This window comes from Lacerta agilis, chromosome 4 (genome assembly GCF_009819535.1).
Source record: "Lacerta agilis isolate rLacAgi1 chromosome 4, rLacAgi1.pri, whole genome shotgun sequence".
Lineage (NCBI taxonomy): Eukaryota > Metazoa > Chordata > Lepidosauria > Squamata > Lacertidae > Lacerta > Lacerta agilis.
The window spans coordinates 20,412,884-20,700,181 of NC_046315.1; the positions used below are offsets into that span (position 1 = coordinate 20,412,884).

Below are 287,298 nucleotides of genomic sequence, written 5' to 3' on the forward strand. Positions count from 1 at the left end.
GACTGCCAAGTCTGGTTAATTTAAGAACCTTAGTGAACTCCATTATTACAGTGGATTTTTAAATACTAGGCAGCGCAGTCCTGTGCACATTTACTTAGAAACAAGTCCCACTTGGTCCGATGGTGGTTACTCCCAGGTAAGTATGCTTTAATGTGTTGGTGCCATGTGGAGAGTGTAACAAAAAAAAATGGGTGAAAGTTAAACAAAAACATTTGTGGTATCCAGTGTGGCAGGATTTCACCAGGAGGCTTATGGGACAAGCACCAATTGGATATGAACCAGGATGTGAATTGGATGTGAAGCAGGATGGTAGTGATAGAAATCTGTTTGGGAACAATCCTAACCTCTGATGTATCTGCTGAAGGTTAGGGTTTGGCAGAAATGGCCCTCTACTCTAAGGAGGTTTCCACAGCCATGGAAAAGTCCCTGCTTTAGACTCATGGAATTGTAGAGCTGGAAGGGACCACGAGGGTCATCTAGTCCTGTCTGCCAAAGTTATGTGCTGTTGTGAAGCTATTGCCAACAGTTTGTAAATGGGGGTGGACAATAACAAAATATTCAGAAATAATGATCCTTCTGGATTGTGTCAAAGCTCAAGTGAGAAAAGTACATATAGTGATGGTTATTTATTTTGTTAGCTACTGCACAGTCTTCCTCATGAAAGCTTGGGCTACATATATAGATGGAATGTGAGCACAATCCAATGTATATAAATATATACAGATCTATTTTATTTTTTAAAGGCTGTGAAGAACAGGTCAATTTACATTTATGAAAATTTGAAAAATGTGGAGCTTTATGCTTCTAAACATTTATGAGAAGGAAAAACAGTTTAAAAACTAAATAAAAAATAAAAAATTCCTTCCAGTAGCACCTTAGAGACCAACTACCGGTAAGTTTGTTCTTGGTATGAGCTTTCATGTGCATGCACACTTCTTCAGATACACTGAAACACTCTCTCACTACTTGAGCTCTTGGTACACCAAACTAAATATGACATAATTGGCATCACTGAAACCTGGTGGGATGAGTCTCATGATTGGAATGTAGTAATAGAGGGATACAATCTATTTCAGAGAAATAGACCAAACAGGAAAGGAGGAGGGGTGGCATTATATGTCAGGGATGTGTATACCTGTGAAGAGATCCAGGATTTAAAACTTCAAAGCCAAACTGAGAGTATCTGGGTCAAAATTAAGGGAGAGAAAAATAACAGTGATCTCATTGTGGGAGTTTACTACAGATCGCCAAGCCAAACTGAGGACACAGATGATGCTTTCCTGGAACAGATGACCAAGTATTCAAAAGGAAGTGAGATAGTAGTAATGGGGGATTTCAACTATCCTGATATTTGTTGGATGTCAAACTCAGCCAAGAGCACAAGGTCGAACAGATTCCTCACTGGCCTCGCAGACAATTTCATTGTCCAGAAAGTGGGAGAAGCAACAAGAGGATCAGCCATTTTAGATCTGGTCTTAACCAATAGTGATGACTTGGTAAGTGGGGTAGAAGTGGCAGGATCATTAGGTGGGAGTGATCATGCTCTTCTGGAGTTTATTATACAGCGGAAAGGAGCAACCAAGCATACTAAGACTCAAATTCTAGACTTTAAGAAAGCTGACTTCAGAAAATTTAGGGAAATGCTGGGAGTGATCCCATGGTCAGTAATACTAAAAGGGAAGGGAGTTCATGATGGATGGGAGTTTGTTAAAAGGGAGATATTAAAAGCACAACTTCAAGCAGTACCAATGAGACGAAAACATGGAAGGTGCCTAAAGAAGCCAGGGTGGCTATCTAAAGAACTTTTAACTGATTTAAGATTTAAAAGGGATATGTACAAAAAATGGAAAAAGGGGGAAGTCACCAGAGAGGAATTCAAACAAATAGCCAGCCAGTGTAGAGACAAAGTCAGAAAAGCTAAAGCACAGAATGAACTCAGACTTGCTAGAGAGGTTAAAAGCAATAAAAAGGGCTTTTATGGGTATGTCCGTAGCAAAAGGAAGAACAATGAAACAGTGGGGTCACTTAGAGGAGAAGATGGTGAAATGCGAACAGGAGACAGAGAAAGGGCAGAACTCCTCAATGCCTTCTTTGCCTCAGTCTTCTCAAAAAAAGAAAACAATGCCCAACCTGAAGAATATGGGGCAGATGATTCAGCAGGGGAAACACAGCCCAGAATAAGTAAGGAGGTAATACAAGAATACTTGGCTAGTTTAGATGTATTCAAGTCTCCAGGGCCAGATGAACTACATCCAAGAGTATTAAAAGAACTGGCAGAGGTGATTTCAGAACCACTGGCAGTAATCTTTGAGAATTCCTGGAGAACTGGCGAAGTACCGGCAGACTGGAGGAGGGCAAATGTTGTCCCTATTTTCAAAAAGGGGGAAAGAGAAGACCCAAACAATTACCGCCCAGTCAGCTTGACATCAATACCAGGAAAGATTCTAGAGCAGATCATTAAGCAAACGGTCTGTGAGCACCTAGAAAGGAACTCTGTGATCACTAAAAGTCAGCATGGGTTTCTGAAAAATAAGTCATGTCAGACCAATCTGATCTCATTTTTTGACAGAATTACAAGCCTGGTAGATGAAGGGAATGCTGTGGATGTAGCCTATCTTGATTTCAGCAAGGCCTTTGACAAGGTGCCCCATGATATTCTCGTAAAGAAGCTGGTAAAATGCGGACTAGACAATGCTACCATTCAGTGGATTTGTAACTGGCTGACTGACCGAACCCAAAGGGTACTCATTAATGGCTCCTCTTCATCCTGGAGAGAAGTGACTAGTGGGGTGCCACAGGGTTCTGTCTTGGGCCCAGTCTTATTCAACATCTTCATCAATGACTTGGATGATGGGCTTGAGGGTATCCTGATCAAGTTTGCAGATGACACCAAATTAGGAGGGGTGGCTAATACCCCAGAGGACAGGATCACACTTCAAAATGACCTTAACAGACTAGAGAACTGGGCCAAAGCAAACAAGATGAATTTTAACAGGGAGAAATGTAAAGTACTACACTTGGGCAAAAAAAATGAAAGACACAAATACAGGATGGGTGACACCTGGCTTGAGAGCAGTACATGTGAAAAGGATCTAGGAGTCTTGGTAGACCATAAACTTGACATGAGTCAACAGTGTGATGCAGCAGCTAAAAAAGCCAATGCAATTCTGGGCTGCATCAATAGGAGTATAGCATCTAGATCAAGGGAAGTAATAGTACCACTATATTCTGCTCTGGTCAGGCCTCACCTGGAATACTGTGTACAGTTCTGGGCACCACAGTTCAAGAAGGATACTGACAAGCTAGAACGTGTCCAGAGGAGGGCAACCAAAATGGTCAAAGGCCTGGAAACGATGCCTTATGAGGAACGGCTTAGGGAGCTGGGTATGTTTAGCCTGGAGAAGAGAAGGTTAAGGGGTGATCTGATAGCCATGTTCAAATATATAAAAGGATGTCATATAGAGGAGGGCGAAAGGTTGTTTTCTGCTGCTCCAGAGAAGCGGACACGGGGCAATGGATTCAAACTACAAGAAAGAAGATTCCACCTAAACATTAGGAAGAACTTCCTGACAGTAAGAGCTGTTCGACAGTGGAATTTGCTGCCAAGGAGTGTGGTGGAGTCTCCTTCTTTGGAGGTCTTTAAGCAGAGGCTTGACAGCCATCTGTCAGGCATGCTTTGATGGTGTTTCCTGCTTGGCAGGGGGTTGGACTGGATGGCCCTTGTGGTCTCTTCCAACTCTATGATTCTATGATTCTATGATTCTATATATAAGGGTCTGGTGACTTTTGTTTCAGTGTATCTGAAGAAGTGTGCATGCACACGAAAGCTCATACCAAGAACAAACTTAGTTGGTCTATAAGGTGCTAGTTTAAAAACTAGACTGCATTCATACAATACTGGAATCAATTCAGATCTGGATCATTTGTTGCATTAGAAGTGATGTAATAATCGAGTTGACCGGCCCATTCTGGGATTTATCATTTCCATTTTTAATATTTGAAATCTGCAATAAAATATTTTGAAATGGTGAGCAACCAACACTTTGACACTGCCGCTGCAGCTTTTAGCTTTATTGTTATTTTATACCCAGGACTTTTAACAAAGCTCCTAACTCAGAGTCCAATCCACTGGAATGTGCCCAACATCAATTAAACCCATTGCTGCTGTATTTCATGCACTAGCAATAAAAGTTCTATTGGCTTCAGAAGTGAATGCTTCTGTGTTGATGGAAATGTACATTGCATGGTAAAGATAAAGTTCCTTTTATAAACTGATTCATAAACTGCCGGGATAGCTTTAAAATACATAATTATGTTTATTACAGAATCCCATCAATAAGATTGCATGTTTTGAGAATCAGGGAAGGTGCAGAGATCATGGAGCTGTGTGTAGTAGCAGTTGGGAACTGACAAGGCCCTTATTCTTGCAGCATTCTGCGGGAATCCAAGCTTCCACAAAATTCATGCGTATTCAGGTTTCTCCAGCTAGACACACTAGTCCAGCGTCCTGTTCTCACAGTAGCCAGCTGAATGCCTTTGAGATGCAGTTTCCAGCAACTGGTATTCAGAAGCATACTGCCTCCAACAGAGGAGGTACAACACAGCCAGAATGGCTGCTAGCTATTCTTTCTCCATGAATAGGTCTATTCCCCCTTCTAAAGCCTTCCAAGGTGGTGACCATCACTATCTCTGCGAAAGTACAGTGTGGGGCTGTTTAAAAGCCTTTTTGCAAATAGCCCACCCTAGCTTGCAAACTGCCTCTGCTGCCCGCCCACATAGGCTTCTGGCAGCCGTGAGCAGGAGCAATCTGAGGCTGTCTCAGCCCAACTTGATTAAACCCTGGTTCCACCGAAATTGGCCCAATTCGGGCCAGATGTTAAAGAAATCCAGTACTTAATGACTGTAATTGACTCATACATCATCGTGGTTTTGCTCCAAAACGATCCAGAGCAAGTCACAACAAAGAGTTAGCAAAGTGAAAACAATGCCAGGTCCCCCAAAATAACTCAGGATGCAATCAGATTCATCCAGTATTTTTTATTGAAAGCAAATTAGCATAACAGTCATAAATCCAACTCCTCCAGATTGGCATCTCCTTAAGAATCCAGTTGCAGCAAAACCTTAACTTATTAAGACTAAAACTTAGCACCTACCGTATTTTTCGGTCCATAAGGCGCTCCGGACCACAAGACGCACTTGTTTTCTAAAGGGGAAAAACCAGGAAAAAATGTTTTCCTGGTTTTCCTCCTCTAAAAAACAGGGAGGGGGGCGCTGGAGGGGAAGCCCCTTCTCCCTTCACAGCGGCTCATCCCCGCTTCCTTAAAGGGACATGGGGACGAGGGGAGAAGGTTTCTCCCCTCCTCCCCATGTCCCTTTAAAGCAACAGGGGATAAGCCTGCTTTGGCATCGGGGCGCAGGGTGGTGGAGAAAGCAGCAGCATCCCCGCTGTTTCCTCCACCACCCTGTGCCTTGCACCGATCTTTTTGGGATCGGCGGGCAGCGCGTGGGGTGGTGGAGGAAATCCTCTACCAACCTCCCTGCCGCCCACAGATCCCAAAAGCAGGCTTCCCGCTGCCTCCTCCCATCCCCCGCCACGTTCGGCGGGAGGTGGGGGGAGGCAGTGGAGGTGTTGGTGGATCGTGCTAGCAGCTCCGTGAACGGAGCTGCAGGCACGATCCACCAACATCCCCTTCGCTTCCCACTGCCTCCTCCCATCCCCCGCCGCGTTCGGCGGGAGGAGGCTGCAGAGATGTTGGTGGATCGCGCTAGCAGCTCCGTGAACGGAGCTTCTGGCACGATCCACCAACATCCCCATCGCTTCCCGCCGCCTCCTCCCATCCCCCGCCGCGTTCGGCGGGAGGTGGGGGGAGGCTGCAGAGATGTTGGTGGATCACGCTAGCAGCTCCGTGAACGGAGCTGCAGGCACGATCCACCAACATCCCCTTCGCTTCCCACTGCCTCCTCCCATCCCCCGCCGCGTTCGGCGGGAGGAGGCTGCAGAGATGTTGGTGGATCGCGCTAGCAGCTCCGTGAACGGAGCTTCTGGCACGATCCACCAACATCCCCATCGCTTCCCGCCGCCTCCTCCCATCCCCCGCCGCGTTCGGCGGGAGGTGGGGGGAGGCTGCAGAGATGTTGGTGGATCACGCTAGCAGCTCCGTGAACGGAGCTGCTGGCACGATCCACCAACATCCCCTTCGCTTCCCGCCGCCTCCCCCCATCCCCCGTCGCGTTCGGCGGGAGGTCGGGGGAGGCAGCGGAGATGTTGCTGGATCGTGCTAGCAGCTCCGCTCGCCGAAAGAAGCTTCTTTCGGTGAACGGAGGTGCTGGCATGATCCAGCAACATCGCCGCTGCCTCCCCCCACCTCCCGCCGAACACGGCAGGGGATGGGGGGAGGCAGTGGGAGCGAAGCCTTCGCTCCATAAGGCGCACAGGGATTTTCCCTTCCTTTTTAGGAGGAAAAAAGTGTGTCTTATGGAGCGTAAAATACGGTAAGTATACTATGTGCAGGTCACCAGACAGGAACAAAGTAGAGAGAACCAAGAAAGAAAGCGAGAGAGTGAGACCAGGCTCCTTCTGGCCTGTCATTATAGGCAGCAGCATGACCTTGAGAGAGATAAATGGAAACTTACTTGTCAGTTAGAAACTTGCAGCTTGTATCACAAAGAGAAAGTTCCAGAATCTTCTTGAATCGATAGATTTCTACAATTTAAACTAATACTTTCTGTACTTCACAAATGCAAGCCATGACAGTTTTGCTGTTTTGTTTCACTTATTTACTTGTTTTTATCCTGTATTTTATTCTGTGAACAGCCCTGAGATCATATGATGAAGGGTGGTATACAAATCACATACATACCTTTTGTGGGAGTGTATTCCATCTGGGAAGCCCAGCCAGATGGGTGGGGTATAAATAATAAAATTATTATAACTATTTGCTGTGCGAAAAGTACCTCCTTCTGTCTGTCCGCAAATTTCCAACATTCAGCTTCCTTGGAAGTAATATTTCCAATCACCATCATCATATGTGTATCTTGTACTGTGCTCTTCTCTGCACTTTTTGAGTTCTACTGCTTATGAGAGTGGAAGAAACACTTTTCTCTATCTGCTTTCTCCACAGCGTAATTTTATAGAGCTCCGCCACGTCTCCTCTTACTCACATTTTCTCTAAAACACCCAAAATGTTGCAACCTTTCCTCATAGGGAAGCTGCCTAATTGATTGATGGGAATTTGCAGCCGCAAGTGTGTTAATGGGCACTAGGTCAGGTGACTTGATCTTCCCTGCACATACTCCCTGCCCTACTGCTTCAGCTAATGAACTGAAGTGAGATTTTTACCAACTTGATTATTACCAAACAAACAATGGTGACGACCCGGAGTGGCTGTAAAACTTCAGGCTTTCTTCGGAGTAACCCAAGACCTCTCTCCAAAAGAGTTACTCTAAAGGAGGTACAAACAAAAAATCACTCACTCGGTCAGGTGACTTTAAGAGAGGGTTGAACAAATCCAGGGACAATTGCCAGTTATGTCTAAATGGAACCTCTAGTTCCAACACAGCCGATACAACTTCGGGTACCAACTGCTACAGAGCAAATTTTCTGCTTGAAGGCTTCCCAGAGGCATCTGTTTGGTGGCTACAGGAAACAGGATGCTACCTTTGGTCTGATCCAGCAGGGCTCTCCTTATGCTATTTTCTTAAAGGCAGAAACACACAATCAATATAATTGCACGAAAAAGCTCTTCCTGGAAGATACCACTTCAGATTGCAGGAGAGATATGCATGTCATACTTTTTTTGTAAGCCTATATATATATCCATATGGCAATTAAATTGCCATCTATGGTCTTCTTCACTGATAAATAATAATGAAAATAATATGCTTTTACACATGCAAGGCGTTCCTTTTGTAAAAAAAAAAAAATCCTGCGGGAAGTCAAAGATGCAATTTTACCTCCCTGCAGTTTCAAGTGGAAGAGTCCAGCAAGAAAGAGAGGCACCACATGATCCTGCTGTTCTTATAGCTCAATTGAGAGGCTGTGGCATGTGAGAAATTGGGCAGGTTTCCCATGAAAAGTCTTTCCCTGGAATCTACCCAGCACAGTTCCCCATTCCAGTTGTTAAGCGTTGCATCCAGAATGTACAGAAGTGACAATTGCACCTGAACCCAGCCTAATTATCTCAGGAAATGTCTCTACAACAAAGCTGGACCTGCCTTGCTTTGCTATAGCTCATGTTTACCTTCCCAGCTGAGCAAACACACACCCTCTCCTGACAACCAGGCACTTTGCTAAGAGAAAATGGTTCTCTGGGTGCCATCTTGTGGCCAGAAGATACTCTCACAAAATACTGAGCACCCATCTAACATGTAATTTTTGGCTCTGCTCCACATTAAGGCGCGCTTTTTAGTTTCGACAACTTTTGCAGAGCATGTTTCTGGAGGGGCAAAGGAAAGTATTCACTAGTGACACACATACAACAGGGATGGGGCAACTCAGCCAGATGGGCGGGGTATAAATATAAATAAAAATATGACAATTTTTATCATGAGGAACCTACGGCCCTCCAGATATTGTTAGATTCCAACTCCCCTCAGAACCAGCCAGCATGGCAAATGATAAGGGATGATGAGAGCTGTAGGCCAAAATTTGGAGGGCTAGAGTTTCCCCACGCATGACAGGCAAGCACAAATTCTGAATTACAAGCTCACTTAAGAGGGGAGCAACCATAATTGATTGTTTTGTGTACTTCTGATGCACTGGTGGAGTGTATTCTTGTGAATTTGCTTGGATAACTTTTGATATATTGTAAGGCAAAGAGAGGGGCAGGAAGCTCAAAATCGTTCTCTCTGAGCTTAATCTACCTCACAAGGTTGTTGTGACTTATAAAGGGGGGGGACACCATTAAGCCAGTAAGTGCTCTTTTGAGGAAGGGTGGAATAGGAACGTAATAAAAAGGCCAGCCAGAGATATACTGAACGTCTATTTATTTTCCATCCTTTAAACAAAACTATAATATGAATTCCATTCCCATTTTAAACATGCTGCCATGGAACTGTACAAAAAAAGGATCCAAAATAATCTCACTGTTTATTAAACAACATAAATCTTTATATAATATATTGATACTTTGGGGGGGGAGAACACCCATGTACAATGGTACCTCAGGTTAAGAACTTAATTCGTTCTGGAGGTCCGTTCTTAACCTGAAACGGTTCTTAACCTGAGGTACCACTTTAGCTAATGGGGCCTCCCGCTGCCGCCACGCAATTTCTGTTCTCATTCTGAAGCAAAGTTCTTAACCCAAGGTACTATTTCTGGGTTAGCGGAGTCTGTAACCTGAAGCGTCTGTAACCCGAGGTACCACTGTATATCAAAAGAGCAGGGTTACACTGTGGTCCTAAACAAGTTGAACCGAGAGTCTAACTGAGTTCAAGTGGCACTTAATACTTAATAATGGCTAGGAGTGCAGCTTAAAAAAGGAGAATAGCGGCCCTGACACAAACTCCTCTGAATTAATAGTTTCAATGCAGCAGATTGCAGCCCTAAATATTTAGCTGACAAAATGAGCAACTCTCCTCAGATTCTAGTCAAACTGGGATAATAACCATCTCGATATGGACCCAGCCTAAAAAGCAACTTTATCACAGCGTTGTAGGATCAGCTTCCAGTATTATTATTCAACGGCGTTGGGCTTGAACTATTGTTCAAAAGCTATTTGTAACAATTAATAATATTATGGCACAGCTGGAGAAACGTTAGCACAGAAAACTTTCAAGGAACTGCTGCAACTGATGAGTTAAAAGAGCAACAAGGCTCATAAGCAATGAGGTAACTAGAACCGCTCCGATCCAGAAAAAGCAAGGTAACACCCACAAACGGAAGAGAGTGCTGTTGCAGAGAAGTTAAGTGGGGGGTGAGCATGAACACCATACCCAGGAACTGGGAGTATCTCATGTCACCAAACACCTGCTGTCAGCTCCATTAAAGCCAATCATTGGTGGTGATGGGGAACATGGGTCCGAGAACTCTTCCCTCAGTCTTGGTACCCCCTTCCTCTTAACAACTGGTGTCAGAGATGATGATCTGATGCAGGCATGTGGCTTTCTGTTGAACAGCACTGGAGTGTGTGAAAAAGCTGCCAATGCTACAGTGCTGATCCAAACCTTTAGGGACAACACGTAGACCAACTGAATACTTTAAACAGGACCAGTAAGTTGTTCAACTGCGAAGGGAAAGCAAGAAGTATTCAACCTGTTTTTCCTAGAGCTGGCAGCTGGATTGGATTTGGAAACGATGGACACAGTTTTGGGCCTGTAACTCATCCAAGTAGGGATACAAGCATATAGATCTGTGCATCCTAATCTCTCGCTGGATAGGGGCCCCAATATTGATTATGCTTCAACAATATAAAAGGTAAAGGTACCCCTGACCGTTAGGTCCAGTCACGGATGACTCTGGGGTTGCGGTGCTCATCTCGCTCTATAGGCCAAGGGAGCCGGCGTTTGTCCACAGACAGCTTCTGGGCATGACTAAGCCGCTTATGGAAAACCAGAGCAGCGCACAGAAATGCCGTTTACGTTCCCGCTGGCACCAGCAGGTCGGCGGTTTGAATCCCCACAACGGGGACCGAACAACAGGAGCTCACCCCGTTGTGGGGATTCAAACCGCCGACCTGCTGATCGGCAAGCCCTAAGCTCAGTGGTTTAGACCACAGCGCCACCCACGTCCCTTCAACAATATACACCAGTGGTGGCGAACCTTTTAGAGACCGAGTGCCCAAACTGTAAACCAAAAACCACTTATTTATCACAAAGTGCCCAAACATTTGTGAGCTTTTTTTGGGGAGCTGCTGACCAAAGTTTTGGAGCTTTTTTGGGGGGGGTCGCACAAAAGTTGCTTTGCATTTTGGGGGGCGCCCCAAAGCTGCTGAGCTTTTTTGGGGGGTAAGGGAGTCGATGTTGCAGGGTGCAACGTTACCGTGAGCTGCATCGAGCGGATTGGAAAGATCTGTGGGGGTTGGGGGGGGAGGAAGATTGCCACCGATTGTGCTTTGTGTGTGTTTGTGTTTTCTGACCAAGGGGTGGAGGAGAGCCCGTCTTGCTGAATCAGACAGAGGAAAAAGTGTGAGCTTTGTGGCGGGCAAGGAGAAAGCAGGAGTGATGAGAGAGCAAAGGCGAAAACTAGAGGAAGGCGCTGTTGCTGCGGGGCTCTGCCGGGAGGACCGTCGCCTTCGCCACTCACACTCCTGCGCTCGGGAAGGGCTCGAGGAGCCTCAAGTGTCCGCCCCTCCCCGGCGTTAGGCAGCCGGGACTATGGAGACTTTGAACGGCACCAGCCTCGGCGAGCCTCTGAAGCCGCTGCCGTCGTCGCAGAGCCCGCACCACTCCTTCGCCGAGAAGAAGAGGCTCCACCGAGCTCCTTCCCCAGCCAGACCTTTCCTCAAGGACCTCCACGCCCGGGCAGCTTCCGCCAAGCCCCCGCCGGTGCCCCCCAAATCCCCCAGCCTCTCCGGCAAACCGCAGTCCCCGCAGGCGGGAGCCCGCCCGCAGGGGCGTCGCTATGGGGGGGCGGCACTTCTTGCTCGAGAGGGCGGATTTGGCACTGCTCGCCTTGCCAGGCGCGCCGGCAGCGAGGCAAGCCGCCGCCGCCTTCGCGCCCTGGGCGCAGCTCCGCCGGGAGAGGCGGCTCTGCATGGCCAGCAGCCCCGGCGAGTGCGGTCGGGCAACAGCAGACGCAAGCCTGGGGAAAAAACAACAACAACAGCACGGATGGGCCGATGGTGCGCGTGCCAGCAGTGAGGGCTCTGCGTGCCAAATCTGGCACGCGTGCCATAGGTTCGCCACCACTGATATACACGGTTACAAAATGTGCACAGGTCATCAATTGGTCAATTGGTCCTGAAAGCATATCTTATAGCTGCAGAGGTGTACACCATTACTCGGTACATTATTTATTGTGGCGAAAAAGACCACATTCACATTTCCAAAAAGCTGATTTACATACAGGGGATTTTGCATCCCTCAAACTTAAAACACACCGAGTGTTTACCTGCTGGGCTCTCTGCCACCAGAAGGGGGGTGGTCTACTCTAAAGTATATCCGAGATACAAAAGGACGAGACAATTTAATGAAGACAGAAATAGTGCCAATAGGGAGGCAGGCTCAGTGCATCCTTTAATCCAGATGGGTTCATCCCACATTGCTTCAATCAGCATCAGTTGCCAGTGCAACCAAGTGTAATTTCCCAGTCTCCAAGTGTTAAGGATCAATTAAATTATTGCAAAGATGATGAACAAACTCTGAATTTTATCTGTGTAGGAGTAGGAAATGGTTAACCAATTCAGTTTTATATATATATATTTAAAAAATGTTTCTAGTCCTCATCACTTAATATTTAAAGATGGTTTCTGGCCCTCATGGTCTAGTGGTGTAAAGAGAGGGATTCACAGCTCTTCACAGATGCCTTTCTCTCTCTCTCCCTTTACAGTTTCCAGCTTCTCTTTCAGTACTGGCCACCTAACCTGTTTCGAGTCTCTCTTCCCTCTCTTTTTCCTTTTGCCAATCTTGTTCTTGTCAAAAATATTCCACAGTCCTTCAAAGTGCAAACCTTGGACATTAGATAAATTACTCAAAATGAGCCATGAGTGCAATTTGGTTTCTTCAGTGTTGATTTCTCTCTCTCTCTCTCTCTCTCTCTCTCTCTCTCTCTCTCTCTCTCCCCAGAGAGCAATGTTAGTCATTCCCTTAGTTGTCCCTACCTTTTTATTTCCCTGTCAGCTCCAAGGACAGATCTTCAGTGAACATGACTTGGTACAGGTGGTTCGACTAAGGATCCGGCCCTTGTTATCTCGTGGTGAAATTCTAAACTTTGGCATGACCACAAACTCCACCGTAGGCATCTCTCCAGTTTAATCCAACCTAGCGCAGCATAACATTCATTATCTCTTGTTTACTGACATTTCCAAGGTAATTCCGGCAGCTGAGAGGCTGTGCGCTTCACAAGACGGTTAGTTTTGTGTCTAGCGCTTCCTCTGTCTGACTTCCTTCCTTGCTGTGTTGTGAAGGTGAGACGATGGACACATTCAGGTGGTTCTCTTCAATTTTTAAGGCAAGATTGTCAAACCCAGTACTGGATCCCAGAGGCAAGCTGGTCAAGGCGGCCTCTGCACTTCGGGTCGGCGTTGAGCAATACATGATGAATCCCACCATTATCACAGCAAAGGACACGATATACAGTGCTGAAAACTGATAAGATAGAAAAGAGAGGAAGAATCAGGGCGCCTGCATAGACAAATGCCTTGCGGCCACAAAAGTCACCTTAGAACTCATTTGCCGTGGCTTTGAACTGAGCAGTAATACAGGACTTTTATCTGCTTGGCATTGTTTTCTGCTGCTTTCTACCGTGTTGCCAATTATCCTGATTTTTCAAGTATTTTTATTGTACGTTCGTATTTCAGAACTGTTTCAGTGGTGCCTGTTTATATACTTTTTAAAAATTGCCTTTAGCCTGGACACCTCTTTAAATTGCCCGAGGGTGGCGGGAGGCAGAGGTGTAATAATAATCCTAGTATTAATAATGATTTCATTATTTATATAGCACCCATCTGACTGGGCTGCCCCAGCCACTCTGGGAGGCTTCCCCCCCCCCCAAAAAAAAACAGTAAAACACAACCACGCCACAACATCGCAACACCTTTTCACTTGCACCTTTTCCACTTAACCCAAAAGGCCTGTGAGATTTGATGGACAGGGAGAGACGCAAAATTCTTATCTCTTTACCCACAGCTACATTTACCCCCTTTGCTCCCCTGCTCAAACTTACTGCCCACCTGACTGTTCATCGCTGATGCAATGACCAGTGTCTAAGCAAGGGGAAGGGAGGGCAGGGAGGGAGATGGGAAGAGGAAAACAGGGCCTCTATTTCAACACTTGGCCCAACCCACGGCTCCTTCTAAACAGGGCAAAGCCTCCAGGAGATGAAGAGCACATCTCCCTTCCCAGGAGGCCATGTATTCTGTCGATTTGCAAAAGACCCTCTTGTTTGTCCAGGTCTTTGGAGAAGGCTGAATGTGGCTGATGACCTTGTATGTTGTGCCATGAATTCTGTGTTTTAAATTATTCTGTTGATATTATGTTGCCTATTTTCAAAGCTATAATTTGGCTCTTTTCTCTGTATGCTGCATCATAGCTCCTGGGCATTATTTTTAAACTAGGGGATACCCCACTGTCAATCTGCTGGTGCCAGCCTTTAGCCTTTACAGAGCAAAGGAGCCGTCCTTTGAAGCAAAACTCCACCTGACCTCCTTCTCTCTCTCTCTCTCTCTCTGACTGTAGGAACAAGCACAGCAGAAGCAGCACCCAGTTATCTGGGACTTCTGAGATAATGGGCAAGGTCTCCATGGCATATCTGATGTTTCATTGTGCTCTTTTATATTGTGCTGGAAGCTGCCCAGAGTGCCTGGGGCAACCCAGTCAGATGTGAGGAGTGCAAGTAATAAATGATGATGATGATGATGATGATGATGATGATGATGAAATGGCTGTAGTAACACCACTGCACCAAACCCAGAAGATGTGGAGGTAGCACTGTATCATCATCCCACCATGTTGTGTAGCATCCAGCTGGAACCCACCCAAATTAGGGGAGAAGCTAAGGTATCCCTTGCCAAAGTCATTGGCTAATGGATGCTGCTGGGAGTCCTGGTCTGGGGCCATAACAACTATTCCTCTTTAGAATCCCAGCCATCTATTTACACAGGAGAATGCAATGCGGGGATTGGGAGGGTAGGGCCCTCCTGCGATTTTGGAGTACAGCTCACATCACGGGGGCCACAATTTCTCCTGCTAAAAGTAAAAAGATGCACTTTAGGAAACCTACACAAATTTATTCCGTGCTTCTGATGAACGCAGCCGTTTAGAATCAAGCCTGTCTCCCTGTCTCCTTAGGCCTGGCTTCTGTCTCTTGGTCATGTTAGAGAGTGACAGAGTGCTGGGAAAGTGCTGAGGACTGGCTCTTGTAGATTTAGATCCCCATCACCGCTACCAGAGGTCACAATTGCCATTTGTGCAGAAGGGAACAATGTGCAAAAACAAAATCCTTTTCCTTTTATTATGTACTTTGACTTTGTTTCCTTACGTATTTTCATTTTGCATTTTTATGCTGTGAACTGCCCTGAGATCTTGGGGGGGGGATGGTATTCAAATTTAATAAACAAATGAATAAAATAATCCTGTGTGCAGCAGGGTTGCTAAAGAGCTATAAGGGACACCTAATGTATATTAGTCACACATGTGGGTTCACTGCTCACTGAGGACTTGCCTGCTAGAATGAACCCATCATTCAATAAACAGAAACACTGGAAGCTGCCCTTATACTACTGGTCCATCTAGCTCAGTATTGTTGACAGTGGCCTCCCGGATGTTTCAGACTACAGTTTGTATCTGCTCCAGCCACCATGGCCAATGATTAGGAAAGATGGGAGTTGTAGCCCAAAATATCTGGGGGCACCAGCTGGGAAAGGCTGGTCTGTGCTACTGGGCAGCCTGTTCTCCAAGGTTTGTGGCACGAGCCTTCCCAGCCCTCCCTGAAAATGTTGGGGGCTGAACCTGGGACCTTATGCATACAAAGCGTGCACCTGACAGGCAGAGGCATGAAAATTCATCAGCATCATAGAATCACAGAGTTGGAAGGGACCAATAAGGTCATTTGCTCCAACCCCCTGAAATGCAGGAAATCTTTTTGCCCAGCATGGGGCTCAAACCAACAGCCCTGAGATTAAGAGTCTCATGCTCGACTGACTGAGCTATCCTGCAGGCTGATGGGCAGGTGACTGAATAAAGCTTTAGAAGTGTGGAAAGTATGCCCTAATCCTCACAGAAACTTATTGGTCTTAGAAGCAAAGGCTGCTACTGGCTGACCTGGCAGGTCTGAATGTTCCAGACACTAATTAACTTAATGCGTTTCCCATGGATTCGCTTGTTTCAGAATGGTTTGCCTTTGCAATTCCATCAAGCAGCTCAGTCCGTGAAGTCAGGGAGGAAAGAGCATGTTAACCATATTGCATGCAATTATTAACCTACATACGCAGCAGACCCAAGTATAATTAACTTTCATCCTGTCACAGATAATTGCATGATGCACTTTGTCCCTAAATTCACATCTATAGCAAGACTATTAGGGCCGATTAAAGTCATGCCTGCATGTGCGTGCCACAATTCTGTAAGAGTGCTGAAAGAAAATGTCATTGTGATATTGAGCACAAAATTCTGCCCCCAAAGTACAGCTTGTTCTAAAACAAGTTATAAAACAACACACACACACACACACACACACACACACACGCCAATTTATACCTGTGACAGAATTTTGCTGGGGTGGGTCCAGAATGTTAATTGTTTTTAGCACAGAGCGTGGACAGCCCTAGTTTAGATGCTAAGCCACAGCAATAATTCTCGAGCATAGCTTAGCCCCAAATGTCATTGATCTGAAAAACTTGCTCACCTTGTAGTCGAAGAGAAAGAGCCCAAAGAAGAGGCTGTAGAGGTCAGCAGTCAGAATGCCCAAGTTGACCGATGTAGCGCTGGTTACTTTGATCACAACTGGCATGAAGCTGTACAGTCCGAACATGCACAGTGCAAAGGCCAGGAAGAGCAGCACTGCAAGGCAAGGCAAGGGCTTAACATTTAAGGCACGAAATGCTGCTAATAGCATAAAAGTAGGAAAGAGGAGGACAGTGTATTCTCAGGAGCATTAAACCCGTGCAGCTACAGTGAGACAAGAAGATAAGAGAGGAGCCCTCCATGGTTGGACCAAAGGCCGAACTATGCCAGCATCCCATGCATGGCCAACTAGATGCCTGCTATGGGAAGCCCCAACACAGAAATTAAGTCTTGGTGCTGACCTTTAAATCCCTAAACAGCCTCAGCCCAGTATACCTGAAGGAGTGCCTCCACCCCCATCATTCAGCCCGGACACTGAGGTCCAGCTCCGAGGGCCTTCTGGCGATTCCCTCACTGCGAGAAGTGAGGTTACAGGGAACCAGGCAGAGGGCCTTCTTGGTAGTGGCGTTTGCCCTGTGGAACGCCCTCCCATCAGATGTCAAGGAAATGAACAACTGTCTTGACTTTTAGAAGACATCTGAAGGCAGCTCTGTTTAGGGAAGTTTTTAACATTTGTTAAATGTTGTATTATTGTATTTTTAATATTTTGTTGGAAGTCGCCCAGAGTGGCTGGGGAAACCCAACCAGATGGGCGGGGTATGTATGTATGTATGTATGTATAAATAAATAAATTAATAAATGTGTTGTTGTTGTTGTTATCAATAGTTCCCTCCCATTCATATTATTCGGCAACTACTATTCAGAGAGGTACATTGGCTCTGAATCTCCCAAGTTCCAGGCAGGCCATTGTGACAAATGGTCACTGATACACTTATCCTCTTTGAACCGTGCTCTCTTTATGTCTGTTGTTTTCAATCAAACTGGCAAGGTGACTCCAAGTTCTAGGATTATGGGAAAAGGAATGGGGAGGAAGGAAAGTTATCTCTATCCAGTTGCTCCAAACATGATTTTATACGTACATCATGATTCCTTACCCCACACCCCAAGTTGCCAATTTCCTTAACCAAAAAAGCTCTTTACAAGACACCCACACTACTTTTGGAAGTGAATAGGAGAACCTGGGGCCTCTTTTACTAATTACAAGTATCGCCCTATTAGGGATTGACCACGGTCTGAGCAGCTTTCCAGGAACAGCATGGAGTACCACCCCCACAGCTACATGCAAAGCAATTCCAATGTTATTTGCTTCAGGTTTTCAGAGCACACATACCGACTTTCCAGTTCCACTGAATAGAAGCAATGTCTTTATGTTCCACAATGGCTCTACAGGGAAGGTGGGGGAAGGTGGGAGGAAATAAAAGGGAAACACCGGCATTAAAATATGGGGGTGTGGTTTTCATAATGATCAACAGTTAATTATAAACAGGCATTTAGGTTATGGATCAATCCTATGAAGGCTTTCTCTGAAGCAAGCCCCCTCTGAATTAGGAAGACTTACTCCTAAGGCAGTGGGCATTGGATTACAGCCTCTGTGGACAACACACACAAGAGTAAACTTCTGGCACCTTAAATGATGAAGAGATTTATTATGGTGCAGGTTAGCTGCAACACAATGTTGCTCCTTGTTCATTATTTCAGCAACTCTATTCCATTCCCCTGGGCCAAGCGTCAGAATTTCATGGCTACTGACCACACTGGACTGACTTGGGGCTTCTTCCCACTTTGGGTTTCCCCCCTAATGGTTTTTGGTACTTCTGCAAATCTCTGGGTTGCCCCAAGCCCACTAATATCTCCCTCTTATGTATGGTTGACACCATTTGGGCTACGCAAGTAGTGACTGGAACGAGGCGAAATGTGCCACCTGAAACTGTGTTGACTGAAGCCCACTTTATTGGATATTTATTTTATTAAAGTTATTATATTCCACCTTTCGTCTGCTTGATGGAGCCGCAGAAGCAGCTAATAAACTTCAGTAAAACAATCAAAAGACAGCATAATAATCCAAAAAAAACCAACATTAGCAATCTAAGAAAAGCTGAAGCAGGCTATCTCCTTGCTGAATCTTAAGGACCAGTGCTGATCTCCAGCTAGTGACCAGCAGTATTAGGACCCTGCTAAGAATATCTTCAGGATTTTAATATAAACCCGTAAAATAGCCCCAAGGCTGCAATCAGCGCACATCTAGCGACTGCAGTGTTTGGCTGATCAAGAAACAAGAGTTTAATAATTGAAACATGTTTTTTCTTGTTGATCCATTAACAACAACCTGGTCATATTTGGCCTTAGTTAACTCTGTGGGATTAAAATGGTAATTGAATCACTCCCTTGAGAGAATCAATACTGCCTCATTCAAAGGCATGTTTGCATAATATTCTTCTTGGCTGGAACTAATTCATCATCTGCTGTAGATAAACACTTTTTTTAAAAAAAGGTGCATTTAATGCCTAGATGGTTATACAAAATGGGACCTGCAGCAAAATGTTGCAGTGTCATAGAATGGCAGAGTTGGCAGGGGTCACCCGGGTCATCTAGTCCAACTGCCCTTGCAATGAAGAAATATTTAGCCCAACATGGGGCTCAAACCCATGATCCTGAGATCAAGAGTCTCATGCCCTACCAACTGAGCTATCTTATCTCAGTGTGTGGACTTCTCCTGTTCAGTGTTCCAGTTAAAACAGTGACGCTTTCTTCCAGTCAAAACAAAATAAAAAATAAAAAAATTCCTTCCAGTAGCAATTCCTTCCTTCTTCCAGGAAACTCAATTTCATTCCACTCAAATTTTCCACCCAGTTTCCATCCCCACCACTGTCAGTTAAGCAAACTGTGCCCACTGAGTGTGCTTGGTATTCACTGGATATTTTGGGGGAGGGGGGAGGGTTTCCACTCCTATGTACTTATGCAAGGATTGGTCCTTCCTAGAGCCTATAATACCGCTCTATCGCACATGGATTGTGAATTTTCAGCTACATAAGGATCCATACTTGTAGAATGAGTTCACCATCAGCATATAGGATTACTTTAAGAAACACAACTAAGGGCCTTTTGCCAGCTATCAACACCGTAGCTTCAAGTTTCATTGGAAAGATGCATTTCCAAAATAGGGTGGTCATTTTTTCTATGGACTATGGTGCCTTTCAACACTACGGTACTATAATGGGCAGAAGTCAGTAGGGTGAACCGATCTCAGCATGGAGAGATGAAGCAATGGGAAGAAGTGTTGGGTTTGTGCTTACCACTCAACTGTAAAAGATGCAAAAACTCTTGTCTCTAAAAAGATGGCAACGTGACCCAGAAAAACAAGATCCCGACCCAGAAATTATTAATCCCAAGATTTTCTTTAATCCTACATCTTTAATCCTACATCCTACATCTTTCCACTGAAAGTCAAGGAGATAATTTGCATGAATAATCATTTACAGGATTTGGCATCTCAAGGGACAGCATGGACAGCACGTAAATCACAAAAAGAAAGTTAAAGACACACCAGGTATGAGAAGAACAAATCAGGTAAATACTTTGATGCCTAAGGTTGCAGGTCACAACCCAGAGATCCCACCCTATAACTTTATGTTATTTTTGATACAGAAGATAGAAGAGGTAAGCAAATGAAAGAGATGGTGGAGCGAGGTGGGGAGATGAGTAAGAGAAGCGATGTCTGCCTAGTCTCCCAATTTGGGAGAAAATTTAAATGCAAAGGACTTCTCCAAGGTTGCATCCTGGCAACCCCGCAAGACACCTTTACTCTTGAACAGGTTAATGGAAATGCTAGCAATGGATTAATAATAACACACCCACCAATTCATGGAAAGGAAGAAATCATTCTGTGATGCAGATGGTTTTTTGTTTTCTTAATTAGAATTAAAGTACGTATAATAGATCCTTACAGCTGCAGACCGCTGATAATAGTCCCAAACAAGCCCACCATTCCTAGAAACTCCACTCTGCTCAGATTTTTCACAATGTATTCCTCACTCACATTCGAAATGGCATATAAGGAAGCACCAAGGAGGACTAAGACATCGCCAATCACCACGTCAGTACCTGCACAGAAAATATAAATTGACATGCACAAAAAGAGGGAGGCTGCTGTAAAATCCAACTTGCAAGCATTTTTAATGGCAAAATCAGGTATAAGCACACAGGTCATTTTTCCAACTATTTATTCTTTCCTCCAAGGAGCTCAAGTTCTCCTCCTCCATTTTCTATATTCACAGCAATGCCGTGAGGTAGCTTAGGCTGAGAGTGAGCGATTGTGACCACCCTGTGAGCGTCATGGCTAAATGGGGATTTGAACCCTGGTCTCCCAGGTCTTAGTCAATGGTCTAACTACTACACCACATTGGCAACTATTGGAATATTTAAAAAAGTGTGTTGGGCACTTGCCACAAAATCTATTTTCTCTTTTCAGCTCAGAAGACATGACTGTGTTTGGCATCATGATAAACCATAGTTCATAAACCATAGTTTATCATGGTAAAAAAAAAAACCTGCCACAAGTAGATCAGAAGTTTCTTTGTTTTATCCAATGCTGTCGTTCTGCTTGAGCAACAGCAGACTTCTGCTTGTGCAATGGAACATCCTCCTCCTTTCTGCAGCCTCCACACACCATCAAAATCTGCTCCAAAGGGTGGGAGGGCTGGAGCAGATTTGGGGTGGGGAGAAGAAGTCCCACTGCTCTGGTGGAACTCTATGCACATAGCACTGAATGCAACTCTCTACTTACAATTAACGTCCACATTTGTGTCCAAAATTTATTATTAATTATTATTATTATTATTATTATTATTATTATTATTATTATTATTATTATTTTCTATACTGCCCTATACCAGAAGGTCTCACTGTGAAGAACTGTACACTGCAGTTAATTATACATCATGGTTTGAAGTTGGCCTGCTTCAAACAGCCTTTATCCACTGCTGACCATCAGATCTTTGGGAAAATCTGAATTCTAAACAAAACTTTCTTTTCTGAAACATGGTTTTGTGGAATGTTTAATTACTGTATTGGTCTGGATATAGACTGGACTCCGCCCACCCCACCCCAAACCTGACTTGTATAAAATCTAAGTTTTGCTGCCTTTGAAAAAGATCTCTGTTTCGCGGTGCGGCCTACATTTGGGGGCAACTTATATTCAGACCGATATGTACTACCTGTTGGTTAGGCACTTTGGGAAACCAAGCAAAATGTAGTTAAGGGAAGAACAAGACCTTAAGTTCCCCCCTCTCACATTAACAGCCTAATTTAGCCATTTTGTAAAAAAAAATCAATACATCGATCTCCGTAAGTTCTCAGTAAATTCCTAAATGGATGCTAAGAGTATGACAGACCCTTTTTCGGTTTGCTTTTGGAGGCCCCAGGATTTAGAACTGTTTCACTAGCTGTAACATGATCCAGTTGTGGGATCTTGCTCAATATCGAATCAATGCTTTAAAAAATGCTGCTCTTATTAGAGCCGCAAGCTTTTTCACCCTGGCAGGGCTCCTGTTGCTTTAGCCAGCAGAATTTGATGCTTTTCCTATTGGCATGGCTGGATTGTGGATTTCTGCCTCTCACATGGCTGTTGCGAGGCTCTGGAGATTTGCCAGGAAACTCTGGGCCTTTCTGAGCAGAATGGCTTCAAATCCAGGATTGACTCACCAACTGGAGCAAACCTGTGGAGCCTGAATGGCAGGTGAGAAAGATCTGACATGAGATCATAGCTAGGTTGCAGGTACTGTGGTGGAAAGGAAGCCTTTGCCCAAATCCAAAAAAGGAGATGCCATCATTATGAAAGCATGCTCAGTACATTTCCATTCAATAAGGAAATACTTCTTTGAGGTACTGTCAGCACTGCATTGAATGCTCACCAGGCCAATCCCGACTCTGCATAAGGTAGCTTCTGACATTCGTTTATTGAAGTATTTTATTTATAATACCTGCCTGTCTTACCACAAGGTAGGAGACAGGAAGTTCTCCCTCAGAACAGGCTTTGTTTGAAGACCCAAGATAATGGAAATGACTCTGGGAGACTGGACACCCAATAGATGCCCTGAAATGTTGAGCTAAATTTCCTACCCTGTAAAATAAGAAAAAAGCTAGCAATGCCCCACCTATGGCCATACAGCAGGGGCGGGCGGTGATATATCCTGCTAAATAACTGTTTTTAGGAAAGCTTGTCTTTAACATCTGATCTTACTGGGGATTTAAAAGTGTATTTTATGTAAACTGCCTAGAGGTTTTGTTGATTAAGGTTGTGTGTGTTTGTGTATTAATTTAATTTCAGAGTCTTGGATTTTAAGATTATTACTTTCTTTAGAGATTTCTGTCCTTTGCCAAAAATACTCACAGTGCAGTTAACAAAAACAAGGTAACATGAAAACCTAACAAAACAGAAAGATTATACCAGTTCTCATGAACTGCATAATTAGTAATAATAATAAAAATTAATTATCCTATCAAACTCTGAAAGCCCAACAAAAAAGGTGGTGTTTTACCTGGAATCTAAAAGAATATAAAGATGTGCATAAGTTAACTCAAGAAAGTTTGTGGAAGGTTTCCTGCCAGAATATGTCAAGTATTTCTGCTTTGAGGAAATAATAACCATGTTCTTGTTTCAATGGGGAAATATACTGGCGGGATTCAACTAAGCATGCACAGAATGAGGCCCTCTTATGCAATGACACTCCTCCTTCCCCCTCTTCATCGCCTCACACCCCCTTCTGGAAGGCTCCCATAAGAGGGCCTCATTCTGTGCATGCTTGGTTGAATCAAAGCAGAAATACTTGACATATTCTGGAATTACTGAAAATCTGATTCAGAGGAAGGATTTGAGGACTCTCCCATGGACACAATGTTTTTCACATTTCACCATGACATTTTCTCCAGCCCTTACCTTCCCCATTGTGCCTCTCAGCTAACACGTCCGCACCGACCATGGTGCCTACTCCCAACAGGCAGACAGCAACCGCAATGAAATGGATCAGTTTGTATCTTGCGCGGAGAATGAACCACGATAAAGCCATCAGCACAGGAATCCCAAAGCAGTCTAGGAGCTGCCGTGTACAGAAAGGCATACAGTCCGGTCATAAAAAGAAGGGCACATGAGGACTAATAACTCCTCCAGGTGGCAAATATTCAATTCAATTTTTTTTTACTGAAATTTGGAAAGAAATACAAAAGATTCCTATGGGATATCTTTGTATCAAGACTAAAAAGCTAGTCTAAATAATCTTTAAAAAAAACCAGAGCAGTAAGAGCAGGCATAGGCAAACTCGGCCCTCCAGATGTTTTGGGACTACAATTCCCATCATCCCTGACCACTGGTCCTGTTAGCTAGGCATGATGGGAGTTGTAGTCCCAAAAGATCTGGAGGGCCGAGTTTGCCTATGCCTGAGTAAGTGGGAGAAGGGAAAAAAAGAAAAAGAAAGGAAAGATGGAGGAAGAGGGAAAGAAAAAGAAAGAGGAAACTTCCAATTCTTCATCTGTTAGCTGTAATAATACAGAATTATTCAACGCATGCACTCCAAGATAACACCCAACAATCCACCTTCTGTAAACCAACATCATCTTCAATCTCCAAGCCCAGATATCATAACTTCATTTCCTTTTTCCATGCAAAAAGTCTCTAAGAAGTTTCCAATCCATGGGAAGACATCAGCAAATTATACAAGGTCAAAACTAGCCAAGTGGTTTTAGTGTCTTTTGATGATGGAGCAGCAACACTTATTCCTGGTGCATAAGGTACCTCTCATGCTTAGCATATATTGAGAAGAACAGTATTGTCTGGGGTTTTGATGGTTAAACCAGCCCTGCTCTACTTCCACCCCCCTCCCTCCACACACACACATACACTGAAAAATGTCTCCTTCCTGTAGCATCACTGACCCACAGAATTATATCTGGCATTCGGTGCTTGATCCATTCACCCTGTTCAAGGAGAGACAGCAATAGGGGTGGCATTGTAGCTATTTTTAGCAGAGACAGCCAGGTTGGTGGCATACAACATTGCCTTTAAACAATCTGCTGGCGTCATCTTGTTTCGCAGGGGCCAACCCCTCGTGGAACTCTACCTAAGGCGGACAGAAGTTGCAATGTTTGCATTATGTTTCTTCTACAGCCTGGCCCTACACATGTTTACTCAGAAGTAAGTCCCACCGAGTTCAATGGTGCTCACTCCCAGTGGGGCATACCAAGAATTGCTGTGGCCTTAATTACCAGGAAACAGCAGCGAGCATCTCACCATTATCAAGCCTCAAAATCTACAAAAATACTTCCTCAAATTGAAAACAACCAGAAGAAGCAAAAAGGTGTCTTTTATCCAGAGAAAGCAGCTGGAAGACTCCCATGGAGAGGATGTTTTGAGCTGGAGAGGATGTTTTCTAAGTATTTGTATTAAAAGTCATTAGCCAGTTTTCAGAAAATGCATCTGCTGCCCGGTTAACTAGGGGACACCTTTAGAATCTACCAAAAGGTTTCTAACAGATGAATTGGGTAAACACTGCTGTCCTAATTTTAGACAGGATTCTGCTGGATGTTTACCCTCAAACACTGAAACAGTGCTGGAGTAGGATCTTGGGAGGCCACAGTTCAAATCCCCACTTATGCTCATTCGTATGTGTTTTTACATCTCTCCTGTGTAAAACAGTCCTACACAGTCTCAAGATTATGTGATGGCACTGAGCCTCTTCACTGTCCACTCGTTCTATTTACACCCCTATCTTTCCTTGAAGGAGCTTCTCCCCACCTCCATTTTATCCTCACCACAACCCCATGAGGTGGGTTAGGCTGAAAGAGAACTTGACTGGCCCAAGGTCACCCAGTCAACTTCTAGAGGCTGGGTGGTGATTTAAAACATTGAGTCTCCCTAGGCCTAGCCCATCACTCTGACCAATACATCACACTTGTTTAATGGTGGCTCTTCACACACACACACACACGTTTTTAAAGTGTCACAAGACTCTTGGCTCTCTATTCTACCTGGACACTTGTTAGGGTGGTATACTGGTAGGCTTTGACGATGGAGTAATTGGCTTCAACGTCAACTAATCCAAGCAAAATGTACTTCCACCATTTCCTTCGCAGGATCTGCCAGAGGTTGTCGTCATCTGGAGAGAAAGCAAAACACGCATGTCAACATTTAGGCATGGGTCTGCTCTCTGGGTCCATCTCTTCTGCAGAAGCTCCCCCTGTGTCCCATCCCCCCCAAAAAAAATCCGAGTTACGTTTGATAGTTTTATTATTATTTCCTCCAAGGAACCCACAGTGCATATGCACTTCGCTCCCTCTCCATCTTTGGGCCTGTGAGGTAAGTTTGGCAGAGAGCTGGCGGCAGATCCAAGGTCACCGAGCGAGCTTTGTGGCCAAATGGGGATTTGAACCCTGGTCTGACACTCTAAATGCTACATCACACATGTCTCTTTTTGACCAAGGAGGCATAGAGAGGCCTGCCTCACCCATTCTCCGATAGCCTTGCATCATCATGTGAAAACTTTTATTTTCGACAAGCGTTTGACCAGACAAGTTTTGATATTTTCCCCACCTAGAGAGGCTGGGGAAACCAAGCCAGACGGGTGGGGTATAAAATATTATTATTATTATTATTATTATTATTATTATTATTATTATTATTATTATTATGTTTATGTTTATGTTTATGTTTATTTTTTTATTAGCTGCCACTCATTTCTATTTGTCGTTCATTTTTATTTTACAATACAGTGCTTTTATTGCCTAGTTTTACTAAGGGAAAAGTGGAGTACCAATATTTTCTACTGATATAAAACGATAAAAGTTTATTTAGCTGTTACGTTTACAGTTCACCTTTCCACTGGGGGGAAAAAACAAACACCACCCAATCTGACTAACAGTAAAAATCGTAATAAAAAATAACCAATCCACAAATGATGTTTTGAAACATTACTTCTAAAATTTATTTTATACATATTGTGATAACATATATTATGTATACTTATTTTTAAAGCCTCCTCATTTTATTGCTTTTTTTTCTTGTGAGTATTTCTCTTACACTAACACTATTTTATGTAAACTTATTACGAGAATTTTGAAAAATTGATGCGGTGTATAAATCTTGCTATATAAATAAATAAAATCTAAACATCAGGTTTTTTGTTGTTTTTTAAAAAAATGGCACCTTTAGGGAAATACCATATGGAAGGGAACTCTCCATAAAACATCCCCGTGAGGACAGAGTATGAACAATGGGCATGGAATTCTGAGAGCAGAGGTCGGGTGAAATGGAATGGAGTATCCTGGACATGGGCTGACTGACTGGAACAAGAACACAGTGGTACCTTGGTTCTCAAACACCTTGGGTAGGTACTCAAACAACTTGGAACCCAAACACTGCAAACCCTGAAGTAAGTGTTCCGGTTTGCAAACATTTTTCGGAAGCCAAACACGCTCCGTTTTGAGTGCCACACTTCTGTTTTGAGTGTTACGCTGAGGTCTGTCTGTTTCTGCTATTTATTTTGTGTTTTTGTGGCTCTTTTTGTTTTGTTTTTGTGACTGTGTGGAACCCAGTTCAGCTACTGATCGATTGTGTGACTGCAGTACATTGTTTAATGCTATCTTGTTAGATAGTAAAATTCATGTTAAACTGCTGTTTTAGGGGTTGTTTTTAAAAGTCTGGAACGGATTAATCAATTTTGCATTGCTTTCTATGGGAAAGTGCGCCTTGGTTTTGGAACGCTTTGGTTTTGGAACGGACTTCCGGAACGGATTAAGTTTGAGAACCAAGGTCCCACTGTACAGTACTCCACAATTTTATGGCAGGTCCCACTTGTACCTTTTCTGAAGGCCAGAATCATTGTGTACACGAGGAATAGCAGGCAATAGTTGATAAAACTCTGCAGCATTGGAGTGTTGACCTGGTACTTGTCAGCCAAGTACTGGCTTGTAACCGCAGTCCCACATATGAACAGCGAAAGTATCTGACCCAGGAATAGCGTTTTCACAATATGCCTGCGAATGAGAAAAGTTTAGAGGAGCATTGTTATTCTTCATGCATTTTTATTATTATTAACCACATGCCAGTAATTAGGAACTGCTTCTGTTACCTCACTTCAGCAAGTGAGGCGAAACTGTACCAAGAAAAATCATGCCTGTGACCCTCTCAATTTTGTTAGACGTTAGCGCCGCCATCGCTGACCATTGACTAAGCTGGCCATGTCTGAAGGCCCATGGGTTCCCCACCCCTGCGCAACAGAATGATCTGGTTTAGCATTTTTTATTATTTTTTATTTTTTTACTGCAAATGTATTAAAGGGGGGAGACACATAAAGAAAACCACCACAGAACTTAAACAAACCCATCGGCTCACAGTCACAATTTATTTTATTCACATAGCGTCAAGCAAAGCTAAAAACTTGGAATCCGCCAAGCTTGCCTAACACTGTATTTGCAGTTGGCATCCATCCACTGTTACTTTAGAAACCAAAAATTTCCTCACAGAAATTTTTTCCACATGGCATTGCTCATCACCTCACAGGTTCTAGAGCTGCTCCAGCAGATTCCTTATGCTTTTTATCGTGTATAGCGAACTATGGCGTCACTGCAAACCAACCTGCGAATTCATTACTTTAAACTCAAGAGCTGCCATTTAAACTTATTTATGTAGCATACATATTTCTAATTCATTCCTAGGAAGCTGCCAGAGAAGTTAATACAGTAATTGAAATGACAGGGGTTATTTCAGTCGAAAGTTCAAAAGGCGGACCGTGGCACTATAATTATGACACGTCAAAGCTTCAAAAGGTATAAAGAAACCGATAAAGAGGTAAACAAACACACAAACTGCAAGCCTGTGCAGTATGTCCTATCAAAATGTTCTCAGCCTACCAACCATGTATGGTAGCACAGCCATCTCCTTTTGCAAAAGAGACCGTGTGTTCAGCATTCAAAATTCGCCAGGCGCATTTTGCACCCGGCTATTGACCAAGTGAAGATGCCCGGGCGGCCAGGATTGCTCCTGACATCTCCACCATCTGGAGGTGCATACCTGGGGATCCTTGGATCTTGACTGTTTTCACACACCATCAACATATCCTCTGGAATTCTATGTGTTATATTTTATCTGCACAATCAGAATGAATTTCAGGAACCAAAAAGTCGTGTTGCAAAAATACAATTTTCGAGCCAGCTGGCCCCCAAATGGAAACTAGGCATTCTGTTTTGGCGATTGTAACCATGGTTTAAGGAGCCATTTGGCACGTAGCCTATATATCTGAGTTTCTAACACTGTGTATGTCTGCTGAAGCACTTTAACAGGCCCACAATTCATCCAACAATGTGCTGCTTTTTATTTGGTAGGTTGTAGGCCAGGGAATTCAGCAGTGAAATGAAAGTCACAGGGCCAAATACATTTTATTTAGCACCAGATAAGCATCATCACCACATCTCTATTCCACCTTTCCTCCAAGGAAAGTGGTTCTCTCCCTCTCAATGCTATCCTTCCAACAACCCTGTGAGGTAGGTTAGTTGGGTTAGTTTAGAGAACATAAACTTTATGGCTGAGTGGGGATCTCAACCCTGGCTTCCCAAGGTCCTAGTAAAATCATGATTTAATGTTAACCATAGTAAAACCTCAGGTGCCTGGTTCACAATCGCTTAAGCCTTTGTTTACTGCATCACAGTACAGTTAAAACCACCAGAGAGAGCAGCCGAGTGTTAATCGGCTTGGGGCAGCGATGGTTTCTTAACCATAATTAAGGAGGGAGTTCAGGTTTTGCACATATTGCTAGGCCGTGTAAAAGACATTTCGCAGCACAAACTTGTCATCGCCTGCAGAAAACAATCAATAGCGAGATTAATAGATTATAAAATGGTGCGACTATCTGAAGTGCTGGATAAATGATTAATAATGAGAACGCATGTTATTAAAGGCAAATGTGTGGAATTAAATAACCTTTTATAGGGTTTTAGAAGCACGTGCAGAATGCCGGTGGCAAAAACTTTAGTTTTCCACATGGAAGGAACAGAAAACATACATGCGTAACCAGCATCTCCCTCTCCACTAATTCCCCTAATTGTGCTACTGGGATGCCTATTGATTACCACTGTTCTTATCTATTATTTATCAGCCTATAAATAAAAGAAAAATAACCTTCCCCTCCCAAGCACTTGGATGCATCTCTCTGGCCCGCTTTGCAAAGACAGTAAAGATTAATTGCTTTGGCTCCCTTTCTGGGATGAGGTAATGGCAGTGATCTCAGGCAGACATTTAGTTCTACAATGCATGGCTTTGATTTATTCCGCCGGCCATAGACCACAAAAGCTTGTCCCACTCATTAGTTGTCTTATGTATAGTATACTCCTGCCCAGTCATTTCATTCCTCGGGAGAGACACTCTTAGTAGTGGCTTGTGATCCAATGGTTCGATTTATGTCTTTTTAGTGTGGCAAAACCTGCCCCTTGGAATGCGCTCCCAATGAATGCCAGGCAGGCTCCTGCAGATTTGGCACTTGGGCGCCTGCTTAAAACTCATCCAGGCTTTCCCTGAGGGGTAATACATGTTGATGTATTAATCCGATCTACTGATTTGTGAGGCATTTTGTACTTGTGTTATGAATGCAATTTTATTGACAAATTTATGCTTTGTTCACTCACTGCCATGGTATTCCTCTACCCTCCTTAATGGTGGTATATAAATCTTTGCAAATAATTGCTAAATAAATAAATAAATAAATATGGGTTGCACCTCCTTGGCTCTGCCCCAGTGTCTGAATGCCCTCCTGAACAATAACACCATAGTCCATTCTGAAAATTCACACTCCAGTGGCACAGGCCTCACATCAGCAGTTTTATTTCACACTGTTGCAATGTGTATGAAAATCAGGCATGCTAATCAGGTGGGTCCTCCATTTCTCTCCCTTCCAACTGCTGGCTAGATGGTGAACAGGTGGGGAAGTCCAATGAAGCCTGACGTACCTGCATTTTTCAGATATTCACTCATATACTGCAGCAGCCTTGGATCACGCCAAGTAAAACATCTCCTGCAGTTTAGAGGCATCATCCACTTTCCAATGAATTGCCTGTTTATCACTCTGCTGTCACTTTGGGAAGCAATCCCAATCCGGCCCAAACTCTACGAAATTCAAGTTTTCAAGCTGCTCTTCTGTTTAAGAGAGCTTCAGTCTGCTCGATTTTAAAGAAAATTAAGAAGTAATAAGTAAGCCACAACGACGTTTCAGAAACATCGCCAAAAAGGCAGTCCGTTCACTCTTCTAGCTCACAAAGCAGCTAAGCGAGTTTATTAACTCACACCGCGAGGCATGAAAGTGTGACTGCAGGTAAATGTTTTAACCGTTAACGTTAATGGCAATCCAGGCCGGCGTTTATAAACTAAGAGGGCACTCAACTGTTGCGTCTGAAGCCTAAATTAACTTAAGAGTTGCTTTTACTCCAGAAGTGCCGCATGAACAAATGGCAAGAGAACTTGTGGAGTCGCAATAAGTTCAATATATTTTGGATGGAAGCTGATGACAGGTGATTTTCCCATGCACCTGCTAATATTTGCACTGGATTCTGTTAAAGAACTCCTCCTACCTGATCAAAGTGAGATAAGATATAATTAAGCTGTTTATTACAATCAGGACTGCAATAAGTGCTAAATGGAAGTTCAACAGTCTAACGTATCCACAGTTCAAGAAGGATACTGACAAGCTGGAACGTGTCCAGAGGAGGGCAACCAAAATGGTCAAAGGCCTGGAAACAATGCCTTATGAGGAACGGCTTAGGGAGCTGGGTATGTTTAGCCTGGAGAAGAGAAGGTTAAGGGGTGATATGATAGCCATGTTCAAATATATAAAAGGATGTCATATAGAGGAGGGTGAAAGGTTGTTTTCTGCTGCTCCAGAGAAGCGGACACGGGGCAATGGATTCAAACTACAAGAAAGAAGATTCCACCTAAACATTAGGAAGAACTTCCTGGCAGTAAGAGCTGTTCGACAGTGGAATTTGCTGCCAAGGAGTGTGGTGGAGTCTCCTTCTTTGGAGGTCTTTAAGCGGAGGCTTGACAGCCATCTGTCAGGAATGCTTTGATGGTGTTTCCTGCTTGGCAGGGGGTTGGACTGGATGGCCCTTGTGGTCTCTTCCAACTCTTATGATTCTATTATGATTCTACGATGACGTTGTTGTACCCACCCTTCACCATCCAATCCCAAGGTGTGGCACGATAATTTAAAATTCAATATTAAAAACCGTTCGACACAAATTACTAATAGCAACGCCTTGAACGTGGTCTGGGAGCGCTGACAGGCTCTCACTCCTGTTTGCAACCATGCCGCAGCATTCTGTGTGAACTGCAAGGCAAGCCCCACATAGGGTGCATTGCAGTAGCCCAATCTTGAAGAAACCACTGCATGAACCAGTGTGGCCCAATCCATGAACTGTTGTAGCTGCTGTACTAGTGGCACTTCTAGCCACTGAGACTACTTGGGCCTCCAGTGACAAAGTCGGATCCAGAAGAATCTCTGGACTGCAAACCTGCTCCTCCAAAAAAGGAGAATGCAACCCTTTCTAGGGGAGGCAATTGACCAGTTTCTCAGGCACTTGACCACAGTGCCCCTGACTTGCTAGGATTCAAGCTCAGCTTGTTTTCCTCTCCTTCATCTCACCACTGGCACCATTCCAGGGACTGCATGGCCTCTCCCGATTCAGATGCTATGAAGAAATAGAGCTGAGTGTCATCAACATACTGATGGCACCTTTCCCTAAAACTCCTAATGACCACTCTCAGCAGTTTCGTATTGACATTAAATAGCATTGAATATAAGATAGTGCCCTGCAGTACCCCATTATGTAACCTCCAGGGCATTGTAAAGCACTCTCCCAATGTTATTCTCTGGTCCAAGATTGGATCATGGTCAATGGGATAAAAAGGTGATGAGAGATCAAGAACAGGAACAGTGTTAGAAACTCAGATACATTAAATAGGCGCCAAATGGCTCCTTAAACCAATGTTACAGTGGTCAAACTGGAACATCTAGTTGCCATTTTGGGGTAAGACAAGATCTATACTCTTGTTTTTTTCAATAACAGACTGACTTTGATGGATTCTCTGTTCAACACCTGGTTACTTCAGATGACTACTTTGAGCTAGGTTAAGAACTTTTGAGAAATTAAATAAGAAAAGTCACTTGATCCAGGGACTGTCCACATATCTACCCGCCTATTCAGACCTTCTTTTTCTTAAACGTGACCACTCATTCCACAATTAACTATGATGTTGTTCACTGCCCCTCCTCAGGCTGCACAGAAAAAGCATTTTGGTTCCTGAAATTCATTCCAATTGTGAGGATAAAATATAACCGATAGAATTCTACAGAATGTGATTATTAGTGTGTGAAAACAGTCCAAGACCCAATGATCCCCAGGCAGACACCTCCAGAGATGGTGGAAATGCTCAGGGCAAGATAAAGCAATGAACAAATTCAATTAATAATAATAATAGTAACCGCCACGGACAGGAAAAGCTGCAGGGGTATTGGGGGGGGGGTGTTGTTATTCAGAGTTACAAAATGGTGGGAAGCCCTCCTGCCATTTCTCTACTTTGAATTCCCTTTTCCCAAAGAGACTTCTTTTCACTTTAGAAAGCTGCTGGGGCCCTAAGTTTTCGTGTAGGCCTTAAACTGGCCTCTGTCTTGTTCTGGTAAGGCAATGCTTATGTTGTCATAAGACAGTAGTAAGCAATCTTTCCTCTCTTTTCCTCTCCACAACAACAGGAGAGAGTCAGATCACTCTTGCCTGAGAAGTGAGATGATCACTTGCAGAATGCCTTTAAAATTAGGCCAAAATTAGGTCCTAGTTACCTCCACTGTCCTAAAAGAGTGGTGCAAGAAAATTCCCTGTCTTTCACCATGCTCTTAGTCACTGTAAGGCCTAAATTTAAAAAAAAAAAAAATATTTTTTGTCACGGGGGCTGTAAGAACAATGGGGGACAATCCAGCATAATTTAAGTACTTTAAAGAACCACTACAGTGGTACCTCTGGTTACAAACAGGATCCGTTCCGGAGCCCCATTCGTAACCCGTGACGTGCGTAACCTGAAGTGCCGCGTCTGCGCACATGCGCGTGACGTCATTTGACGCGTCTGCGCATGCGCGAACTGACGAACCCGGAAGTAACGCATTCCGTTATTTCCGGGTTCGGCGCATTCGCAACCCGTGTTGTATGCATCCTGAAGCATTCGTAACAAGAGGTACGACTGTAATTAAAGCGAGAAGGGGTTTAAATTTCCAAGCAACATTAGCTAGGATTAAAAGTGCTTCCACTTTAGCCAAGGCGTTTCAGAACCTCAGTAATTTGGAATCTTCAGATTGAAGAACAGAATCTAAGCAACAACTACTCAGTTGTGGTTAATTGTTCTTCAACCCTGTAGCCACTTCTTCAGCTATATTCACAGGCCTCGGCCTTCAACACCAGTTGAAACAGTTATTTAATGTCCTCCCTCCCCTTACAGCAACGACATGTTGCCGTCTGAAGGCCTTTTGACGCAAGGGCCTGCCATTCTGCAAAAATATATCACTCGACCTTTCTTCCAAGAGGTAATGCAATACTAGAAAAAAAAACTTGGCTGCCAGTTTAAGAAGCAGAAATTCCTCTGCAATCTGTTCTGTAACCTGGACCTTAAACCTTACAAAGCAATAATTTCCATCAAAAGATCTCAAGCAAGCTGTTTTATCAATCTCCTATATCGCTTGGCTCTGAAAGAGAGGAGAGCATTGCCTGAGACAAACCCCCTCCCCGTAAGATTCATTTCTTTAATAGTTTGGAAGTCTACAGGGGAGAGAATGACCTTTAGGGTGAGCCAAATATTGGAGGAGGCAGAAGTGGGAGACAGGTCTGATGTCCAATCTGGTCAAGTCCCAGTATAGGGATAAGAGCTTAACCCTTCTTCACTTCACAGAAGGACTGCAACAACAAATCATTAGCATGGAACAAAGCACAGCAATATCTAGCTTTGACATTGTCTGTTTATAATGAGAGGGACGATAACAGTTCAGGTAGGCACATTAGGCCAACTTCCATTGCCATACAAGCATACAACCTTCTAGAAAAAGGTGCCAGACCTCATCGTGAACACCTCCCTTGTTCTCTTATAAAGGCAATGGCACCCACCTGAGAGGTGCCGGAACTGAGTTCCAGGTGGAAAAAAAAGCACTCCGTACACCCTTAACAACAAAGCAATTCCCAGTCCTAAAAGTATATTCACCAAGCTGATCCAATAAAACACATTACCGGTATACCTTTTAAGACCATCATGCTTCAACCTTCCCAGACACATTTGGCCAGCTGCTGTTGACAACAGAATATTGGACAAGATAGAGCAACTCAGTTGCTCAAGACCATGATCTCAGAGTACCAGGCAGAGAGAGGTGTGGATTGAACCTATGTTTGCTGCACCTACACCCATTTCAACAACGACAAACAAGTAAGATGGAAAAGACTTGACCATAACCACAAATTGAGCACAAGGCAAGGTGGGTGGGCAAACCTAATCCACTAATCATTTCTCCTTCAATTAATTCCCTACCCAGATGCCCCAAATCAATCCCTCAGTTTTGGGGGGTGTTTTTTTTTTTTTTTACAAAGTTCACACAGTTTTGCTGTTGTTGTTGTTGTTGTTTAGTCGTTTAGTTATGTCCGACTCTTTGTGACTCCGTGGACCAGAGCACGCCAGGCACTCCTGTCTTCTCACACAGTTTACCATCCAATTAATTAATGCCTTCAAATACTCATTCCAGCCAAGATTAATTTTCCCCAGATCCTCCAATCAATTTCACAACACCTGGTTTCTCCCCCACCACAAAAATTTACGGTAATTTCCTACTCAGATACCCTCCCCCCTCCCCCCCACACTACCAAATCAATTCCCATGGAAAAACATTAAGTTTCTCCATTTCTTGCAAAAGCAAATAGATGCCAACTTTTCTGCTGGGTTCTTTTACAGTACTCTTTTACAGTAACAACCAATATTCCATTACTGTATTATGTCTGCAACTTAAAGGAGCAAGGCTTACGGGGCAAAGAAAACCTGGAATTCAAAACAGCCATCCGATTTTGGTACACCACCTCTCTGGCTACTCTACCCAACAGCCACTCAGGTGTTGGGGCATGCAAGTACAGAGATGCAAGCATTTTGTTCTTGTTCACTGGCACCAACATCTCAGCCCACACCCAGAGGCGACGTACCTATGCTCCCTTGCACCCTTGGCAAGGAGATGTATTTTGTGGTGATTTTTGTGCCCTTGGGCTGAGGGCCAACCTAACCAATCCCTAGGTTTGCCCCTCCCTACACCCTAAAGAAACTGATCTGCCATCATATGGGCCTCTGGAAGTCTACAGGCTGATCCTAGGTCCCTTCAGATACTTGTAGGGTGTAGAAAGCTGACTTATACCAGGTCAGGCTATCATCTACTGTTAGTAACATAAACTGACTTAGACCGAGTCAGATGATTGACCCACTTAGCTTAGTACTGTCCACACTGACTGGCAGCAGCTCTCGACGGTTTCAAGCAGGCATGCGGAATAGATGCTCCTCAAGTCAGCCAAGGCCCTTCCCCACTGTCTACTTTCCAGAGCCTCTGCCAGCAGCATACACAAAATAATAATAATCAGCCGAGAACATTCTGCCTACATAGGATGTGCTTCACCGCTCCCCAAATAAATTTCTTTACTCTGTATCATTCAGCCATAAACCACTAAGATTTTAGCGGATGCACGACAGCTCTTGTCCAAATACCCCGTGGCGCTCACGAACTAACCACAAAAAGTACGACTTGAGCATGTGCAGAGGGCACAGCCTCAGCCAGCCAACCCCAACCCTACTCAAGAGGAAGGCTTCCTCCGCCAGAAAGTGAACGTGAAGAAACTTGCTTCCCACGTGAACTTTTCCTTATCCCCCCCACACACACAAAAGCAAAAAGCGCTCGGACCGCGTGCCGCTTCAGAAAAGCACGTGCGCCACGGAAGGCGCAGCCCGGAAGCGTAAAGATAACAAAAGTCTGCTCAAAATCGGCTTGTGAACCCTCGACGGGTATTGATCGGGTGCCAGCGCCTCGCTCGCCCTTTTGTGCTCACCAAGAGCAGAGCTTGTCCCGGACACGTGTCAGAAAGCTGCTGCGGGGGGATCGTGGGGAAACGGTTGCTGCTGGTGGTGGTGGTGCCGCCGCCGCCGCTGCTGCAACTGCCGGCGCGGCGGGGTTTCCATTCTTCAGCTCCAAGGAGGTCGAAGGCAAGCCTTCCATTGCAAGCGGCAGCCTGAGCGCAGATCCGCTCTGGAGAGGAGGCGCTGGCGGCAGAAAGCGGCGCGCAGGAGGAAAGGGAGGGGAAAGGAGGCGGGGCCGCCGCTACCGCTGCTCCGCCGACCTCCTCGGATTTGCTCTGCCGCTGCTGGGTGATGCTGCTGCCGTCGCCGCCGCTGCTGCTCCTCGCTGGTCTCCTGCAGCAAACGATTAGCAGTCAGCAGATCGCTCAAGCCCGGCTCAAGGATGCACAGCGCCCGCTGCCTGGTTGCTTGGGCACCTGCGCCAAAAGGTGCCAGCCATGGGGAGCCTACAACCTCCCAGGTCCTCACCCTTTTAGTTGCTCGAAGCTACGTAGCACCTGCTGTTAAGAAGACGCTGTCTTACAACAACGCCTGTGTGGCCTCGATGAGAGCTTCCTGTTATTTATGTGTTTGTACCCTTTTTGCTGATAGGGACTCCAGGCGGCTTTCAGATAAAATCAGAGCCGCCGAATTAATTTTTTTTAAAGCATTAATAGAATTCAACTCTGTCGGTCTCTAAGAGCTATTAAAAACATTGGGGAAACTGACTGCTTTTAATGCTATCCGTAAGCCTGTTGAAAAAAGGACTTCACCTGCCAAGGGAGCCAGTCTAGCTTCTATAGGGAGGGAGCAGTGGCATAGTGGGGATTGGGCACAGAGACAGTAGTCCTGGGCGCAAAATTGTTAGGAGGTGCAAAATTTCAACCCCTGGTGCTGCCTCAGTACAGCAGCACACTCCTGATGCTAAGCTCTGTTGAAAATGGCCTCTCCATGCAAGTCAGGAAGTGACTTCTCCAGACAACAGAATGACTCTTCTTATCTCTGCAGCTGAGATTTCCTGGGTGACATAAATGCCCTTAGGCAGTTGAATGCGCATGCGTTCTCCCTACCCCCCCCTCCCCATCCGCGGAGCCCCAGGTGTTAGCAACTCACTAGAAGGGAGTTCTAGAGTCTGGGAGCAGCCACTTAGAAGGCTCTGTCCTATGTCTCTTCCAAGCAAGGGCACCGGTTCATGGGAGCTGAGACACTGTGGGGGGGCAGTCTCTTTTTTTAGGGGGGCTGGGCCCCTTCAATGTTCAGGACATTGCACCGGGGGCCCTCAATCCTCTGGTAGCAGCTCTGCTATCAGGTGTGTTTGTGAGGGTGGAGAGGTCGAGAGAAGACAAAATTGCCTTGTATACACATGGGATGGCAAAGCATAAGACCCTGTCCCGTAGGATTCTGAATGGCAGTGGGTGATGAAAACAGCCATTATTCCTTGCCCAAAGCTATGCTTTGTGTTTCCTTGAGATTCGTCCTTCTCACATGTAGCAAAGTCCAGATTGCCATCTTGATTCTCACATCTGCATATTAAAGTAGCAAAGCCCAGAGTGGGCAATCTTCTTCGCACCTCGCATCCAAAGCGGAAAGAACAAATCACAAACAAACACTGCTCAAATGTAACTACTCTGTTCTGGCTTGACTCTGAGGTTACTGATAGTGAAACTGCAAGGCTTTATTATACAAACTTTTAAAAGAAACTTGGTAAAGGAAAGGAAATAATGAAGAGGTGTGAGACGTGTTTTTAAAAGAATTATAGGTAAAGAATGAATATGACACAAGCATAAATGTAAGGCTGTCATACGTCTGGATTTTCCTGGACATTACCAGGATTTCAAAGGTAGGGGGAATTTCCAAAAGGCAGTGCTTTGTCTAACTTTGGGGTTTGTCTGAAAAAAGCTCAACAACTTTCGGGGGGTCCTGGTTTTTACTTTTTGAAATAAATGTCTCTAACAAATATTAGCTTCCTAGGTTGCCAAATACAAAAATTAGCCCTAGTGCTTCTGCTTTATTCGGGTTGCCAAATTACTAAAGCCAAAATGCAATCTAATCGTGACAAGAGTCCCTCTTTTTTTTGTTCCTGTTAATTATTAAAAACATTTGCACCCCACCTGTCCAAAAGAGTCAGGGAGGCTGACAATCCCATTAAAAAAAACCTATAGAGAGAGGTTAAGAATACAACAAAGAGACAGTCAAAACACAACAAAACACTTGCTCAGCATTCATGCAGAGAAGACGCAGCCTCAGCAACCCCCCCCCCAAAAGAGAGCATAAACCAAAGTTCACTAAAATCACTAACAAACAAAGGCCTCTAGAAAATGCCTGATTAAAATGTTGTTCTGAATTGTTTTAAGATTGCTTGAAAGAGTTGGGCAAGTTGTTTAGTCTGGAGAAAAGAAGATTAAAGGGGGATGTGAGATCCCTCTTCAAACATCTGAAGGTCTGTTTGGCAGAAGCTGGAACAGACTTTTCCTGTGTTGTTCCTTGGGGCAGTACTGGGATCAATGGTCAGAATGAGCAGCCAGGAAGCAGAATTTGGCTCAACAGGAGCAGCAACACTCTAATTGTAAGAGGAGCTCAACAATGGGACAAACTGCTTCTGGGAGGCGATGAGTGCTCCTTCACTGAAGGTGCCTAAGTAGAGGCCGGGCAAGAATGCTGTAGTTGTGTCCTGTGTTGCACCCTTCACCAACCTGGCTGTGGACTACAACTCCCTGGCTGAGGCTGATGGCAGTTGTAGTCCAAAAGGTCTGGAGGGCACCAGGTTCACAAAGGCTGAACAGGGGGTTGGACTGGATGACCTCAGAGTGTCATTCAAACTCTAATTCTAGCCAGTTGATGAGAATCACAAGTGGGGGACAGTGCTGGTATGTTCAGGTCTCGCTTTAGTGCTTCCCATAGGGTACCTGGTTGGCCGCAGTGAGAACAAGATGCTGGACTAGATGGACCATCGGCCTGACCCAGCACTCTCCTCATGTTCTTAGAGCTCCAGCTTGAAGGAAGGCAGAGAATATTTCCTTTTTTATATATATAAAAAGTAATTATTACAATCTCAGGGAGGCTGTACCTTGGCAGTAGCACAAATGCAAACCCATGTAGTCTGTGCACAGCTTTTGAATGTTTAACTTCTGATATCCTATCGTAGACAATTATGTGGGTTTTTTTTTCCTAGTCTAAGTTTAACCCAAGAGCAAATACCTTCTTGGCTCTTAAATCCGCAGAAGAGAGGCTGTTGCTGTGTAAAGAAATGATGCGTAGAGAGTTACAGTGTGTTGATTGATTGATTGATTGATTAAAACCAGCTAATTAAAAGGGGAAATTTGGGCTCTGGTCCTTAGTCACTAGTCACACTAAGGCCTTAGTGTGAGAACAGGGAAGTTATGCAAGCGTGTTCTTGTTGGCATCTGCTGAATGTTGGACCAGCATCCTTGGTAAGATCCTGGGCTGCATTTTCCTGTAATTTTCTTTACTCCAAAAAGTTTTATTTCAGGAGGCAAGCAGGTTTACTTGTTTTTATTACAGTATTATATTTATATCCCAACTTTCCTTCAAGGAACTCAAGGTAGCATATATATTTCTCTCCCCCCCCCCAGCTCCATTTTATCCTCACAACCCTGTAAGGTAAGTTAGGTAGGTTAGGCTGGCAGACTGTGGCTGCCCAGTGAGCTTTGTGGTCAAGTGTGGACTAGAAACCTGGGCTCCCAGGTCCTGCTCTGACACTTTAGCCACTATCCAAGCCTGCATTGGCTCTTCTTGTTTGTTACACAAGAGCACCAAATCATTTGCACAACCAAAATTTGACAGAATGTAAGTGAATCTTGGGACGCACGTGGCGCTGTGGGTTAAACCACAGAGCCTAGGGCTTGCCGATCAGAAGGTCGGTGGTTCGAATCCCCGCAACGGGGTGAGCTCCTGTTGCTTGGTCCCTGCTCCTGCCCACCTAGCAGTTCGAAAGCACATCAATGTGCAAGTAGATAAATAGGTACCACTCTGGCAGGAAGGTAAATGGCGTTTCATACCTGCTCTGGTTCACCAGAAGCGGCTTAGTCATGCTGGCCACATAACCCGGAAGCTGTACGCCGGCTCCCTCTGCCAGTAACGCGAGATGAGCGTCCGCGACTGGACCTAATGGTCACGGGTCCCTTTACCTTTAAGTGAATCCTACCCCAACAAAGCAACAGTCTGGAAGTGCCCTGTGTCAGGGATTATCAAGGAACACACTCAATCATCCTGAACCCATTAACCCCCATTCTTACATTATTATGATTCTTGTGACACGAAAAGGGAAAGTAGTTTTTTGCCTATAAGAAAAAATTCATCATTCATATGACAAAGCCAATGCCTTTACTAGGCCAAACAAAATCCCACAAAATAGTGTTCAAGATGGTAAATCAGAACAAGTGGATGAAAACACACAAAAACATAAGATCCTAAAAATAAAAAGGATAAAACATTTTAAAATCCACATTGCATCCCATTGAGAAGAGGCAGAACACAAAGTCCTTTTGAACAAATCACATTCATTTACCAGATGGAGCCTCAGTACGAACTCGAGAGCGTTCAGGGAACCAAACCTTACTTTTCATTTTGATGCATGTCAGCTCAGCCATATGGCTTTTTTTCTTATTATTGAAGATAAGGGTGCACAGTGGGTAAAGATGGGGGGGGGGAAACTGAGACGGATGGGGTTCCATTAAGCATCTCTACGTTTTGGAAACATACGGTAAATTCCAGTCTCTGCAATGGCTGGATAATCAGTTCTCATTTGCATTATTTAAAGCTTGGATTAAGTGGCTACTAGGGCTGTCCCCACTTATTCTGCTACAACAACACCCACTTTTTATGAATAAAAGCAGGATGTACTCTAAAAATTCATGCAAACCCTACAACTTGTATCACCTACTTATTTTTATGTAAATAGTATCCCATTGATTATAACAGAATTTGGGAGACAAACCTCTCCCATGGCTTTTAAGTTGCCAACTACATTCATTTCTTCTTTGCCCAGCTATTTAAAAAGAAGCTACGAGACAATTAACCTCATTTGAATGAATTGCTATGGGTTCCTTGGGCCCACAAAAGGGTTGGTTTCATTGTTGCGTAAAATTTTGCTAAATGCTACTTCTGCTTCAGACCCAAACTGTATGTCCCAGCTGGGAAGTTCAGGTAGAAGAAGACAGGTAGAAGGTGATGGGAAGACCTCTGTCCCAAACCCTGGAATAGGATTGTCATTTTCCTGCTTACAGAATACAGTGTCTATTTCAGATGTCCTGTGTTTGAAGGGCTGGTCAGCCCAAATTCCATTTAAAGGCAAAGAACTGCTGGAAGGGAGAGCAGGAGATTTGCAATTGCTCATCAGTGGCTGACACCTGGACAGGTAATCTGGCCACAGTCTTCCACACCATAGTAAGATCTATTTTATTTCTATTTAAATTATAATAATTATTTCTAGATTTGCAGCTATACGTGTACATGGGCATAAGCAAATGTTATGTAAATCAGTGTCCTCGCTCGTCCTCTTTATTTGTTGACGCATTTTCTCTTTCATTCCTTTTTTGGCAATGCACAAGGGTCCACCCAACCCTGGAGAGCTTCTGCTGGAGAGAGCAGCTTATATTGAGCTAAGCAAAGCTATTGACAGCAACTCGTGCTGCAGGTATGAGGCTCTAAAAGCAAGCCATTTCATGTGCAAGACTTGTGCCTCTAGTTTTAATTCAGAGGTTTGGGAAACTGCTCCAAGGAGAAGGCTCAGGGCCACTGTTGTTCCCCTTACAAAAGACCATGCAGCCTTCTTGTTTTTCTGCGAAGAAATACCACTACGTGGAATGAATATATGAAGGTTTTCCCCCCCCAACCGCCCCCCCCATTCCCTGAGCATTAAAATGCAACACACAACATGTACTTTCTAACTTTGTTCTGTCTGATTCCAGGAAATGTGGTCCTGAATTTATATTTAAGATGCTTGATTGGTATAGAAATATATTGCAATTTCTTTTCATTAACATTTGTCACTTTGCCTTAAATATCACTGGTAGGAAAAGCAGCTTGGAAGAGGCTGCATTTAGTCTGGGCACCAAGCCAAAATGCACTTCCAATCCCCCACACCCTGCCAGCCATTACTGGAATTAGCAATAACCCTGAAATCTTTGACGTGTGCAGTGGGTTTTCAGCAAAATCTCACTAAATTTGACTGGGCGGTTTCCCCCATCGTTTCTACTGCATGTTCTTCTTGCAGGCACTTACAGGTACTTATACCTGTTTCCAGGTCTCTTAGCTGAACAAATACAAGCATCATTATTTATTTTGTCTGCTTAAAGCACTTCTAGGCTGCATTTAATGATAATAATTGTATAATTATAAATGCTCAAAGATTTGTTGTAGCTTATACTGAGAAACAATTATGGGTTCCATCTTTTGTAAGTTGCTATGGTTGTAACTGACTATAGAAATGCAACAAACCAGTAAACAATAAAGCAATAAAACAATGATTAAATGCCACATGCTTTGGAGAGATAAAAAGGCTGGATAATGAAAGGATGAAAGAGCTGGTGCTTCTTTCACTTATCACAATCCGTAAGCAGGGTGCCATCACTGAAAAGGCCCTCTCTCCAGTTGCTACCCATCTCATCTCAACTTGGATTTGGGATAAGTGCATACGGGAGAAGACAGTTCCCTGTTTCCCAAGCTGTTTAGGGTTTTAAAAATTTAGGTCACATTGATATGAGCCCAGAAACACACAGGACACCAATGCAGATCTTTTTAAAACAGGACTTAGAAAGGACCTATATGTTTAGAAATGGCAAGCTCTGGATAACCACCAATCAAAGTGTCCGGACTGTCTTCAACAGCTGCTCCATGTACAACTCATTGCAGTAATCTAACTTGGGTTTTTAAAAAGCATTGATAATAGTGGCAAGTTTGTAGCAGTTATCCAGGAGGGCATTCTGGCAATTTGTACATTAAGAGCATAGGAGACTGTTTATAAAATTTATAAACTCCATCTATCTCTCTCTTTCTCCATATACCTGTATATATATATATATATGTACTCACTCCACAAACAAGTTTCTGAAAATGAAATACAAAGCAAGCTAAATGATTATAACCATTTAAAAACACAAATATATAAATTCGAAACAGCAGCAAAAAGAAAGAGAAAAACCCCGGAAGTGCAGCACTAGCGATACATTAAGCAGCAACAGAATCAAAAGCTTGTTTCAAAAGGAAAATGTTTCAATTGCTATGCTAGCAGAAGACATAAAAAGTGGAAGATAAACCTAAATGTGGAATGCCTCGCACCGCCCTAGAAAAAGCTGTTTTGCAGGTTACCACCAGCTTTGCCTCGGAAGAGAATGTCTGATTTCATATCTGTAATAAACTATAATAGATAACTATGATAGGTAATCAGTTCAAATAAAGGTGCTACCATAAAAAATAATATTTGAACATTAAGGCAAGGAGCAGAGAGGAAGATTTAAGGTATGATATCACCATCAGCACAAAAACCCCTGGTAATTAGTTATACCTTGCAAATATTCATTGCTACCGCTAGAGGCCACTTGTTCACAGCAACCAGTTCAAGCACAGCTCTGTTTTTTTTTTTTCCCTCAGTCTCATTTCAATGTTTGGCCTATCTTTGATAAACCAAGTAAGGGCTCATCCATACTTTCGCTTGACCTGTATTTTAATCACATTGTGTGCAGATTAATTCCCCCGGGTACAAGAGCTTTTCTCATTGTTCTGTGGATGTGCCTTGCAAAAGTCTGATCTCAACCCGCTGAATCAGAACTGATTGGATGCATGGGAAATCTAAATAGAGGTTTTGCTTAACTGAGCATCATTTCAGCGGGTGAGATTAGATTTTCACACAGCTGTGGAACTTAGAAATGTGCTCAAGGTATCAGGTGGTTCTATGAGCTCCTGCTATCAATACTGCTTGAGCCTGAAAAAAGTTTCAACCTGGACTTAGGGGCCCTCCATTCATGATCATTTGTGCTCATTGTGATATCAGCACAATTATACACAGTCCCACTTTCAATACTTTTTGTGCCTGCAAATGTTTTCAGCTGGACATGCTGCTTCATTTTCAGTTGATACATGTCTTGTAGCTTCCTGCTGAAATCCTGTAACTTCTCATACAGCAAATGTTCCATGAGGTTTTTTTTTTTGTGGGTTCCACCACAACCAACCTGCCATGTTTGCTGCACCATAGCACAAAAGTGTCCCTCCAGATGACAATAACACACTAACACTGGGGAAGCATCACAGAAACAACCAATAAAGCAGAACAATGTGTAGATGGTCCAGTATCAACCTGCAACTAAGGCATTATAATTGCATCAAAGATGTATTGCAGAATATGCCTGTGCAGAATATTTTGAAAGCAGAAGGGAATTTGGCTTTGAAAATACAGCTCTGTATTTAAGGAAAAGAGAGAGAAATCTACCACGCTGAAGAATAAATATTGTAGGGAAGCCAAGGAATTCTAACACCCCAACATGCTGCAGAGTCTGTTCATTTAGCTTACTCGAATTTCTGGAGTTCACCAGCATCTGTGCAAGATTTGGAGCACTGTGGTTCTCAGTGGATGGGTGGAGGGCAATCCTAGGGAGGCACAAACAGATGCCAGCAAAGGAACATGCTCCCCACCAACCCCACTCCCAAGGGTATCTGTGCAGAGATTTGTAGCATGAACTTATGAATGCCTACTCAAAGAGATACCAATAGGATTCGTATGGCCAAAGCTCAGTGATACAGGATGTGCTTTGCTGGAAGGAGGCTCCAGATTCAGGCACCAGCATCTCCTGGTAAGATTCCTCCTGTCTGAAGCCCTGGAACACACTGACACTGAGAGTAGACACTACTGAGATAGGTAGCCCATTGGTCTAAGGCAGTTCTATGTACTCAGAAGTAAGTCACGTTATCTCAGAAATTGGGAAGGACCAAAGCTCAGTAGCAAAGCATCTGCCTTGCACGCAGAAGGTCCACATTTTTATTCCTGGCATTGCCAGGTGGGGCTAGAAATGTACACTGTTTGAAACCCTGGAGAGCCACTGCCAGACAGAGTAGGCAATGCTGAAATAGATGGACCAGCTGTGTGCCTTTTTTTCCTGACTTCAGTGGGACTCATTTATAAGCGAGTGCATATATCACAGATCAGCAACCAACTTCATGCAGCCTCAGCCTCATGTTTTGAAACTTTCTGCACCTCTTGAAGCTGCCCTTGTCTTCCATTCTATCAGAATTCCTTCCTTCATGTTCATTTCTTCTTTATTTTCCCCAGCTTTTAAATGCAGCCTGTTCCTCTTTTGTTGTAGCTTCCAAGCTGAAATGAGCAGCATTTTATTTGTTGGAAACAATTTTTTTTGTTTTTTAAAAATCTTTTCCAGGTCGCATGGCTTAGAGTAAATGAGTCCCACCCACCTCCCAGCTGTCGAAGAACAAATTGGTAGGCTTCTGCTGTGTGTGTAGCAAACTAAAGCCATAAATTACTTTGTTTTCCAGAACAGTAGCTGTATTGAACTGTTGTACTTGTTGTTGTTGTTTAAAAAATCCTCTGTACAGTTAAGATCGCAGCAAACACAGTGGGACTCACTTCTGAGGTTGGGAATTCTCATCTGAGATAGCTTTGGTGAAAACTGGAGCAAGCTGGTCTTCATTCTGGATTCATTAATACAGAACACTTTTTCTCTCAGACTTTGTCCACTGTTGGAATGCAACTCATGACAGATTTTCTGGAGAGCATGCAGCCCTCAGAAACATTGCCCACCCCAATGTATAGCACTGAACTGCATCCTGTTGAGATGGCGACCTAAGGCATTAGTTGATTAATCTGTTTTAAGTTATTTATTAATTAACTTCACATCCTGCCTTTCCTGCTCCAAAGGAGCTCAGGGCAGCATCCCAGGGCCATTGAGGGGGGTGGCCTGGAGAGAGGAAGCTTGGCTGAGGAGAGTCCTGAAGGCCAAAGAAAGGGGTTCTAGGAGCCAGATTTTATTATTGAGTTCAATGTCACTCCTTGACAGCACATCTTTTGTTCCTAAAGCTACTTTGATTCTGATTCATTCCTGTAACAGGAAATGAAGACAATATCGGGAGCAAAAATGAAATATGAAAAACGGTGCGTCCATCTAAGAACCAGCGGTAATTTCGTTAATGAAATTGTAAATAATTTAACACTTTCTTTGATGTCTTGAAAATCCCCCTCTACCGAGATACATTCATGTGCAAATGTGAGACTAATTGATCAATCAGTTGAAAGGTGGATGATGACCAATCAATTAAAAATGCACAGTCTTCTCCAGATACATTCATTCATTCAGCTTGAATGTTCCCTACCAGTCACACATGTGTCATCAGCTGGGTTTGTGTTGGTCTCTCACATTTCTTACAGAGCAGACAACAACAGAACTCTTCTGGGGCATAGCCACTCAAAGTGTGGTGCTGGCACTGGATTTCCCCTGTGCCCCATTTTGCCTGCAAGTGATTTCTCCCAAGTGCATTGATTTCCCCCATACTCTCAATTTGGCACACACGTTGCACTGCAGTTCCACACTGACGTCTGCCTTCCCTTTCCATCTGCACAAGCCAAAAAGTTATGTGCCCTATCCAGGTCCTAAGCTGTGTCTGGGATCACCACAGGCTATGTTCTCAAGTAACCTGATCCTGAGCTGCATAGGGGGCTTATATGTTAGCACCAACACTTTGAACTTTTCCCAGTAGCAGATTGGCAGCCTGTGGAAATACAGCAAGCAGGATGTTTTATGCCGGCAGTAGCTTGCTCCCACAAGCAACCAAGCCACTGTGTTCTGCACCTGCAGACCAACCCAAAGGGTAGCTCCACATAGAGCACATTTGCAGGAATCCAGCAGTGAGGAGCACGGGGACTGTGGTCAAGCTATCCTGATCTAGGGACAGCAGTGGCTGCCTTACTAACCAAGTTGGGAAAAGGCACTCCCATTCATCAAAGACACCTGTGTCTCCAGTGACAGAGCTGGATCCAGGATCACCCCCAAACTATGCCCATGATCCTTCAGGGAAAGTGTGACCCCATTCAGGGCAGGTAACTTACTGACGTCCCAGATACAGGAACTACTATCACACACAAGCTTCCATCTTGCCAGGATTCAGCCTTGGTTTTCTAGCCTTCATCCAGCCCACAACTGCACCAGCCGTTCCCAATTCATATGCTACAGAAAAATACGAGTTAGGTATCATTGGTGTACAGATGACAACACCTTGCTCCCAAACCATTAAGGTTCACTCCCAATGGGTTCATGTAGATGTTAAATAGCATTGGAAACAATACAGTGAATAATAGAATCATGGAGTTAGAAGGGCCTTCAGGATCATCTAGTCCAAGCTATGCAGCTGTCCCATATGGGGATCCAATCTGCAACCTTGGCATTATCAGCACCGTGCCCTAACCAACTTTGCTCTCCAGTGCCCTGAGATCCAATGGGACTTGTTTTCCAAGAGCATCTGGAGGGCACTAGGTTAAACATTTGCTTTCACTTCAGTTTTCCATTAGTTTTATTTAAAGAGGGGTGTTTTGATAAGCTGGTTCCAGTTTTTAAACTATGTGTTTTGTTGCTTCTGGTGGTAATATATAGCAGTGTTTTTCAACCACTGTTCCGCGGCACACTAGTGTGCCGCGAGATGTTGCCTGGTGTGCCGTGGGAAAAATTGAAAAATTCAAGAGAATTACTTTATATATAGTCAATATAGGCACAGAGTTAAATTTTTTAACATTTTCTAATGGTGGTGTGCCTCGTGATTTTTTTCATGAAACAAGTGTGCCTTTGCCCAAAAAAGGTTGAAAAACACTGATATATAGCACTCGGGTCTGTTTCGAAAAGGTGCTGAACGGACAGCTCCCTTATTCTAAACCTCTGTTTGCCACAGGAGATCCTCAGTCTACTGTATTTAACAAGGAAGAAGAGCCACTTTCAGGGTCGGGCCTTTCACGCAGAGGCCCAGGGCTCCTCAGCAAGGGGGTCCCCCACACGCAGCAGCTCATCTCACATTTTGCATTCAGTGGAGTAATGCATTTTTCCATCTAAAGTCCAACCCACCCACATGATCATTATTTCAAGAGTCTGCTGCCTTATACTGCACCACTGAGAGATCTATTCCATTTCCAACCCTCTGTGGGTGGTGGCACCCACAGAGTGCCACCCATTAGCCAGCGCCAAGCCAAACATTATTCCACTTAGCAAAGCCCAAGAGAAATAGAAGCTGTCCTTGCTAATGGCCGGCTGACCAGCCCGATTGCCAATGAGTTCAAAAATCCCATTCCGCAGCAACCCATCTTAAAAAGATCCATAGCAATGTTTTTGTAGTGTGCATACACCTGTGTCAAAATGCTACCTAACTCCAAAGACAGCAAGAGGGACCAGGCAACCATCTGTTTGATTGCCGTTGGTGTGGTGGAGGTGCATTTTAGCTTGAGAAATTTGCCTTCTCTGTAGCCGGCAGTGTGTGGTTTTGTTCACATGCTTAAGTCGCACAGAGCTATTTGCATTGTTAGCATCTGCCCACGATGCATTTAGGCAACCTCTGATCCTGGAGGTAATATACAGTCACTATAACAACTTGTAGCCATCAATAGTCTTATTCTTCCAAACTTTCTTTAACCCCCCTTTTAAAGCCATATAAGGTGGTCCCCTTCACCAAATTTGGTGGGGGGAAAGTTCCACAGTTTAATAAAGTGATGGGTAAATACTTCCTTGGAGTGGGAGGTGCTGGCAGTCAGGATAGAAAGTCGTGGGTTTGATGGACCACTGTTTACTTCTTCATACATATTTTCCAGGTAATGTATTTTAAACATACCCACAGTGGTATCTTCACATTCAGTTTGGTTTTTTGCCACCATGCGGTGATGTGAAACCGCCCTGAGCTGCTAAGCCTGTTTCCTGCCTCCTTCTAAAGTAGGAGTCTTGCCTAGTCGCTCCGACCTAACCAGAAGCATTGTCCTGACTTAAACCCTCCCTAAAGAGACCAAGAACCCGTTTCCAGTGCCAAGCCTGGGAATATCAACGCGCCTCTCTGGGCACGTGCAGAGTGCTTTTCTCCCGCCGCAGCAGCGACGGACCAGCGACACGAGGAGAAAGGGGCTTGCCGGGCCCTCCATTTCAGAAAGGGAGCCTCGGAGCAAAAAGGGGAAACTGACGCCGAGTCCCGGGAGCCCCTCGCGCAGAAGCAGAGCCAAGCTGCCAATCCACGCCCACCCGAAGGTTTAAAAGCCGCCTTCTTTTCCCATCCCAGTGGCAACAAAGCAGTGGGCAGTCCCCGCCCTCCTCCTCCTCCAGCACCGCCACCACTGGGGGAAAACTGGAAAAATAAGCCCACCCACCGCCGAATCGAAGGGAACAAAGACGCGCCATCCGCTCGCTTGGAATCCCTTCCCTGCTCCGTCGCCCCCCGCCTGGTCTCCTCCGCTTTCCCTCTGCCCCTCTCCGTTAGCAGGGCAGGAGGTAAGCAAACGCAGCTCCATACTTCCCCCCAGACCCGACCCCCATCCCTTTCCCTACCCAGATCAGCCTTGCAGACGGGGAGAGCCTCGGCCCGTGGCTGGCGCCCCTCTCCTTCCCGCGCTGCTCGTCGAGTCCCCGCGCTCGGACCACAGGCGCCTCCGTCCCGCCCTCCGTGCTTTCCTTCCTCCGCGCGTCCCTCCCTTCCTGCTGCGCCAATGCCTGGGATAGGGGCCGTGGGAGCTCGGTGCAGGCACCGCCCGAGGAGGCGCCCCAACAAGGCCGAGGACGGCGGCGGCGGCGGCGGAGCCCATCCCGCCGCCTGCTCCTCCTCCGGGGAGAGCACCATGGACGCAGCCATCTGGATCTACCAGTTCCGCCTGATCGTGCTGGGCGACTCGACGGTGGGCAAGTCGTGCCTCTTGCACCGCTTCACCGAGGGCCGCTTCCCGGGGCCCATGCACTCGGATCCCACCGTCGGGGTGGATTTCTTCTCCCGCCTGGTGGAGATCGAGCCGGGCAAGAGGATCAAGCTGCAGCTTTGGGACACGGCGGGCCAGGAGAGATTCAGGTATAGCAGGCGCCCCTTCCCGCCCTCTTCCCTCCTCCCGAGTAATATGCATGCTGTTTAACCAAGGGGCGTCTCCGGAATCTCCCCCCCCCCTACGCTGACAAGAGGCTTCTGAGTATATGCAGAGTGCCTCCCCTTCGCCGCAGATCAGCCGCTCCGTGGATCAACCCCACCCGCCTTTCCCGCTCAGGGCGTGTTCGTGCTTGTTAACCCCTTGAAGGTAGTTAACTTCTTGCAGGCATCCTTTGCCAACCTGCTGTCTTCCCAGTTTTTGGACTATGACTTCCATCAGCCCCGACCGGTGTGGTCAATGGTCAGGGATGGTGGGAGTTGTAGTGAGGAAAAATCTGGAGGGCATCATGTTGACAAAGACTGCTTTGAATGTGCTGATTCAGATCTCTAGCAACGCCAGTGTAATTATGTTTGCAGAAGAGCAGAGCCCCCAAGGCCGGCCCTAACATTAGGCACAGTGAGACCTCAGGCCTCACCTCAGGCGGCAGATTTGGAGGATCATTTGAAGGCAGCAATTTGTTCAGTATTTAACTCACAATGGCTGTGTTTCTACCCCTAGGGAAAGAGGCTTGTGGGGTTTTCTGCCTCAGGTGCTTAAATAACTTGGTCATCTACAGGCAGTATGCAGTTTGTCTGGGAAGTGGACACCACTTGATGTTCTGCCTCAGGCAGCAAAATACTTGTGCTTTGTGGCAACTAAACAAGTTGGCTGTGGCATCAGCTTTGGTGGACCAGTGTTGACTTCATCATCAGGTGCATGAAATGTGGTTCTCAGTGGGAATGTATATATAAGACACACATGGACATATGCACTAGAGAGGAAGAAATCTCAACAATGGGGCCTCTCACATTTCAGGGCATTTGGGCCTCATCTCTTTTCCGCATCCCATGAAGCAGGTTCTAAACCACAAAAGCTTTTGCCACCACCCCAAAATCTGCTTGTTTCCTATGAAGTCTTCTATGTTTGTTCCAACAAGCTAATGGGGCAGCCCCCTATGAAATTAGTCACTGCTGTATTCCGACAACCATTCCTGGGTCCACAACCACCCAGCGCCTCCAAGGCTTATTTTCAGGGAGGCTTTGTTTGTTTGTTTCATTCTCTTTCTCACAATAAGAAGTATCAAATTTGACTTCAGTGTGGCCCAAATAAAGTGCATAGTTAACTTGGGGAACTCAGTGCCACTGGACACCTTTAAAGGGAGAACAGACAAATTCATAGTGGATAAGGGCTATTACGGTAGTCATAATGGCTGTTTACTAACTCCAGGATCAGAGTCAGAAAGCCTCTGGGGAACAACAGGAGGAAAGGAATATTGTCCTCATTAAGAACGTAAGAAGAGCCTACTGGCAGTAACAACAACAACTACTACTACTACTACTACTACATTATTGCAGGACAATAATGCAAGCATAAAAACTCAGCAGCAGAATAATATTCAGACTGAAGCCAAGTTTGAAAAAGGCCTAGGTTTTGTTTGTTTTTTTAAGGCCTCATGAGACTCGTGCGTATAAACAACCATCCCCTTGACTGGTGAATGGGTAAGAATGTCGTAGGATGTGCCCAGTCGTAGGATGTGCCTTTGCTTTGCTTCCCAAACTCTTGTTAAAATGAACAGCTGATTCCAGCTCCTAAATTTCCGTGTGCTTCTTTTTCATAATTGCTTCCACAGGGCCAGTTTGATTCCACTTTTCCCCATCTTCTGTGTGAATAATTGGGCACTTTGATTCTGTTTGCCATGGCAAACCTTGGTTTTGTGTTCCACTAGGTGTGTTAGTTAACATAGAAAAATTTGGGATGGTTGTGTTATCAACAACCATTACTGATCTTAAACTTTACATTCAATGGCACAGACAGTACTTTTTGTACTTCATTGCCATTTGGCTTCATTTCTCCTCTGCCAATTGCCAACAACACTTCATGCATCTGATGAAGTGGATTCTAGACTGTGAAGGCTCATGTCACAATAAATCTGTTGGCCTACAAGCCCCCGCCAGCATATTGGTAAGTGTGGTTAGGACTGCAGCCTATGTCTGTATCCAAGTCAAAGAAAATAAAATGAGAGATCAGTATAGACTTCATATATGATTGTAAGCTAGTAATTTAACATAACAATGCTCAAGGTCGATCTATATTGAAATGAGCCATATAGATGTGTTGTTTGCTTTCTAACTTACCAATCAGAGAGACATGTTGGAAGAATCATAGAATCATAGAGTTGGAAGAGACCACAAGGGCCATCCAGTCCAACCCCCTGCCAAGCAGGAAACACCATCAAAGCATTCTTGACAGATGGCTGTCAAGCCTCTGCTTAAAGACCTCCAAAGAAGGAGACTCCACCACACTCCTTGGTAGCAAATTCCACTGCCGAACAGCTCTCACTGTCAGGAAGTTCTTCCTAATGTTTAGGTGGAATCTTCTTTCTTGTAGTTTGAATCCATTGCCCCGTGTCTGCTTCTCTGGAGCAGCAGAAAACAACCTTTCACCCTCCTCTATATGTGGCTCCAAACTGTTTTTGCTTCATTACGGTAACTAGCAGTTGGCAGTTGGTTTATGACACATTTAGTCTTATTGAAATTATCACATAGACCATTATTATAATTATTGTTTATAACATTCAACATCTGAGAAAGAAAATTATATGCATACTTGATCAGTCAAACAGTACATTGGAAGTTTGCACATTCAAATACTCTCAGCTTCTTGCAGCTGATCTACATGTGAAAATTAAGTCAAACAGGACAATTCCTAGGATTATACCAATTGAGACTGCAGATAGCGGGTTGTTTTTCAGTGTTTCCTCCAGATAAAAACAAACCATTATTCACTCTTGTTTGCTTGTTTACCCATTTGATAGTTTGTGCTGCAATGAACTTTGGGTTAAACAGTAAGTGAGACTTGACTTGACTCCTCTCATGCAGAAAGCTAGCAGCTCAGGCAGAACATTAGACTAGAACCTTCTACCCAATGTTAGTTTTCTATGTCAAGGACGTTACATTCAGACATGCAGTTCCCCATCTGAACTATAAAATGGTACAGTCCCAGGCAGCGGTTTGGTGGTAAATTTAGAAGTTCAGGAGCTCCTCATCACAGCCACTATGGCCAGATTTTAAAGGAAAGTCAAAAAATATTCAGGCACCCATATTGAGACATCATTTTATATGCACACACTGAAGAGCAGCAGTACATAGCATAATACCCACTTTATTAGAATCTACATAACTGCTGCAATCCTACACATAGTTTCTAATCAAAACAAAATCGAAAATTCTTTCTAGTAGCACCTTAGAGACCAACTGAGTTTGTTCCTGGTATGAGCTTTCGTGTGCATGCACACTTCTTCAGATACACTGAAACAGAAGTCACCAGATCCTTTTCGATTTTGTTTTGACTATGGCAGACCAACACGGCTACCCACCTGTAACTGTACATAGTTTCTAGGGTGTAAAGTCTATTGAAATCAGTGGTGCTTAACTTCTGACTGCATAGGTTCAATATGTAAAACTCACTGAACATTAACGAAATACCTTCAGTTGGCTGAACTGCAACCTTTGCTTTATAATTACAAAAGCAAGCAGTCTTTCAATGAAGAATTTACCATTTAAATTGCTATCTTAACATGGGAATCCCATCAAAGAGGCCCCCACCCTCTGTTTGATTACCATCATCCTCTGACTTCTATGCTAAACTGTTGCAAAGAAACTTGAAAGCCTCGTTATCACCTCATTCACTTGCCACAGCAAGGCGATTTGTTAGTTACCATGATGCTCCTCCAGATAACACCATCCCTCTTGCTCTGAGCTGCAGTCTGCTGCATTTGCTCTCCACTATACCATAGGTCCTGGGAACTCTGTAACATCTGCCTGCTTGAGCATGCAAACACAGAAGTTCATTTCAGCATCCTAAAAACCCTCACAATCCCTTTAAAAAACAAGAAGATAATTCCTAGTTCTTACAGTTCTGCAAGTAGGTCATGGTCAAGCTATGCCAAACTATGCCAAAGAATGCTCTTGGCACCCCCAGAGTGACTTTGGATACTTGCTTTTCTCAAACATCAGCACCTCAGTCCTGCACGGGAAACACTTGGGAACCTTGGAGGAAATTCAGAAATGGTATGTGATACAGCACAGGAAATCTTCTGCTCTGGGGTTGTGGGGGTGAGATAAGAATGCTGCTGGGTGCCTAAAGTGGTCTTCTGGATTTCATCCAAAAGCTTGAAAATCTATGTCAGTACCTGAGGAATCCTCAGCACAGCAGAGGTTATTCAATTAGGGCAAATGAGGCACAGCTTATGTTTCAAGCATATTCTTAGCCACATCTCACACACCATAAAGAAACATTGCAGGAAACATCAGCAGAGTCTTGTGGCACCTTAAAGGCTAACAAGTTTATTATAGCAGAAGCTTTTGTGGACTGTAGCCCCCTTTATCGGGTGTTTTCCAGCATCTGTCAGCTAAGAAGTGCCAAATTGCTTGAAACAAAACGCAGTGTAATCCTAGGCACAGCTGCTCAGAAACACATCCTATCGCGGGGTTAGATAGCGCTTACTACCAAGTAAGAGTACATGGGATTGCAATTCTGATCAATGATTCTCACTGGCAGGGTGCCCTACTTAGAATGTACTCAAAAAAACCATCTGATATAAATGCACTCTTAGGACCTGATCGTACAGCTCAATTCTTCTGCATGATCATGTATGAGGGTACATTATACTGGACACCTGCAGGTTCTGATATGAATACAGTCATACCTTAGTTCTCGAACGGCTTAGTTGCTGCAAACTCGGAAGTAAGTGTTCTGGTTTGTGAACGTTTTTTGGAAGCCGAACGTTCGACGCGGCTTCTGCTTGTGTGCAGGAAGCTCCTGCAGCCAATCTAAGCCGTGCCTTGGTTTCCGAACAGTTTTGGAAGTCGAACTGACTCCCGGAACGTATTCAGTTCAAGAACCAAGGTACCACTGTAATAAAGTGTTTTTTTTTAATAGATAGCTAATTATATTCTTTCCACTTTCTCAGCAGTGTGCAGTATTTTAACAGGACATAGCAATTTACAATCAAAGTTCATATTAAGCAAGAAAATACTGGACAGGCACATTTGTTTCAGTGAATAGTTCCCAAGCCAGGGACCAAGCTTCCCTGGGAGGTTGCGCTTTCTGCCTTCCAGGAAGAGCATCGTGGTAAAAGAGAGACCAGCTTGGCCCCATCCATTGGCCAGAGGAGCAGCAGATGCAGGGGGGGGGCTTGCTCCCCACCTCCCTGCCAGAAACAACACTTGGTTTCACCTGCAGGTTGTTATGGGACTTCAGAGGTTCAGGGGAATCGACTTACTTTGGTCCCTTCCATCAGCCAGGTGACTAAGACTGATGGATTATATGGATTTGGGGTTTGTGTGTGGATGTGTGTGTGATCACAGTCTCCTAACAAGCGATCTTGAGAACCGTTCAGATGCAGTAGTAGCCAGTGTGGTGGGTAGACCTGTGGAGCCAACCTCCCTATGCTGGTGACTTTGATGGGACCAGGGGCAGGGAAACTACAAGGTCATACAATGGTGGGAGTCCCAGAGTGGCTCGCTCTACCAGTGCACCTACCCAGCCCTGGTCAAACCACTGTTCAGCCCCAACCAAGTGCTGGTGGGAAGGGGGACAGCTCCACAACTTTATCCCATGACACTGTCTACTGGCGTCCCGTTGAAAGGTAGAAAAGAAACCTTATCTAAATACATAAAGGTAAAGGACCCCTGGATGGTTAAGTCCAGTCAAAGGCGACTATGGGGTTGCGGTGCTCATCTCACTTTCAGGCCGAGGGAGCCAGCGTTTGTCCACAGGCTGCTTTCACGGTCATGTGGCCAGCACTAAACCACGGAACACCGTGACAAAATCCGGAGCGCGCGGAAATGCCGCTTACCTTCCCGCCACAGTGGTACCTATTTATCTACTTGCACTGGGGTGCTTTTGGACTGCTAGGCTGGCAGGAGCTGGGACAGAGCAATGGGAACTCACTCCGTCGTGGGGATTTGAACTGCCAACCTTCTGATCGGCAAGCCCAAGAGGCTCAGTGGTTTAGACCACAGCGCCACCCGCATCCCATACAATGATGGCCATAGCAGAGAATTAGGCTTGCAATCCTGCTTCTGTTGCAATCTTTGGTCACATCCACAGCATACATTTAAAGCACATGCTGCTGCCCCCCAATAGTCCTGGGAACCATAGTTTGTTCAGGGTGTTGGGAATTGTAGGGTGTGGGTGTTCTAGCTTAGAAACTATTGGTGATGGTTGGGGACGAGGGTAAGGGAAAGTTAGATATGCACCGTAGCTCACATCAGGTGACTCTCTATTTTCTCTTCACATAAAGACTGACCACTACTACCGAATTAGAGCAATTCTTCTAATTTGTCCTTTTTTTAAAATGCCAGGATTTCATTTTGTTCTAAGATCTTCTCCAGATCACAAGGATACTCCTGTCTTTAAAGAAGCAAACGCAGACAAGTCTGGAACGTTCTTTCCTGTTGAGCATGTTTCTCCCCTTTTATTTTGCAGGTCAATCACGCGTTCTTATTACCGAAATTCAGTAGGAGGCTTGCTGGTGTTTGACATCACTAACCGGTCTTCTTTTGAGCATATGTACGATTGGCTTCAGGAAGCTAAGATGCATGTGCACCCTTTCCAGATTGTGTTTATCCTGGTGGGACACAAATGCGACTTGGAGACGCAACGCCAGGTTACGCGAGAGGAAGCTGAGGAACTGGCATCCGCCTGCGGCATGAAATACATAGAAACATCAGCCAAAGACGCCACAAATGTTGAAGAATCCTTCACTGTTCTCACTAAAGACATATACGAACTTGTGAAAAAAGGAGACATTTCGATGCAAGAGGGGTGGGAAGGGGTGAAAAGTGGGTTTGTTCCAAATGTTGTACATTCCTCAGAGGAGGCTACCTCACTCGGAGAGCAGTGCCCTTGCTAAGTCGCTTGCATGCCAAAGAAGCGTAGTATATCAGGTGTCTGGAGAATAAGGCCCGGCTATACAAAATATTATATATGAAGATGCATTAGATCAGGGTGTTAAGCAATATCCACTGAGTTGCTTGCAGCTCCTACAATACTTATGTGTGGCCTGCACGCTCCTATAAAGATCTGAGACTCACAGCTTTTGATTAAAAAGCAAAGTACATTTCTGGTAATTAAACATGGGATGGCAAAGACCATGAAAACAAAGAGGCAAGTTTAAAAAAAAAATCTGGATGATTTGTTTTCCACTTGTGATTTTTTGAAGTATATCTCGAAAAAAATTTTTTTAAAGCAGTCTCAGGTTTCTTCAGCCTTTGTTGCTAGTTGTTTTTCAGAATGGGTTTTTGTCACGAGAAGTGCGGCATATCCGCCACCCTGTAGTTTGGCGACCACTCTGTGCATGAAAATGCTATGGAAAATTACACGAATTATCTGCAGCAAAAGCCGTGCAGTTCTGCAACAATCCTCTGGTTCCTCGCGTATTTTTTCGACGAGGTCCTTGATGCTTTGATCACGTTGCATAAGCCAGCATGGGATCATCAACTCTGTTTGAGATCGTAGTGGCCTATCCAAATCACAGAACGGAAGTTAAATGTTTTGCTTATTTGTACCTTCATATAATAGGGAGCTTTATGTTCCACAGTGAATCAATTTGCCTGGCCTGGATGTGATATGATTTCCAAAAAATGGTGCAGTGTATTCTCACCCCCCAAGAGCTTTGTATTCCTGTCCAACCCTCAAGGTGGAGGCAGGGAATTGCAAAACTGAGGGAGGAATACAGGGCAACCCCCATACATATCCACAAGATTCTTCCCCTGCTGTAATATTTGCAACAATGCTGCCAGCAACAAAGCTGAGTATTTCATAACTATAAAGCAGAGGCAGCGAGAGTCCAGGAGGTGGGAGAGGCATCCCTCCTAATTTTCTTCCTCCAGGAGACATTTATATATTATATTTATTTGGCACTTTTCTCACTTTTAAGTTGCCATTTATTCTGCATCCAGTGTGCTCTCACCGCTGGCTTTCGAAACCTCAGCCACAATGCCTATCTACCCTGCCGTTTCTTGAGCAATACTGCTGTTTGGTGTGTTTTCCCTCAAACTGGATTTTATCCAAATGGAAAACTTAAACCACATTCACTTTGCTGTTAAGCTGACACGTGTACATTTGAGTCTGCCATCACACACACAGAGATGACGGATGATATGGGAGTTTGTAATTGGTGGGGAAGCCAAACATTTAACGTGCATCAGATAAAGACACCCCTGCCTCCTTTCTGATGTGGATGATGGTGTGCAAATGTACCGGTAAATAAAATACAGTGGGGAAAGCAAGCTCTCTTGTGTTTTCAGCCACTAATGTGTGCATAGGCTTAAATAAGTCTATTCCCTATCTTCCTTTGCCCTCTTTCCCCCCTTGTATTTTCTTTTCAGCTGAGCCATGACTGTCTCAAACTGCTCTCAGCCACAGATTTGACTGATCAACTCCTGGTTTCTTTAGACTCTTCCCCACTGCCAGCTGATGTCAACATCTTGTAACATCATGGATACCTGCCAGGTATCATTTCTGCGTACTTAGGGAATCCCCTGACTACACAGAAGCCATTTGCTTATTTTTGAGTGGCCTCCTCTTTCACTTGAAAACCACTGCTTTCATTATGACTTGAGGGAACAATATATATAGATATTTCTCTATCACAGAAAAAAAATGCTTAGCAGCAAGGTTTTTTCTACAATGCTCTTATTACTGTTTTTATTACTTACAAGCTTTTAAGACATCACATTTTGAAAAGGGGTTAAAATAAAACTATGGACTGTACTGTATGCCTGATGAATCCCAGATTTGATTCACTTGGCGTTATTTCTGGGAAACAGCCTGTTGAAGAGTGTTGCCTTGTTCTGTCATCTCCTTGTGCGACTTCGCTGCAAACATCGAGTTTTCCTTCCCACCAGGGCCTCTCCATAGACTGAAATGGTGGGGAAGCTCCATGCATGTATGGGAAAGCTTATAACACACAGGTGAGCCCTGTGCAAATCGTAGCACATATGGGCTCTGCATCAGTGCCATGTACTCTTCTATTGCATTCCTTTGCTCATGTAATAAATGTATAGGAAGTAAACAGAATACAGTTGCGCCATCACTTTTGATATTCCTGTAGCAATGAAAAAAATGTTATAAGCATCAATATATTTCTGAATCTTTGAAAGTGCATGGAAGAAACACTGTTTACAACAACATATTTTCTCTCAATGATCTATGTAACTACTGGTGGCTTAGATACAAAATAGTTTTCTCTGTTGCCAACTGTGTAAATAAACCACTTAATTTGCCTAATGGGTAAATACATAATTCCAAGTATAAGAAGTTCCTTTCAGCCGGCCTTGCAAATAAGTCCATAAAAGGATGAGGACCAACAAACTAATTAGACATACATTCCTCTTGCGTGAACCGGTGGTATCCAAAGTACGAGGAAGTCATCCAGCCATGATGGAAATCGTGACCAATCCCTTCACTAATTAAATACAGAGGATCAACTCCTAAAACAAAACTGGATACTTTTGATTTAAATTTGTATTCACGTTGCTGTGTTTTCATTGTATAATTTCACCTTTGATCAACCTTATGTGGCCAGCCTGTCATCTTGGCATGCAAGTATATCCCAGAGATTTGATTTCTAGTGCAATACACAACTGACGTGTGCATTATGGAAAAGTCTGCAGGCACAGACAATAAAGCATGGTCACTGCAACCATTGCCATAGGAGCAGTAAAGAGTTGCCACAGGAAGTATAAGGAGTTAGGAAACTTCTATCTTCCTCCTGCTCTGTCTCAACCACATGTGGAAAATGCACAAAGCACAGCAGGATAAACTGGTCAAGCTAGAGGGACCAGAAGCCAGTCTACAGGACAACTCTGACCATCTGTCTACTGGCAGAAAAAGTGTTGTAGTTATACCTTGATAGTTTCTAAGAGCATGCCTTGTGAATCACAGTTGGATCAGAGGAACTCAGCAGTCGGTAGTGCCATATTTAGGGGAAAGAGTACAAGTTTTGCATTAGGCCTGCCCTAAGTTCAGTCTTTAGTTACATGTTCTTTTGGAGCTAGCTTGGAAAATATTTCCACACATACCCCTGAGATGCTGCACTGCAGTCAAAAGTAACTGGCACTGGACTAAATGGACCAATGATCTTGCATGGGCAGTCCCCGAAAAGCTTAGAAGAGATGTCTCGTTTTGCCCTGTGTGCTTCCTGTCACCTACTTCATCCAGCTTTCCCAGGAATACTCATGCACACACAGAGAGCCAGTGTGGTGTAGTGGTTAAGAGCGGTAGACTCGTTATCTGGGGAACCGGGTTCGCGTCTCCGCTCCTCCACATGCAGCTGCTGGGTGACCTTGGGCTAGTCACACTTCTCTGAAGTCTCTCAGCCCCACTCACCTCACAGAGTGTTTATTGTGGGGGAGGAAGGGAAAGGAGAATGTTAGTCGCTTTGAGACTCCTTCGGGTAGTGAAAAGCGGGATATCAAATCCAAACTCTTCTTCTTCTTCTATATCCATGTGCAGGAGTATTGATTTATTTCCATATAGAAGCTTTTGGTGTAAGTTGCCTTGTGTGGCATTCTTTGCTTGGCATCTCCTGTCAATTGTATGTGAGTGGAATTAGGTACTGTAAATATATTCAAGAGATACTTTTGTGTTTCAGGTTGAAACACCAGAAGAACTCACACACCATCACCAAAACAAAATCGAAAATTCTTTCTAGTAGCACCTTAGAGACCAACTGAGTTTGTTCCTGGTATGAGCTTTCGTGTGCATGCACACTTCTTCAGATACACTGAAACAGAAGTCACCAGATCCTTAAATATAGTGGGGGAGTGGGGAGGGGTATTACTCAGAAGGGTGGTGGGAATGGGTGATAGGCTGATAAGTGTGGAAAACCTGTTGACGACTCTAAACGGCTGCAATTAGTCTTGCAGGGAAAGGCAAGGGGTGAGATGGCTAAAGATGGCTTTGTTATGTATAATGAGATAAGAATCCAATGTCTTTGTTCAAACCAGGTTTCTCCATGGTTTTAAGTTTGGTGATTAGTTGCAATTCAGCCACTTCAATTCACCAATCATTTTCAAGGGGGTGGGGAAGAAAGATTAAATTTGCATTGTTACAGAATGCTATGGCTTAAAAGACTGGGATGCATTTACAACTCTCAATACGAAGTTCAAAAACTGCACAGGTTGTAGGTGATGGGGATGTAAAACATTGCAGAGCAGTTTATGCAGCATGGTCTCTCAAACATAATTTACTAGTTTTTATTTCTGAAGTTGCCCTGAAACATTCAGCTGGGAATCATAAGACAGTGCTCACACTTATTTATCCAGCATAATTTCTGGCGGTGAAGTGCTATGCAAGTCTACTCTGTCAATCCTGCTGTGTTTGTTAATTTATTTCATTTATAATTCACCTTTTCCCCAAGCAGCTCAAGGTGTCATATATAATTCCCTTCTCATTTAATCCCCACAACAACTGTTTGAAGTAGATTAGGCTGAGAGTAAGTGACTGGCCCCCAGGGTCACCCAGTGAGCTTCCAGGCTAAGTGGGGATTCGAACTCTGGTTTCCCAGGTCCTTGACCAACACTCTAACCACTACTCCACACTGGCTCTCTGTCTAACTGGTGTTCACTGGGGCTTACTCCTAGGAAAGTATGCTTGGGCTATTATCCTAAAAGTACTGACTGCAGTGGCATAGGCTGCCATCCTATACCCGCTTGCCTGGGAGTAAGACCAACTGAATGGAGTGGAATTTACTCCTGAGTAGACATGTATACAATTGCCACTGTTAGCTGCAACTTCTGTTCAAAATTAGAGAGTCCACATCAGCAGTCTGATGCCCTACTGAGTGCCAAGAAGTCTATTCATATATTGATCCAGAGCAGATTCCAACATACAGTTAACAGAGTAAAATATATTAGCACGTTGCAAGGATTCCCCCCAAAATAGACCAGAGGCAAATGAGCATAATGGCCACAAATCCATACATTTTCAGTATTGGCGTTGTCCATAAGAAATTCAGTTGCAGCAGACTTAACTTTAACTTACAATAACTTACAATAACTTTAACCTTAACACTATACAGAACACCACACCAGAAGGAAAGAGAAAGTGAAATCCGGGCTCCTTCTGACATTATTATTATTATTATTATTATTATTATTATTATTATTATTAGCATTAGCATTAACACTGACAGAAAAAGATAAGAGAATCAATTTAAACTAGCTGTACTCAACTTCTCTTAAATAATCCAAACATCAGGAACCTTCAGCTTGTTTTTAGGCAGAATAGAAACTTCCTTGTCAGCTAGGAAACCTCCAGCTTGCACCAGCTTGTACCACACAGAGAAGCTTCCAGAACCCTCTTGAATCAATTAGAATAAGAAAGATCTCTGCACTTTAAACCAGTACTTTCTGTACCAAGAAATGCAAACTGACAATGAGTTCCAGAGCATGGTCTAAGAAGGACATGTGATTTGGCCACCTTGCTAAAGCTAAGCCAGCCTGCATCTGGCTATGGTCTGGATGGCAGACCCATGTAGACAGTGTTGATTTCCATGACGAGATATGCAATATAAATACAAAATAGTAACACAACGGCTTATTATATATGCCATGTGCCCATTATGAGAACAGGGTGCTGGACTAGGTGGGACACTGGCCAGATCCAGAGAGTCTCTCCTTTTCCTCTTATGGCGCTTCTGAACCAGGCCCAAGAGCAGCCCCACACAGAGCTCATTGCAGCAATCCAGCCTCAAAGGCTCCAACACATGGACTACAATGGTCAGGCTACCCCTGTCCAGGAATGGCCATAGCTGGAGAACCAGATGATGCTTCGTAAAAGGCACTTCTAGCCAGAGGGCACTTGGGCCACTAGTGGCAATTACCCAAGCTCAAGTTGGTGATGTAGGTACCACCATACATTATTTTGCTTAATGTCAAAATAGGTTTCTATCCAGTTCCCAGCATATAAAGACCAGTTACACCCAGTTACACAATGTTGTTGTTGTTGTTGTTGTTGTTGTTGTTGTTGGCATCTGTCTGTCTCGGGACACAACAGAGGAGTGTGCCTTTGGAGGTGAAGCCAAAATGTTGGGAGGTTGCGGTGCCCGCCGTAGAGACCAATACTGGAGAGGCATGTTTTGATGCAGCTGGGGTAGAGGAAGGCACATCTACCTGTCATTAAAATACACAACAAAACCATCAGATTAAAGTACCGGGCAGTGAATCCTGGAAGACCGGCTCGCTGCCTTGCTGGCCTTTTCCTATCTGGCCTGGGACTGACTCCAGCTACAAAAGCTGAGGCTGCGGAACAGTATTGCTTAGGGGTTTTATTGTTGCTGCTACAAAAAAATAAATAAAAAAATCCTTCCACTAGCACCTTAGAGACCAAGTTTGCTATTGGTATGAGCTTTCGTGTGCATGCACACTTCTTCAGATACCATTGTTGCTGCTGTTATGGACATTAACCTTTCATATTTTTATTTTCTAGTCCTGATGATGATATAGGTGAAAATTGTTCTGATTTGGCCATGTGCTTTTCGAGGCGTTATATTTATTGCTTATAACTGAGTATACCCTTGGGGTCGCTTCCGACTCTAAGATTCTATGGTTTTATTTAGCTGAGATTCCTGCATTGCAAGGGGTTGGACTAGATGACGCTTGGGGTCCCTTCCAACTCAATGACTACCCTTTTTTTTTTGCTACATTCACAGTTGTGGGCAAATCTTATTATTATTATTATTATTATTATTATTATTATTATTATTATTATATGGGCAGGGGTTCATATAAATAAGATTACTGCAGTGGTACCTTGGTTCTCAAACACCTTGGTACTCAAACTGCAAACCTGGAAGTAAGTGTTCCAGCTTGCTAACTTTTTTTGGAAGCCAAACGTGCTCTGTTTTGAGTTACAGGTGGGTAGCCGTGTTGGTCTGCCATAGTCGAAACAAAATAGGAAATTCTTTCCAGTAGCACCTTAAGAGACCAAGCTCATACCAAGAACAAACTCAGTTGGTCTCTTAAGGTGCTACTGGAAAGAATTTCCTATTTTGTTTCCTATTTTGTTCTGTTTTGAGTGTTATGCTTCCGATTTGAGCGCCACACTTCCGTTTTGAGTGTTTTGCTATTTATTTTGCGTTTTTCTTTTTGCAGCTCTTTTTGTTTTGTTTTTGTGACTGTGTGGAATCCAGTTCAGCTACTGATTGATTGATTGTGTGTGTGACTGCACTACATTGTTTGTTGCTTTCATTTTATGGATCAATGGTCTCGTTAGATAGCAAAAATTAAATTGCTGTTTTAGGGGTTCTTTTTAAAAGTCTGGAACGGATTAATCCATTTTACATTACTTCCTATGGGAAAGCGTGTCTTGGTTTTGGAACGTACTTCCGGAACGGATTAAGTTTGAGAACCAAAGTACAACTGTGTTATGACGATGTTGGTAAATCGCCTCGGAGCATGGTAATGCGGTGTGCGAATAAAAACGATGCTGCCATAGCAACACACACAAACCGGCAGGTTGGCAGCCTTCGCCACACCATGAGGGAACACCGCCGAGGCCTGCGCTCCGTCCGAAAGCGGAAGGCGAGGCAGGCGCGGCCTCCGCCCTGCAGGGGTCGCTGTGGGCCGGAGCCGGTCTCCGCTCTGGGCGGCGGGTCATCCGGCTCCTCGGCGCCGCATCATGTGGGCTCGCCCAGCCCCTCGCGAGGAGCCGGGCCGCTGCCGCTGCTACCACCACCGCCTCCTCCTGCTCCTCCAGTGCCCGGAGTCTCCCGCTGTCTGGGCTGGTTCCGCCATGAGGCGCTGAGAGCCGAGGCAGGGAAGGGAGGCAGGGGAGCCGCGAGGAGCCCGTCGCCCAGCGGCTGAGGGGGCCGAGCGGCCGGGTGGACGCCGAGCCGAGGCTCCCCACACGGTTCCGTCCCGCTCGGGGCGGCCGAGATCATGTAAAGCGGCCCCAGCCCGAAGAACCAGCCCCGGACGACGGGGGAGCAACTGCCGCCGGCTTGTGAAGGCCCCGCAAGAGCGCCTGTTTCTCTCTCTGTGTTGTGTGTTTTGTGGGGAACATGGCGACGTCTAATCTGTTAAAGGTGAGAGAGAGAGAGCGAGGCAACCCCCGGCCTGGTTGGGCGGCTTGCCTGCCTGAGGGAACCTCCGGCCTTTGGGGGTTGGGTGATATGTGGGGAGGAGCTGCCTGGCTGATAAGGAGGGGGAGGGATATATATGTGTGTGTGCGGTGTCGGTTTTTTTTTTTTTTTTAAAGCACCGAGGAGCACTTCCGACAAGTTTGCTCTGGATCTCGGGAGGATGCAGTTAAACACCCCCGTTGGCTTATTGCAGCGCCGCCGTAACAAAGCAGAGATATCATAGGCAAAACATATCTGCTTCTGGGTGCCTGCCTAAAGAGACCCGACTGCCAGGGTTAGGGTTACATGGTAGGAAGGCGGAGAGCTGCGAGCCTAAAGGTTGGAAGCCTGCACTGAAAGGTTGAAAGTGAACGAAAATGCAACGGACTCGTGTTTCGGGCTAGGTCTCATTTTTCTAAACTAGGGTGGAGCACATCCGACTTAACCTGTGTTGCATCACTGTGTGTGTGCATCTTATAAGGCGAAGGGAGCTTTGCATTCCCTTCACAAAGTTTTTCTCGATTTCAGCCCCTGTGTCTTGCAGGGCGAAGGCAGGGGAAGAAAATGACAAGTGCTCTAAGATATGGTGGTCCTAAATGTATTCTCCACCCCCTCAGCCTCCACCCCCCTCCTCCAACCATCAAGGGTTTTCAGTGGGGCTTATGCAGGACAGCTTCCCACTGGATTTTGCCCCCCTCCCATCAGATTTGTTGTCAGCCACTTTGTTCCCCTTAATCATATCCAAAATTTTCTGCTGGAGGTGCCTACCTGCCTTTGCACATTTATTATGATTATTTATTTGATTTGATTTATACACTGCCCTTCATCAAAAGATCTCAGGGCAGTTCACACCTGCTTTCCAGTTGCTATCTTTTGCCCTTTCCCTTTGAACTCCATGTATCCTACAAGAAGTGCCAGCCTTTTGCTTCTGAACACTAGTTCGTTCTGATGTAAATGAAACCCATTTTCAACTGGAAGCATGCACTGAGAAGGGTGATGAAATACTACAAACCTTAATGCGCTCTTACACTCCACGTTTGGGATCCTTTCATACCTTTCATTAATTAAACTGGAAGCAGAGGATGGGGAAGCTGTAAAAGGCAGGTATAACTCAGGCTAGGAACAGAAGGGCTGGAGCTAGGAAACAGATTAGATAACAAATCAGGAGCATAGGCAGTGAGTGGGTGAGTGTGTTTGGGGACATAAAAGAAAAACAAGTGCTCAGTATTGTAATTAAGTTAAGGATTTGAGAGGCTGAAAAAAAGAAAATCTCAAAAGGAGTAAAGCTGTCAAAGGAAAATAGTGCAGGAAGGGTGGTGGTGGGAGTGAGTATGTGGGAGGAGAGTATGTGCTTAAAACACACAGATGTAGCAGCTTGTGTGAATGCAAGATTGTGTGTGTTTGTGAATAGCAGAGGGTAGCCAATGTGGGACCCTCTGGAAATTGTGAACTCTCGGCAGCCACAGCAACCATAGTCAGTGGCCTGGTGTGATGGGAGTTCTAGTCCAACAACATCTGGAGGATACAACCTTAGCCCTTCCTGGTATATAGCAAAGTGGCAATAATTGAGGGTAGGGCTGGAGAAATCTCCAATACAGATTTTTCCCTCCCCCAATCTTATGTGTGGCTGACCCATTAAATTTGATTTTTCTCCCCAAAGTCTGAGTGAAATAAAGAATTGTAGAATGTTTTCCATTCCTGATAGGTATTGTAACAAATTGTCATTTAATCACTAGGCTTGGGTGTTATGCATTAAGCAGGTTGGCACTAGCTTTTTTGAAAATTGATGTCTGGTGAACTTGTTTTAAGCCAAATACTGCTGTAAGAGATTGTAGAACAAATAGGTATATTTTATTATTTGCTTATTAAATGTTTATGCTGCTAAATATAACTAAAATCTCTAGTTTAAAACAAAAATACAGCAAAAAATTCCTAAATATGAGATAAAAACATGTAAGAACGTTATAAGCTATTTTGCTATAGCAAAATAAAAACACAATAGCCAAAACTTCTTTGCTTTATGCAAAATGTACAAGTCCAAGCCACTGAAAAAATTGTTACTGTATTAAGTGACTTATTTGATAACACTTGTCCCCTGATCGTGTTGCTGTCATTTGATAGGTTGAGAGAGGACAACAGACTTACTTTTCTACCTCTTGTTGATAAATAGATTTTTTAAATTATTGTAATAACTTTCAGGATAAAGTATACTCTTGTGAAAGTTAACCTATGCCTTTTTCCTGTACACATCAAGATATTCATAACTGGAGAAATGAATGCCATTTATCCAGTAGATAATTCAGATACTTCGAAGTTAAAATATAATCAGAATAAGTTGTTTCGTGAAGGTGAAATTTCAGTTTTCACTGTTTTCTGCATTAATCAAAATTATGAAAGAGGTTTAAGTTTTGCCCTTGTCTGAGTTCGTAGATATGTATAACCAAGAGAAGGGATGTAAAATGTGCCCATGTAGAAGTACAGTGCTTTCTTCTTGAAACAATGCTCTAAAAACATCTCCAACATTAAAATTAAGTACATGCAAACCTAAGATCAAGCAGGTTGAAATATTTATGCTTTTGATCTTACTTTTGATAGGACTGGGATTATGAAGTGAAATATGAGGCTGCTTTTAGAAAGAGGCACTTACCTCAGAAGTCTTCCAAGAAATATATAGTGATGCCAAATTAAAATGTCGAGGCCTTGATGGCTGTAATCCATCTGTCAAACTCCCTTTTCTAGAGTGTGTTGCAAACCAGTGGCCTATGGGCCTCATCTTCCCCTGAAGGGCCACCTGATGATTTTCTCTAACCCCATGAGGGGATATTTCAGGAAACAAACATTAGTTTATCTGTACTACCAGTGATGGTGAAGACACCCCATCTGAGTGTATGTGCTGGGGGATGTCAACTTAGTAATAGAGCCAGACCATGTATGGTAGGCTTTAATGGCACTGGCTTTATAAAGTCTGAAGAACAAAATTTCCCCATTGAGTACAGAAGTTTGCCATCCGTGCACAATGGCATTCTTGGCAAATAAAGCCCAACCTCTGAACAGCTTCCCAGTTACCTGTAAATGTTAGCACATGGCTTTGGAATAGGCTGAGCTATTAAACTAGGTAAATGCAGTTTCTCCCTACGCGTCACCATCCAGTTGCAGTTCTCTTGTTCTTTCTACTAGCAGACGGGCACTTCTCACTCTCTTTCTATAGCCATTTTTTTCTTCCTGTCTTACTGTTGAACGCAGGTAGGTTCTTGGCTTAGTCTGTAGGAGCCAGGTCAGATCAGTTCATTCTTTTGCTCTGACCAGGGCAAGAGAAAGGAGAAGTTAAATAAATAACCACTGGCTGTTTTTCTAATTTAGTCCCCTTTTCTTCACCTTATTACGGAGAACATGTAGCCAGCCTCACAAGTGCAGATCAGCCCTTCCTTCCTACTCAGAAGCTATAAGTATACAAAAGGGACAAATATGCCCAGTCATGGACTTCCCTTTTGGCTTTCTGTCCTTTTACCTCCCTCATTCCCTGCCTTACCACTGGTCTTTGCTTCCCTCTCCATCTGGTGGTGAAATCCATTTCCTTTCCTTGTTTAGGCCTGAGGCAGGTATTTGAAATTGGCTACCATGTGTTGGATCTGTGGGGTTTGTTAAGATGCCCAGGCCTAAGTGAATGCATTATGGACAGTGTTCATATGGCTAACAGCTATAGGCTGAATTGGTATTCATTTACATAGCAGTATGTCTCATAGGGATGCGGGTGGCACTGTGGGTTAAACCACAGAGCCTAGGGCTTGCTGATCAGAAGGTCGGCGGTTCGAATCCCCGCGACAGGGTGAGCTCCCATTGCTCGGTCCCAGCTTCTGCCCACCTAGCAGTTCGAAAGCACGTCAAAGTGCAAGTAGATAAATAGGTACTGCTCTAGCGGGAAGGTAAACAGCATTTCCGTGCGCTGCTCTGGTTCGCCAGAAGCGGCTTTGTCATGCTGGCCACATGACCCGGAAGCTGTACGCCGGCTCCCTCGGCCAGTAACGCGAGATGAGCGCCGCAACCCCAGAGTCGGACACGACTGGACCTAATGGTCAGGGGTCCCTTTACCTTTTATGTCTCGTTGACAACAGTGCAGTGGCATCTGAATAAGCCACAATTCAAATATATTGTGGCTTCTTTCTCTCTCCTAGGGTCCTCACTCTGGTGCAGTCTGTAGCAGCCATCATCACTTGTCCCAGCCTCTCTAAAACCCCTGATTTCCTATGTCGTCCAGTTATTGCTTCTTGACTCCATCTCCCAACCCAAGTTGGTCTTGCAAATTACCAGTAGGCAGTTGTCACTTTCCTACCTACCGCCACCACCTGCTAAACTCCCTAAGTTTTTACTTCGGCAATAAAATGCAGCAATAAAACAGATGCTAATGTGTTATAACAGTAGGACCAGAATTCCATTGATTTGCAATGAAGCCATATTAAAGCAGTCTTTGGACTTATTTTTCATGTTTCAGGCATCTATATTGTTGGCTCCTAGAACAAATACAGTGATAAAAACGCCATGTGAACCCTAGTAGTCAATGGAGCATATATGATTCCAATAACATCAGTAAATTCTTAATATTTAGTATACAAGGCTCCTATGAATAACCACAGCATATGATGCTGTCATGGGTATATAAAATGGGTAGATAAAATGTTTTCTTAGTATAAGAGTAGCTTCTGGCATCTGACTAACAGTTCCTCTTAATTTCTCTGCCAATATACATAGTGAATTCGTTCATCACAGCAATATGTATGTGTATGAAAATGTGAACTACTAGCTGATAGTACCCAGTGTTGCTCAGGAATTCTATGAAACCAAGAATTACTGAGTTTTATAAATGGAAAATGTGTTTTTTGGTGAGTGCACACAACCTCATTGGCCTGATCTGAGAGTCCAGATCAGCCCCAACCTGAGCGACACCCAAACTGGACCTGAGCCCCAATCATTTTGGCCGCAGGACTAATGCTTATTTAGGGTTTTAAAAATTCCTATACAGTCAGGAGCAGGGCAGGGCAAGGAGACATTGTACCTCCTCCCACCCCACAGACACTGCAGAGAGCAAGAGAATTAAAGCCTAGTGGGTGGGTGCTGCTTCACCAGTGTGTTCCTTGCAGGGAACCTACTGGTGAAGCAAACCTATGCAGCCAGCAGACTTGTACCCTTGATGGGTGGCTCCTGAACTGCTGCTGTATGTACTTGACTGCTGTGCCAGGCATGCTTGCCCACTCCTCACCAACATCATTCCCCCCCAAGGTGTCCCAGTTCATTGCGTTGCAGGGTCCAGGCATCCCCACTTCCACTGACAACAGCACCTCCTCCCACTCCCACTATCTTCAAATGTCTCCAAACTGGTGCAGGTTGGAATGGTTCATCTTGATTCAAAATGGCCTGCAGCCATTTCCAAACATAAACGAAAACTATCTCCTCCATCTTGGGATCCATCAAATTTGGTTATGATATCTCAAGCAGCGTTTGAATGCATTGAGACAAACCATGTTCTAAAATTAGTAATAGTAGTAGTAGTAGTAATGTAGAATAATATATATATATAGAGAGAGAGTGTGTGTAGATGTGCCTTATGTGCTAGTGTCTCTCTTCCTAGAAAAGGCTGCAAATTAACTTGCCTGGGGTGGGGTGGAGGGCTGCTGTTCTCAGCTACCTATGAGGAAGACTAGAGTGGATGGGGACAATTGATGTTTGCAGAAGGTATTCAGAGTCTGAGGTTCTGCAGCATGTTACAATAGGCTACCTGCAGTTGCTTAAGGTAAAAAGCTAAAATTTTGCCTGCCGCGCTGTGCTAGAAGACTGGCTAGAATTCTTCCCTGTTGTCCCTTTGTGTGGAATGTGGAATGAGGCTGTGTGGAATGAGGCCATGGCAACTTGTTATATAGACATAATTGTACCAGTACAGTTAAGGTGGATAGGTAATGAAACTTTATACCATTGTAAATGCAGAACATTCTCTGTGTTATTAAAATCCAGGCAATTTGTTCAAATTGTCTGAAATTTAGCATGGGCTTTCTCCATGTTGATACATTAAATGCAACAATCTAGCTTGCTCCATAAACTAGCTATATTTGAAGAAAACTGTTGAGGAACAGCCAAGTTGTAGCAGTCCCATTTCCCTTCATTTGTGGCCATTTTTTGCTCTCCCATAAGATGCCATAAAGGTAAAGGTAAAGGGACCCCTGACAGTTAAGTCCAGTCTCAGATAACTCTGGAGTTGCAGCGCTCACCTCGCTTTACAGGCCAAGGGAGCTGGCGTTTGTCCGCAAACAGTTTTTCCGGGTCATGTGGCCAGCATAACTAAGCCGCTTCTGGCGAAACAGAGCAGCGCACAGAAAATATGCCATAGAATCATATAATAGTTGAGTTGGAAGGGACCATGTGGATGATCTAGCCCAACCCCTTGCAATGCTGGAATCTTTTACCCAACATGGGCTCGAACTCATGACCCTGAGATGAAGCTTCTGCTTTTTCTCACTCATTTAAATGCACCTAGAATAGTAAAGGAAGTTATATTACAAGTGTCTGGCATTTCAGTTTTGTGAAAATTCATTATTCTCATAAAGATAACTATCTTTTAAAGTCTCTGTGTAAGTAACCAGTTAAAAGCAAGTCATGAAGCACATGCTTAGTAAAAAGATCAAAGGAAACTTTGGGCAAATAGAGTCTAAGTTGTAAGTGAGCACAATATGTTTGAATGCAGAATGTGTTTGCTTCTTGCATGGTGCAGAAATTGGATGAATGCCATACAATTTCTTGTTCCTCTCCTGTCTAAATATGGAAAATTTGTGAATGTCTTAACCCTTCTCTTAAACTGGAAGCCAGTAGAGAACAACAGCAGGAGAGAGCAATTGCCCTTGTGGGCTTCTCATGAGCGTCTGGTGATGGCCACTGTGGGAAACAAGCCTTCACTCTGATCCAGCAGAGATCTTTGAATTTCTGAGGCTCATGATATTTCGTTGCATTTAATTTTTCACTGAAAAATCCAAACTCCTAGTATGGCAACATATCACAACAATCATTATTAGTCAACTTGAATACCCAGTCCTTTCGCTTTGATTGAATGAATGTCTGGGTTAGTGCAGTGTGTCATTTGGATCTGCATACAGTGTTTTCTCACATGGATTTCTGTCCCTCTCAGTTTGCATGCACTGTCTCCACTGCAATAGGCTCTGCCTGATCACAGGGTAGATGTGGTCTTTCCACTGTACAGTAGCTCTATCACTCTGGCTTGAAGGAGAATAATTTTTGTGTGTGTTTCCTTATCAGCTTTGATGTTGATTTATGAAGCAAGAACATGAGAAATTGTGAAAAGGGTTCAGTGCAGGCACATTTTAAGTGTCAAGTACCGGTATATTTGCATGTATTTTTCCTCCTACCGTACCTTTTTGCAACAAAACAGCAATATCGACACACTGAATATGCTAGACTGAGAGCAATAGAGCATTGTGTTCAGTTGTGTTTAAATAGACCCAAACCTTCTTTTGTTGGCTATCACTTGGATTACAGAATGAACATACCTCACCTGGATGTATCTGAAGAATTTTGTACTTCAGAATCTGCTTCCGAGTTTAAAATGTGCTGCATTAGGTAGTCCATATCCCTAGTGCTATAAGGTTACAGTGGTGTTTGAAAAACTCCAGCACGATGCAGATAAATAAAACAATGAAAATGCATTTTGTCAGTTTTTCATTGTCTCCCCTTTTTGTGGCTAATAACTTTAAAAGTTTCTTTTTTGTCTAAGTTCTGGACTATTACTTAAATGTACCTGCTGGAGTATCATAGACAACTTAGGGGGATAGTCAAAACAAAATAAAATAAAAAAATCCTTCCAGTAGCACCTTAGAGACCAACTAAGTTTGTTCTTGGTATGAGCTTTCGTGTGCATGCACACCATGAATCTCTCATTGGGAGATTTTAAAAAGGTGGCTAGTTCAATTTGTTCGAAGTCTGAACCTGGGAAAAGCAATGTGTGCTGTGATTTCTACTAAGTTTATTCCCCTGAGGATTGCAGATAACACAGTGTGATCATGAAACTTCACAGGGTAAGATGCAATGAGTTATTTAAAGAAGTAGTTGTCCAGTTGATCTATTTGACTACAGGTGGACTCAAGTGTACATGTAATTGGAGGCCCCATTGAGCAAAATGAACTGGATTCAGAATAAACATACATAGGATTGGGCTGCAAGATTAATGCTTATTTGACATGTATTTAAAGTATGCTGTCTTCTTTTCTTGAAGAATAAAGGTTCACTTCAATTTGAAGACAAATGGGATTTCATGCGCCCCATTGTTCTGAAGCTTTTGCGCCAGGAATCTGTCACGAAACAGCAGTGGTTTGATCTATTTTCGTAAGTAGTGTGTATCATTTGTAATTCTTGGGTAATAGAACAATGGTAATGGTTTGTAATATCTTGTTGAAACAGTTGTTTAAGGAAAGACCCTGTAATAGACTTCTTACTTAGGATAATCATTTGTTTTCAAGATAGCTAGCAATTGACTTTGAAAATTAGAATGGTAATGAAGTGATTTATTTGGGATTATCGTTTACTTAAACTGTTATGTATTGATGTACTGTGCTCATAGGTTCCACATTCAAGTAATTTTTCTCTGATAAAATGGTTGGACAGTTATTTTTATATAGCACAATCTTCTGTCAACAGAAGTCTAAATTCTAATCAATGGTTTACTCAGAGCTGAAAATATGCTGAAAAGAGCAATTGCCGAAGCTAATAGCAGCTTTTAGCAGTGCTGCATTTACAAAATATGCACACACACAAATGGATTTCAGGAGGTATTTGTGGAACACACATACCCTTTTGTTAGGAACATTTGTTCCATTTTTTGTTGACAGGGTTTTTCCTGCTAAAGACTAGCAGTAGAAGGGGCTTGCTTCCTGGCCTGTAATGGTCACTTGAACTAGCGAGCCCCTGGCTATCAGGGCTCACTCCAGTAACCTGTGAATTCCTCCTCAAGTTGCTCTTGCCAAAAAAGGGAGCTGCTGTTAAGCCTTTTCCTGACATTCTCCCCTCCCCCCCTTTCCGGCCGATGTTCCTTGAGCTGAGAGATGAAGATTGGGAGGTTGGAGGATGGAGATATATGCATGGGCAATCATATGTTCATAGGAGAGATGGTACCCATGCCTTGTATGCAAGTGAGCTTACTTGAGTGTGTAACACACCATACTTGCTGACCAGAGGGCCTTGCTGCTCTTAGGTAAGCTTGTGGGCTTGCCCTAATATGATTTCTCTCTAATGATGTGTGCTTAGAATGAGCAGATGAAGGTGACCCTTTCCTAAGTGGAATTAAAATAGTGTGGCAAACTTGAGAGGGAAGGGGCAAGCAATCAGGGCTAAGAAGTCTTGAGAATTTCATCACCAGCTCTTGCAAAGGTGAAACACATCATATGAGACATCTTTGCAGTACAGATTGCCATAAAGTGACTCCGTAGAGGATTTGGCAGTCACATGGGTGGCAGATTAAGTTGAAGTAGATGTAGTCCTACTCTGGGTACACACATTGAAATTAATGGATATGACTTACTTATGTTCATTAATTTCAGTAGGTCTACTCTGAGTAAACCTTAGTTGGATACAACTCATAGGTTTGCTAAGCTCCAGATCTGATAGTTTCAAATAAGGACATAAAGCACTTCTATATATATGGAGTCATACTAATGATTTATATAGCATCTATATAAATGGGTGTCAGCTGCTTTTATCAGTGGGCTTTGTCATGCTGGCCACATGACCCAGAAGCTGTACGCCGGCTCCCTCGGCCAGTAAAGCAAGATGAGCGCTGCAACCCCAGAGTCGTCTGTGACTGGACCTAATGGTCGGGTCCCTTTACCTTTAATCTTAAAGGCAGGTGAGTGGCCAAACCCTCTCCCTCTCCCCAAAGGGACATGTTAGCAAATCCAGTTTCTTTCTGATACTTGAAGTCAAGGAAGAGACACACTGGAGTGCCTAAGCAAGAGCAGAGGCAAATATTGTCCATTTTTTAGCCATTTTGCAGGGAAACCAGATTGATATCTGGCTCTGCGAGTGAGAGGAGGGCTTTTCCTCTTTATTTGCTTGCCTGTGCCTTCATCTCACTGCCTCATATTGCTGGAATTCCAGAAGGAAGAAGGCGATTGCTTTAATTTTGCCCTTAGTTCATTCGTTTTCACACCAGTAACAGTACAGGAGGTCGCAAGTAACTTCAAGTTAGTTCGAGGCATCCATTTATTTTCGAGGCATTCATTCATTTCCGAGGCATCCATTCATTTCCGAGGCATCATCATTTCCGACTTACTCACGCAACTTCAGGTTATGAGGCTTGGCCGGCGCCCGTGCCAATACGCACGTGGAACGCTGGCCGCATTTCCCCAGCAACTGGTATCCCGTGTGTGGGTGGCCTAGACTCACACACGGGAAGCTCCAGCACCGAATCCCCGCAGGTGATGAGCACCTGGGGTATGTGACATTGTCAGAATCTCAGGAGAGCAGCTTTTTCTAACAAACTGCTGGTTGCTAACCTAATTCTGACCGGTAGCAGCTCTTCAGAGTCTCAGTCAGGACTGTCTTAGACTTATTACCAAAATACCTTCAACTGGGGAAGCCAGGCACTGAACTTGGGACATTTACAAATGTATGTGATCTAGCACTAAGCTGCAGCCCTTTCTTTATGTGTGCCTCATTAAAACTGTTTCATTTTTTCTCCGGGGAGATGGTGTTTCTCCACCTGAAAATAGTTCTGTTTCCCAGGACGGCAACTTTGGTTAGGCATACTCTGTAACAGTGGACTTTGTAAATGAATGATAAAGTGCCAGATTCTTTTTTCTCCTGTGAATTATTTGACTTTGGACATTAATATTGCATGTACAGATTTGTATATGTTGATATGTCTATTTAAAACGGCCTAATGGACAAAGTAATGCGTGGTCCCACTTTTCCCAGCCGTGGGTAGGCACTATATTGTTGACATTTAACGGGGGTTGCTTGAGGACTGTATATAGGTTTTCTGGGCACATTATTATTAAGTGGCCACTTAAACTGAAATTTCAGCTATACAAAACAAAATAAAATAAAAATTCCTTCCAGTAGCACCTTAGAAACCAACTAAGTTTGTTCTTGGTATAAGCTTTTGTGTGCATGCACACTTCTTCAGATACACAGAAACAGAAGTCACCAGACCCTTAAATATAGTGAGGGAGTGGGGAGGGGTATTACTCAGAAGGGTGGTGGGAATGGGTGAAGTGTGCATGCACACAAAAGCTCATACCAAGCACAAACTTAGTTGGTCTCTAAGGTGCTACCGGAAGGAATTCTTATTTTATTTTGTTTTGACTATGGCAGACCAACACGGCTACCTACCTGTAACTTTCAGCTTAGTATTATCTTGACCTGACTGAATGTATATATTTTCTAGGGATGTGCACGGCGTTTGCTTGTGGGATGATAAAGGCCCAGCAAAAATACACCAGGCTTTGAAAGAAGATATCCTTGATTTTATTAAACAAGCGCAAGCAGTAAGTTTTCAACTTGTCAACAAGTAGATCCTTTTCTCCTGATATCTCAAAAGTGTGTTTTCTCAAAGGCAGCTCAACTTTGCATACAGAACTGAGAATAACCACAAAAATGATGGGTCACCTAATCCAAATCTCCCTGGATAGGGTGGTGTGTACTGTGCAAATGTTGGGCGATTGTCATCCTGTAGCTTTTTTACAAGTTTGCGTTCTCTGTGTTATGTATGGCATACTTTTTTTTTTTTTAAAGAATCAATAGCTACTTTGGTGGTAGGCATTAGAAATACTTGTGTGTGTTTTATACCCTGTGATCTTCGGATGAAGGGTGGTATAGAAACTTAATAAATAAAGATGATAATATTTTGAGCCATCTCTTCTTTCAGAGAGTGCTGAGCCACCAAGATGATACTGCATTACTGAAAGCCTATATCGTAGAGTGGCGTAAATTCTTCACGCAGTGTGATATCTTACCCAAGCCATTTTGTCAGTTAGAGATTACTCTCATGGGCAAACAAGGCAGCAATAAGAAGTCCAATGTAGAAGACAGTATTGTACGAAAGGTAAGTGCTTTGCTGTAAATATACACCATCACAAAGAGAGTTTGTTGTAGAATGAATACACGGGATAGCATAGTGAAATCTTGCATTGTCCATAGTTATACTGAAGCATCACTTTAAAGTGGGGGTTAGAACTGATGGGTTACTGAACTGCTTCTTTTTCCACTGCCAGACATAATTCCATAATGCAGTGCTAGTCATCCAATGTAGTGGTAGCTTTGCATATTCCTGCTGCTTTTTTTCTTAAACAAATTCATAGGTTGAAGTAGGTAGGTGATGAATATGTCCTTCCTTTGAAAGTGTGAAAAGGAGTGTGGCCAAAAAAAGCAGTTGGTTTATGCTTTCCTGAGTTTTAAAGATAAGACGGAGCAAGTGCATAATTAGCTGGAGTTATTTAAAACACACTTTCTATTCAATTAACAATGCTCACTATAAAGTGACCATATACCTCATTGGAGACCTTTTTTGTTTTGTTAGTCCTTGGTAAAGAGAGTGACAATTGTAACAGAACATTTGTTTTTTTGAATAGCTGTCATGTGGACATGCTGTACTATTTGAGAAATAAGTTTAAATCTGAAACTGAACTTTTGCCAGGCCCTTCAAAGGCCAGTTTTTAATGGGTTGCCTTTTGAGAATTTGTACATACCTTTTAATATTATTTCTTCTTCTTTCTGTCTTTGCAGCTCATGTTAGATACTTGGAACGAGTCCATATTTTCAAATATAAAGACTCGCCTTCAAGACAGTGCAATGAAGCTGGTCCATGCTGAAAGGCTAGGGGAAGCATTTGACTCTCAACTTGTCATTGGTGTTAGAGAATCGTATGGTATGTGTTGTTTTATGGGACATGTCTTCAGAACCCCTTTAATATACAAACCATCATTGCTTTCCTCCAGCTACAATTTGCATTGACAAAAGGATTGATGACAAGTGTACAGAAAAGACCGGTAATCTCTGTAACCCAGCAGCAGGAGCAGTTTCTAAAGGTGTTTGAACTATAAGGTTTTTTTTTCCTTGATGCTTGAAACTTATCCCTTGTCTTAATTAGTAAATAAGGAATTTCTTCAGACATTTCAATCAGTGATGATCTTAAGATTCATGTTACTGCTGCTTTTGCACAGGCAAATGCTCTGGGAATTTTTTTTGGGGGGAGGGAGGGGGAGGAATCTGAAATCCCATGGGTTGGTGGAAGGCAAATTTGATATTTTTTAAACACTACCCTTTTTGGTGCTGTAAGTTCCAGAGTTAGCCCTCCCTCCCTGCCTGGCCCAGCCCTCGCCACTCTCCTAGAATGCCAATTTTTCAGGTCTTATGCTGGAAAGATCTTTCAGTAATGACTCAGGTGACTGAGCCGACAGGTTGAGGGAGTTAAGACTGCCATATCTTTGCCTAAATTGGAACATGGGGCTTATGCCAGCATAGTCCAGCAGCACCAGGAATCGGCTGACTGAGCTAGAGATCCTCTGGGTCCTTATTCTCTCATCCTGAGACAAGTCTTGGGTTTGCTCCCTTGCCTGCTAAATTACCCCCAAAAGCACACTTTTATTCCTCTTATTAGACTTCTAAGTTATAGTAATTGTATGTCCAGATGATTGGTAATGTTTTAAAAAATGGAAAGCTAGACTTAAGTTTTTCTGCCTGTTGTTACATTCATTGTCATTAATGGGAGAAGTAAGTGTGTTTCATCATATAGAAGCCCAGGAAGAATGCTTTAACTTTATATTCCTCATTTCAGTTAATCTGTGTTCTAATCCTGAAGACAAACTCCAGATTTATCGGGATAATTTTGAAAAAGCATACCTTGATTCAACAGAGAGATTTTATAGAACTCAAGCCCCTTCGTATTTGCAACAAAATGGTGTTCAGAATTACATGAAATATGTAAGTTCAAATGTGTTTATATGAAATCATTGGTCCTGTTAATGTTAATATTCTAAGTAATTGTTGTTCTGCTTCTGTACAGGCAGATGCTAAATTAAAGGAAGAAGAAAAAAGAGCACTACGGTATTTAGAAACCAGGCGGGAATGTAACTCTGTAGAAGCGGTACGTGTTAGTTTTAGCTATATATAGCAGATATAATTATATACCATTGTATATCCATTTACGTGGGTGCAAACATCACTGAGCTCTGTGGGACTTGTGTATGGGATTGCCCTGTAGAATGTGTACATGCTTCTGCTTTTTTCTCCCTATGTTTTAGGACCCACTCTGTTCCCTTGATTGTAATCTTTATTAACTGTTGTTAATATTGTAATTCAAAATTGTTGTAATCCTGGAACTTCATGGTGAAGAGTGGATGATGATGATGATGAATAAATAATACTCACATTAGTCAAAATGTGTATAAATGTAATTTTATCTACTATAGGGGGTGTCCTAAATTTGTTTCCTACTGGGGAGGTCTGTATTTTGCAAAATTAGAGACTATAGCTCAGTGGTGGCCAAACTTGGCCCTCCAGCTGTTTTTGGACTACAACTCCCATCAACCCTAGCTAACAGGACCATTGGTCAGGGATGATGGGAACTGTAGTCCCAAAGGAGCTGGAGGGCCAAGTTTGGCCACCACTGTGTATAGCTGATTTCAGATGATCCTCTAAACCAGAGCTTTCCAAACTGTGTGTCGTGACATGTTAGTGTGTGGGCAGCAGTTTGTAGGTGTGTCACATGAATACTCCCCTGCTCCTCCTGGGGCTGGAAAGGGGTTAGTTTAACCTCCGGTTTGCTAATAAAACTGAATTACTGTGTCGCAAAATGATGCATGTCTAAAAAGTGTGTCACCAACATGAAAAGTTTGGAAAGCTCTCCTCCAAACCATAGTTTGAGCAAGCCCTCCAAACCAGAATTGCAAAGCAGAAAATGATCCTGGTGTGCTGTCCTAGTTTGAAGGGTTCATTTATTGAAAAGAATCTCCCCCAAACACTTAACCCAAAATGTCTTCCATATCACTAAAAAAAAAAAAGACAACCCCCTCCCATTCTTCAGTCTCACAATCAGAGAGGTCTCCAGACCAAATGGATTGGGAGGGAGGAATAAATAAGCAAACTCAGGTGTAAGTTCTTAGTTACCAGTTCTTTGAATGATAAACTGGATTGGAAAGAGTTCAAGGAGTTAATAAGTTGTTGGTGTCTCAGCTGCACAGATGAAGTGGCACCACATCTGTTCTGTCTTCTGCTATGTAGCCTAATGTAATGGCTGCTATCAGGTGACAGTTCATGGAGGGAGGAGCTTGACTGTATTCCTTCTGTTTCCTCCACTATTATTGCCTAATGTAATGGCTGCTGCAAATTGTGGCTTGATTAAAAGAGGAAGTGATTGATTGAGGCATGAGGGAAGGAAGGAAGGAAGGAAAGAAAGAGAGGGGGGGGAGAGGGAGAGGGAGGGGCGGAATGTTCCTCATCATCCAAAACATGATTGCAAGATCATCTCAATTCAGCTGATGCGTTTCTACATCCTAAGTACACTAATGGTTGCATTGCTACCTTTCAGCTTATGGAGTGCTGTGTGAATGCTCTGGTGACATCTTTTAAGGAGACAATTTTAGCTGAATGCCAAGGCATGATCAAACGAAATGAAACAGAAAGTAAGTGAAGTGTAGCATAAATCTGTGTCATTAGATTGGTATGGACAGAGTAAAATATATATCTGATTTATATTACTGCTTTTGTAAAGAGTAGCACACAAGAAGGCTATGCTTTTTATATACTTTGTAAATATATTTTATCACATGTTTCTTTGTTGCACTTTTATCCTACCCTTTCTGAGGGGAGCTCAGGGTCTGTTTACAAAGTTATTCTCCCCATCTTAATCCCCAAAACAACCCTGTTAAGTACGTGAGTCTGAGGAATGTGGCTGGTCTAAGGTTAACTTCACGGCTGAGTGGGAGCTGAAATCTCTTCTACCTGCATAGTCTAATAGTTGAACCACGACACCACACATCGGGATGTTTATATTCATTCATTGCAGTTTCAGTGCATTTCATGTAACTGAATGAGGGTTAATCCAGTGGTAGCTGAAAGCATACTTGGCCCCACCATATTGCATTACGACTGCTGCTGCATGCTTTTAGCTGTATTTCAACAGCCTTGTCTGTCTTTTGGGTCTACTTAGTTTTTATCATTTAGGTGAACAGGCATACCTTTAAGCCCTAGGAATGCTATTAGTTTATGCGCCTTTTTGGCAAAGGTTTATGTTGATGACAAGCCATGGGTGAAAATCAGAAGAAAAAGACTGCATAAACAAACAACTGTACACACTATAACCTTTTGTTTAATTTACTCTACTACATGGTATATGTTATTTGTTGTGTGTGTTGTTTTTTTAAATTGCAATTAGTTCAAAATGGAGGATTCCACCTTTCATGGTATAAACATCTGCAGTTAGGCCTGGGAATTCAAAAGGCATCTGACCTTTAAAAAATATGCTTGGCTTCTCATCCTGACAGCACTTCTTTGGCACTAGTCCAGAGCTGAATATAGCAAGGTAGCAAACGTCGTACAAGTATAAGTTTCATTTCTCAAGGGGAATGAGACTTTATGGGAACTTGCAACTATTGAGAAATTGATTAGTGAACTTGGGCTATTGCAGTGAATTTCGCTGCATAGTCCTGGAGAAGACTGGTCCATAAGGCCACTTCTTCCCTCACAGTTTTGCTTTCTGCTGCATCCTTCCCTGAATGATTCAGTGATTTATTTGTTTTACATTCCCTGCCTTTCCCCCTGATGGCACTCAAGGTAGTTTCTCTTCTCTCCCCTTCCAAGGGTTAACCATAGTTCTCTTTCATGGTCCCAGTGCAGTCCCATTTATAGGTACTGTGCCTGTGCAGAGCCTTATTTTGGAGCCTTCTAGAGCTAGGCTAATGTTTTCTTCAGGCAGCTCACCACCATCTTGGCACACATGCTCAAAAGGGCCATGACTACTACTGTTCTGTGTTGCTTTCATCCACGTCAGTGGCAGCATAATGAGAGACTTCCTACTTGCTTGTTCTGTCAGAGGTTGAGCTTGGCTATTTAAAATCAGCACTATATTCCTTTTTATTCCTTCTTTACTATAGTGTACTTTATTAATACAGTACATACAGATTTTTTTAAAAAATATTTCACATCTGTTTTGATTGCTGTGAGCCTCAGGGTGCTTCTGTCTTCTCCCAGCAAGCCTATTTTACTTTATTTTCACAACATTTATATACTGCTTATATACACATATACCATAGTTCAAAGCCTAGATTACAAGGATCCTGGTATTGATTAACCATGGTGTGTATGTGATGGAAGACTATGGTTAATGCTGGAAAGGAAAGGGGGAAATTAGTTCATGGAGGAGAAAGTGTGGGTTCTCAAGGCTGCCTTCCAGTTTGCACATCGTGGTTTGCACAGAGCCCAGGTTAAGCCTGAACAGACCCATTGGATAATCTCATGTCATTATTCATAGAATTTTCACCAATAGTTTGTGAAGTGGAGGGGCATTTTGCAATTAAGAGAGCATGAATTGAACATCTTGCAATTTGTAGAAATTATTATTATTTGAATTTATATACTGCCCTATACCTGGAGGTCTCAGGGTGGTTCACAGAAGAAAGCTTCTCTGGAATAAAGCTTCTAGATGCATTGCTACAGATGAATTGACTTGTGGCTTCTTCAACTTCTTTTGTCTTCAGAGTTGCATCTAATGTTTTCATTGATGGATAAAGTTCCTAATGGAATAGAGCCTATGTTGAAAGATTTGGAAGAGCATATTGTTAGTGCTGGATTAGCAGATATGGTAGCAGCCGCTGAGACTATTACTACTGTAAGTAGGTGTTTCTTGACTTTATCCCTTACCCTTAGAAAGATTTCCCTATATATCAAATATTGGAAGTTTTATTGGAAGCACCTGGTGTACTTTTCCAGTCTATAAAAAGGGATGCATCAAAAAGCTGACAGTAACCAGATATCTGTCAAATTGTCCACTAACACTTAACAATTTCCATTTTTAATATATTTTGAATAGTTCTTGTTCCTTTGTTCTAACAACTTGTACTTAGCAGAAATTTCTGTAGAATATAGGTACTTCCAAGAAATGCATTTTAGGAATATAATTCAGAAAACTTTTTATAAATTGTTTGAACTTAAAATTGTTAATGTGCTTCATAAAATTTTGCTTAAGTAATTACTTTTGAACTCAATACCCTCCATGAAAATAAGTAATTCACAGAAAATTGGTTTAGTTTACCAGTGCCACTGATTAATAATAATGTGCTATTTTTTCTCACAGATTTGGCTTTTTATTTTTTGTTGCTTTGCTTCTTCAATTTTTAGGATTCTGAAAAGTATGTAGAACAATTGCTCACATTATTTAATCGATTTAGCAAGCTGGTTAAAGAAGCTTTTCAAGATGATCCAAGATTTCTTACTGCCAGAGATAAGGTATGATGGCTATTAATTCAGTTGGCCATTTGTTTCAGTTTTTAATACTGTGTGTTTTAAAGCACAATGGCATACTTCATGTTTCAAGTCTACAATTTGTTATTGATGCTTATGGGACTTGCATGATGTAAATGAAAAATATAATAACTAGGCATCTGACTGTCATCTTAAGAATTCTCTATATAGAAGTAATTGCAAGATTTCAATCATATGCTTATACAATTACATTAGATACTGTCACAGCTATACATGCCTATTTAATCATGATATGTCAATATTGCCCAAGCATCTAAGTCGGGGATTTCTTAAGATGATTATAGAAATAGTAATGAATTGAAAGTCCTAATACTATAAACCCTATATAAAATGTTGGAGAATACCATCACAAGGTATGATGATATACTAATACTAGGTATACTACTGATATAATGATAGGTTTTAAGATTGCAGGCAACAAAACTGTTACATTTCTATGAATAGTTTAGCTAGTTCAGACATCATATTCAGCTGAATTAATAATTGGGATTACCCTGCATGTGTCAGGAGTGAGGCAGAAGTAAGTCACCCGGAGTAAGTGAACTCTCTATTAGAAAAAAGCAGGATCTGCACAGGGTTGCCAGGCCTAAATGAGCACATCAACATTTCTTCAGTAGGTCTTGCCCCTAGGAGACAGTTGCAGAGACTGAAGGTCCACAGCTGGCTATGTCACTTCTCCAGGGTTTTCCTCAAGCAATCTGAGACTGTGCCTGTGCTTTTGCTCCTCCCGCTAATGCCTCTCCTAGTCCTTGGGAGACCAGCAGGAAGGGGAGCTAGTTGCAGCAGGAGAGGGAGACACCTGTGATTTTTCACCAGGCTGACTCACCTCTGCCTCTTGGCCCCTCTCACCCACCCCCCTCCTGCTGCAGCTTCTGGCTCTGATTCTGGACTTCTCTCTTCCACAGATTTCCCCCACTCACTAAGCCCTATTATCTCTTCAGCTTCTGACACCTACTCCTTCCAGTCTTCTCTCTGACCACCCATCAGCAACCTCCAGCTGGGGGTCCTCCAGCTGGTTCCTCATACCATTCTTCTGTGTCCAACCTTTCCATGACAGCATGTTTGCACACACCTAACCTCCACTGACCTATGTGCATTTCTCCTTCTCTTTCCCGGTTAGCGAAGCATAGGTGCCAGCTCCCACTAATTCTCTTTAGCTTTCAAACTTAATACTGCAATGAAAGTGGGGAGACCATGAACCTTCAGGGAGCTCTTACTGGCCAAACCATAGCTTTGCAATCAGCCCTGTGTGATGTCTGAAATGAAAGATGAAGATTTTGAATGGTCAGTTTTGGAATCTGTTCCCGTGTTCAGAATTGAATGGATGTTTTCATTTTATTTTAGGCATATAAAGCTGTTGTTAATGATGCCACAATATTTAAACTTGAATTACCATTGAAACAGAAGGGGTAAGTTGTTCAAATATTGGCTTGAATTTAGTTGCATTCTGTTTGATGTTAATTTGGCAAGTTTATTATATAAACTTGGTTTTCCAGGCCACCTTGGGCTTACATTCATCTTTCCCATCCTCGACATTGTATATTCCGTCCTTTACCACAAACAGATACCGGTAATTGTAAGCACCAAATTACTGGAAGTTGCAATGCCACATTATGTTTAAATACTTGAAACACTTGAAATTTCTGAATCCTTCCACCATAATTGACACTGTTCTAATCTAGAAGCTGAAAGAAACCACCTTCAGAGGAGTCCCATGAAAGTGCCTGCCTTGTGGTGCTTTTGTACTGTATATTCTCCGTATTGTAACTTCTGATTGTTCATTTAATAGTAGGCCCAGAGTTTAAGTCACACACAGCTTGTGGTGATGTTAGGAGGAGCTGTTTGTTTTAATAATTCTTTCAAACTTGGAATCTTCTCTCATACATGCTGTGCTGCACTGGCTTTCTGAGTACAGTACCTTCTGCTAACTCATTTACAGAAATTACTATTTTCCGTTTTAATTACATTTGTGAAATAACATATGGACCCTGGGAAGGAAAAGAAGCAAATGGAATTTAAGGAAAGTGTGTAAATGTTTGTCCTTTATATTGAAGTGTGCCCCCCCCTTTTAATTATTAGCAAAAGCCTGACTTGGTATAATGGTGTGCAACTTCACATTGAGGGCTGCTCAGTATAATTTTTTGATAACTACTTCTCATGTTTGTTTAGTGTTGGACTGAAAACACAGCCAGAGTCCAAGTGCCCAGAGCTGCTTGCGAATTATTGTGATATGTTGTTGAGGAAAACACCGCTTAGCAAAAAACTAACCTCTGAAGAAATTGAAGCAAAGCTTAAAGAAGTGGTATGTGCAGATTCTAGTTTTTATCTGAGAAAAAAAATACAATTGTGATCCCCTGCAAAATTTATTTTGATCACCCTGCCTCCAAAAAACAGCAGGATTAACAGGGAGGGAGACAGTCATTGAAGTTCAATGCCACAATAGTTCAGTTCTTAATCTAGTTGCTGTCTGGGTGCAGAGTAGCAGCTTAATTTTATGCACAATTAAGTATTATTCCTTAATCTGTCTGACAGTTGCATGCAATTTAAGTTGTCTGATGTGGGGTTCAGACCTTTCACAAAATCCTCTTTTCATGCATTACTTGTGTGAAGATGCAAAATGTACTGAAAACATGTGGGGTTGTGCCTTTAGGTCTGCCCCAATGGCTAGCAGCTTCTCCCACTTGGCCATCCTCTCATTAGCAGAGACATCTGGTTCAAAGAAGCATTTGCACACAAAATCTCTACATATGGAGGCTTCCCTGGAACTCTGATTGCACTGAGTTTGAGGGCTCAGGGTAGCCTCTTGTGGAGGTTACTGCAGAAAATTTTTTCTGCCCCTAGTGTCAATGCTAATATGTGAATTGTGAGGCCAGGAGCAGCTGTGCATTTTGTTCTAAAAGTGTGGCATCCTCCAACCCACGACCCCTTTCAACACACTTCGCCTTTTTATTGCTTTGTGGGGGTGGGGAGTTATTAGTTTGTTTTTGTTTTATTGTGTATTTTTTGTTCTCAATTTGTATTTTTATATTGTGAACTACCCTGTGATCTTTGAGTTAAGGGTGGTATACAAAATTAATAAAATAATAATAATTAATAAATGTGAGTAGTGTGAGAAGGAGGCTAAATAGTCCCCATGTACTGTTGTGTTTGAGTCCTGGCACCTTTTGTTTTAGAAAAAATTAAGCACACTGTATTGCACACTAACTGCTCAATGCTACTGTGTAGGTTTTTTTTTTGCAGAATCAGATACGGCTGTGATCAAAAGGGAGAAATGCAGAACATTTCAATTAAAAGTGAAACTATGTGTTGTTAAACCACATTTGTTCCTCAGTGATAGCTTGAGAAGGAATATAATTATATCTGTAGTCGTTTCATGGAGCATGACTGCCGAAAGTTCAATATGGGAGTATGAGCTTGCCACCTCCTGGCTCGGCTATGCAGTAACAATAGATGTTAGTAGCAACCACTGAAACTAGTTTAATGCTTTTTTTAAACAGCTATTGGTGCTCAAGTATGTGCAGAACAAAGATGTTTTCATGAGATACCACAAAGCTCATTTAACAAGACGTCTTATATTGGATATATCAGCAGATAGTGAAATAGAAGAGAATATGGTAGAATGGCTGAGAGTAAGTATCTCAAAACCTAATGTTTTTATTATTCATCAAAGTTTGTTTAAATAGTGCAAATATTAATGTTTTAAATATAAATTATTGAGGGTCTACGTATTAGTATCTTTTTAGCACTGCAAATTGGATGTGTGCTATTAAATTCCCTTCTTAGAATAGGCCTTTATGTTTAAAATTAAGTATTTTTTAAAATTAAAATATTGAAAATTAGTAGTAGCGTTGTTTCATAAGACTTAAAGGTAAAGGGACCCCTGACCGTTAGATCCAGTTGCGGACGACTCTGGGGTTGTGGCGCTCATCTCACTTTACTGGCCGAGGGAGCCGGTGTACAGCTTCCGGGTCATGTGGCCAGCATGACAAAGCCGCTTCTGGCAAACCAGAGCAGTTCACCTTTTACCTTCCTGCCAGAGTGGTACCTATTTATCTACTTGCACTTTGACATGCTTTCGAACTGCTAGGTTGGCAGGAGCAGGGACGGAGCAACAGGAGCTCACCCTGTCGCGGGGATTCGAACCGCTGACCTGATCAGCAAGCCCTAGGCTCTGTGGTTTAACCAACAGCGCCACCCACGTCCCTTCATAAGACTTAGGCTTACAGTATTTTCTATAAAACACAATCTCTCAGAATAAGCTACAGAACACATAATTTAATTAGATTAAGTTCCTTATGATGATATAACTTCAGTCCTCTCAAGAGTCCTCTCTGTGAGCATTGCACGGCTCTCTTTTCTAGGCAGGTGCATCTCATGAGAGTTTGTTTCCCCCTCCCTCAAGAGGTTAGTAGGCACCCATTCCTTCAGTAAATGAGTTAACACCTTGGAAGACTTTTGACTGATGCAGGAACTTTGGGAGCAATCTCCCTGGAGGCTTGCAGAATTACTCCTTTCCTGAAAGAAAAAATGTCTGCATATATAATGGGACTGGAGGCCAAACTCTATTTCTGGCCAAGTCATTTGTAGGTAAACAAATTGCATCATGATGGTATCCAACCCCAAGAAACTTGGTGGAGGGGAAATAGAGCCCTAACTGTTTTTCATATAGTTATGCAACTCACATAACAAACATTTTCAGACTTGCTGTGTTAGGTGTGCAGAGCTGATCATTGGACATTGCCAAGTGTAGTAGTTACTAAGGCCATACTAGCTGGTGTTTTCCAGATTTACATTTATCAACATGCTGCTTCATCCCACTTGAGACCATCTGGTTTTCCATTATCTGATAGGCCCATGTAGCTGTCAAGCACGTGTGTGTGTGTGTGTGTGTGTGTGTGTGTTGTCTACGCGGGTTATACCTTTTGAATTAACTGCATTTGAAAAATAGAATGCTACTGTGTAGTACAGCCCCTTCCTTTTAAAGATCCTATTGTGCCTACATTTAATTTGCCATCTCTTTATGCAGGAAGTAGGTATGCCAGCAGATTATGTAAATAAGCTGGCGAGAATGTTCCAGGATATCAAAGTATCTGAAGATTTGAACCAGGCTTTCAAGGAAATGCACAAAAATAATAAACTTGCCCTACCAGGTACTCTTGTTTTCCTATGTTACATAGAATCATGCTGCTTAACTCCAGCATGAAAAGAGTCAGTTTCTTTATTGTGCTAACCTGTCAGAGATGTTTTGCTGTTAGCTATGTGTGACTTACATTCTGATTTGGAATTCTTCTGGGTGTTTGTTCTTACAGCGGATTCTGTGAATATCAAAATTTTGAATGCTGGGGCCTGGTCCAGAAGTTCTGAAAAGGTTTTTGTTTCGCTGCCCACGGAATTAGAAGATCTCATCCCTGAGGTGGAAGAGTTCTACAAAAAGAACCACAGCGGCAGGAAACTTCATTGGCATCACCTTATGTCCAATGGAATTGTATGTATGCATGTGCCAGTCACTTCTGTTCTGTATTTATGTAAATATTTACTTGGTCTTGGTGAGCTGGAGACAAGTCTGTACTTAAGTACAGTTCATGGATAATTTTTGGTCCCTTTAACAGATAACTTTTAAGAATGAAGTTGGCCAGTATGACTTGGAGGTAACAACGTTTCAGCTGGCTGTGCTTTTTGCCTGGAACCAAAGACCCCGAGAGAAGATCAGCTTTGAAAACCTTAAACTGGCAACAGAACTCCCTGATGCTGAGCTCAGGAGAACTTTGTGGGTATGTGCCCAGATTTTTAAACTTAATTTTATTTATAGGAACAAGGGTGTGAGTGTTGGGTGGATAATTTTGAAACTAAGCTCAATCTGCTATGCTTTTTAAGTAAAATTAAGTCACGTAAAACTAAACAATAATAATATTGAGAGGGTGATAATTGCACAGAATTCCTGAATGATCTTTTCTTGGAAATTGGTTTGGTAGTCTTAATGTTAAGTCAAGTCCTATTTGTTATTTACGTACCACTGTTAAGGATACACACCCTTCCAAGGTGACTGAGGTGTAAAAACAAAATACGTTAATAAAATCGCAATAAAACAAATATCAGAACAGTGCAGTTGGTGTCAGTAGGCAGGACAGAACACAGAGCAGCAGAGGTCTGTGATTCCCTCCCCTCCCTCCCTCCCTCTTCTTTTTCCAGGACTGTTTGTTTATGTCATAAAATTTATCACTAAAATATTTACACCCATCACTTAAAACACCCAGAAAGTTAAAACCACAATAGAATAGACAAAAACAAATAAAGACTCCTATGAACTTTGTAACAGTTGGGCAACAGTTAATGAAGAGGCGGGAGATAATACTGTAGCTATGAAAGTTGTTGAACTTTAAGAGTTGTCATACTTCCCATCTTATTTTTATACTGCCTTTTTATGGTTAGAATTACTGATGATGATTCATATGTTTTTGATCAAAACAGCCTGTTCTCAGTGTAAGGGGGAAGGGAAGCTATATCTTACAGTTCCAAAATAGTGATGAAAAAGTGGTCAGGTGTGTATTTCATTTGCTGGTAGTTAAACATGATTACAACTTGCCAAGTAATATTGGCTCTGTGCAGCAGTTCGAGATGAACTTTTCTTCAGGACTTTTTTGTATGGTTGGGGGTGGGCAATTTATTATGGATGCTTATGCAATCACTGCTCCAGAAAAAGTTGTCCAGATATACAGACATCACTTACTTTTTACATTCACTCTGACTCTAATTCTCTTTTCTGTGAATTAATTTATTCCCTGTATGTTTCAGTGACAGAAGCAAGCCTTAACCAAAGTCTTGCCACCAGCTAAATAACAAAGCTGGATACAACCCATAAGTTTTTAATAACTCAGTTTGGTGCAAGAGCAACTTTTATAATTTCCTTTTGCTAAGGGTGTTGTCAAAGAATTAGGGACAGCTTTATTCAAAGTATTTGTATGTTTTTTAGCTTTCATTGTTCCATTGTTAACAGTTGCTTAGCTTGCTACAAGAATGTGTATAAGAATTGTTCCGTTTTAGCAGCTAGTTAAAATAAAGCAGGATTTCTCTGGTGTTTGTATCTAGCAAACAGATAGCATGACAAAACACAGTGGAACCTCGAGTTGCGGACGTAATCCGTCCCGGAGGCACGTCTGCAACTCGAAGCATTCGCATCCAGAAGTGCCGCGTGTATGCATGCACGGGGTGCAATTTAGTGCTTCTGTGCATGCACGAGTGGCAAAACCCGGAAGTAACCATTCTGGTACTTCTGGGTTGCTGTGGGACGTAACTTGAAAAGACATAACCTGAAGCGGACGCAACATGAGGTATGACTGTACTGCTGATTTGCCAAAATTTCACCTGAAAGCATATTTTTATGGTCTCTCTCTCTCTCACTCTCACCTTTCTTCTCAACAGTCACTTGTAGCATTTCCAAAGTTGAAACGTCAGGTTTTGTCATATGAACCTCAAGTCAACTCACCCAAAGACTTTACTGAAGGAACCCTCTTCTCAGTGAACCAGGAGTTCAGCTTAATGTAAGATGTAGAATTGATTTATTCCTTAAGTGCTTTGTAGAAGATGAAGGACAATTTTTGGTCCAACAATACTTAGATTTCATTTTGGAGATGGATCATATCAGAGCAAAACATAAAATGGTTGACATTTGTGCTGTTGGTATCAACTATAATTGAGACTGAATGTTTTGGCATTGGCCTATCAGGTTTGAAATGTTCTTAAATCTTATATCCTACCTATAGGCAGCAATTCAAATGTTTTCATTCTTGATGTTTTTCATGATGTACTTGGCAAACATGTTTAACCAAGTCCTTTTCCTAGAGGTCAGAATTTTGTAATAAATACTCTTCATTTTTGCAACTTACAACTAATCTTGCTGATGTGTATATGCATGGGTTGAACGCCTACAAGTGGAGAGATACCTGTATTTATAGCGGTAGAACACAACACTTTGGTTGAGTCCCCAGTGTCCCCAATTAAACACACCTTTTCACCCTTGTTTTTGACACTTGAGATGCACCTTTTTAGGATCCACCATATTTTTGTAAGTTTTAAATTCGTTTTGAATTGTTCTTAACATTGTGTAATGATTGTGTTTTAATATTTGTGTTGTGGTTTAATTGTTGTCACCTGCCCTGGAACCTTAGGGTGAAGGGCAGGTAATTGTAATGATGATAATCCTAATCATAATAAAGGTTGTTGAGCATTAGCACTCAGAAATAGTGTTGCCTGAAATCTTGGAGAGTCTCTTTGGGTTAGGACTAAGCAGTGAAAGCATCTTGCATATCCTATATATTTTGCTTCATCTCATTCTTAATTATTTCAGAAAAAATGCAAAAGTTCAAAAGAGAGGTAAGATAAACCTAATTGGCAGACTTCAATTAACTACAGAGAGAATGCGAGAAGAGGAAAATGAAGGGATAGTCCAGTTAAGAATATTACGGACGCAGGTACGTTAATCCTATATAACCTTCTGGCTTTGATTCAGTTTTCTAACTGTTCAACTGTGATTTATTTATTTTTACACCACTACAGTGATACCTTGGGTTACATACACTTCAGGTTACAGACTCCGCTAACCCAGAAATAACGCTTCAGGTTAAGAACTTTGCTTCAGGATAAGAACAGAAATCGTGCTCTGGCAGTGCAGCGGCAGTGGGAGGTTACATTAGCTAAAGTGGTGCTTCAGGTTAAGAACAGTTTCAGGTTAAGAACGGACCTCTGGAACGAATTAAGTACTTAACCAGAGGTACCACTGTACAAGTATGATATCTGTGTATGCTGTTGAAGTCTGAAGTGCTTCAGTACCCGACAGCTTGTTTTTGCCTTCCTTTACAGTGTATCTAATTAAATGAAGAGTAGATCTGTCACTGTAGGAGGTGGAAATTAATGTTTAACTATCTGACTTTGTGATCAAAAGGGCCCCCCACAATGCAGGCAGGTGGAAATCTGCTTTGCACCAAGCTACACAGGTGCAAAGCATGAATGAGGGGCAACATGAACAGAAGCAAATTTTCTTATTCACAACATAGGAGCAGGGACTGAGTTGCAAAATTGCTGTGGATCTATCATGACTAGGGCTGTGTGTTTTATGTGTTTCCATTGGCACACAAATGGTGATATGGGATGCGGAATTCAGCTACTTTGGTTTTAATAGCAATAAAAAGCAAACGGTATTGTCATTATGCTTGGAAGAGTGTCATCCATGCTTTCTGAAATTTCAAAGTCAGCATTCATACATAAATGTGTCATCAAAACCATGTAACTCTGGTAGTGCCACACGGACACAAAAGGTTGATTTGTAGTGCCACCCTAGCAGAAATCTACGTGTGGTGTGTTCCAGGGCCATGGGAATGTTCACCCACTGCTGCCCAGTGGCAATGTGTGTGCTTTGTTTAATTGATTTCTGTATTCCTTCTGTCCTGTTTGACCATACGTTGGTAGTTTCAAACCCCTGGCTCACATGCAGTAGCATTCATGAGATGTTGATCCCAATGCCCTACAACGTCTAAGAACTTAGCTTTCAGGCTGAATGTCTGAGCCTGCTTAATAATGACAATCTTAGTCCCAAACCTTCTAGCTGAAAATTCATAACTTACATAATCCTCTCCAGTATACATTTACGTAATATGTTAGCTTAGAGAGGCTAAATGTTATTCTCACAAACTGCCCTCTGCCATTACTCATACCCCTGCAGTTTTCAAAAGCAATAGGCTTTTATGATATTAAAATAAAATGGTAGAACCCTGTTTGACTTTCAATTTTACCAGCATAGTTGCAACTTTGTCTTGTGTTAGTACAAAATGTTTTCTTCTCTTGGATGCTGTGACTATGTGTCTAGCAACTCTGAAGGCAATATCTGAAGATCTCTGTTACATTGTTTTGTTGTTTTTATCATTTATGTATATTTGTATACTGCTTAAGAGATTTTTTAAATATTTGCTTAACATTAGGAATGCTTTTAAATATAAACAGATAAAGGTAAACAAATAAATAATTGCTAACTACCTGTATGTTGCTGAAGCAGTCCATGTGAATGCAACTAAGCTGGTAAGTACAGATCTAAAATGAGGGGTGTGTCTTAAGCTAAGTTGGCTGTTGTTGGGAGATATTTCTTTTTCAGTTAGTATAATAGGTAGCTAGCCCTAGTCTTCAAAATTCTGTGATTTACAAAGTGATGCTTGTGAAATTGACTGTCTTCTCTGCCAACCAGTTAAATACATTTGGTTTGTTAGCCTTGTACAATACACACCCAAAGTGCTTTTTCTTACTGTTTTTTCTTGCTTAGGAGGCTATCATCCAAATAATGAAAATGAGGAAGAAAATTACTAATGCTCAGCTTCAGACTGAACTAGTAGAAATATTAAAGAACATGTTCTTGCCACAGAAGAAAATGATAAAAGAGCAGATTGAATGGCTTATAGAACACAAATATATCAGAAGAGATGAATCAGATATCAACACTTTTATATACATGGCATAGCTTGAAGACTCTCTTACTGGAAGATGCCAAGGAAATGTGCATTGGAGGTGGCTTGAGCAGACAACTACAAGAAAATGAACTGTGCTGAGAAAGGACTTGTTTGACTTGCATTACATATTCAAATCCCTGCCTTACCTTACCAGAGGACTTTGTTTTGCCAACCTTTTTTTCAGCTAGCATGATGGCGTTCCCTTCATGTTGCACAGGTTTTTAACAGCATGCTGTTTTTGTGGGGAAACTTTGCATTCATTGAGAGCCCGTTGTGATATTTTTTTAGATTTCAATTGTACCCACCTGGAAGAGAACAGATTTGGGGTTTCTAGATGAACAGTACCTTGCACAAGGAAAATATCTTCAAAACCCATGCACTGAGGGTTGACACATTTTTTTAAAAGCAGCGAGTGGGACTAGATGTAGCACCTCACACTTTGTGTTTTGGATCAACAGCCTCCTTTTGATCCATTTTTATGTACAATATTTGAGCAAGACACAAATAACATCACAGCTGAAGATACATATTTATCTTTGGGCTCAAGCAAAATGCTTCAGTATAACTGAATTTGGATACTGAGACACAAGTGATGTTAAGCAGGATATATCCTGTTTGTCACTTTTCTTTACAAAACTTGGGTAAACATTTGTTTCTTGGACAGATGACTTCATTCCCCTCCTTTTTTAAAATAAGAGGTGTTGCTTTCTCTTGATTATGGCTTCACCCTTAAGAACTGTGTTTCATGGATGGATCTGTTTATGGTGAAACGAAATGAAATATTAAGTGTATCTCTTTGTACATTTAATATAGTATGCTTGCATAAATCTGAATGCATTAAAAATAGCCAGTGCACAACTTATCCAAAATAGGAATTAACATTTTGACAATCCCTATATATTTCTTCCTTGATTATTTATTTGAAAATCTCTAAATGTTACATTTTTTTAACACAATTCTACTCGGGGTGGGGGGTCAACTGTGTGGAATAAGATAATTATTTGACCTCCTAGACCAGCTCCACATATATACCGTATATGCTGACAGATTGTCATAAATCTGACTGTTATACCAAAAAAAAAAAAAAAAAATGCTGCCACCTAGCCTCCATTTGTTTCAGTGATTAGGAGCCCCCACTGATGGAATGTGCTCATTCCTCCTCCCCACCCCTTCCCCTTGATAAAAATCTTCCAGAGACTTAAAGCAATGCACATTAAGGCTAAAGAGTGCTTTACTGAGGGCAAAGGAACTGCCACACCACAGCAGATGCTAGTCATTTTCAGAGTTAACTGCCAAGTCTCCAGCTGCTTTAAAATGTCCATGAAGAGTCGAGCTCCTGCCTCAGCATTAATAGTGTGGGGAAAAAATTACCAACGCCAGTTCAGCTTTTACCATACCCTATTCCTAAATGTTATGCCTGGGGAAAGCAATGTTACAAAGCGGCCTTTAAACTTTTAGCAGTATAGAGCATTTGTCTTTCCTTCTTAAAGTTAGTGATTATGCTTACAGGTTGGAAAGTGAAATAGTAACAGATAGCTGTGTGGGCAGAGTGAAATTGGAAATGGTTGCTGTATTTTACCTATAATGGGGCTCCAAAGTTAGTCTGCCCGAGCACCGACAGAGGTTGGTACTGGCGCCCTTAAGTGAACATAAATAACATACCAGTGTGGGTGGGGAAATGTATGTGCTTTGGGATGGCAGAGACCAACAAACTTGCATGGAAATGCAAAAGTGGCAGATGAAAACAGGCAATGATTTAAAACCTCACTTTCTGCACTTAATGTGTGCATTTTTATTGTGGATCAGAGGATAATATTTTTAAAAAATTAACAGAGTTAACATAAAGTTAACTTCCAACTTAACATAGAATTGTTGAATTTCAGCATCAAAATTTTATGGGCAAGAATTTTTAAAAAAGTTTTACATACTTGACAAGCACTCATGGTTGAAGGCAAAGACAACTAAAATTGATCCCCCAGAAGTCTACATGCTACAGGGTTTCTAAAATTGTATTTGGTTTGGAAGTTGGTTTGGAAATGGGTAGAAAAGGGCAAGTAATTTTTTAAAATATTTGTACATATTTCTTGAATACTTTGATGAGAGTGCTTTTGAATTGTATGCTTCCCATTAATTTGTATTGGAGGCAGTAGGCATGACACATTAACTATAAAACCAGCTTTAAACTTCATATTTAATTTCTTGGTATCATTCAGACACTAGCAGCCCGATTGTCAAAAAATACTCCTTTCACTATTTTTATTCCTAGCAGTGCAAATACTTTAGAACGTTGGAATTAGTGGCTAGGATGTAAATGACCACCATGGACTTCATTTGTGGCTATTCATAAACCCCTCCCACCAGCCCCTTGTTCTCCCTGAAGAGAGTGCAGTACAGTGGCCTGTACTTCAAAAGGAAAATTGCCAAAAAGAGAAAAAGAAACCCTCAGAAAACCCATCCACACGCAGAAGCACTTTAAGGATCACATGAGGCTGTTTGGATCTTGCCAGTGAGAGTCTGTCTTGCTCATTTACATAGCAGCAAAATTCAGAGTGCTCCCTGCATCTCCATCTCTTATGGTTATTTCTTACACAAGGTACCTAAATGTTTCTAGGACCAGGGGAATTACAACGGTCAATGTGCCTATAACTTTGTTCAGTTTTTTTCTTTTTGTGTACATTGGATCAGGATGTCATGCAAAACACTGAATCTGAAAAATCACACCAGCAATTTCCTTACAGCTGCAGAATCACATTTAGCGTTCTCTTGTCAGGACACTTTTCACCAAGATGCCCTTAAGGCTAAAGGTTATCAGGAAGAGAAACAAACTGGTTTAAAAATGTATGCAGAAATAGGAAAACATCCAAATCTAAGAATGAATTGAATCATCAGTCATTGCAATATGGCAACATGGCACTTTTAAAGCTTGATTTTTAGCTTTGGATATTTTTCTCCAAAGACCTAGCATAAAGAGGTGCTGCTTCTGAAAAATGTATGTTGCCACAAGCACTGCCATTGTGGTTTGTATTGAGTAATACTCTAGATGTGAAAAATAATGTAGGTTGCATTGATTTTAAACATAGTTGTTAAAAAAAAAACTTTTGTCACAACATATGAGGTTCATACTTAATTTTGAAGTCTTCCATTTTCCCCCTTTATCCTACTGGTGTCCCTTGTTTTCTACCTATTCATTTGTTTAAACCTATTGTTGGAGCATAGTGTAGTTTAACTTAAGTTTGAGTGGTGGCTTCCCCCTTTTTTGGGGGGGGAAAAGTAACATGGCCCAGGTAGTTGAATACTTTGGATTTATTTGCATTACAGTATCCGTTGTAAAAGGTACAAATTTTAAAAATGCAGCTGAGAGAAATATTTGATAGCTTCATGGAAAGATTTGGTATCTTAAGCGCAAAACTATTTTCTATTTTCATGGAACTGGCTGGGATCCTATCTTTGTAAATTCAAGGTCATATTTGTGAAATAAAACAATACATGAGAGCTTTCCTGTTTTAATAGACTATATGTAGCCTGGAGTGCAGCGCAAACATGAGTTTCCTAGGTTGTAATATCCATCTACATACGGTTATTTACAGTTTTGAATGTGTGCCACTACATACTGAAATAATGCTGTACAATTTTGACTGGTAGCAGTTTCTTCTTGTATGGCAGTCCAGCTGAACTATTTTGATGTACTGCTTAATTTTTGGATTTTATTTTTTAAGTTGTATAATTTATTTTCTTGCAAAATAAAAATGTAATATAAAATATAAAAAACCACAAAATATTTTTGGTGTTATTTTAAGAATATTTTGAAAGTGGGAATTCAGCACAGTCCATTAGGGTTCCTAGACTACATCAGTTGTTTTGAAATCCAAGACCCAAGCTAGTCCTAGGTATGAATAAGTGTTTTCATCAGCATTTAACACCACATAGGTTCCAAGGGACCTGTCTGAGCATTGTTACAGGGATATGCATTTGTATTGGCTATATGCATGGCATGTACAACTGCCTTGCCCAGACAGCAGTCCAGCAATATAATCTGATCCAAATCCACAGCACCTAATTATCAGTTCTTTCTATGTAACAGAAGTTTACTATCTTTTTAGTACAAGCTCTCTATGTAAACCTTATAGTAGTGCAAAGTAATTGAAATTTTAAACTAGAAGATTTGGATTGCAAGTTGCTTTTAAAAAGGTAGGCTAGAAATAAATAATTTCCCGCCGCTATTTAGTGCTGCTTACTCAATTTATGTCGCTTTGGTACTTGGTTATATTGCCATCAGTCAGTCCCATGGACAGTTTGGATTTGTAATTGCTGATCTGGTGACACTCAGTGACATTTTATTATTTTTTCAGAAATTTGAGCAGTACAGCACTTGTAGACTGAACACTTAACATGAAAGTTCTCAACTTTAAGAGATGAAAGAGATGAAAGAAATTCCAGCTGTAGTTGAGGCACTTGGAGGCAGTAGTCTACCAAGACATGGAAGACTGATGTATGGCTTATCCTTTAAGCAATTTATTTTAACAAGTAGCTTTTTGGATCACAGCCATTTTTTACATGATGATGCATATACGACACACAAGTGCTTTTATAAAGGGATTTACTATGCATGAAGTGTCCGTTAGCTGTTTTTCATCCTGTTCCATTATGAAATTCTTGGAAGTTTGCTAAAATAACATTTACATAGCTCCACACCTGTCATATAAAAAGAGTTTACAAAAACTTCGGTTTTATTGCCTAATCTTCTTTTACAACCTGTACTACTACTCATTGGAGTCCACAGTGTAATCTTCTAAATTACTGTTATCAGTCGATAACATTTGATCATTTCAGTGTTTTTTAAAACAAAGCTGGTTCTGACACTCCTGAAAAACTTTTTTCAAAACAAAACAAAAGAGGAATTCGATGGTATCCAAGGCAGTGTGAGATATGTGCGTTTGACTTAATGAGATTTAACTCCCAAATAAGTATGCCTAAAACTCCACGAGGCATCAGAGTATGCTTGTATACTGATAAGGCTGAAAGTCACTTTACTGTCCAGATTAGACCTTTCTTAGGCCAAAAAAAGGTCACAAAATACTGTGCAAGCTTGCATGTTCCCCAGAACTCTTCACCAAACTAAGCAATAAAAGGAACTTTATTGCCAGTTCATGTTTGGTTTGTGCACTTTTGTGTAAATTGTTTTTCTTGTTTGGTGCCTCTTGTGTGTGTGTTTAGTGCGTGTTGTGCTGAGAACTGAGAACTTGTTTTGCCATTGCACATTTGTGGTAGTTGGGAGCAATAGTGAATGTTCCCTCTTCAAACGAGGTAGCTCAGTCGGTGGGGCACAAGACTCCTAATTTCAGGGTTGTGAGTTTGAGCCCCACGTTGGCCAAAAGATTCCTGTGTTGCAGGGAGTTGGACTAGATGACCCTTGTGGTCCCTTCCAATTCTACTACAGTATTGCACAATTCCATCCCAACCTAAACTGTCTACATCCCTGCCTACTGTGTGCACACTATACTGTTCAAAGCACATTCAAAGCACATTCGTTCCCTCAAAGAATTCTGGGCACTGCAGTTTACTCTTCCCAGAGCTACACTGCCCAGCGCCCTTAAGAAACTACAGTGCCCAGAATTCTCTGAGGGAAGGGAATGTCCTTCAAGCGGTTCACTTTGATGTTGGGAATTGCGAAGCCCCTCCCTCTCAACCAAGGATAGAGCGTCTCTTCCTTGCCCTTTCCCCAACCTCTACTCCTGTCCAATGAGCGCCGCTTATTAATGCCCACGCCCCCTCCCTCTCCAATAGCATTGCTCTTTAATAGCCACGCCCTCTCCTCTTCAGGCGCCAATAGGATTTCTCCCAACTTGATGCGCCCTCCCCTCCTCAGACCGGAGGCACAGACTCGAGCACAGGGGTTAGGGTGAGGATTAAAAGGCGGGTCCGACCTTGGGCTCCTATTGGCTAGATCAAGGGGTGGGTGGGCCAGACTGGGCGTGCTCTTCTGAAGGTGACGGCGGTGGCTCTCGCGCTGTCTTAGAGTTCCGTTGCTGAGGCAGCTGAAGGGGTTCTGAGGGCCGCTGCTGGTGCTGCGGAGGCCGGCGAGAGTGCGAAAATGTTGGTCGGGAGGCAGGTGCCGAAGACCCTTCGGGTGAGGAGGGGAAAAAAGAGGCCAGTCCGGGAGCGGGCGGGTTTGGTTATGGAGGTCCCGTTTTCCCCTGACGGACGACCCGGCCGCCTTCCTTTGTCCTCCGCGCTTCCCCTCAGGGATGGCTGAGCCCACCTGAGGCGCAGCGGGCTAAGCGGCGAGCCCCGCCCCCCTCCGCCCTTCCCTGCGTCAGCGCCGCGCGCCTTTTAGGCCGGGCCTGCGCGCATGCGCCTGGACGAGCCCACTTGAGGTGCCTGAGTCTTGCTTGGCTGGACCAAGCCGAGGAGACCCGTGTTCGTGCGCTCTCCTGTATTTTTTTTCTTTCTTAATAAATCCTTCCTGAGAATGCGAAACACTAATCTTCTTGTTGTTTTGGCCTCGCCCGAGTTTTGCTGCCCTTGGTTTTTTTAAATGTTTTCTAAGGATGTCTCTCTTTGCATAATATTCCAAAGGTGATGTCTTCCCCCATACTGAAGTAGTGTAGTCCCAAACTCTTGCTACCTTTGAATTCTGACATACAGAGAGAGTTTAGTGGGGATCAAGTTGCTGCAAGGTCACATCACTTCCTGTCCCCCACTTCCCCCATGACTGCCTGCTTTAAACTTTTAATGTTGTTAACTGTTGCATTTTAAAAAAAAGAAATAAAAAATTGGGTTTTTTCTGTGATGGCATTGGCACTTAGGGTAATAGACATTTGCCAGGGCCCACTCCAGTCCTTGCACAAGCAGACTCTGCAAGTTCCCTTGTGGGAGGTGGAAGCTAATGACTGCAGCAGCATCATTGTCCGGGGGCTCAAGTGACTACAGGTGCAGGAGATGGGGGGGCCCACAGAAGACAGCCTGCCCAACGCCCCCAATAATTTGAAGCTAGACCTGCAGCTTGCATGCTACTGTATCTGTATCTTGCTCTGTGGTTCCCCTCTTAAAGGTAAAGGAGCTTTCTGCAGCAGAGACAGCCCAATATACTTTGTTGCTTGAGGCAGAAAAGCCAGTCAGCAGATCTGCTTTCCTCTTTCTGCAAATGAACATGAGGAGGTATGGTCCATCAGAAGCTCTCCTGTGTAAGGGGTCATCCTGGTGGAGTTTGCCTTTTTTGGATAAAATCTGCCCTCCGTTCTGCTGTCCTCAATGATGCTCAAAATCTGCTGCTATGGTGGTTGTCTCATGGTGTTTATGCATCTATTATCATTCATAAGATATGTTTGTATCAAGGAGCAATTGCCCCTTTTAAAACAGCACTCCTCTGGAGTGCTGCTAAAAAGAATAAACCTGGATCCTCATCTTTATATACCGGTACTACTGCTTACTGTGGCAAAAGTTATCTAAATAGAGAGGCTAAAATAGAGATTAAAAACTGCTCAGTGTGTCTGTCAGAGTTTGTTAACCTTAATGGGCTAAAGGTTACAGGATCAAAAGGGTAAATTACCAAATAACATAGCTCAGCAGCACTGACTTATTTTGCAATAGGATTGTACAATATTGCAATATTGTTTAACTGACTGTTATTTTAAGCATCAGGATTTTTGTAAAGGTATATTGCCTGAAAATTCTTTGCAAAGTTATGACAGTTGTTACCCTTTTCTGCCTATTCACTTCTGGAAGTATTTCAAAGAGTAGCAAATGATGATGATGATGATGATGATAAGAAGAATTCTAAAGCTTCAAAGTATTAAGAAAAACAATCAAGTGTATTTAAGTAGCTTGTTTAAAATATGTTAAATGGAAAAACACAATATTTTTGACTCAGTAAACCAGATGTTTTTGTACTTACTTAAAAATAAATTCTTTTTTCAGATGTTAACTTATGCAAGCAGAGGCTACTCATCACAACGTGGCTTAAATGTAAGTATCAATTATAACAGGACTTCAGGTATTTGCTATGGCAATACCATACTTTGGCCAGCTGTACAAGACTATGTTTTTTCAAAAAGCAAGTTGAGATATATTAAGTGGATTAAGGGCTAGACTAGGTGTGATGCCAAACATATCACTTCCTGATGTACCTTTGGTTTTAAATTGCAAATGAAACATATTAGGGGTGGGGGGATTTTTGCCAGGACTATGGTGTGCAGGGTTTTCTAACTCGTCCCTCATCTGCTGTGGTCCTGACAAAAGATGCCTTGCCCACACAGATGCATTTTCATTTTAGGAGGAACTATTGGTACCAATGTAAGCTTTCCTGATGGGGCTGATAGTGGCCAAGGGAGGGGAATTTTCACTCGGACCACAGCCTAGGGCAGAGTTTTCCAAACTTCATATTGGTGACACACTTTTGGACATGCATCATTTCACAACACAATAATTCAGTTTTACTAGCAAACCAGAGGTTAAACTAACCCCTTTCCAGCATTTGCGCAACACACCTACATACTGCAGCTGACACACAAACGTGTCTCTGGCCTAGGGGCTAAGGGTTAAATCTGATTTGCTGCACACCATAGCCTGTCAAAACACTCTACCATTCTTCACTTCTATTAGCAATTAAAAAGTAGTACATTCAGCATCCTATCTAGTCTGGCCCTAAGAATGATACATGTCTATCTAAGTGCATACTTGAAAAGGTTACCTTGCTGCATGCATCTGATAAAATGGGTTCCTATCCAAAAAGTTGTTGTCAGTGTGTGCCATAATAAATAGACTCTAGGATGCCATAGAATTTTGTTGTCTCACTGCTGCAAATAACTTGTGTTCTCTTTTGAAATAGTCTAAGTAGAATGCCTATAATTTGGCCTACATGGGTTGTTACAAAACCTTCAATGTAGTTGCCCCCTCTCTCAATGTTTTCCAGTCACTAGATAATATTTAGGGAAGCTTTTAATGTTTGATGGATTATTGTATTTTAATATTTTGTTGGAAGCCGCCCAGAGTGGCTGGGGAAACCCAGCCAGATGGGCGGGGTATAAATAATAAATTATTATTATTATTACTATTATTAATATTATCATGCTGTCTAATCCACACTCACTCCCTGGCAAAAAAGAATAAGTAGGAAGTTAGACCATCTGTGTTTTGTTTCCTTTAATTATCAGCAGTTGTACAGCCATCTTGCTAAGATATAACAGCATATTATCTTTGAATAAACCAATTAACTTATTTATTTATTTATTATTACATTTATATCCTAGCTTTCCTCCAAGGAGTTCAAGGTGTTTCCTCTGTCAATTTCATCCTTGCAATAACCCTGTGGAGTAGGTTAGGCTGAGAGACTGTGACTGGCCCAAGTTCACCCATCAAGTTTCATGGTTAAGGGGACTAGAACCCTGGTCTCCCAGGTCCTAGTCTGATACTGTAACCACTACACAACCCATCATACAGGAATAACCAGATGTTTCTGGAGCATACACTTACTTTGATAACCGCTAAGTCTCATCTTACTAATTAAAACAGAACTTAAGACTTGAGAATATACCTTTCTGTGGCTGTCATAATCGTTGCAATGGTTTTGTTTGTTAGGAAGTAGTAATTGTAAGTGCTGTCCGGACACCCATTGGCTCTTTCCAAGGATCCCTTTCATCACAGCCAGCCACTAAACTTGGTTCCATTGCAATTAAAGGCGCAATTGAAAGAGCAGGTAAGTCCGGACTCTGTTCAGAAGGCTGTGTGGAACAGAGTGGGATGGGGATGGATTGTTTGGAAAATATTTGATCCAGGTTAAATAGCAGCCAATGTTTGTTGTAATCATCCCTTGTCACTTTGCTATTATGCTGGGACAAGTTAGCCAGTGAGTATTCATGCTGTTTTTAAAGAAATCAATTATGCATGTGGCCAAGGTGTGTCTGTAAAGTATGTTATCTTTTTAAAGCATGTCACACTCAGTCTGCTTTTGAGCAATTATTAGTCCTCCATTGTCATTACTCTGCTATCCTCTCCCCTGGTTGATTCTCAGTTCTGACATACTTCAAGGATGATTTATTGCAGACCTGTCCCATCAGTTTTGGCCATTTGCATTCAAGTGAGTAACCCAGGGACTAAAGCAATGATGACCAAATTTGTACAGCAAACATTGTGCTAAACTTGCAAAAAAGTACCTATGCTGTGCCACTTCACAAGTGGTTTTACGTAGAGGTTCTGAGCTAAAAGCAGGGAGAGATGCAATCTAGATGAGCTATTTAAGGACTTAACTTTGCTACTCAGTTTTTTTCCATAAACAAAAGCTAAGTGGCAGCTTCAGCATCTATTTCATTCTTCTTACCCAGATGTGGTTTCTTTTCTCTCTCATTCTATGAGCATATTATCGCTTTCTGCTTGGAAAATGGCTTCTCTGATTTTTGCCATTAGGTATCCCTGCACAAGAAGTGAAAGAAGTCTACATGGGCAATGTTATTCAGGCTGGACAAGGACAAGCTCCTGCAAGACAAGCAACCCTTGGTGCAGGTACTAAAACTGTTTTATGGCTCATGACTTCTTAGGGCACAAGTCGTAAATCCAACAATGCATGGGTAGATTTCCTTTCATGCAGTGGGACTTCTTCTCCCCACACCCGCGGCTCCCTCGGAGCCCCCTGAATCAGCTCCAGTGGGTCTCCCAAACCTATAGAGTAAATTCTGAGGGTGTGCAGGGAGCTACAGTGGGGGAGAAGGTGAAGCCTTTTTCACTAGCACAGAGATGACATTGGATATAACCCTCAATGAGTAAGATTCACCGCTAAATTTTAAAACACAGGTAAATAACTGAGCAGTATGGTTCACATAATACTCAACAAATTAATCTGAGCTTGAATTTTAATCTGAATTGGCCTTCTGTTTTCTTCAAACTGCCATAATTAGAACTGGAACATTTTTTAAATTACCCTTTCCTCTTTTTCTCCTTCTGTACTTTCACTTCAGCCTAGTGGGGTTTCCTTAGCATATATGGTGGTGGGGAGGTAATATGTTGCCTAATAACATGTTGCTAGTTTTCTGATGTGGTGAAGTCAAAGGGTTGAATCCCAAAGATAAAATGTTATCAATGGAAGGGCCTACCGGAGATGTCAGGAATGGTATTTCATCTTTATAGAAATAAGACTAGTATGAGAGGACACTACTGGTCTGAAAAACACATGGTATCAGGAAAGTCAGTGGGATTCTTTGGCATGAGTTCCTTTTTAATTGATTAAAGCAACTTGATATATTCCATATATGCATTTGGCTGACAATTCTTAGAAGTTTATTTTTATCTTAATTTGGCTCAGGTTTACCAGTTTCTACTCCTTGCACGACTGTCAACAAAGTTTGTGCCTCTGGAATGAAATCTATTATGATGGCAGCGCAGAGTCTGGCATGTGGGAGCCAGGTAGGAGAGTCAGTATATTCAGAAGACTTGTAAATACGTGGAAATGTATACAGTGGTACCTCGGGTTAAGTACGCTTCAGGTTAAGAACTCCGCTTAAGAGCAGAAATTGTGCTCTGGCGGCGCAGCGGCAGCAGGAGGTCTCATTAGCTAAAGTGGTGCTTCAGGTTAAGTACGCTTCAGGTTAAGAACGTACCTCTGGAACGAATTAAGTACTTAACCTGAGGTACCACTGTAATCTCTTAAATAGGCCAGTAGCAACTGTTTATAAGAGCAAATTTGCTGGAATCCTTCTGTGTGCCTCTGAGAGCTTCTGCTCTTGCAAGATCTTCTTCCTTTAAAAAGGAGGTGTGCCAGAGAGATTTCTTGCCAACTGTACCAACCCACACTGCTTTGATTATTGTGCTGGTACGGTTTCAGTATCTGACTTGTCTATGTTATTTCCTGTAACTTTCCAACAGTTTGACTTCACCCCCGAAGGCACACTCTTCCATTCTCTCCCAATACAGATGGGGGCCAACCAAACTATCAACATTTTATATTGAATCTACACAATATTTTTTTGGGACATCAAAAGGATATGCAACATGAAGATTGGCATAATCAGTGGGAGGAGAATTAATAACTGTGTGTGACTAGCTGAGAATTTTTATAAATTATTTCATTTATTTAATAAAATTTATACACTGCTTGATTTTGTGTGTGTGTGTATATATAACTCTCAAAGGAAAGGAGACTCCATGGCCCTCCAGATTATGTCTGATTAAAATTCCCATTAGCCCAGGCAGCATGGCCAGTTATCAGGAATTATGGGAGTTGTAGTCCAACAATATATGAAGGGCTACAGGTTTCCCATTCCTGTGTTTGTTATTGTGTATTTACCATTTTGATTGTATGATGAATTGCATTGCAACTTTTTGCCTAATGGGAGACTCAATACATCATTTAGATCTGAGCCAAGCAATTCAAAGGTGTGGGAGGGAAAGTGAAAAATGAAGGAACCACCATAGCCTTGCTGGGCTTGCACTGGCAGGGTGGAAGGTGGGCTGCTGGTGAAGTTTTTCAGGGTTTTTATTTTACTTGCAGAGGTCATAGTGGGCAGGAAAATCAGTATGGCAACTCTGGGGCTGGCATATGTCCCCCTTATTTTGGGGGGTGGGGCATTCTGGGAGAATGGAGATTCTGTTGACAGAGGGGGAAATCTGCTGTATCCTAGGCCTTCCCAGGGACAATAGTATTGCACTCTTTAGTATTTTGTTTTCATCCGCCTTCTAAGTCAGAAAAAGCTGTATATAATTTGTTGAAACAGGATGTGATGGTAGCTGGTGGAATGGAGAGCATGTCTAATGTACCCTACACAATGGTCAGAGGAGCAACGCCTTATGGAGGAGTAAAGCTTGAAGACTTGATTGTAAAAGATGGCCTGACAGATGTTTACAACAAAATTCACATGGTAAATACAGCTTTTAATGTCTTGCAAGTTTCATGGCAGCCTATTTTTGTTGTTCTGTTTTTTTTTTTAAAGGTTCTCTTGGCAAATAGGATGTTCAGATACTTTCCTGATCAAAAGCCTACATTTGTTGAGTTTAGGAGCTGAACATAAGAGCCCCCCCCCCCGAATGTAATGGCCAATCCAGGAGATCTTTTATTTGTTTAAACACCATCTGTCTCTGGATATTGAACTTATGGATATGCAAATAAAAAATAAAAATAATAGTCTCCACCTAATCTATAAGATATCTGCAAATAAGAAAGGAAAGGAACTGTAAACAGTCTGTGTGTGCAGTTGCACAATATTAGGGTTTCATTTATAGAATTTTCTGGCGAAATGTCCTGGAAAATCCAGCCGTATGGCAGCCCATGCTGACAATGTTAACAAGCCATTTCCCCCCAGAAATGGCTCTGGAACGTCCAATTTATTTTTGCTCAACAACCTTGGGTAAAACTAAAAAAAAGCTCAAATAGGTGAAACTCACTTGAGTCCATTAAACTCAAAAGGGGGGATTTTGGCGATAGCACAGCTGATCTACACAAACCTGTCCAGTTTTTAAAATGACTTTCAGTGATTTCCTGTCTGCCTCCCCAGGGTAATTGCGCAGAGAATACTGCAAAGAAGTTTACTATATCACGGGAAGATCAAGATGCCTATGCCATAAAATCTTACACCAAAAGCAAGGAAGGTTGGGAGTCGGGAGTTTTTGCAAAGGAAATTGTCCCAGTTACTATTTCTCAGAAAGGTGGTATAATTTCATATATAATACCTCCCCACCTTGTGTTTTATGATAAACTATGTACTGAAATGGTATAAAATGTTGTATGCTTTCTGGCAAACGTAACTTGTCTATGAAATGAAGACTGAACATATTTAACTTTGTTTCTTTTTGCTGAAATAGAGACCATTTCTGTTTACAGCCCTACCCCCATATTAAGGTTTTTGTGTTTTTTGACCTTCCAAGCTGAGGTTTGAGTTTTATTTGTGTCCCTCTACTCCCCAAAAAAGCTCTGTGGCTGCCTGGGAAGTCTAGATGCCTCCCCCCCCCCCCGTTTCACAGGAGGCTTAGGGCAGTGATGGAGCAAGAAATGAGACAATGATTTGAAGCATGCTTAACTGCAGCCTTTGCATGTTCTGCTGTTCCTTGTGAAATTAGGGAGTGCCAGCTGTCCAGCTACAAAGAAGTCTGAAATTGTTTGACTAAATAAAGTCTTATTTTAGGGAAACCAGACACAGAGATTAAAGAAGACGAGGAGTACAAGCGTGTTGATTTCAGTAAAGTTCCAAAACTGAGGGCCGTTTTTCAGAAAGAAAACGGTAAGCTCGGAAAAAGTGATGCCTGGTTTTTAATGTAGTAAAAGCTCCTTTCAGCTCTTGGTGGCCAGATTGCATTTTTTATTTAAACATACCTGCATTTCCTTCAGTGAAATGGTTTATATGGATGTGTGTTTTGATATAATGCCAGCCTTGTTGAATTTGAATTGCTGTATGTTGTGTGGCCAGTGTTTTGAATAAGGATTGGGGCAGACTGGAATTTAGGATGCTACTGAGGAATGCACTATATTCACATTGCCACCTCTTTCAGGAACAGTAACTGCTGCCAATGCCAGTACACTGAATGATGGCGCAGCTGCATTAGTACTGATGACTTCAGAAGCAGCCCAAAGGCTGAATGCTAAACCATTGGCTAAAATAGTAGGTAAGAATCTTGACTTTCTAGTGAAATGTTGGGAAATGCTTGATCCTGGCAGATAATGGGTTAGACTGACTTTGTTTTACTTTGCCTTTTATCAGTGTGTTAGGTTGAAAGGACTGCTTTTTGACTGAATGGTGGTCAGTCAAACTTGAGAGAATTTAGGGGCCTTTGGGATGTCTCAGCTGTTCCTCTAACACTGCCATGCTTACATCTTTTAAAAGCAATAATATCCAGAATTTTGCCAGAGTGGCTGTAAGCATCTATTGCAGGTACTCTAAATGCTGCTTCTATGCATACCAATGATGTTTCCTTTCTGCTTCACATTTGCTCTTTTGCAGGTTTTGCAGATGCTGCTGTTGATCCTATTGACTTTCCAATTGCACCAGCACATGCAGTTCCTAAGGTAATCATTTTATAGCATTCCCCTACCTTCAAATTAAAATCTTCCTCAAGGCAGGCTCTCTCATAGTTATCACAGTACGTCAAACAGTACAGGTGAAACTCAAAAAATTAGAATTTCGTGGAAAGGTTCATTTCTTTCAGTAATTCAACTTAAAAGGTGAAACTAATATATGAGATAGACTCAGGACATGCAAAGCGAGATATGTCAAGCCTTTATTTGTTATAATTGTGATGATTATGGCGTACAGCTGATGAGAACCCCAAATTAACAATTTCAACTTTGGGGTTTTCATCAGCTGTATGCCATAATCATCACAATTATAACAAACAAAGGCTTGACATATCTCGCTTTGCATGTCATGAGTATCTCATATATTAAATTGCAGTAGCTAATGAAAACAATTGCTTACATAAATGGACTTTTCTAATTTTTCGAGTTTCACCTGTAATACTTATACTTCAGAAGCATTCAGAATATTGGATAAGACTTAATGCCAATCAAACATGGAAGGTTTCTTAGAAAGCTTCTGCCAAAACCATAATGCAACTTGCCTCTGAATCTTCTCACTAGGTTTTTTTCTCCTGTTGGCCTTTGTATTCTTATTTTCCTTTTCGGTGTTCACTACCTACTGATAACAAAGTGGTTTTTAAAAAATTGTCCTGAAAAGCAAAATATATTTATTTGAGTAAAACGTAAATGTTAGATGACATTTCTCAGCAGCACTGTAAGTAATTTAAGTGGACAATTAAATACGTGTTACTCCAGTTGCTTTACTGCTCGAAATCTACATCTCACTCTCTTATGTTAATGCTGTTATTTTAGCATTGTGAAACACTGACCTAATTACAGTTCTTAATATTGAATTCTGAAGTATCTCAGACCTTAGATTTGATCAGAAACTGGTACACATGGATTTCGTAATACAGGGACTGGGTTTATTCTTTTCTAGAGAAAGTATTTGCTTGAATCCTGACTGACTGCTGTAGGCGGTGGTAATTGTTAATTATTATTTTTTAACCTGACTTGTGGCTTCCAGTCAGTTGAATGTTTATCTTTATGGTTGGATGTCTCTTGAACTACAGTCCCAATTGTGCCAGTGACCCATTTTATATCTCAATTAAAACAGAAGGGCAAGAACCCTCAGACCCTGTTGGTGATAAATATTACCTTTTATCTATGTGTCTCTTTCCAGATACTTAATCAGACAGGTCTAAAAAAGAAAGATATTAAAATGTGGGAAATTAATGAAGCGTTCAGTGTTGTTGTCCTAGCCAACATTAAAATGCTAGATGTTGATCCTCAAAAGGTGAACATTCATGGAGGAGCAGTCTCTTTGGGACATCCTATTGGGTAAGTGAAGTACTGTAATACATTTGTTTGCACAATAAAAAGAAATTTGTATCTGACCCTCCCCTCCACAGCAAAGGCAAATACTTAGTTATTATAGCTTTGGTAACAGTAGTTAAATGTAAGAAGGCAGAAAGCATTCCTAAGTTCTGATGTATAAATTTACGTAAGTAAATGCCCCTTGAAACAGCATTTGACATGGTGCATTTTAAGTGTTTGCTCTTGGTACTTTTAAAAATGCCTACTCTTATTTAAACGAAAATTATTAATAGTTTGCAATATTTGAAGTACCCTTCTTCATAATCCACTAGGAAATAAAGATTGTGTAATGGTGCAGAGGAAGCATTAGACCTGTAAAAATCCAACTTCAAAACCATCAACACACTCATTAATGTCTATTGTGTTTGGTAGTGTCTTAATCAATTGATGCAGTAGACACAATAGATTGGAAAATCTCAGCCATGATAACATGCCTCTGAGTCTTGGGACCACAGATCAGTGCATCTAGTTTGGGAACAGGGCGGCTGGGAAAGACCTAAGACAGTGAAGAGTTGTTGCTAAGCTGGCCAGTTCTGCATTAGACAGATTTATTTTGGATACTTCTTCCCTATTGATTCCATTCCCACATCTCTTGCCTCTCTTCCCCCTTGGCATAGTTCCATCCTAACTCATCCTCCAGGATGCTCAGTGGTGCATGGCTGTCATAGATTAGCACATGTGTGAGACAGGACTGTCACAAACTACTTACCTCTAGTGCTACTCTTATGCTTCAGCTAGATATTTAGCACTATGCTGATTTTAAGGCACAGGCTGAAAAAGCTGATTTATGAGGTTAAGCGCTAACCTTTTCACCAATCTATACAACTCAAAACTTAACTAGGGTGCTTTTTCTGTTTTAGGATGTCTGGAGCAAGAATTGTTGTTCACATGGCTCATGCATTGAAGCAAGGAGAGTATGGCCTTGCTGGAATCTGTAATGGAGGTGGCGGTGCATCTGCAATACTAATCCAGAAACTGTAGACTCTGATGTCAAGCCTTAAGGCTCAACTGTCAAATGGCTGTTACAACTATTTATGGAATTGCAGCGCAGACTCTCCTAAAAAGCTCAATCTATCATTGTTTTTTTTAAAAAAAAAACACACACAACTTTTTTTTTTAACTATACCTCCAGTGCAAGTGGTTTTTTTATACCATAGGGACTATAAAATGTGGGTTAAACTTCAATCAAAGACAATAAAGACTAAGTATAGTGGCTGGCTACTGTGGAAGTTTCATTATGTTTTATAAAAAAAAATTAAAATGGCTGTCACAAATCCCTGCTCAGTTACATTGGCATTCAGTCTATTTCCCCGTACCCTAAGGAACGTACAGTCCTCCAAGTCATCAAAGAAGTTTTTGTGTCTTTTGGCTTGGATAAGACAGTGCCTGCACAGCCCTTGTCCAAGCCCCTCCTTTACCTGCCCCCTACCATATATATTGTCAGGTGGATATAGTCTAGCAGCTGTAGCTATGCCCATCGGCTGAAAGTTACTTACCCCTGCTACAGTATGCTATCTCTCTGGTGTGGTTTCTCCCAGCATAGCACTAATATGAATTGACAGAGGGCTCTTAATGGCATGTGAGGACTGGGTTGCTGTATTCAAAAGCTGACACTACTACCGTAGTTATTAGTTGCTTCTACTAAGGATGACAGCAAAAGCAGCAAGTTGGTCTACTTAAATTGACAATTTAGAAAGTATACTTGAAGTAACTTTCAAAAGCTGGGGTAAGATCTAGCATAGCATGAACAGTTGTTTGTACATCCTTACAAATTTGCAAAAGGTTGGTGGAACAAGATAAACTGGAAATCCTGTTGCACAAGCAAGTGGACACAACTGGATGTTGCACCTAACATATGCTATACCTTTACAAAGGATTGATCAGGAAACTCATAAACACTGAGGAAAGTGTTTGCATAGAAGTGATATACTGACAAGGTACTACCTCCCAAACTTTTCTTGACTGATATAAAGTTTCCCTTAAAAATGGCCAGAGCTGCATACCTTGAGCAACTGTGATCATTTGCTTCCACATTAAAAAGCAGTTGAAAATATAAAAATTGAACAAAGCTACATTGTAGGGATTCCCAAACTACACTAGTGTGAGTAATCTGCTCTCTCACAACTGATAACATTGTGGCTGAACTTTAGCACCACACTACAACAGAGCAGTTGGTTGTATAGGGCAGGGTAGGCAACCTAAGGCCCGTGGGCCAGATGCGGCCAAGTTGCCTTCTCAATCCAGCCCATGGATGGTCCGGGAGTCAGCGTGTTTTTACATGAGTAGAATGTGTCCTTTTATTTAAAATTCATCTCTGGTTTATTTGTGGGGCATAGTAATTCGTTCATTCTCCCCCCCCCCCCAAATATAGACCAGCGCACCACATGGTCTGAGGGACGGTGGAACGGCCCATGGCTAAAAAAGGTTGCTGACCACTGGTATAGGGTACCCTTTTAAGTAAATCCTGTCCTGAGGAGCTGTACCAGATTCCCCCCCTCCTTATGATCAATGGCTTGGGTTAAAAATCCCAATTCATGGCAGTCATGTTTCAAACATCTCTTTGGGAAGAGGAACTCCTATTAAGGGTGCGTGTTAAATACAACAACTTTTAGGAAATGTTCAAAAACACACAACACTGGGTTGTGTCATTTACAGGTGTATTTTAAAGTTAAATGGAATAAAAATAAATTGCCTAATATTCGTAAATATAGTAAGAAAGTTGAAAAAGCCTTTATTGTAACAGATTTGCAACTAGAGGAAAAGACAGGCACAAGGGAACCAGGTTGGGAAAATTCCCATTGTAAGACAAGCTGAATTGTTATCGTTAGAAGTTAGCTAGCTATCCAATTTAAGACTTTGCTAACCATTAACTTATGTTTTCCAACTTGAGCCAGCTATCTGTCCTGGGCTATAACCCCAAGCACAATGACTGGAAAGCAAGTTCCACAATTCAACCGAACCTGATTCTAAGCATAATTTGGCTCAACAATGTATGACACTATGAAAATGTCTGAGCAGTTAATGTGCACATTTTGGGAAAACACATCCAACTCCCAGTGTTAATTAAAGTAGTACCTTGTTGTTTTACAACTCCCAACAACTGTACAATATTTACATTATCCCCACAAGTATAACTGTGCAAACTTAACTGGTTGTACATTAAGTGCTTTCTCAGAAGTAGATCTGCCAAGTTATTTAGAAGCTAGCAACTTTCTTCAGAACCAGCGTGCCTTTTTAAAAATGCAGGGACACTTGAATGCATCAGCTGCACTCCCATTTTGTTATTTCACCTCAAAGTTGCAAAAGACCAATGCACAGTTCAGTTTTTATTCATCATAATGCAAAGATAACAAAAATTTATCCACATCCATTCCAGCAGGAAATGCGATTGGTGGCTTCTTCTGCTGAAAAGGGGGAAAAAACACAACCATTTAGGCAAACAAGATCTAGGTGCTTAAAAATTGCTTAGTTCCACATAACTCAACACAAAAACATGTTTATCTGTATAAAACAATACTGTAACCATGACTGGGATCTCCTGTCTTTTTCAAAAGTTAGCTTGTACAGTTCTTTGGGATTATGCAGGCCTACACTTATAGTATTGGGCTGCTTTCCAATCCTCGTCCTACCCAAAAGGCAAAATAAACCTTTGGAACAAACCATCCCTGACCCGTGACATTTAAATGTCCTGCATCAACACCTATTGAGATTCTTCCCCAATCTAATTTTGTTTACTTCTCAAGTCTATATATAAGTATATGTAGACCAACAGTGGACATAGGCTTAAATGGTCAACTGGTAAGTGTACCAAAACTTCATAGCTATATATAAAAAAAATCATACAGGTTGCAATACATGCAGTCTCTTACAACTACACCAGGCCAATACAGGCTAGCTTGCAAACATTGGTTAAGCATGCTAAGTTAAGCTACTGTGATCCTAAAGATTCATTAAGACAAGCTCTAAAGATGGGGAGATGTCTCCTTAGCCAAAGTTTTCTTCTGAAAAGTTGTGACAAGTAAAAAAATGAAGGAACCGTTTCTATTAGTTTAGGAATGCCAATGTGAGCTCGAGAAAAGGCATATTACAGAATACATTGTGATGTTTCCCATTCTGGGCCATTTAGCTAGACACTGGGATTAAAAGCTGTTAACTCTTCTGCTTGTAGGTGCTGTGCTGGAACAGAAACAGTACCATGTGATTATGTTTGAAAGGACTAGTTTACTTACCTTCACTTTCTTCTTTTTTATTGGTATTGTAAAGTTCTGCATATCTTTTTTACTGGCAGTCCGGGCATTCCTCTCACATTCAACCATGTCTTCTGGTTTCCTTTTTTTTGCACTTCTCAAAGACCTAAACTGTTGCGTATTGTCTTTAAGAGGTGTAGTGGTACTAGTCCTTGCAATGGCTGCTCGTGAAAGTATCATTAAAGTGTGGGCAGCCATACTAACACTGTTTTCACTGCCTGTTTCACTAGCTGGGCTACAGGCTGGCAAGTCAGGAGTAGCTGGAGGGACCATGATCCTTGGTGTTGTACTGTCTTCACTATACCGTCTGCACGTGGGCGTCCTTATTATATCAAAGGTATCCTCAGAGTGTCTATCGCCAGTTCCTGAAGGTGTGCGTGGTACTGGCAAATCCGCATTTTCAGGAAGTTTACTAGCGGGGCTTTGCCTCTGAATGTCATGCAGCATTTCCACAGCTTGTTTAGTTAATGGACTGGTCAAACAATGGGCTTGGTTGGCAGGCCTGTTTTGGTCTTTTTTTGGCTCCTTTGAAGGTAAAGCTGCTGAAATTTTGCAATTTGCATTTGACTGCAGCCCTTGCTTTTTAGTCAGTTCCTGAGCAGAGGAGCAGTTCTTCTCATTATGAAGGCTAACGTTCTGTTGGCCATTTGAGAGCGTCGCCACCTCCTGGTTTTTGGGGGGTTTGTCAACAGTCCTTTCCAATTCGTTCTCTTTATTTGCCGTCTGTTTTCTTAACACATCCGATGCCAATCCTGGACCTGAATGTCTCTTCTCAGATTGGGTGTCCTTTGCAGTCAAGTTTCTGCTAGTAATATCGGGCTTACATAAAATCCTAGGCAAAGTTCTCTCTCGTTCCCTCTTGCAGGACTGGGTTTTAGCAGTTGAAAGCACAGCGCTGGGAGAGTTCCCAGAGCATAAAGGGTTTTCACTCCTTTCTTTCTGTGATGCTGGAATACTTCCTACTGGAGCAGCCAGAGTGTTGTCAAAGCAAAGCACTCTCCTATGGCTTTCATTCTGTTTGGAAGCGGAACTTAGGGTGTCGAGAGCAACGGTCTCCAGCTTCTTTTTCAATTCTACACAAACGTTCTTGTCTGAGTTTGCAATTCTGAATGGGGGGGAAAGGTAGAGATTATCTGACAATCCTGCCATGGAATTTCTATTTTCAATTATTTTGGTATCTTTTTAAAAGCTATTGCTGAAGGCTATAAACTCAGCCATGTTAGTAGCAGAGAGTACCAAACAAGTTGGTTTAAGGGGACATCCCAACCTTCAAGTTTAAAAACCTTGAATAGCTCAACTTTTGCTTTACTGAAATAACTAAAGGGTGAAGAGAAGCAGAACACCCTCCATGCACGTAAAAATAAATAAACAAAAAAGTACAGAATTAATTTTAAAGGTTTTCCTGTTGTGAACTTTACCCTTCACAAAACATGTAAAATTTGCTGAATATACACAAAACCACTTCAGCCCTGAAAAACTTAGGGCCGTTTCATTGCAAAGGAAGGTTAAGCTCTAGAGGTGCCTCCTTGTCCAAATCCCAGAAAAGCTTTTCTTCTAAAGAACAAGGCCTTGGAGGCAACTAATAGGGAGAAGAGATACCCACTTTAATTTAACTACCCAATAAAGTTTCTGAACCCTACATTTAAACATTCGTGTTAAAAATGAAATTCTTTGAACAAATGGAAAGTAACAGCTGCAAGAAAGTTTCTACTCCCTATCAGTTGCTATAAGCCAAAATTTCATAGGCTACTAAGGAACAATGTAGAAAACAGTCCAAACCACTCAAGTGAAAAAATATATTGTGTGAAGTTAGTGAACACTATTATGTTTCCCAGCAGCTCCCATGATTGCAATGCCTAAACATTATCACTGCAAATAGGAGAAATAACTATGGACTGCTCATTTATTTTACCATGTGAGTGCCTTCCCAGAAATGTTGAGAACTGAGAAATGCAATGCAACTTAACTGACCTTTGTGCACGAGATGCAGGACGATTTATAGACTCAGATCCACTGGGTACCAACTTCCCTAAAACATTTGTTTAAAAATCAAACTGTTAATTAAAAGAAACAAGTCTGGATTTTTTTAAAAAAAATTGACAGCATCTAAAGAAGCAGACTCTAGGTTTCAAATAAGTTCATATGGAAGAAAAAGACAAGTCAAACATTATATACATTCTGCTACAATAGTTTCTACCTGCAGAACTGAGTATCTTGGGCTGCTGAGGAAGGAATTAGATTTGAGCTGGTAACCTATGAATTCTTCCCATGCTTCCCTTCCCTCAGCCACATCACTAGCTCACCTGCATTTGTCTTGTTTCTTGGGATCCTCTGAGATTTGGGAGGGAGAGGTAGTTTAGGAACACCACCACCCAAAGAAGTCTGTACTGGCATGTGCAGAACCTTGGAAAAAGTGAAAGCAGCACAATGAAGGTTTCTCACAAGATTTCCTAACTCAAGAATGACAGTATGGAAATTTAGCAGTAGCGTTTTACCTGACGGGAAGGATCTGAGAATGTATGTCCATTTTGCCCCATTAAAGATACAGGAATCATTCCCACCATTCCTTGCAACACAGGTTGTACTGGAGATGCGATTATGATGGCAGAACCTGAAAATCAATGGACTCATGTGAGCAAGCTGTTAGTACTTACTCAGAGAGTCTCTCTCACTCTCTGTGTCGATGATCCAATGTTAGAAAATGATCCAAAGGCAAATGGCAGTGTTCTACCAGTAAGCCTAAGTATGTGTGTATGACCCTGTAAGCTACCTGGAAGGCAGACCTCTTGGGAACCCTATATAAGCAGCTATAAGCTCTTTAAAGAAAGAGCAGTAAATAGCTCTAACCACATTATTGCTACTAAGCTGAGATATCTTGCTATGAAGAGCACCATCCTATATATACAGCAGGTTGCAGACAGCAAGTTCTCTAAAGCAAAAAGCTAAAATAGGAATATGTTCTTCTGCATGGGAATGACCCAGCCTTTGCTAGGTACACAACTATAGGGAGGAAGTAATGTCTGACAGGTTGCCTGCATTCACATCTATTTTAGCAACTATTTGTGTGGCAGATGAACAATAAGGCAAGAAAAGAAGCAAAGAAACCCCTGCGACTGTCCTGACATTGGAACAAATGCAGAAGCCCTTGCTTTGTGTATGTGTTCCTAAGTAACCAGGCTTTCCCAATGCATTTCAATTCCAAGAAGGGCTCCTTTGTTTTGCTTTCTCCCATCTCAACATATTGGTTAGGTGCTCCAGTCTAGAGCTTCAAACAATAACTCAGGGGTATAGAAAAGGGTTATGTGCCAGGTAACCATCGACTTAATGCTTTATAGCAGAGGCAACCAGTGCAGTGCCCTCCAGATGTTGTGGACAGGAGCTCTCATCATCCATGATCACGCTACCTGGTAGGTATCCTAAGGGTGAGGCAATCGTTAGTATACTGCGCTTAGTTCTCATTCCATTTTTAGAATAAACTTCAAGCCAGAATACAGCTTTCACTCCAGACTAGTTATGTGGGCTGCAACAGTGAGATCCAGAAACAAAGAAATCTCAGCCTCTAATCCAATGGGATAGATTTCTTAAATCAACTTTTCTTCATATTTGAATCCATGTGCATACCACTCAATATCCTTGGTACTTAATTCTAAAGAAGCAAATAAGTCAATTTACTTGTCACCCACTGATTTTTTACTTGTAATTCGATAAGCATGAATTCCATAGTGCTAAATGGATAATAAATCCATGGAATCAAGGTTTATATATTACTGGCCACAGGAACAATTTGCAAGTAAACCATACAATGAAACTCTTCTGCTTCTGTGATTTTGCCCACAGGAAATTGGATTATTTTGAAATCAGCTGCATGATTTTTGCATCTGGCTACCATAAGCTCATTTTATAAGTTACCTACAAGTGAAGAGCAATGTAATATGTAAGTGCTAACTCATTTAAATAGTAAAGTAACAGACTTATGACCAAAACCAGTATAAACTTCAGTTACGGTTTTAAACCTATAGTTACCCTGTGAAAAGTTTGGCGACATTGGCGGGTTCATGGCAAACAAGTTGTTTGTTCTAGGAGGAGTCCGTAACTGCTGTGGTGTTGGAACCTGTGATGCAAGAGATGCTGAACTGCCAGGCAACATAACCAAGTTTGATGGAGTAACATTTGTATTTAAAGCTGGCTCAGTCATACAGGTGGCAATATAGACACCATTGGAGTTGCTGAAAGATGTGTTTGTGGCTGGCACCAACTGTATAAATCCCCCATCCTTGGCAACGCTGGACGTCCCAGCAATGGAAAAAACAGCACACTCCTCATTTGATATGTTGAGTGTACTCGCGACAGAGTCTTGAGGTCTGAGCACAAGAAGATTCTGTTCTACCAAAGCTGAATCCCCAGTTCTTTCAACTTCTTCCAAAGTCATGCATCTGGCTGGTCCCGTTAGCTTGGCTGGTGATTTAGCTGGCGAGGACAGGATTATTGTTGGCAAGTTTTCTCCAGCAATGCTGGAAACTGCATTGTTCAGCTCAGCATCTGCTGAAATGAATGGGTCATCGCTGATGATGATTTTTAAGGAAACTACGCTGGAGGGATCTACATCCGTGGCTTGACTACTAGAGGAAACACTGCCTGATTCTTTGTTCCCTGGACTTGATTCTCCCACTGGTTCTGAAGGAGGAGAGCAACACACAGCGGATATGGTGGGGTTGCTTTCAGTAGATCTCTCTGAACGCCCCTCATTATCAGAAGACTGAAATAAGCTTTCTGCATCTGATTTTGTGGAAGATGATGGCTCTTGCATTTCTATCTGTGAGATTCCAGAGCCTTCCAATTTCTGGTTTTGAGGTTTTGAACAAGGTTCTTGGTGCACAGGCTGATCATCTGAATGAAGGCTGTTGGAAGTATCCACAACTTCAAGCTGGACCTCTATAGCATTTGCATCAGATGCATTTGCTACAAATGCTGCAGCAGAATCAGACTCAATTTTATCCTGGCTTTGACAATCAGAGGCAGCATGACTGTCTGGGTTTTGCTGGCCAGGTACAGGAAGTTCAGCTGGCTGTCCCATGATGTGCTCTAGATTTTTATTTGTTTCTGCTGAATGGCTAGAGTTGGCTGCAATAGTTCCTTTTGGCATTTCATTTCCGCCAGTTCTCAGAGGGGATAGCAATTTTGCACCTGTCCTTTCAGCTAGTACATTATTAGACAATGAACAACTCTCTGCTGCTCCAGATGGTGAGATTTGCGTTGCACCCAACAGATCATACTGCAAATGAGGCAAGTTGTGAAGATCTTGACATAAGAGGTCTTTATCAGTTCTACCGTCTCTTGCTGCTGTTCCTTGTTTGCTGCAAGAGCCTACATTGTGTCCACTGAACTCTGGGTCAGAGACATGATTCTGCTCAGATTCAAAGACTGTATTGTGCTTGGTTCTTTGGCTAGCCATTCCCATTTCTACAGGGTCACTTTCACTCCTCACTTTAGAGTTCCTGGGAAATTTTTCAACTCCTACATTTTGCATCTCCAGGTGTTCTTCCAAGGTGACTTCACTACCACTGCAACCAGTCTTTGGAACATGTGCCTCTTTTGAATGATCTTCTGTGTATGACAGAGTTGCTCGGGAATTATCACCTGCAACAGATCAACACAGTTTCACTACATACAATCTAGTGTTGTAGGACACCCCATGCCAGAATAATGTTACAAAAATAGATTACACCACTTTTGTACATACATTGCAAAACCTCCATGGAGAGATACTAAAAAATTTGCACTGGCCTCTTAAGAACCATGTCATTGTTTTGTCCTCCCTTTATCCAGGGAGGATCATTATCCAGCATCTGAAACTCTCCCCTTTAGAAGAAAACTCCCAGCAACCCCACCCTTAAATAAAATACAGATGAGTATTTTATTAGAAAATATTTGATTGTTGTGTCTTAAGTGATTGGAAGACATTTAAAATATCATAACCATAAGTTCAAGGAGTAATAGAACCATTTGGTTTTAAAGTTTCTCATCTATTTCTTTCTAATTTCTCAGTGCAGTAGTAATGGTAGTTATTGTTTGGAGTAGCTATTATTGTTTGGGCGTATCTTGCACTCTGAATTTACAAAGCTATATTTAATGGATTCAAGTTATAAGAAAGGAGATTTCAAAACAACCTGGAAGAACCTTCTGACAGAGATGTTTGACCATGGAAGAGACTTCCTCTGGAGGTGGTGGACTCCCTCCCCTTTCTTGGAGATTTTTAAGCAGAGGTTGGATGGTCATCGGTCATGTATGATCTAGTTGGGATTCCTGCATTGCAGGGGGTTGGACTAGATGACCCTCAGGCTCTCTTCCAACTCTATGCTTCTATGATAATAGCTATGAAGCTGATTTTGTCTAATACAATATATGAGTCTAGTTTAAAGACAGGGAAACAATTTGTAATCCATTTACATTATCATAGTGCTATGAAGATCGCTCAGCTTCACTGAAATCCATGGTGCTACAAAAATATACGGGGCATAACACACACAAGTGCCATATGAAATAAGCTCATTAATCCCACCATGCCATATGAAAGAAGTTCATTAATCCCACCCTGGTCTTTTGCCTCCAAGACATGTCAATTTTAAAAACAGGTTAGTACCCCTCCACCTCTATTTTCACTCATTCAGGCTGTAGCATTGCTTTAGCACAGAGCAATCCCCAAAGAGCATGACTGGACTCCACCACGCCCCATGGGGTATTGGAGAAAGACATATTGGGCTGAAGGAGAGATGGCTATAGTGGAACTAGCATACTCTCTAAAATAAAGAGTGGACTGGACTCTGCACACCACAATGTAGGACCTGTGGTCTGCATAATCTCCATCTTGCTGGTAATGGTTTGCAGCAATAAACAGAAGCATATAGAAACTAATTCAGGCTAGTATTGGGGAGTTACTTTAACCCATGTACGGTACCTAAATCTAATTTTGTGCTACTGACTTGTAATCAGAATGGCATTTGAGCTCCAAAGTCAACAGTTGGCATTAGCTGTCATTCTAAGCTGATTTACGGAAAGGAGAGAAGGGAACGGGACAAAGTTACCTTGGTTAGAAGTCAAAGCAGCAGTTATCATTAGGCTATATAAAGAGCAAGGCTCGCCTTTTCAAAAGAAGATTGAAGTATCAAAGAAACTCAAGTGTCAATTAAGCAACTTTCAGCCAAGCCCTTTGGATGTTTACCTAGTAGTCCCATCCATTTCAATAGGACTTCCTATTTCGTGTACTGCAGGACTGCAGTAACGGTAATTTTAACATGTTCACAATTGCACATCTCAAATCTCCCAGTGTTTAATAGGGTTTATTTACAATTTGTGCAGTTAACAATTAACATTCTCTGCCCTGGAACAAAAGGATATTCTACAAGTATTGAAGACAACTGGAAAGCTTTTAAGAAGTGCTTACTGATTTCCTTTGTTGCAATATAGCTTTCAAGTGCTCCTAGGCTTTCTTCATCCACTAAGATTACATTCTCTATTCCTCCATTCTGAGTGGAAATACTGTGAGAAGCATTTCTACCACCCTTAGCTTTACCTGTTTTAAAAGAAAGGGGGAAAATAAACTGGGAAGGGTACTAATATTTGATTCAAGGCGCAAATTATACCTAACATATATTCCTTAATCGAGTATGTTTTTCTGTTTCCACTAAATCAATCATCCATAAAAGTATTTTGGGCAATTGTGGAAGAGCAAAAGTTATAAATATATGTACTACTTGGCATTTAACAAACTAGATATGAACTGTAGACCACACATTTAGGGAGTCCTCTGTGAGCATGTCTGGCACCTGGTGTGCATCAGTTACAGACAGCTACATAAATGCTGAAGTGCTATACCCATAGTTTACAACAATATGAGGCATAATAATATGCCAAGCTCCTACAAAACTCTTGTGGTGATAACTTGCTTCTCAACACATGAAAACATAGGACTGTAGCCAATGCTCGCTCTACTCAGAATAGACCCACTGAAATCAAACCAGACCACCCCTTAGCCTTTCATTACACTCATGGTATTCAAAGTGATAACTAACCTGCACCAAAATCAAATATATCGAAGAGTCCTTGAAATGCTGGATCTGACTCTGTTTGCTCCAGAATCTCCTGGATGGCTTCTTCGGTCATGTGAATTTCACCCTGCTATGTAGGTAATATAAAAATAATCCACAAATAAGTTAGAAGATGTAAACTGTTCTCTCTAGTTGTAAAATGTATGTTGAAAGGTAACATAGGAAGAAAACCTTCTTGAAAAATCAGAAGGAATTTATAAAATAAACCTGACCTCAATGGTAGAAGCTGAATTGACTGCACTTGCATCTACTCTAGTTCCAAAAGGTGTCATGGGAATTATATAACATAAATTGGGATCAGCAACAAAATACTTCAGTGCAGAATACTCCCAATTCAGGGTTCTACCCAGCCAGCCATACTCTTTCCCTGGGTACTCCATTCCCATCTGCCCTGCCCTTGGATATAGTTTTCCCATTCACTCTGCCTCAGCCAGCAACTCTGTGCCCTTAAAGCATTCTCAGTCCTCACTGGGCTGTTTGGGTTCTTCTTCCCCAAGTGTTCTGTTTTTCAATTTTTGGAAACCATGGAGTTTATCTAAGCCCATAGATATTGCCCCACATGTGTGCAGACGGTAGTGTTTGGGCTACAAACATATCCATATTCAGACAATAAAGCTTGCTATTAGTGCACAAGATTCGTATGCTAGACTGCTTAACTGCAATTTGTGTTATTTCCTTTTAAGATGGTTCTGAAACTTCAATCAGTACAAAATACAGTGGCTCGGTAGTTGGAAACGTATAAAAATATTTGAAATAATTTTCATTACAAAACTACATCAACCTCAGTTTCTGTATCTGACATTAGTCATACTGAGTAGGACAGCTGAAATTAATGTGTATTACTAATTTATAGGCATTAATTTCAAACAGTCTACTCTTGAGTAGAATGTAGTTGGGTACCACTCAGTTTGTAAATAAAATTCACTTAACAGATCATGTAGAGCAGGCATCCCCAACCTGTAGCCCTCCAGATGTTTTGGCCTACAACTTCCATGATCCCTAGCTAACAGGACCAGTGGTCAGGGATGATGGGAGTTGTAGACCAAAACATCTGGAGGGGATGCCTGGCATAGACATAGCAACCAAAACCATGATTTTAAGCACAATCAAGAACTTCTTTAGAAGTCCTACTGACTGATAGTCACAAAGGATGGTAACTGTGCTATTGTACAGCTCTCATTAATTTCAGTAAGATTCAGGGTAATAATATTCCCAGTTAACTGTGCCTCAGTTACTTGTAAGGTCTGCACAACTTGCAATCCACCAAGATGAAATGCGGAGCATCAGCTTTGGCCTTGCTAACACCCCTGGTTTTGCAGTCCCATGAAGACAGCAAAAGAAGGTGGTTTATCAAGCCCTGATGGCCGTCATACACGGCTGTTGGTCTGCATCTTGGCTAAGTGAGTGACAAGTAATGCAGGCTGCTTTTAAAGTAAGAAATGTGGGCTGATTCTTTAACTATTTGGTGTGCTTTTTCACTTACAAATGCATGCCAGGCATCAAATACATTTTATATATGAGTGTGCATTAGTTCTTGGAACCTTACCTGAAGACCAAAGAATTCATCAATTGAAGACTCTTGTATTGTTGGGCCACTGTCTGCCTGTTTTGCTGCCTGAGAAATATTGCCATCACTGGAACAGACAGTTACGAATAATTAGCAGGCTTCCAAAACAATTTACAGATTTGGAACAGGAGATGTCAAGAAAGTTCTTTTACCTGCCCAAGAATTTGTTTATGTTTTCAGCTAGCTTCTCCTGAAGACATTTGTTGCTCAGAATTTTCTCTCTGGCATTTTCAATAATCATTTGCTAGAAAACAAATTTTAAGCAGTCCAAAATTACTAAAAAAGAAAAGAAAAACTGATTCTACCAGCACTATTAAGTAACACCTCACCCCCTTATCCAGAGGTGCCTCCTTCAATGAATGGTTTTAAACAGAGGTGGGATGGCTATCTGTCATGAATACTTTAGTTAAGATTCCTGCATTGCAAGGGGTTAGACTAGATGATCCTTGGGGTCTTTATGGTTCTTTTAGTATAGCAATTCTAAATTGCTCTCACGTCCCCAAACGAATCTTAAGAGGAACAAGATTTATTGTATGTATTCAGGGCCAGCCTACCCATGAGACAAGGTAAGGTGAACACCTCAGGCAGCAGGGTCCACTGGAACAGCAGGTCCCAATATTAATCTTTCTTCCACCCCTTGTTCCTGATATAATTCTTCCCTGACCTCTTCTCTGGTGAGGAGGGAGGTACCATTTTGGTGTCTGCATCACGTGCCAAAATCTCTTGGGCTGGCCCTTCATACATTCATATGTGTGCACAGACATAGCAACTACATGTCATACATCTAAACCTTTCTGGATTAAATTTAGAAGCTGGCCCAGAAACACCATTATAAGCTATACCAAAAAGGGACACACATTGGAAAGTCTTTAAAAATGTCTTATTACCTGAACTTTTCATATCAATAAATTAAGCTGGAATTGCAATAACAAACTGCAAGAGTGTGGGGAAGGAGAAGCAAAAGGAGAGTAGAAAAAAGAAAGTAAATGCTATTCTGCATTTTTTTAAATAACGCTTACTGGAAGGTCACCCTCTATAAGTTCTAGCTGTTCACTTCCTTCTTCCATGGGTGAGCTTTCTTCTTCTACCATTGGAGTGTCCCGTAAATCACAATTGGATAATTGTGATCCCAACGATACAATGCTCTTTTTCTTCTGGAAGTCACTGAATTATTTCAGAAGTTTAAAGAAATAAGAAAGACATAGATTTAGGACATTTACTGCAGCTCATGTTGTAAATCTTATCTATTCATTCCTCCTGCTCTTTGCTCAGAGGAACTTAGTGGGCTTAACTGAGATCAACTTAGAGTACTTGCCGCATAACCTAATGGTTTATAGCCTGGAGACACAAGGTTAACCATGCAATCCTATACATGTCTATGCAGAAGTAAGTCCCATTGAGTTCAATGGGGATTACTCCCTGGTAAGTGAGCACAACTATGCAGCCCTATGGCTGAGGGCAGAAATGAGGGAAATGACTTCATACGAATTCATACAGAAGGGAAAAATAAAAAGGAGCAGGGGGAATACACTGTTGTAAATAGAGGATTAGGTGCCCTTCAAAACATAAAGGAGATTCATAAATTATAAAACACATTAGCAAAGAACTAGCATTTACCCTTTTCTTTTTCCTGGAGACACCATGGTCGAGTGAAGCTTCCGTTCTTGGGGTGCAGAAACCAAGTTTGCAGTGTCTCCTGCTTTAAAAAGAAAAAATGAGTAGTGAGACAAATGTTTCTTCTGGTAAAGATTTTTTAGGCTACCAAACATTTTCTGTTGCCAATAGGAAAGGCAATGACAAATGACAACAGGCAACTGAAATAGACATTTCCCTCTTCTCTCTTTTTAAACAAAATATTTTCCCCATTTTATTTCTTTATCGTCCTCCACGTGTGTTTCAAGGCAATTTACAGATATAATACCTGAAAGGGTTTTTAAAGCAGTACAAAAAACAAGTAAAGATGGGTTTTTAAGCACTCGATAATGAACACCTAAAACAGACCTTTTCATCTGAGTGGGAAAGCTTGTTGAAACAAAAATATATTTAACTGATCAGCAGGTACAAACAGTGGGTGCCTGTCATATCTCAGCAGTAATGGTATTCCACACGAAAAAGGAGCAGCTACACTGAAAACCCTGCTAGGGGTTACTGTGGAGCGGGATTCAGTTATTTTAGGAATGTCAAGGAGAAACTCTCATGTAGAAGAACACAGTGACCTACTGGATATAAAATCAATAAGATGATATCTCAAGTAACCAGGTCATGAGGATGTTTTGTTGTTTTCAGGAAAAACTATAGATTCTAACACATTTCCCAGGTTTAGTGCCAGAAAGCCAATTTCATTGCTTTCAGTTCACTTGGCTCTTTCAGCATGTCCATTCTAACCACTATCTCACAAACATACACAAATGGAAAACAAAGGATCAGTAACAACTCGGGGGGGGGGGGCAAGGAGGAAGAACCCAGGGTGGAGGAGCAGACAAAATCAAAGCCCTGCCAGGTTCACACTGCTAGAGTAGAAAGTGGGGTGGGGTAGTTGTATTGTTTTTAAATGGTTTTCTTTTCCACTGGTCTCAATGAAAAAGAAAAGAAGTATGCCAGCTTATAGGGATAATGCATATCCTTTGATTCATCTCCAGAAAACATATTTTTTGTCTTCTTCATTGTTGTGACAGGAATAGTCGCAGAGGTTTCTACAACTGATAGAACTCCTCTTCAGGCAGAACCTCCTGCTTCACCTGACAGGTCTCTGAAAGTGGGGAGGGAGATCTGCTAAAACCAGAGGTGGGGAGCCATTTTCAAACCAAGGCCATGTTCCCTTCTGGGCAACATTCAGGTGGCCACATTTCAGTAGTGGGCAGGGCCAGAGGCAAAAATAAGTGGAGCAACACATGTGAATTTTATTCCTTTGTACAGTAAGCTAGTTTCTTCACACTCACACATCCCTCTCTATCCTCCATCTAGATAAACTAAAGACATTAGCAGAGTTCAAGGACCCATTCCAGACAGGCATAAACACCTAAAGAGGCTGTGAAGCTGGGTTGTGGATCAGGATGGTTTGTGGACTGGGGAGAGTCCCATAGGCCAGATAGGGAGGCCTGGAGGTCAAGCACGAGGTTCCCCAACACTGTGCTAAACTGTGCAACCCCTGGGACACCCTCCTAAGGACCACAGAATTGAGTATTTAAACTTACTGTTAATATTGCTTTCTTGTACTTGGCACTGGTGTGCAGATGAAGATCTTGTCTGGGCCATAACTGGGGTTACAATTGGTTTAAGAATAACTCCTGTGGCTGCCATCGGAGCAGAGTTCAGTTGTACTGGCTGATGAGCTACAGAGGACCCTGAATTTGAGGGAAGTGATTGCGGAATACATTTCTGCTTTTTCATATCTGCAATTGCACTTCTTGTGCGACCTAGAAAGACATAAAATAAAAGGAGATAGGAGGCCATCTCAACAGACTGTTAGTTTCTTAAACTGTGCCTTTACTGCTTCGAGAGCTGAATTGTGGCACTGCAGTAAAACCAAATGTTCCTTCACCCCTGAAGTAATTTTGAAGCAAATCAGGAATGCAGTTAGTTTTGTTGCTAAATAGATTTGGTGTCAGCTACTGAGGCAGGGGACACAGGTGGCACTGTGGTCTAAACTACTGACCCAGAAAAACTGTCTGTGGACAAACGTCAGCTCCCTCGGCCAGTAAAGCAAGATAAGCACTGCAACCCCAGAGTCGTTCGTGACTGGACTTAACTGTCAGGGGTCTATTACCTTTACCTTTACTGAAAGAGGCAGCCAGTAGTTGACACTACTATGGAATCACACACAAGATTCAGGTGTGTTGACACACACTACAAAGGAAAAGAGTTTGTCCACATTCCAAGATTATGGAGTCCAAGAGCTGATTTAAACAGCAGAAATAACACATGGTATTTTCCTGGATCACTTCCAGATCAGGACAACTGTTGTTTCCTTACTCCCAATCACTCTGAACTAGTACAGTAACAAGCTGAACTTGCCAGTCTGTTGGGTGGGGGATGAAGAAAACAAAACTCTCAATGCTTACTTCAGAGATACAAGATAAAGGAGGATTTCCAACTTTAATACACCACAAAAATATTAAGCTCTGCCTCTATGGGCCAAATCCATCACATTTACAATGTCAAATGTTAACAGTTCTACTATAAACATTTCAGGAAGATTTCTTATTACATTAAGTTTGCAATTCTAAGTATACTATGATGTACAAGTCATACTGAAATGAATTCAACTGATTTCCAGTTGATTTCCACATGGACTGGGAAAAGTTGCAGGATTTTAGAGGGGTGAATTCAGATTACATAAAATAGATGTTTTCTGATACATACCCCGTTGATGAACACAAAATGCACGGGAATTCTGCATGCTCCTGCAACAATCAAATGGCCAAGTGAAATTAGAATTCAATATACAGGTGTAAGGGAAACTTGGCCTCATATGGACTAGTAAGACAATAGTTACATGGACATTTAGATTAGGGATTAAAGCAACAGGGGGGAACAAAATTTTGTTATCAGTAACATATTTCTATGGTAAGATGAACAATTTTCAAATACACCATCACCATGATTAACATTTTGTAGTAAATGGGCCTGCAGCGTGGGGCTTTGGGAGTGGACCTGACTGCAGCAGTTTTCACTGTGGTCCACTCCCAGCCTATAAAAGGTGGCTGGAGCTCTCCTGGGCACCTTTTTTGTCATTCTGATCAAAGCTTTAAAACATCAGCATGCTACGTCTAATAACTTACAAGCATCAGTGAGATAAAATCAGTACGAAAAGACCAAGACATCACCAAAATGCAACCGTATTAAGTATATAGGAGGAATGTAGCCCTATAATAAGATGACAAAGGTTCCCTGTGACATGCAGACTAGCATTGGCTTTCAATACAAATTACCTAATTTGAGAAAGTGTGTAGTCCAACTTCTTCCATAAAGATGACATCATCGCTGGAACATCATTTGTTGCTTCTTTAAAGAAACACATCAGACAAAACTTGTGTCAAATGTGAAAAGGACTGGTTGTTCTATGAATCAACTAGAAAGACTACACAATCAAGATATCATGATTCTATCTTCTTTAAAAAGAAATGGCACTGCTGCTTTAGCATGAAGAGGAACATTTTAGGAGTCTAGATGTGCAAGGGGGTGTGTAAGAAAATGTCGTACTGTTGAAAAATCCTGCTAAGGGTTCCAGCGAGCCATGCAAACTTCAAGTATACTCTATTCCATTCCTCCTTCCCCCAGCAACAGCCAGTCAGCTCTGACCCTGCTCAGTCCCCACTGGGATAGTTTTGTTTTTCCTCTTCCTTTGCAGTTTCTTGGTCCCTTCTTTCTGCTGTTGAGTGACTGGCTGGTGTTTTTGTCTATTGCTCCTGCTCTTTTGTTTTCATTGGTGACTTTTTAAAAAAATAAATAAAAATAAACTAATTTTAAGCCAACTTGAATTTATTTTATTTTAAAAAATAATTGTATTTAATAATGTATGTACTGTACTCTGTCCTGACATCAGTGGGTAGAGTGAAGATTATAAATCTAAAGAAAACATATTGCACAATATACCCCCCACTAATGGAGAAAATAGCCAAATCTATAACTTGTATGTTCCAATCCCAACACCCCTTCTTACCTTTCGATTTCATTGTGATATACTCATTCAGTATGGTGATTAAGTTTTTCCCAAAGAGAGACTGAAGAAAAAAAGGAAAAGAACAGCATTCAACTACACAACTTCCAGCAACAACATACTGGAAATGTCTTGACTATCCAAAGCACAATGGTTATGGATGCCATTTGGACTCAAGCAAGCAATTTTCATGTGGACTCCAAAGCTCACCATGCAGTGGAGGGGTATTTATTACCTGAATCAACCTTAAGTTGAAATATTCATTGTGCAGAACTATCTTAGAAAGTAGAAAGCTCAGGTGCTGATCAAAACTGACAGCCACCTTTCTCACAAATATGTACTCACCAGTAAACAAGCTGGAACAAAGCCTTCCCCAGTACAGTGCTCTGCATATTCTTTTAAATCCGAGCTTTCCAGTATAAATGCCTGACATGTGGCTAAAAGCTTTTCTTGTTGTAAATAACCTGTAACAGACAAAATATTTTCTGACCCTTTGTGCCAATATGAACAAGGAAAGAAGTTAAAGCCAATGGTATTATACTTAAACTCATATATTTATCATGAGCTTTAAAAATGATCATTCCACTCTGAAAAGGTGTCTAGCCTGGTTTATATGGAATGTTCTTTTACAAGGCAATCCTGCACACACTTACTTGGGAGTAAATCTCATTGAATACAGTGGGACTTTATTCTGAGCAGATAAATTTAGGATTGCCATATTAGATACCATTTCAAAACTAGCAACAACAGCTAGAAACACTTTCTGAAGAAAGCCAAGAAATATTTTCAGAAATTCAGTGGTTTAAAGTTCAGAGTTATAAAATCCCATATTGACTTGAATGTAATGTGCACCTTTTTTGGCCAAATCACACCATTAAATTAAATTTGATGGCGCCAGCAAATCCTTTTTTGGTTTCAAGGTTTCGAAAATTGAGGTGTGCAATAGATTCACGTAAATATGGTATGAACAAGGATACAACCCATGATAAGACTGCTAATATATATTTTTATATTGTTATCTGGCCTTTATTACCAAACTGGAAACATGGCCTTTGTAACAAAGAAACAACGTGGACATTTGTTTTTCCTGTTGTTCTGTTTATGCATGGTGGTGGTGGGAACAAATATGTGCAGCCTCACTTTACATGTCTGATCCACTTGGCATCCATACACAAACGTAACATTTGAATGTATACACATAAAAGGGTACGTTTAAACACATGTGGCCTGAACTAATATACGACTTACAATGTGGAAAGCAACCATGTGATGCCAGCCCATTATGCACCTTATTAAAGCATGTGTAGGTGTCTGATGTTGAAGATGGGACACATGCACCTCGTGGGTGAATTTCACTCAAGCAAACACAGGTGGGTGGACAAGGAGAAGATTGATCCCAGTTTGCATCAAAGCTTGGTTTGTAGTGGGGAACCCTAATTACAATGCAATGCATTCAAGATTTAGGATTTGACAAAACCAGAACTGCTCTTTGGGGTGATGTGACCTACAGCAATTTGTGTGCAAATGCTCCCTTACTGAGAGCAATTGTGACTTTTGCCTGTGTTTTTGTCTTCATGTGGACTTCAGGGAATCACTCTGTATGGTATGATGAAAGAAAACAAAACCACCTTGCTACTAAACAAGTATGTAAATAGCTTCGTCTATGTTTAATAATTAAATTTAAATTTAATGGGAATATAAACAAGAATTTAACTGAAAACAAAGTTAATAGCAGCTGGTTATATTTTGTTTGTAAAAACTACTAATAGCAGTTCCTCTCTTGCTTGCTATAAATTGAATTTATGCAAATAAAATAGTTCCGTCCCCCCTTATGAGCAATAGCAGTTGGTGGGGTGGCACACATAGGGCAACACTGCTCATCTGCCTTCTGAACCCAAAGCATCACTGCCAGTTCCTGAGAGGAAGAGAATTCCAACTAAAGAAAGGAGATTCCAACTAAGTGTCAGGAAGAACTTTCTGGTGGTTATTGTTGTTCAAAAGTGGAACGAACTCTCTTGGAAGATGGTGGACCCACTTTCCTTGGAGGTTTTTAAGCAAGAGGTTGGATGGCCATCTGTCATGGAAGCTTTAGATGAGATTCCTGCATTGCACCAATTGGACTTGTTCATCCTCAGCATTTCTTTCAACTTTACAATTCCATGATTCAACTCCCTTCTCCTGGAACTACACACTAAATCTAGGGTGCCACTGCAATTCTACTCATGCTTGCTAGGAAGTAAGTTCCACCTTTTTTGGTGGAGCATTTGCATCTTATTCAGTTGAGTATTTCCAGCTAAGCATGCATAAGATTGTAGTCCAGTTTGGATGGGGGCAGCCATTCACAATGCCGTGCATAGACTGACATTTCACTTACGACAGCTACTGTTATATTTTTATAACACGGATAGAATAGGCCACTACCTAATATATCCTTAACAAAAGAACCAGCAAGTAGAAAAAGCCAAAATAGCAAGCTACAAAAATCACCCTTCTTCCTTCTCTCCCCACAACACACATACAGCCATCTTGTGATTCTAAGCCATTTTGGGAGCCATGTTAGCAAGAAAAAAAGGGGGGGAATAAAAGGTGGGCGGGTGGGAGAGCAGCATATACATATATCTTTAGCAAATAAGTAATAAACAACGCCTTAACCCGTGACCCCAGTGGAAGAAGACGGGCTACGGTGGAGTAAAGCAATAAAATTAACCACGCTTTAGCTTTTAGATCCGTGGACAACGGCTATGGTGAAGTACAAAAATAAGTATCGACAATAGTTCTGCTTTTTGGGCAGGCTATGGAATAGTAAATAAAGGACAGCAATATGTGCAGGAGAGGGAGCATAGCTTTTCGCAACATAACACAACAGTGTGGAGGCGGCGGCGATGAATTAAGAGTTGGGGCGTCGCGGGCGTGTCCCTATTCTGCTTTGGAAACGATGGGAGATGCGAGGGGCGCCCTTGGCCTGCCCTTCTCGGAGGCCCCCAGAAACACACACACACACACACACCGCGGGGCCAGGCGAGAGGGAGCAAAAAGAGGGGCCCGTTTTCCCCGGAAGCCCCCCTCAGGAGAGGGAACCCTTCGCTCGCGCTTACCTAACACCAGGCGGGCCACGTCGGACGGCAGTAACATGCTGAGGGAGGGATGGGGGGGTCCGCACCCTTCCCGCCCCAGCGGGGCAGCGGCGGCAGCAACTCCCAGAAAAGGCGGTTATCCGCGCACCCCTTTCTCTCCGCGCCCAAAGCTCTCCACAACAGCATCAGCAGCCGTCAGCCTCCGTCCCGCCCACCGACTTCCGGCAGCAGGAGCGAAAACATGAGATTTTCCGCTTCCGGCGGCGGGGGGGGGTAGGAGTAGGGGTTAGGAGGGGCGGGATTAGAACGCGAGTGGGATGGGGGGGTGGAAAACACCACATCGATTGGTGATGAGCGTGGAGCAGCCACGCCTCCCCGCGTCCTTTGGAGCGCGAGGGCGGCTGCGCGCGCAAGAAGCGAGAAGCCCGCGCTATGGGTCCCTTCAGGCCCGCCCACCGCTCGTTCCTGGCGCGAGCCTCGCCGCTCCGCCTCTCTTCGCCTCCTCCTTCAGCTTTTCGGTTTCGTTTTCCCTCGCATCCCTCCCGCTTTCTCCGTTCATTCACGTTCTCCTCCGGCCACGTCCTCTCTCCCATCCCTTTGGCAAGAATGCCGCCGTCTTGCCCGCGTGGCCTCTGAGGCGGGACCGGGGGGGGTGACCGGTGTCCTCCCTCCCTCAGTACCCGCCGCTTGGTGGGGCCGAGCTGCGCGTACGCTGCTGGAGCGGTTAAGAGCTCGGCCTTGTCGCGGCGGCCTTGGACGTCCCAGCTGCCGTGAGCAGGACGTGGCGGTGCGAAGTCGTCGTGTAAGTGTGGGTTTGGGGGTTCACGCACATTCCAGAGCTGTGAGAACAGGGGGCTCGGCCACGCGGGCCGTTGCCCTGATCCCCTCAGGTCCCCCCTTCTAGAGTGTCGTTTGTGTGGCATCCTTGCCCATTAGCGCAAAATTGTAAGTGTCGGAAGTGAACGGCTGAACTTGAATTTATTTAGCTGCAAAATTTAATGTACTGTCAATAACATTTTAAAGTAGTAATGAATAACTTTGTTGATCTGATGTTAATTACCACTACTTTGGTGAGTAACAAAGTAATTTTAAAGTAGTAATGAATGTTACTCATTTACTACTTTAAAATTACTTTGTTGCTCACCAAAGTAGCGGTAATTAACATCAGATCAACAATGAAATCACGTTGATTAAAACAAATGCGGAATGCATCATAAATCAGGGGTTGTCAGCCTTTTTTTTTTTTAACCTGTGGGCCTGTAGAGAAGCTGCCATGGGTAACATGCATGCACTGCAACAGCAGACTCGCTCTTCTTGTCCCCCATCCCTTTCTAAAAGCAATTAGGATTGGAAAAGTCTTTTCACTTCCCCCCCCCAAGTTGTTGTAACCCCCCTCCTTTAATTCTTATCCAGGGGAGGGGCTAGGGGAATGGCAGGTGCCACATTGGCAACCCATAAATCAATAGATCAGGTTATTTGTTGTTGTTGTTGTTCAGTCGTTCAGTCGTGTCCGACTCTTCGTGACCCCATGGACCAGAGTACGCCAGGCACGCCTATCCTTCACTGCCTCTCGCAGTTTGGCCAAACTCATGTTAGTAGCTTCAAGTTCATTTATTTCAAGAATTCAACTTAAAAGGTGAAACTAACATATGAGATACTCATGACATGCAAAGTGACAGATGTCAAGCCTTTATTTGTCATAATTGTGATGATTGTGGCGTGCAGCTGATGAAAACCCCAAATTCACAATCTCAGAAAATTATAATAATTGTGAAAAGGTGCAGTAGCTACTCAATCCATAACACCTGCAAAGGGTTCCTGAGCCTTTAATGCTCTCCCAGTCTGGGTCAGTAGGAATCACAATCATGGGGAAGGCTGCTGACCTGACAGCTGTGCAGAAAACCATCATTGAGACCCTCAATAAGAAGGGAAAGCCTCAAAAGGTAATTGCGGAAGAGTTGGATGTTCCCAAAGTGCTGTATCAAAGCACATTAATGGAACGTTATGCGGAAGGGGGAAATGTGGAAGAAAAAGGTGCACAAGCAGCAGGGATGACCGCAGCCTGGAGAGAATTGTTAGGAAAGGACCATTCAAACGTGTTGGGGACTTTCACAAGGAGTGGACTGAGGTTGGAGTTAGTGCATCCAGAGCCACCACACACAGACGGATCCTGGAGATGGGCTTCAGATGTCGTATTCCTCTTGTCAAGCCACTCCTGAACAAGAAACAACGTCAGAAGTGTCTTACCTGGGCTACAGAAAAAAAGTACTGGTCTGTTGCTCAGTGGTCTCAAGTCCTCTTTTCTGATGAGAGAAACTTTTGCATCTCATTTGGAAACCAAGGACCCAGAGTCTGGAGGAAGAATGGGGAGGCACACAATGCCAGATGTTTGAAGTCCAGTGTGAAGTTTGCACAGTCTCTGTTGACTTGGGGAGCCATGTCATCTGCTGGTGTTGGTCCACTGTGCTTTATTAAGTCCAGGGTCAACGCAGCCATCAACCAGGAGATTTTGGAGCATTTCATGCTTCCTTCCGCAGATGAGCTTTATGGGGATGCTGACTTCATTTTCCAGCAGGACTTGGCACCTGCCCACACTGCCAAAAGTACCAAAACCTAGTTCAACGCCCATGGGATTACTGTGCTTGATTGGCCAGCATACTCGCCTGACCTGAACCCCATAGAGAATCTATGGGGCATTGTCAAGAGAAAAATGAGAGATATGAGACCGAGCAATGCAGAAGAGCTGAAGGCCACTATTGAAGCATCCTGGTCTTCCAAAACACCTCAGCAGTGCCACAGCCTGATAGCATCCATGCCACGCCGCATTGCGGCAGTAATGGATGCAAAAGAGGCCCAAACCAAGTACTGAGTGCATATGCATGCTTCTACTTTTCACAGGTCCACTATTGTTCTATTTGCAATCCTTGTTTTGATGTTTTCATTTAATATTCTAATTTTCTGAGATTGTGAATTTGGGGTTTTCATCAGCTGTACGCCACAATCATCACAATTATGACAAATAAAGGCTTGACATCTGTCGCTTTGCATGTCATGAGTCCATCTCATATGTTTCACCTTTTAAATTGAATTCCTAAATAAATGAGTATCAGCTGTATTGCCTCAAATGTTTGGACTTTAACTGGGAATTCAAAGCTTAGTTGTAGATTCTTAACTGGGAATTCATAATTTATTTATGGAACCTATAAATTGGAACACTGGTCTCTAGAGCCAAACACTAACCATTGTGCCACACCGGCTCTATTGAAAAACCTGTTGTTACTTCCCTTTTCAGGTTCATGCTGTGAGTGCATCTACAACTTAGCTGAGCCATGAACTTTGCACTCCAAGACCTGCTGGCTTGCTGCCGCCATCTTGAAAGTGACAAGGCCACAGACCGAAAGGTAATATAATAAACCACCATTCCTGCACTTCTAATATGCAACAGTACAATAATGTGATAGTGTTATTCTTTATTCTGGATTACTTTTTTAGAAGGAAATTGAGAAGTTCAAGCGTCTCATCAGGGATTCTGAAACAATTCAACAGCTGGATCGAAATTCTGATTCCAAAAATGGCAAACAGATGAACTGGGATACTGTATTCAGGTACAATATTTGGGTGTGTGTTAAACTTCGTTGCATATCAAGTATTCGACAAACATCTCAGTAATTCTTACAAAAACACAGCAAAGTCCGTACTTTCCCCCCATATTGTAAATTTGGGAGAGGGGTTCCGGGTAAGAGCTAAGGCCATCTAGGGAGTCTGTTGTCTTTTCGGCACCAGGAGAAAACCTTTCAAGGAGCGTCTCCACGCCCATCGTTCAGCCTGAGGTCCAGCTCTGAGGACCTTTTGGCGGTTCCATCACATGCGAGAAGCAAGGTTACAGGGAACCAGGCAGAGGGTCTTCTCGGTAGTGGCACCTGCCCTTTGGAACACCCTCCTATCAGATGTCAAGGAAATAAACAACTATCTGACTTTTAGAAGACATCTGAAGGCAGCCCTGTTTAGGGAAGTTTTTAATGTTTGATGTTTTATTGTATTTTCAATATTTTGTTGGAAGCTGCCCAGAGTGGCTGGGGAAACAGCCAGATGGGTGGGGCATTATTATTATTATTATTATTATTATTATTATTATTATTTCCCCCGTGTCTTTTAGATCTTTTTTATCTTATATTTTATCTGATTGCTGTTTTGCTATAACTGTGGTTAATTATTATTTTGTTTTGTGTTGGAAATCACTCTAGAAATTTAAGTTGAAAAGGAGGACCTTAAATATCTGAAACAGTTCAGGAACCCATGATTTGAACATAGGACTTCTGGTTCACCTATCAGTCTCTTTACTGCTATACTACATTATTTGTTGTGGTTTGATTACTAGAAAGGAAGCAATATATCATTATTTTAGTCTCTCAAGTGAATGTTCAGATGTTTCTTGGCCATCCTGTGTATCAGTTCATCCAGCTATTGTACCTCTTCCTTATGGCTACTATAAATCTCATTAACCACACCCAGTGTTTATTTTTCCTTTCCCTCCTGCTTGTCAGAGTAGTGAGCACAGCAGCTGCAGGGTTCTGCTGTGCTTTTCCAGCCTAATAAATGTTGTGACTGTGATCATGTGTAGTTTGCCCTGATTGTCCAGAGACAGCCTGTATTTTCTCACGGTAAGCAAGTTACCCATTGCATAGCATCTTTTTTAAAATATCACTGTGGAGCAGAAGGATCTAGTAGATTATCATAGAAGAGCTTGCACTGAAACTTCACTGTTTAAAAGAATAAATTGTTGTTGCTGGGCATTTTCTTTATTTTAATTAGATTATGTGCCTATAAATATTATTTTTTGCCTTTTAAGTTTTCTTCAGAAGTACATTAAGAAGGAAACTGAAAGTGCAAGATTAGCAAAACCAAATGTGTCTGCATCAACCCAAGCAACACGACATAAAAAGATGCAAGAGATCAGCTGTTTGGTGAAATATTTCATCAGATGTGCCAATAAAAGTGAGTGACTCAGTACAGACGTAATTAAGATACATTAAAAAAAATTTATTACGGTTCATTTCATTAACTCTACCATGTATTAGGTAACTTGTTTTCTAATGTTACTATTTTTGGTTGTATTTCAACAGGTTTTCCCTGAATTTGACCTTGTTTGAGATCACTCATAAAAGTTAAAAACTCACATTTATATTCTGCTTTTGCACAGGAGCACCCAGGTTAAAATGCCAAGAGCTTCTGATTTTCGTCATGGACACAGTAAATGATCCATCAAGTTGTGCCATTTATGGAACTGATTGTAGCAGTATATTGTTAAAGGATATTCTTACAGTGAGGACATATTGGTGTGCTATCCCTTCACAACAGTGGTCAGGTTTGTAGATATTATTCCTATGCTGAAATCCCATGAACTGCTTGGAAGTGATGTCAAGAGACATTTTATATAGCAGAACTTATTTTCTTTGAAGATGTGTGCTATACAGCTCCAATAATCAAATTTCCCATAATGAACCATAGAATAACTGTGTTTTTCTATTCTTGGTTTTTCTTCCTCTGTCATTGAATATCAGGTTTTGGCTTTTCTAATATCCTTGCTTTGCTTGATTTATTATTTAATATTGACTTCATTAATTTTATAGGGATTTTCACAAATTATGTACTCATATTGAAATTACAAACCAAACAATTTCATCATGTCAACAAATTGTTGATATGATGAAATTGTTTGGTTTGTAATTTCAATATGATCACGTAATTTGTGAAAATCCCTATAAAATTAATGAAGTCAATATTAAATAATAAATCAAGCAAAGCAAGGATATTAGAAAAGCCATCAAGCAAAGCAAGGATATTAGAAAAGCTTCCTGTTTAGCATTACAACTAGTCTTAACATAGGAACGAGCAGTGGAAAGGACTGGAAATATTTAGTAAACCTATACATGTTTTTGTGACTTAGTTAAGTAATATGATTTTGATTTACTTCTCTAGATCTTCAAAACCTGTACTTCAAATTGTTTCTCAAACCTTGTAGAGATATTAACAAAGTATTGGTGGCTAGAATAATTTATACCTTGACCAGAGGACTGTGCCTCCAAACTGATGGGTTAAATTCTACTATTTTAAACTTCTTCTCTAAAGCTATGCAGCTTGCAAGGTAAATGTCCTTTTCTTTTGATGAATCAATTTTGAGTTTAACATGGTTACTCTTCTAAACATAAACCTCCACTATTCTAATGTATTTTAAGCTCACTTGCTTTTCAGTCTCATTGAACTAATCTAAATCTTTTTTACATCTTGCTTTCAAATCTTTGAGTTACTTTCAAGTACAGTATTTGGAGCCAATTTTAAAATTAAAGCATTGCACTTTCCTTGTTTCAAAAACATTTGCCAATTCTTGGAAAAAGCAGCACAAGAGCAGAAATGATATATTTCTTCCAAAATGCGTATTTTTTTAGTTTGAGAACTCCTTCGTATAATAAAAAGGTTTAGGAAAAAAACTTCTGTAAGCCAGCTGCCACCATATTTCCCAATATTTGTATAAACAAGGCTTGGCTGCAGCCAGGACCGGTGCTAGGGCTTCTTGCGTCCTAGGAGAACCACCTTCTGGCGCCGCCTGCCCCCTGCCAAAGCCTGCTTTAGCGGGAGGTGGGGGGGTGGAGAGACAAGCAGCAGTTTCTCTGCTGTAGCAGAGAAGCTGCTGCTTGCCCGTCCCACCGCCCGCCCCCCTCCAAAGCCTGCTTTAGTGGGAGGTGGGGGGGGTGGAGAGACAAGCAGCAGTTTCTCTGCTGTAGCAAAGGAGCTGCTGCTCGCCCGTCCCGCTGCCCGCCCCCCGCCAAAGCCTGCTTTAGCGGGAGGTGGGGGGTGGTGGAGAAGCAAGCAGCAGTTTCTCTGCTGTAGCAGAGAAGCTGCTGCTCACTCGTCCCGCCCCCGCCAAAGCCTGCTTTAGCAGGAGGTGGGGGTGTGTGGAGAGGCAAGCAGCAGTTTCTCTGCTGTAGCAGAGAAGCTGCTGCTCGCCCGCCCCACCCCCCGCCAAAGCCTGCTTTAGCGGGAGGTGGGGGTGGTGTAGGGAGCAAGCAGCACCTCTCCACTACAGCGGAGAAGCTGCTGCTAGCCCGTCCCGCCCCCCTGCCCAAGCCTGGCCAGCGCCCCCTCCATTTTGGCGCCCTAGGCAATTGCCTAGTTCGCCTAAATGGACGCGCCGGCCCTGGCTGCAGCAGAAATTACTGCACTTCTGGTCAGCTCAATATCGTCAACTTTCTAGGTTCTTCCTTATGTATGACAATAGTTACCTTTATCACTGCCATGTGTTACCAAAAACTGTCAACCTGTCAGTTACAGGGTCCCATAACTGTCCTCTCTTCCAAAGCCTTTATGGTACAGTTTTCTCTCACACACTGGAACTGAACTACATTTTTCCTCTTCCTGATGGTTTGTGTACCTTGAGTACTTTGGAGAAAAGGCAGAATTAAAATAAAATAGCATACCTTAGTATAGCATAGCTTGGGTCTCTGTACCCAGTAGGGGTTAGTATTTGCACGCTCATTAAATTAGTTACTATAACAAAACATGACTTTTTTCTGTTGCAGGCAAGAAAGAAACCCCGCAGGCCTCGATCATATTTTTGCAGCCATTAATGTATATTTGAATGTATTTGCAGTCAACTACCGTATGCGGGTTTGTAAACTAGGAGAGGAAATTCTGCCAACTGTGCTCTATATATGGGCTCAGTATAAGCCGAAAGATTTCCTAAAGGAGCAGATCATTCAGTTCATTCAGCTGCAGGTTCGTGTTCATCACCCAAATGGAGTGAAAGCCAAAGAAAAAGGTATGCATAAGTTACTTCATGCCCAATTGTGAAGAGATATTACAGGAACAGTTGGCACTGTTGGAGGGTGATTAAACTTCTGCATTCTTGGGTGGAAATTATTGAGATTTTTTTTAATTGGCTACTATACTATAATTTTTCATAGCGTCTATTTGTGTTGGAGTGTTCAAATACTTGTTTGATTTAACTGTTACTTTTTTGCATTGTTATATTAGGTATTCTTAATTGCTGGTGAACTTTTAAAATATTTGAACAGATTGTTTGGGGGTTGGTTCACATATTATAAGTTACACAGAGCTAAATTTGTTCTGTTCTTGTGTAAACAGGAGTATGCGACCCAACAAAATGGCAAAGAATTGTATACAACCTGTATGAACTATTATTGAACGAGATAAACCTCATAGGCAGCAGAGGAAAGTATTCTGCAGGGTCACGCAGTATTGCTGTGAAGGAAAACCTGGTTGAGTTAATGGCTGACATTTGTCATCAGGTAAATTGTTCTGCTTTCAGAAGCTGTTTCTTGTAAAAAGAAGTAAATCCTGAGCATGGAAGCACTCCAGTATGACCTAAAATTACCATGTTTTCCCCCTACTTCCCAGTGCACATGCACAGATGTGTACTTGGGTACCACAGTGACAGTCTAAGATGGGCTTGGGATGCTTGGGTGCAGTTACTGTATTCCCATCTAGAGGGCCTTTTCTGTTTGGTCCACCATTTTGAGCTGGGAGCTACAGTGCTTTGGCCTTACAACATTCTTTCTTAATGCATATGTTGATGTAAGATGTTATGTTATAGTATGCACTTCTTGTTTGCAAAGGTCTTTACTGAAGACACCAAAGTCCTGGAGATAACTCAGTCGTATGCTGCTACACAGAGAGAATGTGGAGATGTACCATCCAAGCGTAGGAGAATTGAATCAGGTTGGGAAGTGGTGTGGAGCAACCTGCAAAGTTCACAGAATGACTTTTATGTTATACCCTGGTAAAAACAAATAAATAAACAAACATTCATTCTTGTGTGTGTGTGTCCTCCCCAATTTTCCAAGTTCCATTTTTTCTCAGATCTCTCTGGTTTTTCTGTCCTCCAGGCTGCAGATTACGACCAGATTGATATCGAAGTACCCTAAGAGCTTTCCTCACTGTGAACGTCCTCATTTGCTTAGTATACTTTACCAGCTGCTGTCTCAACAGCGTCGAAGAGAACGGATGCCTTATGTGTTACGTTGTCTTAAAGAGGTTGCATGGTGTCAAAGCCAACAGGTAGATCTGAAACCTGTGCAAAACTCAGAACTGCAACGAATCTGGTCAAAAGTTTGGTCTCTTGTCGTTCGTAGCCTAAGTCTTCAGCAAACTGAAGTGGAATGCTTTGGATTACTTCAAGTCATGATTCAAGGAAGCTTAATAGCACTGGATAGAGAAATTTGGAAGATATTTTCACTATCTGCATGCAAACCTTCAAGGTAACGTGGAACCCTTCGTAAGCACCAACTGTTTCTGCTGCTTTAGTAGGATTGCTCCTTAAAACATTTCCGACACTTCCCCCTCCACAGACTAGTGGGACTTTATGAAGCAAAGTGAGATGTATAAGCAGGTTGCTGTGGTAGTTTGGACCTGCTACAACAATTGGGACCAATGCCATCGCTTGATGGCAACCATATTGACTCAACCCTTCCCATTCCCACCATTTGAATTGACAGAATGGGGAACTCCACAATGATGTAGTGATGCCTAGCGTCACTACACAGATGGTGGCCAGCAGAAGGATAACTGCCCTAATCAACACTCTTCCCTGCAAGGCAAGCAAAGGGGGTTTCAAGTGCTCTGTCCTATACTACAACTTGTACTACTACTAATAATAAATTTGTTGTCAATGTACAACCTGTGTACAATGAAATTAACCGAGCCCCCCGCCCCCAATATTGCATCTCATTGCACTCTCCGTGCTTGTTGCACAACACACCAACCCCGAAAGTGAGTTGCACTATATTATTTTCCGTTCAGCAGCCTAACAGCCCACAGATAGAAACTGTTTTTTAGCCTGTTGGTACGACTGATTATACTTCTATATCTCCTGCCCGAGGGTAGAAGATTAAAGAGGTGCTGGCCTGGGTGTGAATTGTCCCTGAAAATTTTTCTCGCTCTCCTAAGGCAACAATCCCTTGCGATGTCATCCAGTGGGCTCAGGCGACATCCCATGATATCATGTGCTGTGTTCACCACCCTCTGTAAAGACTTCATGTCTGTGGCTGTCAAGCCAACATACCATACTGATACAATATGAGAGGACACTTTTTATTGTGGACCGGTAGAAGGAGGTCATCAATTGTTGTTTAACATTGTTCTTTTGCAAGACCCTGTCAAACTTTTGCTGTGCTTTAACTGTTTCTCTATTTAATTTTTGTAACTAATATAAGAATGCTCTTATCTATTACAAATTCTATTTGGGGTATCTACAATAATAAAGTGCAAGTGTCTCTGCGTCCAGTCCCTGTGTCCGTGGGATTGCGCTACTGCGCATGTGCCCCACGGACAGCTGTTGGGACTTGGAACGCAGAGACATTTCGGCAAAGGTCGGCGCGAGGCGAAGGTGGGAGGGAGGGGGGAAGGAAGTGCGGGGCCGGCTGGGTGTCAGTAAGCGAGGAGACAGCAAGCCAGCCAGGGAATGCCCAGACGTGAGAGCGGGAAGGGGCGGGGACGAGAGAGCGAGGGGGCGTGTCTGCAAGGCTGGGCGCGTGTGCGGAAGAGACCGGGCTGAGAGCGTCGACGTTGCCTCCCCCTCCCCAGCAACAGTGCCGTTCGCTTCTCGCAGCCCTGCCCGCGGCTGGAGGTCGTGCAGCCGAGCATGACGCGGTGTACTAGCGCCCATTAATTTAACGGGCATAATACCCACTAGTTTTATAATAGATTAGCTAATGTATTTTAGAATGAAAACTTATATACTTTACCTAGGAATAAGCTCCTTTAACTTCATGTGACTTACTTTAAAGTGCACATGTATGGGATAGAACTGTTAACCTACACACAGAGGGGGGGGGGAGAGATTTCAGTTAAAAGTCTGAAGATTTTTTGGTGAAGGGGCATATGTGACTCAGCCACAAGTCTTGTCATATTTAAAACAGATCTAGATCAGAACAAACCAATTACAGTCTCACCTCCCTGCAAAAAGGCGCTATTATTTTTGTAAATTTAAAATGCAGGTCAACACTGGAGCTGTAAATTCAGGTGGTAATCTTGTGCAAATAATCTCTTGTAGTTCTTCAGCAAAGTGCTTGGCATTAGCAATGACATCTTTGGAAGTGCCAGAGACTTCTAAAACTGAGGCAGTACAGAATGATTGGGAAGGAAGTGCAGCTTCTACATTAAAAGAAACCATTATGAAGTGGCTTCTGTTCTGCCACTTAGAGGAAGAAATGGAACACAGGACAGAGCCACCACCCATCCTACGCAGGTAACAGCTTGAGAAATAAAGTGGCTTAAAACAGAATTAGTCTTACATCAAAGGAAAATAAAACTTTAATATTGTTAGGTTTTATTTGACCAGCTTGGTTTCAGAAGTAAATAACACATTGTATTTGCCTGAACCCTCAGAATGGATTTGATTACCAATTAAATAAAACTGGCAGTAGAATATGTTGTTAGAGAGTTAAACAAGAGTTAAACATTTTCATTTATTTTAATATTAATTTATATTTATTTGTTCCACTATATCAGATATATATTTTTCTGTATCCTTTATTGCACCTGTTCAAAATTCTGTATTCAAAAAATTAATCAAGTTTCTATTTGAGGTCTCATGATAGAGATAAAGAGATATGCTGTATTGGGGAGTGTCAAGTCTAAAACTTGCTTTTGATTCTTTACAGTGATTTTCCCAAATTAGAGTTGCAAAAAATCCTTGTAAGTCTGACTATGAAAAATAGTAGAGCAGCGATGGAATTTTTTCACAATGCTTCAGAATGGTATGTTTTAAAGATCAACACAAGTATTTCTATCACTTTAAGATTTGGTTGCATTTTAAAAAATTATTCTGTTTTATGGGCAGAATTTACAAATCTGTTTCATGGACCCTATACCAGGGTGAAGAACCTTTCTCAGCCCAAAGACTTCATTCCTTCTGTGTGTGTGTGTGTGTGTGTGTGTGTGACAAAAATCTAAGCAGTTTCCAGAAAAATAATAAAAGTGGGGCAACGTCATTCAATAGAAACTACTTAAAAACTAGATGAAAGCAAAATAAAACTCAGTGTCACAAATAAGGCTGAGCAAAAGAGAACTAACAATTAAAGAGGGTTTAGGCAAGCTTGGGTAAACGTGGTTTTTAAGAGGTCATTATTATACTGTTTTCTGGAGCAATTGATGTGGCTCTTACCGTAGTACATTAGGCTACAATTTCCCTTTGGTTAGCAGGGTTGGTAGGTTGAGTTTTGGCTTAACCAACTGGTCAAAGGCAGAAACAAACACTTGGGAAGTAGGCTGTTCCCCAAATACAGTTTGCTTTCTGACTTCGTTAAATACAGTCATGCTAGCTTAAGCTCCCTGAAGATTGCATGTGGCTCCTGGGCTTATATTCCTCAATGCTGCCTTGTACAGTTAAATACCATCTGTCTGAGAAGTAGGTTTCTATATGTGGATTGCCCTCACTGCACATGTAACAGATAGCTATAGATGGCAGGAGGAATTCTTAGCACTCTCCTCAGAAACCTGTGCATGTATTATTGTGCCTCTTCAAAGAGGTACAGTATTTGCATAAGGCTGTGTAGTTGCTGCTGGGTTTATGGTGCCTTATCTTCCTGCTCTTCAACAGAGGAATAGAGCTGGTTGTAAATTCAGTGGGAAAGGGGAGACTGTGCATAATTCATTAGACAGGGGTACAGATATTCATTATATGAAGACAGGCCTTTGGTTTCAAATCATCTATTAGAATATTTTAGAAATCAAATAAAATTTAAGTTTTAATTATTCTGTGTTTGGTTTTAAAGGCTTGAAATATCAGTGATAGATAATATTTGTCATCTATTTTTTAAAGTACACAACATGCACAAGACACAGAAGATGCCAGCCGTTCAGAAATTGAAACATTCTACATGCAAACAACTTTCGATGAAATAGGCATTTTTACAAATGTGGCAAATGATACACCTGAAAGCAAATTGCTCAGTTCCAGATTAACAGTCAGTCAAAAACACAGAGAAGCCTTAGAACAGCACTTGTTGGAGATATCAGAACAACTTCTGAATAACTTTTTGCCTGAGGTAAGTTGGAAAAGAAAGGTCTCTCAAAGTACATCCTTCTCAAGAATATTTGTGAGCATCTTTTGATATATGTCACATAATTAATAAAATAGACAAATGGTGGCTTGCCATGGTGGCTGGTGCCCATTGGGAATAGTAGGACAGACGGCAGGGAGACCCAACATTATGGAGAGTCAAAGCCAAGGACAGGCAAAGCCTGTGCCCAGTTTTGTCCCCATCCCCCCTTTGATTTTTAGGAGGGGAAACAGACCAGGAGGAAGAAAGTTGATAGGCGGTGCCACTCCCTGGACTGATTGTAATTAAAGAGGGCAGGTGGGGTCTGGCTGAGGGCAAGCTGAGATTAGTGGGACAGTGTCCCATGACTGTTGATGGGCCACCTTCCCTGGCAGTTCATACTACGTGACATTCATCTAAACATGGCATGGGTGGGTGTGCCGCTGCAATGAAGTGGGAGAAGTTCCTCTTCTCTGCTCTTGGATGTCATAAGTTTCTTCCTGTACCCTGAACCAGCTCAGAAGAGCACCTCTGGGGCAACATCTTTGCCCTGGCAGGTGGGAAGCTGTTGCTGGTGATAGCCAGAAGAAAACCCAAAAATGGGACAATTTGGGGTGGGGTGCCAGTGGCCTTGGAGCTCCCAAGCAGCATGAATCTTGGTCATCAGCTGCAGCGGCCTGGAGCTACCACAAAAACTTCAACCCCACCTTCTGGCTTCGCCAGCAGAAGTGGCGGGGCCTCAGATGCTGTGGTGGATTTGTCACTCTGCCCCACTGCTCCCAGTCAGGTAGGGTTGCTCTGTCCTTGTGAGTCTAAAATCACACATAGGCATAATAAGTACGCTGTGTTTACCAGCTTTATCTTAGCAGCCTGCAATTCATGAAGGTACAGTAGTACCTCTGGTTATGAACTTAATTCTTTCTGGAGGTCCTTTCTTAACCTGAAATATCACTTTAGCTAATGGGCCTCCCACACCGCCGCCACACGATTTCTGTTCTCATCCTGGGGCAAAGTTCTTAACCCAAGGTACTACTTCTGGGTTAGCGGAGTCTGTAACCCGAAGTGTTTGTAGCTCAAGGTGTTTGTAACCCGAGGTACCACTGTATTCTGAACTTTATATAAGTATTAATAACTATGGATGAAGTATCATTAAATGCAAAGCTTAGCATGTATATTTGTGTTTGACTTGAAGGTTGCATCTGCAATAATCCTAGTACGTTGTGCCAGCCTCCTGATTGGTGTTCTTGGCTGCTACTGCTATGCTGGCATACTGACGGAAGAAGAAGCACGCAAATCAAAGCTGTTTCATAAAGCCAAGGTAAGGCTTTTTGTGTTTTAAGGAATACACTAAATTTGCGATTCCCAAGCAAGAAAAATATCTTAACAGTGGTGGAAGCATATCCTTTTATTTTTTTTACATTTAAGTTCCTTGTCACTTATTTTACAAGTTGGTTAATGCTTATTTTTACATTATAAGTAGCTTTGAGGCACTTTTGTGAAAAAAGTGAGAAATATAAGAAATAGGAAAATAAATAATGTCAGGAAATGTTAGTAGAGACAAAGTTACTCATCTTTGTATTGTTGATTGCCTTAGCAAAAGCTGAAAGTTGAGTTTCTTTAGCATGATTAGACTTGAATGTGGATGGAATGCAATAAAAGCAATATATGTCTGAGACAGTTCCTTAATTCTTTGCATTTTCTTTTTATTTGCATAGTCTCTTATTCATTATGTGGAAGAAACTATTTATCAGTCTAAAAGCAAGCTAAATGAAGATTCTAGGATCATTTTATTAAGGACGTTAATAGGACAGTGTATTAGTTGCGCATGTAATTGTAAGCAGGTAAGACACTTTCAGTCTTTCAGTCCATGCCACAATTAAGAAATGCTGAAATCCTTGTACTTAAAGACAGTTAGGTCCCTTGTCCAGAAAACCTATTTATCCAATCAGTTTAATAATTTGTAATCATTTACAGGTGTATGTATGCACAGAGAATTTTTATTACCGTATTTCCGGCGTATAAGACGACTTTTTAATCCAGGAAAATCGCAAAAGTCGGGGGTCGTCGGGTGCTGAAACTTCCGAACCAGACTGGAGAATCGGCAATCGCCGCATACGGTAGAGGGAGCTCAAAAACGGCTGTGGCTGCATCCCCACCGTTGCTGCCCGCCCAGAGGCATCCGCGGCTTCTGATTCGCAGCAGGAGCTTCCTGCAGCCAACCAGAAGCCGCGCCAGCATTGCTGCCCACCCAGAGGCATCCGCGGCTTCTGATTCGCTGCAGGAGCTTCCTGCAGCCAACCAGAAGCCACGCCACCAGTACATACAGTACAGTATACAAATGTCCAACAATCAAAACCCCATCATGGCTCCACCAGCAAGAAGAAAGAAATATGAAGCCAGTTTCAAATTTAAAGTTGTAAACTTTGCCATGGAACATAATAACTGCACTGCTGCAAGACAATATGAAGTAACAGAAAAGATGGTTTGGGACTGGTGTGCGTTTTAATTGGTGTGCGTTGGAAGAGGGGTAGTCTTAGACGGCGAGTATATCCCAAACTCTATATTTTAAGTGGAAAAGTTGGGGGTCATCTTATACGCCCAGTCTTATACGCCGGAAAATACGGTAGTTCAGTTTCAAATGAATACAGCAGTAGCTAATTTTACTTACTTTTAAAGTGATTGGTTATGTTTCCATGCCTAGTTAAAGTGATTAAATCCTGTTTTGGGGGATGTGTTCAACAATTAGTATATTTTGGGTTTGTTTTGACAGAACAGCCCAAGAAAGATCCTGTCTGGAATTTTCTTGCATTTGTTAACCTCAAAACTGATGAATGCTCTTGTAGACATTTGCAAACATCTGGTGAGTAGTTATAGTATATGGTATGACTTCCTCATCACAGTTTATTTTGGACAACAAAAAGTGTATAACATAAGCAGATATTTCACTTGAAAGACAGACAAAACGTGCTGGGTTTGACCTTTTCTTATGCCTATTGAGCGTGAAGAATACAGCCAAACCAATTTGCTCTATGTACATTGCAATGCTCCCCCCGCTCCGCCATTAAACACCAGTATTGCATGTATCCTGCTTCACACTTACTTTCTCTGCTGTTTCTCTTTCCCCTTGCTAGTTTATCTTCCTTCTCTTTCAACTCTACCCTACCTTTGGCACCCATGTTAGTAATGGTGGGGGCCAAGCCACTGCTAGTGCTGCACTGCTATGCTCCCTTCTGGCTAAGCTGCACCATCTTGGGGTTATTGCTAGAATATCTCTATTTCTTCTAAAGAGAGTAGAAATTAAGCCTGAATTAGTGTTGTATACCATTAGGTTTGACAAATGTGATATTGTCCATTATCTTCCATGACTGTAACTCTCACGTTAATGATAATACAGTACTGTGGGCTTCTGGATCAGTTAGGGATATTGGTGTGGATCTCTTACCTCTGAATATCTTGAGACTTGTGTAGCTAAAGTAGTATTTCTCTTGAATAAATTTCTCTGCCAGTTGAGGTCAATCTGGACTCCTCAGTTGTGAGTTTTGTCTCTCTGTTTTACTTGAATTACAAAGTGAAATGGAGGTCCTCCTCAGTAAAAGTCCCAGCCCCATAAGCAGTATCAAACAGTGATCTTCCACAGGAAAGCGATGCCACATTTAATGAAGCAATCAGAAGTCACATTTTTCTGGTTTGTATACAGGTGGTGCAATTTTTATATATTGAAACGTACACAGAACTCTCAGTTAAGAGAATTTTAAGCTTTTTAAATAAAGTATCTTGAGTTTATTGTAAGAAAGATGTGATGAAAGAATTCCAAATAAATAACTTCTCTTAGATGTTTTCTACTGGGAGAATAAGTGAAGCTGGAGAAGTGGATTTAATGGAAGATGATCCAGAAGATAGTAGGATGGAAGGAGAAAATCCGACCACGTCAGATCTTTTTGATGATCACTCTGCTGAAGCTGGTGATGTAAATGAGGGTGGAGAGTTGCAAACTTTGACAGGTATCTTTAAATTGCTTTCTGTATCATTTTGTGATAACTAAATGGTTTTAAAAGTTTTTGAGGGTACCATTCCAACAAGCATTTTACACATGTTCAAAGCCTGCGCAACTTTGCTCTTGTGCATCACTGCAAACCTAGAAGCGGCAGGTAAAGGTAAAGACACCAGACTTCCTCTATAAATATACCAGAAGTTCAAAAGCCACCTTCACAGTTTTTTTTCCTAAATGTGCTGACTGATATTTTTTCAGAATATAGAGGTGACTGGGGAAGGACTTAAACCCTGCCCTTCCAATGTATCACAGTACACAGAGAACTAGGACAGAATTTGTCTTTTTCTCAAAGACACGTAACCTGTGTCACGGCTGGTATTAAACACTAAGTTTCCTAGCCCTACCAGACTTGTATGATGTGCTCATGCTTTAGCAAATGCTGATACTGTACTGAAGTTTCCTTTTTGACCCGGCTGCTGGTATAACTGCTTTACTCTCTATGTAGCTGCCCAGGTTAGGAATAGAGGACAACTTAGTTGGGTCTGCAATATAGTTCTCAGCTCAAGAAGTGTGTTTGTCTCTCTGTGTGTTGATAAGATACATTTTCTCAATGAATTTATTTCTAAACATATGCATTTAATTAGGTTTTTTGATAAAATGCTGATTTAAACATGGTTTTTCACAAGGAATTAAAAATATAATCTACGATTAGTGCATAAATATGTCACAATGGATTTACCACTGAGCACATGTAAAATTGATATACGATTTAGACTGGTTTGTTCATCCCTTGTCCAGGAACACTAATTTACTGCTGCATATGTCTGTGTGTGTCTTCAGATACTTGGGTATGTCTGCCAGGAAACTAGTAGTTATGGCTTCCTGGCATATATCCGCTGAATGTTTAGAAGTTCATGTCTTATATTTTTTTATTTAATGCTACACCATTTTTTTGTACAGGTGCCATAAGCCCTTTGTCAGAAGAACATTTGGCAAAGCAGGACTTGCTGCTCCTTGATACTTTAAAGTTCTTGTGTATAGCTGTCACAGCAACCCCAGTGCAAACTGTTTGCTTTAGAGCGTCTGAAATTTGGAATAAACTCTTGATGCTAATTGAGGAAAACATGTTTGATTATAGTAAGCCACAGCATCTGCATGTGGTGAGTATGATTATTAAAAGTCACTCTGCTGTGTGTTAAGTAGTCTTTGGCTAACTGTTCTAGCAACAGGTGGAGTATCTTGAAACCTTAACATCATGTAGGCATTATATAAACAATTCTGCTGCTGTGTGATTTTAGCCAGTAATAAGCTTTGTTCTACGTTAAAATACATAAAAAATCTATAAGCATGAATATACAAGTATGCAGCCTAATATATATGGAATTTAAAATGTTTGCTGTAAATGAATGAAAGCTTTAGAAAAGCTTTTTAAAAATGTGTTTCGTTCTAGTACTTAGTCTTGTTGAAGGAACTCCCCAGTGAAGAAAATCCCTTGCCAGATGACCACCTTGTCTCCCTTCTCAAGCCTCTTTCGTAAGAGAATCTTGTTTTTAATGAAATAATTGTGACATTAATATTTTACAGATACATTTTCTCAACGTTTCTCTTTTTTCCTACAGGGATATATGTCCCTTTTATCGTCGAGATCAAGAAGTTTGCTCAGCAATTTTATATAATCTCCTTCCTATGGTGACCGCCTTGGGTGCTGCCAGAGCAAATGCTGAAGCCCTGGGTCCACTTTTAACTGTTGTTGCAGCATTTTGGTATGATAAGCCTATTTTCACATGCAGTTAATTTCATGGTCATAAACTTGTCAGCTGTAGCAATTGCCAAGTGTTGAATCACATGGTCTTTTGCATTTGCTCCCTCCCACCACCCTTCTTGGGTTAGTAAGCGTAAGTAGTTATCATGAAAGGGATTTCTTGGGCCTATACCTGTCTTACTATTTTTTGCTGCCTGTAGCTTGGGTTCTGGCTTGTATATACATTTTTTGGTCTGATTTCAGTGTCTCTATGTTTCCTTTTGCTGTTTTGTGTCTGATTTTCCTTTCCTCCTTTGGTTTGTTGCAATAAAAAAACAGACTTGCAAGGGAGGGAAGAGTTACAGGTAGGTAGCTGTGTTGGTCTACCATAGTCAAAACTAGTCAAAATAAAAAAATTCCTTCCAGTAGCAAATTCTTCCAACTTGCAATTTTGCCTGTGACTGCTAGAGGGAGCTAAACACTATCTTTGGCATCAACTCATATAGGCCCAAGAAATCCTGTTCATGGTAAGTATCAATGGTCTTATTGATTGAGCAGACACTTCCATATTTTTTATTATGTATATGTTATTTCTGTATGAAATATTTGTGTTTGTTCTTCCAATGCCTCCAATCTGGTTTCCAAGGATATGCTCTATTTTTTAAACTGTATTTATATTTATAAAATTTTATAACATTTCTCAAAGTATACTAGTCTTAAGAGCCCTCAGTGTAATGTGTATTAGTTGTGGATGGTGTAAGGAATGAATGTTTAGTTTAGACAAGAACACTTTGCTTCCAGATCAGAAAGTTTGATCAGAAAGTTGTTGTTCATATTATCTGTTCTTGAACTCTGCATAAATTAAAAAACTAGCCAAGAAGTTTTGAAGCATGGAAAGAAATACTTTTTTTCTTTCTTATTCTGAGTGATCTGCCAAAAGTATAGACTTTTTTGCCTCTTTGAAATTTATTATAAAATATTATTTGTTCCAGGCAATTAGCAAATAAAGGAAAATACACAGCTCCAGTAAGAATTGCCTTAGTGAATTGTATGAAAGCCTTACTTCAGGTAAGTCAATAGCTAGAAATATTTAAACAAAAGGTTTTTGTTGGCTTTCCCAAGTTCCATAAAAATGTAGTGTTAACGTTTTCTCTCTTTCCCCCCACCAGGCTGATCCTCATTCAAAGTGGGCTGTGCTTGATGTTAATGGTGAAGAACTCCCTGTGAGTGATGCTTTCCCCCACTTCCTTGCAGATAGCAGTTTTCAAGTTTGCATGATTGCAGCTAAATCAATAAGCAGGTATGCCTTTGTAGTTTAATTATTTGACATAAAGGTAGTATACGGGAGTTACACATTCAGAATTGCTTAGCGTTTTTTCTTTACCATCTCCCAGAAAGATACAGAAGTAGAAGTTAAACAGTCTAGGCACTGGTTCAAAACAATGCTTGCTGTTTCTCGTATCTTTCTTTAGGGAGATTTATGGTAGGACTGGATATCCAGCTTCTACCTCTCTTATTTTGTTGCTAACTGCAAGAGAGATAGATACTACTACCAAAATGCCAAATATCTAGTTCAGAAGTTTACAATAAACCCTTACAGAATATTATGGGAGATAGCTCTTAAAAAGCTGAACTATGAGGTGTACAGTATATCTTTGATGGAGGCTCCTTGGCTTTTTCTTTTTGCTATGCAAACTGACTCCCTCTGGGAAGGGATTCAAAGTGGCTATTGCTTAATCACAAACATAGGGGGGCACCCCCAAGAACCACAGAAGGGCTCTCAAAATTAAATGCTTTAAAGGCTTTATTTTAGAGAACAGAGAATGTTGTAAATTACAGTATTCTATTTTTATTTTTATTCCTGATTGATCCTAAGTTTGTTTCAAGATGTGAAGCTGAGAGATTCAACTGGCTTACTGAATGCTCTTCCATTGAAGATACAGCAAAGGGCTTTTGAGAACTTGTATCTCACAGTTCAAGAAGGAACAAAGAAACTGGTAATACACCCTCCCCCCAGCACACATACACATCTCCACTGTAACATTTTCTCTTATTCGTTGGAAGTTGTTGTTGGGTGTCCTTCTGTTGTAAACACAATCTGCCCTTTTCCCCTTATGGGGTATCCAAGAGCCCATATAGAGTCCTTAAGTGGGTTCCCTATCGGTAGGAGAAAATAACAGAGGCCAACCAGAGAATATTGAGAAGCAAAGCAGCTAGTAAACCTGATCTTTATTAAACTGTTGCAACAGGGTCCCCCACTCATCCAACACAGGAGAAAGGAGGAGAACCCAGAACAAATGTGTGCCAGCCCTTATGTCAGTGTTTCTCAACCTTAGGTCCTCAGCTGTTGCTGGACTACAATTCCCATCATCCCTAGCTAGCAAGACGAGTAGTCAAGAGTGATGGGAGATGTAGGTCCAACAACAGCTAGGGACCCAAGGTTGAGAAACACTGCCTTACGTTGTTGTTGTTTAGTCGTGTCCGACTCTTCGTGGCCGGGACCAGAGCACGCCAGGCACTCCTGTCTTCCACTGCCTCCTGCAGTTTGGCCAGACTCATGTTGGTAGCTTCAAGAACACTGTCCAACCATCTCGTCCTCTGTCGTCCCCTTCTCCTTGTGCCCCCAATCTTTCCCAACATCAGGATCTTTTCCAGGGAGTCTTCTCTTCTCATGAGGTGGCCAAAGTATTGGAGCCTCAGCTTCAGGATCTGTCCTTCCAGTGAGCGCTCAGGGCTGATTTCCTTAAGAATGAATAGGTTTCATCTTCTTGCAGTCCATGGGACTCTCAAGAGTCTCCTCCAGCACCATAATTCAAAAGCATCAATTCTTCGGTGATCAGCCTTCTTTATGGCCCAGCTCTCACTTCTATACATCACTACTGGGAAAATCATAGCTTTAATTGTACGGACCTTTGTCGGCAAGGTGATGTCTCTGCTTTTTAAGATGCTGTCTAGGTTTGTCATTGCTTTTCTCCCAAGAAGCAGGCATCTTTTAATTTCATGACTGCTGTCACCATCTGCAGTGATCATGGAACCCAAGAAAGTAAAATCTCTCACTGCCTCCCATTTCTTCCCCTTCTATTTGGTAGTGGGACCAGTGGCCATGATCTTAGTTTTTTTGATGTTGAGCTTCAGACCATATTTTGCGCTCTCCTCTTTCACCCTCTTTAAAAGGTTCTTTAATTCCTCCTCACTTTTTGCCATCTAGGTTGTGTCATCAGCATATCTGAGGTTGTTGATATTTCTTCCGGCAATCTTATGGTGCTCTTATCTCATTTAATTGGTATGTGTGGCTTAAGCGTAAGGGAAAAATCATGCTTAGGTTTTGCATGGAGCCTGTCCATTAGGAAAACATAAAAATGATTGCTGCAAAGTAGACCTATTGGATTATTTCTTACATCTCAATTTCAGGATTGTATTTTAATAAAATATAAATGGTTGAAATTTTTTTAAATTACATCTATCACTTAAATATATTAAAAGTTCGTATTCATTCAGTGTTTTCTTCTTACTATAGGCACATGGCACCGTGAATCAAGAGAATCTTCCTGATGAAGAGTATAATAGAAAATCAGTTCTTCTCATGTTAATAACGATGATTTTACGCTGCAGTCCTGTGTGTGAAAAGCAAGCACTGTTTGCAGTTTTCCAGTGTGTAAAAGAGAATGGATTAGAACCTCACCTTGTAAGGAAGGTATGGGAAAGCAATAGTTAAAAACTGTAAATGAACGTGCAGGGCTTTAAAAAACTTTGAACAGTTTTCAAAGAATTTCCGTATTACTTAAAGTATGGCTTACATTGAGATTTGAACCCATTAAAATGTCCATGGTTTTGTGGTTCTGTATAAAATGGTTATAATAAATAGGTCTGAGGACAGTCACTACTCGTTTTTCTCCATAGTGTTAATTCCTGATTGGAGCTTTAGTTCATAGATACTGCCGTTATTCGCACATCACAGTGAACAATAGTTAATGGTTTACTGTGATCACATCTTTTACTCTTTTCTCCTACTGTGTGGAGGAAACAAACCACATTCCTTGGCTTAGCATTACACCCAAACTAGGGATATGTGAACGAACCCACTGAGTTGTTATAGTCACTACCAGTGGTGGTCTCATTTGGAATTGCCCTTTTTTCGAACGTAGGTATTGGAAAGAATTCCTGGTACTCTCGGATATAGAAGTGTGGAAGATTTCATGAATACACACGTAGATTATCTTGTTCACCAATGGCTGAACTGCAGCTACAGCCTTCCGGATTTTCCATATATATTATTGAATTACTCTACTTTGGACGAGTTCTACAGGTATGCTTCTAAATTACGTTTGTATGATTTCCCTGCTATTTATCTGAAAACACTCAAAATATTTTGTAGCGATATGCCAGGTGCCACATTTCATGTTTTATTGGTTGAAGCAGCATATTCTTAGAAAGATGCATAGTTTTTTAGTTGCAATACCAATATTTTGGAATACCCTTCATACATCAAACTATGCTCTTGCTGCAATTAACTGGTCAGTAGCTAATTAGAAATAGGTGATCAAATGAACTTTTCAAGAATAATTTGTCATAAGAATGCAGTTGTTGGGTTCTGTTGTAGCTTGCACTGTATACTACACTTGAAATGTAATTTTCCCCTCAATTGTTTTGCCATAATTAGGACTTCCGGCGGCTGGCGCCATTATGGATGGTCGTGGGCTGCTTCGGCTGCGAAGCACCCAGTTCATCCCGGGGGTTAGGAGCCCTGCAGCCGCATAGCGGGGCTTCGGTTGGGGCGCGGGAAGAGCGTCCCGTGCCCTGGGCTCCCCGGCTGTGCCCGTTGTGCTCCGAACCCTTCCCCCGCGCCCCCTGTAAAGGGGGAGTGGGGGTGAAGGGACCACGGAGCCGGGCTTTAGGGGACATGCCCCAACCGGGATGTTTACATGCGGCGGCAAAGTCCGTGATGAGCGTCTCTGTTCTACCTGTCATTAAGGAGTTGCTAAGAAACCAGAAGCTGTGAGTAATTGACTGACTCTTTGTATTCCGGGAAAGCTCTGGGATTAAGAAGAAAGGCAGCCCGCCTCTCTCCCTTCGGGTGGTGAAAGAAATTAACCCTTTAAGTGACTGCTGCTACAACAATCAATTGAAAGCATTTTGAATTTGAAAGCTGAGTCTGTTGAGATCTCCTTTTGGGGGTTAACTGAGGAAAAAATATCTCCGTTTGAAGTTTTGGTCTTTATATTCCGACATCGGAAGAAATGGCGGCGATTTGGACTTGCGTAGGAAAAAATTGAGACAAAGGAAGGAAAAGACAGGAAACGTAACTTGATACCCACCTCCCCCCGAAGATGTTGGACTTTGCGCTTATGTTGGCACTGAAGGACTGGGAGGATGAGGAAAAGCTTACTGTCTTTCAATTGGAACTGCTTGATCGAAAATTAAGAGCCTTGAGTGGGATTATAAATGGAAAGAATTTGTTTTCCACAGAGGAGGCTTTTCGAAAGTTTTATTCAATGGAAACAGACTTTTGCAAAGAGCTGGAAGATGTGTTGGAAGGATGGTTTGAGATGGCTGAGCAAATCCGAGTGGAACAGGGGCCGATTTCAGGGGGTGGCAGCAGCCCTGGAACGGAAAGATTTTTAATATCCAGACTCCGAGGTGGCAGTTCGGGGTCGAGGGACACAGAATTAAGATTTCTACAAGAAGAAGAAGTATGGTACAAAGGCACGGAGAAACTCAGAATGGAGAGGATGAACATCTTGGAGCTCGATGCAGGGTTTGTTGTGGGTGCAACCTGGATCTGTGGACATTCAGAAGAATATAATAGGAGATCCGGTTCTGGTGAAAGACAGGAGAAGATAATGGACAGAAGGGGAGTGGGTTGAACCAATTAATGTATAATATAGATGGTCTGCCATGGTATCCGAAATCGGAGTGTGAAGTCTGTTAATTACAAGTCTATTTTAAATAAGTAAGGAGATATTGAATTTAAGTGAAAAGCAGCATGATAAATGATAGAAGAAACAAGTTTAGCTGTAAGAATATTTGGTTAAGTTTTAGGTTATAATGCAAAGATTAAGACAAAGGTGTTTTTTCTTTTTTAAGTAAAGTTAATCTTTATAGAGAAAAGTTGTTAAGGAAATAGTGTACTGTTTTAAAACCGAAGGTGTATAGGCGGGGGAAGTCAAACGTCAAGATTTGGAACTATAAATTTTTTTTTAGTAAGGTATACAGATAAGAAGAAGAATCCTGACATTATGTGTATTTGTATTTGTTTTGATATTTGTAGGTGTGGGGGTTGGGTTTGTGTTATTTTGTGAAAATGTCAATAAATTCTGTTTAAAAAAAAATAATTGTTTTGCCATAATTAAAGAAAATCCTTAATTTTAGATCCTGTTACAAAGTTTTGATTCCGCAACTCGTTGTTAAGCAACAGTTTGAAGAGGTTGCATCCATTGCTAACAAGATTGAAAGAGGGGAGCAACAGCTCTTGGCACATTGTTTCCCCAAAATGCTTGTCAACATCCTCCCTTATTTTGCCTATGAAAATCATGAAGATGATGAGATTGTGCAAAAGAAAAAGACAGCTCATGAAGTCTATGAGAGGCTGAAAGATGACAACTGCTTAGGAAAACAGGTACTTTTTTTAATAAACTTGTTGGAATTCCTAGACGATTCTCCTAAAATGCTCTGTGTTTGGCTTACGAGGCATCCAGCGCTTACTGGGGTTTGTGTCTCTTCCCATTGCACAGAAGCCAATAAGCCTTTTGACTTAGCCCCCTCTTCCCGCTAGTTAGTACAGTCGTACCTCGGGTTACGTACGCTCCAGGTTGCATACTTTTCGGGTTACGAACTCCGCTAACCCTGAAGCGCAACCCGACGCACGCACGATTTGTGCATGCGCAGAGCGTTTTTCGTGGGTTTTTTCGGGGTTTTTTGTCTGCGCATGTGCAGAACGAATTGTTCGGGTTACGTCCTTTTCGGGTTACGTACTGTAACCTGGAACGGATTAAGTACGTAACCCGGAGTACCACTGTATTCACTTCCTGCCTTGCAGAAGAGGAGAGCAGAAGATACATTCCTCTTCTCTTTTTCTGCTTCATAGCTCAGGCCTTCCTTCCCAACTTAGTTTTTCTTACTCTTACTCTTACTCTTCCCCTCCCCTCAGTGCCTCTGTTCAATTGCTCTTTCAGGGAAACATGCTACCAACAAAGATGTAAAAGCCTGTGAGACTGTTTAGAAGCCATGCAGCAGTGTGCTCTTCAATAGCAAGCAGCTCTGACTGAACCAACCTTTCATGAGCAGCCAAGAATACCCATCTTGGATTGCAGTAACTGTGCAGCTCTAAACCCTGTTAATCCTGTCCGTAGTTGAGATGAGGGCAGGCATATTCTCATATGGGTTTTGAATCACCCCAAGGAGCTTAATTTATGTGCAACCCCTGTAAAATGGGAGAAAGCAACAAATGTTGTGCTGTCTGTAGGAACCAAAAGCAATTTGCTGATTAGCCACCAGATGGTGCAGGAGAATCTAAGGGAAGCCTCACCTCTTGGTTTTAAGGGCTTTCACCTTTTTGCAAAGGAGGCGCTTAAAGAGATGTTTGTTGGAATTTGAGATAAATGTTAATCTGTGCCATCCACCCCCAATGGGATAGTTGCCTTAAATGAACTTTCTTCCCAGTTTGTTTTAAGGATGCTTTGCTGGGGTGGGTTGTTGCTCTTGGGGAGAAATGGAAGGTGCCCCCTATTCATGCATCAGACAGAGTATTGCTTTAAAGAACCTCCTCCTTCATAGGAAGCAATTCATAAACAAAATAATAGTAATAATGAGGAGGAGATCATACACACTGGTGAGCAAGTAGGTAAACTATCCAGTTTCTGAGTTTAATACTTTTGAATATAACATCAGCTTGGAGACTGACAGGCTGTGTAATAACCAGCCTTGTATTGTACAGGTATTTTATATTTAAAATAAAACTAAACCTGTGTTGTGTTGTTTTGTTTTTACAGCTGATTGACAATTTATTTCATAGTAATTTACCAGAGATTGTAGTGGAGGTATTGATGACACTGCATGAGTCAGCCGGTATTGCAGCACAAGAAGATTCTGATCTAACAAGATTTACAGGGTACAGTTTCCCATCTTCTGCCGATTATAACACATGTTGGTTATTTGACCTTTGTAAGCAAATATTTAAGAAATGGGGATGATATGTAGTGGTTTGATGGTCTGACAAACTGTTTTCTATTTGAGAAAGTCGTGAGTTAGTAATAGTACCTTAAGAACAGGGAAATCCATTAATTGCATGAACCTACACATAGCAATAGGCCATAAAATTCACTTGTAGTTAATGGGGATGCCCATCACTGTGGAAAGGTGATGGCTCAAAGAAGCAGAGGCCGGAAGCTCCTGGCTGCAAGGCAACTTGGAAGGAGACCAGGGTGTGGGTTCAGAACCATGGATAGTGCTCCTGTAGGTGAATCCAAACATTCAAGTTGTTTCAGTGCAGAGAAACTGGATGCCTACCCACTTAGTGCTGCCTCCTGGTTGGTGCCTTCCACTGTAGCTCCTTCAGAGTATTTGGGTTTCCAGCTGTGGGGATCTCTGTTGATCACCCAAGGATTTTGTGGATCAGCCATAAGAATCCAGTGGCAGAGGCCTCTCATTAGGGGGATCAGGGTAGCCTCCTGTGTCTACAGACCCACAAGGGAAGAACCAAGGAGTAGATCTATCTCCTGAGAACTACAGGTGCCAGAGGATTGCCTCTATGGAGTCTGGGTCCAGGGTCATGGCATGACCTTTGTCATTTTGCTATTTTTACAGAAGGAAATTCTGTTAGTACTCTTGTCTCAACTGCCCATTTCCCCCAAAGTAAGTCTTCCCTTAGGGTACCTCTGGGTAGGACTGTGTTCCTCCAACTGCTTGAAGGCAGGAACTGTTGATGCTGCAAAAGAAGTTGATGAATTTCTCTCTCTTGGATACATTTTCTTTCTTATCTTTACTTGAAGCAAACGTTGCCCTGCAGTTGTGATGCTACTTTGCAACTTTTGAGGTCTGTTACCAGTGACAAAATGCACCATGTGATTGCACAGTAGTTTGTGGTCTATCAATGTATAATGTCTTGCTTATAGATATTTCTATGGGTGTTAGCACAGTATGATTCTTCAGTTCCTTTTCTCTAGTTCACAGTGTATAGAAATATATTCATGCAGACATTATAGCATGTGGACACAGAAAGGCAAGCAGTCATACTTCCCCACTGTGCACTTGGTGTACATACTCATATGTTTGAAATAAAACTGGAGTCTGTCTTTATACTTTCGGCCCAGTGGTAAGTCAGCAAATTGTCCCTAGACAATAAACTTATCCAGATTAGATCAGCAGTAGAGAGAGAGAAGGAGGATATTTAGAATAGGTAATATTAAAATACCTATTTAAATATGTTAGTTTGTTTCCTCCCAGCTGAGAAGTGAATCAGTATTTCAGTCCAATCTGTTCATATTTCTTTTCACATAAGATTTTTGTTTGGGGCCTCATCAAGGCTTTGAAAGACTTGCATTTATTTATTTTCAGGGATCTGGATCCCACTCCTAATCCTCCTCATTTTCCATCACGTGTCATCAAAGCAACATTAGATTACATTAGCAGTTGTCATAAAACGAAGTCAAAAGGTCTTGTAGCAATTCTTTCCAAGCACCCTGTAAGTAACTGATTTTTGTGACACACATTGTTTATTGACGTGCATGCAGGTGCTGTTTAAAAAAGAACTACTGCTCTCTTACCTGAATAGTAGATTTATTAGCCCAATCTGAAGACCTCATCATCCACTGTAATAAATCTGCAATATCCTGTCTGTTTGCTCCTTCCTCTTCAGTAATGCCAACTACAGTATACCTTAATGTCACAATATGGTTCATTTCCTTGTCTCCCTCAAATGTTCACCTGTAATGTGAGGTGGTGGGGAAATGCATAACATCATGACTTCAGGACAGGGATAAGATGTGCTAAATGTTGGGGGTGAGGGAGGGAAGGGTAGAATTTGATAGCTGACTGTCTTTTTTTTTTTTTTAATCATCAGATCTAATTCCAGACAATGAAAAACAGAAAATCCCCAGAGATTACTATCTAATGTCCTATCTTTTTTTCTGCAGGAGTCATTCCAAAAAATCTTATTTGCCATATGTAAGCAAGCATCTGAAACAAATAATATATACAAAAGACATAGAATTATTATGATATATCATTTTTTTGTTCAATTATTACTGGAAAAAATAAAGGATGGTTTAGGAGGAGCATGGGCTTTTGTACTCCGGGATGTGATTTATACTACAATTTACCACATCAGCAACAGGTATGAGTATTGTTGTTGTTCAGTCGTGTCCGACTCTTCGTGACCCCATGGACCAGAGCTAATATGTACTATTAATTATACACATGTTCAGTGTGAAAATATTTCAGTAACTGGGATTGGGGATCATAGCATTTCTGGAGTTGCCTTACACGGGTACAGCCCACCTTGTCTATGGCTATCAGTTGTGACTGGAATTTAAAGATCTCAAGCTCAGGCCTTACTATTCAAGAATCCTATAAATGGAGATTGAACCTTGTCCAATACCAGTAAGCCATGAACTTGATTGGTGGTTTAAATTATTAAGCTTTTAATGACCTTCAATGATATTGTGAGGGACTTTGTCAAAAGCCTTAGTGAAATCAAGATACACTGCATCCATGATATTCTTGTGGAGAAGCTGGTAAAATGTGGGCTGGATGAGGTAACTGTTAGGTGGATTTGCAGCTGGTTGACTGAGCGGACTCAGAGTGCTCACTAATGGTTCCTCATCATCCTGGGGAAAAGTGGCATTGCTTTCATATGAGGGAGAGGGAAGTGGGAAGACAGGGGACATAGGACACTTTCTCCTGTTGTAAAAATCATTTGTATATCACCACCTTGTCTGGATATACTGTGTTGATTAAAGTGTGTATTGTAGCTCCCCTAAGCTGCTTAATTTTAAAAAAATGTGTTTTAGGCCTGTTCCTCTCAAAGGGATATCCCTCCGGAGCTTCTTGCTATGTTGTGACCTCCTCAGTCGTGTTTGCCATACAGCAGTAATATATTGTGGAGATGCCCTAGGGAGTCACCTCCATGTTGTTGTGGGGACACTGATTCCCATAGTTGGAGAACAACCTGAAACCCAAGAAGAAGTAAGTTTTAATAAGCTACACTTGCTAGGCATTTTATGTTTGCTTGATTTAGGTTTACTTGGGTCAGTTTAGAATATGTGTACTCCACCTTTCCACCTGAGAACACCTAACGAAGCGAACAATATAAATGCAAAAATCAATTACCGGTAGTAACATTTTAAAAAGGCAATAACTGTAAACCCACAACTTATTCATGGGTTATGTTCCAAGGATAGTGCATGGAACAAAAACTTTGTATAGTCAAAACAACGTAGGGAGCAATAGCAGGTGGGATTGCTGAAGTTTTTCCCCCTGGATGCCTGCCCTTTTTACCTCTCCTTTAAAAAAATCCCAAGCATGTAAAGCTGAATACACACAAGTTAAATGTGTGTAAGTTGCAGGTTTACTGTAATAAGGTATGCACAAGGGTATTTTAAAAGCCCCATGCAATATTCCAAACTTCTGAGATCCTCTCAATCTCAAAATCATGAGGTTTAGTAGCTGCTGTTTTTAAGAAGCGCACAACTAATTGCACAGTTTGTTGGATCCCATTGCCATTACATGTGTATGCCCACAAATTTTGGTCACCAGTTCTCTTCCTCACTCCTCTGCAAGGAGTAAGATCTTGTCCTTGACCTGTGCTGCACCTTGGACACTCATTGTGAAATCAGGGATGAATTCCTGTTTCTTTCCCAAGCTTAACTAAATGTCTGCCTTAAATTGCCTTAAATGTCTACTTAATTGGTAAGAAAGTTGAACAACTTAACTATCTGCATTATTTAAGTGCTTCTTTTTCTCTTTTTAGGCAAATATGGATAATTATGCTCAAAATGCTTGCCAGTGAAGAATTAAATTATACAATCAGGGCTCTATGCTTGCTCATCTTAATTATGACTCTTAGTGTGTCTGTGTCATTAAATCTGAGAGCTGTGGGCTGCAGTATTTGCATTTAGATATATTCAAAGGCAAGAACTGATATGTGTTAACGCTAATCTACTGCATATAATTATATCACTAATGTTATAAAATTCTGTTAAATAGTTTTGCTATTTTTTTGCAACCAGCTGATATATTTTAATGTAAAAGCTGCAGGCCATGAAAGGCTGTACGTAGTATGTAGAGGAATTTGTGATGTTAGAATAGTTAGTTTGCAGTCAGTCTGAGAACATATATGCATAACCTTCGTCACTAACATCTGCATTTAAAAGAGTAAAGTAGGAGTGGTCAGGCAGCATGCACTAGCATGCTGTTTGTTTCCTTTAAATCACACTAAGCCAGCAACCCTGTCTTACTGTGATGTGCACATGTGGCCACTGTGGATATTTAGATGCTACTTCTGCCTTTCCGCTTTATGCACCGTGAAATCAAAAGCAGGCCTTGGGCTTGTGCAAATCATCTTCACTCTTTCCTCTGTTCTGCTCACAGCATATTGAAATGCACGTGTGAAGTGAGGAATTAACAACACAATCCGTGGTATGGTTGCTCAGAAGTAAATTCCACTGTCTTCAGTGGGCCTTATCGCCTAATAAACCAGTTTGGGATTATAGTTTTAAATGTAGGGTCTTCCCTGACATTGGATATTGAGCCTGATAAACAGGCTCAGTGTCAAAGGATTGGATGGAAGTGGGGAGTATTTTGCATTCAAATAAGTGCAGGATCTTCTGTTTGCGTATGGGTTTCTATGCAGTAAGGAGAAAATGCACAGGCCTCTAGCCTGCTCCCAGTCTCACCATGCCTAGAGGTAGCATTGAGGGAAGTTAACTGCTGAGCAGCTAGTCTGCAGATCATGGATCAGAGTATAGTGATTGCTGTTTTTCCATGCAAAAATGTGAAGACTTTCTAGAGTGGTTTCATTACTTTGTTCCTCCACTTTTGTTTTCCTTTTCGTTTAGGTCTTGGGCTTATTGAGATATCTAGTGATAGATAACAAAGACAATGAAAACCTATACCAGGCAATCAAACATTTGGATCCTTTTCCAGATCATCCTGCTTTTAAAGACCTGCGTGCTACTCAGCAAAAAATAAAATACAGTAATGGTGGATTTTCTCTCCTGGAGGTAATAAAATCAGATTTCAAACCTTTGAAATCATAGTGGGTTAGGTCTTCCTGTTCATGTCTACTCATTGATCTTAGTGATGTTAATTTCCAGATAAGAATTGACGCATTACTCAGCCATACAGAGTCTATACATTTTTTTAAGATAATGAACATGTATAACTCTTTTTAATTATATCTAATTGTAGAGCTTTATGAAAAACAGTACCTAATAATTGTGTATATCCTTACTATAAAATCTGTTTGATGTTTACAGGAAATTAACCATTTTCTGTCCATAAATATCTCGGATTCGCTACTGTTAACGAGACTTGAAGGTTTAAATGATTTGCGTAAGCAACTTAAGGAGCATAAAGATCAAATGAAGGACCTTATGAAAGAATTTCACGGTATTGGTTTGAGACTACTTTTTAAATTCCTGGGAGTACTGCAAATGGTGGTGGGGGGGGGGTGACTAACCTGAGGACAGCAAGGATGCATGATCAACCCTAAAATGAACTAAACCAGATACCAGTACAGTATCTGTTTTGTATACAATGAACAATGCAATAAGCAAAAATAAATATCAGTCAAAGGATTAGGGAGAAACTTTCTTCTAGAGGATGTTGAGGAAGGCACTAGGAGAAATATAACATTGAGAATGCATTTCATAATGGGTACCACAATTTAAAAAGTGCTGTCTTTTTGTTGTTGTTGTTCACGACACACTTCAGAAAATAGCATTGGAGAAAGCAAAGATAGAAATAAATATGCTCTGGCCGATCTCCTTCCTTTCTAGAGCCTCCCTTCCTCTTTCACTGATGAATTGCCTTGTGTCATTGGGGATAGTGTTGGCATATCATACTATAGACTAATTACTATGATGTTTGAAATGCAGTTTGGCAAGTCCTGTAAGTTTCTGTAAATATAATTTCATTTGCCTTTTAACAGGTTCTGTGTATTTCAGAGCACTGGCATTTAAGAGGGAATTTTTTTATTTGTTTGGTTACAACTTTCCACACATGGTTGATATGGATATTGTGGGGTAGTTGTTTTTGGAGTCTTCAAATGAAATTTTTTTAAATTAATAGCATGAGTTGATCTTATATGTGTCATCTGTATATTTAAAAACTTTTTTAATTGTATGATTTTAATTGTATATTTGATTTTATTAGTCTGTGACCATAATAAAGAATTCATTCACTTAATACTGCTTTTAATACTTTTTACACCCAACTGTAGAAAACCCAAAGGACTGTGTAATAGTGAAGCTGATAGCGTGTTTCTTACAACTTTCAAAAACAGCTGTTAATTCTACCAATAGAGCCTTGGGTAAGAAACTTAGCTATTCAAATGAGTAGAGTTCTTTTGAAGAGAATTAGTAAAAACTAGATTATGTTGCAAGGTCATACAACATTCAATATTTTTATACCAGTAAATAACTTCAGATAAATTTTGACTTGAATGTTGAACGATAGCACCTAGAAACCTGTTTAAAAAAACTGATCCTGCTCCGTTAGCTTTTTTAAAAAAGTATTGTTTACTAAATAGTCATTTTCATTAAAGCTTGAAAAACAAGATTTAGTTAATAATACTTCATCTTAGAGGGACGCGAGTGGCGCTGTGGGTTAAACCACATAACCTAGGGCTTGCCATTCAGAAGGTTGGTGGTTTGAATCCCCGCGATGGGGTGAGCTCCTGTTGCTCGTCCCAGCTCTTGCCAACCTAGCAGTTCGAAAGCACGTCAAAGTGCAAGTAGATAAATAGGTACCGTTCCGGCGGGAAGGTAAAGTCGTTTCCGTGCGCTGCTCTGCTGGCCACATGACCTGGAAGCTGTACGCCGGCTCCCTCGGCCAGTAACGCAAGATGAGTGCCGCAACCCCAGAGTCGTCTGAGACTGGAGCTAATGGTCAGGGGTCTCTTTACCTTTACCTTTACTTCATCTTTGCATTACTTCCTTTGTCTCCTGTAAAAAGTGTCTGCTTTCCTAAATTGCTAACTAATCCTTGCCAGTTAAGAATTTCTAAGACTGGAATGTATTGGTATTTCAAAATGTTTTCTCAGAATAGTACTGGTGCCAGTTCTCCAAGCTCAGTAAGCCCTTCACAGTATAACAGCACCAATTGAAATTCTGAGTGCAAAGAAATTTGGGGGGAGATCTCCCTCCCTTTTTTTCATCCTTTCTCTTGTTTTATAAGCTATTGCTGCTATTATCCATTAAGAATCCAGGGAATATATGTGATGGAAACAGTTCTCCCTGCCCTGTTTATACACACTGGTGCTATCACTGCAATGCTTAGGCCTAGCCCTTGAATTCTATACAAATGAGTCCCTGTAGTGAAATCACAGAGAAAACGCAACATATTAAAACAGTGGAATACTACCTTTTTTCTTTATTTTCATTTTGAAAGGGCAGCTGCCCAGTTGTATTATGTATATTTTGTACATAAATATGAAAAGCATCAGTGAAATATGGAAAGCATCATATGAATGTCTATATTTGCAGATGCAGTTGGAAGTTGTTTGGGAGAAATTGGTCCTATCAATTTTTCCACCACAGCGTTGCAGCACAGTAAAAGTGCTTCGTCCTCAAGTGCAGTTGATCTGTTTGAAGACCGAGAACTTCAATGGGTCTTCATAATGTTAACTCTCATAAATAATGCTTTAATAGATCAATGGTAAGTATACAGGAGAAAATTTAACATGGTATATAAATGTTGCCTTTAAATAAATCTGTGATGACAATATCCAATTTCTAAAGTTACATTTTTCCCCCAGTACAAAATAAAAAATAAAAAAATCCTTCCATTAGCACCTTAGAGACCAACTAAGTTTGTTCTTGGTATGAGCTTTCGTGTGCATGCACACTTCTTCTTTTTTCAGTATTGACGTTCGATCTGCTGCTGTTGCATGTTTAAAAAACATTCTAGCCGCTGAAACTGGACATCGATTTTGGGATATTTACAAAACCGAGACCGATCCCATGCTGGTATACCTTCATCCTTTCAGGGTGTCTAAGAAAAAGGTATTGTGTTTTTTACTGTATTGTAAAACTAGATGCAGAACCCTAACTCTCCTGTCTTAATTGATAAGACTATCTTGGATCAGTAGCTGCTCCCAGCCATTTCCAGAGGCATGTCCAAATATCTGAAGACTCCTGGGTTTCCCAGAGCTTTTAAATTACAATTCTCTTTGTCCCAGCAGTTCTGCATAGTGAGATAAAGGAATTGTGAGCTGCCTTAATAGAGGCCGGAGTTGGTGGTTCAGGAGAGAGGGCTATGTATTGCTGCTTAAGGAATTTTAACAGCCACTTGGTTTCTTTTTTTAAAAACAACAACACAAAATGATATTTAGTTCTTGGAAGTGCCCAAACAAGCAAGAGACACTCTTTCCGAAGATCTGGATAATACAAATCTGTGGATTCCTCAAGGTGAAAGCCATGATGTTTGGATTAAGACCTTGACTTGTGCATTGTTGGATAGTGGAAGGATAAAAAGTGAAACCCTTCTTTTTCTGAAGCCCCTGTGTAAGGTAAAATAAGTTTGTTGGTAGGATTACATTTTATTGCCCTGTCACCTATTTTAAAGTTTCATCTTACTACATTGTTTTCTCTTTGCCCATGTCATTTAGGTGTGTGAACTTTTTGAACGAACAGTATAGGGAATGCTTTGTTATAACTTAGTATAAGAATGAAAGTGACTACTAAAGGCAAACTGAAACTAATAATGTGTTCAAGCAATTTCTTTTTTGTGTGTTCTAGGTTCAAACTGCTTTTTGTCAGGCTGTCCTTCCATATTTGATTCATGACATTTTACTTCATGACTCAGATGAATCTGCACAATCTCTTTTATCAACACACATTCAGATGTTTTTTACCACCTGTTGCAAATATGCACTATCTCCCAGTAGGCCATCTACACCTGCAAATTCAGATCCAGGTAACGCCATAAAGCTTTCCCTATGCCATCAACTAAAATATTATGCATGTAAGGGTGAGCTTAGGTGGGATTTGAGCTCCATCTAGTGGTTGGAGGCAAAATGGCCGCTCCATTTACAGCATTTGCCCCCATTCTAAAAAATGAAGACTAATAATTTAAAGATATATCTCATGCAAGGTATTGAGAAAGAGGAAGGGGGAAAACCCAACTCAAGCATGGTTTCTTAGTTACAGGGCTCGGGTAATGATCAGCTAGAATGGAAAGCGTTTTAAGAAGAGGAAGAGCCAAATGTTGCTAGTCTGTCAGCTGAGCCAATGAAGAACTAACATTGTTAAGAAATAACACAAGAGTCAAAGCTGTTTCTTTTTGTTAAACAGCAGAGACAGCATAGTTTAATAGATGGTTCAGATTCCTGCTTTGCTATAAACCACTTCCTTAATAGCTGTGGAGGTACTTCTGTATTTCACACACCATTTTCTCATTTAAAATATATGTATTCATGACTTACCACAGGAGTTACTTATCAGGGTGATTCAAAAGAACATTGGGAACTTAAGCATAACATCCCTTACTATTTTGTTTTTCATTGTTATTAACTTACCCAATTCAGAGTTGTTATTGTACATCAGATCATTAGCCTTCTGACTAAAGTTTTTCTTCAATGCAGATTCACAAACCTTTGTTCATGGAAGTTTGGATAAAATATCTCGACGCACAATGCTTGCTGTTGTTGACTACTTAAGACGGCAAAAGAGGTGGATTAAGTTGCTGTGTTAGCCTTTATGTTTACAACTTAATTTTAATTTTACAACAGTGGTCTATTTAGACATTGAGGGGAGGGCTCTCAGATTTCTTTGTTATTTTGCACTCACAGTAATTTGTGCTCATGATGATATGGGGTTGTTACACATGTTGCCTCTTTCAATACTGTTTGTGCCTTCAAACATTTGGAGGCAGTGGCATGTTTCATTTCCAAACAGTAAATGTCCTGTAGCATACTACAAATGTTCTGTGTTGTCTTTCTTTGTCCTCTTTTTGTCACAAGAGTTCCCCTCCAAATGGCAATAATGCTGTAACATTAGGTTACCATTTTAGAGCAACTAATAAAGCAGAATAGTGTGTGAATGGTCCATTATAAATCAACCACTAATGCATAATTTTTGTGTCAATGACATGTTGCAAAGTATACCTGGGGGGAAAACCAACCCCCCCCACCAGTTTTACCAAAGGGCCTGGGGCCTTCCAGTCAGTTGCATTTAGAAGACCTGTTTCAATTGTTATTAAAAGAGGAAGTAGTAATAACAAAACAGCCATTGAAAGTGGCTTTGTATTTAGCCCAGAATTGTGTTTGTAAATTAAGTTCTTCTAAAATCTTTCTGAGGATGTCAAATAATTCTATGTTATTTCTTAAAGCAACGACTGTTATAGTCCTGACAAAATAACGGGGAATAGGTTATAGATTTATAGAACATGTGCTGCTTTCAGTTTAAAGTCATTTTATAAAGCGAGATGAATGCACTTGTGCTTGATATTTTGTTCAGGAGTCCTTCAAGTACAGTCTTCAGTGACAGCTTTTGGCTGGAACTCGACTACCTTCAGGTTGCCATGGCAGCTCAGTCTTGTGCTGCTCACTTCACAGCTTTGCTCTATACAGAAATCTATGCTGACAAGATAATTTCAGACAAACAGCGAGAAAGGTACTAGTGTTAAATACAGCCTATTCTCATTTATGTTAAACTAAAATACATTGATATACGTGCATGTGGGATGAGTCTGACTCAAAGGATTCTCCTCTTGGATAGATTGCACTGGTTATTTTGTTTCAGCATGAGTTCCTCATGCTAAATATCAAACAAAAGCCATTAACTTCCACCAGCCAGATGGTTTTGGCCCATTTGCTTCAGTAAAGTCCATCCCTGCCTTAATCTAAACTATCCCAGTGGCAAGAGGCAGTGTGCCACGTCTTGTTTGTTGAAATTCTGTGGGTGTTGTAGTTTAAATAAAATGAAAACAACACAGTTTTGTTAAGGGGAGACCTTTGCTGCCTCCCAAAGCACCTACTTATAGTTATCCAATTTTCCATTTAAGGAGTTGGCTGAATAGGTCTGACCAAGGAAATGGACTCAGCTTAGTTAAGTAACAGAGTATCTCTAGGACCTACTCACGGCTTAGATTTACCAGTATAAAAGAATATCCAAATTGAAGACCAATTTTTAAACTTGTTTTCTGCAGGTCTACTTTCAAAGCAGCTAAGCAGCTAACATTTGAGGAAGGAAGTCAGAATTTAACACTAACTTCTTTGAGCAAGAAGAGCAAAGTGGAAACTGGAATAAGTTTGCAGGTATGGTACATCTTTGGTACAAAGTACTTTTTCTTATTCCCGAGAATGTTTCAACTAGTTCACTCATACAGTGAGGGAGGGGAAAGTATTTGATCCCCTGCTAAATTTGCCCATTTGCCCTCTGACGAAGAAATGACCAGTCCATAATTTTAATGGTAGGTTTATTGTAGCTGTGAGGGACAGAATAACAACAGGAAAACAGGGGATCAAATACTTGTTTCCCTCACTATAGATATGTTTCTAAGACTGCTAACAAGTATTAGTTATAGTTACCAGGCGACATGAGAATTGTATGGCCCCACTAGCCTCCATAAACTATATTGTTGACTTAAAATACTGTGTCGACTTCTGTTTGAAAGCACGGTGTTGGGCTGCATTACCATTTACTTCACAGATGGTGCTTTTTCTGGGATGGGAGCTCAGGCTGTATTTTAACCTTCAGCTTCATGTATGATGCAGCTTGCTTGTGGCCCTATTTATCCAGTATGATAGTAAAATATAACTAGGATCCAAAAGGGTATTTAGGCGCTCTCAGTGAAATTTCGGGCTTTAGCTACTTGAGCAGCAAGCCCAAGCTGCTTTTGATTCTTAGACTGGCGTGTGGTTGTGTGCCCAGGATGAATTGGGACACACAGCCCATCCGTGGATGTCTCACTAAGCCAGCCTAGAAGGTCCATTCACGGTAAATGAACCAATATTCCAATACTCATCCATTTCAAAAGTAAATTGCTATGTGTCATGTGTTGTTGCTATTCAATAGATATGAGCCTTATGAGTTTCATGGTTCTCTAGCTCCTGGCCTCTATGTATTTTGTGTAAAGGAAAACATACTGATTTCTCTGAGCATAGTCCACAGGGCTTTCTGTTTGGATGTGGGAGGTCTATCAAAGTGTGCTAAAAGTTTATAGCAGAGGCAAGGACAAGTATCGGTCAGATGTAACCGACTGCAATATTTTTTGTTCTATAAGATGGAAGAATGTCAAGTAACTATTTTCTCTTGTACCTAGGACCTTCTCATGGAAATATACAAAAGCATAGGAGAACCCGATAGCCTCTATGGCTGTGGTGGTGGAAGAATGCTGCAGCCTTTAGCTAGGTAGTGATTTTATTGGGAAAATTAGCAATTTTAACTGAAGGCAAATTGTTATCAGTCTTAATATTCTCTATCTGTGATAGGATAAGAACATATGAGCATGAAGCAGCATGGGAGAAAGCCCTAGTAACCTATGACCTTGAAACGAATCTTCCACCATCAACTCGGCAGGCAGGAGTAATAGAGGTAATTTTTAAATCAATGAATATCCCCCCCTTTTTTTTCTAAATGCTCGCATTCACAGGGGTAGTCAGTATGGTGCCCCCAGATGTTCGATGACAGTGCCCATAATTTTGACTGTAACAGTTTAATTCTGTAATATGTGTGTGTGTGTGTGTGTGTGTGTGTGTGTGTGTGTATAATTATGCTTTGACCTTGAACATGTTAGCCTGAAGTGCTACTAGGACTAGACGTAAGTGGGACTTGGGTGTAGCAAAAATGGTTCACTTCCAATGCTGGAAAGCATTCTCAGAAATCTGATTATTTACCTGTTAACTTTTTATCTCACTGATTGGCAGGCCTTGCAGAATTTTGGGCTGTGTGACACACTCTCCATCTACCTTAAAGGACTGGAACAAGAGAACAAAGAATGTTCTATGGAATTGCAAGAGATTCGTTATCAGGCAGCTTGGAGGAACATGCAATGGGATCACATCTCTTCTGTCAAGTAATGCAAACTATCACTTTTTAGATGTAATATTTTTAAATGTTTGTCCCTTACCTAAAACTGCTACGAAGGGATCCTTAGTAGCATTTGATAAGCTGATAAAGGATTACTGTTATAAATGACAGTTTAATAAAGTGTTTGCATTCAAATAGAAATTTTGTTGATTCTCTTTTAAGAGATGAGGTTGGAGAACAAGGCTACCACGAATCATTGTATGATGCTCTACAGTGTTTAAGGGACAATGAATTCTCTACGTTTTATGAAAGACTGAAGTGTGCCAGGTAAGTAGCAAGCTATGCATGCAGGTGTCTGTATGTTATTAACAAAATAAAATGTAGCTTTCCTAATACATTTCAATTTATGTTATAAGAGATGTATACATCAGTTCATTTGTGTAAAATGTATGCAGCTTCTATGGATTTTAATGCAATTTATGTAAGGCATAACATAGCAATTTGATACTTTTGAAAGAAGTACATTTGGAAGGTTAGAGATAAGGCTTAAGCAGATAAGGTTGGATGCTACAGAGGAGCTACTTGCCTTTTTACATGTAGTGTGATATGCCCCTTATTTCGTAGATCAGAAAATCCTCCTTTATCTTTTGATGGAGTCAAGACATTTTTTAATTATAGGCATGTGTTACAGTTAGATTTATTTTCATTTGAAGTTGTATGTAATGTCTGTTTCTGTTAAGTACTGCTTGACAAGATATCCTTTCTGACTTCTGCTCACTGTGTAGTGGGATTTGAAATTGCTTTGGCAGGTAACAAGTTGCAATAATCTTTTTTCTTATATTTGCAGAGTCAAGGAAGTAGAAGAGCTGTCTAAAGGCAGCCTTGAGTCTGTATATTCATTGCTGCCTACACTCTGCAGACTGCAGACCATTGGAGAGTTGGAATGCATAGGACAACTTTTCTCTGGGTACTTTTCTTTTCCAACCAATGTTTTACTTTTTCTTCATTATGACCCTGGATATATTTACACATCTCACCCATGGAAATTAATTTTTTCCTATGGGTAATTAGAATCTGCATTCCTTCACTGCAAACCTAATTTGCATGCATAAAGTCCCAGCTTAAATCCCTGGGATCTCCAGTTAGGGCTGGGAGAAAACCACTGTGAAATCCCAAAGAGCTACTGCAAGCCAGTGTAGACAATACTAGATTAAATAGACTCAATATGAACGTGAAGCAACTTTATTAAAATTTAGTCAGAATTCCTCACACACTTCCATATGCTTTCTTCTTTCAGATCTTTTACTGCCAGCCAGCTGAATTGTACGTTTCTGAAGTGGCAGAAACAGTCCCAGCTTCTCCAAGACAGCGACTTTAGTTTTCAGGAACCTATCATGGCTCTCCGCACAGTAATTCTGAAGATCCTGATGGAGAAGGAAACTGAGAATGCCAAAAGGGAATGCATCAAAGACATCCTCACAAAACACCTGGTGGAGCTGTCCAGATTGGCTCGAGTGGCAAAAAACACGCAGGTAAATAAATCCTTAAAATTCAGTCTAGATGTGCTCCCTTACGGATTTGCTATGTTAAGTATAGATTGATGCTATTATTTTTAAAGAGGTACTCCAGGGCTTCTCCAAGATGTATTAGGAAATTATAATTCTCTAGTCTTGTTACCACACTACCTATGCCCTATAGTCACATTTGCTAGCCTGGAAACAAACAAAAAATTAAATGTGAAAGTCAAGCCATTGTGGTTTGGCAAGTGCATTTTCTGCACTGATTTGCCTGATTGGCAATTAGGCTCCTTAACAATACTAAGAACTATGGAGCAGCAGCATGATATAGTCACCTTCTTGAATTCCCCCAAAGAAATGTATAATTTTGTTGTTATTGCATCAGTTGCAAATTCTCTTTTTCCTTTTTTGGTAGTTTAAAACTTGTTAGTGTATCTGTAAGTTGTCCTTTCTGTGAAACAATATACAGTGGTGCCCCGCAAGACGAAAATAATTCGTTTTACGAATTTTTTCGTATTGCGGTTTTTTCGTTTAGCGAAGCAGCAATGACAGCCGCGCTTTTGCTCAACAAAAAAAAGACGAAAATTTTTCGTCTTGCGAGGCAGCCCCATAGACTTTTTCGTCTAGCGGGGCAGCCTTCCGCAAGACGAATGCCTTCGTCTAGCGAGTTTTTTGTCTAGCGAGGCATTCGTCTTGTGGGGCACCACTGTAACATAAAATTGTAGGCCTGAATATATTTCTATTTACTCAAAGCTAGTCACCACTTGCACATGCCCACAGGTTCCTGTTCTGGATTAATTCACCCAAATAGCTTCCAGCCTCAGTGTGTTATTCATTAGGATTTGCATACTGAATCATTCTTGGAAGATTTAAGTACATGAACATGAAATTAGGTCAGGGATGGGATATAATTGTAACAAGTTACAATTAGTATCAGATTTCACTGGATTCTAGAAATATGAAGAAATGGAACATATCTCAAAACCTAGAATTTTTTTTTTTGCTTCATTTTGTTTTCCAGCTTCCAGAAAGAGCAGTGTTTCAAATTAAACAGTTAAGTCCAGCTGGACATGGGGTATGTGAGTGGCAGCTGGAGGAAGCACAAGTGTTCTGGGCTAAAAAGGAAGAAAGCTTAGCGCTGAGTATCCTAAAGGAGATGATCAAGAAACTGGATGACGATTACATGGTACATTTTGTCCTATGTCAGCTTGACAGTGGCAGCATTGTTTAAATTCCTGTTTTGTTTTGAAGAAACACAAGAGCAGCATATGTGACTGTTGGGGCTTTTGTTTTTAACTGGAAAAGCCTCAAAAACAGTTTAGCACTTGGAAAACACTAATGGCGTCCAGCAACGCTTCTTGCTGCCTTTCCCGCTGCTTCTCCAGTGCTTTTGCAGAGTTGTTCAAACTTCTCCTCTTCTTGCGCAACCGTGTGTGTGCCTTTCTTGCCAGCAAATAAACTCCACAGAGTCCAGCTTGTTTTAAGCAAGCAAGCTTTATTTACAAGCATAAATCAACGGACATGCTTTCCCTGGAGATACGGACGACATGTCTCTCTCTGGTTAAAAGTGAAACTAGACTGAACAGAAAAAACAGTGCGTCGCACATCACATAGACATCCTGTATACAGCAGATACACCGGATGTTGTGACGTCATCTTCCCTGTGGGAGGGGCGAATCTGTTGAGCTTGTTAACCTTGAAAGCGCCAAACCTCACAGTGACATACTTGTATTTGTGAAGGGCCAAAACATATGCAGAAAACCATGGTTGAAAGGGAAATTCAAAATAAAAGAGTAGCATAATATGCTTGGGGAGAGGTCACTTTATATACAAGTTAGTATGTCTGACCTGCATGATTATATTCTTCTAAGGTTGAAGAAGACCCAAGCCTGCGGCTGATTTACACAGAATGTCTGAGGTTGCGTGGAAGCTGGTTAGCAGAGACATGCTTAGAAAACCCAACAGTCATTATGCAGAATTACTTGGAAAAGGTAAACGACTTCTCCAAATATTTTTGAAATCTTATTTGCGTGCTTACTCATTAAATGGTGGTTGTTTAATGGCCAGGCCGTTGTTTTATCATTTTTATAACATTGGTTCTAGGCAGTAAAAGCTGTTGGGAACCAAAATGATGATAGTAGCACTGAACTCAAAAGTGGAAAGATGAAGGCTTTTCTGTCCCTTGCTCGTTTTTCGGACACTCAGTATCAAAGAATTGAGAACTACATGAAATCATCAGAGTTTGAAAACAAGCAAGCTTTGTTGAGGAAGGCCAAGGAGGAAGTTGGCCTCTTAAAGCAGCACAAAGTTCCTACAAACAGGTAGGCCTCTCTAACTGAGGTATGTTATGCCACCAATTCGTAGCAAGTAAGTTAAGGCAGGTCTGTCAGCTGGTTGGGGTTCATGCTGGTTGGCACGTATATTCTTGGGGAACAGTGAGCATGTTCTTAGTAATGAACCATTATTTTAGGAGTTTTCCTGCTTCTGCCATTTTATTGTGTAAACCAATAAAAGTAATCGTTGGGTCAAGTCCTGAAAATGAGGAGAACCCAGACTTTTTAATATATATAAAGTCAGTTTGTCAGCATATAAGTAAATGAATTTTAGATTTGTAGTCTTATTTCTAAATTTCTGTTGCTAAGATACACAGTCAAAGTTCAGCGGGAACTAGAAATTGATGAATGTGCAATTCGCGCACTGAGAGAGGATCGCAAACGTTTCTTATGCAAAGCTGTTGAGAACTACATTAACTGTTTACTGAGTGGGGAAGAGCATGACATGTGGATCTTTCGACTCTGTTCTCTCTGGCTTGAGAACTCTGGTGTTTATGAAGTCAATGTAATGATTCAGGTTAGTCTCACCGTAACTTTACTGCATCTGTGTATACAAAGATACAACTTTATTACATCTGTGTGTACATTCCCTCTTTGTAGTGAAGTAGAATATAAGGTTGGGGAGCAAATTGCACTGGATGTCTCTGCATGGGTGCATTTTTTCCACATGTAAAATCTAAGACATTTAAGTCCCAGATCATGTGGGTTATCAGTTGTACAGTTCATACTCATGTACCTTGGATTTTACATGATTGGTCCCTATGCATATCTGTTCCACACATACATATCTAGCCACAACCAGTACTCTGGATTCTTGAAGTAGGTGCAACTTTTAGTGAATCAACCCACCATCAGTCTCTCTTTGAAGTAGTATCTTTCATTGCTAGTTTCTGCTTCTTTTCCCCCTCTTTTACCTTATCATTCCTTACTTATGTCATGATTTTTTTAAATAACAGGAGTAATGTAAGGATACAACACAAAACTACCTAATCCAGTGGCTTCATTGTCCACTGTAATAGATAGATAAGTATTGAGTTTCCACACAGTCACAATCCATGCAAAATACTGCCAGGCATTGGCCTTGTTCAGACAGTCAGTTCAGGCTTGATGGTATGTTTGTGAAAGTGGAAACAGGCATCAGAGCCAAGCCCTCCTCTCCTCTCTGGCTTATTTTTCTAATTTCTTAACTGACATTAAGTCAGAATTCCCCGGTTTAGAGGTAACAAGGAACTCTGGCTTAATATATGCCAAAATCTTTGTGCCAAAGCCAGTTCACAATGAGGGGATGGAGAAGCACTCAGTCCTGACTCTCTGGTGTCATAAACAGTGCTTGCATCTTAAAATACTACAGATTATTCCCCAGCTTGTACAGTACTGTCTTGCAAAACCTGGTGAGAAAATGTGTGAGAAATGAATAATAAAAGTGCTGCTGTGAAAAAGAGTGTCTTGCACTCATAGCAATTAGAAAAAATATTGTGATGTACTGATATCTGAGCATACATACAATTTGTGTTATATTATTAAACAGTCTCACCTTCTACTTTTGTTTGCTGTTTTTATTATAACAGGAGAAGGCAAAGAAAATACCCTCTTACAAATTCTTGCCACTGATGTATCAACTAGCTGCTCGAATGGAAAGCAAGGCAGAAGGATTTCATCAGATTCTGACTAATGTAATTGATCTTCAACCATGATGCCCTATATTCATTTAACATGCAAATACAAAAACAAAATACAAAAACAAACTTTATTTGCATGTAGATAGTTTGGGTATTAAGGATTTTACAGTGTTGCAATGTTAGATTTTAGCTATTTCATTTTTTGCAACTAGTTTTTTGCAGCCAGTTTTGCAGCTCAGAAATGGACTACTGTGTAACGAATCAGAAATTCCTGATTCCTTCCCTCTGATCATTGAGCTTTGTTCCATCTCTTCCCATCCCCAGCTCCTCTGTCCTTTGTCCAGCTTTTTCCTTCTTCTCTGTAATTGGTCATGGCTCCCTGGTCTCATACACCTTTGCCCAGCATTGGAGAAAAATAAAATAAAATGCCCCTGCCTAGTGCTGCATAGTCAAGGAGCCTGAGGACACGCATGTGCAGTCCTCAGTAACCACTTCAGAGGTTTTGTCCCTTTGACAGGCCTGAATTTTTCCTGCATCCAGGCACCAGTCTGGCACCCACACAGCCTCTCCTTATTCAGATGTTATGGAGAAATAGAGCTGAGTGTCGGTGTATTAATGGCACGTTGCCCCCAATATTCTTAATGCCAACCGCCAGCAGCTTTATATAGATATTAAACAGCATTGGGGATATATGCCGGGGGGGGGGGGCAAAACACTGTTGCTATGCTGGACTTTGTCTCGTAGGTAGGACTGGAATCTATAGCACTGGGCTCCCAATTACCATTTTATTTCTTTATTTTATATACCACCCTTCATTTGAGGGTCAGAGGGTAGTTTAAAGGCAAAAATACATGGAGGCAGTCTAGAAGGAAACCATGGTCAGTGGTACTGAAAGCTGCAGAGAAGAGAGATTTAAAAAAAACAGCAGTAAAGTCACATTCCCTCTATCCTACTCTCTGTAGGTCATCCATTAGGGCCTGCAAGAACAATTCTGTCCCATGGCCAGGCTTCAACCCAGATTAATTCATTGAAGCTCATTCACATAGTGCTGAACCGTGGTTTATTGTCACATGCAAATAGAACCAATCCAGCATTTGAAACATGAAGTCCAGTATAGAACTGAATCATTCAGCATTGCTGCTGAACCTTTGATGCTTGCTTTAATATGCAGATCACAGAGTAAGAATGTTAGTTGTATAACTTTTCTTTAAATAAATATATTTCTTAACAGCTTATAGCTAGAATTTCTCTGGACCACCCACATCACACTTTGTTTATAATCTTGGCATTGGTGAATGCCAACAAGGATGAACTCTTGGCAAAGCCGGAAGCAGCAAGAAGCAGGCAAACAAAAAACACACCGAAAGAAACTTCTCAACTTGACAAGGTACTTTAATTCACCTGTTTCTGTGATGCTTTAGGCTGGGGGAGCTGGGAGTGTTTCATGTTTGGGGCCTGTTTTTCATAATGTCAAGACTGCAGTAAAGTTGCCCACCAGCAGTTGGCCCAGTTTCCTAATGCTTCCTTTGTTGTCAGAGTTCTGAATTGTAAGTAAAACTCTTGCTTTTACCAGTATTCTTTTTTTCAACCGATAGGAGCGGATGGAAGCTGCTAGCAATATAATTAACATTATCAAGCACAAAAGAGCTGATATGGTGGCAAATGTCGAAACCCTTTGTAATGCTTATATCACTTTAGCAAACATGGACGCAACTCACTGGAAGTCAGAGAGAAGTAAGAATATGGAAAATGGGGATAATTGCTGTGAGACTTGAAAATCAACAATAATCCTTCAATTTCATGCTGTGTAATAAATATGTGAAAAATATTGCTTTCCTCCTTCAGGATGTTTTGTTAAAAGTAAATTATCTGTGCAATTTATAGGCTATAATGATATTTGTTAGCCAGTGAACTGTATCCAATTTGTGCAGGTATCTGTAACAGCCTTTGCCACAGAGCAAATTAGCAATACTCTGGTTATTTTTGTATTTGGGGACGGGCCAATTTACAATGTAATATTTATAGTACAATTAGATATATTTAAAAGAGTTAAAACAATAGAGAAGGTCTGATATGCAGTGGAAAGGCGTTGCAAAGGGGTAGATGGCACCACACTAGAAAATCTAGAATAATTTCGGTAATATCAGAGACATGTTAGAAAGTTTCATCATTGTTTGAAGTCCAGTGTACAGGAGTTCATACAGCAACAAATGTTAGTAATGGCATTTAAGGTAATTTGTGTGTTGTTTATGCAGGAGGCATAAATATCCCTTCTGATCAACCTATCACCAAGCTAAAGAATCTAGACAATGTTGTTGTACCCACCATGGAAATCAAGGTAAATGAAACTGGTTTATCTCAGTAATAATCCTTACATAGTCAATATTAGCAGGGATTAATGCATCTGGGACAGACTATCAGAGAAAATGTAAAAGGTTGCACATGTTTCATTCTAGCAGACAGAGAAATGGCTATCAGTATTGTAGTGAACACGATACAGCATCGCCTAAATGTATTTATGATTTTAGGTGGATCCAAGTGGGAAGTATGAAAATTTGGTTACAATAAGGTCATTCAAGCCAGAATTTCGCTTAGCAGGAGGCGTTAATCTACCCAAAATTATAGACTGTGTTGGATCAGATGGGAAAGAGAGGAGGCAACTTGTCAAGGTAAGTTCTGTGTGTTGCACGTGCTAGAGAGGTGTCTTTTTTCATTTAAAAACTATGAGACTTGTAAGTTGAATGTAGAATATTGGGTTTTTAACTCTTATGCCATGTTCTGTGGTGTCAACCTTTCCTTTGGTGGAAGTTGATACATTTTATTTCTCTGTATTGTGGTTGAAGATACTGAGCTGCTGTGAAGTAAAACTGGGAAATTTATAAGCACCTGATGCAGGGTGAATGGAAATATGTTCTTACACATTTCTAAATATATATTTACTTATTTACTAAATGTACAATGTATTTCAAAACTTCCGAGCGATCCCAGAAGACAAAGTATACAGTGATGCCTCGCAAGACGAAATTAATTCGTTCCGCGAGTCGTTTCGTATTGTGAAAATTTCGTCTTGCAAAGCACGACCATAGAAAAATTCGTCTTGCGAGTCACCTAAAAAACTGCAAAACCCTTTCTTCTAGCGAGTTTTTCGTTGCGCAAGGCATTTGTCTTACAAGGTACCACTGTAAAGCGACAGTACTACCCAATTGTTTGGATACTTTTCCTGTTGCTTAAGTCTACAATACTTAGCATACTTGTTTGGGATAAAAGTTTCCCTCACTTCCAAATAAATATACATAACTTAAGGTTGTTGCAGTGTTCAGCTGATACCATTTCTATACCATTGCCTTTTTTTGTAACTCTTAAAGGGCCGTGATGACCTGAGACAGGATGCTGTCATGCAGCAGGTTTTCCAGATGTGCAATGCTCTGCTTCAGCAAAATACTGAAACCAGAAAGAGGAAATTGACTATCCGCAGATATAAGGCAAGTTTTGCTCTTGTTCCATCAAAGTAGCCTGTTGCAGACATGATGTGGGTTCACAAAGCAAATGAAGCTTCCTTTATATAGATAATTACTGAATTTAGCCCTGAACGTGGCACTTAGGACTTACTACTCGAGATTTTTTAAGCTGGAGGTGACAGGAATTGAATCTAGGGCCTTCTACATGCACTGCACATGCTCTGCCGCTGAGCTCCCATCCTTCATCTCCAACATATCAAGACAGAACATTGCTTCATCTAGCTCAGTATGGCAGTGTCTCTCTAGGGACTCAGGCAAAGTTTTTCCACAGCAGCTACTACCTGAGATCCTGCTGAATGTTGGAACTTCTGCACACAAACCCTGTTGCTCTCACAACATCTCCTCTCCTTGCCAAACTAGTTTGAAAACTGAGAGCTAGTGTTATAAATACATGCTTGCTCTCTTGAGGGATTTTATTTCACTTTCCACAGGGCATTTTCCAATGTAAACTAGAGATTGTACCCATGATTCCAAAATGGGTTTTCAAACTAAGGTTACAAAGGAATCTGATTTGAATTAGCACTGGTTAATCATGACAGTTAATATGTCTGCTTATTCCTTAGGTGATTCCCCTTTCACAGAGAAGCGGTGTCTTAGAGTGGTGCACAGGAACAATTCCTCTGGGTGAATTCCTCATCAATACTGACAGCAGTGCTCACAAACGATATAGGCCAAAGGACTATAGTAGCTTAGATTGCCAAAAGAAAATGATGGTGAGTCAGAAGCATGATATGCTGCATCTTCCCAAGCATGATATGCTGCGTCTAGTGGTATATTCCTTATTTTTGATTAAGGCTATGAACACCCACCATGTGTCCACAAAATCATCTGTTCTCATCACACCACCCACCCATACAGTCTGTTTTGATGTATTCACATCTGTAAGAAGACAAATCCCACAAAGCCCGGTTCTTGGCTGGGAAGGGCGGGGTATAAATAAATATTATTATTGTTGTTGTTATTATTATTATTATTATTACTTTCCCCAATAACCTTTCATCATGAATGGGGAGTGGGCTTGCCAGTGATAGGATATTGCCAACTTTACAGCTGCCACAAAAAAGAGGATAAAATTCTTACAGGATTTTATGGCCTAGCTACGTCACAGCACATTTCACCAGGTCTTTCGTCTACCCCACTTTAATTATTTATCAAATTTGTATACCGCCCTTCAACATTAAAATAAAAGATAAAAGCACAAAATACATTTTAAAGAAATCAAAAACAAAACATCCACAAACCAATAACTGCCTTCCCACACACTGTCCACTAATGCCCCACTGTCCAAAATTCGGTGAATCTACCTTCACCAAAACTACAGGTTAGATACTTTAGTTTCAGCAGAAGCAACTTTTGACAGGAGAATTCTACAGATTCTATCTTCTTCCTATATTCCAATACTGGCACTACCCACCCTACATGACCTAGCTAGATAGAGAGCATCCCATCCATGGATGGTATCCTCCTTAATGCCATCCAGAGAAAGGAAGCTTGGGTACTTTATGTGAAAGGGGTGAAAGAGGCATCCAGACCTTTCCCCGCTGCCAGCATTCAACCTTCATGCACATACACGAGAGACAGCCAGAGCTTCAATTTTCTTAGTCTATACTGGACATTGTTCCAAGGGAATAACTTCGGTTTCACAAGCCTAGACCCCCTACATTAGGGGACATTTCAACTCCTCCGATCTTTCTCTACTTGCGTACTGTGTAGATGGAAACCGGGGAGGGACCTCCAGGACGGGTCATCTACAGAAGCTTATCTTATGGTTGCGTATGCCTTTCCTGGTGGAAGAAGGGCTTCACCCATTCATGGATGGATCCCCCATTCATTCCTCCAGAGGAAGTGCATTCATAGTAAAGCATCCAGGCTTCCCTTCTCCCATTTAATTATGATAGCTTTGTGAGGTCGGTTCAGGTGAGAGATAATATCTGACCCAGAACTTCATAGGTTGGACAGGGATTTGAGCCTTTATCTCCCCCACCCTTAAGCCAGCCCTCTGTCCACTTTGCCACACTTAACTTCAGTTTTGCCCAATTGTTGCACATCTATTGGTACTTTGAGGGGCAGGTGTTTCATAAAGGTTATGTGTTGTGCTCTCACTGCAAGTACAGCTGTACATAAGCAACAAATGTATTTTTCACACCCATCTTTAAATTGTTTATGGTTTACTTTGAAGGATGCCCAAAGGAAAAATTATGAGGAGAAATATAACGTCTTTATGGATGTATGTCAGAATTTTCAACCTGTATTTCGTTATTTCTGCATGGAAAAATTTCTTGATCCAGCAGTGTGGTTTGAGAAACGGCTGGCGTATATTCGCAGTGTTGCTACTTCATCAATAGGTACTGTAAAAATATGGCTTGTTTTTGACACACTTCAATAATAATTTTATAACTATGAAGACAAATGGAAAAATAGTGTTTTGTTTCAACTTAATCTATTTAATAACTAAAATGTAATGACTCTTGTGGTTTTGTCCTCTCCTTCTAAGGTGCTCCATGAGCTTTAGATGATAGTACATAGACTTTGATCACAGAGGATGTTTTAATTGTTGGGGCTGATAGTTTTGGAGCAGTTAGAGGACTGCTTTCTTTTCTATAGGTATTTTCATTCAGGTGTATAGTTGATTGGGAATGAAATGCCAATGTTACTGATTTGCTTTGTTGAATTAACTGAGTCACCTCCCACTTGCTTTGGCATCTTCAAAATGCACCCATGTGTGAAAGTTTACTGAGATTTAATCCATTTAATAATTAAAAAGTAAACTGTCATTAAAAATGGCATGGTTTATGCTGCCTAAAAGTGTACAGTAGTTGCTTTAAACATAAGATGGCAGAGCATGTGTACTGGCACTGTGACATAGCACTACATGGGATTTATTTGTGCGAGGGAGAAAGAGAGGGAGCTGCACTCAGGTGTATTTTCTATCCTTAGGCATGTTCCCAAGCATTTCAATCCTCCCACCAGTTCTTTGTTTCTCTTGAAAAACCATTGCTGAAGATTAGGGGACCTTCCAGAGTAGCGCTTAATGCAACATGGTAGACTGTGGTGGAAAAGGAGAATAGACCTTCTCAGAACCTTGCAAGCAAGGAAAACCTGTTGGGCAGGGAATAAATAAATGGAGAGAGAAGCCATGAGTTACATGTATAAAGGGGGAAATGAAATTAAATGTAGGCAAGTGCTTCTGGGTTCATTTTGAGACTTCCTTCTTTCAGTTGGCTACATACTTGGTCTTGGAGACAGACATGTGCAGAATATTCTGTTAGATGAGCAAACTGCAGAACTCGTGCACATTGATTTAGGTATGTATAAACACAAAGGATCATATATTATTCCTTTGTGTATATATAACCCTTTTTAAAAATGTTTCATTTCTCTCCTCCTCTGTCAGGTGTTGCTTTTGAGCAGGGCAAAATCCTTCCTACCCCAGAGACCATACCTTTCAGGCTAACAAGAGATATAGTGGATGGAATGGGCATCACTGGTGTAGAAGGAGTCTTCAGGAGGTATAGTATATAACTGCAGTTGCTTCTTAAGCATTTCACTGTTAAAGTTACAATAGAATTCCACCAGCTCAGCTTTTTGAACAACCATGTAGTGTAAACCAGTGAAGACCATGTTTGTTACATTTTTATTTGTGGCCCAATGAGAGCCAGTAAGAAACTGTGCCAATAGCTATAAAAACAAAAAAAAAACAAAAACAAAAATGCTGTCATATATTGAAACTATTAGTGGAAAATAATTTAGAAAACTGTTCTGAAAATATCTTCTAGATGCTGTGAAAAAACTATGGTGGTTATGAGAAACTCCCAGGAAGCTTTGCTTACTATTGTAGAGGTAAGCCTTTTTTGTGGCTGTCGATGAAAAGCTGAAAGGTATTGCAGTAGACGCTTGGGTTGCGAACGTGATCCATGCAGGAGGCACATTCACAACCCGCAGCACCGCTTCTGCCCATGTGTGAAGCGCGATTTAGTGCTTCTGCGCATGCACAAGCACCGAAACCCAGGAGTAACATGTTCCGGTACTTCCGGGTTCGGCGCAAGCGCAACCCAAAAAAACATAACCCGCAGTGTTCGCAACATGAGGTATGACTGTAGTTGTATTTAAAAACTTTCATAAACTTCTTTGGCTTTTAGACTGTGGAAACTCCTATTGCAAAAGTTTGCTTCAACATTCTTACCTGTTAGGCACCCCCAAAAGTTCATAAATATTTTAAGCAGTTATAAGTTGTCAAAGGAGATTTACTGAAATATTGTAATGTAACTCTGGACTTTTTCTGTTGCAAGGGAGCAGAATGTTTTAAGGAAGGAAAAGATGTTAGACTGACATATGAGCCCATTTGAACACACAACTGAAATATGTAAATTTGAGGGCATGATCAAGCCCCATCATATGGCGTGCATGCACACACATCTACATATGAAGGATGGCTTGGGAGTAAGACTCTCAGCATGTAGTACAACAACCCACAAATTACACTGCTTACCAGTTTGTTTCTTAGCTCAGTTTTGAAGTGGTGCAGTTAACCTTTAAAGCCCTAAGCCAGGCATAGGCAAACTTTGCCCTCCAGATGTTTTGGGGCTACAACTCCCATCATCCCTAGCTAACAGGACCATCAGGGATTATGGAAGTTGTAGTCCCAAAACATCTGGAGGGCCGAGTTTGCCTATGCCTGCCCTAAGCAGCCTTAGGACCTTATGCTCTCAGGGAATGTCCATGCATATATGAACCAACCAGAATCCTGAGATAAGCGTTAAAGGCCCTGAATTCTGTCCCACCCTTAGTAAACATTCTAGCAGAGTTGTAGGTTGTTTTCTACCCAGTTTCCATTAGCAACCTAGCCATTGCTGTCTGGAAAAGTTTGTATTCATACTGTGTGTGAAAACAGTCCTACAATTGAAACATTACTGTAGTTCAACCTAGAGGTTACCATTTATCAGGTGGCCACGAACAGTGTAGAGGAAACTCTACAAGGAGTCCAGTATTTCACAAAGCAGTTTCACTGTAGCTGTATTTGCTTTTGTCAGAACACTTATAACTGCCCAATTGCTAAAATAATGGAAATGTTTTATTACCAAGATGGGACCAGATCATAACATTTAATTCACATGCTGAACAACATTGCCAGACTAAAGATTATCCTACAAATATGGAATCTTTTTTTGTCTGCTTTTTTAGGGCATTGAGCTAGCTTCATTTAGATACATATTTTTGCCTTGTTTTACAGGTGCTTCTGTATGACCCACTTTTTGACTGGACCATGAATCCCTTGAAAGCTTTGTATTTGCAGCAAAGGCCAGAGGATGAGACTGACATCAACTCAAGTCTCAATGCTGCTGATCAGGGATGTAACAAAAAAGCAAAGTAAGAAATCACTACCTGGGGTGGAGGTTGTAACTAATATGAGCATCTGCGAGGCTCTGCATCTTATATTTTCTTATATTTTTTATTCTCAACAGTGATAACCAGACGTTTAATAAAGTGGCAGAGCGTGTTCTGATGCGACTTCAGGAGAAGCTTAAAGGTGTGGAAGAGGGGATAGTGCTCAGTGTAGGAGGTCAGGTGAACCTTCTCATACAGCAAGCCATGGACCCAAAGAATCTCAGCCGCCTCTTTCCAGGGTGGAAAGCCTGGGTGTGAAAATGTGGGATTGGTCTTAATGAGTAGAAAATGTTGCTGCATTGCAAGAGAACTTTGTTCCTGCTGTATTTAAAATCATCAGAACTGACAGTGGAATGCACACAGTCCCCTTGTTTTGTTGCTATGCAATGTACTTCACTAAGGGGGCGCCACAACACTGGCAGGAGGCTACAAGTGTGCGCCAACCATGATCACTATCTATGCTAGATAACTATGTAACATTTAGAAGTCCCTCATCTATGGCATATGGAAGGTGCCCATGGCTTTAAACCTGGAGACAAGAAACTGAAATGTTATGCTTTATACATCAGACTTAAAAGCTGACAAGTACATTGCCCAAAACAAGGCTCCATATCAAAATTGGGAAGAAAAATACGGAGAATTAAAAATCATATGCACAGTGTAAATTCATAATAGATTACTGTTATTGATGGCTGAAAAATTCAGTTATTTTTGCTACTCTTAGCTAGCAAAAGCTTACCATGTGAAAAATGATTTTTTTTAAACCTGTTCTCTATCATGGAAATAGTGGCTTTATCCAATATTTTGTGTTCAAACAACATGCATTCAATTTCTAATGGTTGTGTTACTGTTTTAAAAATTTAAGTTACTCTTTCTTTTGTCCCCATCACTGATTATGTAATCCTTGGGAGGGAAAAGCTAAAGGGGCACTATAAATGAATATAAACTTACTAAGTAAGTTTAAGATATATGAAAACATGTATTTACCTTTCAGTAATAGCTTCAGGCATGTGTTTGCCATGTTCACATGGAAGGAAACAATTTGTATATGTACTTGGTATTGCATTCTGTGCTATTGGAGTATTGATTCACTACGATAATAACATCCACCGGATCCTGACAAAAATCTAGTCTGCTGCAGAGCTCAAAAGCTACTGACAAAACTCTTGTATGTGAAATAAAGCTATGCTGTTATAGACAAGTATTAGTCTCCAAAACCTCTTTTACATTTGTCTTGTAAGAGAATATAGTAGTATAGAAAAACAGCAGTAAGCCAAACCATGGTTTAGGACAGTACTCCCGGAGCAGAAGTAGATTGTGACTACTTTACTCTTTTAGTCCTACTGCTATGAGCTGAGCCACAGTGGCATCCATATGGGAGCATGGGGCTGGTCTCCTCCAGACAAACAATGAACTGCTATCCAAGAACAAATATTGGTTATAGGAATAAGGCAAACCATGGGTTAGCTCCACACAGTGCAGCAAGGGTAAGACTGGAGTAAGAGCAAAGCAGTTGCCATCTTTTCTCTGGGCACCTGTGCATCTGCACAACCGTAGTTTGCCTCATCAAAGCAACCATATGTACCCTTGCCTTGGGTTTGTTGATAAAAGAAATGTGTGCCATAAACAAACAAAAGTTGATTTATCATCTTTTGTTACCAGAAATGGCCATTACCAATATTTCAGTGAAGTTACAGCTGTCTCCCATGCTGGAGAATGTGTGGCCGAAACAGTTTGGATACTGTTGGGCACCATAGTGAATCCAGATGGCAGGGCTTATCTGGATGCTTCTGATTTGGCATGATAGTTCCCAAGAGTGAAGAGTAGGCATTGCTTTATGTTTGGATATCAAACAAAATTTTGAATCAAGAAGGCAGGCAAAACCTTCCAAACTCCAATGCTTTTAATATTTGCCATGGAACTAATAAGGCTGTGCAATGTATCAGATTTGACGAAAGGCCAAACCAAATCAGGCTGATTAAGGCATACGGTAGCTGGGCTTTGACACAGTCCGGTCAAGCCAACAACTGCTTGCCCCAGGTCAGGCCAACCTGAGGCAATCCAGGACTTTTGGGATAGAGTGTGAAACAGCAACCCACGGCTGTTTGCAAGCCTGCTAGCTGTAGGGGTCTGTGTCTCTGGGAGGATCCCACATCCTAGATATGATGGTATGCACTGCCACTTTGTGGCTGAAGGCAGGAAGTACAGCCTGCTCCTTGGGCAAAATCCATCACTTTAGTTTGTTTCCTATCTGCCCACAATAGATGAACATGCTAGGGTAGCAGTACTGAAAAGAGCGTGTCTGAGGCCTCAGAGATCCCCAGGACTGGGGGGGGGGGGGCAGGACTAGTTACTTCCCACCCACCCATGTTATCTCAGTGCCAGTGGTTGGACAGTTTCTTGTAATCAGTTATGGCCCAAGAAGCAATGGCAATGGTTGATGCAGGAGTTGGGATTTTATTGTCAAGGTGGCAGTGGCAAGTGAGGCAAGTTTCCAACTATGCAGCAATGGCCGCTAGTTGGCATTGTTGGTGGGTACATCTGAGGCCTGAGACACACCAAGTGGGGACATAGGCAGTGATGTTTCTGGGTGTGTGTGAGATGACTGGGGGGGACCAAGCAGATCTGGGTCAGGTCCCCTGGATTGCAGGGAGTGGGGGGAGGTGGTCCGCTATACTCGGCTCTAAAACAAATGACTACCTGTTCATACATCTCACTGTTTTGGGGGTCCTTAGCATGTCTGGGCAATTCCAGGCACTTTCAGCTAGTAGACGTACAAGTTTAAAACAATATTATCTGCACTTCCGAAAGCAACTCCTTTATTCAATGTGCTTCACCGCAACACTGGAATAAGGTTTGACTTAAAACACTTGGGTTTTGTGTTAATGTGCCAGGACAAATAAGGCTGCGAAATATACAAATACACAGAGATAGCTACTTATCTTTCAACATCCAGGTTGTTTGTTGCTTATCTGTCTCCTGAAGCTTTATTTTCCTGCTGCTGCAGCTGCTGCTTGAAGAGTTGTCAGGTGAGTTTTGCCACTGAAGTATTATCTACAACTGTAAAAGGCGTTTCCTTTGTGCTGACTCTTTATCCAAATTCATTTGTGACTCTACTAGTTGCTTGATGTTGTTTGGTATCTCATTAGATCCCAAAGTGACAATTGGTTTGTCAGTAAACTGGAAACCTAAAGATTAGAATTGAAATTTAAGAAATGCATTTTAAATAACAATTTCAAATGGAATGTTGTGTTCAGAAGTCTATTTGGAGATGATGCTAAACAGCAGTTACTGTAGTATGCTATTAGTTGGGATGTACCCCATTCAAATTTCAACTCTGCTATGAAATTCTGAGTAGCCTTATGTGCATGCACACAAAAGCTCATACCAAGAACAAACTTAGTTGGTCTCTAAGGTGGTACTGGAAGGATTTTTTGATTTTATATTTTGTTTTGAGAATTACTTGAGGTTTAACATGCTGTTAAGATTCCTTGCCTGCTGCCAAGCTCTGCACTTTTTCTGCATTTATACAGAATTGCAGAACAGTCACTCTTGTCTCAGTAGTAATTTGTTGACAATAATGTCAGTTATTACATTTTGAATGATATAACCAAAGCAGAACAGCAAACATAACTAGAAAAAACATGCCTTTTGAACTCGTTAACACCCTTAATTGATACAATGCCACAGAATTCCCTCAAATTCCATACTTCACTTCTTAACTGCGACAGAACTGTTTTCTCTTTACCATATGGCAACAGTGAGGTTACTGAAGATGCAATAAATCTAAGCAACAATTCTCCAAGCAGTGTTCTTTACAGGTCAAGGCACACATTCTTCAATACCTCTGAAATTTAGGCATTAACATGTTTCATAAAATTAAGAGAATGAATTTTAGAGCAACTTGTGAATTGCAGATGCGTGCTGCAATTTCTACTGTGCAAACACTTAATGAAGTGAAGATTCTTGAAGAAAAATGCAAAACAGATTCAAATAATGCATTATACAGTCCGGCTATCACTTAGCTCTCAACAAAAACAATTAGGTTGGTAAGGTGGTAAGTAGAGCTGCTCACACGATTCATGCTACTTCTATCCACAGCCATTCACTTTAGAGAAATACTGCTTTGGTTGTAAATTGACAGGAATAATGTTACTGGCATGCAGGTGGCTGCAACACAGCTATTCTGCCAGCACTGTGTGTCAATTGGGTTTCCCATGCTGGAAAATTACATGGAAATTTGCCAGAGGCAGAGGTCCTTTACCTTGGATGCAGCTGGAAGTCCTGCTTGTTCCAATTTCTTTCCATTCCTTAACATACCTAGGGACAGCAAAGCCCATTCAGTAAAATGGAACAGAGGTTAGCAGAAACATTTTTTTCCCTAGAATGGCTTAATGCTTTGAAATATAGGTAATATGATAAAATGGCACTATGCTGCCATTAACACATAATCCGGATATTTAAAAATAAGAGCAGCCTTTTTGACAATAAATAATTAAGACTTGGAAGAAAAATAAAAGGTCAAATTAAGGATTACTCTTCGTAGTTGAGTGCATTTGTCCATTTCAGCAATTCATCCACTTCCCATTCCATTATGTTATCTATCCCTTCATCCTCCAGAGTGTTGATTAACCCTTCTGCTGCTCTTTGAATTAATACTGTTGCATCTGTGTCCTCAGTTTTAGCTTGCAGGCTTTCGCCAAAGTACCTAGGAAACGAGAGCAGATGTTTTCATTTTACAGAGGGGTAGCAAAAATAACAGTGTGTCCTGTGGTACATCTTAAAGGCTAATGCATTAACTATGGCATCAAATCTTCATATGCATGAAATGCAATTCTAAACTGGCTATCATATACATGAAGGGGAGGGGGGGTTAGAGGGAGATTTCATGCAAAAAGGGCAGACAGTAACAACTGCCGAAAAGCAAAATAATAATTTACAGTGCACCACCAACAAGGCAGTGTTTGTGGCAATGTAAACACCCTGGTAGATTGCTAGTTTTCTGCTACTTTCTGAACATTGAAAGTTCATGTTAATATCTAGAAACCAACAAGAAGAAGTTTAAACTTCTCAGGACACCTTTATATCGGATCCTAAGATGGCCATCCTTGAACAAAGGAACTTTAAAAGGAAGTTCCAGTATGAAACTGCTGAATTAAAATTTATCAGGCAATTCAATTCTGTCACCTGTTGCTTGAATGGAAGGTGCAGATTTTTCTCACTCTACATGAGACATCAAGGCCGGGAGGGTTGTGTTATCACCAGCACTGTCTTGTTAACTGATCACCTTTTGATAAACCAGTGTCTCTTCATTTTGCATGTAGTTTCCCTCTGAGCTCATTTCCCTATGCCTGTTATAAACACTTGCCAATTTAGGATTACACTTCATGCATCTGATGAAGTGGGCTACAGTCCATGAAAATGTATACCATAATAAATGTGTTGGTTTTTAACATGTCACAAATCTCTTACCATTTTTGCATTAACTGTTATGTTCTTAAGTAGAAGTGGCAGTTTAAACTAAGTTGTAACAAGGGTTGCTTTTTTAAAAAAAATGCACACAAATAATAGTGTTTTACAAGCTTATGGATAACCGGTATTTTGCAGTTAGGTTGCGTGCAGCTCATGGTAGGGAGAGACCTTAACCATGAGCCTGGGTTCAGATGACACACTAAACCAAACCTTGTATTGCAAGAAATTACGGTCTTTTATATATATATAATAAATGTTCATAAGTGTTCCAAGCATACAAGGCCACGTGTTTGACCAAATGTTTACCAAATGGGTCTCTGCAAGGAAGGAGGGGTGAGGGATTTAATTGTCCCAGGAATGAAAGAAGATTACCATTTCAAAGGAATGGCCAGGCTACTGAGAAAATTTTTGTGTGATGTATGTGTGATGTATCTGGGGGATGGGCCACATGGGGATTGAAAGCTCCTGCAGATCTACAATTCCCCACGTGCATGGCAAAGTTATTTTTCTGTGTTTGCTTCTTTTCGCTAAAGGCTACCGACTGGCTTTGGTTCTGCAGCACATTTCTAACACAGCACCTCCATTTTTTGCAGTAGGTGCAGTAGCCATACTTGAAGGTGCTTCATCTCTCAAGGGCATGATGCAGTTCAAACATAGCCTGCAGGTCAAACTTAGCCCACTAAACCTTCCCATTTGGCGCACGGTGCCATTTTAGGGCAGCCACACCTACTCACCCTATGTCATACTGGGTAAAGGCTTCGTAAGGAGCAACTGGGAGCTTACAATGAGCTGTCAGTACTTCCTTTGCTGGAGCAAGTTGTGCTTGTACCTGCCCATCAGCTGATTGGCAGTGGGAACACTACTTGCACAGGGAGGCTGAAGCAGTTTCCATTGGATGGAAAGCCCTTTTCCCTCCCCATCTCTGCTTTTCAAACCTCCAAAAAGCAAAGGATCCAAGAGCCAAAAAGGGCTGTGTTGTAAAACCTCTGTGTTGTAAAATCCCCTTGCTGTTCTTTAAATCACTGATTTTCAGAAGTTTAATCGGCAGCACAACAATTGTGGCTTCAAAGTGCATCGCCTGCTGTCTGTTTTTCCATTTCAGGCATTTTCCAATACAGTAAACATGGGTGTTTTATTAAGATCCCAGAAGGCTACCATACTTGGCTGGCAGGATGCTTTGGGCTTGGTGGGGCCGAAATGAGCCAGCAAAAGCGATGGAACTGTTTAACCTATGATTTATAGCAAACTGTGTCTAGTTGGTCAATGAACATAGTGCCTGAAGGAGGAGGCCTTTATCATGACAACTGTATGAATGGTAATAAAATTATTCAGAAGATAAAATTAAAACAGTCCAGTGTTATGTACAGCACTTCAAACTTCAGCGACTCACATTTTTTTCAGCCACTCTATTTTTCTTCTTTTTCTTTTTCTTTCTACAACTTGTTTCTTTTGCACCTTGCAGTAGTGGAATTCCTTTATTTGGATATTGTCTTTAGCAGTTAAGGGGTCCATATCCTTCCAAAACTGAAACACATTTTTTCACAAACTGTTACAAATGCGTAATAATTTTCTGACCCTTGTCAATGCTAACCTCCTTCCTTCTCCATTTATGCCATTGTCTCTGTATGAATTTCCTGGTCACACACAGCTCTGCAGAGGATATTGCTGTTCCTGCACAGCCACCAAAACTTAACTTCCTTGTCTCTGTCCCTCTTGTTTTGTAGGGAAGCAAAATAAAAATAAAATCAATGTGCTTCAGTTCTTGCCCATGCTCCACTTAACTGACAGCTGCTTGCAAGGGCAAAGGAACATCAGAGAATGGTTGCGTTTGTTGTAAGAGGATGGAGGATGCTACCCCAGAGTTCTGGTAGTCTCTTGACTCCAGAAAGATGCATGCTGCCTGGTAAAACATGGGAACCAAGAGCTCAGACACGCAGGGCAAAAAACAGTTGGCATTTGCTGACATCGATTCATACTGACATCCTCCTCAGGCATGCATACCAGCACAAGAACTCCAATACATGGAAATGTATTCTCCCCCCACCCCTCCCCACCCGCCTGCTCTTGCCTACAACTTAATTAAGACATCCCAGGCACTTCCTAATTTGGTGCTCTTAGAGTTCCCAGGAAGCAAGCAGCTTACTAATAGCAGCCTTGCTACTAACTTTCAAGCATCTCTTTGAAGGTCTTTTTATGTTGACATGTCTATGCAGCTGTTTCTTGGTTAGCCAGTCATTTTAATGATGGCTTTTCCCTACAATTGTTTCTATGGTGTTTTATGTTTCATTATACTTTTATATACGGTTGTACATTGCTTTGATGTTTTGTATGGGTTGGCAGTATGTAAATAAATAAAAGCACTGCTGCTGCCAGTGCCACATTAGAATCTGTTAGCGTACATACGTGTGGTACCCTATTTGCACTCCATATTCTGTTGAACTCACTACTAGCTGCAGGAAACTCAAATCCGAATGGTATACTCACTTGTACTTCCTTGTGATACTCTAGGGCACTCTCCTAGAGCTTTCTCCCTTTATTCTCCTTCTTATTAATTAAAATTGTATATATACCCATAGGTCTCAGGTCGGTTCACAACATAAAGGTTTCAATATAAAAGCACAAAATACGTAATAAAAATAATTAAAACAATAAGCAATTCTAATGTATACAAACTAATAAAAAAATGCACTCCCCAACAAAAGTCCCCAAGCAATCCCTAGCCCACAAATATAAAAATCCAAATTGACATTTTAAAACAATTTAGATAAAATAAATAAAACAACACCAACCCAAGTTAAAACCCCATCCCCAGTTAGAACAGTAATTTTAGCACCCCTTTTGCTTGGCTCTCCTCCTTAGCTAACTGGAATTTCCAGAACATGAGAAGAGCCCATCTAGTCCAGCATCCTGATCCCATAGGGGACAACCAGGGAAGCTCGTGGGAAGTCCACAATCAGAACCTGAATGTCACAGCCTGATTAGTGATAATAATAAAATAATAATAATAATAATAATAATAATAATTGTTTATTATTATTTATACCCCAGTCACTCTGGGCGGCTCCCAACAAAATATTTAAAAAGAATAAACCATCAAACATTAAAAACCTCCCTAAACAGGGCTGCCTTCAGATGTCTTCTAAAAGTCAGATAGTTGTTTTTCCTTGACATCTGATGGGAGGGTGTTCCACAGGGTGGGCGTCACTACCGAGAAGGCCCTCTGCCTGGTTCCCTGTATCCTTACTTCTTGCAGTGAGTGAACTGCCAGAAGGCCCTTGAAGCTGGACCTCAGTGTCCGGGCTGAACAATGGGGGGTGGAGAGGCTCCTTCGGGTATATTAGCACCACCAGGCACCTTGTCATGTCCTACAAATTAGCTCTGCTGGCATTTGAGAATGACACAGCCGATGAAAATGCTTTTATTTTATTACCCTGTTGGAAAGGAGTCGCCAGCCATTATTCTCTATGCGTTGGTACCAGTCCCTGCGATCGTCAAAACCTGCTTCCTGGAACCTTCGTCGTGGCCTTGACTTGGATGCTAGCTTTGCGTAGTCTTTGGGACTGTTTGCACACAGATCCACAACAGGTCTGTGGGTAAATATCTTGTAATATATGCATGGAGGAAACTTCACCTGCAGAGATATTCAATATTAAAATGAGAAACTTGATTATTGACTACTGCACTTTAAAAAAAGTGTTATTGTTATTATTTTTTAATTCTCTATTGGTTGTAGTAAATGGCCCTTAATTTTAGTTCCTCTCAGAACTGGAAGCAGACTGGATTCTGTATTTCCCTAAAACTTACATTTAGGGCCTATGAAGGAACTCATTATCATTTGCATTTTACAGACTGGAGAACAGAAAGCAATTTTTACAGGTACTGTATTTAATTCAAATGAGCAGAAATAACATGTAGGACTCGTCTTCCCAGGTCGACCATTTAATTGCTAGGCTAAAATCCTTCTCCCTGATGTATTACTGTAGCTTTCCATGTACAGTAAGGGGGGGGGGAGTATTTGATCCCCTGCTAAATTTGCCAATTTGCCCTCTGACGACGAAATGACCAGTCCATAATTTTAATGGTAGGTTTATTGTACCTGTGAGAGACAGAATAACAACAGGAAAACCCCAAGAAACCCAGAAGACAAAAGTCAGAGATTGACAGCAATCTTCCTAGGGCCACATGCCCATGGTGGGCAGAGCAATGAACCACAAATTTTATCTTTGTGCAGGAGACTAATTGCTACACATACCGGTACTCCCATACTCCTCTCCATCCAGACAAGCTAGGGGCATTAGCAGAGTTCAAGAATACATTCCAGGCAGGTGAAAACACTGGAGGAGTCATGCAAAACAAGCTTGGGGAGAAATGGGGTGACCCAGGGAGAGTTCTGATTGCCAAGCAGAGAGGTCTGGAATACCGCATTTGGTTCCTGAGCCTGAGATGCCCCACCCCTAATCTAAGTTATACTTACACCACCAAGTCTGAATCTTATATGAATCCCTGCTGCCGCATCTATAAATCCTGCCTGTAACCAAAGGAAAATAATTATGGCATCTTGTTTGTTATGAGACCCTTGGAGAACAGATACCGTATGTCTAATCTCTTTGGGTTGCAGACTATTGTTTCGCTCCCCATTTCTCTTGATTACTGCTTTGCTTTGTTGCTGTTGCTGTTCTAGCCAGTTAATAGTAATTATTTGCAAACCTAGTTTATAGCACATTAAGGAGCTGCAATCCTATACCTAATTACCTGCAGAAATTTGGCTGGAACCATTAATGTGAAATTATATAAACTGACTTCTTCATGGAGATCTCAAAACTATGGCTAGCAAGATGAGGCAGGAAAAAAAGGAGGACAGGCAAGTAGGCAAACAGGTTTTAAAATATTGATTTGCAAAACTCATTTTCAGTACACTAAGGCTGCAATTCTGTACCTACATACCTGGAGGTAAGCTCCACTGAACATACAAAGATTCAGAGAATCAAAGAATTGTAGAGCTGGAAGAGAAGGCATTCGGTCCAACCCCCTGCAGTGCAGGAATACATATAGGATACATATAGCAATACATATAGGATTGTGATGTTAAAGCACATTAAATGTGTCTACTGGAGTTAAAGCTGGGTGTTTCATAGTAATAGACACAGTTAATTATTGGTATTATAATTTACTGCCAACAGGTCTACAGTATGTAGCTCTCTAAAACGTCTCGAGTAGTCAGCCTGTTTAATAATTGCTATGTATTGCTTTTAAGTATTTTTATGTTGTTGTACACACACCACACACCCCAAAGTTTTGCAAGAGGGCAGTGTATAAATACTATTATGCATGAAAAATAGATAAATAAATAATATTTGATAGACAGAAGTGAAACAGTGAAGTTAAAACAGTGATCCTCTTCAATCTAACCCTCACCTCTTTAGGATCAATGAACCTCATCAGATGGTAAGGTTCCCCGCATATTCTAAAGGAAATTAGTTCTTTGTAGTAGTCAAACACACCGACATCCTGGCCACAAGAGATAAATACAGTTGTTATTGTGGGAAGCTGCCCAGAGTAACTGTGGCAACCCAGTCAGATGGGCGGGATACAAAAAATATATTATTATGGTTATTATTACTACCACCACCACCATTATAGTCTGTGAATAATTATTGATTTTTTAAAAATAGGTTCAAAGGCCAATACATTTTGCCAAGAGATTGCAGAATCTTCCTCTCCCCTGGCTTTAAAAGAATCAAGTAGCTTTCTCTGTTCCAAACAGCTTAAGGAAGGACTGGGACTCCTTAGCAGAGCACACTCTCTGCATGCAGACAGTCTCAAAAAATTCAATCCCTGGCATCTCCGGGTAAGGCTGAGAAAGATCACTGTCTGAATGCCCCTGGGGAGCTGCTGTGCAGACTTACCGGTAACACTGAGCTAGATGGATAAATGGTCTGACTCAATCAATATGGCAGTCTCCAAGGCTGCAGATGATGGGGGAGGGGCAGAATCCACCTGCGCCCCTGGAGAACTGCTGCTAGCCAGAGCAGACAAGACTGGTGTAAATGGTCTCAAGTTTCGCACTGGACAACTGGTTCAAGAACACCTTGTTCAATGCTTTTTCTGAAAAGATCAGGGATGAACTTCAGGTTACAAGAGGCAATGGCAACCCTAAGGGTATTTTACCATTGACTAGTGCCTCTTTGTGACATATATTTATTTATAGGCAGTCACACAGACAGACACTCTCATCCAAGTATAGATGACTTTTATTTGGAGGAACTTGTAATCATATTTGGTTTTCCCTTCTCAGTGCTTCATCTTGCCCCAATTATTGTGGCTTGTTCCTTTTCCTTTTGTGGTTTCTCCCCACCTTATGCTTTGCTCTGTAAAACTATCACTAGAGGGTTTTTCTCCTGAGTTGCAGTACAGGCAGCTCCCAATTTATGTGGGGGTGACATTCCAAGGCACTGTGCGTTTAAGTGAAATTGTGTTTATTTGAAACACCTTTGAAAAAGTCTGCAAACACCCCCATTCTGCCCTGCCCCATTCCAGCCAGTTTTGTAACATTTTTGTATGATTTGGGGGTCACTACAGAGGAATGGAAGCTTCCTTTCTGGAACTCAGATCAGCTGGGGTGCTTATTTGATGTCTCTGGGACCATGATAAGAGAGGAAGGACTAAGACTCTTCTCCCTCCCCACAGCTCTAATTCTCCTCAAAAAGCCCATCGGGTGCTATTTCTATTTCAAAAATGACATGTTAATTGCTTTCATATAGTAGGCTATAAAATAAGGCAGGGATGGGAAACCTTTGGCCCTCCAGATGTCACTGAACTTCAAACTTCCATCAGAGCCAGCCCACCCATGAGGCAGCGAGAAGCGCCCGCTTCAGGTGGTGATAGTGCCAGAGGCATTGCCCCACCCACTTCCAGAGCACATCATTGCTGCTTGTCTTCTCTGCCCATGCCATGAGGTAGAGAAGACGAGCAGCCACACCTAGCAAAACACTGCTTCTCGGCAGCGGGAAGCTCTTGCTATTGCCGAGAAGGGGTGGAGGCGCAACAGTGAGGTGGGGCAGGGAGCAGCACATTCCCATTTCGCCTCAGGTGGCAAAATGGGATGGGTCGCCTCAGACTCCCATCACTCAAGACTGGCTATGCTTGCTGCTGATGAAAGGAGTTCTAGTTCAGCAGCATCTGGAGGGCCAAAGGTTCCCCACACCTTGTATATGGTAATAATTTGACCCCCAGGTACAGGAATACCAGGCTGACAAGTGCAGTCCATGTGCTACATCACCAATAAGGTTATTATTTCATTTTAATTAATTGATTTTTTTTTAATCCTGCCTTTTCCCCAGACCGGGACTCAAGGTGGCTTACAGATAAAAATACAGATAAATATTTACCACTGTTCTTTGGAGTTACAACGTTGATTATAAATGTTGTCTAAATTGGGAAATCTGGGGCTCCCGCTATCACTTTGTGGGTGGATATTGGACTTTCTGTCAGATCGCCCCCAGAGGGTTCGGCTGGGCCCTTATACCTCTAATATGCTTAGGACTAACACAGGAACACCACAGGGATGTGTGCTTAGTCCACTCCTTTATACTCTCTACACGTATGATTGTGTCGCTGCTCACCCTAGTAATAGGGCTGTCAAATTTGCAGATGACACAATCGTGATCGGGCTCATCTCTGATAAGGAGGGTGAAACGGACTATAGAGATGAGGTGGAGCAGCTGACAGTGGTGCAGAGTTAATAACTTGCTCATAAATACAAACAAAACAAAGGAGCTTGCGGTGGACTTCAGGAGACAGAAGAATGATGTCCAGCCACTTTTGATTGATGGAATCTGTGTGGAGAGGGTAACAATGTTCAGATTTCTGGGCATTGAGTTACAGGAGGATCTGTCCTGGAGTGTCAACACAAGGGGGCTTGTGAAGAAGGCGCAGAAGAGCTTTTTGAGAATTATAAGGAAAAATCATCTTCCACAAAAGCTGCTGCTTGCCTTCTATCACTGTGCCATTGAGAGCGTGCTCACTTATGGTCTATGTGTGTGGTACGGAAGCTGTACTTCTCAGGATAGGATAGGGTTGTGCAGAATTATTAAAACAGCAGAGAGCATTATTGGCTGCTCACTCCCCACCTTAGAAGAAATCTATACCACCAGGTGCCACACAAAAGCACTAGACATATCAAGAGATCCATCACATCCTGGTCACCGTTTCTTCGAGCTCCTGCCATCGGGACGGAGATACAAAACAATGAAGGCGAGAACAAGCCGTCTCAAGTACAGTTTCTTCTCTAGAGCAATTTCGGCCTTAAATGGAAAGTCTGGACTTTGAAGTCATCTTATTTTACATGTTATATTGTATCATATTGTACTGTTTTAATTAGTGTTTTGTAGTTATTTTAAATTTATGTGGAGTGCCTTATCTGAGTGGATAGAGCAACCGAGTAATTTCGTTGTTCCCGCAAGGGGACAATGACAATAAAGATTACCTTACCTTACCTTACCTTACCTTATCCAGTAGTTATAAGCTATGACCTAGAAAACCACAGAAAATTAAAACCAAAACCAAAACCAAAAAATCCTAACTCATGCTAGAGAAACCCCAGAAGCAGATTATTCTGAGGAAATATATAGAAAGTAGCATTTCCAACTTACCAGCCATCTTCTCCAGGCTCTCTGAATAACCCTTGCTGCTTTACTTTTTTTTTCATGTTCCTCACTGAGGTATAATTCTACAACAGCATCCGTTTTAGATGTTGAATGTCTTGAATGTTTCCTTCAAATAATATATTTTAAGATATATCATTCAAAGAATTAGCAATTCATTAGTTTTGCTTTTTTAACTTCCCTCATTAAAAGAAACCTATACAAGATAATTTTGTCTATAACCAGGGTCAAAAATGTCAGTGATGATAACTGGACTTACTATTTTACATTTCATAATTTAGGTGAGATATTGACAAACAAAACTACCACACAAGACTTATATATAGTTTATGCAGAAAACATAGGAAAAAATAAAAGCAAAAGTAGAATGCCCCCTGCGATGAGGGAAACCAGGAGGTAATAAATGCTGGTGGCTTTGAAAAGCATTTTATGCAGGGTGAGTAATATGGAAATAATATGAAGGAAGTCCAGGGGAGGAGGGAGGGAATATGAAAAATTGTTAGAGAAATATTGTTAGAGGATGTATACATGGAAAAACCAATTAAAATATATATATATTTTTAAAAAAGATAAAGAAAAGCATTTTTACAATGGTTTCCATAATAGATAATAACACAATCTAAACTCTTTGTACTTACAAGTTTATTATTTTAACATCCACAGTGATAACAACATACACTCAACTTAAAAATGGCTCGCTTCCATTATATTATGCAAAAGAGATGCACTGGAAGTTAAAGGCTGGGTATTTCATTCTCTGGGTATTTACTCAGGAGTAACTTCCGGTAAATCCAATGGTGCTTACACACTTACCCAGGAGTAAGACCCACAGAATACAAGAGAGATTACATCTGAGTAAAAATGCATAGAATCAGGCTGTTTGTTATCTTTAAGTACAGGCAACTTCCCACCTGCACTCCAGACACATAAGCCCAGCCCAGCCCATTACACCCCTGCCCATTTCCACCCTCTTCTGGGTCTGAAAATGACACTTGTCAGTTGCATGCCAACAAAGTGTGCAGAACGGCTGCTACTTGTATATACTTGTATCTTTCAATTTACAGACTTACCCATGCTTTTGTTGGCTTCTGGATGATTTAATTTCCATTGCAGAAAAATGCTTGGACCTGGATTATCCTATACAAAGAACCAATGGACCAGAACAAGCCAGCAGTAATTTGTTTAAATGAAGATAAAAGTGGCTTCATCAACATGTCTTCTAGATTGTACTGTATTGTAAATGCTTAATAACAGTCACATTTAAATTGGATTGCAGCAATGTACTCTTATCTGTGGAGCTGCCTTTGCAGGTGGTTTGGAAACTTCAACTGGTTAAAAGAAATCTGACAAGATTATTACCCGGGGCCAAAAGATCAGGTCATACTAGTTCAATATTAAGCCGTCTCCATTAGCAACAAGTGTACTTCTGACCTTCATTCAAAGTTATCTCTTTTGGGGTATAAGGGTTGGAATAGCATTGGCACATGATACCTTCCCAAATGTATCTTCTCAAACATTAAGATTAGCTTCAGAGCACTTGCTCTGTATTTTTCTGACACTAGGTAGGAAAACACAAACAATGGGGGGGGGGGTATTTTCAGTGGTGGTGCAAAGACTTTTAAAACATTTTTTGAGAGGCACCTGCATGGCTCCCTCTTTAAGGACTTTTAGGCAGCTGGCGAAGACTATAGGTTTCTTCAAAACTTCAAAGGGGCTTTCCCAGGGAAGAGTAAATCAGGATTTAAAAACGAGTCATGGGTGCTTCCAGAGCGCTGCTATTTAAGGTTGGATTCAATTACATACAGCACTGGCAAATTCAGGTTGTGTAATTATAGAGTTGGTTTGGTATATGGGCCAATGGCCGTAATAAAATTTACTATTACTACTATTACTAGAGTTGGTTTGGCAGTTTTGCACCCCCACCCCCACCCCCACCCCAAAATACCCTGCACTTCCCCAAAAGAGCTTATTTTTTGCTGTAAGGAAAGTGATGGAAATATATACTGGAAGGCAAGGTGGGTGCCGTGCAGATAACACTTGCTGATATGCCAGGTAATCTAACTTCCCCACAAACAGGGAATGCGCCTTCAACAGCAAACAAGTAAGGGCGAATGCCAAAATAAACCACCCGTCTGGAAGAGCCCTTCGTCACCAAGGAGAAGGCCAAAGAAGCCCCACCTGAAAGTTAGGAAGCGTCACCAAACAAAATCACAGAACCTCTCTCTGTGCGCGCGCGCACGTGTGAATGCTCCAAGAAATGCGTGCACAGGTTCTACCATATTCCCGTCCGCGTTTCTGCGCACCCCCGAGTGCAGTGGCGGCGGCTCCCCCCTCCTCGGAGCCTTCCTTCCCCTCGCCCCGCCTCCCGGTCCCTTTTTACCCTTGCTCCCAGAACGAAGCTGCCTTCGTCTCTCCACGTCCCGCTCGCAGGGTGTTTTCCGGTTGCCATAGGAACCCCCGGAGGCTTCTCGGCCTAGTCCCTTCCCCCGCCTGAGGCGAGCCTGGGAGGGGCGCGAAGAGGAGCCCCGGGTGGAAGAGGGGGAGGCCGACGGAGCAACGCGGCTTCGGCCCGGTCTAGCTTCACTGTCGTTGCGAAGGCCGATCCGTCTTCGAAAACCGGCACGATAAATATATGAAAAGAAATTAGCAAGCTTGTTTCTGCCCATGTTAACAAGAGCTATTTTATTATCAGAAATTAGTAGCAGGTGAAGTTGTGTTTGTTTTTTGCAATCACCTGTGAATGGCAACGGAGCAAAGGCTCTAAAAGAGGCCACTGCAAAATTATTATTATTATTATTATTATTATTATTATTATTATTATTATTATTATTCCCGGGGAGTGATTATTTTAACTGATCCTTCAAGGACTTGGGAGGGCGTTGCTTTTGTTTGTTTTTTTAATTTTGGTTGTGTATTTCATGTATTTATATTGCGATTTTATCTTGTGAACACCCCACCCAAGACCTGTGGGTATAGGGCAGTATATACATTTAATAAATAATAACAGTAATAAATATATTGCGGTGAGTTATCCTCAGCCCTCAGGAAAAGGTGGAGTATAAAGCCACACCATAAATAACACATCTCCGAAACTACAAGATCATCTAGCCCAGGTCAATTATAATTACTCCTAGCTAGTTCCAACAGGGAAGAATTAAGGGGCATTAATTCTTAGTTAATTAAGTACAGAGGTTCCCAAATTGGTCAACAGGCTACCAGCGGCCCAGAGCTTCATTCAGCTGGATTGCAACCTGACTGTGGATTTGGAGACGACATATCCATCACACTAAATATTTATATTGATTTTTAATCATATTACTTTTGTTTTTTTATACTTTATTGTATTGATCTACGTTTTGAATTCTCTGGAATTCAATTTGTTGTAAGAAGTAAGACACAATAAAAATACAGTTCAGAAACACAGTGTCTAGCCCAGTGCATTACAATTGCTACAACAGGTACAAAATGTCATTAAGTGGTCCAACAAGTTTTCATGTGGTGTGTGTGTGTGTGTGTGCGCACACGGGGGGGGGGGGGGAAGGCAAGTTTGGGAACTAATGTCCTGGTTAAAGGATTTCTCCTCCTTATAACCAGAGCTTTGAATACGATGTGTTGCATCCTAATGAAGTTAACCAATACTGCACATTATAAAACCCTCACCATCTCCACTGTAGTCTGAATCAATTGTGCAAAATTTGCCATTTAATATGCTTCTGCTGCTCGTATTTATGTATTTTGCTAATTTATATATAGCTTCCATCTCACTAGCCATCCCCACCTCTCCAATTTCCAAGACATATTCACAAGAACAAATAATATCTTCACTTAAAGAGGTTTTCTGGATACTTAATTATGTGGTTGAATTCCAGTAAATTGTCTGAAATAAATCTTGGGTCAGGATGTCACCAGCACTCCATGCATCAGCACTGGTGACCACATGCTTGTGGTGGTAGATGGGCCTCCACCATAAATAGCAACCTCCCAGTCGACACTGACTGGATAGGCGTTTTGGTAATGTAGCTATGACAATGGCACACCCCTCCAAAAGGGTATGAGAGAATGTGATGCTAACAAACAATACAAAGATGAAGATCTACGAGGCTTGCGTGTTGAGCATTCTGCTTTATGGAAGTGAGTCATGGGCAACATACACCTGCCAGAAGCAAATTCTCAATGACTTCCATATGTGTTGTATCAGGAAGATTTGGAGCATCACATGGCAGGACAGAGTCTCAAACAAAGATGTGCTCTTCCAAGCCCACCTTCCCGGCATGTTCACACTTCTGTCTCACAAGATTTATACAATGGCTTGGACATGTGGAAAGAATGGAACATGGCAGGATCCCCAAGGATGTGCTACAGAGAGCTGGCTTCAGACACCAGGCCTGTTGGCAGACTGACTCTGCATTATAAAGATGTCTGCAAATGTGACATGAAGGCTAGCAACATTAACCCCGCCACATGGGAATTCCTTGCAGACAACTGCAGTGCCTGGAGACAGTCAGGCTGTGTGTCTGCAACAGTGACCAGAGCAGTAATGACTGCTGGGAGGAGCGCACAGAGAAAATATGCCATGGTGCATCTGTAACAGTGAAACCAGACACCTTCATCTGTCCAAGCTGCAATAAAACATGTCTCTCCCATATTGGTCTCTACAGCTTTCTCTAGCCAAAGATAAATCACAGACTAAGAGCGACAAGTAGGCTCAGAGCCGTCTCATCCATAGAAGCCGGTGGCGCGGTGCGCCAGGGCGCTGGGCGCCCCAGGGGCGCCCCCGCGAGCCCGCCGGCATACCGGGCTCCTCCTCCCCAACCCGCCCCCGCCCCCACGGGCAGGCGGGCACTCGCGCGCCGGCAGGCGGGCTGTAAGCCGCCCGCCCTCGCCTCCCAGAGCCCCAGCTGGAGCGCTGGAGCGGCGCGGGGCTTTGCGCGACCTTCCAGCACTCCAGCTGGGGCTCTGGGAGGCGAGGGCGGCCGGCTCGCGCTCCCGCGCGCAGCCGGCCGCCCGCCCAATGCAGCGCGAGCTGCCCAGCAGCGCCGCGCCGTCCAGCTGCGCGCGGAGCGCGAGCTGCGCGGGAGCGCGAGCCGGCCGCCCTCGCCTCCCATCCCGGAAGCGCTGGAAGGGCGCGCAGAGCCCCGCGCCGCTCCAGCGCCACGCCCCTCACCCCCCGCTCGCCCACCCCCCTCCCAAGGGGCGGCAAGCGCGGGAGGGAGGCGGCGGAGAGGCGGCATGGCGGGGGCGCCGGAGGGATAGCCGCGCCAGGGCGGCAGATCCCCTTAAGACGGCTCTGAGTAGGCTCTTCACTTGCATATGAAGTAGCTACTGAGATTTGAGCCAAACTACCTATTTGAAGCTCTGTTTGATCTTAGGTATAGCCCTTAGCAACGAAAGTGTCTTGCATCCCAGCAGTCTTGGTAAGGGCAGAGGTTGCATGTTCCCAAAATAAAATGAAACTAGTCAAACTGTTCTCAGCAGCTGGGGAAGGAACAACACTCAGACAAACCAAAGAACAGTACTGAAGATCAGAGTTCAGCTCTTGCTTTGTCTTGTCCACAAGGGCTGAAGCACATAAAATAGGTGGAAAGGTTAATGTTCAAAGCCTGTTTCAATATCCAAGCAGAAGTTGATTGTAAAGCAAGCAGTCCCAGTCTAGGGTATGTTCTTGCTCGGTTAGAACAAATCAAGGAAACTGAAGTGTTTTGTCGCTGAGTCACTCGGAAACCCGCTTCCATGAAAAGTAGCGGAAGTGTTCATGCTGACACTCATGATGCCATTGGGGCAGACCTACATAATTTCAATAAGGTTTTATGCCTGCAAAAAGTTGTATTGCGGCTGTACTTTGCAACATGACCTTGATGCAATAACAGTGCATTAGTGGTGGGTTTCTTCTGTTTTATTAGTTGCAAACAGTCTCTCCGTCATTGTGGATTTTGGAGAAGAGATTTGCTGACTCTTGCAGACACCATAAAAGGCACTGGCAGCTACACCGGTGCCTACAGGCGCCCCCTAGCTTAACTACATAGATCACAGAGTACAAAAATGAGGCTGTCAAGGAACTTGACATCCACAATACATGTCTGGCATGTTCTGTTTGGCTGAGTGAGTCACAAGCTGTGCAGGCCTGCTCAAGACGAGGCTTGTAGGCAGGGCTCCTGCTTTCTGCCCTGTGCTTTATATTGTGGTAGTGCCCTTTTACGAAACATAAGGAACAAAACTGCAGCGTAGGTTGAAAAACACTCTTCCACATGATTTATTCCAGAGAATCCAAATTTTTCAAGTAGAAGAAACCACAAACATAAACTCAAGTAACCAGAAAAGGCTGAAGTTTTAGATGAAGATCTTGATTTGCTATACAGATCTGAAGGACCTTTGAATCCGTCATAAACGGACTGAATGCTATAAATACGTAAGGAATGTAAACTATTGTGGTTAGTAATAACACCACAAACAAAAGCAGTCGTTTGAAATGAGTCCGTGTTGCTTTAGAAAACCAACCAACCAACCCTGATTTACGGATGCTATTGCTGATATTGCTAATGCTGCATTTGGTCAGCAACTAAAAAAAAACATGGTGAATGTGAATAGGATTGCATTGTAAAACATGTTACATTTTCTCATTGGAATCAATGGGACATGCATCTCAATCCTTTGCAAGTAGTTTAGTGAGGCTTACATCCAGGTTTATGTGCAGTTTTAAACAGCTGCAGCACTTGTGTGTGGAATCCAATCCTGCTGAACTCTGTGGGACTTGCTTCTGAATAGATGTGTAGAGGATTGCACAGAACAGAATATTGGGCTGAATATCGGTACCTTTTAAATAAAGCAGCTCCCCTAATTTAATTATTGGCTTTGGGCATCCGGAATCCAAATGAAAGTGTCACCAATATAGCGCTTTACCAGAGTCACCCACTGCTTACAAAAAGGAGTTAAGTTTATAAATCTGGGCATGATGTATATCGGAGATGATGAACCTGAACATGGTGCTCTTCAGAAGTTTTGGAGAATAACTCCCAGTATCGTTGACCATTGGCCATGTATTCTGGGCCTGATGGGAGCTGAGAGTCCAAAAACATCTGGAGGGCCACAGGTTCGCCCCATCCCTGGTTTAAAATAAAACTATATCCATATGTAGCCAATACCATCAAGGACTAGGATTAATCTCACATTGGCTCCGTGTGTGACAAATGGGGCTTTGTGGTGGGTTGATAAATATGGATTAAGGTTTGCTCTAGAAAAGACTGGGATAGGTCTGTGCTTGCCTGATTCTCACTATACATATTTTCTGTGCACCTAGAAAAGTTACTACCCAACATTTGCCTTCCATCAACTTAAGTTTCTTCTTCTTTTTTAGGTTCAGCAGATGTTTTGATTAAATGATACCCCAAGCAAAGCCTTTCTGGTGGTAGGGAATTATGAACAGTTAACTTCATAGTTAACTGGGATTGGGCCTCAGCCAACAGGATGGCTGGGGCAGGTTCCACAGGGGGGGTAGTCTTGGAAAGACACCCGATCTCAGTGATCATGGGCAGGAGGAGGAGTCACGCTAAGACCAGATCATGTCATTACCGAGGAGGCAGGTTTAGTCGTTGTCTGAGGACTATCCCTGCCTCCAGGTCTGGTCCTGACCGGATGGATATTGGAATCAGCAGGGGATACCCACATGACCTGAAAGTGTTGCTGTGTAATGCCAGGTCAATGATTAACAAAACCACTGCCATCCACGACTTGATTGTGGATGGAGGATTTGACCTGGCATGTGTAACAGAGACTTGGTTGGATGAAGCAGATGGGCCTGTCCTTGCCGCTGCTTGTCCACCAGGTTTCTCTTACGCACAGCAACCCAGGCCATCTGGGCGGGGAAGGGGGGTTGCAGTGATTTTTAGGAAGTCATTAGTTTGCACCAGGCGTCCTATTGGGAAGACCCAGTTTTCTGAGTGCATGTTCTGGAAGTTGGGCAATAGGGGCAGTACAGGATTCCTTTTGGTGTACCGACCTCCCCGCTGCACCAAGGATTCCCTGCCCGAGCTGCTTCAGGTCGTGGCGGATATGCTCCTGGAGACACCTAGTTTGGTTGTCTTAGGGGATTTTAACATCCATGCCGACACGACCTTACAAGGGGCCGCTCGGGACTTCGTGGAAAGCATGGCCTCCATGGGGCTGTCCCTGAATAAGTCTGGTCCAACTCATAGCCGCGGACATGCCTTAGACCTGGTGTTTACCTCTATGGATGTTGGTGATCTGACACTAAGTAAAAGTGAAACAAAAGAAGTGCCATGGTCAGATCACTTCCTGGTGCAGCTGGACTTCTCTGCGACCCTTCCCCTCTGCAGGGAGGTGGGACCGATTCAGATGGTCCGCCCCCGCTACTTAATGGATCCAATTGGTTTCCAGAGAGTGGTAGGGGATGCATTATCCCATGTTGATGGCCTTTCAGTTGATTCCCTGGTGGCCCGCTGGAATGCGGAGTCAACCAGGGCTATTGACTGTCTGGCTCCGAAGCGTCCTCTCCGATTGCATGGAGCCCGGACAGCTCCGTGGTTTTCCCCGGAGCTGAGGGCGATGAAACAGTCGCTGAGACGGCTAGAGCGCCGGTGGCGGAAAACTCATTCTGAATCAGACCGGACACGGGTTAGAGCTCAACTTCGAGCCTACCAAGTGGCAATGGCGACAGCGAAGAGGACCTTCTTCGCTGTTTCTATTGCATCTGCAGAAAACAGCAGCAGGAGACTCTTCCAGGTGGTTCGCAACCTAGCAGAACCACCTTTATCACCGGGGTCTGGTAGGGACCCCAAGATCTCCTGCAATGCTTTTGCAAAGTTTTTTGCAGATAAAGTCGCTCAGATTCAGAAGGAGGTAGACTCCACCGTGGGAGCAGGGCCGGGGCGGGAGAGTGCTAGAGCCCTGTCTAGTCATGTTTCATGGGATCAATTCCAATCTGTTACCTCCGAGGATGTGGACAGGCTGCTTGGACGAGTGAAACCAACCACCTGTCTCCTAGATCCTTGCCCATCCTGGCTTATAAAAGCTAGCCGGGAAGGGCTGGGCGATGGGCTCTGCGCGGTGGTGAATGCTTCCCTCTGCGAGGGAATCTTTCCAGACCCGCTGAAAGAGGCGGTCATTAAACCGCTTCTTAAAAAAACATCTCTAGACCCGGCCAATATGGCCAACTATCGCCCAGTCTCAAATTTACCATTCTTGGGCAAGGTGATTGAGCGGGTGGTTGCTGAACAACTCCAAGCACGCCTGGAAGATGCGGACCATTTGGATCCCTTCCAATCAGGATTCAGGCCTCATCATGGGACTGAAACTGCCTTGGTCGCGCTGGTTGATGATCTCCGGCGGGCTAGGGACAAAGGTGAGAGCTGTTTCCTGGTTCTGCTGGATCTCTCAGCGGCCTTTGACACCATCGACCATAACATCCTTCTGGACCGGCTAGAGGGGTTGGGAGCTGGGGGCACTGTTATACAGTGGTTCCGCTCTTTCCTCCTGGGCCGTGTTCAGAAAGTGGTGGTGGGGGATGAGTGTTCAGACCCCTGGGCTCTCACTTGTGGGGTGCCTCAGGGTTCTGTCCTCTCCCCCATGCTTTTTAATATCTATATGAAGCCGCTGGGAGAGATCATCAGGGGGTTTGGGTTGGGTGTTCATCAATATGCAGATGACACCCAGCTCTACCTCTCTTTTAAATCAGAACCAGTGAAGGCGGTGAAGGTCCTGTGTGAGTGCCTGGAGGCTGTTGGAGGATGGATGGCGGCTAACAGATTGAGGTTGAATCCTGACAAGACAGAAGTACTGTTTTTGGGGGACAGGAGGCGGGCGGGTGTGGGGGACTCCCTGGTCCTGAATGGGGTAACTGTGCCCCTGAAGGACCAGGTGCGCAGCCTGGGAGTCATTTTGGACTCACAGCTGTCCATGGAAGCGCAGGTTAATTCTGTGTCCAGGGCGGCTGTATACCAGCTCCATCTGGTACGCAGGCTGAGACCCTACCTGCCCGCAGACTGTCTTGTCAGAGTGGTGCATGCTCTGGTTATCTCCCGCTTGGACTACTGCAATGCGCTCTACGTGGGGCTACCTTTGAAGGTGACCCAGAAACTGCAATTAATCCAGAATGCGGCAGCTAGACTGGTGACTGGGAGTGGCCGCCGGGACCACATAACACCGGTCCTGAGAGATCTGCATTGGCTCCCAGTACGTTTCCGAGCACAATTCAAAGTGTTGGTGTTGACCTTTAAAGCCCTAAACGGCCTCGGTCCTGTATACCTGAAGGAGCGTCTCCACCCCCATCATTCAGCCCGGACACTGAGATCCAGCGCCGAGGGCCTTCTGTCGGTTCCCTCACTGCGAGAAGCAAAACTACAGGGAACCAGGCAGAGGGCCTTCTCGGTAGTGGCGCCCGCCCTGTGGAACGCCCTCCCGTCAGAAGTCAAGGGAATAAACAACTACCTGACATTCAGAAAACACCTAAAGGCAGCCCTGTTTAGGGAAGTTTTTAATTTGTGACTCTGTATTGTATTTTGATTGTTGGAGGCCGCCCAGAGTGGCTGGGGAGACCCGGCCAGATGGGCGGGGTATAAATAATAAATTATTATTATTATTATTATTATTCATAGGTGATGTGGTTCAATTCCACGACAGAGCTCCACTGGCAGATTTACGCAAGCTTTCCTTTCCTGTTAATAGGGGGGAGGAGTCTTGTTACACAGCAACTTCAAAAGATACTCCAGTGCTTTTACACAGTGACCTAATTTAAAGATCCGGGAGGCAACTTTTTGGTAGGTGCCTATTCTGAAATACAAGATGTGACTTGTATTAATGATAACAACACAAACTCCATTGACAGATTCATACATGTACAACACTTGCTCAACAACATTAAGAGTTCACCTGTCTGCGAGGCCATTTATAGCGCACCTACATTTTATATAACTAAATGGCCTGGAAAACATGCCAGAGGTTAGAATAGTAAGAAATTCAGGGGAGATAAGTGTCCCCTCTGTATACTTCCTACAAAGAATAATTATTGTTTGTTTGTTTGCCACCCCTCTGGGTTGACCCAGCCACTCTGGGTGTCTCCCTAAAAATATTAAAAACACAATAAAACATCAACCATTAAAAAAAATTCCTTGTGCAGGGCTGCCTTCAGATGTCTTCTAAAAGTCAGATAGATGTTTATTTCCTTGATATTTGACAGGAAGGCGTTCCACAGGGCGGGCAGGACTACCGAGAAGGCCCTCTGCCTGGTTCCGTGTAACCTTACTTCTCACAGTGAGGGAACCACCAGAAAGCCCTCAGAGCTAGATCTCAGTGTCTGGGGCTGAACAATGGGGGTGGAGACGCTCCTTCAGAACAAGCTGCCTTACATCATTAGATCAATTATTCAGGCTCAGTACTGAATGTATAAGGGATGAGGAACCTGTGGTCTTCCAGTTGTTGGACTCCCAACTCCCATGAGCCTTCATCCAGCATGGCTGATGATCAGATATAATGGGAGTTGGTCCCCAACAACATGAGGAGGGGAACAGGATATCTATCCCTGGACTATGCTAAAAATCAGCTAACAGCTATCCCAAGTCTAGGTTCAAGTCTTGCTCAAGCCCTGCTATGTGGCATCCTTTAATTTGGGACTGAGCCTATGACCTTTATACATGCAAACATATCTTATGCCGCCGATTCAGATGGGAATTGAGACTCAGGGTTAGTAGCTGCTTACAGAATTCATAGCTGAAGTGATATTTGAATGAGGGGGTTATTCTGTTTTTACATGGGAAAATGTGGTACACCCCCGCCACCCCACAAACACCAATGCACCTGGTAATGCTGCCCTAGGCTCCCTTTGTGAGGAAGGGTGGGATCCAAACCCAACAAATAATTAACAAAACAGCCTATAATTCTACCACTTCATTCTACAGTATACAATGTGCAGAACTGCTCTTAAAAGAGTTTCAGCCATTAAACAGCAGGATCCGGTTTAGACAAGGAATATGAAGTACAGACCAATTTCTCCCCATCATTAATAAAAACTAAGCATCTATGCCAAGACAGCTGGTAAAGTCGCTAAGGGAGGGTGTGTGAACTGTGGAGACCCTGTTCATAATCACACTCTAGGTGTAAACTCGCTGATAATCTAGGGTGCCCTCAAGCCTTAGTTGTATTACACAGTAAATATTACTGACCTGACTTAACTGGCTGCTGCAAGGATCAAGGAGACAAATTATGTGGAGTGCTTTGAAAGTGATCTAGAAAACTAGCCCCATAAACACTGTGAAGGACACAGTCTGTCCAAGAGCTTTCCTCACCATTATATATTCTCTCTTCAGATTTTTAAAAGGCACACGTGGCAACTTGTAGAGGAAACAGAGAGCAAAGGAAGGTATCCAATACAACACTCCAGCACACACTTAGCGAAAAGCAAGCCCCATCAAACTGAATGGTGCTTACTTCTGAACAGACGCTGTAGGACTGAATTGTGAATATTTCTCCATGTACAAGTGTTAAATGTGATTTTAGGCCTTGCCTCATTCTTGCAACAGGCTATATATTTGATCTCATTTGGCAGGGTTACTTATAATTCTTCCTTTGAAGGCTTTTTCCTGTGGCAGCTGCAGGCCGAAGTCCTGTCATCAGGCTGAGGTACAAATTCCATCCTATCCCGTATTTCAGGTCTACCAGCTTGGCGTTCAGCATATTTCTGAAATATGTAAAACAGGTTGGAAAGAAACTGAAACAACAGCAGACTATTCAAAACAAAAACTTCTCTCCCTTTCACAACCCTGGTCATTTCCAGTGTGTTTACCCTGTTTATTGAGCTTAGACGTTTGTGGGAACATTATACAACACCACTCCTCAGTGAGTTTTCATTCTGATTTACAGTATTTATTTTTTGCAGGCAGTTTATACAATGTTTTGTCAAGCAATTATTATCCTGCACTTTCTGAAGCATTTTCCCTACTGCAAGAAAATCCCCCAAAATTCCTGGAAGTGGATTTCTCGTGCTGCAAGAGGGTCAAATCCACTTTAATTGTACAACTTTTAATTTAGCGAGAGAAATGATTGTGCGATTATGTATGTGTGGCTGGCTCCTCAACCACCTCTCAGCAGGATATGTGGCCCGTACTTGGTTTAAACTATGGTTAGTGAGGCAGGAGCAAACCATGGTTCCAGATCCTGGTTTGCTGTGAAACCAGACCATTTTAAGACCACCACAGTCAAGTTTCATGAGAAAGAGAGTGGACTGCATGGTTCGGAACAGCATAAGCATAGAATGAAATCTGGACTAACCTGGAACACTTTGAAATAGTAGCAATAAAGCCGGTGAGGCTGCAGTAGTTCTCTTGCAGCTGCCTGTCCTTCCTTGGCAATTTTTCTGACTTCTTCATCATTTTCCTAATGAATAGGAATAAACTGTGTTCAAGCATTAGTACTTGGCCAGGAGACTCAGCTGTTGTAGGAACTACTGTATTGCTACTGTCTATTTAATTGTATATATTATATTATACTATACTATACTATACTATACTATACTATACTATACTATACTATACTATACTATACTATACTATATTATTATTATATACTGTAAGCCACCTTGAGAACTTCTGATAGTAAGGTAGGATATAAATACCCCATAAGAATAAAATAATAGAGCAACTAAGGAGTCTTATGCGATTGTGTTCAGCAAGAAGGGGCGCTCAGATTTTCAGCATCTGCAGAAATGCTAAGCTGTGGGAAGCTACTGTATTACACAAGCCTACACACAGAAAGATCCTCCAAAGTTAATTCCAGTCTTTTCATACTTTTACCCACACTTTATCCAAAGCTTTAATGATATCATCCTCCCCTGGCACAGTTAGAGACAGGGATTTCTTAATTTCAGGAAAGCTACCCTTATTGCCCAAGCAACAGCTAAGTATACAGACAGGTTTGACATCTCTCACACAGATTTGGTTACTCAGAACACAGAGCAGTAATTGTCTTCTTCCACCCATATAATCATTACGCATTTATGTGCCGCGGAGCTGAAGAATAGACCCATCCCTGTTAATACAAGGAAATGCGGCTTAGATTGAAGATGCAGAAGAACACAATTGCGAATTTGTACTTTGCAGTTCTGGGGCTATGTTTCAAAGTTCCTAGTGTTTTCCTCCTTCTTCTCCGGTTTAGAACTTTTGGAAATACACTTGTCTCTTCATCTATTAAGTCTCAGTTCCTACCTAAACCACGAGGAGTGTGAACACACTCCACTGTGGGCTGGCAGTTACAACTTGACAGCTGTGGTTTGTGACTCCAACATAGGGAGGTTTTCAAAGCTATGAGAACCAAACTATAACTCTGCTGGACGCTCACCCTATCACATCCGGAGAAGCTGAAAGGTGCTGAGCTTAGGTGCTGATGCAAATCTGGTATCCTTCCCTCCAAGGCTTGCCTTTTCCTATAAGGCAGGCACATCCAACAGGTAGATCGTGATCTACCGGTAGATCACTGGCTACCCCCCCAAAGAAGCTCAACAAGTTTGGCTCCCCTAAAAAAGCTCAAAATTTCTGCCCTGCACCCCTAAAAAACGTGGCTTTGCCCCTCCCTAAAAAAAGTTCAACAACTTTGACCTGAACCCCTAAAAAGGGGTAGATCACTGCCAGTTTTTAACTCTGTGAGTAGATCGCAGTCTCTTGGGAATTGGCCACCTCTGCTATAAGGTGCTGCAATTTATAATACCCAGCTTTTCTTCTGCGGCAAGGATGATTACCTTGGCCCATTTTATTCTTTCCAGCAAGTCTTCCAAGTTTCTTTTAACGGGAACGTAGTGGGTCCAGGGCGCCAGCTCCTTATAGAAGTGCTCGTAGTACTGCGAAGCCTGCTTGATCACAAGGCTGTCGCCCAGCATGAGGTAGGGAAACCTGTAGGCTGCAACTGTGCCATCTATACTCACCTGGTATTTGTACTGTGGGAAGAGGAGGAGGAAAGCAGCGTGAACCAAGCACGTATTGGGATCAAGCACTGCACCCTTGGCTAAGTTAAATAGTTTCACAATTTGGGTAACAGCAACAAACCCTATCTGTTTTCTGGTCACCTTTCAGCCCGAGGCTGCAATTCGAAGTACCTGATAGGAATACTCCAGCCATGTACAAGGGGGGTTTGAGAGCTCTCCTTCAAACCACAGCAAGCAACCCACCGGATAAGCTCTACCTGAAACTCTGGGGGCCTGCAGGATCAGCTGCTGATGCAACATGAGTAAAATTACAACCAGAACTTGACATCAAAGGAGACCCAGTATATGCAAGGAAGTGCTGTGCTTGGGGTTGTGTGGGTTGGACCCTGGGCGGAAAGAGAAACTGCAGCTTGGTAATAAAAGCACATCCTTTTCATGCACAAGGTGAACAGTTCGATGTCCGCCGTCTTCAGTTAAAAGCGTCAGGTAGAAGGCAATGGGAAAGACCTCTGCTCAAGATCCTGGAGGGCTATTACCTGTCAGAACAGACTACACTGTGTTGGGTGTACAAATAAGCCTAAGGTGGTATAAAGGAATCGCCCCATGTTTCAAAGGGAAGATAAAAGCCCTGCTGCAAGCAGACCAAACGACCATCTAATTCAGCAGCCTGTTTCTAAAGTGACCAACTAGATAGATGTCTATGGGAAGCCCATAAGCAAGACATGAGTGCAACACCTCTCTCCAGCAATTGCTATTCCTAGGCCTACTGACTCTATGATACCGGAGGCAATATGCAGTCTACATGACTTATCGCCATCCTTATCTTTTGTCCATTTGAAAACGGAAGCTGCTTCAAAGTCTCCAAAATTCCTACCTCTGCAGCGGTATAGAACGCAACACACATACGCAACCTCAGGTGTGATGATCACACAGGCATGTATTTTGATGCATGCAAGCTGGAGGAAATGATAGGGAATGGGTATACACTCGCAGTAAAACACACAAGTATGCAATATTGCACGTTTAAGTTTCCAGGCAGGATGTTCCTTAACACTGAAACCGGCTCTCCAGCCAGAGCTTCAAGGAAAAACGAAAAACAAGGACATTTGTCTGTCCCCTCTTGGGGTTAGCAAGATAGGCAGTATACCTTAAAGAAGTCAAAGAACCCCATCAAAGGAGCCTTCCCCAGCTCCGCCTCCTTTTCTCTGAAGAAGAAGTAACCTGTTATTCCAGCATCCAGCAGTTCTGGGTTTTCCTTGGAGAGCTGCGCCAGCTGAAGCCGTTCTTCCCGGCTGTCTCGACCTCTGAAGAACCCTTGTTCTGTTTTGTTGTCCCAGGCAGGTCCTGCAATTAATGGGTGATAGAATAAAGGAGGGGAGCACAGAAATCTTGGAAGTCCTAATGCAGCCTTTGCCAACCTGGTGCCTTCCAGATGTTCTGGACTACAACTCCCATCAGCCCCAGCCAGCACACCAAAATGCCATAAGCAACTTGGGAGGCCTAATATTTGTCCTCCGGAGATTACAATTTGCAAGCAGTATTATTTTTCTTCAACGAGGCAGATTTGCTAAGGCCACCCCACCCATTATCAATGTTCAAAATACTATTCTTCCTCTGCTACGGGAGGCACTATGTCTCTGAATACCGCAGGGTGGTAAAGGTAAAGGGACCATTAGGTCCAGTCGCGGACGTCTCTGGGGTTGTGGCACTCATCTCGCTTTATTGGCCGAGGGAGCCGGTGAACCAGAGCAGCGCACGGAAACACTGTTTACCTTCCCGCCGGAGTGGTACCTATTTATCTACTTGCACTTTGACGTGCTTTCGAACTGCTAGGTTGGCAGGAGCAGGGACCGAGCAATGGGAGCTCACCCCATCAGGGGGATTCGAACCGCTGACCTTCTGATTGGCAAACCCTAGGCTCAGTGGTTTAGACAACAGTGCCACCCACATCCCACCGCAGGGTGGATCTGATATAAATCAAATCGATTTAAATCATGATTTAAATCACTAGTCAGTAAGACTTGATTTAAATCATTTTTTTACAGAAAGACTCATTTTTGCTGGTATGATCTTAATATTTACAACCAGATGAAGGTTTCATTTTTGGAATAAAAAATTTTCAGAATGCTAGTTTTTGCAGTTATGTCAAAAATTACTGATTTGGTTATACTAGTAGAAATACATAGGCTGATATTATGAAATTATTGTGAGGTTTAATAAGTTAACTGTTTATATTTGGACAACTTTTCTGCTGTACTTTATTAGAAGGAGATAAAAAAATCATTCCCTTAAGAACAATTTAAAAAAATTATTTAACTAAAACAATAGTATATGTATCCATGTTTGTTAACTGATGTGGTTAAACTTAAAAAAAAAACTTAGACTGAGTTTTATGCACACATGAAAAACTTAAAACAAATCCTTATTTCCTGATGAATAGCCTTTGGACTATAACGTAACTTAAATAGAAAACTATCTTTAGAAAGATTTTTACTATCTTTAGAAAGATTTTTCCTCTGAAAGCATTTTATTTTTTTGAAAAACCCAATTTAAATAAATAAATAAATAATCCGATTTAAATTTTAAAAAACCCATTAATTTTTTTTTTGACTTTTTTCCACCCTGGAATGCCGGATTCTGGGATCACAGGTATGGGGGATGCTATTGCACACAGGCCCTGCCTTGGGGCTTCCCATAGGCATCTGATTGGTCATGTGAGAACAGGATGCTGGAGCAGATGTCCTGATCCAGCAGACACTTCTTACATGCTTATCCCCCATCTCTGTCTGAAAAAAACCCACACACAGATTCCCATGTTACCTGTGTTTCCTTGAATAGACAGGAGGTCATTTGTGACGCCTCGCAGAGTTTCTAGGGTTGAATGGGTGACATCGTAGGTTGGAAGTACCAGGTCTGCTGAATCCATAGAGCCACACCAGGAAAGGATAGGCAGGGGGCCAGGGGTGTCGTTTGCTTTCCGATGCTCAACAGGCCAATCCGCAACATTGAGATAAAATTCCACATCAGGAAGGTGGACCTAAAACAAGCCAAAACACCTTTACAGTATACCTGAAGGAGCGTCTCCACCTCCATCATTCTGCTTGGACACTGAGGTCCAGCTCCGAGGGCCTTCTGGCGGTTCCCTCACTGCAAGAAGTGAGGTTACAGGGAATCAGGCAGAGGGCCTTCTCGGTAGTAATATTATTATTAGTAGTAGTAGTACTAGTAATAGCAGTAGTTCATGCTGTCCTACTAGTTGCTTTAGCTTCCGCATGATGTAACAATCAACCCAATATTATGGATCAACAAGCTATTGATTAAAAAGCCAAATTTGGTGGTCCCCTATATAAAAAAAATGTTTTAGTCTCTGTATTTTGTTCTACCATTTTGGCTGTTTTGGTTACATCCCATTCCCAAATGTTTCCTCTTTTTTATGAATGAGCTTGGAGCATCTGCTTTCTGTGCCAAAGGTCCCTAGGTCAATCTGCAGGGTCTCCAGCTGGGACTGGGAATGTCTCCTGCCCGACACCCGAAGAGCCACTGCCAGTCAGTGTAGACAATACTGAACTAGATTGACCAATAGGTCTGGCTCAGTAGAAGAGAGCTCTTCCTTTGTTCATATAGCTGGGCCCCATCTATCCTTCCTTGTCCCAATCCAACCAGAGAGACTCACACATAGAAGATCCTTCCTTGTCTGTGTGATTTGCTGGTTCAGAAACAACAGGCAAAATTGGATGTCCTCCAAGTGAGATACTTTCAATGGAATGCACCCTTGGATATGCATTCAAGTGTGCATCCCGATATAGAAGGGGAAGCACATTTCAATGCACATCTGATTTGCTCCCCCTCTGCAGATAGTGGCTCCCAACAGAGGGCAAATGGTTTATTTGAAGCTGCCAACTTGCATGCTATGAATCAATACACACTGAAAAGCTTGAGAGAGGTGAGAGCACCTGCAAATTTGAGACTTCCTGCACAACTCTACACGTATCTACTCAGAAGCAAGTCTCACTTGAGAGCCTTGGGGTGGATCTAAACACAGGGGGGAATGCTATGAATAAGTCAGAAATGAGATAGTTTTAACCAAAGAAAAAAATCCCTATGGAAAATCGCATTTGAACATTTCCTGCTCTCTGTCGCCATCTGGTGTTGCATGTTTATAGCACATCCAAATCACTTTTTTTTAAACTAATGTAGCACAGAGCCTAGGGCTTGCTGATCAGAAGGTCGGCGGTTCGAATCCCCATGACATGAGCTCCCATTGTTCAGTCCCTGCTCCTGCCAACCTAGCAGTTCGAAAGCATATCAAAGTGCAAGTAGATAAATAGGTACTGCTCCAGCGGGAAGGTAAACAGCGTTTCCATGTGCTGCTCTGGTTCGCCAGAAGTGGCTTAGTCATGCTGGCCACATGACCCGGAAGCTATATGCTGGCTCCCTCGGCCAGTAAAGCAAGATGAGCACCGCAACCCCAGAGTTGTCCGCGACTGGACCTAATAGTCAGAGGTCCCTTTACCTTTACCTGAGTCCCAAGACTCTGCTCAAAGGATATTGCTGGAGTGCAGACCCCTGTGGTGGATGCCTGTTATATACTGCTGCATTTTGCACACCACACTAAGCCATGGTTTAGCAATATGGATGAGATGCAGTGTGTCCCAGGCTTGAATACTCCCCTCTTGCTGCGCAGGTAGGGGGACAGCTTTCTGTTTTAGTTAACGATGCAGCTATGTGGGAGGAGGTGAAGGGAGGATGGGAGTATATGAGGCAAAGGCTTGCAAATGTGCTGAAAAGAACATTGTTTAGTGTCAGGGTGGCTAACCTGTGGTCTTCAGAACTTGCTGAGCTACAATTCCCATCAGCCCCAACCAGCCAAGGCTCAGCAATGATGGGAGTTGTAGTTCAAGAACACTTCCGAGATCCACAGGTTAGCCATCCTTGCTTTAGCATGATGTGCAAACATGGCCAGTGTGTACTAACAGTGTGTACTAAGCGAGTATCTGTGGAAATATACCTTCCTCGCCAGCGACAGCAACATTTCATCCGAGAACATTTTGAAGTCTGTGTACTTCCCCAAGGACCGGCGATAGATGTGATTGCCGATGACAGTATAATGAACAATGGCTCCCATCTTTTGGGCGAATCTTGGTGGAACCTCATCAAACATCCGCTGAAGATCAATGCTAGGAAACATAGCAAAATCCTCGATAATCTGAGGGTGCTCTGAAGGACATGAAAGACTTTTCTCCCAAATCTGAGCATCTTCTTCCGGGCATTCGCAATATTCATGATAAACTGGACCTGAAAAAGACAGAGGACGACAAATACAGTGGAACCTCTACCTGCGACCATAATCTGTTCCGGAGGTCTGCCCGGAGGTCAAAAAGGGTCACTGGGAGAGGCGCTGTTGTGCGCAAGAGGCGATTGCCCGCTCCTGTGCATGTGCGAACGGCAATTGCTGCTCCCGTGCAAATGGTGGCAACCCCTCCAGTTACTTCCGGGTTTGCCATGGACGTTCGGTGAAATGGATGCAACTGGAGGCGGACGTAAGAAGAGGTCTGACTGTACATAATGTTTGGGGGCACACAGGCCTAACCTTGTGATCTGTGCAAATGGGGGTTCTTTCTCATAAGCCTTTTCCAAGAAATGCTTTTAAATCACTTGAGACTTCAAGGCCCTTGGAATGGAAAACAGGAGCAGGAGTGCTGATTCCATGTGTTCAAAGTCCGCACTTTAAATCCATGAGATGGCTTTAAGCATGATCAGGAAACTGGCCAACTGACTGATTGTTTTATAGTGTCAACCTTTATAAAATATTCCATGAATTCAAGATGGCCCTTCTGCAAGGCGTTCCAATACATCTAGTCTCATAAGCATCATCATCAATGCTTTTTACCAGCCTTCACCAACCTTGTGCCTTCCAGCTGTTTTGGACTACAACTCCCATCAGCCCCAGTACAGATGACTCTCCTTTGGTTCAAACCAAGGTTTCCCAAGCTTGAGTCTTCAGCTGTTTTTGGACTACAGTTCCCATCAGCCCTGACCATTGGTCCTGCTAACTAGGGATGGTGGGAGTTGTAGTCCAAAAACAGCTACAGACCCAAGTTTGGGAAACCCTGGTTTAAACCAATCTTTCTTATCCAGATCTCTGCAATGCAAAAAAGGGGAGTCATTTTCAAGAGAACTTCTTTTCTTTTGGAGACAGTTAATTGCCTGCATAAGGTCTGTTAAGTTTTTGGATGACTACACATACATGCCGGTTCAGTTTTACAGGTGTTCTCCCCTACCCCGCCGATCAACTGAGCAATGCCCAGCGGGTCAGAGCCCTGGAAATTCAGGAGAAAAAACAAAACCACGTTACCCTTCAGGATATAGGGAGATTCAGCGACATGTGCACCGCCATAAAGAATCTCCACCTTTAAGCCTTCCTTCACGCTTCCGTACAACCGGTATCGCATGAGAAAGGAGCCATCGTTCCTATCCAGAAACTTAGGGACATGGATCTGAACAACTTCTTTGGGGGAGATGGGTTTGATTTTCACTTCAAATTGTGCATTTCCTAAAGAAGAAGAAAACAGATATAATTTTAGACATTCTGCATTACTTGTTTTAAGTTAATAACACCTTGGCTGTGAGGTTCCCCCCCCCCCACCTGACCTGGGAGGGCAGGGCCCTGACTGACTCCAGCTACAAAAGTCGAGGCTGCTGAACAGACTCTTGGGTTAGGGCATTGTTTAAGAGGTTTTGTTAGGGAGGGGTATTACTGCTGTTAACTTTTTGTATTGTTGTAAGAAATTAAGGTCTTTTATATATATATATAATAAATGTTCATAAGTGTTCCAAGCAAACAAGGCCACATGTCTGAAGCAGCACAGGGAAACAGTCCTGACACCATTTTGACTCTCAAAACTGACCAAATGTTTACCAAATGTTTCTCTGCAAGGAGGGAGGGGTGAGGGAACTTCCCAATTGCCCAGGAATTAAAAGAGATTACCATCTCAAAGGAATGGCCAGGCTGCTAACAAAAGGCAATCAGATAAGGCTTTTAACAGGTAGCCTGGCAGGAAGGGGAAAAACAAACTTCTCAGATTCTTGTTTAAATCTGTTGGAGGCCGCCTTTTTGTGTGATGTAGGTGTGATGTGTCTGGGGAGTGGGATTTGGGCTGCACCTCTTCTGTGATGTATGGATGATGCTTCTTGGGGGTGGGGCTGGACTCCGAGGGGGATTTTTTTTTGGAAATGTTTTTTTAAGGACAGGCAGCCCTTTGTTTGATGTCCTTCCCTGCTCACCTGTGTGTGAGGAAGGTACCCTGTTGCAACAGAACAATAAAGACAAAGCTTACTAGCTGCTTTGCTTCTAATTATTCTCTGGTTGGCCTCTGTTTTTTACTCCTACCGATGGAGAACCTGCAAAGGACTTTACAAGGGCTCTTGTGTACCCCATAAGGGAATAGGGGCAGATTTTTTCTTACAACATTATCTTTGTTTTGGATCTAATTGTGATTTATGCGGAAATTGTTCTATTTGATTTGTGTACTTTTTGATGTTTGAATTTATTGTTGAGGACTACTTTTGTTACATTTGTAATTATGTAATTTTTTCATGCTGTAAGTAGCCTTGAGTATGGTTTTGGCTACAGAAACGCGGCACATAAATAAAACAATGTGTGTGTATAAAATAAGCCCTGCTGAATCAGATCAACAGCTGCTAGCCACAATGACTATATTCTACCTGTACTCTCCCCGGTTTTGATTCCAAGCAACTGGTATCCAGAGGCACCTGGAAACGATGCCTTATGAGGAACGGCTTAGGGAGCTGGGTATGTTTAGCCTGGATAAGAGAAGGTTAAGGGGTGATCTGATAGCCATGTTCAAATATATAAAAGGGTGTCATATAGAGGAGGGAGAAAGGTTGTTTTCTGCTGCTCCAGAGAAGCGGACACGGGGCAATGGATTCAAACTACAAGAAAGAAGATTCCACCTAAACATTAGGAAGAACTTCCTGACAGTGAGAGCTGTTCGACAGTGGAATTTGCTGCCAAGGAGTGTGGTGAAGTCTCCTTCTTTGGAGGTCTTTAAGCGGAGGCTTGACAGCCATCTGTCAGGAATGCTTTGATGGTGTTTCCTGCTTGGCAGGTGGTTGGACTGGATGGCCCTTGTGGTCTCTTCCAACTCTATGATTCTATGATTCCCCAACAATGGAGGCAAAACAAAGCTATCATGGTTCGAAATCAATGGTAAACTTAACTGCTGTGAATTTATCTACCGGGTAATCCCATTCTAAAAGCCATCCAAGTTGTTGGCCATCACTACCTCTTGCAGGAGCTAATTCCATATCTTAACTATGTGCTGTGTAAAGAACTACTTTCTTTTGTCTTTCCTGTATCTTCTAATATTCAACTTCAACGGAAGTGCCCAAGTTTTAGTATTACGAGAGAGGGGAAACCTTATTCACTCTCTCAACATCAGGCATAATTTTAGGCACCTCTATTGTATTTTGTAACTTACAGTGCCACTTCAATAGCAGCATTGATAACCTTGTTTTCGTGTTTCTCAGTGTTAGCTACTCTTCTTTACAAAAGCACAGTGTAATCACAGCCGTGTGCAATTCCTCGATCCCACGCAAGAGCAGGTAAGTCACAGAATTTGATACTGGCTGGCAAATACAGCCACAACCTGTACCCACATCACGAGCGAATCAGCCTTAATGTAAACTGACAATTTCAAAAGGACGAAAACAGAAGATGCTACCTTAGGTTCTCAACATAAACAAAGCCAAGTAATGCAAACGGAAATATGAAGAGGTAAGAGCGCTTGCCGAAGAATTGATGCTTTTGAATTATGGTGCTGGAGGAGACTCCCGAGCAGAGCCGTCTCATCCATAGAAGCCGGTGGCGCGGTGCGCCAGGGCGCTGGGCGCCCCAGGGGCGCCCCCGCGAGCCCGCCGGCATACCGGGCTCTTCCTCCCCAACCCGCCCCCGCCCCCACGGGCAGGCGGGCACTCGCGCGCCGGCGGGCGGGCTGTAAGCCGCCCGCCCTCGCCTCCCAGAGCCCCAGCTGGAGCGCTGGAGCGGCGCGGGGCTTTGCGCGACCTTCCAGCACTCCAGCTGGGGCTCTGGGAGGCGAGGGCGGCCGGCTCGCGCTCCTGCGCGCAGCCGCCCGCCCGCCCAATGCAGCGCGAGCTGCCCAGCAGCGCCGCACCGTCCAGCTGCGCGCGGAGCGCGAGCCGGCCGCCCTCGCCTCCCATCCCGGAAGCGCTGGAAGGGCGCGCAGAGCCCCGCGCCGCTCCAGCGCCACGCCCCTCACCCCCCGCTCGCCCACCCCCCTCCCAAGGGGCGGCAAGCGCGGGAGGGAGGCGGCGGAGAGGCGGCATGGCGGGGGCGCCGGAGGGATAGCCGCGCCAGGGCGGCAGATCCCCTTAAGACGGCTCTGCTCCCGAGAGTCCCGTGGACTGCAAGAAGATCAAACCTATCCATTCTTAAGGAAATCAGCCCTGAGTGCTCACTGGAAGGACAGATCCTGAAGTTGAGGCTCCAGTACTTTGGCCACCTCATGAGAAGAGAGGACTCCCTGGAAAAGACCCTGATGTTGGGAAAGATGCGAGGGCACAAGGAGAAGGGGACGAGAGAGGATGAGATGGCTGGACAGTGTTCTCGAAGCGACTAGCATGAGTTTGGCCAAACTGCAGGAGGCAGTGGAGGATAGGGGTGCCTGGCGTGCTCTGGTCCATGGGGTCATGAAGAGTCAGACACGACTGAACAACAACAACAACAAGAGCACTTGCAGGTGAAGAAGCCTTAATCCTGGCACTGTGGGCAGAATGAATGTGGATCAACTACTCAATCAACTTTATACCTGTGCAAACGATTTGGCAAGTGCGCCATTTCAGAACAGCGTGCCAACCACGTTGTTCCAATGCCAAGTGCACGAAAGCGCGATCCTGCCTAACGTACACATTTTTTGGTAGTGTACAAAATGAGCCGCTCTTCCTACAGCTCACCAGAAATAACCATATCCTCCTGCAGCTTATTTTACGGATGACCTGGCAATATACTCAAACCCTGTTGCAGGCGAGCCGGGCCTGTTTTGCTCCCGCCGCTTTGATGATGCATCCTACCTCCTCAGGATATTGGCAGGCTATTAGCTTGCTTGTCATTTTCACCTTGAACTTCCATTTGAAAGGGTGTGAAAGTATATCACTCTTGTGCAACCACCTTCTTCCTTGCCTTTCTTTAAATTTCTTCTTGCTGTCCTTACTTGCTGGCACATATATGTCAACTATGACGCCTGCCCTGTGACCTTGAAAATAGCTTTGCCCAGGCCCATGATCCCAAACAGACTTTGCAGGAAAAGCTTGCTGGCAGAACCAGGGATAAGGTGTATATTAGATTGTGGAATAGATCCATCATTCACATACAAAGCTGGGTGTCGGGCAGTCTTTATTTTAAGATGAAAAGGAGGGGAAAGACAACAAATATCTGTGGTCTTTCAAATATTGTTGGACTCCCAACTCATGGAACAACATGAGCCTTTTTGAACCAGACTCTGTGGCCATCTTTTTTTTAAAACATTTGATTTCCAGCAGTTTTCAGGTGGCAATGTTCGGCTTCTCGGTAGTGGCGCCCACCCTGTGGAACGCCCTCCCATCAGATGTGAAGGAAATAAACAACTATCTGACTTTTATAAGACATCTGAAGGCAGCCCTGTTTAGGGAAGTTTTTAATGTTTGAAGTTTTTATCATGTTTTTAATATTCTGTTCGTTGGGAGCCACCCAAAATGGCTGGGGAAACCCAGCCAGATGGGTGAGGTATAAATAACAGATGATGATGATGATTGCCATATGTAGAGCCAGTATGGCAATTAAGAATATTAAGCTAGGACTAGGGTGTCCCAAGTTAAAATCAGTATTGAGCCATGATGACCATGGGGCAGTCATTATCTCTCTGACAAGCCTACCTCCCAGGGCTGTGGCAAGAGTAAAAGCAGGAGGGTTTTTTGAATATCTTGTAGGAAAGACGGAATATAAATGTAAATGTAATAATAAATAAGTAAGGGATCTCCAACTGCTGATTTCTGCTGATCCAACCTTTCCTAATGAAAGAGTCTAAATCTGGGGATGGGATCATTGCTACCTCTAAGCCTATGACCAGCTCTTGCACAGCTTCGAACATGACTTAACGCTGGAATCAAACTGCACCTCAGAAACCTCTGCAATGAATATGATCCAGGAGCAGGCGTCCTCCATCCTGCAACTTCGGCCTACCTTCCACTAGCAGAGATGGTGAAGAGGCCTGGGTGTCACGTCAAAAATAAGAAATAACGCACACCCAGTGTAGATTAAAAAAATAATAATAATCTAGCACGGTACTGAGAAAGGTTCTTTTTGTTCTTCCGGTTGTTTTTTAAATGTGAGCCTGTGCTAAGAATGCCTAGGAAGCTGCCCGACGCCAAACCGGGCTACCAGTCCACCTAGCTCGCTATTGCCCACACTGACCGGCAACAGCTCTCCACGGTTTCGCACAGGGGATTGTTATAACAGGATCTTCAAGCTCTCCATGAAGATGCTCCGAGCTGCACGACCCTCCCAACCCGCCTGGCCGTCTCCTCCCGCCCCACGAGGGTCTTGCCCTTGACACGTCAGCTGCAAAGCCAGGCGCAGCTTTCGGGGCGCAGCCGGACCCGTCGGGCAGCAGGGAGCCCTCTTGGCTGCCAGACGCCGCGGCGCTGGGCGTCTCCCGTGCGAGGCGGGTCTCCAAACCTCGCTCGGAGGCGCCTTGGCCGGCAGAACCCGACAAGAGAAGGAGAATCAGGAGAAGCTGCTCCGACGCCCGCGCGGCGCAATACCTGGCGGGGAGCGCGTGAAGTTGCGCCCGTCGCTGCCGACCGCCTGCAGCCAGAAATACCGGACGGGGAGGGTGGCCTCGGCGCGCAAGCCGGGCCCCCAAACCAGGCTCCTTTCCGCGCTCACCGCCGCCGGAGGAGGCTCCGCAGTGGCGGCTTCCGAGAAGCTCTGCCGGGAAGCCCACAAGACGGCAGCCCCGAGCAGCAGCGCGATTTGCAAACAGCCGCGCGCGCCCCAGCCTCGACGTGTGGCCAACATTGCCTAGGCCTAACCGGTGGGGGCGGGGAGGGAAAGGTCCACTCCGACGCCCCTCCTGCTTCCCCTCTGAAATTTTTGCAAACTTTGCGGCTTCTTTTTTTTGGGGGGGGGGGGGAAATATCGAGTGGCTTGATTTGATTGGGAGGTGTGATGGCCAATCACGAGGGGCGGCAACATTCTTTTTCCTATCCAAAGCACTGCGCCCAGGCAGAAATCCATATTGGTCCCGGTGGAGCGGAGGCGGGTCTCTATTCTTAGGGACCGAGTCCCCTTTGGTTCCCCGATAAAATGTTTGAGGGGGCGGACCCCCCCAAAAAGTTGATGGGCATTGCCATTCAAATTGCGTGGGTCATGTGATCAGTTTACGCAGGACGAGTGCTGTTTGCCAATCCGAATTTCTCCCGAGAAAAATACGGGAAATAAAGGAAGAGGCCGGGGTTGCGTTAGCAGCTCTGGATTGAACTGCCACACTTTAAAAATCGCAAAGCCGCTTTATTATACAGTATAATTCATCGAAATGCCTCACAGTCGTCAACAAGGTCTGGAGTGGAGTCTACCAGAATTCTTCCTCAAATTCGATGATAAGCAAAGCAGAAGGTGGGATGAAGCCAAGAGCATAGGTATATGTATAAGCATAAGCACACATAGTATATTAAAAGCCAAGAGCATGGGAGTTGTCATTCAGTGCCAGCACCACTGCTCAATTACATTTTGGTAACAAGTGACCCTTTAGATTCTCAGGACTTTGTGATTACCAGTATTGATCGAGAAGAATAAACCGCCCATCTTGCTCCTTTTAAGCCAGCCTTGTAAACAAGCCACACAAAAGTTGCTGTTTGTCTATTATTATTATTATTAACCACAGAAGACTGCCTTCTCTAGAGATGCCAAGGATTAAACCTGGGACCTTCGGTATTCAAAGCAGTTGCTCTACCACTGAGCTATCTTTTGTATGGCTCTTCTTTCTGGGGGGTGGCATAAGGGGGAAGGAGAACCTTGCCCCTTTGCAGCAGCTCACTGCATTTGCATGCTGGCCACAGAGCTGTTCACCCCTCCTCATCCAGCCTACTTTATCAGTCTACATGCAGTTTCCTTCTCATTGATGTGCCAGCAGGCTCCCGCTTAAATGCAAATCGGTTTTAAGCACCAGCTTGATCTTCAGATCTGATTGTGAAGTGTTCCGCATATCCTTTGGGCACTCCAAGGCAGCTAATTATCCCTTGCTCATGTCTGCAGTGCAGATCAGGCAAGCTGCTCCTGGAAGGCACTGCCAGTTAAAAAGCTGGCAAGGAACAGAATACAACACATTACACCCACCATTCACTTCAACAAGGGAAGCTCCTGTGTGCTCCCTGTTCCCTCCCCTTGAGAGTCAATGCAGGTCACTTTATTCAGGAGCTCCATACATGCATGAGTGTCCAACCAACTAGCCTTTTACTTAACAAGCTGTTTTGCAGCAGGCAAGAATATTTGTCCACCCGGCAAATATAGGCAGTGCTGCGCTGCCGATAATCCTTTGCAGAAGATGCCATTAATGCATGCGGAGTTAGCTAGGATGCAGCTCTTTGTTGAGTCTCATCAGGGTAGTGGTGAAAAAGCAAGTTATTTGTGTTCAGGCTGTTGAGAGGAGTTTGCCTTACTCTGCAGTTTTCAATATTTATACAGCAGGGGAATATTTATGTATGGCTTGAAACAGGATTTTTGAGATGTATTTAAAAGTTTGTGGGACAGAACTAAAAAGCAGTGTTCTAGAACCGTAAGTCACTTTTACACGGGGTGGTGGTGTAGATTTTGGACATTTGTTTGAGGCTCAGGAAATGTCTAGTTACCAGTACATCCCTGCAAACAGGTGATCAGTAAAGCCAGTCAACTTTAGATTTGTTTTCTTAATCCTCCAGACTCTGCCAAACTGCTTTAGCGTCAGTCTCAGACCCTTCATACCCTAACTGCCTGAGGTATTCCCTCTGGCTACTTTCACCTTGATATTTTTTTTTAAATCAAATTTTAGATATCTTATACATAAAGCCTTGGAACCACAGTACTGTACTCTCCTTTTGCTACTGGTATGTTAACTTGATAAAATGTGTAAAATGACTTCTTGTGTGAGTGACTGGATTCATTTCTCAGCCTGTTTGCTTTCAGTTGTTTTATGCTTTGCTTTTTGTTACTCCTTAATATTATTTTACAGTAATACCCTACCTTTCTCTAATAAAATTCAGGGCAATCCCCCCACCCAAGCTCTGGCCAGTCCTTGCTTAGCTATGTGGTTCCTGTTTCCTTCAGGCGCTAGGCCTACTCCACTTCCTAGAGTTACTTGAAACATATCCCACTATGATTAAAGAGCAAGAAACCATTCGCATAGGAATTTCTGTATGCGTATTTGCCACCACTGTTGTGAAAACAGCATCAAGATTTGTGCGACTTTGAAAATAAAAATAAAACACATTTGTAGGGCATTCAGAATGAATACAGAAGACATACGAATAAGACAAAATGAACTGTGATTTCAGAAGAAATACATTCCCTTTATTTAAAAATAGTAGTAGTCAATACTAATGGCTTATTTTTTAATCAAAGCTTTTTCTGCCTAAAATGCAAATGGCCAACCTGCATTACAGGAGCCACAAGCCGTTAAGATTGTGGCAGAGAGAAAGAGAGAGAAGGGTGTACAGGACTAAATCAGGAGCAGGGAACCTGTGGCCCTCCAGCTGTTGCTGGGACTACAACTCCCTTTATCCCTGACCAAATGGCGGTGCTCGTTGATGCTGATGAGAGTGGGGACTCCAACAGCATCTGGGAGCGCCACAGGTTCCCCATCCCTGAAATGATCTCGATCGGAGCCATTTCTAGATTGTGGGACAGATCCTTGGTTTCCCCAACCATCATGGGATGGGGCCATTTTGACAGCTAAACTGGGCAGCCCACCTGTCTATCAGGTGAACAGTTTCTCAAACTGGGCTCTTTGGCAGGTGCTGCCAGCCCAGCAGGGCCTGCAAACCCTGTTTTCGGCCGGGAGCTGCATCTTCACCTGCTCCAAGCCTTTAGTCACAATATGATGCCAGATGAAGAGCAGGTGGACGTGGCTTGGTTGAAACAGCCTCAGAAGCAAAATGGAGGTGTCTGCTGGGTGTAATTAAACATGCCACCTGGAGGTTCCCCACTGCCAGAGTCACACTCCTGTCTGCCTCTTCAGTATTGCACTGCTCCTACGTATGTATGCCAGAGGCAAAACCACATCAAGGTGCACAGGAAGCTGCTTATACTCTTCATACTCTGGACTTAACTTCAGGCTGGGCTGCCAAAATGACTGGCCACCTGAGTTATATTCAAGCAAGACAGGATGTCGGGAGGCCTGAAAACACGAGAAAATAGCCCTCTCTGATAGACAACGTCTATTAAAGGGTTGCAGCTCTCTCTCTTGTGCTCCAAAACACACATAAAATATATTGTGTGTTGCGCTGCTCATTTCAGTGGAGGCAGCAGATGTGAGAGGCCAAGGCAATATACATACAGCCAGGGCTGGCCCAAGACGGTATGCCACCTGAAGCGAGCCACAAAATGGCGCCCCACCCCTTGCTAAGGAAGAAGAGACGAGGGAAGATCTACATCAGGAATGGAGGGGGGAATATTATCTACATTGGAAACAAGGGTAGGAGGAGACCACCAGTGCCTCCCATTCACCAAGAGGCTGCTGTAGAGGTTGCGGCTACCTTACAAAGCAGCAATGGGTGATGCATTTCTTGAAGGCCGGATCTGCTGCCCCTGTGGATGCTGCCACCTGAGGCAGCTGCCTCACCTTGCTTCATGGATGTGCCGGCCCTGGATACAACGATGACCTACCTTGGTTAAATGAGCAGAGCAAGCCTTTCAGGAAAGGCATATTCTGTGTGTGCTTTGGAGCTTGAATTACAGAAGCGTATGGATCAAGTCTAGAACACTTTAGCTTTGCTGGCACTCGATAGTCTGTTTGCATGAGCAATGTAACACAGCAGAGCAGGGGGACTCTCAGAATTTGGTAGGTCAGCTTCCGTCAGGGAATTCTGAGAAACTGGTCCGTTGGCTACCCTGGATGGGGTTGCACTCCTGAAAGAGCAGCTTTGCTTCTGGAGAATGCACCTGGATCCAACCTTGTCACTGGAGGCCCAAATAACCTTAGTGGCTAGAAGCACCTTTTACCATCTCTGACTGGTACAACAGCTATAACCATCCCTAGACCAAGAAAGCTTGGCCACAGTAGTCCGTGCATTGTTTACTTCTGGGCTGAATTACCGCAATGCGCTCTATGTGGGGCTTGACCCTTGTGCTTGACCCAGAAGCTGCTTTTAGTGCAGAATACTGCAGCACAACTGCTGACGAGAGAACCTGTCAGCATATAACATCTCTGCTCAAAGATCCGAACTGTTAGCCTATCCAGACATGTAGAATGTTGACATATATTTAAATATGGTTCTTAGTTTATGTTAGATTTTGAATATTTTTTGAATGTTTTAAATAGTTGCTTTTAACTGTTTTTTGACTGACAATACCCTCGTTTTATTATTTTTGCAAACCACTTTTGATGTTTCGTTACAATCAAGTGGTATAGAAGAACCTTGCAAAATAAATACGTAAAATCATCACTTTTGGAGTGTTTTCTTATTGTTTTATTACTACTTTTGGAGCTTTTTCTGCTTATATAGGAGCTGGTCCGTGGTGTTTCACAAATCTTCTCCGGTGTTACATTGCTCACTTGAGTAAACCATGGTGTGAAAGAGAGCCAGAGAAGTAAGCATATGGACTGACATTTATGACAGACTTAAGGGTGCAATCCTATAATTTTCCTGGGAATAAGTCCCCTGAATTCAGCGGGCCTTACTTCTTAAGTAGACATGCATAGGATTGCACTGTATATGAAGATGCATCTGCTTGCATCAGCAACAGTGCAAACTGAAGGCAACATTAAATAAATAAAGAACAAAATATATCTAAATAAAAGTTATCATTTTCTTTGCATATGTAGCATACTTCAGAAAGACGAGTGAGAATATTAAAAGGGGGCAGGATTTGCTTCCAAATTAATCTCAAAACATTTACAATACTTACAAATATTGTACAAAGCACAAAAAGGAGCACACACTATTCTAGAACCGCTCAATGTAAACACTTGTGCACCACTTATGCTGAACCTCTTGTCACTTTAGGGTACAAAATGCTATATACATATTAAATTAGAGTCACGTGCCCAATGCACACAGAATATTTCTTGTCAAAATAATTAATATTTAAACAATACAGATACACATCTTTGTACACAAATGTACCTTTTGCTTTAAAATTCTACCAGAACAGTGTACAAAACACTGACGATAAATATGTAGTTCATTCATTATTTCAAGTCATACCGTAATTTCAACAGCAATACCACACGAGAAAATAATATTTTAAAGGCACACACTCAACTTGTCTATATACTTTTTTTAACCAAGTATATTCCGCGATATAAAAATAACCACTTTGGGCACCATTTCTGAAGTGTTCATACTTGCTGTTTAAAACAACAACAACAACAACACATAAGGCAAAAATCGGCCAAGCGTACTTTTAAGTCACACTTTCTTTCCATGGGAGAGTTTCTTGTACCAGGATGAGTGGGATTTGACATTCTTTTAACTTTGGCTGGGTCAATGAGCTCTTGGGTAACAATCCACCAAGCAGTGCTCCAATGTTTAAATATATTAAACATTAATTTGCTCGCACAATCTAAAGAAAATATATTCACATCAGATATTAAATACACACATATAAGTTACCCAACTCCTTACTGGGGAAAAAGAGGTGGGGTGGATGGAGAAGGAATGTACATAGGCCACAGAAACTGTGCCGAGTGCATCCTTGATTCACAGACCACTAATACATCCACCCTCTATATTCTGGGTAAGATACCGGTATGCAGCTGTTTTCTTGCCATTAAATTCAGCATACCAATTCCCCGCTGCTGAATCTTCATACCTGGAAAAGTTTCACAACTGCTCCATATGCAATTATTAATGGCACAGAAGACCTAATTTGGAGTTGGGGGGAGAGAGAGAGCTAGTAACCCTATTTCAGACCCATTAGCAACATTTTCATTACTACTACTACTACTACTACTACTACTTTACACTGTCATGAGGGATTAAAGCTTGGGCATTGCAGAATAAGCTCTGTGATTTGTGAGGTGGTCAAGGTAATGTGTGCATTTAGGGCTGGAGATCAAATCAGCACATCTACAGGATCCGACTCGGGCGTTCACACCCAAATATTTTATAAACTACCCAAGGAACAGACAAGCCAGCCTTTTGGTGAAGTTTCCCCACCCCCTTTCATTGTGCCTCAGAGTTCTGACTCCTTATCGTTCTCATCCAGGTAGTATTCATCATCTGTAGTGGTGCTGGAGTCTGAATCTGAATAATCTGTAGGGTCTTCTCCGTGGACATCAACCGGCTTATTTGGGCGCGAGTCTCCTGCTGATGTGTTTTTATCAGCAGAACTGGCGCTCAGCAGATGTGATCTGTTCAAGGAACAATCCTCTTCCTTCCTCGGAGAACTAGAGTTCTTCAGAAGACACGGACTCCACAACCGTCCCTCTGTGAGTGACCTCTTTATGTTATCCAAGAAAGCCTGCTGCTGCTCTTTCCCAAAAATGCCAAACTCAATTGATGGGTACAACACACGCCTGGAACCAAAGGTCTTGTAGCTTTCGTTTTCTGTCTCCCAGTTCTCATTTTCATCACAAGACAACAGTTCAGAGTGGGATTTGAACTTCCGATTGTACCTACTGCCATGGCTTATCAAGTTGCTCCTGGAGGCCAGGCGATCACAGGGCGCCCGAGTATAGGAACTTTCAGAAAAATGCCGTTCGCGTTGAGCTTTGCTGGGATATAGGACTGGTTCAATGTAGGGTCGGCTTAGCTTTCTCAACCTGTTTGGCTCCTTGATGTTTGGATGGTGGTCATATTCTGTAGGGGAGGTCATCTTTTGCGACGGACAGATCTTTGAATAACTTTTGTTAAGAATGTTTGAGGTATTATCAGATGAAAGTGGGAAAAACAAATGCTCGCCAACATTAACAACATCCTTTTCCATTTGCTTTGAATCTGCAAATATAATTTTGGAGGGGACGGAACAACTAATATTTTCCAGTCTATCATCTGTTTGGAAATTACTACTTGTTGTGGACATACTTCCTTTTGGAAACAAGGCTGTAGAATTCTGTGGGGTCGCAATTCTGGGGTTCTCTCTTTTTTGGTTGCACAAGTTTGTAAAAGGTCTTCTAACCTCATTGGTAAGCAATGGGGGACCCTCGTTAGTTTGAGGTTTCTTACTGTCGGACTTGTCCAGCACCATGTTGTCAAATTCATCAGCCAGAGGGTTCCTATTCTGGTTCTCATTTCCTGCTTGGAGAAGTGATGGAGGAACATCAGGTGAAATCAACATACTATGAGGGTGGCTGATCTCCAACGGAGCGTTGTTCTGTGAAAAGATGTTACTTATGTGTGGCTTGGGACTTGAGCTTTTCTTGCTGGAAAACTTTCGACTTGTTTTGTACATGGCTGCCAGCTTGTTTTTAATGGAGGGCCTGTTTTTCCTTTTTTCTATGTCGCTAGCTTTATCTTTAGTGGAATCCAAGATAAGCTTATTTTCAGTCTCTGAAGAGTCAGGCAGATCCTGTGCAGTACCTGCAGCCTGATCTTTAGAGTTATCTGCAGAGTTTCTCACCGTTCTCTGTGCATTTGTGTAATCTTTGCGTAGCAGAGAATTCCGAAGCATCTCCTTTTGTTTCTTTGCATACTCTAAAGAATTCTGGTTTGGTTGGAGTGCTGGATCAACTGTGGAAGTTGCGTCAAGTTGTAATGTTTGGTTCTGGAACTTAGAATGCACCTTGGCCTCTGAAATGAATGCTTCATCTGTGCTGCTCCCAATGTTTTCACCTCTCGACTGCAATTCATTGCCCTTTTTGGAAATACTAGGGCCTCTATAACAAGACCTTCCTTTGACCTCTACATCTTGTCTAATGTCTGTGGTATTTGATGAGCTGTGGCTTAATGATGAGTCAACTTTTGACTCTTTCTGCAGTTGAGAGGGAAACTTGAAAATATGCACCTTGCACTGTCTGCTGGTAGTAGCACTAACAGATTCATTCGTGGTTTCACCAGGTTTCAGGTCACCTGAAGATCCATGTGAGACTACCCTGTTGGAAAATGCAAGGTCTGGCGTTTCTGCTGGAGGGCCTAACACTCCTTCCCTATTATGCAGCATACTTAGAGAAGCACCTGCTCTTTCCGTGACACGATAGCAATCTTCTTTATTAGCATCATCAGAAGTTTTTGCGTTCTGCGACAAATCAGGTGTGGCAGCCATTTTGCCAGGAGAATCTGCTTTTCCTTCTTTTTCTAAGCTGGAAGGAAAAGCCACTGTCCCTAAACCAATACGGACTTCATATTTCTTCTGCGGAAGCTCAAATTTGCCTTTGGGCGGGGAAGAGTCTGTGCTCTGGTTATCATCTAGAAAGAGGTTGCTCAGCGTTCTCGACTGTTTCCGTGGTAAGGTGTAGTAAACCGAAATCAACTCGTGATATTTTACATTATCTTCCTCAATGCTAACTGTAAGTGTGCTGGTAGTTTTGTACTGCTTTAAGGGATTTCCTGCATCAGTTCCCTCACATTCAGAAAGCACAGAAATTTCAGTTTTGTCTGGACTCTGTACGATGGTGCTTCTCCCCTTGGCGTTATTAGAACCGACAGATTTGCTAGGCTCTTGGGTTATCAGTGAAGGATTGCCTTTAGCTGGTGAAAGATTACAGGAGACATCCTTTGGTGATGGACTTAAGGGAGAACGGGCTGAATTTAGCAAGAAGCTTTTAGCTCTCTGATTTGGAAATTTCCCCCCCATTCTATTCGATGCAATGGATTCTAAATTATCTCCCAAAGCTCTGTTGTTTTTAAATAAGATTTGCCTTGCAGGAGAAGAGATAGGTTTCTCCGATACAATACTACCATCAATACTGGCAGATTTTCTAGGTAAGGTGCAATATGTTACAGGAGATTTGGGAGGGCTGTTACTGGGAGAGCCAGTGACGCTATTGCTAGTTGTGTGTTTAACAAACCTATTGCACTTGTTGAAATCTTCAGTGCGAGAATATGGCAATTCATCTTCAACAAGCACTTTTGGGCCTCTGCTCAAAGCAGACAAACAAATATTCCCAGGCGTTTTGTTGGGTGTGAGAGCTCCTAAGCTTTCCACACCATGCCCCTCTCGTTCCAAGAGATGAAGAATTGATGTCCTTGGGTTGCTGGCAGTTAACTGAGGGGGAGTCGTTTGATCGAGATCACTATTTATGGCACAATTGCCTTCATTTCTTCGTCCAGTTCTGTTGTGAATGTTTGATAAATAACTGTTTCCGGTATCTGTTATGGAATCTGACTTTGAACACAGTAAGTAAGGTGGTTTAAGAGATGTGCAGCTTTGTGGGTCAACTGCAGAAGAGTTCTTACAAAGAGGCATCAAAGAATCAGCGGGACTATGTGTGTCTACCGGATCAGAAATTACTCTTAATGTTGCTTCACTGTCGCCTCCGCTGTCCATTTTGTCCATCCGGTCAGCACCACTCTGCACTTCTGCTTTAAAGTTTCTCTTGGTTTCAAAGTGCTTAGCCAAAGCCTTTGAGGAAGCTTGTCCAGCTCTAATGAAAGGATTTTGTCTTTGTGCTGCATATTCCGTTTGGCCATTTCGGACGGATAAATCAAGTGCTGGACAGCTCTGCACACCCTCTGCATGCTGTGCAAACGGTTTGTTTCGTACACCTTCTGAACGATCCATGTGCCTCCTGACGTAATCCGATACACGGCTCTGAGCATCCCTCTCACCCCGCGGCGGCAAGCCCATTTTTTTCGCATAGGCACCATGCCAATTTCTGGGATTCGGCGGAATCCTTTCCACGTCAGCATCAGGGCCGACAAAGACTTCGTTGTTGTAATAATGGTGGTCAGTGGGCATAAGAAGCCTCTCCTCTATTCTTCCAGAAGGAAAACTCTTGCGGGGGAGGCCCATCCTGCCATGAAAGGATGGGTATCTATAGCGGGGCTTTGAAGCGCTCATTCCCAGCTGATGCAACAAAAAATTCTCCCGGTTGTCAAACCCCAGCAGGTCTGTATGTTTGTCCGCAAAAACGGGATTGCTCATAACTGGCACTGCTCTTCTGTAATTTACTTTTGTTCTGTAAAATCCGTATCTTGTGTCCTTCTGCAGAGAACAAGGGTACGTGTCCTCAAACACTGGGCCAAACTCCATTAACGACTGCGTCCTAAGAAGCCCGTCTGGGTATACAGGATGCTCTGAAGGTGGCGGTGTATTCCATACAATAGACGACAGGGGAGTCCGCCTGGGATGCTGGCGATAGTTCCTTGGTGCAAAGACTCTGTTGCCTTCCAGAGGGTGTTGCGGGCTCGCTGCGGAAAGCTGGTCCACAGACGTGAAAGACGGGCGCCTTGCAAGGCAAGACAGCGAGTAACTCCTGCCAACCGAATTTCTGGGCGTGAAGTCCTTGTGCCAAAATCCACTGTTGCGTTGTCCCGGAGGGAGATGCAAGCTGCCTTCTGAGGAATGTCCCAGGGAGCGAGTAGAATTCACTCTCTTCAAGACAGGGGAGCTTCTGCCATAAACATCCCCGTATGTGCCGTCCTTCGCATGCTGCCTTTTCGTATATGTATCACACGGCACCCTTGGCCTGAATAAAGCTTTCTGTTCATCAGTGGCTCGCAGCGTCCTTGTCCCATCTGACAAAAACATGCTCCGTTCATTTCTCTGCACCCCTCCAAGGAAACCCGGTCGAGTAAAAGCTGAATAGGGATCAGTGTCTGGCGCTCTGGAACCAGAGTTGGCTGGGGTCCTCCTGTTCCCTGCTTCTCCTCGGGATTGTTCCTGTGCCAGCTGGTCATCCAGACTCCCCAGGACTAGAGAGAGGGGGGGGGAGAAAGAAAGAAAGAAGATTGATTAATATATACCAACAAAGTCAGCTCGTTACTTGTACCATAACATCCTTGTCTAACACATCCCAGATTATCAGATTAGTCTAGATATTCAAAGAAAAACAGGCAAAGTTAAATCACACTGAACACGTGTCATTCTGGACAAATCTGGGAATTTTGGAATGAGGACTCTCTCAATAACATGTCTCTTTTATGAAGGGTTACAGCATATAAAATACATTTAATTCTTTGTTCAAAAATCTTCACTCATTTAAAGTGTGCTTTCAAACTTACTCTTTATCCAATCACAAGAGTTTGGGGTAAAGTTGAGCTCCTTTTACTTTTATGCTCCTTAGAAGGGGATTGGCCAACTCACAGGCTGAAACTGGCCCACCAAACCACAGAAAGTGACCCACCAGATTTATCTCCCAATCTGATCCATGTTTCCAGCTATCCCTGCCCAGCACTGGAGTGGGAGAGCTAGAAATGCTCTGTGTGTCTGGATTGCTGCTTGTGTGTGAGAGGGTGTATGTATGGGTGTGCAGCCCTACCCGTCTGTCGAAACTGGCCTACGCAAGGTGGCTGATCTGGATCCCTAATTCTGGGCTAATGAACTATAGCAATAGTGCTGTAAATCTCTTAAGAACTTGAGAGCTCAGTTGCCCCATCAACAAGCAGTTGTACATTAGCCTCCTTTAACTGGAGTTAAACATTAAATTTGATTCCAGGTCACCGAGGCATTCTACCTGCCAAGAATGCAGCAAGAGCAATTTACAGAGGATACTTTCACCCTCAGGGATGCCAAGGATAATGAGCTACTTGTACCCACCTGCACAGCCCAAGTCTAGAGAGCTACACACTACACAGGTTTATTTTCCTGCCTTCTGAACAGACATTAAAAGTCTCTGGTTCGGACATAACTCTAGGTTAATACTAGCCAGGATCTTTGCACCAAAGCAGGCATGTGTCAGGGACTGGGCAGAGGAGGAGGACTGGTAGAGACCTCCATCCCAAGAGGCTTCCAGGCAGGAGGAAGATGAACGCAAGTATAAATGCAAGTTTGTGGTGGTGGCAGACAGGACACACCCCAGAAGAAGAAGCAAAGAAGCTGGGAAATAATGGAGGATGAGAAACAGGAGCAAGCTAGCAGATGCTCTAGTCCTGGGAACAGAGACAGGACTCAGAAGTGGGAGAAACAGTACAGCAGACAGCGGACACTACGGCACTTCAAAGCCTGGTAGAACCTCCTCCTTCTCCAAGGACCAGGTGATCCCTTCGCATCTTAGAGCAGAAGACCAAATAAAAGAACTGGAAGAAGCTCTCTACATCTCTGATTTCACTAGGCAGAGAGCCTGGGAGTTGTGATGTGACAGCATGTGGCAGGAGGAGGGGTGGAGGAGGGCTCAGCCTCAACACTCTTTAAAACAGGGGTAGGAACCTTTTGAAGCCTGGGGGCTGTGTTCCCTTCCGGACACCTTCTCAGGGGGCACATGGCAGTGGTAGGAGGCGCCAAAGGCAAAAGTGGGCGGAGCAACTAATGTTAGCGTTACTACTGTGTACAATAGGCTAGTTTCCACACACACTTACATGCCCTTCTTGTATTGTATTGTATTGTATTGTATTGTATTGTATTGTATTGTATTTTCATTAAATTTGTACACTGCCCTTCATCCATAGATGTCAGAGCAGTTCACAGCATAAAAAGACAAAATGCATATTAAAAATAGGAACAAAATCAAACCAATAATCCTCCTTCCCACAACACATGTAAAAGGGTATAGGATGTTACAACAGCCAAAGGCCTGGTTGAATAAATGTTTTTGCCTGGAGCCTAAAGGTGGATAATGAAGGTGCCAGGCAAGCCTCCCTGGGGAGAGCATTCTACAAATGGGGAGCCGCTGCAGAAAAGGCCCGTTCTTGTGTTGCCTCTCATGGAAGCAGCACACAAAGAAGGGCCTCAGGGGATGATCTCAGGGTCCGGGATGGCTTAGATGGAGAGAGGCAGTCCTTGAGATACTGCAGTCCTGAGGGGCTTATCTTCCACCCACACAAGCCAGAAGCATCGTCAGAGTTCAAGGGCTCATTCCAGCTGGGCATCATCACTCAAGGAAGCTGCAAAGCAGTGGCCTCAAGAGATACCCATAGGCTGATAAGAAAGGCTTGGAGGACTGCATTTGCACCCCGGTCCTGAGATTTCCCATGCCTGCTTTAGAAGATTGTCTGAACCTGAATCAATATATTCTGTTCTTGTCCAGACAGATGGTGCCAGATCCTGCAGGAAAACACCATAACAGCTGGCACAATCCACCTGGAGAAAGGGGAAATCAAGGACACTGACCTTCTATGTTTTTAGTTCCCGCCTTATTTTTGCGATTGCTATTTGTTTTAAACTCGTTTTCATGTTGTAACTTGCCCTGGAAGCTTAGGGTGAAGGGTGGGTAATTAATAATGGTAACAATAATAACACGAAGAAAATTCAAATTGTTATTATCAAGCCAGAAGACAAAGGTAAGACACTTCAGTCGGCATATTAACCTAGTGCCAGAACCCTCCTTCTGAATTTGTGGACCCCGGGTCTCAAGAAAAATGGCAAGCGAAAACATGAGCTTACCTCGTAAGAGCTCATTTTCCAGCTGCTCGTTCCATGTACATGTGCTGTCATCTGTCATCTCGGCTTGGTTTGCATCCAGACCCTGATTTGCCAGTTCAGAGGGCAAAGGGCTGTCACATGTTTCAATCTGTGGTGGTGAAGACAAAATCAAGGAAATGAATAGTTGTGTTCTCCTCTCTCACCTCTGCAACAGATCAAGGCCAGCTTATTACTGGCCAAGTTGAAAAAAGAAAATGAAAAAACGCCTGCTTATCTGAAGGAACCATATTGTACTGATAATTTTATAAAAGCAACATTGCTTTGCATTCCTTCAAAACCCAACTGTTTGCTTATTTCTCTTTCTTTCTTTCTTTTTTGGCACCCCTGCTAACCTGGGAATTTCCCCAGCACCTGCAGTTATCTCCTTTTGGTGCACATAAGGATCCACACTCAGAGAAGGAGTTCACTATTTGCATATACCATATGCCAAGGACAGCCAATGTTGCTGCACTACAACTCCCATCATGCCTGACCATTCATCATGCTGGCTGAGGCTGTTGGGAATTAGAGTCCAACATCACCTGGTGGTCACTACGCTGGCTACCCTGGCTGTATACAAATGGGAAGGCCTTGAAGGCTTAATAAGTCACAGGAGCCAAAGGTCCTGAGTTCCTCCGCTCATTGCTGGATCAAATGAAAGTGTACTAAACTTCTGATGCCTTGGGAACAGTGTTTCTCTGGATTAAAGCTGGAGGACAAACATGGACACACAAAGAGGATACCCGAAGATACACATACACACACATCTTGTTGATCTGCTCCCAGCACAATGGGTGGGCATATTCCTTGCAACTGCAGGACAACCCAGCTCATTATTTTTTGCCTTTTGGTGCCCTTCCCTTTTCCCTGTTTAACCAGCCAGAGCTCTGGGAGGACACTATCTTTACTAGGCAATAGTGATGCCTCTCAGACCTGGGCTGCAGCATGAAATGGGAATTCCTGGGGTGTTCTGAAGATGATGTCACCACCCACACACTGGCAGAGACCCTCCGCGAAGAGTCATTGCTGACTGGGGAGTTCCTGCTCCAACAGGCATGAAGTGATGGATGCATCTAACACCGCAGCCTAATTTTTTCCAAAAACAAAAATCCCAATACTCCCGTCTCTGGCAGGAATCACTGCGTTAAGATTAACGGCAGGACACTGAACCAACTTTGTCGATGATTTCTGCATTTCCCGAGGGGGTGAAGGAGGTCATAACAAGCTGGCATAAAGCAAGGTACAAAATAGTTGGCTGAGCAGCCCAGGTCAAAAGAATTAATAATAAAAACCATGGCCATTGGGCTTGCATGCCTTCCACTTGTGACATAGGCAATGTAGTCAATGACAGAATCGGCAACTATTATGACTCTGTTATGACCCATATCTACTCAGGCAACAAACCCTAATGGAGTCAGCCACAACGTATAGGGTTCATTCATCCGCCCATATTCCACTAATGTATATGCTATATCACCTGCCAGTAGTTGCCCTTCTGAAGCAGAGAGGCAGACAATATACGCAGGGCAGTCTCTATGCAAATGAACAAGCAGTCACAAATCTGACATTTGAAATGGCAATATTAAAAAAAACTAGCGTGGGAACATTTCAGCCTCTCTGTGGCTGACTTTTAAGGTGGGTGTTCTCAAGCAGAGGAACTTCAAAAAGGCAGGATGCAATGGGAACCTGATGAATTACAATTTATCAAGAGGTTCCAGTCTATCAACTGTGGCTTTAATTGGGATAGCGGGTTTTTATTACACTACGTGTGTTAATTAGCTTACCGATGCCAGGATGTTTGCGTTATCACCTGCACGGTCATCATGAACAGTCGTTATTGGCAACATGATTGCCCCTATCTGCTCTTTCTGCATTTCGCCTCCCACTGATATAACCATGTGTGTATTTACACCTGCATTTGGTCACCTTTAAATGCGCCTAAAAAAAGATTTTTGCTCTGTTTTGCTGCAGCGGACTAACATGGCTACCTTTGTGAAAATAATTATTATTTTGGCAAAGTGGCAACAGCCAATAACAACAGAATCACACACAGTGATGTGTGATGCAATGGCAACAGTCACTGGCAGAGTCACACCTGTGGCATAATCACTAGACAAAAATAAACACAGAGCCATGAGTACAAGGAGGAGCCCAGGACATCATCTCCAAAGCTCGAGTCAAAGCATAATGCCCAATGCCATTAAAATGTGCAACTCCCCACCAGTGACAGCTGGGAAGGTGGTGTGGAGAGCAAGAAAACTCACAGCACAAGCAAGTGTTAATTAAATGGACATTTATAGGTTAATAAAATAGTTAAGTGACTCACCGTTGCCATTTCCTCCACCTTGGAAGACATGTGGGAGCCCGCAGCAAAGGGGTCATATCTGCAAAGAAGAATTTAAATGGTTGTTTTGAAGATAAGCAGGAATCAGCACTTGATTATTTTGCCTTAATATCCCGTGAAAAGCTTCCTAAGAAGGTACGTTGATGGGGGAAAAGGAAGAATTTAGCTGCAATCCTGGGCACATTTATCCGGAGTCAGACCGACCACACGTAGTGGAATTTACTTTGGAGTAAACATGCACAGGATTGGGCTGCTTTTGTTTTAAAAGCTTATTCCTTCTTTTTCTTCCTATAAATCTTGGGCTGTGATTACTAAGTACCCCACACCAATGCTCTGCTCAGAATTGGTATTTTTAGGGAAGGCAGCACCATTAAAATATTTAGGCAGCTAGCTCAGCCGGTAGAGCATGGGATTCTTAATCTCAGGGTGATGGGTTCGAGCTCCATGTTGGGGGGGGGGGAGGAGAGATACCTGCATTGCAAAGGGTTAGACTAGACTATCCTTGTGGTCCTTTCCGTATCTCAGTCCAGCTCCCTGGTTCTGCACACTGACTACCCTTAGCATAAACGATTAAAATGAATCTACGCACAGCACATGCATGCTTTAATGGTTAAATGGCTTCAAGAGGTTTCCTAGGAAGCAGTTCATGAATGGAATGACAATAATAAAAAAAACGCAGTAAGCAAGCCCTGATGTGTTGGGGGGGGGATCTCCTGCTCATTCTGCAGAATGAGGCCCGACTTCTGCCCCCAATGTTCTGCCCCAAGCACATCACTGCTTGATGCAGGGTGGTGTCAGGAGCTGGAATCAGGTGAAGCTCAGCAATATAAAAACACCGATGTCTGTCAAGTTAACTCTTTATTCAAAGAAACCAAAACAGGAAGAAGCTTTGTTGTGAATAATTTAACTGTTTAAGAGTATCTTAAGATATTGAGTTTAAGTGATGATTTATACTTGATTAAGTAAATCTAAAGAGTTATAAGAGATATGGTAAATGTTAATGGAAAAAGATATAAAGTTACCCAAAATATACATGATTTTGAATGCAGTGGAGGGAACGGGGGAAGTCCCCAAATAGAGAAGATAGAAACAAGAAAGGTACAAAGATAAGTGTATGTTAAGGTATGTATATGTTTTTCTTATGTTTATTGTTATTGTTATTATTGTTGATTTTGTTTACTGTTTATTTTGTATTGTGTTTTTATTGTGTTTATGTAGTGTTTTTTCTTTGTCTTATTGGAAAAAAATAAAAAACTTTATAAAAAAAAAACAAAGAAAGCAAAACAGTTGCTAGTGATCCCAGCAACTCTTCCCAGTGGGTCTTGCCCCAATGAGGCTGTTGTGAGGAATGAAGGTCCCCACCTTTCACAGTTGCCCAAGTTCCCTCCTCTCCAGGTTCGCCCCCCCCAAGCAATCATAGATTGTGTCTGCGTGCAACCAATCTCTGCTCTGCTCTTTTCATTTCTCTGCCTGTCCTGGGAGACCAACGGGGAGGGGAGCTGGTCCCCCTCCTCTCCAGCTTCTGAATGAGGGCTGCTCTCTGCCTCAGCTTCTTCCTGCTCACTAAACCCTGTTGCCTCTTCAGCTTCCGACACTTCCTCCTCCCAGTCTGCTCCCTCTTCTCCCTTTGACCACTCATCGTTGTCCCACCACCAACACCCTGGCTCTGAGCCTCCTTCCCCTGGGGGTTTCCTTGGGGGCTCCTCGGCTGGTACCTCCTCTGCACCCAGCCAGTCCGTGACAGGTGGGCACGCAACATTGAGCAGTTCCATACTACATGTAATGCCACGGGATACCCCACAGGGATCCGCAAGTGTCACTGTTTTCCCACGGACACAGCCAGGCGTGCACACTCTTCTTCAGCTCCCATAGCTCTGTGGATCAGGCCAAATGCGTAAGACCCCCCCCTCCCCCAGACAAAACAAAATTATATTAATTGTGCAATGAGAAACCAGTTACCTTTCCTCAAGAGTCTCACGACATCACACCCACTGCGCTATCAATTCTAATTACTTGCTTTGTGAATGGGTAGATTAACGGATCAATTAACTAGCTTAGAGGAGGAATCTTGAATTAGGGCAGGCCTACACAGCACGTAACTGAATCTCAGCCCATCGGTCATGTATGTTAAGTCACCCGCTTCTATTCAGTAAAACTGCTGCTTCTGCCTTGAGCTAACCTACAAAACACAATAAAAAATTCCTTCCAGTAGCACCTTAGAGACCAACTAAGTTTGTTCTTGGTATGAGCTTTCAACATACGGGTGTCGATTGTCAAGCACTGAGCAAGTCTCAATATACAGACTTCATGAAAGAAACTCCCCAAACAGGTGCCACACGAGACAATTAGTATAGTAGATTTACACTGCCTGCGCTCATTACAGCCTTTTACATTCAGCACAGAGAGCAAAACAATATATTTTTTAAAATCCTTCTGCTTCTTTAACACTGTAGTTCTAAGCATGTTTACTCAGAGAAGTCTCAGTAGGCCTTACTCCCTGGTAAGGCTTTGAGCTTAGAGCCGACGCTTAAACCTTACACTTTTGGAATGCGTTCCCAGTTAAGTATTCCTCCTTGCACCTTTCATTTCTCTAGCTGGTTTTCTAATGCTTTTCCAGGCGCACTCAGCTCCGACGGCACAAGCCTCTGCATGTCACCTTGGAAGCCAGTCCTGCTGCATCCAGTGGCACTTACTTCTGCGTAGGCATGCGTCAGATTGCACTGCCAAGGTCAGAATAGGCAGGCAGCAGGGAGGAGGAGGAGGAGGAATAAAATATTACATTGATATGCGTATACACAACACTTACCATACGAATGAATTTTTTTATCATATAATCAGTACAAGTGGGACCTGCCATTGCAGTGCTCAGGATGAGACACTCTAGTCCTTTCTCCACCCACCCCTGTTCCCCCCCCCTTCAAAAAAGGTAACATTTGGATCTGAGTTTTTCCTCTAAATATCTTTTACACTTTTGTACATTTGGGTTCCTTCCCACCATCTTGTGCATGGATAGTGCCGTTTCAGTTACAAAGGAAAGGCACACGCAGCGTGATCGCCAGAAGTAAAAGGAATAATACAAGCCCCTTCAAGGCTCGCCTTATGCCAGACAACTCCCTTCTTTGCCTCTGTTTCCCCTTCTTTCAATACGGGAAAATTATAAATACATAGCTAGGATACGAACTTGAGTATGGTGACTCTCCTGCCCACCACAAGAAGGAAGTATGATGTCTGGTGCTTCTTCGCTCGACAGACTTGCTAATTCTTGATTATTATTATTTTTCTATGTTTTTCTTTTCTTTTTCTTTTAACAAAAACTGTATCCATATAACCTTCAGTGTTCCTTCCAATTCTACAATTCTTCGATTCTATGATTTAGATTCCCCTAATATAGGGGTGCCGTGGAGGCTCTCGTCAAATGGCCTAATTCTGAACTGCGGATAAATCCTGCCCCTGCAACCTCTTAAACTACAGATTTAAAACCAAAAGGCTTACTAGGTAGCCTGGTCCTAGCCAATCCTGGCAAAGCACATGGGCTGAAAACATTTCCATCCCCAACGGGATTAAATCAGTTCAAATTTAAGTATAGTGTATTAACTGGCTTAAGTGCCAGGCTATTGAAGTCCAAAATATTGAGGCAAATCGGTTTGCCTCAAATTTTGCTTCAGGTTAAGAGTTATCCATCTACTTAAAGAAGCGTGAAATGAAAGCAATGCACCAACAGGGTCAGCGGATCTCTCCCAGCTTTAAAATATCATTCCTTACAATCCGCAAGTTTTCACCTGTCACATTTTTCAGAGCAACAACCTGTCATTTGTTAAAGGGGAGGAGCAGGAGGGAGAGGGAGAGGCTGGGCAGACAAGTGTCTTTTTAGACATTACTAGTCTGAATTTACCCTGCCGAGTTACCGACATACATTAAGCGTCAATTAAAAAAAAACAAAACACCCCATGGTGTTGCTGGGGTAAATCCAATATTTCCATTAACTATTGTTTAAAAAACACACACACACCACGCAACATGACTTACTAGGGTTGCCATCTCTTTCCCTGGCAGAGATACTGGGATTTTATTACCGTAAGCAGAAAATAACCAAACCAATACTTTCCCTGTCCTGGACCTGCACAACATTCCAGTTTCAATCCCGGGCATCTCCAGGGAGGACTGGCAGAGAAACCTGTAGACCCTAATGAGCTAGGTAGTCAGAGCCAATATAAGGAAGCTTCCTATGTTCCTATGGGGGGGGGGGATCACCTGCTCAACTCCCGCCTGACATATATCCTGTTAAGAGGTATGGGAGCTATTCCGAGGAATTGGATGTGGGCAGAGTTAGCCACCCTTCAGCATTCCAGAGCATAGGGTAGGCCCTCTCTTTCCATAAAACTGATTGATGATTAATCCAACTTTCTACATCAAACAAACAACGGCAATGGAACTCGGCTGAGCACGTAAGCAGGCCGAGTGCTAAGCCACTTATGGCAGCTCCACATGGTCTTTCCGAAAGCTCTCTCTCGAAGTTGGAAGGAGTTTTGCTTACCACACTGCCTCAGTCTCCTCGCCAGGGTCGGCTGGGTTTGCCAGTGGCAGTGCCAGGCAGTTCCGTTTCCCTTTCAGCTTGCCGTCTCTTCACACAGTTTGCTCGTCGTCGGAAGCCACCATACTGGAGCGTTCTCCAACACACACACACGCCCCTTTGCTGCCTTCCCACACCGTCCTTTGGTCCTCAGGAGCTGCTTGTGCATTCAAGCAAGCTGACTTTATTATACTCCGGCAGCAAGTATAAACTGGCTCGCTGGCATGCTCCGGGTGCCTGCATGAGCCTTCCCTCCCCAAACGCTTTGTCATTTATTTGTAATGCGCCTTGCAGGCAGGGAAGAACAAGTTGAAAGGTATAAAGTGCCTGCACTTTTTTTATTTCTGCAACCGACAGGCGGCTGGGGGTGTGTCTGTCTGTCTGCCTCCTTTTGCATTTAAAAACTCACACTTCTACTCCTGTGTTTTTCAGGGCTGTTGACAGGCATAAAAATCAACAGGTGAAGTTTCTCATCTCTACCACACCCCCTGCCATGACAGGAAAGGATGTGCCTGTTGACTTTATGCCTGCCACCTCATAGGTCATAGGTCAAGGAGATTTTGAAGGGAAATATGTTGACGCTCTGACTTGGATATTTCAGGCCCAGAAACTGGTCCACATAGTCTGATGCAAGCAGCTGAAACTCTTTTACTGAATAGCATTTTCTTGTTGAAATATAAGCCCTGAAGTCCAGTGAATGACTATTTCCTAGATACAATACTATTTTTCAAGAATGTGCATTGCTAAGGCTAATTCAAATGTCTCTGACTCCAGGTGAACATTTTCAGAATTACAACTCGCACACTGTGTTTAAAGAACACTGAAAAAAATACATGGTTATGGGAAGAGGCCACATTTCAGGTGCAATCCCTGGTATCTCCAGTAAAAAGCATTCCAGATGGTAGGCAACAGACACTCAGAACGACTGCCAATCGAAATAAAAGAAACTGGGCTAGATGGATGAAATAGGAAGTTACCATACCAGGTCAGAATGAGGGTGTATGTTGACATCAGAAGCCTGTAACACAGAGATGTCAGGGCTAAGTTACCTTTGGCCCTCTAAATGTTGTTCAACTCCAGTTCCCATCAGGCCTAGCCAGCAGGGCTTATGGTTAGGGAAGATGGGAGGTGTCATCTAGCAACACCTGAATGACCACAGATTCCATAAGCCTGGTGTAGGTGGCCAGATGCAAATGAGACCCAGGCTCCTGTACCCTTTTTACACCTTTTCGGCAGATGTGCTCCTAGGGATGTGTTTCAGGTCCAATGGAGAACCATCAGGCACCCTAAAACTTGAGTGATGGGAATATTCAAGGAATGGGTACAAGTTTCCTGAGTTACTATGACTTCTAGCCAAAAAGCAGAAACTGGCGTTACTTCCATGGAGCCAGGAGCTGATAGGTGACCAAGCAAGTCAAGCAACTCTCGGGCTGCAGCCCCATGCCACCCATCACCTGCAGAAATGGAGCCCAAATGGGGCCACTGAGAGACAAGAGGTAGGTACCATGATGCTTGGTAGAATTAAGAGTTGCAGAAGTACAAGAAGTCTTTTTTTGGGGGGGGGGAGGCACTTAAGGGAGCACATGAAACTCCAAAACAAATCTAGCCCAATGAAGACTGATCATCTTCAGTAGTCAAGGAACCTTGAAGTGGAGCACTCCTATTGGGAGAGAGGTTATACCACAACGGTTCCTGCTTCTCTCTATCTCATGTTCTGGAGTTCCCCCACCCCGCAACTCTTAAATCTGAAAACCGCAACGTAATGAATTGTCTTGGAATTGTTTCCCTCTTGTAACCTCCTGGGCACATCCTTCCCACATCTCAAGCACCTCGTTCTGCATACGCTGTTTCAGCCTCTCAAGTCCTGGACCTCTGTTTTATTAACTTTGCCTTCTCCCCCGCCCTCACACTTTGCTCTTTATAAAAAAACGCTCAAGGCAGTTTCCAAATTATTTAAAACAATAATGTCTACGTTGCAACAAACAATAAAAACACAAATTAATTAAAAGACAGGCTCATGGCAGATCATCTATGGGGCTTGGCAGGATGTGGAAAGCAAAAGTCATCAGCTACAATAAAATGACAAACAAGCGAGGTTCCATGCCAAATACAGTGGTACCTCTGGTTATTAACTTAATTAGTTCCGGAGGTCCATTCTTAACCTGAAACGGTTCTTAGGTTGAGGTAAAGGGACCCCCTGACCGTTAGGTCCAGTTGGGGACGACTCTGGGGTGGCGGCACTCATCTCGCTTTATTGGCAGAGGGAGCCAGTGTACAGCTTCCGGGTCATGTGGCCAGCATGACTAAGCCGCTTCTGGCGAACCAGAGCAGCGCACAGAAATGCCGTTTACCTTCCCGCCGGAGCCGTACCTATTTATCCACTTGCACTTTGATGTGCTTTCGAACTGCTAGGTTGGCAAGGAGCAGGGACCGAGCAATGGGAGCTCACCCCATCGCGGGGATTTGAACCACCGACCTTCTGATCGGCAAGTCCTAGGCTCAGTGGTTTAGACCACAGCGCCCTCCATGTCCCTTTAACCTGAGGTACCACTTTAGCTAGGGGCCTCCCGCTGCCGCCATGCCGCTGGCGTGCGATTTCTGTTCTCATCCTGAGGTAAAGTTCTTAACCTGAGGTACTACTTCTGGGATAGCGGAGTCTAACCCGAGGTACACTGTAATTATGGCACAAGTTTCCATAGCCTATGTTCCTGGTGAAGTCAGTCCACCAAGGCTAAGGTGCCCTTCCGCTTTTGTGTATGAACATTACCCATAAAATACTTGCTTCTGAACAGAAGGTAACATACAAAGTCAGGTTGCCCCAATAAAACTACTGCTGTAAATCAAATTACATCATTGACACTTCTCACATGCCAGAAGTAAGCAAGGCAGAAACTAGGCAGAACAGCCTCAGTAGACCTTCCAGTATGAAAGGCTTTTTAATTTTCAAATTTCTGACTCATACAGGCTCTGAAAATCAAATGACAACAGCTTAATCCTGAGCATGTTTACTCAAAAGTAAGTTTCACTCCATTCAGTTTGCTTACTCTCAGGTAAGTGTGTACAGAATTACAACCCAGGTAAGCAAAACTAGCTTCTTAAAGAGCCAGTGTGGTGTAGTGGTGACGAGCGGTAGTCCCGTAATCTGGTGAACTGGGTTCACGTCTCCGCTCCTCCACATGCAGCTTCTGGGTGACCCTGGGCTAGTCACACTTCCTTGAAGTCTCTCAGCCCCACTCACCTCACAGAGTGTTTGTTGTGGGGGAGGAAGGGAAAGGAGAATGTTAGCCGCTTTGAGACTCCTTCGGGTAGTGATAAAGCGGGATATCAAATCCAAACTCTTCTTCTTCTTCTTTGAACAGTGAAAGGATTTGACTCTGGGGCAGGCAGGCAATTTTAACCACACTGTATATAATTTTTTTAAATTCTATTTTTGAACTTGCCTTCAGGATTTCTTTTTCATCTCTTCCAAATTCTGACTTTCCCGTACCGCAGGATTGCTTTCCTACAGGTTTCTCTTTCAAGAGATATTGGACACCTTTCTAAAAGGTTTCCTCCTAATTACACCAGAACGATCCCCTCCCTTCCTTTATTAGGGCTCTTCAAAGAATAAACAGACCCACCTTAGCTGCCTCAGCCAATTATGAGGCAGAAGAGTAAAAGGTTCCTGCAGGTGGATGTCAATTGCTCCTGTCAGCATTTTGAAATTAAAAGCCTGTTTACCAATGCCCACATGTTTAATTACCATGGAGCTCAGGAATATCCCAGCTGCCATTCCACATCAGGGCATCAGAGGCCAGTTTCCGGTGAGTCTGTCTGCCTCGCTTCATGAAGTTTGGTGGTAGCTGGATTAATAAGCTAGACAGGGCTGCTACCCGGCCAGAAAGAAAAGGGAAGGGGGGAAAACCAGCCCAGCCTGTTTTTGTCCTTTAACAGAGGTTTGATAATATGCAGCAGTTGGCAAGCGGAGGAGCTCAAGGAGATCACTTGCTCATTGCAGCAAGTCAAGCTGCTATTTTCAAGGACAGAACCAAGGGCCGGCTTTAAAGAACTGGCAACTCGCCCCCCCCCCCCAAGTTACAGAATGCAGAGCAAGAATTATATCTAATAAGAATGCATTAATAAATGCACAGGGTAAAAAAACATTGCCTGAGATTGATGGGTTTGTTCAGACACTTCCTTCCTAGCAATTACCCTTTACCGAAGAGGACAAGTTGCAGGAGGATTAATGGTCAAGATTTCCTGCATTTAAATATATAGATTCAACAGCAGCAGGGTCACCCATTTTGAACCAGCCCTCCTCATGAGTACAGCTTTCTCCAGCGAGGAAAGAAATAAAGAACTAGGAGCCTTCTTTAAGCTCCCAGTTGATCCTCTGAAGCCCTGCCCTTACCCAACCCAGAGGTGGTATCATGTGTATAGCAGGTGGGTGTGCCTTCCCTTAAACTGCCTGGCAGGCCAAATGGGAAGGCCTGGCGGTCAAATCTGGCCCACAGGGCAGAGGTCCCCCACCCCCCAAACTAGGTCAGCGCAGCTCTTTGATTAACTGTGTAATTGTGCCACCCTGAATTTGCCAGTCTGTGCTCGAACGCCTCTTGCAAAAATCTGGCAGTCTGGAGGCACCCTCTCACACGGGGCATTCTCAATTCTAGCGTTGACAGTTCTGCTCTCCGAAACGGGGTCCGTCTTTTTTAGAAAACCCAGCAGAGAATGAAGCCACAACATCCCCTCTCCCACTGCTCTAACAATCCATTGGTCGACTCTCCTCTCCCACCTGCTACAGGACAAAACACACACACACACAAACATGAGAGACCTGTTTGCTTAAAGCAGGTGGAGACAGGTTTCCAAGTGTCCAGGTAAAAATCTGGCCTGGCCTGCTCTTGCGCCTTTAACTGCAGCTTTGATCTGCCTACCTGCAGGACGAGGCTGCAGTGCCGGACGAGGGAATTTCACCTGCTTTCTAAACAACTTCCTCCTAATGGTGCCAGAGAGCTCTCGTCTCCCTATAAAGCAAACGCCATTGCAAAGCAACCTTTTGAAGAAGGCGGAGATTTTTCAAGCAGAAGACATAAATACCGCATTTAGCAATCAGTTCGGTGGCCGGGCTTATTTGTTTATGCTCCTTCGCACGGCACTCTGCGCACCTCTGTGGGACTGGTTCCAAACGCCCTTCTGGGCCGGGAAGCATTACATCATCGAAGGCCCTGAGAAAGGTGCTAAGCGAGCAAATCCAGCCCACGCAACCCAAGGGAAAGCCCCGTTTGCACGTAACCCGATGCCTCTAGGCAACAGTGAGAAAGGAAACATACACCTGAGATGAGAACAAGGCCAGAAGGACTGGGGCAACTAAAGCAGGCAGACCCTGAGCCGATGCAAAACAAACCACACAAAAATAAAGAAATAAAAACCTCTAATGGGTTTTTATTTATAGCACTTTGAACTTAAGAAGAGGCCTTGTAGATGATGCCAAAGTCCCACCTAGTCGTGGAGTAGACAATGGAGTGTTTTTATTTATTAAATTTTTATTCTTCTCTCCATCCGAAGGTCTTTTCCTTCCACCATCCCTCAATAGGCTTGGTTTCCAGCCCCTTGACCGTGTTGGGCGCCCCCCTCTGCACACGTTCCAGCTTGTCAATATGCTTCTTATCTTAGCTGTTGCTGTAAAACCAGCAACCACCGCTACATTATACAGCAGCAAATTCCAGTACTTTCTCTTGTCTATCCTGACTCTCCAGTCCAACAATTTTATAAGATGACCCTAATTTTAGCATTACGAGAGAGAGGGAGAAAAGCTTGCCTCTATATGCTTTGTTCATTGCTATGGTGATTTATATGCCACTGTTCTACAATCAAAAGCTTAAAATACAACGAAAAGATTGTATCTGAAGGTGACCCGGAAACTAAAACTAATCCAGAATACAGCAGCTAGACTAGTGACTGGGAATGGTCGCTGAGACCATACAACACCGGTCTTGAAAGACCTACATTGGCTTCCAGTACATTTCCAAGCACAATTCAAAGTGTTGGTGCTGACCTTTAAAGCCCCAAACAGCCTTAGCTCAGTATACCTGAAGGAGCGTCTCTCCACCCCCATTGTTCAGCCCGGACACTGAGGTCCAGCTCCGAGGGCCTTCTGGAGGTTCCCTCATTGCAAGAATTGAGGTTACAGGGAACCAGGCAGAGGGCCTTCTTGGTAGTGGCGCCTGCCCTGTGGAACGCCTCCCATCAGATGTCAAGGAAATAAACAGCTATCTGACTTTTAGAAGACATCTGAAGGCAGCCCAGTTTAGGGAAGTTTTTAATGTTTGATGTTTTATCATGTTTTTAATATTCTGTTGCAAGCCGCCCAGAGTGGTTGGGGAAACCCAGCCAGATGGGTGGGGTATAAATAATTATTAATTAATTAATTAATTAATAACAATAACTAATAAAGCAAGTGGAACCTGCGACAAAATGTTTGCATTGTGGAGGGAGTCCTCCAAAATACTCCCAGTTCGCCACCCAAACAGTCAGTTAGTATTCTGTGGTCACTGAAAACACTCAGTCCTCATCATTGGTTTGTTTTGGAAGTTCCCGCTCTTTTGCTGTTTTAGTGCTAACGATTCTATTGGTACTTCTGCAAACCTTAGGGCTTCCACAACCCTGCTGATGCCTCGCTTTTGGGTGTTGATGGTGAGCAAAGCAAGTCTCTGGATCCTTCTGTTGTTGCTTTTAATATGAAATTCATGTTGCATCTTATGCATTCCTTCCATGTAATTTGGTGTCTCCCCTTCTAAGTGCTCTGCACTCACACAGGAATTTCCTAATTTGTGAGTTGAGCATTTTTGTGCTCAAAAAGAAGCCCCTGCTTGCATACACCCATGCATAGTTAGAGCTGTCAGGGTGGAGGCCTCAAATCCTGTTTCATGAGGTGAGATGGATGTTACAAGAGGCAGGGTCTTTTTGGTGGTGGCACCAAAACTTTGAAATGCCCTCGCTGCAAAAGCCCGCTAGGTCTTTGGTGATTATGGCTACATAATCATCCACACACCCCTCTGAGCTTTGGAGATAAAAGAAACAAGGATGCCATCAGTTAAAAGCAAAGCAAACATTAAAATCAGCAGATAGTTAGCTATTAAAAGCTTGATGAGAAAAGAAAGCTTTCAGTGCATGTCTAAAAGCAAACAAGGAGAGAACCTAGCGCATGGGTAGGCAAACTAAGGCCTGGGGGCCGGATCCAGCTCAATTGCCTTCTAAATCCGGCCCGTGGATTGTCTGGGAATCAGCGTGTTTTTACATGAGTAAAATGTGTGTTTTTATTTAAAATGCATCTCTGGGTTATTTGGGGGGCATTGGAATTTGTTCATTGTTTTTTTCCCTTCAAAATATAGTTCGGCCCCCCCACAAGGTCTGAGGAGCAGTGGGCCGGCCCCCTGCTGAAAAGGTTTGCTGACCCCTGACCTAGCGGGCTTTTGCAGGGAGGGCTTTTCAAAGTTTTGGTGCCGCCACCAAAAAGACCCTGCCTCTTGTAACATCCATCTCACCCCATGAAACAGGATTTGAGGCCTCCATCCTGACAGCTCTAACTATGCATGGGTGTATGCAAGCAGGGGCTTCTCCAGATTCTTTTTGAGCACAAAAATGCTCAACACACAAATTAGGAAATTCCTGTGTGAGCGCAGAACACTTAGAAGGGGAGACACCAAATTACATGGAAGGAATGCATAAGATGCCACATGAATTTCATATTAAACAAAAGCAACAACAGAAGGATCCAGAGACTAGCTTTGCTCACGCCCTGCAATTAGCAAGTAGTTACATATCCTACACTAGTATGATCTACTTTCAGCCCACCAGATTTCCCTGCCAGCCAATTTTGACGTTACTGAATAGCTGTGTCAAACAGATTTTATGAGAGAAGCTCAGTGGCGGACTGCACACTCGCGTGGGGCAGGTCCCCAGATCGATCTTTGGCGTATCCAGACAGGGGTGGGAAAGGACTCCTGTCTGACACCCTGGAGAGCTGCTGCCAGTCAGTGTAAGCAATACTGAGCTGGATGGTGCAATGGTCAAGGCAGCTTCCTATGTTCCCATGAGTTGTAGTCTAAAACATCTAGTTTGGTGAAGGTGGGCACAGGTTATGTCCCCAGAAACTTTGGTCAGCTGCTCTTCCAACTGTGTCCAAATTCCCTGCTCCCTGGGATGCGACCACACCTTCAAATGTTACAGAGAAGATGCGGTCAAGCAGCTTTCAACATTTGTAATGTGGCACAGTGTGAAATCCTCCGAGGCAGATACAGGAAAGAAACAAATTCACGAGGCACAAGCTCATGAAAGTTCATGGAATCGCAGAGTTGGGAGTCTAGTCTAACTTGCCATGCAGGAATAGCCGCTAACAATGAAGACCTCTCCTCTCCACCAATCCCATAAAAGCCATCATTGGCGCTTTCTCCAACAGAGCAGCCTACTCGAACCTGGCCCCCAAAGATCTGGAGTTGCGACCAGAGCAATCGAATGCGCACAGACAGGAAGCTTCCAGCTCACCGTGGAGGGTGTTGCAGCTGCTTTTGCAGAGGCTTTGAATGCTGCCGTTTAGATTTCCTGAAGGAGGAGAAGAGAGATGCAAAAGGCATACGCAGCCCTCCCAGGATGGAAGGGGAGGCATTCTTCTGGGTTTGTGGGATCAGCGGGGCAGAGGGTTTTGCATCTGAAAAGGAAATTGAAATGATAAATATTATTTGTTTCCCCAATCCTCTGAACTGGGTTTATTTATTATTTGAACCATCAACACAGTCTTTCAGTCATAATCCCAGGGCAACTTACAAAAGGAATAAAACAATTAAAATGCAAATGCAAAAAAGAAAAGAAGCTAAAAGCCGTTGGGAAAAATAGAACGGCCTTTGTCTGGTGCTAAAATGATGATAAGTAGCTGCCCGGCAAAGCTCTCTGGGGAGAGAACTCTACAATTAGGGTGCAGCTACCAAGAAGGCCCTGTCTCCAGAAGCCACATCTCAGATATGGGGTGGGGGTGGGGGTGGGAGGTGGCATCTATAAAAAGCCTTCCACACTCAACTTCATTATTAAAGCTTTGTACTTTCCATTTTCTTTGAGGAAGCAAACCCTGTGCTTCATGCGACAAACTTTGTATAAGTATTTAGTATATTTTGCATGTCCTCAGAATACTCCCTGACTGCCATGAGTTCAGTGTGTGTGTGTGTGTGTGCACGCCTCTCTCTAGCTACCTGAATAAAAAAAAAAATGTTAAGGTGAATCCGAGCATTGTTTAATTTCCACAACAGTATGTAGGACAGTTAAGAAACTGATCAAAGCAACAGTCTGAGAGAAATTCCCCCTACATCTGTATCAGTGTCAAGCCAGGCAGCAGATGGGCTCCATCTTCCTGTCCTGATATTCTGATCACATCATCACCTGCCTGCTTTCTGAGCCCCGTTGAATCTGTCTAGGTTCCGTCCATCCATTTCACTTATCTAAATTGAATTCCTGTCCCCTGACAAGCAGATTGGAGAGGCGCACTGTTTTATCCGAGACCTGATTTCTCTCATCTCCAGGAGGAGGACTACAGCACTTGAGTGTGATAAATCAATACACAGTGTGTGTGTGTGTGTGTGCGCGCGCGCGCGCGTGTACACACACACACACACTGTGTATTGACTTATCACACTCAAGTGCTGTAGTCCTTTCCCTACAATATATAATTTCCTTCCCTACGAAGCTCTTAAATGCTCTTCCTGTCATGGTTGGCGCCGCGGCAATTCGATCAGATAATGCTCACTGTAGCAGTCTGATCCCTGCCTTGACAACACGTTTCCAGAGAAGCTAGAGCTAAGTTGCCAAATTGCCTTTTAATGTGCTTTACTTTGAGGTATTACTTCCACCTGAAAAATCTCCGGTGACTGTTCCTTTTCCTTAAAACTTGTAATGTCATGTATCGCCCATTTTTATAGTTGGAAGTTGCCTTGTTTGGATGCACAAGTGGCGACTCACCATTTCCGACGGACTTTCGCAGTCTGTGAACTAGGGGTGGTTTGAACATTTTGCCAGCATCAGCCTCATTCTGAAATTTTCTCTTCTGGATTTCTTCAAACCAGTCTCCGGTCACCCCTGGTACTCCTGTTGCATCTTCCTTTTCCTTATGAAGTTTGCTATGAAAGAGAACACATACGTGATTTTAACTGGGAATTATGTTTGTTTTTAATATTCTCAGTAACATCCCTGGAGGAGTGGTCTACTCTTCCTCCTAAAAGGGGGTGGAGAGAATGGATGCTAATCTGTGAAGCACATATAGGAGCTTTGCAAATACACCCACAAAAGTTGCCAGCCCACAATTGCTTTACTAGTATGCTTAGAGCAGGGGTCAATGAGGTTCACTCCAGGGGAGTTCGCCTGGGCCGGTTCACTCCAGTGGAGATCCCTTCGTGGGCCAGATTGTGCGCACACATGCCCGTGATTTCCGGCGCCTGCGCAGATGCAATTTCTGGTGCTGCGGAAGCGCATTCCCACGCCCCGGTTTAGCGCAGCGCGTGGGGACTCGCCAAGTGGGCAGCTCTGTTTGGGGGCAGCTTGGGGGCTGGTTAAATGACCCCCATGGGCCGCTTGTGGCCCATGGGCCTTAGCTTGCCAATCCCTGGCTTAGAGGCTAGTATCAGCCTGCTATCCCAGCCAGATGGACAAATTGTTATTGTTATTGTTATCATCATCTTCCTGTTATCATCATCTTCCCTGCACCCAAGTCCACTCATTCAGTAAACACAGCGACATCACATGCAAGGAGCTTCTGAGGTCATAAGGATTCCCAGTTCACCCAGTGGTGGGAAAGGATGGTGCAATAGACCTTGCGATGGCATCGCTCTAGTCTAGTACAGCATCACCTTCAAGTCAGAGCAGTTTACTAGGCTGTTTGTTTGTTTGTTACTTTTAATCTATTTATATATCCCATGCTGGGATTCAAGGCGGCTTTGCAACATTTAAAAACACTAATTATAAAATGCCGGGCAATAAAAACAAACCAGTTAAAAGCAATCATTAAAATACACCAAAGCACATTTTAAACCAGCAACTGAAATGCAATTGGCCCTGACAGCAGCCTGGTGAGCAGCGGCATGTCAGCTTTAGTTGTCAAAGGCCATAGTTTCATCTGCAATCCTTTGCTAAAATGCTACATTAGCCAATAGTACACTTTCACATCCTGCTTCAGGCAGGCATCTGTCAAATAATATTCAAAGTACTGTATTGCACCCCCTCTAGAGGCCAAAAACTAGAGGGCACGATTTCCAAACAACTGTGACTATATTGCCTTTTCAGCAGTTTGCAAGACGGTGGCGTGATTGTTAGAACCAGGTTCTGATCCCAGTAAGGTTTGGTACAGTGTGGTGTAGTGGTTAAGAGCGGTAGAATCCTTATCTGGGGAACCGGGTTCGTGTCTCCAATCCTCCACATGCAGCTGCTGGGTGACCTTGGGCTAGTCACACTTCTCTGAAGTCTCTCAGCCTCACACACCTCACAGAGTGTTTGTTATGGGGGAGGATGGGAAAGGAGAATGTTAGCCGCTTTGAGACTCCTCGGGTAGTGAAAAGCGGGATATCAAATCCAAACTCTTCCTCTTCTTCTTACACTGATTGGTAAGAGTTGAAAATGTGAGATACACACACACACACACACACACACACACACACACACATTCATATATCAGGTCTAGTAATATCCTGATTTTCAACAGCACAATGCTCTGATGTACTACAAAAAATATAAAATTATCAATTTCAATTCACAAATAAATGCACCGCATCTTGTATGTGTGATGGGGAGCACTACAAGACATCATATTTGTCCCAGCAGTCACAAACATATGCAGTGCAGTTTATTTACAGTATTGGTTTATCTTCCTCCCTTCTTTTACTCTGTACTCAGGGCAGCTTGCCGCAAACTTGCACAACCTCATTTGGATCTGTGGGGTAGTAACTATGACAACTTTGTTAAGAGTAACAGAACTCTTCCACTACCCGCCTCTATTGTTCAAGCAATGTTGGGGGTGATGATGATGATGATGGTGATTAAAACTATTCTAAATGAAATCCTAAGGCATAGGGGCGGGAGCCAAACTCTTGCATTCCTCCATCCTTTTCCTGGGTTATCATTGTCTTTTAAAACAATTATTTCCCTCCCATTATAAAACAACGAGAGGGAAACTGGAGGGAGAGGTTTTACAGGGGTCAGCAAACTTTTTCAGCAGTCCCTCAGACCTTGTGGGGGGGGCAGACTATATTGGGGTATGTGTGTGAATGAATGAATTCCTATGCCCCACAAATAACCCAGAGATGCGTTTTAAATAAAAGGGCACATTCTACTCATGTAAAAACACTCTGATTCCCGGACCTTCCACGGGCCGGATTTAGAAGGCGATTTGTGAGGCATAGGAATTCGTTCATATATTTTTTTCCAAAATATAGTCCGGCCCACCACATGGTCTGAGGGACGGTGGACCGGCCCACGGCTGAAAAGGGTTGCTGACCCCTGGGCTAAGGAGTTGGGCAATTTCTGAAGCCTTTAAAAGCTGTTACACACCTTTGTTCTGGGCCTTCACCTCCTTTTGCAGGGGGAGGGGGACACTCTTTTGCAACAGAAAAAATAAGTATCTTCCTTGCTTTTCTTCTACTGGTACCTGCCTCCATCCATTCTTCTCCGATTTAATGGATTTAGGGGATTCTAAGTCCCTTGGGGCAGTTGGGCTGTAAAAGCCAACCCCAGATTTTAATATAACACCACAACACACATACCCTATTTCCATGACCATGTTCATGGAATAATAATAATAATAATAATAACAAATTTATTATTTATACCCCAGCCACTCTGGGCGGCTTCCAACAGAATGTTAAAATACAATAATTTATTAATCATTAAAATCTTCCCTAACAACCTTACTTGGCTACGAGTGATCACCAAAGAAGATGATGATATTGGTTCTACTTATGTCAGCACTCCAATGCCTGAGGGACCACAGGCATTTCTGCAGCAATTGGGAGTGATGATCCAACATGGGAGCTCTTTCCCCCCAAATTTGGAAAGGGAGATCTAAGGTGCTATAATATGCCCCCTTTGAATGCCCTCTCAATGCATAGGATTGCAGCCAAAATCATCTTTATGGCCTCAGCAGCTGTACATGTGCTCCCCCAGTGCGATACCTCAGTGTAAGAGAGCCCAACCATGTTTAAAATGAAATTGTAAACTAAACTGAGCCACGTTTCAAGTAAAGGTTCCTGAAATGGCGTGGCCCACTGAGAGACAGGTCACTTCTTCCACAGCGCCCTACACCGTTCTAGGAAAACTAAGCTAAATTTCAAGTCAGTGAGATTTTTTTTTTTAAAGATCCAGTGCTCTCCTGCTGTGTATACACAACAGTATTGGCACAGTCAGCCCAATCGTACTGCCCTGAGAGAGGAGTCTTATGGCAACTTGACTCTAGCTGGACTTACTCTTGAGTAAACACGCTCTGGGTTTGGTCTGTTAATCTTTAACACTTCATTTTCTCACTTGGTGTGTCGACATGCTGAACCTGGAATGGCTGTTTTTGAAAGAGCACCTTCTGCAACACCCATGAAGTTGCAGCACATTTTACAGAACAAATTAGAGGATGCCAAAATTGACTAAGGTGACCTCATCCTGCCCCCTGGCGTGCATATATTATTGGTACAGCTTTTGATTTACACACAGATATATATTACCCTCCCACAGTCTGTCATTGGTATAGTTAAGAAGAAACAGATTGTTATAAAATGGCAAACGCAGTTGAACTTCAACAAGCGTCAAGCAAACTAGTTTGTTGGGGCAAACTAATATACATTCGATTTGCATTTCATATAATAAAACAAGCTTTCTTTATTCTGTTTGTGTGGGAACTTACTATGGGCATCAGGTTGAGGGTAAAACACATATGCATAACGGATGCAACCTCTTGTTAGTGTGTGCATGAATACATCTGAGTGCTGGACATGCATGTGAGTTCAAACACGTATGTGTAAACAGATCTCCACCCAATCCAACACCTAGCATGGTGGATCAAAGGTCTGGATTGCAGCCTGACCCTCTGAGGACCTGATTCATTATACTCTACAGGAGAAACCTCAAGTATGAATTGAAACAGGAGCAATGTTCTAAATGCACCAGGCGAATTTGGCACCTGGCTATTAGCAAATTGCAACCAAGTGAAGATGCCCAAGCGCCAGGATAGTGCCTGATGACTCTACCATCTGGAGGTGCATGCCTGGGGACCCTTGGATCTTGACCCTTTCCATCCTGTATAATTCTATCCATTATATTTTATCTGCACAATCAGAATGAATTTCAGGAACCAAAAAGCTGTATTGAAAAATGCGACTTTCGAGCTGTCTGGCCCCAAAATGGCAACAAGGCATTTCATTTTGGTAACGGTAACCCTGGTGTAAGGAGCCATTTGGCACCTAGCTTATTTAGGGCGAGTCTTTTAAAAGAGGCCCCGTGGAACATGTGTATTCTGTATCCACAGGGCCTCACCCTGTATATCTGTGTTTCTAACACTGGACGGGAGCATAATTATTATTTTTTCCTTAGATGGAAAGCACAACAAGGTTATTTAATTCTGCTGAAGCTAGGAAAAAGATTGTGCAAATAACTTTCAGCCCTATCTTTCTGGCGCTCCTCCTGCCTTAGCTGCATTCCTTAAGTAGTTGTGCCAGAATCTAATGGGCCATTGCCTAATTCTGCATAAAATTCTCTAAATCCACACCCTTAGGGTGTGCAGATGCAGCAAAGGCATTTTAAAAAACAATGTTAGGTGTGGACAGTTTTGTGCACAACCTTGGACTTAGAATAGAGACTGACCAAACACTTTCTCATCTGGTCACTGAAACTACCTGCAGGCTTGGGATGGGTATGATTGCAACCCATTTTTCATCCCAGAGAAGTACTTGCACATTAATAAGTGGTGGCTATTGTTCTGCTAGATGGCTATTAAACAATAACTGAAGGGATGTTTGGGATTTTTCTTTTTAACATTTGGGACATTAAAAAAATGACACACCCACCTGCACTCTGGAGTCATACAGACCACAGTCCCGTGTAGGGTGCATTTAGGAGCAAGAGAACATTTGGGAAGCATATAATCTCCAAATAGACATTGGATATACGTATATTGCATGCAGGCCAAAGAAAAAAGCAGCCAGGAGCAGCAGGATCATTCTCCTCTGACACTGCCTGGCGGTTCTTGAGCTGTGCATTCCTTGTGATTTTTCAGTACTTGTTTCACCGTGTTTATTTACTCCAAAGCTATGATTCAGAACATTGTTAGATCACCTAAGAGCTCCTCTCTTTTGTTGCTATTATCCCCTAAGCTGCCATTTTGTCTGCACTAAACTCAAATGTTTCATCTCCCCTGTTAAAACTTTTGTGGATCCACCTCCAGGCAGAAGCGTGGGCTGATCAGATTTCTTTGCCAAGCCAAACTCTATGAAACTTTATAACAGGTTGCCAGAGGGAGACTGTCAGATGGGATCTGAGAAGACAGAATTATCCCCTCCACGCACACACAAATTGCTCCTCTTTTAGCTGCCTGGAGATCCTAAGGGTTCACAGACAAAAAAAGAGGACACGGATTCCTAGTCTGACATCCTGTCAAACAATCAACCTATCTACAAGCTGGAAGAAATTGCAATTATTGCTGCAATTATTTTTTTAAAAAAGCCCACCTGTTCAAATAACAGTGAAGGGATCAGTTTTAATATTGAAAGTGTTTGCATTGAGATATGTATGTGTGCACCACACACATAGGCATGCCAATTCCATTTCAAATTTCCTGAATTCCTGCTGTCACAAACACCAGAAGAGAAATAGCAAGAGAGAGCTCTAGCAGGACCCCACCTCTGACACTTATCTGAGGACCCCTTAAAACAAATATATTCACTTTCATCAGCAACAGAAAATTGAGTGGGAACTGAGAACTTCTCTATCAGAAAATTTGATCAGCAACAGAAAATTGAGTCTGGGAACTGGGTTCCTGCCCACATCAAGATCCAGAACAATGAGCTCCAGAAACATGCTTATAAAAAGCTAAGGTGGCCGTACAGTCTTACAGCTAAAACACCGTGGGCTCTTTTTCCTCCTGTTCATTTTTAGCTTTTGCAAAACCCGACTGTGAACCATTGAAAAGTTTGGGACAAAAGTAGCTTTGTTAAGTGAAGTTGTTCGCTTGTGTCTGTGCAAAGGCTATGACCATCAAGAAGACCATGAGCCACTCAAACAACACGAAAAGGATCGCTCTGAAATGACTGCCACCCTTAGCGAATGCCCTCTCCGATCCTGAGTCAAGGGAAACAAGCCTCTGCAACATAACTCTGGGGAATAAATACTTGTTAGGAGGCTATTGATAAAACAACAGAAACCAGTTGCACTAATTGAGGGACACATATAATGCTGGAGAAAACCTTGCTAAATGAACACTGCTTGTATTCCTTGGACAACTAATTTGCTCCCCAGAGTTTTCTTATAGGAGCAACCAAAAAACCCAAAAAGGTTCATTGGTGAAAACACATCTTCCATTTCTCTTCCCCCAGCCTCTCTTCATTTTTAACTCAAGGAAAATTGTATTGGGCAGGGGAAGAGAACATTGCTGGAAGCTCTTTTTCTTGACCTCAACTGCAGGCAAAAGTAGATTCTTCACCTCTTCCTCCTGCAACCCTGTAGGGGGGAATTTCCACTCATTATTCCTCATCCTTCCCTCCCTGCAGCTCCTTCCCTGGAATTTTTTTGCTAGTGTTTTGCACCTGACCTGTGGCTCTGATGCCAACAAGTTAACACACTTTCAGCTGCGTGTGCATGCACACACACACACACACACATGTTCAGTGCCAAAGTTCACTCCAAGAATCATAGAATTATAGAGCTGGAAGGGACTCCAAGGGGCATTTACATGACAGAACAGAACACACGCCACTGTTGCTCATCTCAGAGAGAAATCTGCTTTCCCCATCTCCCCACTGAAAAAAACTTAGTTGATTAATCATATAAAACATAGACTAAAACATCTGGTATCTGAAGAAGTGTGCATGCACACGAGAGCTCATACCAAGAACAAAGTTGGTCTCTAAGGTGCTACTGGAAGGATTTTTATTTATTTATTTATTTATTTTGTATAGGCTAAAACAGGCTAGTTTAGACATAATACTATACTGGCTTGGCCTTGCACTTTCCAGTAGCAAACTGCAGTTTTTCTTTTGTCCAAACTGTCAAATTATGGTTTGTTCTTGCCCTCAAAATCAGGGTCAAGCTCCAGTTTCACATTCTGATTTGCAGAGCAAGTACAAGCCACATTTCGGTAATTTGGATGAAATGACAAACTATGGTTTTACTGCAAACTACAGATGCAGGGTATTATAGCACGCAAGGAGAGGAGCAAGCGCTTCATCACATACAGTAGTGCCAAACCATAGTTCGCCAGCATGTCTGAACCGGTTTGTGATCCACCAATCCCATTCTTTGTTCTAATGGATGTAGATTTGAAACCAAGCTATCTGATTGGCAGATTCATGGGGTGGGCCTGTGACTTGGCTGCACTACTACACATTTCAGAATGTCTTAAAAGTCCCATCATATTAAAAAATTGATGCGCATAAATAACTAACAAGTCAGGGAAATAGTCTAGTTTGAAATTGTTTTAATAATAATAATAATAATAATCACAATAATGGAAAAACATTTATACATCTAATCTTCCACCTGCCATTTGAAATGGTACAGTCCATGCACAGATACATAGGGCAACTCTGTCATTCATGTTTTTCAGCTCTCAGCCAGTTTATTACCAGTCTGGTGCATAACATTGTCTACTTAAAAATGTTTGAACCTAGTTGATACAATAAAAGGTACGTAACAGTGCCTGCTCATTGGTACAGTGATAATGTTGAGAATTCACCTAGTCATCAAGTAAGCACCTTCTCATTAAGTTATCAAGCCCTTCAGGAAGGTGCCACAGTATGAATATTCACATTCTTGTGGTTACAGATAAAGGATAACCTTCTTTATATGAGGTGCCGGCATGTACCACTTAACACTGGAGATTTAAGCTTCTGTAATTCTGTGGTAAAGAGCTTCAGCTATCATAGGCTCAAATCACAACGCAGCCGCAAGTGCCATGGGTGGCCTTGGGTAGCTATTATCTCTCACTCCCAGACCCCATCTGAAGTATGGAGCTAACAGTACCCTCATACTTTGCAGGGTTGATGTACAGCCTGAAATATATGAAGCACTTTGGACTATTGAGAAAAGTGCTGAATATATGCTAAGTAATTATTTTACTAGCAAAATACTAGCCGTTATCATAATCATTTTATTATTTATATCACGACCACCTGTCTGGGTTTCCCCAGCCACTCTGGGCTGCTTACAGCATATATAAAAAAATTGTAAAACATCACACATAAAAAAAATTCCCAATACAGGGGAAATGGACAGTGCAGTATGTCATGTCTCAGGCCTTGGATATCCAAGAGATTAACTCTGAAACAGAGCGAGAATGTTTTAGAGGCAGGTAAAGTTAAGTTGAGGACAGATCCTGAAGTTGAGGCTCCAGTACTTTGGCCACCTCATGAGAAGAGAAGACTCCCTAGAAAAGACCCTGATGTTGGGAAAGATGGAGGACACAAGGAGAATGGGACGACAGAGGATGAGATGGTTGGACAGTGTTCTCGAAGCGACTAGCATGAGTTTGGCCAAACTGCGGGAGGCAGTGAAAGATAGGCGTGCCTGGCGTGCTCTGGTCCATGGGGTCACGAAGAGTCAGACACGACTGAACGACTGAACAGCAACAACAAGGTTAACCGGAGCATCACAGGGATACTGCAATTCCTGTCCAATATGCAATTTGGAGTGAGCCAACATGAAGAACTGATCATGACATTTAATGTCTACCTGTGTTGTGGGAGCCAGGACAAATTGTGTGCCTCAGGTGACGGTTCCAGATTTATCAGCTGAAGAACCCCAACTACAGCTCTGCCTCTTCGCCAAAGTCCCATCACTCAAATGGAGTTCTGGGTTCAGAAGAGAGCACTAGGAAACCAACCTATGATGTTTCCAGAAGTTGCAGATAGTGGGCTTCTATCATAACTTAACAGACAGATCAGGGGCATCCACAGAAGCCCTGCTGCGAGTTACCATGGAATGGGTTCCTTAGATCTTTGGAACTTGTGAGGGAAACTTTCCCACAGACCACAGTGATCTCCTGTGGCATACTGCCTCTGGTGTGAATTAGGGCTGGACAATATCTGGTTTTCGACACTGTGATATATCACCAGCAAAACACTGCAATATAGCGATATATGACGGCGTCTGAAATAATGATGGAGCTATGTAGAGACATTGGCTAGCTTCACTCCCCCCACCCCCCGCATCATGATTTTTGTACAGCACACGCACGCACACACACATGATGATTTGTGATATAACACGAGAATGGGCCTTCTCTGCAGTGGCTCCCCATTTGTGGAATGCTCTCCACCAGGGAAGTTTGCCTGGCACCTTCATTATACACCTTTAGGCGCCAGGCAAAAACGTTCCTTTTTAACCAGGCCTTTGGTTGATCTGATTTACATCCTATGCCCTTTTAAAATGTGTTTTTTGTGGGGGGGGTGTTGTATTGGGTTGTTGTTTTTAATTTCATTAGGTATTTTATTCTGTGAAATGCCCTAAGACCCCAGGGTATAAGGCAGTATATAAATAATAATAATAATAATAATAATAATAATAATAATAATAATAATAATATTGCCAGGTCAAAAATTTTGAAACCAGTATGACAACAGGGACTTCAAACCGGTTTGGGCGATATATTGCCCACAAATCTAATGAAGCCCCTTTTATAGCCATCTTAAGTTGCCAGTTGCTACGCCCTGTAGTAGTGAACGTCACTGTTTAACCATGTGCACTGTCAAAAAGTACTTTGTCCTGACCCCTCCCATCGGTAAATTCCACTTGATGACACCATGTCCTGGAATGACAGAGCGGGAGAAAAACGCAGGCAGGTGAAAAATTCGGGAACTGCTGTTCCGAAGGCAGAGATGCCAAATTCAGCAACACAACACTAATAGTGACCATCTGAAACACCTCTGCACTCTTTGCTTCGCCCAAGCTACAGGGCAAAGTCCTTCAGAGAGTGAGAGAGGGAAACAAGCCGCTTGGGAGAAGACTTAAAAGATCAGCCAAACCCAGGAAATAGCTACCCTGTCCCTTCCTGCTTTGTTAGATGCAGACACTAACCTACTGTACAAAAATCACATGGAGAAGACACCTCTCCCCCTCTACACAGACGAGGAGGCAGCAGAGACTTGGATTGAGGTTCAAAACTCCAAACCTACACCGAATTTTTGATTTCTCTGCTACAGTCAGCCCCACGTTAACAGTGTCCAATATGCCAAATCAGCGTTCGGAATTCTCCAGGCACCAAACACATTTTGCACCTGGCTATTGGCCACTTGCAACCAATTGAAGAAGCCCTGGAGCCAGGACGGCACCTGAAGTCTCCACCATCTGGAGGTCCACACCTGGGGAATCCTTGGATCTTGACTCTTTCCACACACTAGCATCACATCCTGTAGAACTCTATCCGTTATATTTTATCTGCACAATCAGAATGAATTCCAGGAACCAAAAAGCTGTATTGAAAAATACGACTTTCGAGCTGCCTGGCCCCAAAATGGAAACTAGGCATTCCATTTTGGCGACTGTAACCCTAGTGTAAGGAGCCATTTCACGCCTAGCTTATATATCCGAGTTTCAAACACTGCCAAATATCTATCTACCGTATATGATGAGAGACAGAGAGGCTCACACACATCTTAACTTCCTGTGTAGGTGAAAGGCCTACGCTTGTTTACTTTGGCACCCAGCGAGGTTTATTTCGGTGGGGCTAGCTCTCAAGGAAGAATGACCAGGAAAGCTCTGGCCTTAAGTCGTGCACGCTAGCTGCAATCCTGTACCCACTTACCCAAAAGTAAACCCCATGAAACTCACTTCTGAGTAGAAAAGTACAGGATTGCACTGCGTGGGTCGATTCTCCTAATGGATTCAGCACATGAGGTTGCATGGGAAGCCTTTGCTGACTTCCATCCGCCACAAGCTGCATTAAGGCAGGCTTACATATTCACCTGCATGCACAAGATTTGGTTTTGGCATTGATGATGAGGTTGATCTGTGGTGGCATGCCAACACCAAAGCCTCTGCATGCCAGCCTATGCGCACAGCTGGCTCATTATGGGCTGAAAGCGCTGAAGCAAGCATCAAAAGCCATATGAGCCAAGCTTAAGGCCTTTTTTTTTTTTTAACAGGAATGGCAAGAACTTCTTCCAGTGTGTGGATGCTGTAAATATGGTAGAGTCTACAGACAACAGAAAAGGAACATTTATTTGTGTAATCCTATGCAGGTTTACCTGGAAAGAAGCCCAAAGATGCAATCCTATACATGTCTACTCAGAAGTAAGCCTCATAAAGTTCAATGGGACTTCCTTCCAGGTAAGCAGGTGCATGATGGCAGCCTAAATATCAAAAGTTCATTTTATTAAATGCCCTGTTTTATCCAGTTTACAGAAGAAGAAAAATATTCAGCTCTTTCTTTTTTAATGCCATGTCATAACACCCCACCAGACTCTTTATTGCTTAAGAAAATTTCCCCCAAAGTGTTTTTTTTTTTAACTGTTTTTAAAGTCTGTATATTTTGCCACTTCTCTCATTTTATATTACAACACACTGCTTTGATAGCTTTTGGCTGTAAAGCGGTTTATAAAGTTGAAATATGAGTAATACAATGTGAACCAAGATTCCTCTGAGGTCAGCCTTGCGGCTTCTTTCGGATTCTGGGGCCTAGCTCTGAACCCTAGCAACCATAATAATTCAAAATAAAAAACAGTGTGTCTTGGAGCATGTACAAACTGCCTGACTCCCCCAAAACATTCAACAAGTATACTTCCAGCTCGCCAGACATTTCAAATCTCGGGCGTAGCGCTTCAAGGTCAAGAAGTCCACAGTCAAGCTTGGCACCCCTCTTGTGAAAGAAATTTATTGCCGGCATGACAATCACCTCCCACTAAAAGCCCCCAATAAATGCATGCAGGATTGGATTGTAAAGCAGCAGCAGTAGCAGCAATAGAGGAAACGACCGTAGCTCCAGGGTGCACAATAAAAAGTTAGATCAACTAGCTTGGAATCAAGGGAAGATTGAAATACATTAGCACCCGTATTACAAGGTCTCGACAACATCTCCACGTGTCCTCCTAAAAAGGGACTCCATCACCCCGCGGGTTTAACTGGTTCCCAGAACTTAGGTGCCCCCCCCCCACCTACCCAGAGGTGCAGCACTAAAGGGACCTGGCTGCCTGTACCTGATCCTCTCCTTCTCGGCCCTTTTGAGCTGCGAGTCCCGCTCCAGCACTCGGAAGATCTGCTTGGCTTCTTCCTCGTTCAAGAAGCTGAGATCTACCCGGCGAGGCTCCCTGTTCATCGTGGATCCGGCGCTGCGGTGGTCAGCCGGGGCCGATGACCCTTAGCCGCCTGCAATGCGCCCACAGCATCGCCCCCCACACCAAACACCTGGCAAGCCCCCGCCTCGCCGGCCAGGTGAGGCTCCCGCGCCGGCAGCGGCGCCCTTCCTGCCCTTCGGACGGGGCAAAGCTAAACAGGTTGCAGCGACGGGGCGGCGCGCAGGTGCGAGGCGCGCGGCGCGCACACCTCCGGGAGAGGCTCCCGCAGCGCCTCCGGGTGACTGACTTCCCCGCTCGGCTAATCCAGGCGAGGCCGCCCGGGGCCGAAGGGAGGGAACGTGCCAATCCCTTGTTTGCAGGGAGGCGGGCTCTCCCTTCCCCAAGGCGGCTGAGGGGTTGCGCTAGGGAGTGTACAGTAGTTGGGAACTTCGACAGCTCCTATCCATACAGGAGGGGAGAAAGACTGAGAGAGAGGCAAAGAGCAGGCCGCGCTTGATTCTGGATAAATATTTGCTTTTTAAGTCTTGGAGCAGGGATGGAAATATTTGCTTTGGCCAAAGCCCGCATAAGTTATCAAGCTGTGAGGTAGCCAGGACATAAAGCTATCCGAAGGATGGAAAGTGTGTACAGCCGGTCCAGGCCATAACAACCTCCTGCTCTCCAGATGTTCAGGACTGCAGGGGCTGATGGGAGTTGTAGTCCGAAAGTCAGGAAGGCACGTGGTCGACAAAGGCAGCACTGGTCAGCCCTGCTCACATTTAGCTTTTTTGCATAAACTGTTATATTGTTAAAACAAAATAAAATAAAAAATTACTGCTGGGAAAACCATAGCTTTAACTATACAAAGGTCCGTATAGTTAAAGCTATGGTTTTCCCAGTAGTAATGTATGGAAGTGAGAGCTGGACCATAAAGAAAGCTGATCGCGGAAGAATTGATGCTTTTGAATTATGGTGCTGGAGGAGACTCCTGAGAGTCCCATGGACTGCAAGAAGATCAAACCTATCCATTCTTAAGGAAATCAGCCCTGAGTGCTCACTAGAAGGACAGATCCTGAAGTTGAGGCTCCAATACTTTGGCCACCTCATGAGAAGAGAAGACTCCCTGGAAAAGTCCCTGATGTTGGGAAAGATGGAGGGCACAAGGAGAAGGGGACGACAGAGGACGAGATGGTTGGACAGTGTTCTCGAAGCGACTGGCATGAGTTTGGCCAAACTGCGGGAGGCAGTGGAGGATAGGGGTGCCTGGCGTGCTCTGGTCCATGGGGTCACGAAGAGTCGGACACGACTGAACGAATGAACAACAACAACAACAAAGCACCTTAGAGACCAACTAAGTTTGTTCTTGGTATGAGCTTTCGTGTGAATGCACACTTCTTCAGATATCAAATGTTATATTATTAGTTGTCATGGATAAGGCAGTAGGCAAACTCAGGTGGCCCAGCACCTATTGGGTTGAAAGCACTCTGTTCCTCACCATCAGCAATGGATTTCTACGTACTCAGGAGATACTCTCTTCTGGTAAGTGGTAGTAGATAGGTTTGCAAGCTTGCAGGAAGGAGTGTCTGGCTGGAAACCTGAACAGGAGCATCTGTATTAGGGGAATAGGGATGCATTGAAACCTTTGGTTGCAGGTCACATCTGCATCCTTTATTTGCAAACAGGACCTGCAACAAAAGGTTGCAGCACAAATTGCTACTGTTCAGGACTCCATTCCCCACACATGGTGTTCTTTGCACAGTTTCTGATTTCAGTGGGTCTGTTTCCCCCCCAGCCCACTTTCCCAGATCCAGCTTCCAAACTACAGTACCACTTGTCCACCAGAAGCAGGTCCAATTAGCAACTGAAGCCACACACTTGCTTCTTCCCCCTCTCTTTTTTCATTCAGTTTTGCATCATTGTGCAGCTGCAAATGAACAGAAGACACTGTAATGTTTAGAGAAAAGTGTGTGTAGGGAAAGGTAAATGACCCCTGGACGGTTAAGTCCAGTCAAAGGCGACTGTGGGGTGCGACACTCATCTCACTTCAGGCCAAGGGAGCTGGTGTTTGTCCGCAGACAGCTTTCCACTTCTGGCGCAACGGGACATTGTGATGAGTGCCAGAGTGCGCGGAAACGCCGTTTAACTTCCCGCCACAGCAGTACCTATTTATCTACTTGCACTGGTATGCTTTTGAACTGCTGGTTGGCTGCAGCTGGGACAGAGCAATGGGAGCTCACCACTGTTGCACGGGTTCGAACCGCCAACCTTCCGATCGGCAAGCCCAAGAGGCTCAGTGGTTTGGACCACAGCGCCACCCGCGTCCCTTGTAGTGGTCCCTTGTGTGTAGTAAGGAAGTAAGGGTATATAATTTGCCAGGGATGGAAGTTGGCCTTTCAGATGTCAGTGGTGCCTTGTACAAAGCCAAAATTCGGCGCCCTTCCCGCCTTCTGTTCTGCTCAATTCACTACATCATAGTTGCGATGGCCTGCGGTGGTTTCTGGGGCGGAACTGGTTGCTCTACCCTAAATCTGCATTTGCATACAGGTACATGCCTTGCCACACTTTCAGAATGTAGATAATGTAAGAAGTGGAGGCTGGCTAATTAGGACTTATGGGGCACTGTCCCAACCTCAGTCTGCCCTCACCCGCCTTGCCTGTCTACTTGCAATCAGCCCAGGGAGTGACAACACCTCTCAGCTTCCTCTTCCTCAGTCTCAGTGCTGCTCTTGTAGAATTCAGCAAAAAGGAGGATGGGGGCAAACCTATAATTAATTGGCCCTGCTGGCTATACCTGCTATCGACTCTGGAGCCATCTACTGCTGAGCTCTTTTCCTTCCATTCTAACCAGTCCCAATACAAGTGCATTAGAAAGGGTATTCCCTTAGCTTCGCCCCTGGCCTGTGTGCATTCAGTAGTTGGTTTGTAAAGCTGCAACGGGGTACATGCAATGTGTTTTTTTGGGGGGCTTCCCTAGCGCTTGATGCAGAAGCTGCCGAATGGTGCAGCACAATTGCTAACAGAAGTGAGACCATGGCTGGATCTAGGACACATCAAAGAAGCGTTTCAGTTAAATATGTGGCAAACTTTGTATGAGAAATCGGGTTGGCAAAACGGAACTCCACAGCACCATCTGGTGTCACAGTGTAAGAATGCATAAACAACACATATAAAGCGTACTTTCTTTGCCAATGTAGCTGAGTCCCTTGATAGCATTATAATACCTGTGTTCAGATATCTGCACTGATTGCCCTTTTGCTGCTAGGCCAAGATCAAGGTATATATTAGTGTATAAAGCCTTTAACAACTTGGGACCAGTTAACCCATGAGATCACTTTTCAGTGCCTGCTAAAAACATTTTTGTTTTATAAAAACCCCTACCCAGCATGGGCGTAGCCAAGGGGGGGAGCAGAGGGAAGATCCACATTAAAAAATACTCAATCATCTGATGTTCTGCCCCCCCTCAGCAGAATATATGGGGTATTTTTACCCCCGTGGTTTTCCAAGAAAAGCTCAACAACTGTGATTTCCTTTAAAAATTTCATTTAAAAAGCTTTTTTGTCAACCGTTTTGAATTGTTGTTGTTGTTTAGCAATCAAGCATGTTTAATGTTACTCAATAAATTTAAAATATCTGATTAGTGGTCTTGCTGGCTACAGCTGATGGGAGATGGAGTTGCATCAGCATCTGTAGGATCAAAAATTCCCCATCCCTGCTGCAGAGGCCTCCTGTGCGTACAGCTGGGCACATCAAGCTCACTCTCCATCAAGACACTCTCCTCTCCACTGAACTAGATAAAACAGTGTTGGTAGTTTTCAGGATTTAAATTTGCTTTGAGAGCTCAACTTGTGAGTGGTACATAATGCTGGCAGTGGGGAGAGTCTTTGAGCTGTAAGAAACATAGTGCAAGTGGATCTGATTTTGCAGCTCACAGCATAGGAAGGCACTCTGCACATGAACCAGTCTCTTTCTTATGACCACATTGCTCAAATCTGAGCCTCAGCGCTGAAAACAGGTTGTGGGACTTTATCCTCTAACCGAATATTTATTTATTTATTTGGACAGGCATAACGCAACTGGCAAATCACTCTTCCCTTTGGGTGTTGTATTGCTGGAATCACTCTCTGGCATCAATCGCTGGCTTAGCATCTTGGTTTGGGTAAGCATGATGAAGTGAAATGGTTTTTCCAAGGTCCTGCTCTTGCAGAGGCTGTTCCCAGCTTGCTTTGAAGTGGTTCATGAGGTGCAGAATCGTAATTTTAAAAATGCCATCTCCTCTGATGCCCCACAGTGAAACTTACTTCATCCATTGACAGGACTCATCCCTAAGGACTTCTGCTTTTAAAACATTCCCCTCAAAAACAAGCTGACTAACATGCTTGGATATATTTCCCAGACTCATTTAGACACATAAACATGAGTGGTCATTTTGATTTCTCTTGTATTCTTGTTAAGCAACAAAGATGCTCTTTTGTGTGTCATGCATAAAGTCTATGCACCTGGCCATAAAGAAGGGGGGAAAGCCTGACTGGGATGGTTACCACAGCCATAATTTAATGTTGCTGGTGGCAGGTTTTGCTGACACATATAGTTTTAATGAATGGGAAGACATGAGAAGTTTTTCAGCTACCACTTTGTTACGTTGCTTGCACATTCAGATACAGTGCTATAGCGTGGGAGACTTTAAACCCCCTCATTCTCAACGAGTGTTTTCAAAGTTGTTGTTGTTTTTTTAATAAAAGAAGCTGGAAGGTATGTTAAAAAAAAAATTAAGGCAGAGTACAGGAAAGTGTTCCAAAATAATCGGCAGGATCTTGCAGCGATTAGCCCAGAGGCGCTGAAGAACTGTAGGATCAAGTCTGTTCCTGTTTGAATTAATTGCTATATGAGATAACTGAGAAGATTAGCAGGTATTGTGCCAGGCAAGTTTAATTAAACCCATGCATTAAATTAGAAGGGAGAAAATCACGCTGTGGTGTGGATGTAAATGCAAAGCATTTCCCCTGGATTTGCGTGCTGTGAAGTGGAATGAATTTATACGGACTTCATGTTTTCAAATAAAGCATAGGGGCAGCGCAGAGGGGCTATAGGGTTGCACATGCCCCACCGCCAACATACATCTCTCTCTGTCTGCTCCATCCCCACCTTCCTGCCTTAACAGGCTTCCTGGGAAGACTTCGAAGCACACTCAGCCAAACATGCTTAGAAATCCTCTTCTCAATGTGAGAAGGTCTGTATTGAAGTGAGTGGGTGTTATGTACTGAGCTGAACAATAGGATCCAGAATGCAGCAGTCTGATTGATCCGCAGGATCCACCCAATCCAGCTCCAGGTGGAAGTGAATCAGCTACCTGATTGGCCTGAAAGAGCAGCCAATCAGGCTCCTGGAGGAAGTGAATCTGCAACCTGATTGGCCTACAGGAGTAGCCCAGAATGTGGCCCATTGTGTAAATAATCTATATATAGCAGACGTTTTGGGGAAACAGACATTCTTCTTATTCTTCTTTTGCTACTACAAGCTGAATAAAGAGCATGAAATTCACACTCGACTCCGAGTATATATCAGTGGGGATGAGAAATTGGTGGTGTTGGCCAGATTCAGGTCCTTGCTCCTGAGCTATAAAGTATGATAGAACCCTCACTAACACCCATATACTTGGTGGAACAGCAGGAATTGACTGGATTTTTGTTGTCCAAGGTGGGGCTCAAACCCACAACCCTGAGATTAAGAGTCTCATGCTCTACCAACTGAGCTGTATCAGCTTGTCCATGGGTAAACAGCCCTTGCCCTAAAAAAAAAGTTTAGCCAATATGATCTAAAATGTCCGAAGGCAATTGGAATTCCAGGGAAGAGCAAAGTTTCAGCAGGTCCCAGCCCAGCCTTTGTTGATGCCAAATCACAAAAGGCAGAGTTGAAATGTAGGTTATTTAAAAAAAATGATGCCCTCTGAAGAGCATTCTGATCTGCTGTATCACGAGGTAGACAAAAACAGCATTGTGGAAAAATAAATTAATGGGGTGTATGACTACAATGATATATGAAATGCAACGCAGCCCAGAGCTGGTCCAATCATTACTCCAACCAGGAAAAAAATCCATTTGTATGTATCCTCTCATATCTTATGAATGTAAACATTGCAATGGAACCTGCTGAAGAGGCCGACCAGAAAGGTGGGTGGAGGATGTCAATAACTCCACATCTGATAATTATTATTCCTAAAGTCACAATAATTATAACTCCCACTATTAACAGAAAACAGTTTGTGCTCCCAGCTGAGTTCTGTGTAGGTGTTTGCCTCTATGCAATCTCAGAAAACATGCACTGGTCAATCCTGCTGTCCGTTCTGGCTTGACTCCCAACTTTTGCATATTGGGCAGGAATGTCTAAAAGAAGGATATCACTCTGTCTAGCTGAATGCATTTCAAATCCTAAAATCAACAAACCAAAAAAACACTTATATGGTACCCACCCACATTCACACTTTGTTGTGAATGTATTGTAGCCATTGCTTTTGAGATGAAATGTTTTTTTATCATTTAAAAATTGGTAGCACAGTTTAGAATGCCGCGATACTTACCGGTAATATCTAGCTGCCTACTAATTTTTGTTTACCAAACCACTCCACGTATTAAATTCTATATTGGTAGTCCAATCAAAAAGTGAGCAATACAAGAAGTCAAACAAAGAAGCCACAAACAGAAAACTCATTCAAGTTAGTACAACAGGACAATTTCAGTCTTTAAATGTCTTTAGCCAGGCTCCTGTAGATATTGATGAAAATAGGTCCAGTCATATGATACGCACAGATGTTAATAGATGAAAGCAAGTCCAATCAGATGGAATATTAGTGTATTGTACAAACCAACTCATTGTCTTTTAGTTCTGAGTTCTGAAAGCAGAGACATCACCTTGCCGACAAAGGTCCGTAGCCTATAGTTAAAGCTATGGTTTTCCCAGTAGTGATGTATGGAAGTGAGAGCTGGACAATAAAGAAGGCTGATCGCCAAAAAATTGATGCTTTTGAATTATGGTGCTGGAGGAGACTCTTGAGAGTCCCATGAACTGCAAGAAGATCAAACCTATCCATTCTTAAGGAAATCAGCCCTGAGTGCTCACTGGAAGGACAGATCCTGAAGCTGAGGCTCCAATACTTCGGCTGCCTCATGAGAAGAGAAGACTCCCTGGAAAAGACACTAATGTTGGAAAAGATGGAGGGCACAAGGAGAAGAGGACGAGATGGTTGGACAGTGTTCTCAAAGCTACTAACATGAGTTTGACCAAACTGTGGGAGGCAGTGGAAGACAGGAGTGCCTGGCGTGCTCTGGTCCATGGGGTCACGAAGAGTCAGACACAACTAGACGACTAAACAACAACAAGAAGTCAGGAATTTGTCCTCTCAGTTTTACCCTGGCCAGAGCCACAATAGACTCATGGATCATTATCTTATTATATTTATTGCCAATCCCCACAGTGCAAGAAGGACATTTGAACGGATTTAGATCTATTGCAAGAGAAAGATCAAGCGAGCAAGAATTAAATGCGATAGCTTTCCAGTGCCAAGTCTGGCAATACAATGTTACTAGCAATTGTAAATATTTGATGTGGGCCACCTATGACTGCTGACTACCAGAAAGGCAAATATTTAAGAAATCCTTGGTATACATTAGTACAGGTAGGTAGCCGTGTTGGTCTGCCATAGTCGAAACTGAAAAAAAAAAAAATCCTTCCAGTAGCACCTTAGAGACCAACTAAGTTTGTTATTGGTATGAACTTTTCGTCTTGCAGAAATTTCGTCTTGTGAGGCACCGTTTCCCATAGGAATGCATTAAAATTTAATTAATGCGTTCCTATGGGGAAAAAGTCCGGGCTGTTCGCTCGCTGCAGCCTTAAAACGTGGCGCGGAGCGGTCCGGTGCCGGCTTACAGTGGTACCTTGCCAGACGAATTCGTCTTGCGAAAAACAGCCATAGACGTATTCGTCTCGCGAGTCAACTAAAAACTTGCAAAACCTTTTCGTTTTGCGAGTTTTTCGTTGTGCGAGGCATTCGTCTTGCGGGGTACCACTGTATATACATTAGTATATTAGTTTACTACTAATATACATTAGTAGTGACTAAACAAAGCCTTCTTATGTATACTGTATTTTGCTGTAGGAGTCTTCGTTTGGTCAGAACTGAGTATACACTTCCAGAGTTAACACTAAATGCATTACTTCTGGTAAATGAACCACCATACCTGCTAGAGGGTCGTGGAAATTTGTGTCCCTGGCTTTTTAGACTCGACTACCCATGTACTATCTGAAACCAAAGAGGCACATTGGTGCCAAATTTGAATTTTTTTCCAGTTCTCCTGTCACTGCCCACGAGTTCTAGCAAAGGAGCAATTGGGAGCTCACTTTAAGCTCCTGGTTGTTGCTTTGTAGCCACTTAGATTACCTGCTACACACCTGGTGTCACATATGATGATGTCAGGTATAACACAGGTGGGTGTGGTTTGCAAGGAATGAGCCAGAGGTTCCCCACTCCTGGTTTACATGGCATTTCCCATTCTTGTTTACAGAAAAGTGAGTTCCATCACAGCTACAACGAGGGTCCAGATACTGCTCTCATTCATTTCCCTAAAGATATGATAGAAAATAACTGAATGGAATAATCCCCTTTTCCTATTTGGTGACAGGTAAGTGGTCTCGGGTATATTTCCCACCTGCAAAACCCACCATTTTTTTCATTTTGGATAAGTATCTATCAACATTATTGATTGTACAGGGGAAGCTTGGGTTACAAATGTGATCCGTGCGGGAGGCACGCTCACAACCCACAGTGTTTGCAACCCGCAGCGCGGCTCGCGATTTGATGCTTCTGCGCATGTGCAAGCGCCAAAACCTGGAAGTAACCGGTTCTGGTACTTCTGGGTTAGGCGCAGTGCGCAACCCGAAAACAAGCAACCTGAAGTGGCCGTAACCCAAGGTATGACTGTATACCAGTTTATCTGCCATGGAATTGTGAGTTTTAGTCTGGTAAGGGTGCTGAGATGATTATTTGAAAGAAATCACTACTTCCTCTACAGAGCTACGATTACAGTACCAGGGTTCTCGATTCTCATTCAACTTTCTTCCTCACCACTCTTTTGACATTACTGGTTTGCATCGTTTTGCAGCTCTTGCTCTCTGCTAGTGAGGCACAACCATAATTTGCACCTAGTCAAAGGAGGCAAAAAAAAAAAAAAAGTTGTGTAATCAGCTCAAAACTGGAATGTACTGAAGAAACAGGAACCCAAAACAATGGGTTGGTTCAGGCTAAGGCTATATTCCTGCTGGCACTTAATTGTAAGCCTACATATATCTGTTGAACAATAAGTTCCATTGAGTTAATTAAACCCAGATGAGTGAGTGCAGGATTTCAGCTTAAGACTGCAACCACACTGAACTCCATGGGGCTTACTTTTAAGTAGGCACTAATTTATTTCTTTATTTAAATTGTACTAACCTGCCCTTTATCAGTTGATCTCAGGGCAGGATACATATTGCATGAAGCAACAATTCAGCACATAAATACTACTTTGCGGTCATAATTAATCCGGGATAAAGCCCTAAATGTGCCAAACAGATAAAACAATACTGTACTGTAGTCAACAAGCCCCATTGCCTGAGTAAACAACGAGGACTTAGCCTGGCATTGAAATGAACTCACCACAGGCATCAGGCGGGCATCCAAGGGGTGGGCATTTCAGAGCTGCGACACCACAGCAAATAAGACCCTCTCTCTCATTGTCATGTAATGGCTGGGCAGGACAACAGAGGAAGACATGCTCCCTCAAATATCAAGTTCCCAAGTCATTCAGACTTTAGCACTTTATAGGTTATTACTAATAGCTTGGAATTGGACTGGAAGTATACAGTATTGGGAGCCAGCATAGTTGCTTTAGAACTGGTGCTATACATTCCTCTTAGCAACCTAGCCACAGTATTCTGCACGAGCTGCATTTTCTTGGTAATCTTCAAGGGCAGATCTAGATAAAGCACAGTATGGTATTCCAGTCATTCCTGTCCAGGAATGGTCATAGCTTGAGGGCCAACCAAAGCCAATGAAAGACACACTGTGCCACCGAGCCTCCAGTGACCAGGTTGGATCTAACCGTACTCTCACGTTCTACACTATGTACCCGTTCCTTTAGTGGGAGTGCAACCCATTTCTGGACATGGCAACTACCAGATCTTGTGTGCTCTTGTGTTAAGAGGATTCAATATCTGTTTATTGGCCATTGATCCAGCTCATTACAGTTTCCAGGCAGCTGTCTAGGACTTGCATTGCATCACATGCATAAGATTCCACTGCAACCGAGTTCCATTTATTTGGTGGGAACTAAATTGTTATGACTAAGCTGTCCCACTGACTCCAACGAGATCTGGCAAACCCTTCCAAACCCTGACCCACCACACAGATGGAGTGAGGGTGTCCCTCTGCCCAGCCCTGCCTGGCTGTGCCATCACAAGGAAGCCCTGCTGGTGAGGAGTACCCCAATGGGCCCACACAGATGGGGAAGGGAGGGGGTGCAGAAGCTACTGCCAGCAGCATCTCCCAAAGCAAATGACAATGGGTCTGTTCTGGGAGTTGGCACAGTAAATGGGCATTTTTTGCTCTGCACCTTCTGATCTGGCTGGTGTGAATGACAGGGCTGTATAGCTCCATCAAGCTCACCCCTGTTGCCCAGAGGTTAGGACTGTAGCCAAAATCCAACTAAGTTACAGCACTGTGCTGGTCTCAAGAGTAATGCAAGAGGCAAGGTCTGAGTCCAGTCCGAAGTCCAAGGAGTCAACGAGGGGTCAGTCCGATGAAGTTGAGGCAGGGTGCAGGGCAGGAATCCAGGCAGGAACAGGAAGACAAGCAAGATCTGGCAAGCAGCAATGTTGCTCCCACAACCTGGGACGGGGTCTGACCGCCCTTTTATCTCTAGCGAGGTGATGGCCGGTCCCAATCCCCCAATGACTCACCACCCTGTCTCGCCTGAAGGCGAGCACTCCTCCTGCGAGTACTCAGGTCCCTCCTTCTCTCAACCCTGAGTCTCTGCAGCTCGGGATACGCCGGAGGGTTACTAGACCCAGGGGCCACCTCAGCCTCTGATGGCCCAGTTGATGGCAATGAGGTATCCTCCTCACCTGGAGCCAGGACAGGCTCAGGCCCCTGACTCGGCCCAGCTGGTGCTTGTTGCAGGGGAACCTGAGCAGACTGAGGCTCTTCAGGAACAGGCCCCAGACTAGGTTCAACTGATGCCTGTGACATCCAGTGCGGACTGAGACTCCTTTGGTTCTGAGTCTGGGCCCGAGTCCCAGGCCATCACAAGCACAATCCTATACAATTTTTCTCCAAAGTGTCATTGAATGAGGTTTACTCCCAGGTAAGTGAACCTTAGTAGCAACCCTAGTTCTGGGTGCAACCCAATATGTTTTCCCTGAGAGTAAATTTTAACCGCCGTTAAATTAACCTTTCCCAGGAGCTGTATCCTTGCTTCCAAACACGAGCTTCTTTTAAATTACTGGTTAGATCCAATTAAGTTCTACTCAGGGTAAATACACTGAAATTAGTGGAGCTAAGCAGTGTCCATTAATTTCTTCTCTGAATATGACTGAAACTGGATGTAACCCTACATTTTCCATGATGAAGAACTGGCTTGGTGGTTGGGTGTTAACTGGCATGTTTTAAGAGTTGGTTTCTTGTCTCCCTCCCATTCTAATCAACTCCATTTTGAACATGTGTCAACTGATGAGAAAAAACGCAGGATCTATGCTGCTAAAGGTACAGGAGCCCTGTTCTCTTTTTCCCACCTAGCTAGCCTAATCTAGGACAATGTTGCTTTTGTCTGCTGTAGTCTAACTGGTAGTAGCTTTGCCAGGTCTCCTGCAAAAACTCTCACTAGCCTTGCTTGCTACCCGATCACCTTTTTGAACTGGGGATGCTGAGCATGGTATGTGCTCCACCACCTTTCATTTCATTTTTTTCCAGAAATGTCTATTGGCTTGTATCACGCATGTACTCAGTACTACCCTGATGTTCCTGGGTTTCTATGCATCATTATCAGCTTTCATGGACAAACTAGCACATTACTTATACACTCCTTGCCTTTCAATATTGCAGCTAAGCACACACCTCCGTTTTGCATACTCCGGCAAACCCTTCCCTAACGTGGGTTGATTGGTGGCATGGATTTAAGATTGTTGTTTATGTATTCACACATGGAACGATTCAAAACAACCAAATTCCCCGAAGCTGTAGCAAAGAACAAATGACCAGACAAAGCGCTGTACTGTACCGAAAAACTGGATGGCCGTAAGCAGCGCTTACTTCGTTTATTTAATTTTGAAACTGCAAATCCAACTGCTCAGTCTCCAAAACAATTAAAATACTGTGAAATATATGATACCAAAATTCAGTGTATCAAAGGAACTAATGTAAAACACACACAGCGAGCGCTATGGCAGTAAAGATCAATTCATTCTTGTTTAATGGACCCAGGATGGCTTTACTTTTTAAACAGGTAAACTTGCAACTTCTGGTTCAAGGTACTGCCACCCATCCATCCAGTCACAACATCTTCCATTATATTAGAAACTAGCATAGGTAGCCTAAATATATTAATTGTGCGGTAGTGGCCAACCAAAGACGAGGAAGAAGACTAGGAAAGGCCATGAGATTTAATGATCCCGAGCCCTCTTCAGAGAATACCATATAATTTCAAGACCTCTAATTGCCATCAGGTTGCAAAGCATGAAGAACAATTGCTAAATTAACCACACCAGCCAATGCGGTTGCTTAACCACAAAATCCTGAATGGCATCTGGGAACAAACCAATGTGGGCTGCTGGTCAAACACCAAAGAGAAAATAATGTAGATAATACTTGCTACAGCTGAGCCATGTTTTGGAGGGGGAGGCATAGCTCAGTGGCCAAATGCATATTTGGCATCTAGAGGACCCCAGATTCAGTTCTTGGGATTGCTACTCAAAACATTTTAGGAAATAGGCATTCTTAACAACCTGGAGAGCTGGGTCTAATCAGATTATCCTGGCCTAAATAGATTAATGACTCAGTACAAGGCAGGTTCACACACACACAATCAGCTGAAATGTCAATATAATATTTAAGTGTAGCTCAAAGGAGGAGACTTAATTACAATTGCTGAACCTCATGGCTGCAAGAATATGATTATCGCCTTTTTGAAACTTCCAATGGATTGATTTTAGGGTCTGACTTATATTTTCCTATAACCGGCTAGTGCCTCCTCAACCAACAAAGCAAATATTCTTACTTTCTAGTACTGATCAAGTCTTAATCCAGCTCCTTAGATTCTGGAGGATACATTAGAAAAGGAACTAGAACAAACCTTTCTCTGTGTCTTTCATGAACATCCAGAAATCAAATTGCAGAAGTCAAGCTGGGTCTTCTCTGTACTTCTTTCCCCTTCAGATAGATATCCGTAGTGAAGTGCTGTATGTCTACCATCAATATTCAGCTCTTCTTGGCATGATTTAAAAGCTGAAACTATTGAATTAAACAGACTCACAAACAGGAAGTATTAAGAGACATGGGAGAGAAAGAATGGGGTGGAGCAACACCCTAAGACAATGCAAAAGTAGGTCATCGTGAGAATGGCAATTAGGAGATGAATCAATGGGTTTGGCTTCTGCTACTGCGGAAAATGTGATTAAGGAAACAGATCTGTGTTTCGATAAAGTGGCACTGGAGTCTGTTGTAGCTTCTTAAGAGAATATTTAAGAAGCAGAACGTAGACTTTCATTTCAGGTTAGTCCAGCTTTTTCAGCATCACACATTAAGTTTCTACCAGCTCTTTCAAGTTTTATTTGCAATTAATGTCATGTCATGCCACTCTGGGAGCTTTTATGAGTTTTTGAATGATAGAATATGCTGTAGCCATTCATTTCTAACCTGCAAGCTCAGGTGGATTAGAGGAGAGGGGAACCTGTGGTCCTCCAAATGATACTGAACCCCCAGCTTGGTTCTTCCCCAGCCAGCATAGGCAGTGGCCAAACCTGGATTGCTAAGAGCAATTTCGCCATAAGGAATAGATGAATCATTGTCCCTAAATAGCTCACATCAGGTCATCTTGGACAGAGAGAATGGTGGAGTTGTGATGTTGGAGGAATGGAATGAAGCCAAGGATATGGAGGCATCCAGATCTGGCAACCATCGAGCAGAGAGAGAAAGCACTCTGTGTACAATTTTGAGTGAACTTAGTGGGAAAAGCTACCAAGCCTCTGGTGCTTTTATTGGAAAAGAAAGAATGGAAGAAGTGTAAAGGACCAATTTTTCAAATAAGGATGGAAAACACGACAGGAAATGGGAACGGAAGATACAGAACTGGGCGTGAATTAATGAATACATAACAAGAAAAGAACTTCGGAATAATTTCTCAATATATGATCACAGTGGACAAAGGGAAAAATATTTATTTTGACTGCCTTTCTCCATACGAACTGACCTGGACCCAGTTATCATCATAGGAGGCGCTTTGTGTGCTCCCTCCATGAGAGGTCTGGTGTGTGGCAATACAAGAACGAGCATTTTCTGCGGTGGGTGGCTCCCCAGTTGTGGAATGCTACCCCCAGGGAGGCTTGCCTGGTGCTATTGTTACATATCTTTAGGTGCCAGGCAAAAATATTTTCTCACAGGTCTTTGGTTAATTAAACAATCTATTGTCGAAGAAGAAGAAGAAGAAGAGTTTGGATTTGATATCCCGCTTTATCACTACCTGAAGGAGTCTCAAAGCGGCTAACATTCTCCTTTCCCTTCCTCCCCCACAATAAACACTCTGTGAGGTGAGTGGGGCTGAGAGACTTCAAAGAAGTGTGACTAGCCCAAGGTCACCCAGCAGC

At 42.7% G+C, this 287,298-nt stretch overlaps 9 protein-coding genes across 24 annotated transcripts; 4 read left to right on the top strand and 5 right to left on the bottom strand.

Moving 5' to 3' along the window:
• Window positions 1-12,157: 12,157 nt before the first annotated feature.
• SLC35F2 (solute carrier family 35 member F2) lies at window positions 12,158-36,718 on the bottom strand. Its single transcript, XM_033146232.1, has 8 exons — window positions 36,640-36,718; window positions 27,347-27,522; window positions 25,519-25,646; window positions 23,435-23,594; window positions 20,445-20,601; window positions 17,831-17,883; window positions 16,502-16,656; window positions 12,158-13,245 (listed from the first exon to the last, which is right to left on the bottom strand). Exons 2-8 carry the CDS (start codon window positions 27,414-27,416, stop codon window positions 12,997-12,999), a joined length of 972 nt encoding a protein of 323 aa, XP_033002123.1. The 5' UTR covers window positions 27,417-27,522; window positions 36,640-36,718; the 3' UTR covers window positions 12,158-12,996.
• A 13,480-nt stretch (window positions 36,719-50,198) lies between these two features.
• RAB39A (RAB39A, member RAS oncogene family) lies at window positions 50,199-57,945 on the top strand. Its single transcript, XM_033146233.1, has 2 exons — window positions 50,199-50,689; window positions 57,234-57,945. The coding sequence occupies exons 1-2, from the start codon at window positions 50,337-50,339 to the stop codon at window positions 57,658-57,660; spliced, it is 780 nt and encodes a 259-aa protein (XP_033002124.1). The 5' UTR covers window positions 50,199-50,336; the 3' UTR covers window positions 57,661-57,945.
• A 7,608-nt stretch (window positions 57,946-65,553) lies between these two features.
• On the top strand, window positions 65,554-95,298 carry CUL5 (cullin 5). 2 transcript variants are annotated; one of them, XM_033146234.1, is made up of 19 exons: window positions 65,554-65,838; window positions 74,144-74,253; window positions 77,312-77,411; window positions 77,792-77,968; window positions 78,649-78,790; window positions 79,700-79,845; window positions 79,928-80,008; window positions 81,452-81,545; window positions 83,619-83,749; window positions 84,259-84,366; window positions 85,747-85,811; window positions 86,572-86,704; window positions 87,900-88,031; window positions 89,429-89,552; window positions 89,712-89,887; window positions 90,012-90,173; window positions 91,822-91,940; window positions 92,747-92,870; window positions 94,709-95,298. In XM_033146234.1, exons 1-19 carry the CDS (start codon window positions 65,815-65,817, stop codon window positions 94,901-94,903), a joined length of 2,343 nt encoding a protein of 780 aa, XP_033002125.1. In that variant the 5' UTR covers window positions 65,554-65,814; the 3' UTR covers window positions 94,904-95,298. The 2 variants fall into 2 exon arrangements, with proteins under 2 accessions (XP_033002125.1, XP_033002126.1); XM_033146235.1 differs by lacking the exons at window positions 65,554-65,838; window positions 74,144-74,253 and adding an exon at window positions 74,957-75,118.
• A 5,625-nt stretch (window positions 95,299-100,923) lies between these two features.
• Window positions 100,924-112,478, top strand: ACAT1 (acetyl-CoA acetyltransferase 1). The gene is made up of 12 exons (XM_033146236.1): window positions 100,924-101,019; window positions 102,810-102,857; window positions 104,469-104,586; window positions 105,294-105,389; window positions 106,186-106,286; window positions 107,594-107,737; window positions 108,371-108,521; window positions 108,998-109,093; window positions 109,362-109,475; window positions 109,811-109,875; window positions 111,068-111,225; window positions 112,122-112,478. The coding sequence occupies exons 1-12, from the start codon at window positions 100,984-100,986 to the stop codon at window positions 112,240-112,242; spliced, it is 1,248 nt and encodes a 415-aa protein (XP_033002127.1). The 5' UTR covers window positions 100,924-100,983; the 3' UTR covers window positions 112,243-112,478.
• A 1,489-nt stretch (window positions 112,479-113,967) lies between these two features.
• On the bottom strand, window positions 113,968-134,144 carry LOC117045307 (protein NPAT). 5 transcript variants are annotated; one of them, XM_033146242.1, is made up of 18 exons: window positions 133,935-134,144; window positions 131,185-131,303; window positions 130,843-130,903; window positions 130,112-130,184; window positions 129,543-129,583; window positions 128,375-128,596; window positions 126,798-126,876; window positions 126,200-126,344; window positions 125,333-125,424; window positions 125,160-125,247; window positions 123,584-123,683; window positions 122,950-123,078; window positions 119,532-121,145; window positions 118,004-118,119; window positions 117,812-117,911; window positions 117,480-117,537; window positions 115,491-116,613; window positions 113,968-114,665 (listed from the first exon to the last, which is right to left on the bottom strand). In XM_033146242.1, exons 1-18 carry the CDS (start codon window positions 133,969-133,971, stop codon window positions 114,588-114,590), a joined length of 4,275 nt encoding a protein of 1,424 aa, XP_033002133.1. In that variant the 5' UTR covers window positions 133,972-134,144; the 3' UTR covers window positions 113,968-114,587. The 5 variants fall into 5 exon arrangements, with proteins under 5 accessions (XP_033002133.1, XP_033002129.1, XP_033002132.1 ...); XM_033146238.1 differs by having other exon boundaries at window positions 123,578-123,683; XM_033146241.1 differs by having other exon boundaries at window positions 126,798-126,879.
• A 475-nt stretch (window positions 134,145-134,619) lies between these two features.
• ATM (ATM serine/threonine kinase) lies at window positions 134,620-189,464 on the top strand. Of its 2 annotated transcripts, none has more exons than XM_033146243.1 (63): window positions 134,620-134,715; window positions 137,206-137,314; window positions 137,406-137,518; window positions 138,763-138,908; window positions 139,114-139,278; window positions 139,893-140,058; window positions 141,491-141,729; window positions 142,056-142,219; window positions 142,547-142,710; window positions 142,817-143,188; window positions 144,982-145,176; window positions 145,592-145,687; window positions 146,752-146,977; window positions 148,164-148,289; window positions 148,687-148,812; window positions 149,742-149,831; window positions 150,804-150,972; window positions 151,923-152,122; window positions 152,413-152,495; window positions 152,582-152,725; window positions 153,696-153,771; window positions 153,873-154,003; window positions 154,580-154,700; window positions 156,221-156,397; window positions 156,849-157,009; window positions 159,073-159,319; window positions 160,692-160,810; window positions 162,256-162,382; window positions 162,834-163,033; window positions 163,710-163,884; window positions 165,756-165,920; window positions 166,176-166,308; window positions 167,141-167,230; window positions 168,405-168,576; window positions 168,782-168,923; window positions 169,253-169,429; window positions 169,659-169,836; window positions 170,504-170,591; window positions 171,378-171,533; window positions 172,069-172,177; window positions 173,185-173,273; window positions 173,354-173,456; window positions 173,789-173,937; window positions 174,114-174,218; window positions 174,739-174,858; window positions 175,189-175,423; window positions 176,430-176,594; window positions 177,280-177,399; window positions 177,512-177,729; window positions 178,051-178,258; window positions 179,310-179,414; window positions 180,592-180,747; window positions 180,956-181,094; window positions 181,616-181,698; window positions 181,889-182,029; window positions 182,726-182,842; window positions 183,442-183,591; window positions 185,058-185,223; window positions 186,097-186,183; window positions 186,273-186,387; window positions 186,655-186,718; window positions 188,109-188,245; window positions 188,341-189,464. In XM_033146243.1, the coding sequence occupies exons 2-63, from the start codon at window positions 137,243-137,245 to the stop codon at window positions 188,519-188,521; spliced, it is 9,153 nt and encodes a 3,050-aa protein (XP_033002134.1). In that variant the 5' UTR covers window positions 134,620-134,715; window positions 137,206-137,242; the 3' UTR covers window positions 188,522-189,464. The 2 variants fall into 2 exon arrangements, with proteins under 2 accessions (XP_033002134.1, XP_033002135.1); XM_033146244.1 differs by having other exon boundaries at window positions 134,660-134,719.
• A 1,596-nt stretch (window positions 189,465-191,060) lies between these two features.
• C4H11orf65 (chromosome 4 C11orf65 homolog) lies at window positions 191,061-204,930 on the bottom strand. The gene is made up of 10 exons (XM_033146245.1): window positions 204,779-204,930; window positions 203,469-203,535; window positions 202,387-202,507; window positions 199,151-199,243; window positions 198,210-198,263; window positions 197,166-197,366; window positions 195,126-195,259; window positions 192,801-192,971; window positions 192,528-192,583; window positions 191,061-191,451 (listed from the first exon to the last, which is right to left on the bottom strand). The coding sequence occupies exons 2-10, from the start codon at window positions 203,504-203,506 to the stop codon at window positions 191,318-191,320; spliced, it is 1,002 nt and encodes a 333-aa protein (XP_033002136.1). The 5' UTR covers window positions 203,507-203,535; window positions 204,779-204,930; the 3' UTR covers window positions 191,061-191,317.
• Window positions 204,931-214,913: 9,983 nt separating this feature from the next.
• POGLUT3 (protein O-glucosyltransferase 3) lies at window positions 214,914-229,452 on the bottom strand. 4 transcript variants are annotated; one of them, XM_033146246.1, is made up of 8 exons: window positions 229,157-229,452; window positions 223,674-223,871; window positions 222,327-222,613; window positions 220,139-220,355; window positions 218,466-218,662; window positions 217,136-217,330; window positions 215,674-215,778; window positions 214,914-215,083 (listed from the first exon to the last, which is right to left on the bottom strand). In XM_033146246.1, the coding sequence occupies exons 1-8, from the start codon at window positions 229,410-229,412 to the stop codon at window positions 214,958-214,960; spliced, it is 1,581 nt and encodes a 526-aa protein (XP_033002137.1). In that variant the 5' UTR covers window positions 229,413-229,452; the 3' UTR covers window positions 214,914-214,957. The 4 variants fall into 4 exon arrangements, with proteins under 4 accessions (XP_033002137.1, XP_033002138.1, XP_033002140.1 ...); XM_033146247.1 differs by lacking the exon at window positions 217,136-217,330 and having other exon boundaries at window positions 229,157-229,450; XM_033146249.1 differs by lacking the exon at window positions 229,157-229,452 and having other exon boundaries at window positions 223,729-223,769.
• A 6,302-nt stretch (window positions 229,453-235,754) lies between these two features.
• Window positions 235,755-272,834, bottom strand: EXPH5 (exophilin 5). Of its 7 annotated transcripts, XM_033146257.1 has the most exons (6): window positions 272,338-272,834; window positions 259,925-260,082; window positions 258,464-258,626; window positions 245,353-245,410; window positions 243,009-243,135; window positions 235,755-240,382 (listed from the first exon to the last, which is right to left on the bottom strand). In XM_033146257.1, exons 1-6 carry the CDS (start codon window positions 272,454-272,456, stop codon window positions 235,764-235,766), a joined length of 5,244 nt encoding a protein of 1,747 aa, XP_033002148.1. In that variant the 5' UTR covers window positions 272,457-272,834; the 3' UTR covers window positions 235,755-235,763. The 7 variants fall into 7 exon arrangements, with proteins under 7 accessions (XP_033002148.1, XP_033002144.1, XP_033002141.1 ...); XM_033146253.1 differs by lacking the exons at window positions 258,464-258,626; window positions 259,925-260,082; window positions 272,338-272,834 and adding an exon at window positions 255,017-255,091; XM_033146250.1 differs by lacking the exons at window positions 258,464-258,626; window positions 259,925-260,082; window positions 272,338-272,834 and adding an exon at window positions 253,561-253,858.
• Window positions 272,835-287,298: the final 14,464 nt, after the last annotated feature.

Coding starts and splice junctions, on each gene's coding strand:
- POGLUT3 (XM_033146246.1), bottom strand. CDS start 229,412: ATGTTGGCCACACGTCGAGGCTGGGGCGCGCGCGGCTGTTTGCAAATC. Junction 223,872..229,156: donor CTTCACGCGCTCCCCGCCAG/GTATTGCGCCGC, acceptor CTTCTTCTTTAG/GAAATGCACAATTTGAAGTG. Junction 222,614..223,673: donor ATCTCCCTATATCCTGAAGG/GTAACGTGGTTT, acceptor TGTCTTTTTCAG/GTCCAGTTTATCATGAATAT.
- EXPH5 (XM_033146257.1), bottom strand. CDS start 272,456: ATGAACAGGGAGCCTCGCCGGGTAGATCTCAGCTTCTTGAACGAGGAA. Junction 245,411..258,463: donor CAGCTGCAACACCCTCCACG/GTGAGCTGGAAG, acceptor TCTTCTTTGCAG/ATATGACCCCTTTGCTGCGG. Junction 240,383..243,008: donor GGAAAATGAGCTCTTACGAG/GTAAGCTCATGT, acceptor CCCTCTCTCTAG/TCCTGGGGAGTCTGGATGAC.
- SLC35F2 (XM_033146232.1), bottom strand. CDS start 27,416: ATGCTGCAGAGTTTTATCAACTATTGCCTGCTATTCCTCGTGTACACA. Junction 20,602..23,434: donor TGAGAGGCACAATGGGGAAG/GTAAGGGCTGGA, acceptor TTTTCTGTGCAG/GTACTGACGTGGTGATTGGC. Junction 16,657..17,830: donor TCAGTGGAACTGGAAAGTCG/GTATGTGTGCTC, acceptor CTTGCCTTGCAG/TGCTGCTCTTCCTGGCCTTT.
- ACAT1 (XM_033146236.1), top strand. CDS start 100,984: ATGTTGGTCGGGAGGCAGGTGCCGAAGACCCTTCGG. Junction 104,587..105,293: donor AGGCGCAATTGAAAGAGCAG/GTAAGTCCGGAC, acceptor TTTTGCCATTAG/GTATCCCTGCACAAGAAGTG. Junction 108,522..108,997: donor AGTTACTATTTCTCAGAAAG/GTGGTATAATTT, acceptor GTCTTATTTTAG/GGAAACCAGACACAGAGATT.
- ATM (XM_033146243.1), top strand. CDS start 137,243: ATGAACTTTGCACTCCAAGACCTGCTGGCTTGCTGCCGCCATCTTGAA. Junction 178,259..179,309: donor AAGTCAATGTAATGATTCAG/GTTAGTCTCACC, acceptor TTATTATAACAG/GAGAAGGCAAAGAAAATACC. Junction 180,748..180,955: donor AAACTTCTCAACTTGACAAG/GTACTTTAATTC, acceptor TTCAACCGATAG/GAGCGGATGGAAGCTGCTAG.
- LOC117045307 (XM_033146237.1), bottom strand. CDS start 133,971: ATGTTACTGCCGTCCGACGTGGCCCGCCTGGTGTTAG. Junction 121,146..122,949: donor TATTGCAACAAAGGAAATCA/GTAAGCACTTCT, acceptor GATCTGTTGCAG/GTGATAATTCCCGAGCAACT. Junction 117,912..118,003: donor TCTCAGATCCTTCCCGTCAG/GTAAAACGCTAC, acceptor ACTTTTTCCAAG/GTTCTGCACATGCCAGTACA.
- RAB39A (XM_033146233.1), top strand. CDS start 50,337: ATGCCTGGGATAGGGGCCGTGGGAGCTCGGTGCAGGCACCGCCCGAGG. Junction 50,690..57,233: donor GCGGGCCAGGAGAGATTCAG/GTATAGCAGGCG, acceptor TTTATTTTGCAG/GTCAATCACGCGTTCTTATT.
- CUL5 (XM_033146234.1), top strand. CDS start 65,815: ATGGCGACGTCTAATCTGTTAAAG. Junction 84,367..85,746: donor TTCTTACTGCCAGAGATAAG/GTATGATGGCTA, acceptor ATTTTATTTTAG/GCATATAAAGCTGTTGTTAA. Junction 86,705..87,899: donor AAGCAAAGCTTAAAGAAGTG/GTATGTGCAGAT, acceptor TTTTTTAAACAG/CTATTGGTGCTCAAGTATGT.
- C4H11orf65 (XM_033146245.1), bottom strand. CDS start 203,506: ATGGAAATTAAATCATCCAGAAGCCAACAAAAGCATGG. Junction 202,508..203,468: donor AGAAGCCAACAAAAGCATGG/GTAAGTCTGTAA, acceptor TATTATTTGAAG/GAAACATTCAAGACATTCAA. Junction 192,972..195,125: donor ATAGAGTGGCTGAAAAAAAT/GTGAGTCGCTGA, acceptor CTCGTTTCCTAG/GTACTTTGGCGAAAGCCTGC.